The sequence below is a fragment of the Alosa sapidissima genome, chromosome 14 (genome assembly GCF_018492685.1).
Source record: "Alosa sapidissima isolate fAloSap1 chromosome 14, fAloSap1.pri, whole genome shotgun sequence".
Taxonomy (NCBI): Eukaryota; Metazoa; Chordata; class Actinopteri; order Clupeiformes; family Clupeidae; genus Alosa; species Alosa sapidissima.
The window spans coordinates 26,307,354-26,595,711 of NC_055970.1; the positions used below are offsets into that span (position 1 = coordinate 26,307,354).

General features: G+C 41.5%; 4 protein-coding genes and 6 long non-coding RNA genes across 10 annotated transcripts in view; 5 read left to right on the forward strand and 5 right to left on the reverse strand.

Moving 5' to 3' along the window:
• Window positions 1–4,986, forward strand: part of si:dkey-237h12.3 (teneurin-3) — a 166,329-nt gene extending 161,343 nt beyond the window's left edge. The window contains 4 exon segments of the mRNA XM_042061969.1: window positions 18–314; window positions 519–2,130; window positions 2,532–2,662; window positions 3,019–4,986. Of these exon segments, the coding sequence (XP_041917903.1) occupies window positions 18–314; window positions 519–2,130; window positions 2,532–2,662; window positions 3,019–3,777 (2,799 nt within the window). The 3' untranslated portion in view covers window positions 3,778–4,986.
• Window positions 4,987–15,488: 10,502 nt separating this feature from the next.
• Window positions 15,489–24,667, forward strand: tdo2a (tryptophan 2,3-dioxygenase a). Its single transcript, XM_042062023.1, has 12 exons — window positions 15,489–15,816; window positions 15,980–16,088; window positions 16,367–16,457; window positions 17,970–18,040; window positions 18,368–18,495; window positions 20,147–20,333; window positions 21,465–21,572; window positions 22,097–22,208; window positions 22,631–22,688; window positions 22,848–22,927; window positions 23,093–23,183; window positions 23,598–24,667. Exons 1-12 carry the CDS (start codon window positions 15,782–15,784, stop codon window positions 23,758–23,760), a joined length of 1,233 nt encoding a protein of 410 aa, XP_041917957.1. The 5' UTR covers window positions 15,489–15,781; the 3' UTR covers window positions 23,761–24,667.
• Window positions 24,601–30,543, reverse strand: ctso (cathepsin O). The gene is made up of 10 exons (XM_042061239.1): window positions 30,535–30,543; window positions 29,728–29,754; window positions 29,422–29,577; window positions 29,047–29,158; window positions 28,684–28,829; window positions 28,230–28,397; window positions 27,017–27,138; window positions 26,349–26,512; window positions 25,984–26,076; window positions 24,601–25,052 (listed from the first exon to the last, which is right to left on the reverse strand). The coding sequence occupies exons 1-10, from the start codon at window positions 30,541–30,543 to the stop codon at window positions 25,018–25,020; spliced, it is 1,032 nt and encodes a 343-aa protein (XP_041917173.1). The 3' UTR covers window positions 24,601–25,017.
• On the reverse strand, window positions 29,548–160,602 carry rxfp1 (relaxin family peptide receptor 1). Its single transcript, XM_042062063.1, has 19 exons — window positions 160,304–160,602; window positions 158,036–158,185; window positions 104,237–104,320; window positions 76,789–76,894; window positions 74,489–74,560; window positions 72,962–73,033; window positions 65,411–65,482; window positions 65,154–65,225; window positions 64,966–65,034; window positions 64,399–64,470; window positions 50,369–50,440; window positions 49,988–50,059; window positions 49,764–49,835; window positions 49,017–49,088; window positions 48,299–48,528; window positions 41,340–41,750; window positions 40,778–40,996; window positions 36,554–37,391; window positions 29,548–29,577 (listed from the first exon to the last, which is right to left on the reverse strand). The coding sequence occupies exons 1-18, from the start codon at window positions 160,344–160,346 to the stop codon at window positions 37,066–37,068; spliced, it is 2,286 nt and encodes a 761-aa protein (XP_041917997.1). The 5' UTR covers window positions 160,347–160,602; the 3' UTR covers window positions 29,548–29,577; window positions 36,554–37,065.
• On the forward strand, window positions 66,105–72,284 carry LOC121682057. Its single transcript, XR_006022403.1, has 3 exons — window positions 66,105–66,630; window positions 68,268–68,278; window positions 72,159–72,284. It is a non-coding gene; the product is annotated as an uncharacterized LOC121682057 (long non-coding RNA).
• On the reverse strand, window positions 91,388–94,314 carry LOC121682056. The gene is made up of 3 exons (XR_006022402.1): window positions 93,783–94,314; window positions 92,098–92,442; window positions 91,388–91,808 (listed from the first exon to the last, which is right to left on the reverse strand). It is a non-coding gene; the product is annotated as an uncharacterized LOC121682056 (long non-coding RNA).
• Window positions 92,337–97,037, forward strand: LOC121682058. The gene is made up of 4 exons (XR_006022404.1): window positions 92,337–92,428; window positions 92,764–92,863; window positions 96,636–96,731; window positions 96,992–97,037. It is a non-coding gene; the product is annotated as an uncharacterized LOC121682058 (long non-coding RNA).
• Window positions 108,618–131,106, reverse strand: LOC121682063. Its single transcript, XR_006022410.1, has 3 exons — window positions 130,831–131,106; window positions 114,515–114,522; window positions 108,618–108,628 (listed from the first exon to the last, which is right to left on the reverse strand). It is a non-coding gene; the product is annotated as an uncharacterized LOC121682063 (long non-coding RNA).
• A 53,845-nt stretch (window positions 160,603–214,447) lies between the features above and the next one.
• Window positions 214,448–219,145, reverse strand: LOC121682053. The gene is made up of 3 exons (XR_006022400.1): window positions 218,991–219,145; window positions 217,475–217,527; window positions 214,448–214,645 (listed from the first exon to the last, which is right to left on the reverse strand). It is a non-coding gene; the product is annotated as an uncharacterized LOC121682053 (long non-coding RNA).
• LOC121682066 lies at window positions 218,483–230,243 on the forward strand. The gene is made up of 3 exons (XR_006022412.1): window positions 218,483–218,757; window positions 223,913–223,918; window positions 230,233–230,243. It is a non-coding gene; the product is annotated as an uncharacterized LOC121682066 (long non-coding RNA).
• Window positions 230,244–288,358: the final 58,115 nt, after the last annotated feature.

The window sequence follows — 288,358 nt, forward strand, 5'->3', positions numbered from 1 at the left end:
ATCGTCCATGACAACAGGTGAATGGCCGTAACATTCTGTCAGTGGACTATGACCGCCTACTGCGGACGGAGAGGATCTATGATGACCACCGCAAATTCCTGCTGAAGATTCTGTACGACGCGGCCGGCCAGCCCGTGCTGTGGACGCCCAGCAGTAAACTGCTGCCCGTCAACATCACCCGCACCAGCGGCGGTCTCATCAGCGCCCTCCAGTGGGGATCTGAGGCAGAGCGAGTGGAGTACGACAACCAGGGACGGCTCGTCACTAGAGAGTTCCCCGATGGCAAGACCTGGACCTACACCTACATGGAGCAGGTGATAACTGACCAGTTCTATAACAAAAGCATGACTGTATGAATTGTAATGGTGTATCTTGGCAATCCGTGGTAGCTGAATATAAAAGTGAGGTTTATCTATCCAGTGAATTCTCAGTAGCAATAAACCACATTAGTGTTCATTAGAGATGTTATGAATCAGGACGCATCTTGTCCTACTGACGTCCTTTCTGTTTCATGGCAGGCCGTGGTGCTGCTCTTGGCCAGCCAGAGGCAGTATGTGTTTGAGTACGACTCCCACGGACTCCTGTCCGGTGTCACCATGCCCAGTCTGGCGCGCTACACCATGCACACGGTCCGCTCTCTCGGGTACTACAGCAACCTCTATCACCCGCCCGAGAGCAACGCCTCCGTCGCCATCGACTACCGGGAGGACGGACTCCTCTTACGAGTGGCCCATCACGGAACGGGCCGGCGGATCTTGTACCGGTACCGGTGGCAGAACAAACTGTCGGAGGTTCTGTACGACAGCACGAAAGTCACCTTCACTTTCGATGAGACGGTCGGTGTGTTGAAAACCATAAACCTGCAGAACGAGGCGTTCATCTGCACTATCCGCTACAGACAGCTGGGGGCGCTAGTGGACCGGCAGATTTACCGCTTCAACGAGGACGGCATGGTGAACGCGCGCTTCGACTACGCCTACGATGGGAGCCTCCGGGTGGCCAGTGTCCAAGGAGTCATCAACGAGACGCCACTTCCGATTGACCTCTACCAGTACGATGACATCTCTGGAAAGCTGGAACAATTTGGCAAGTTCGGGGTGATCTACTACGACATTAACCAGATCATTTCCACCTCGGTCATGACCTACAGCAAGCACTTCGATGGCCACGGGCGGATCAAAGAGATACAGTACGAGGTGTTCCGGACGGTCATGTATTGGATCGCCTTCCAGTACGACGCCGCGGGCCGAGTCATGAAGAAGGAGATGAAGATCGGGCCGTACGCCAACTCCACCAAGTACACCTTCGAGTACGACGTGGATGGCCAGCTGCAGGTGGCGTCTCTGAACGACCGGGTGTCGTGGCGCTACAGCTACGACCTGAACGGGAACCTGCACCTGATGAACCCCGGCAACAGCCCCCGACTGACTCCTCTCCGCTACGACCTCCGTGACCACATCACGCGCCTGGGTGACCTCCAGTACCAGCTGGACGAGGACGGCTTCCTGCGCCAGCGAGGCTCCGACGTCTTCGAGTACAACTCCAAGGGCCTCCTGGAGCGCGTCTACAGCAAGTCGCTGGGCTGGAGCGTCCGTTACCGCTACGACGGCCTCGGCCGACGCGTCTCCTCCAAGAGCAGCCTCGGTCGGCACCTGCAGTATTTCTACGCTGACCTGACCTACCCGAGCCGCATCACACACGTGTACAACCACACGAGCCTGGAGATCACCTCGCTCTACTACGACCTGCAGGGACACCTGTTCGCCATGGAGATGAGCAGCGGGAAAGAGTTCTACATCGCCTGCGACAACACGGGCACGCCGCTGGCCGTCTTCAGCAGCGAGGGCCTCCTCCTGAAGCAGGTGCAGTACACGGCCTACGGCGAGGTGCACCTGGACTCCAACCCCGACCTGCCACTCCCACTGGGTTTCCATGGCGGCCTGTACGACCCCCTCACCAAGCTGGTCCACTTCGGCGAGCGGGACTTTGACATCATGGCAGGCCGCTGGACCACCCCTTGTCCCACTGCTTTCAAAGACTTGGGGAAGGACCCCCGGCCTTTCAACCTGTACATGTTCCGGAACAACGACCCCATTAGTAAAGGTCACAATGTGCGGGAGTATGTCACAGGTATGACAGCATTTCCCCATATGTGAACTTAAACAACATATAACTCAATTCTATTTGATGGAAATAACTAAAGAGTTTAACTCTTTACTGATGCCCACAGAGCCTTAACACGATCATAAAGATTCAAGTTCAGTATGTACATCTTTTGTTGAACAATTACCAAACATCACCTTAACCAAATCCAGCCTCTAACCTCAACCATAAATTGTAGTTTCATGTAAGAGTGTCAACAATTAGATTGTTGATAATGTGAGCATCTATAGATAGTCTGTGGGTCTCTGACTATCCGAGTCAAACCAAATTCAGTTCTGATTATGATGCATAATGATCCATTTGTTTAATATTCATGAACCGGATTTTTATTTCTCATTAATGTATTCATCATCGCATCTTTATTTCAGATGTAAACACCTGGCTGGTAACCTTTGGCTTTCACCTGCACAACACCATACCTGGTTTCCCTGCCCCCAAGTTTGACATCAACAATCCGTCATATGAACTAATGAAGAGCCAGCTTTGGGACGACCTCCCAGTTAGTATCCCACAGTGTCCTGCTTGATTTATATGTTCTAAGTTAGCATAGCATGATGATGGCTATTACATTAACATGTTGTAGAATACAGTATGAAACTACTTGTAGAGCAATACAGATATGCATATTAAAATTAAACTTGGAAAAAAATCAAAAAGAGAAGTTAAATCATGTTATCAGATAGTATTTTAATGTGAAGGAAATAGGCGAAGAAGCACTTTGATAATTCATAAACTCTTGTCAGCAGAAAATGAAAAGCTTTCTGAAAAGAGCAGACCTCTGTGTAATATCTCTTAGAGGGACATGTGGGAGCATCCTAATGAATGCTTAACACGGTCATGTCCTGTTCTTCACAGCCTATCTTTGGGATGCAGCAGGACGTGTCCAGGCAAGCTGAGGCCTTCCTCTCATTCAAGCGCCTGCCTGAGATCCAGTTTGGACCGGCCCCGCACACAGAGAGACCATGGCTGTGGTTCGCCCCGAGCGCATCGCTAATCGGCCGCGGTGTCATGTTGGCCGTTAGCCGAGGCCGAGCCGTGGTGACACGCACACTCAGTACCACCAGCGAGGATTGTGTCCAGCTGGCCACCGTGCTCAACGGCGCCATCTACCTGCAGGACCTGCACTACATGCTGGACGGCTGCGACACGCACCACTTTGTGAAGCCGGGCTCGGCGGACACCGACCTGGCCGTGCTGCAGCTCACCAGCGGCAAACGGTCGCTGGAGAACGGCGTCAACGTGACCGTGTGGCAGTCGACGGCCGTGGCGTCGGGCGGCCGCACGCGCCGCCTGGTGGACGTGGAGCTGCGGAGCGGCGGGCTGGCGCTGCACTTGCGCTACGGCACCACGCAGGACGAGGAGCGCGAGCGCATTCTGGAGCTGGCCCGCCAGAGGGCGCTGGTGAGCGCATGGGCCCGGGAGCAGCAGAGGGTGCGGGACGGAGAGGAAGGCGCCCGCCTGTGGACCGAGGGTGAGAAGAGGCAGCTGCTGAGCGGGGGCAAGGTCCCGGGGTATGACGGCTACTATGTCCTCTCTGTGGAGCAGCACCCAGAGCTAGCCGACAGCACCAACAACATCCAGTTCCTCCGGCAAAACGAGATCGGAAAGAGGTAACATACAGTACCCCTTCCGCTTTCTCTAGACAAAACCACCTGAGACTTCAACCCTGAGGTAACACATGATCGCTGAAAGCAGAGGATGCTGTGAGTTTTGTTCTAGTTACAGCAACGGACAAAAACAGTCCGCTGACGTGGCAAGAGCAGAGAGAAGTGGACCATTTCTCTGCTTTCGAGAACTGTTGAGCACAGTTCTGCTTTGAAATCAGACTGCTAACATGTGAGCAAGACTTTCTAGCTGGAGGGGAGATTAGGGGGTGCCAAGTGGACCTAGGACTAATGACCCCTGCTGTAAATTGGGTGCAATAACACGGTAACGGTGGGAACAGCAAATAGTCGTGATTAGGTTCGTCCTGTGTAAAGATGGCTGGTGTGACATGCAGCACAACACTTTGGAGATCATTTTTACACGAAGGGACGTGCAAGTCAGCAAATATTGAGCAACGCTGTGCGTTGAGCCACAATGTATACTCTGTAATTGTATGAAGCCTTACTAAGGCAAGCGTCTCAACAGCACAACTCCATACGCCTGAGTCACCACCGTCACAAGCAAACTAATGTACAGTGAAAATATTTTATAAGATAGATTCTATCTTGTCTATTTATTTGTCTATTTATTTGTTTGTCCATTTGTTTAGTTAGTTTGTATAAGCATAGTAGTCATTTGAAAATATCAGAAACATACATGGGCATGAGCAAAAGACTTACAGTATCACTCCCATCTGAGTGTAACAGAGTTGGAAGGCATAAAAAAAAACTTTAGTCTGTATCTGAGAGTATGAATTGTATGAAATTGTCACTTTGTATCTGCTTTGTAAATGTGTGTTTCTAAAGCGTTGAGATCCAGGTGAAATAGATTCCCAACCATAAGTCTACCGTGGAAAAAAAAACATACAACCACTACCACCATCTACAATAAACACAACAACAGTTACTAGTGTTTTATTTAGTCTTGGGTTTATGAGGACCAAACGAACATATGTTCCTGAATCACTAAATATTCTGTCAACTGACAGTGATATTGAGACGGTTCAGCGTTCGATTGATGAAGAAGAAGCAAGCTCCTTAGCACAGACGATAATGGGAATGGAAATCTAGCAGTGCTTGTCTAAGAATTAAATAGAATTCTTCATCACATAATGGTCACAGTGGCAGTCATTTTATGTTAAGTATTTATACTTTATCAATAAAAAGTGAAACAGTCAAACCCTCCACATTGCACATTTATTCTACAATTCAACATGTCGGAACTCACGTTTTTATTTGATTAATTTTGTTAAATCAATGATCTATGAAAAAGTGATTTTCCCCCAGTTTCACATGACAACACAAGTAACAAAATAACAACAATTTAGCTTCGAGCTGTTTACCCTGAATTATTAATGCCCCAGATGTGAAGGGGAATTGAATTTTCACAAATGTTTGTCTCCAGTGTGTGAGAAACCACAGTGTGTTGGAATATTAAGGGTAATTCCAGAGGGTGTGTTTGGAACAGAGAACAATGCCTCAATTATTCTGTCAGGCAAATGATTCAATCATCATCTAATTCTATTATTGCTTGACTTCCGTATCTTTTCAGTCTAAAGCGACCCCCGCTGAGCACCAGGGTTTGTGGCTCTCTTCATTGGATTTCTTTCTGGATCTGGATAGATAGTTTTTCTACCCTGCTAACATACCTCCACCTAGGGTAATGGATTTCTCCAAAGAAGAAAATAAAACAAACATGAAAAATATTGAAATGCTAAATAGCAAAACAGAAGGGAGAGTGGAGTGTGTTCTGTGTATTTACCAGACAGGTACTGTAATATGTGGATAAACTACCGTAGACATGTACACATTCTCTAAAATGTCAATCTTGTTCACCTCCAGACTCTAAACTCTGTGTCAGGGGAATCTGTCATGTCCAGTGAGGGGCCTCCGTGGGCAATGAGAAACACAATCACACCGACAAGCAAATTAATTCACATCCATTGTGCGTTGTATGTACATTGTGTTTGTGCACATTGTTAGTGCATGTTGATGTTCAGTGTTTACACAAATGTTAAGCGCTGCGGTCATCCCCCTGAGGGCCTTCCTGTGGCCAGAGACTGCCCTCCTGATTAACCCAGTATTCCTTGCAAGGGCGCGTAATAAAATGGAAATCCCATTCCACACGACAGACGGGGTGTGCTGTGTGGAGATGGAGAGACTGTGTTTCTGTGTAAGAAGAGGAAAAGGGACAAATGTGTCCTACTTGGATTTAGTGTGAAGCCTTGCAGCCCTACAATGTAAATAGGCCAGTGTGGCCAATAGGCCAGACCCAGCATTGGCTACTCCGGACATACGATTATGAGCGATACAACAATGGTCAACAGCCTACTCAAGGTGGGTCTTGAAAATGTGAAAATAACAATAAAGCACGCACATCCAAATGTTAACAAGTTGGGTGCTGGACGAAAAGGGCAATACTGAATGCATGAAGAAAGTCCGCTACACCAATAGCTCCCAATAAATAATTAAATTAATGTGATGTTTCGGACGTTAGGCCTTCATCAGACATTGGGTCTAGAAGATGCTCATACATTCAGAAGCATCTTGCTGGACTGGAGTGGTCCTGATGAAAGGCAGCAGAAGCCTGGAGTCAGATTTAACCCAGCTGACTCATGTTTATGCATGAGATGTGTGAGGTCATGAATACTGAATGAGAGTAGACTCTGAATATGTCATGACCTCCTTGCCCTTCTCATCTTCCGCTCTACGCACACGCATGCCTTGCTCTCATTACGGCTCTCAAAGTCGGCATTCTTTTATGGCGGGCATAATTTTCTGATCGCTATGGATGAGAGAAGAGAGTCCAAAATTCATATTTAATAAGGAGATGTTTGGAGTTGGGGGCCGAGGGGGGGGGGGGGGGCATATGTGTGGTGTGTGTGTGTGTGTGTGTGTGTAGGTGGGGTTTGTGTGTGTGGGTTGGGAGGTAGGGGTGGAGTCAGAAAAGTTTAAATGAGTGAGGAGTGACTGGTGGCTCAGTGTTGAGGAGAGGCATGAAACCAACGATTCTTTGATGTCAGCCATACAGAAAAACAAAGTACATCTTTAATAAGTAGTCACACACTTTTATTGACAGTGTGTTGTTTTGGAGTTAAAAGCAACCAAAATATGATTTTTTCATTGTCAGTCTGTTTTCTGTGTTTAAAATGTGACTAAAGCTAGAATCAGTAATTCTAGCTCAGATCAATGCATAAGTTCCGACTTTTCCGACTTTTAATCCTGCTGCATATGAGGAATGCTTGGTGGAAAAAACATAAGGGAGACCATGCACATACTGTATCTTATGGTGTGCAAAGATGAACAACTCTGGTCCACTGTATATCACTAACTCCACCATTAATTAAGTTGATTATTTATATAAGGACCTGCTAATCCTCAGATCCTAGTCCTCAGAGCTATGTAGAAATCACAAGAACATCAAAGCTAAACATCCCCTGCATTTCTCTCCCTAATATTCCCAGCACACTTATATATATGGAGGGCCATGTTTCTAGTGGTGATGATGCGAACCACTGAGCTACTAGCTCCCTCTGCTGGTGACAGTGATGAATGACCAGTTGAGGGGAACATGATGCAGGACACAGAAATCCACTCCACAGCCACAGGCTCATTTCAACCAACCACCTGTTCTGGCTAATGACCCACTGAAAGACAGGAATGTGTGGATCAGATAAGCCTAATCAGATGTTATCGGACGTGGCTGGCGTGATCTCTGGTCAAACAGTGGTCAGGGCTGGACATCCCCGCCAAGGCGCCTAGCAGAATAAATTTAACAGACGTGCCACGCCAAGACCACTCAGCTGACAGATGCCTTACAACAGACTCAGCCCAGACATGACCCTAATGAGCTGCTACGTACAGGCAAGAACCGGCCGCATCTCAGACAGAGAACGATAGTTATCAGCCATCAGAAGCATTTCTGATATGTGCTGCAGAAAACTGCTGTCTTTTACTCTACAGAGCTTTATTCACACAGAATAGAAACCGATTCTTTATGTCCTGACTTTCACTCGTCAAATTGATTTCTCCCAGATCCAGGGCCGGGCAGGTTATGTCCCTGTGGAATTAAGGATGGGATAGGCTCTACTGTGTGTGTGCACTTACAGTATGCATCTCTCGGACTAGCAACAACAATTGCTGATACACACAGTTGTGGAGAATAATCCCATCAATGGACTGAAACAAAACAGATGCCTTCATAGCTTTGGAATAACCCAGGCACACCTTCCACTGACCAGCTGACATGTCTTCACTTCTCTTAGCTGTCCATATACAGTAAAGCAGGTTGCACATAGCCCAGTAAATGTAGAAAATGATAAGACTCTTTTGTACGTGGTGGTATGCCACCAGACACGCTTTTCGCATCCCATTCCTGATCAAAACTGAACAGCACCACACTACCAGGCACTCATAAGACAATATTGCACAGATAGACATTTCCACTGAACGTGTGAACACAGTGAAAGAACCATCAGCGAAGCAGTCATTGAACACACACCTCTACACTGACTTCAAAGAGGCATACTGAGTAGCACGAGAAGGATGAGCGATGGGCCTCAATCAACACAGCGAGTGAGGAGATGCTTATTGTGGAACTAGTGAGTGGCTTGCAGGAATATACTAAATATTATTTATTTATTTTATTTAAGTGTTTATGAAAAAATAGCACTGAACACTGATCTCAATGAAATATACATGAGAAATCAATGCACAAACCATTTAAATAAATCCATTATTGCTAGGCCAAAGATCAGTGGTTCATAATGGAATGGGGACGTTATCCAATTTCAGGAAAAGCTTCACCATTGACAGTGACGGGCTACCACACCCGTATTTCCCATCCTCGTCCACTCCCAGTTTCCCAACTTCCACTCACCGGCACATAACTCACATTTGAGATAGTTGGCAAGTGTCTGATCGCAACAGAGTCTTGGTATGACACGCTGAGCTGCAGGACCAAACCAGTAAGAATAAATGGGCTGCATGGCCTACATTAAAACACCTTTTTGAGGAGAGAGGAATTACAATGCTAGCTTGCTTGGGGTGTATGTTTCTCACTTTCTAACTCCACTATATTTATATATACACACACACACACATACATATGTATAGATATAGATACACACAGTAATATATTACATTATAAAGTATAATATGTATGTATAATATTTTATTATGCACAGCATCAGTTAGAGAATGAGAGGTCCCCACTGTAGACCAAATATGATGAACATGCCACCATGCCCATTAGGAGTCCACCATCGTCATGGCAACTCCATGTTTGTAATCTCTAGAATGGCTATTATCAAAGATCCTTAATATACATAATATGCTTTATCAACCGTCTCTGCTATTATGTTGGCTGGTTGGCTGTTGCACGGTTTCCCTATTCATGACATGCTCACTCTCTCCTCTGGATTAGCAGGGCTCTCCACACGAGTGAGCGTACAGAGTGGCAAGAGCCACTGGGCATGGGGTGGACACTGGAGTGAGTGGCAAAGCGCCACACGGCCTCTTTCTCATTTGGTAACATCTGGCGCCCTCTGTTGGATATACAGAGGAGTCTCTCTCTCTCTCTGCTTGAAAGTATGTGAACCCCTTGAGCAGTTTGGAGTTTTCTGTTGTTTTATCATGATCTTCTTATTTTAAGAAAAATCAATCATGCCAGCCATCTTGGACTCCACAGGAAACATTAATCAAAACCCACAGGATATAAATAACATATTTCGGAATTTCTACAGCAACCCCTAGTAATTATAGAAATTAAAACACCCTCCACCATACCCACACACATGAATACAGCAGCCATGACATTACTGCTAAAACCCAACAAAGATCCATCTCACCCTTCTAGCTACCGACCTCTCTCACTATTGAATACTGACTTGAAAATTATCACCGAAGCACTAGCAACCAGAATAGAAATAGTCACCCCCACACTCATTCATCCAGATCAGACAGGCTTCATAAAAATATACACGCCACAGATAACCTCCGCAGACTTTTTAACCTATTCAATATATTGTATCACAAGAAAGACAACAGAAAACCATCATCATTTCACTTGATGCAGAAAAAGCTTTTGATAAGGTAAACTGGTCATTTTTATTCAATACACTTCACAAGTTTAGTTTTAGAGAGTCGTTCATCCACTGGATTAAAATACTGTACACATCACCCAGGGCCAAAATCACCACTAACGGAATCACTTCACAGAGTTTCGCACCGCATCAGGGCACCAGACAGGGATGCCCCCTCTTGCCTTCCCTCTTTGCCATTTTCATTGAACCTCTTACAGCAGCAATACGACAAAACACCATAATCAAAGGAATTCAGGTAGCCAACATACAACACAAAATCAGTTTATATGCAGATGATCTTTTACTTTATCTACAGAACCCATGAGTATCACTTCAAGAAACGTTCAATATCATCAGCAGATTCTCCCTTGTCTCACATTACACTATCAACTGGAACAAGTACATTTTACTTCCACTCTCAGATGATGCATGGGATTCTGGAGCTCAGGACACCTTGTATGTTTGTGAGATCTCACGTTTATCTGTTCGATGAAATGAAGAAATGATAAGAAGAACAGTCTGTGTTGCAGGCAAGATGATCCTTCATGCCCTCTGCGCTTGTGCTTCATGTCTGTCTAATGTACTCAATGTACAGTATGGATTGAGTAAAGATAAATCAAATAACAATAACCCAATTTACTGTTATACTGAAATTACTTAGAAAACAACATTTAAAAAAAATGATTTCTGAAAATCCATTAAAATTGATATAGCGTTTTGGAACCAAACTTCCAATTTTTGATCTGAACCTCATGTCAGTCAGGGAGATGAAGCTAGGAGGAAATATATTTTACAATAGGACAATGACCCTATAAGCATTCAAGCAAAAGGACTGAGGAATGGCTTAATGACTGAGGAATGGCTTATGTCTTAATTTAGAATTCACACTCTAGATTGGCCTAGTCAAAGTCCTGACCTCAATTCAGTAGAAATGTTTTGGCTAGACCTGAAGCGGGTAGTACATGCCAGTTGACCTTTCGACCTTTCAACCTCTCTCAACTGGCTGAGTTCTGCGAGGAGGAGTATGCGAAAATCCGCAGAACCAGATGTGAGATGATGGTTAATGGGTACAGAAGACGTTTGGTTGAAGTAGTGGTTGCAAAGGAGATGCTACAAGAAATTAACTAGATGGGTTTACATACTAATGAAAATATATAACTATCTTTGATTCTGTCTATTATTTGGAAGGTCAGCTTTACAAATTGGGGTTTGGATGTGCATTAAATAAGTCATTTAGATTTTTTTGTAAAATACTCTGAACATGTTGTCTGAGGGTTCACAAACTTTCAAGCAGCACTATATATGCAAATCATGTAAATTTATATCTAACCGCAAAAAGGACGTAGACAACATAAAATGTTAAAAATTACATGTATGACTATTTCATGGAAAATATATGATCATTTTGAATTTGATTACTTAGGTAAACCTCGGATAACCATTGACTATGCACACAGTTTGATACTCACAAATGCTAGTGTAAACTTTGCCATGCAAAAGAATAAATTGTATTTAAAGGTGATCTTATCTGGGCCTGAGCTGGTTTAAAATGGACTGAGGTAAAGTGGAAAAAGGTCCCGTGGTGAGATCAATCAACATTTGCCATTCTTTTTAGAAATCATGGACTCCTCTGGACTAAAGAGGAGATAGCCTATCCAACTATCCAACATGTTAATGTTCAGTTCAAAACCTAGCATTTCTGACAGTGTGGAGGTGTATTAGTGCCTACAGCATAGGCATCTTGCACATCTGGCCAGTCACAAGCAATTCTGAATGATGTCGTTTTGAGCAACATATACAGTGTATACTGTCACCCAGGCAATATCTTTTTCGAGAAAGACCTTGATTATTTCAAGAAGATAATGGCAAAATAAATTCTGCACATATTCCTATAAAGGAAGAGTCCAGGTGCTAAAATGGCCTGTCTGCAGTCCGGACCTGTCAAATTAGGTGCATCATGGAAAAATATGATTAAGATAACCCCATACTGTTGAGCAACTGAACATTTCATTCTCAAAACACTAGCAAATGGTCTCCTCAGTTTCTAAACAATTACAGAATGTTGTGAAATGAAGACGTGAAGCAGCACAGTGGTAAACATGCCCCTGTCCCAACTTTGTTTTGAAACATGTTGCTGGCATCAAATTCAAAATTAACATATATTTTCCATGAAATAGTCTATGTCCTTTTTGCAGCTAAATATGGGTTTATGAAATTTGTTTGTATTTGCATTTTATTTGAATATAGGCCTATATAATCAAACGGGGATGATTAGAAATTGTATATTGTTTGATTTCTCCCCATTTGTTTTTTACAAAGAAGGGCAAGAAATATGCTCACCTTCCCTTCACAATATTAACCTGACCGCCCAACCAAAGTAATATTGATCCCAGTGACCTGGAGTGAACTGGAAAGTCACTGTGCCTCTGAGAATCAGCTGGTTTCCACAGACATTAATACAATGGTGCTGCTTTTGCTCAGTGTATGCGAGTAATTGCATCCAAAGCGAACAACAGGCTTATGCATTTTAAAAGTGTGACGTGGTTCAATTAAGCTGTTTATGGAACCATATTACAAAACAAAAGTTGTTTGCTATGGAACTTGTTTCACCACACAACCATGCAACTGCTAAAGCTCAGATACTATGTGGGAAGTAAGAGACACTCCAGTGGCCCCCAGACACTGCTGAAAGGCAAAACAAACGTCAGACCTCCTGACCAAGACAAACACAACACAACCTATCAAACAAAACCTATATGTTGTGCTCTGCTTATAGCCAAACTCCTTAAAAGTATTAATTGACTTAGCATCTGCATCTTTCATTACGGAAACAGTTGTTGTCTAGGCTACAGATCTATACCTACACGCTGCTCAGTCAACTATGTGAGTGGACGTGCACAAACCTGTCGCTGTGGTCTCAACTTATGAACGCACACGCTCTGCATGTATAGGCAGAAAAAATCACATACATGTTTACAAATGATTACATACAAATCACATGCATGTTTACAAATTATTACATACAAATCACATGCCTGTTTACAAATTATTACATACAAATTACATGCATGTTTACAAATTATTACAAATCACATGCATGTTTACAACTGATTACATAAATCACATGCATGCTTACAAATGATTGCTGGTTGTTTGTGTTTACTGTCAGTACATACCAACATCTGGGATCCAGCACTCATCTCACTCAGTGCCTCACCTGCACTGCCTAAACATACATCACATGCACATACACCCCACATGCTACACATCATCCTGTCTGCACTCATCTGTAAATATTAACCAATAGATAAATACCTTCATATTGATCCACAGCCCAGCAGTCTGCCTGCACTCTCAGACAGAAGATAAAGGGTCTTCAGTTTTAGCTCCATATGGGAAATATGTTGGGTTTGTCTGTCTTTGCATATTGTGTGCAAATCTCAATACGTTATTGAGAACTGCCCTATTTGAACTAGAGTGGGTAGCTGTAGGTTTATGAAGATCACATTGCCTTACAGCGTTTGTGTTGCTCATTTGAACTTCATGAGGGACCAATCCATTTAGGAGTGAATCTGAGGGAGCATTGAGTGAAGACAGAGATTTGGCCACTTTCATCATTCTACTAACTTCTAACCAGACATGTGGACATGATCTGTTCTGAACAGTCCGCATTTTCAAGGACAGACTACAATTTTAATATTATCAGTTCATTTGAGATACTCGCCTGTGTAGTGTCCTCTCCAAACTCCAAAAGGTTACACCAAATGAGTGTAATTAGTGGGGTATTTGGTTCATCGCATTGTATGAGCTATTTTTATGTTCAGATTAAAGACAGCTTAGCTGTTTGGTCACTTTATTTTTGTCCTCTGGGTCATTTGGCTCTATACATCATTTCTGCAGCCAAATATTATGTAAACTTCCAGGAGTACTCATGTTGGGACATTATTGATCTTTGGTTTACAGTTTTTTTCAGTCGCTAACCTGCGTTTGTCCAACCAGTTGTCACATTTTCAAAACTCTAAATACAATTTAGTAATACAACATCGGTCTTTTTTGGCCATACCATTCACACATTTCATGTCGTTTTCACACGATATGCAGTCAGTGAACACATTTCCACAACGCTTACATTTTCTTAACAGACAAGCTATACCTCCCAACAAAATTATGGATTGTTGTTGCAGTATTTACGAATGTTAACACACAACATCCCACAATAGTAAAAACATTATGCCAAACCTTAGATACAGTATAAAAACCTCTGCTTCTGCAATGATATCAGTTCAAAAACAATATATCTCAGCTGATAATAAAAAACAATTCAATAATTAACACACAACTGATTTATGTTTGGTAAATTGGGCCAACCACAGCTGATTCCAGTCTGGCTTAGACTCAGTGGCAGGGGTTATTTTGTTCTATTACACTGACACGGTAAAAGGAGGACTTTGAGGAGTAAAAACAGAAACAGAAAAAGACAAACACTGTAATGTCTGGACGAGGAAGAGGAAGAGCAAGGGGCCCAGGGAGAAGAGCAGGCCCAGTGAGAGGTGCAGTGAGAGGTGCAGGAGCAGGGCCAGGGAGAAGAGCAGGCCCAAGAAGAGGGCAAGGTAGAGGTGTAAGAATGCGTGGTGGTGGCATTCCATTTGGCTGCAGGAACTGTTGTCAGTGGTGAAATTTGTGACACTATCATTAACCATGTAATCAATGTTCTTTCATACTGTAAACAGTATTTCTATTGTACCTCCTGTAGCAACCAGTAAAGGAAAAACAATGATTTGCTTTTTACTGGAATGCTTTTGAATGTGAACATAACATGTGGACATACAGTTCCCAACCAAGAAACTTAGTGTAACAATTGCATGCAAATACCTGTAAAACGTAAACACAAAAGTCTATGCAGTTTTTGTAATGTCAACAATAGCCAGTATTTTGGAACCTGTGGTGTACTTTGATTGACTGCATGTACCTTGTGAAAGGAAAACAAGTCTTATTCTTTGACAGAATAATTTCATTTTGAGTCAGATTTCCAGTGTTTTGGTAAAGTTAGTGTGTGCAGAGAAAGATGTGTTAGTAGTATATTTAACAAAATGTGTTTTTGAGAAGAAAATTATCCATTTGGCCAGTTGCGTTTTGTAGGTGTGAGTCTGTGTTAAGAGTTTAGAAAAAGTATCTGGAGTATGGGTAAACGCGCTTGTTAGCGATTGAAAAAAAACTGTAATGAGGCAAAGGTTCTTCAGAGTATCAAGTCACGTTTATACAAATACTAAGTCAAAGTTGTATACATTTTGATAAGTGCATGGTACATGGTACCACAAAATCTAATGAATCTCATATTTACTGTACATGACTCAAGCCACAGTGTTGAAACCCTGCTTTAAAATGTTTTTGAAATGTGAATATACTGTAGGTCTTATGGTCTGATTCATTGGCAAAGCTAACTCTCTTGGCATGGCTTCAGATGATCCGGCCGTCGCAGGTGGACAGGTACAAATTCTGTGTTTATACGCATCACAGAGGCAGAGCGGTGGCCAATAGGGATGTGGACAGTGATGACAAGATATGATTGGCTGGTGGTCAGACAAGGGGAAGCCTATAAAGATCTGTGCACACAGAGGCTGCCGTTCTCCCACACGTCTGAGCACTCAAGGATAAGGGGCGAGAGTTCATCTGTGTGAAAGGGATACAGAGAGTAGCAGATAGACACTGAGAGACTGAGAGAGAGGGGGATAGAGTGAGAGAAAGAGAGAGAGAAAGAGAGGCAGAAGGAAACGGAGAGTGAGAGAGAAAGAGTGATTAAGAGTGAGAGTAAGTGCAAGAGAGGGGGAATACAAAGAGAAAGAGAGAGAGAGAGAGCAGTGTGTGCCATTGTGTGTACCGTCTGGCAGAACCATGAGTGGATGTCCATACTTCCAGAAGAGAGACGTGTGAGTACTGTGAAGACTACTCCTACCTGTTTTTAATGACACAGACACTTACACACTCACTGACACAAAGCTGTGTGTGTGTGTGTGTGCGTGTCTGTTTGTGTGTGTATGTGTGTGCATGTTTGCATGTGTGTGTGTGTGTGTGTACCGGCTGTGCCTTCAGTCTGTTTCAGAGCCGACAGCAGCAGAAGGACGAGGGCGAGAGGGATGACTCTCAGGATGGGACCAACAAGGCCAGCAAAGGAGGGATCATCTACGGAGACTACCTGCAGGTACATCCCCCCCCCCCCACACACACACACAGACTCTCTCTCTCTCGCACACACACACACACTCTCTTTCTCTCTCGCACACACGCACACACACACACACACACACACACACACACACACACACACACACACACACACAATCTACATTAATAACCACAAGACATGCTCAGTCCATTATAGTGTACTGACAGTATGAGAGGGATTTCTGTTTTCAATGGCTTTAACTAAACAAACTCACCTAATATAGAACTAATGGTGTGCCACTGTTCTGTGTCCAGCTGGATAAGATCGTCACTGCCCAAACTCTCCAGAGTGAGCTGAAAGGAAACAAGATTCACGATGAACATTTGTTCATCGTTACGCACCAAGGTAAATATCCTGTCTGGACCAATGCATGCAGTTCTCCATCAGTGTCCATATCCTGTCTGGGCCGATGCGTGCAGCTCTCCATCTTGCCATGTGTCCATGCAGGTTCTCCATCTTATTTGTAATCAGGGATGTAGTGGAGGCTATAAGCAAGTAAACACAATTTATCCACCTCTGAAATTTCAGAAATAGAATTTAACTTTTAACATTCAATTACACCTATTATCCACATTCACAATATGTGTACTCATCAACACTCAACAGGAACCATTTAATACCATTGGTTATCATGTTTAGGCATCATTATATTTAAGGGTCATCATATTTAAGGGTCATCATGTTTAAGGGTCATCATGTTTAAGGGGTCATTATGTTTAAGGGGTCATTATGTTTAAGGGCCATCATGTTTAAAGCGATGGTTCGGAGTAATTTCACCCTAGGGTCCTTTGCACCATGACCCCGAGCCAAACACCCTCCCAGAACCTGTTTTCCCTTGGTTGAACCCTGGTCGAGTAGCGCTGTCCAAAACGAATGACTTTCAGCAGGCGTAATGGAACCAACTTAGTATCTCGTAAATTACCCCACTAATAATGCTCTGAATGGTATGAAACTTCTACAGTCGTACAACTATGTTCTTTACTCATAAAAAGAGGCATTGAAAAGTTTGTAAGTACACCAGGAGTTTATTTAAATAACACTTGCCTGATGGATGCTACTATCTGCTACTACCTACCGCTGCATCGATGTTACTTCCATGATTTGGGAAAAGCCCGTAAAAGTCCTGGCAGGAAGCATGCATAAGGATGTAGATTCAGGAAGGCACTAATATTTTGTTCATAGTACCAGTTTGCAACAATTATTAGTTAACACTAAGTTGTAAACACTTCGGGAAAAAAATATTAAAAACTGGATATACCAAAAAAAGTCCTGGCAGGAAGCATGTATAAGGATCTAGATTCAGGAATGCACTAATATTTTGTTTGTAGTACCAGTTTGCAACAATTATTAGTTAACACTAAGTTGTAAACACTTCAGAAAAAAATATAAAAAACTGGATATACCAAAACACCTGTAATGTAATCACGTTCTGCCAGGACTTTTACGGGCTTTTCCCAAATCACGGAAGTAACGTCGACGCAGCGGTAGGTAGTAGCAGATAGTAGCATCCATCAGGCAAATGTTATTTAAATAAACTCCTGGTGTACTTACTGTACAAACTTTTCAATGCCTCGTTTTATGAGTAAAGAACATAGTTGTACGACTGTAGAAGTTTCATACCATTCAGGGCATTATTAGTGGGGTAATTTACGAGATACTAAGTTGGTTCTATTACGCCTGCAGAAAGTCATTAGTTTCTGACAGCGCTTCTCGACCAGGGTTCAACCAAGGGAAAACAGGTTCTGGGAGGGTGTTTGGCTCGGGGTCATGGTGAAAAGGACCCTAGAGTGAAATTACTCCGAACCATCGCTTTAAGGGGTCATTGGTAACTGCGTATTTTCTCCGTCCTGTGTGCAGCATATGAGCTGTGGTTTAAGCAGATCTTATGGGAGCTGGACTCAGTGAGGGATATCTTCATTAGTGGCCATGTAAGTCTCTTTAGGTGTGTGTGTGTGTGTGTGTGTGTGTGTGTGTGTGTGTGTGTGTGTGTGTGCATTGGGATAGCTACTTTGGACCAATATTCATATACAAATGGCCTTAACTATCACTAGAGCCTAAACAGCAAGAAGCATGATTTCTTTTTCAAAATAAATAGAATATACTCAATACACAATATAAAATAAATAATACTCAACATTTCTTTACCAATGCTGTTTTACGTATATAGTGGATAACAGTGGACTCTTAACAGTCATTCCTCTGAGTTAAGAAATGGGATGTTTTTGTGGGTGTCCTAACGCATGTCTTGACCCCAGGTGCGAGATGAGCGCAACATGCTGAAAGTGACCACACGCACCCACAGGATTGTCATGATCTTCAGACTCCTGGTCGACCAATTTGCTGTTCTGGAGACTATGACTGCTTTGGACTTCTTTGACTTCAGGTCAGCAGATGATAATATTTAATTTTTTTCATGTAAATTATGAAACCTTTTGTGACTGTGTTGTTATTATGACCGCCGCGCAGCGAAGCGGCGGTCATATAGGTTTAGTCAGATTTTTTTTTTCTTTTTCACATGGCCAAATTTCCGTCAAGGATTCCCGGGACACTGAAAGACCGGGGTACACGAAACTTGGTGGGCATGTAACCCCACATGGATAGCATAGAACCATAGTTTTTCGTTTTGATCTGTAGCCCCCCCCGCTGGACTGGATCCCCCGAAAGCAGGGTAGGGCAGACACATTTTTCTGTGAATATCTTGAGAACCGTAGGGTTTAAGAGGACCATTTTTTTTTTTGTATGTTGATCTCAAGGGGCTATGTCAACCCATTCCATAACTACTCATTTCATGTATAGCACCACCTAGTTAAACACAAAAAAGTAAAAATGAGGTGTTGTAATCGCAGGTATCTGTGACCTAACATAGTCAAAACTGCACGAAATTGGAAGTGTAGGATCATTATGACACCCTCTGAATGCACGCCAAGTTTCGTGGAATTCCGTTCATGGGGGGCCACACAATAAATTAATTTATGTTACTATACACCAACAGGCCTGTAGGTGGCCGGAGACAGTTTTCTGTGAATATCTCGAGAACCGTAGGGCCTAGGAGGACCACCTTTTTTTTGTATGTTGGTCTAAAGGGGCCATGTCAACCCATCCCATTACCACTTATTTTATGTATAGCGCCACCTAGTTAAAAATTAAAAAGCAAAAAATTAGGTATTTTCATCACAATATCTCTGGCTGACATGATCAAAACTACACGAAATTGAAAGTGTAGGATCATTATGACACCCTCCGAATGCATGCCAAGTTTCGTGAACTTTTGTTCATGGGGGGCCTTACAATAAAATAATTTATGTGTACATTTAGTGACCATACACCAACAGAGTTTTCTGTGAATATCTTGAGAACCGTAGGGCCTAGGATGACCAATTTTTTCCGTATGTTTGCCTCCAGGGGTCATGCTAACCCATTCCATATGCACACATGTGCATAAACAGATACACACGCACACACATACATTCACAGTAATCATACGTATGACACATACTCACACAGTAGACATATGTACGCATGCATGCACATGCACAAACACAGGCACATACGCAGCCACACACACAAGCACACACACACACACACACACACCCACACACATAAACATAAACATGTACACGCACACATGCACACAATTCAAGAATTTCTCAGAATTATTAACAGGCAAGATGGGGGTGGCGTTGTATAAAATGAATTTTACATGTGAAATCTATGAACTAATCATGTTTTGGTACTTGTTGTCTAGCAGATACCAGAGAATTGAGTGAGAATTGAGTGTGGATAATGCAATTTAGTGAGACAGTTAGAATCATATATGCCTTTCAGCGTGATTTATTTTTGTGGGAAAAATATGCTGGACTGGGCGGCGGACATATTTTGTACCGCTCTGCGGTACATCTAGTTTTTGACACATACTAAAATTTGAATATGCAAACATATATTTAGGTGCATGCTTTTGTGACATATTGGTACTTATGTTGGATTGTTTCTATGTATGGGTGTGTGTGTGTGTGTGTGTGTGTGTTCTAAACCAGGGAGTACCTGTCCCCAGCCTCTGGCTTTCAGAGCTTGCAGTTCCGTCTCCTGGAGAACAAGATCGGCGTTCCAGATAACCAGCGGGTTCCCTACAACCGCCGCCACTACAGGGACAACTTCCGTGGGGAGGACAGCAAGCTGCTGCTCAGCTCTGAGGAGGAGCCCACACTGCTGCAGCTGGTGGAGGTGTGCACCTGGACACCACACACAGCACCTGGGCACCACACACAGCACCTGGGCACCACACACAGCACCTGGACACCACACACAGCACCTGGACACCACCAACACACACACATCACCTGGACACCACACACAGCACCTGGACACCACCAACACACACATCACCTGGGCATCACCTGGACACCACACACAGCACCTGGACACCACCAACACACACACAGCACCTGGACACCACACACATCACCTGGACACCACACACATCACCTGGACACCACCAACACGAACACAGCACCTGGACACCACACACATCACCTGGACACCACACACATCACCTGGACACCACCAACACACACACAGCACCTGGACACCACACACATCACCTGGACACCACACACATCACCTGGACACCACCAACACACACACACATCACCTGGACACCACACACATCACCTGGACACCACCAACACACACACACACATCACCTGGACACCACACACAGCACCTGGACACCACACACATCACCTGGACACCACCAACACTCACATCACCTGGACACCACCAACACACACACATCACCTGGGCATCACCAACACACACACATCACCTGGGCACCACACACATCACCTGGACATCACCAACACACACATCACCTGGACACCACACACATCACGTAGGCATCACCAACACACACACATCACCTGGACATCACCAACACACACATCACCTGGGAGGCTTCAGGGCGAGTTTTGTGCACTTGGGTGTCATTTATACAATGGCATGACACTGTAAACAGAGAACAAACACATGACACAAGACACCTGCAGTTTCTAGAACACCTGACCCTACATATGCTAGTGAGCTTAAATTTACCATGACAACATACATTTTCCACACCAACAAGCCATAGAGTGTCCTGTGTTAATATTGCTTCCTCCTGCTGCAGTGATAATATGGATATACTGATAGACAAACATGATGTGTTTTATTATGGTGTATGTATATCATTATTATCATATTATTATTATCATTATCATATTATTATTATTATTATTATTATTATTATTATTATTATTATTATTATTATTATTATTATTATGGTCTATTAACTTATTACCTGTTGTTTGTGTGCTGCAGAAATGGTTGGAACGCACCCCCGGCTTGGAGGAGAACGGATTCAACTTCTGGGGAAAACTGGAGGCCAACATTGCTGTGGGACTGAAGAGGGAGAGAGAGAAACTAGAGGTTTGTCATCGTTATCATCTCCTGACTCATATACCAGGGGGGTATTCCAAGTACGTGGTTTAGTGATAAACCTGGGTAACAACTCAGAGTAAGTGGTAAACCTCCTACAACAAGAGCCCTATGGTACTGTTTTGTTAGGAGAATGCAGTCATACAGCTCTTCTATTAGGAGGTTTACCACCTACTCTGTGTTAACTAACCCAGGTTTGTCACTAAACCTCGTACTTGGAATACCCCCCAGCTCTGCACAGACATCTGTGGCGACCATGGACTCAAATCCATACTGATGCTGACAACAGTGATCTGCAGTAGCATTTGGCATATCCATTAATTAATTAATTAATTAATTCATGCAATTATATTGTATGTTCATTCGTTAATTAATTATGTGAGTTACAATCATGTATTTAATCAGACTGTGTAATCAGACTTAAGGACTATGGAATCAGTGCCATATTATGTAATCTTGCCCTGAGAGTGGGCAGGTTACCATGCAGCCAGCTCAAGTGTTGTGTTGTTGGACAGACGAAGCCAGAGTCGGAGGACAAGGATGAACAGATGGCCGAGTTCACCAAGCAGAGAGAAGTGCTAGAGTCCCTGTTTGATGAGAAACGACATGACCACCTCATGAGTAAAGGTGAGGATGATGATCACACACACAAACACAGTTTCAAGGACATGCAAATATATGCACCAGGCCTGTGACAGTTTAGCTATTTACACAGTAAGAGTTGAACATCCCTCAATGTCTTGTTGACATATACAATCAATCTAATTCACTTTAAATCAAATTAAATCTCTGTTGTTGTTTTTAATGTGTTGTTTGTTTAAATGTGCTAAACACTAGTAACCCTGGCACCATACACACATTCCACCCCTGACCATCCAAATAAGAAATCTAGAGCCAACATCAATGCTTTCAACAGTCTTCTCCACTATCCAAATATGAAATCTAGAGCCAATAACAATGCTTTCGACAGTCTTCTCTGTTATCCAAATAAAACATCTAGAGCCAATAGCAATACTTTCAACAGTCTTCTGTGTTTGTGCACTCTTCAGGTGAGAGACGGCTGTCATATAAAGCTTTGCAGGGAGCTCTCATGATCTACTTCTACAGGTGAGATGTTTCTCCACTTTCCACCTGTCCACTCACCTCCCACAGTTCTCATCAGCCGTCCTCTCGTCTGATCCCCATCGTCTCGCGTATAATGTGTCGCTTCAATTCACCTGTTCAGTGTTCACCTGCTCACCACTCACCTGTTGTGTGTCCTGTCAGAGAGGAGCCTCGCTTCCAGGTACCCTTCCAGCTGCTGACATCACTAATGGACATCGACACCCTCATGACCAAATGGAGATGTAGGTGTCTTACCTGAGTTTGACAAGAACATTAATTTGGCATTGTAGTGAGAGAACCTATCTATACAGTCTAAAATGGTTCCATTTTTACTCAGTTCCTTATGCTGTTCATGTAACTATGCATCACAAACAAACTGAGAGACTGTGAATCCTCCCATCCCCTAGACAACCATGTGTGCATGGTCCATCGGATGATTGGCAGCAAGGCCGGAACCGGTGGCTCTTCAGGATACCACTACCTGCGTTCCACCGTTAGGTGAGCTCTACCTTGTCAAAATGTCCATCCTGCATACATCACCCATCATATAGCCATTGCTTATGCTAGGCATGAATAAAACACAAACAATAGTTTTCATCCCAATTGGCTAGCCATATCCCGTACCATGGAGGTATTATATATAACCATATCCCGCACAGAGCTGCAGGATCCAATAATACATCATGCTTCACAGAACATATTTTATGTGGTGATAGTTCCACAAAAAAAGATATTAAGTGTGTGTGTGACTGAAACAACTTGATCCTGTGATCATGACAGAACATATTACTAATAAAATGAGAGCCAGACCCTGGCATGATATGGCTCATTTGGATTTAAAAGAGCTTTGTTGTTGTGTTGTTCTCATCAGTGACCGTTACAAGGTGTTTGTTGTTGTGTTGTTCTCATCAGTGACCGCTACAAGGTGTTTGTGGACCTGTTTAACCTGGCCACCTTCCTGGTGCCGCGCCACTGGGTGCCCAAGCTCAACCCCACGGAGCACCCCTTCCTCTTCACCGCCGACACCTGCTGTGACAGCTCGTACTGCAGCAGTGTTAGTGATGACTCCGACTAGAGAGAGCGGAAGAGAGGTCTCGGGCAAGAGAGGACAGAATGCAGTGAAGCCAGAGAGAGAGAAGAGAAAGAGGGAGGAGAGAGAAGGATGAATCAGACAGGAGAAATGATCATGGGTCAAGGTCAAAGAGAAAGAGCGACAGGTAAAGGGAGGGGGGCGGGGGAGTGGGACACACCATGGACTGTGGAAAAGTAATCAGAGTGCAGAGTTAAGAGTAAACCATCTTGATGTGTTTGCTGAGCTATGGTGTGTGGATCAAGAAGCAGGCCTGCAGGTCAACAACCTTCCTTTACCATAATGATGCTCTTCGCATATATGACCTTCCTTTACCATAATGATGCTCTTTGCATTTATGACCTTCCTTTACCATAATGATGCTCTTTGCATTTATGACCTTCCTTTACCATAATGATGCTCTTCACATTTATGTTGATGCTGCTCACTGTGAGGGCCGACCATTTAAAACAGCAAAGTGATGTATGTACATAATAGTCCAAACTAAATGCCCAAAGGTTATGAGGTAACACACAAAATACTTCAGAAAACTATACTAATCTCTATTTTACCAGTTTTTTTCCGGCCATTTAACGTTTCTTCCGCAAAGCCTTCATCAGAGCATGTACATAGTGTTGATAGATGTGCAGTGTTTCTAATGCCAATGATTGATCAATGTCTGTTCATAGAAATGTGATTATTAATAGTGACATGCGCTCTGATTTGCACGGTCATGATAATCATTAGGTGCTTTTTGTAAGAAATATTGCTGTTGTGACTATTAAAACCATGACTCTTCTGGGTCCTCTGTGAAGTACATGTATTGAAGAAGTCCAGACTGCAATGTTGGATATGACATTTTATTGTTCTGATATTATCTGGGATTTGATATTAAAAAAAATATAAAAGCGAACAGTCTCACTTCTCAAAATGTTGTTAAAGTACAAAAATAAAACTGTATTATAAAACTATTCTGTAACTTTTGACATTGTCTAAGAAATTATGAAAACTGTATCATCTTTACCCACTTTCCTCACCAAGGATGATGGTTTATTAAGACATACTGCCACACAGAGACATAATCCTGTAGACCTCCCTTCATCATGTGCTGGTGCTGTTCCCCCTTAACCCATTAAATATGCCAAAAATGAACTTCAAGTGCTTCATACCAGGCGGAGTACAGTGACATTTGATCCCTTTGATGAAGTGCCAAGTTTGGTGGTTAACTATCCCTTTGGACCACTATCTCACACACACAACCCCTCACACAAACACAGCCACCACGGTGTCCGCGATACCTGAGAAACAACACACAGACCAGAGAACAGAGGAGTCATTCACACAGACAGAAAGGAAATGCCACTGCAGATAAATATATATACTGTAGTATAAGTATATATACTCTTTTGATCCCGTGAGGGAAATTTGGTCTCTGCATTCATCCCAAATAATCCGTGAATTAGCGAAACACACTCAGCACACAGTGAACACACAGTGAGGTAAAAAGAGTAAAATATGTCTTTTCTCCACCGTGGGATAGTGGGAAACGTAATTTCGATCTCTTTGAAATTGACAATAAAGCAGACTTTGTATCTTTGTACTTTGTACTTTGTAAAGCACATACTAATCCCAACGCAGTGAGCTGCCTGCTACAGCAGCGCTCGGGGAGCAGTGAGGGGTTAGGTGCCTTGTTCAAGGGCACTTCATCCATTCCTACTGGTCGGGGTTCCTGTTACAAGTCCGAAGCGCTACTGTAATCAGTAGGCCACGGCTGCCCCAACACGTATCTAACAACATACACATCAGTTGGATGAAGAGGAAACACCACTGCAGATAAATAACATGTGTCTAACAACATACACATCAGTTGGATGAAGAGGCATTGTTAGAGATCCATGATCAGTGCTCAATCTAAACACTGGCTCAACACTAAATAACATTCTACATGAAATTCATCTTCTGATTCTCATAAGGGTGGTCATATCACGGCCTCCGAAGGCATCTATCCACTCTCTGTGTGCATGTATGTGTGTGTGTGTACTGTAGTAGGGAAGTCAACATGTTGAAATAATGATACGTGGAACTGTAAAGTGGGGTATTGATTGGGCAGCCTTGACTTCTCACACACACACAGACATACAAACAGACAGACAGACACATGTGTCGCTGGCGGTATGTAGGTGACCCCAAGTTGACCTTTGGGTCAGAGGACGCGACAGCCTTACTCACCACATAGGTTGCCGCCGATCCTGATGTGGACATAACCATCCACGCCCCAGGAAGTGCCCCAGGAGTTACGAACAATCCAGTACGGCACATCGCCTGGGACACACAGAGCATAAAACACATTTTACACAGTATTTCTATGAGAGGCATACAGTAAATGCATTGACGTTTGGCTCTAGCAAGTTGGCATTTCGTATTTCAACCTTTCAGATGTTGATGTGTGTTTGAATGGTCCTATGCAAGTGTGCACTCTCAGTAGTTGTGTCTTGTAGGGATGATTAATGACACCTGTTGATGAACACGTACCTGTATTTCCAATCAGAGCTCATGTATTATGTATGTCCATGTGTGTGTGTGTGTGTACACACCTGTGGTGTCGTATCCAGTGACCTGTACTGCATGGTTGGCATTGCGGCTGGAGCAGTGATGCTGGATGACTCCGCCCAGATAGTCTTGCCAGCTCATCGCATCTACCGTGACCACCAGAGGCCCGTAGTCCACCAGCCACTGCTTCATGAGATCTTCCTCATCACTGAAACACACACACACACACACACACACAAACACACACACACACACACACACACACAAACACACACAATCTTTCAGACTAGCACCTTCCACCCATGGACCTGTGTTATTGCTTGGTTTAAGCCCAGAGAGATGGGTACTTCGCCAACAGCCCACACACACACACACCTGCACAGAACCTTTGGTCTGTACATAGGCAGGTCTGAGGGCAGTGCCCTATGTGTCTCCCACCTCTGTGTCCTGAACAACTCGGTACACACTCACCCCAATCAGACTGACCTTGAGTTTCAACATCATCATAGAGCTCTCTCTCTCTCTCGCTCCCTCTCTCTCTATTTTTCTCTCTCTCTCTGTGCGTGTATGTGTGTGTGCATTCAGTTACACACACACACAGGGAAGAGGAGAGAGAGGTGAAGACAGAGTTCATAAACTAAACATTAATCATGAACACCATGACACATCAATTTCTTTCTGATAGCAGCAGTGCCCTCTTGCTGGACCATACCTGAGGTCCTGTGCCTTGAAACCGTTCACTGCCACACCACTGTGGGACTGGGCAAAGAAATGGCACAATCCAGACTCTCCTTTATAAGGGTAGTCAAGCTTCTTCACCAGCTTCTCCTGGGTCTTTGAAGAGACAAACACACACACACACACACACACACACAAACACACTCTACATTAATAACCACAAGACATGCTCAGTCCATTATAGTGTACTGACAGTATGAGAGGTTTAATTCTTTAATTATGAGAAGTTTCCTATTTTACACTTGAGTTTTGCACCATGTGCATCTCTTTTATTGAACAATGCACTCAGGGGTGTGGCAAACAACCTAAGGTGTGGTCTGGCACATTATCTAAAAATCTCTATCTTACACTATCTAAAAAGCATTACGCCACTGACCAAGAAAACCTGGTCTATAGCAAAAAGCACATATGAAGCACAGCTGAAGACGCACTGTCACGAGATGTAAGCAGCAACTCCTCTGCAGGATAAATGTCCTAGGTCCTTAGGTCATTCGAACATTATTGGGGTGTTGCTTTTTTCAGGCTATATTTTCGATGGTCACCTATTTAGTCAAGTAATTAACTGTGAATAACTGTTTTGTCGTTGACTATGACACCATGGTGAAGTTAGTTTCACTTTGCCAATGATAGATGAGTGCAGATGCGTGTATAGGCTATACTCTGCTAGGTTTTAGTAAAGTATGCTTTAGTGGAATACCTGTTCCATACGGTCTCGCATGCAAACAGATTCCTTCAAATGCGCCGCTGGTTATCAAAATACCGGTGCGCGGTTTGAAGTTGCGCTGCTTGCTGTTAAAGGGAATGTCTTTCTCATTGGTTTAAATGATGTTACACCCAAAACACACCCATGACTGATTAAGAGACATAGGAACCGCATTGTTGCGCCATTCGCCCGACGTTTGATAACGTTTGATAACAAAACCACCCCCAATATGGACTAGACAAACGCCTGAATTTAATTAAGCTATTCCCTAGTGAACATGCATGTCTGTGTCAGGTATGGTTGTTATGTATGTCAAAATAATGTAATGTGGTTTATAAAGTGTGTGCAAAGAACTTTTTGTATATTGCATAGTCCTAAATTAAGCATTATTTCTGAATTTATCAAGAACTTTTATATACAATTTATTGTATGTGGCACTGCTGTTCTACAAGGAGATGATAGGAAAAGCTGACTGGACCGGTACCTCCTTCAGCCAGGCGAGGGCTCGGACTGGGGAGCCCCCATCACAGCCCTGGTCCTTGTACGAGCAATCGATGACCTGTTGGACACTTAGCTCCTCAAGGGGATGGCCATCTTTGGCTCTGACCGACTCGGTCGCCCCGACGATGCTGAAGGCCCAACAGCCCCCACACTGCAGTTGATCAACACAGAGGCAGGGGCACACAGGACATTACACATGCTCATTCCAGGGTACAGCTAATGTCATATGTGATTTAGCATGATTGTCACAGCAGTGCAGTATATTAAGAAAAGCCTGAACCTGAATACGCACAACCAGGATGTTTTAAACAGCACTACAGTAATATCATGGAGGTGTACGTGTTACTACAGAAACAAATGACAAATGAGGTGGCCTGGAGTCCACCACAGACAGGGTCAATAGACAGGGTCAGTAGATAAGGAGAGCTGAGGCTTACCGTTCCCTGGTTCTGCACCGGCCCCACTTTCCCCTCGTCACGCCAGTCGAAGCGGGCAGGCAGCTCTCTGGCCACATGGCTGCTGTGATTCAGACTGCTGATGTTAAAGGGAGGGACAACCTCAGCCTTGGCTCGCAAGTACAGGTCTTGAGAGGAGAAAGGGAGTTGAACAGAGAGATGAGAGGCAGACAATATTAGTAGTAGTACCACAAGGAGGAGGAGGAGGAGGCTTTAACCAGGATGTAAAACTCAAAATGTTTGAAAGTTTGAAAACTTTTACAAGTGTCCATGTCCGGAGCCTAATATATAAAGTGGAGGGGAATGTTCAAGGGACGCTGCATCACATGACACTATGCCTGTTACCTCTGAACTGCTGCGGAGATAAATGCGAAAACTGATTCACACCATATCTGGCCGAGCTGTTGCTGGCTTCCCTAGGCTTTGTGTTCAAAAAGGTGTGCCTCTTGAGAGAGTTCTGCAAGGGAGAGAGGATGGAGATGTCAGCCAGATTTAGCCATAGTACCCCCCCAAAAAAGAAAAAATAGGCTACTGTACACTTCGATGAGCATGCACTAATAGACACATCAAAATGTCTAAATATAGGCTCTCTCTAAAATGTGTTATCCGGGAAAAGAATGAAGCATGGTAGCAGCCCCTAAACTCTGCCGAGACATTAGATTGTTTGGTTAGATAAAATGCAAATGTTAAGGCTAAATCATTATTTTAAATCCGGCTTACTTCGAAATTTAGTCTGACTTGTGTATACTCTTCCAGACTGGCGTACGTGTGCTGGAATCTCTTGCTGAGTAGATTCAAGTAAAATGACGAGTTGTGTTTGGTTTCAGTTCCTTCAGATTCTGAGAGTTGGTCATTTCCTGCTGTGAAATCGACCCTCTGATACAAAAACAAAAACAAAATGAACATTTCCATTTAACAGAAATTCCGCATAATTTACACTGCTTTAAGTGAATTTAATGGCGTATTATGGAGTATTACAACCGAGAAGCAGGCAGACGTAATTATATTGATACTGGCATTACACACGATTCGACATTCCGATGCAGGTCTTGGCTATAGTTGGAGGCTTTACCGCCACCTACAGTAGTGGAAGATACATATATTGCAAGTAGTGAAAGTAGTTAAAAGTATTGAAAGTAGTTTTGAGAAATTATTCCAGACAGCTTTATTGGAGTCTGAAGACAACGACTTTTCTGCAGGACATCCTACCACTGACAAACTTTTCTCATTGGCAAAAGTTTTGCATGATGTTTGTTTGACCTTTACATTATAATACCAGGACACAACATGATTTTGTAGGAAGGTACTTCAGTTATTATGAAACATGCTACCGATTTTAACTGATGGAATGACTGTTTACATTCTTGGTTGTGGTATAGCCTATGGGCTTATAAACAATATTTATTAAATCATAATCAATTTCTACTTTAGTAGTCTCTATCCGAAAATGGAATTTGCTCAGTCTAACAAAACGGATAGATGGTAGGCCTACATTGTATCATCTGTGTAATTTATGAAGTATATGAATATGAAATTATTGTAACCATAACAAAACATTTAACTATTTAAAATGTACATTAAATGAATGAGGATATATATGAGCATACTGTATACAAACCTACGGTAGAAATGTGTACACATTAGGCTACATTCATCAAGCAAAATATACAAACACAGTTCTAATTTGAAAATTATGTTTTTGCTTTGGCACAATTTATAGAAAAGGCCTGGTATCTGCGGCAAAGTATTTTGTATCCCATATGACAAGCCATCTCTATTTCTTGTGTAGGCTACAAGGCTGTATTTTTAGTGGTTTAGTTATCCTCCTGAGACCGAATCCATAGACCTATGTCCTCTGTAGCGGACATAAGTTCTAGATGCATACCCCTTTGAGCTATTCTATCAATTCCCGTGGTCTTTTAAAGAGGACATCCTGGGCTTTCTAATGATATATCATGTGATTGGCTGGGTTGCTGGGAACCTCCTCTTTCTTGTTCTCAAAAATGGTTGACATCAAAACAAGCACATTTTATGGAAGGAGGAGAGTGTCAAATAGTCAAATAGTGTCTTCTTATTAAGCATTCATTATGATGGCAATATATGGTCTTGTTAATGAAAATGTCAGGAATCATATGATTAATTTTGAAGTTATTTACATTTTAAAATAATAGTGGCTTTATGAATGTTCATTATAATGGACACCAGGACCAAAATATTTTGATTTTTTGGGAAATTTAGGAGATCATTTGTATAGGATGAATGGGGGGGGGGGGGGGGGGGGGGTCAGATTTGGAGCTCTCAGGTGATGAGTGAGTGAAACAGAAATGAGAACTATGAACCTGTGCCTCAAGAAGATAGCGAGGAAGAGTAAGACTAAAAAATGAATTATCGCAGATGAAAGAAAAACATGAAAATGAAATGAACAATCCAGAAAAAAGAAATACAACTGTCCAAAAAGGCAAATAAAGTAGTCTAGAAGGATAAATAACCTTTTCCCTTATATTTGGTTAAGTTTACCCTTAATTTAATACCACTAAAAGCATAATTTGGCCATTTTTGTCTATTTTCATGGCTACCTTTTCATACTAAAACGGTCCTTTTGTCCACCACAGGGGACATGCTATAAAATTTAAAATAAAAAAAAAAATGTAAAAAAAATAAAAATTGTAAGATGTTTTTTTTTAATTCTAAATAGAAAGAAAACAAAAAAGAAATTGTTGGACACTCACTTTTTTTTCTTGGTTCCCAGGAGGATATGTTATGTTGGGTTTTGTGTTACATCACGTGGTTATCTGAAGATAATTGTGAAATTATTATTGCAGAGTCTAATAAGCCCATGAGGGCTGGGCACCATGGTGTTTGACACTTGAATAAACAAATCAATCAATCAATAAATCAATCTAATTGTACAAGTTGATTACACAAGACTTTAAAATTCAGACTTTTAACTTCAACTTTAGATTTGTTGGTACTTTCTATAGCAAATCTTACAATCCAGAAATGACACAAACCATGTCAACTATGAATATTTATTTTCAGAGGTCCCCCTCCACCGTTCCAGAAGTCTCTTCCAGAGGAGGTGCGTGTCTTTGTCGACCCGTAGCGCTTGCCAGAGGTCTCGAGTGCCTGCACTGCAGATTGTTCAAATTCATATGCATGCTGGGTCTGCTTCACTTTTGCATGTTTTGGAATTTAAGATCTTTCATTCGAAGTTGTTGAATTTTTTTGTCATGTAATAATTATTGAATTCTAACAAAGGGAAACATTGGAAACAACATTGGTCTGAAATGTAGCAGTCACATTTCCCCTGGAGTGTTTGACAAGTGATAAACTGATACTCTGTCTCAGGAGTCACGTACACTAGTACACACAAGTCAGGACGATACTGTTTGTGATGCTTGAAATAAATTTTTGAATCTCAAGAAATGAACTGCTCACAGGAAGTATCCAGGTTGAAATCCATGAGCTGACCCCCTGTCAGACCATGATCTTGGCCTAAAATATATATGACCCACAGCCACAAGGGGGAGCTAGAGATCCATTTTTTCTCATTCTCTGAAATGTAGTGGTTATCAAACCTTTTCTGTCAAGCCTCACCTGTTGCCGTTGGAAATTAATAATTAAGCTCTTACCGTAAAATACAGTAGCTACACACAAGGCAGGGTTGTTAATATAACATCAATCTTTTACTTTTCTGGCCCTAAACTTTCTTCTTAAGTCACATTGTTAAAGGAGCTGGTGTGACCTCACTGGTTTACCGACCCCAGGACCCCTTTACATTTACATGTATTCATTTAGCAGACACTTTTATCCAAAGCGACTTACAGCAAGAGAATAACATTCAAGCTAAAGAGGAGACATTAGCTAGGAATTACTATTGCATCTGTCGATACAATTAGAGGATAGGAGTGCCTACACATTACTACACTAGCAAGTACTAGTCAGTGTGTGGTAGGAGGAGAAAGTGGTAGAAGGAGGAGGTAGAGGGAGGAGAGGGAGATGAGGGAGGTAAAGGAGAGAAGAGAGGGAGATGAGGGAGGTAGAGGAGGGAGGAAGAGGAGGTAGAGGAGGAAGATGAGGGAAGAGAGGGAGATGAAGGATGTCGAGGAGAGAAGAGAGGGTAGAGCATGGTAAGTACGCATCGGGTTTGTCACGTTGGTACATTTTCACCATCAGTTTCTGTTACCTGTGTGTGTTTGTGTGCTGTGTGCCACCTATTCCCATATGCAAAACAATTACCTGATATTCCACGTCTTCTCACAGAGTTCCTATATCCCCATCCCCGTATGACATAGAGGGGTGGGTGGATGGATAGATCGAAAGATAGATAGATAGATAGATCGAAAGATTTTTCTTCGAAAAAATACAAATCACAAATGTGCTTCTAAACTATTTTAATTTAACAGATGAACATTTTGGCTTTGTGAAACATAGCTCCAAACAAATGAACACAAATTGTAGTAATTAAAGGAAATTTAATTTGCAAATCATGTAGAGGAAAAAAAATATGGAATCACTCAATCCTGAGGGAAAAAAATATTGAATCGCAAACCTAAAATAATCATAGTTAGTACTTTTGCTGCACCTCCTCTGCCTTTTATGACAGCTTGAGTAACTCACTCAGAACAGTATTCTTCTTCAACATTATCGCAGTTGACAGATCTGTTTCACAGGGCGGTGCCTTGTCATGCACCATGTCCTTCAGTTTCCACCATAAAGTTAAAATGGGATTGAGATCCAGACTGTTTGCTGGCCATGCCATTGACTTGATATGTCTTTACTGAAGAAAGGTTTTAAAGGTCTTTGCTCTATGGTAAGATACATTATCATCCTGGAAAATGACCAACAAAACTTCTTTCGATTGATGGACACAAAATGTGCATGAAGGGGCAAATTCTCAAGGGTGTGCAAGTCAAAAAAAAGTGCACAACTAAGTGCTTTTCAGCCTGTGGACATTCTGCCCTTCACTTAAGTCTGTCATTTACGCACCATGAAGCCAGTTACGTGCTTTGGGAGGAGCTACTCCAAAATCTGGGAGTTTCTTACTGTACAGTATGTATACCTTACATGCATTCTGCCACTGGCTTAAGATAGACAGATAGATAGATAGATAGATAGATAGATAGATAGATAGATAGATAGATAGACAGATAGACAGATAGATAGATAGATAGATAGATAGATAGACAGATAGACAGATAGACAGATAGATAGATACTTTATTAATCCCCAAGGGGAAATTCAAGGCTTAAGCATCTTTCCTGCTACGCGCTCCCAAGGGCTGTATTAAGGTTGAGCGCCACTACAAGGTGAAACAGAATATTGCTCGATGTTGGCAGTAGGCCTAGTTCTAAATACATATAGATTACACAGAATGTTACACATTACAGTATCAACTTAGCTCTCTTAAAATAACATATAAACAACTCGCCATAGACTTCTGACGAGGTGTACAATAGCGATTTTTAGACAATGCGCCAGGCCACTCCCTAAATTGTTAATTGCCACACCCCTGGGCGCATTGTTTAAAAAATAAACGTGCAAAATAAGGAATTAAACTTTGCACCGGGTGGAAAACGAGTTTTACGCCATGCACCAGGCTGCAAAATACAGCCCATCAAGTCAATGGCATGGCTTTGGCCAGCCAATTGTCTGGATCTCAATCCCATTGAAACTTTATGGTGGAAACTGAAGGATGTGGTGCATGACAAGGTACCGTCCTGTGAAGCTGATCTGTTAAAAGTTCTGAGTGTGATCTGACAAAGTTGAAACCTGATTGATGAAAGATACTGTTCTACATGAGAGAAGTCTGCCTCAGAGAATTCAAGCTGTCACACAAGACAGATGAGGTACAACAAAGTGCTACATTAATTATGATTATTTTAGGTTTGTGATTTCATATTCTTTCCCCTCAGGATTGAATCCATATTTGATAATATTCCCAGTGTGTATGTTTTTTATAGTGACTCCAGCAGCTGATGAGGGATTTATTTTTGTTTGCATTAAATAAATAAATAGACAAAAACATGTACAGTTCATTCAATATTCAATATTTATCCTACAGAAAGGGAAAATGTAATCAGGAGCTTTTCAGTTTCCTAAGGTTGTGCTGGTATTCTAACTGTTGTATACTATCACCTGCACGGTAAGGTTGAGGTAAGAATTGACCTATTCATGAATCTCTTAGTTCTTAACACATACCTACTCATTTGTTGAGAACACTCAGCCAGAACACTCAGACCTTTTTTCTTTTTTTTCCCAAAAAAGCTTTTATTATGTACACAGTGTAACCACTGAACCAAAGAGAACAACCTCACTGCATGGGCCACGCTAGAGGCATGGATAAAATGCACTCTCACTGCAAAAATATAGTCTTGGCAAGGTTTGTGTGCATATATCTGACTCTTATTAGTCTCAATATGACAATGTGTATTTTCAGTTATTTTCAGACAAAAATAAATTGGAACAGGAGGATTGAGGAGATACCAGCTGAACACAGCGTGTTGACTGACTGAATCAATTTATTCTTTCATCTCTGCCTTATGAACTGCAATTATGTCACCCTGTTCTAGGTTTAGATCTCACCATTGCTAATGTTCATGATATTCTTCACAAACATTGATAATTACAAAAACATCAATTATCATCTTCAAGTAAAGACAACAAATATTGTGCTACTAAATATATAACTTATGACATAAAGATTTAAGGTAAATGTTTTTTTTACAGCTCCACAAGAGGACTGCTGAATGACAAACAACACATTTGGTTGTGTATGAGAGCAAGGAGGACCACGTTTGAGAACAAATGACCTCAGAAGACAGACAGACAGACAGAGAAAGCTCCCAAGCATAAATGTGACACAGAAAGGACAGCAAACTGTCATAGGATGTCAAAGGATGTGTTGGGGAACTTTAATGTTTTCCTCTTCTTTGTGTGTGTGTGTGTGTGTGTGTGTGTGTGTGTGTGTGAGAGAGAGAGAGAGAGAGAGGGAGAGAGAGAGAGAGAAAAGAGAGAGGAGAGTGTGTGAGAGAAAAGGTTCCAGTGTCAAGATATCCCAACCATGACTGAAACTGATTTGTTCTTATACCAAAGTTTGTGTGTGTGTGTGTGTGTGTGTGTGTGTGTGTGTGTGTGTGTGTCTGTGTGTGGGCTTGTGTTCTATGACTGAAACCATGGTGTGCTGTATCCCAAACTGCTTTCAAGTCTGAGTCACTATGAGCCACTGCACATCATCAAAAGTGTGACTCCAAATAAGCACAGCTAAATAAGCATAGCTCAACCCTGCAACTGGCAATTGTACACCCTTACTTCATCATACACACACACATATACACACACACACAAACACAACATCATCCTCCCACACACACACACACCAAACACACACACAGGCATAAAACCTCTCATAAATAATCTTTATCACAGTGATTGTCACACAGTGGACCTAGTAAGAGTGATCCATGGCGTCACTGGACCTATAAGAGTGGGCTATGGCGCCACTGGACCTAGTAAGAGGTGGCTATGGCGCCACTGGACCTAGTAAGAGTGGGCCATGCCGTGCTGGATGGGAGGGTGGTGTTTGCAGAGTTAAACAGGCAAACAGGGGTGAACGTTTGTGGCGAAACTCTTTTTCTTTAAACTTTTAAAGCTGAGTATCTTTTTGTTCACGTCAAACAGTAAGCCTTAGTCCACTGACCAAGCATGTATGTTCACTGAGAACTTCGTCCACCCACTATTTATGTGTTCATAAGTTGTTTGTGGCAAAATCAAGGTAACGCACAGCAGGACTCCAGCAGGACAGAGGTCAGTCCAGATCAGGGTCTGAGCTACTGCAGGGTCAGCTGCTCACCTGGACTGGAAGCCTGTTCTCCAGCACAACACCTCAGTGGCACACATACACTGAGTAACGCCACAGAGAGCTGGACACAGATGGACACATGATGGCTACTGGGCAGAGGAACGGCTTGACCGTGTTCCAGTCTTGAGGCAGGTTTTACGCTTTGATGCTGTTGTTCAAAACAACCAGTTCCATTTCTCCACTCTTCTTACATAACTCCCAGTCGTCCACTTGAGGGGAAAAACAAGCACAGTAAAATCAGTGGTACTGAGTCCCTTTGGATGTGCATCAATCATCAAAAGTCCTTTACTCCACACACGTGTGGATTCTTTAATACCCTGTCTCCGAACGTAAACATGCAATGTGAACATCAACAAACATACGGCCATAACATATGCCTAATGAAGTCTGTGGAAACAGCAGATGACTACCAGACGCGCAGTGGTGCTGGAGATGAACTAGGTAGCAGAGTTGTATGGAGGTCTGGGGGCAGTACGGGGCAGTGTGGTGGACACACCGATGTCTCACGTCTCGGTGGCGCCGGCCTCACGGAGCAGCTGGGACGTTGCCGAGGCGCAGGGCGCGTCAGGGGGCTGCGGTGGCAGGAAGTCCGGCGAGGTGAGCATCATGGTGGTGGCCTGGCTCCCCTCCTGCAGAGGCACGATCTCCAGCCAGGTGAAGGAGCGCAGGTGCGTGGGCCGGTTGCCCAGCAGGGGGCGCCGCTGCTTGTAGTTGGCCCAGACCTGGACCAGCGTCTCCTTAAAGGGCCGTGTGGTCAGTGTGTAGAGGATGGGGTTCAGCGCGCTGTTGATGGGCAGGATGAAGATCACTACCCACGAACTAATGGAGCCTGACAGAGGAGGGAGAAAGGGATAGGAGAGAGGGAGAGAGGAAAGAAGGAGAGAGGGAGAGGATGTAAGGAGAGAGGAGAGGATAGAAGGAGAGAGGAGAGGATAGAAGGAGAGAGGAGAGGATAGAAGGAGAGAGGAGAGGATAGAAGGAGAGAGGGAAAGGATAGAAGGAGAGAGGGAGAGAGTAAAACGAGAGAGGAGAGGATAGAAGGAGAGAGGAGAGGATAGAAGGAGAGAGGGAAAGGATAGAAGGAGAGAGGAGAGGATAGAAGGAGAGAGGAGAGGATAGAAGGAGAGAGGAGAGGATAGAAGGAGAGTGGAGAGGATAGAAGGAGAGAGGGAAAGGATAGAAGGAGAGAGGGAGAGAGTAAAACGAGAGAGGAGAGGATAGAAGGAGAGAGGAGAGGATAGAAGGAGAGAGGGAGAGAGTAAAAGGAGAGAGGAGAGGATAGAAGGAGAGAGGGAGAGAGTAAAAGGAGAGAGGAGAGGATAGAAGGAGAGATGAAAGGGAAGAGGATGGGATAAGAAAAGAGATGCCATAATATGAGGGAGGTGGTGGAAAGGAGAGAAGAGAAAAGGGAGGAGAGAGGATAGGAGAAGAGAGGATAGGAGAAGGGGAGATGAGAGAAGAGAACAAGTCAGGTGAGGACAGAGTAGGATGGGAGGGTTAAAGAGGAGAGGAAAGGGGTAGGTAGGTGAGGAGGTGTGGAGGGCAAACAAGGAGACGAGAAGATGGAAAGTAGAGAGGAAAGTAAAGATGGTGAAGAGAGGACAAAAGAAGAGACGGGAGTGAAAGAGAGAGGACAAAACAGAGAGAAAAGAGGAAGTTAAATGACGGTGTGGTTGCCACATTTCATCTTTTTAGAGCATGTGTTGAGGGGTTGAACTAATCCTATTATGGCAAAAGCTTGGCTCAGCTTATTACAGAACTCTAAAATCCTCAACAACACATTGACACGAGGCCTCTGCTCTAGACTGTGCATTTATGAGGCGGTGAGTCAAACAGCAAAGTCATCCCTTGACTGGCTGACATTTGCAAAGCCTGTGGTCTTTGCCTCTGAGCCCAGCCCCAGTGGACACTGCCAGCATGATAGTCCTAGCAAGACGTGTGTAGAATGAGGAAGGCTCCTCAGGTGTGGAGGGTCAGCTACTCCTCCTGTCCTCTCTTCTCTTCTCCTTTTTCTTTTCTCTCCTTTCCACTTCCTCCCTCATATTATGTCCTCTCTTTTATTGTCCCATCCTCTCCTCTCTCCTCCTATACTTTCCTCTCCTCTCTCCTTCAATCCTCTCCTTTCTCATTCCATCCTCTCCTCTCTAATTCAATCCTCTCCTTCAGTATATAGAGTGTGTACTGTATACTGTATATATATAGAGAGAGAGAGAGAGAAAGAAAGAGAGAGAAAGAGAGAGTGTGTTTGTGTGTGTGGATAGATATGAGAGTTAGCTGCCTTCATATCACATCAAGGTTTTCACAGGTTTTACACTACAAACTAGCCACTAGCCACTACTAGTCAATATTAGGGGTGGGTGATATATATCGTCTGCGATAATATCGTGATTGTTGTTTTAACGATGTGCAAATTGACATTATCGAGTATTTAAATTTACTTATGGGGGAAAAACACTCGAAATCAGCATTGAAGACTCATACATTCCCAGGAGGTGTATGCGGGAGAAGCCCGGCTGCAGCAGAGCAAGTGTCACAAGATCACTAGTGGGTCACAATGACGACACACCGAAGCGGTTATGAGCTACGTACAGACGCATTTGATATTCGTAGCGCCCAATAAACGGCTCTGGGCATTCGTAAACCATGTTTCAAATACGAGAAAATTAACTTGGCACAGGGCTATAATGCAGATGCCCAAAGCAAATGGATGTTAAACAGACCACTACATTTAACAGATCTAACAGAAACTGATGGATCACAATTTTTCACTGTGGGAATTGTATGGTAATGTCCCTGCATCAACACTTTCACAGGAGTTAATATTCTGCAGATCTGTCATCATTACTGGCTCTGCATCGCAGAGGAATCTCATGTGAATTATATTGAAATTCTCACTTCACTTCCTCACTTTTCAAACATTTAAACTCTGAAAGCTGTATGTCCTAAAATGACTCAAAATCAGATTTGTCTTGTATCTGCTCATTTGCTGGTTGATAGATAGATACTTTATTCCTCCCCACAGGGGAAATTCAGATGTCCAGCAGCCGTGTGTCTATCAACAAGCATTCACACTGCAATGCACTCATAAAAACCCTGATATTCCTCTAGAGTAGAGTTTCAGAACATGGTGTAGAAACAGGCTTCTCCTAATGCCACCTGCAATGAAAAGTTCCCGCTCCAGTCTCTTCCACATCACTCCGTCTCTTTCAGCAGTGTGCTGTGCATCACGATGAGCAGGTCAATCCGTCTTTTCCACGTGTGTTTAAAGCTAAGTCAGGCATAGCAGACTCATTCTAACAGAAGTCAGACATGGTTCTGGTTTGGTCCCATTTGGGTCCTACTGTAATTCGACCTTTGTTTAGCCTTGTTCTGGCCCTGATTTGGCCCCGTGGAGAGACGCTGGTGGTCAGTGCTGTCTGGGGCGTCGGATGGGGGGTAAAACCAGTACTGATTACTAGCAGCTGACAAGCAGCTGTAAGTAGGCTAAGCATGCTAAATTCGACATCCAAACAGTATTCTAACGTTAGCTTTGAGATACTGCTTGATTTCATAACTTAACTTAGTTTAGTCTCTTCAATGTAGCCTACTATGTTGTGATAAGACCTTAGCAGAGTTCACTTCAATGTAGCAGTTTTGAACAAATTTGCGCAGCATGGTCACGATGCTAAGCGGATTTAGTAGCAATTTAGCCAGACGTCTTCTATGCAATGCTTCTATGTGGCAACAACAATCCTTCAACAATCCTGAATATTTTGTTAAATGCACATGCAGAGGAGTAGGGCAGCGGGCTACGAGAGAGAGCAGGGCGGGGCAAGGAAAGGCTGCGTGCGTAAAAAGCGCAGCTCAATGTCAATGCAAGGATTTGACCTTATATTTAATTTAAATGAAATGAAATTAAACATAGAATATTCATCTGTGGCGGCCGATTTTTATTTTGTGGCGCCCCGCCACAGATTAGTCAATGTATGGGAAACACTGGGTCAGTGCTGCAGGTGGTCAGTGCTGTCTAGTGGCCAGTGCTGTATAGTGGTCAGTGCTCTAGGTGGACAGTGCTTTCTAGTGGTCAGTGTTGTCTAGTGGTCAGTGCTGTCTAGTGGTCAGTGCTGCAGTCGATCAGTGCTGCATTTGGTCAGTGCTGTCTAATGGTCAGTGCTGTATAGTGGTCAGTGCTGTAGGTGGACAGTGCTGTCTAGTGGTCAGTGCTGTCTGGCTCACCTGGAATCTCCACCTGCATGAGGGATAAGATCTTCAGGATGAAGATGGGGATCCAGCAGAGCGAGTCTGTGATGACAATGGAGAAGAAGCGCTTGGCAATGGTCAGCTCTTTCTTGATGTGGTTGGTGTACTTGGTGGTCTGCGTGCCGGTTCTCTGGATGTTGTAGAACATGCTGCCATAGGAGAGGACTATGATGAGGAACGCTGCCAGATTCAGCCCTGTGGATAGGGGGGTAAAACACAATTTACACTAACACAAATTCATAGTGGCTCTGCATCAGGCTCACAATCAGTCAAACTTAAACTCACACAACACTGGCTCAACATCACCAAAACAAGTTTATTCTTCTGTTCAATACTTCTATCTCAGCATCACCCCACAACCTTTTTCTCCTGTTCAATACTTTTATTTGATAAGAAGGGGAAGAAGAACAGGAACTGGCCTGCTTTGACAAGTTAATATATAACTCAAACGAAATAAAAGATGCATGTTGATGTGAACTAAACAAAAGACAATCCGCTAGCAGTGAGCCCCCCTCTTGTCCCCTCCAGGCCACCGTACCGAGGAAGATGACGATGGAATAGATCTGGGCACCCTCCGTCTCCCGCTGCTCCGAGTGCAAGGGGAAGCACACGCCGTTGGTCCCGTAGAAGTTCCGGAAGACCCCTTTGCAGACAAGCGGCAAGAAGGCGATGATGAAGCCCAGCACCCAGATGACCACCAAAATGGTGACGGTCCGGCGGCGGCCAGGCGTCAGGTAGCGGAACGGGTACACAATGCAGATGTACTTCTCCAGCGTCAGGTAGGTGAGCAGCAGCACACTCACCTCCGTGGACAGCATGGCCAGAGAGCCCACCACCTGGCATGCTGCGCTGTCCATCCACGCCTGCGCATGCCGGTTGTACTCACCGCGGAACTTCAGGTCGTACGCACCGATCATGAACAGGTACACGCCCATGAGCCCGTCAGCACCTGCAGGGGCACAAAGAAGCACTTTGTGGACGCGGTGTCATCTGACTCACAGGCTAAGCATGACACGTGCTGATCAACAGGTCGATTATAGGTTGATTTGTAATAGGCCACACAGACTGGTTTATAGGTCTGTAAGTGGAACAAGCGTATCAATAGCATGACCCTGGCTGGTCTATTAAGGTTTTGCACCTCCGTTCTAATGTTACGTCACGTTTGTTTACAACTAGAGTGGTAGGCAAGAATGGTAGGCAAGGCACTGCAGACTGGTAGGCAAGCCTACAACAGTCGGGTTGCATAGGCTACACATAGTTACAAATAGCTTCCGGGATGCCGACCATGTGTAGGCCCTAACAGTTGGTTTTACAATAAGAAGCAAAAAGACGACGAACGACCGTTTAGCCTAGGCTACCTATCCTCATGGTTGATTCTGTGAAGTCTTTTATTCTCAAGATGGCCTAATGGTGTAGCCTACTGTCTACGAATATGTAGGCTAAAATACAACTATCTACAGTCATCCAAAAATGAATTGCCAGAGATAGGCTATGAAGCGAAAAAGTGCAGCATTTTAAACATGGCAAGAATATTTTTACCGGAACAGTTTGTTCTAATTTGTCTCGTGAAATTCGTGCTTGTGGACATCAATCACCTATCTTCTGTCCTTCTATTTCAAGTTATCATGTATGGAGCTAAATTTGTCTCAATAATATTTGTATATGCGCAGAGGGGGATCCACAAATATTTCTTGATTTGCATGTGTGTTTTGATATCTACAAATAAAAAAAATCATATTTGTAACTCGTATATTGATTTTTACAAATATAGATGTGCATTTGTAAATAAAATGCCATTTGTAAAACCGAAAATTTTATTTGTGAAATGTGATTCTGCATTTGTGGATCACCAGCACACGCATTCTTCGCTTTCCAAAGTTATGTGTTTTTGAGACGTTCTTCACATGAAAGTCACACAAATCCACACGTAAATAGGCCTACTTTAATTCACCGGCACACAGAAATCGCAATCCAGTAGATGGCGACATCCACAAATATTTCTTGACTTGCATTCGTGTTTTGACATCCACAAATAAAGAAATCATATATGTAACTTGTAAATTGTTTTTCACAATTGTAGATGTGTATTTGTAAATGAAATGGCATTTGTAAAACTGAAAATTGCCTTTGTGAAATTTTGCATTTTGTGGATCACCAGCACACACAGTTTTCATTTTCGCATTTGTGGATCAGCATTTGTGGATCACGTATTTTTGAGACAAACTTTGCGCAGAGAAGCCATCCAGATCCACAAGTAGCCTGCTGACACTTTCTAATCCAGTAGATGGCAGTGTTGTTCTATGGGACTCATAACCAAAGATTCTTTGCTCATAACACACAGAGCTAGCGAACCTAGTTCTTAAATCTAACAAGTTATGCCTTTTACAACAAGCTTTTTGATGGAAAAGTGGTGTTTAATTTCCATAATCTTTGTTTAGTAAACGCATAAAACCGTCAGTTTGCAAGCGAAATCAAGAATTACGATCTTTGAATAGGGTTAAGCTTATGTGCTATAGCCTACAGGTCAGTTAGGCTAACTCCCGTATGTCAAAATAAACTGATTTGATCCTATGAATTGTTTAGCGATCACACAACAACCTAACACAGCAACCTCAAACACCACTGTTGAACCTAGGCTACTGCTTCAGTCATGTAAGAAATAAGCAGTTTATTAATTATCTTTACCCGTTTAATCAAGTCCACATGACCAAAATAACAGCATATTTAAAGGCTGAGCTAGCATAACAGCCGATGCTGCAATGGATAACTAATAAAAAGTTTCATACAATTAATGAACTTTATCACTCACATTATAGACCCTTTTAACAAGGTAAACAAAAACAATGCTTGAACATTCTATTTGGGCCCCAATTTACTTCCGCTGCATTAAGATAACATATGGAATGTTAAAAAGGAAGTCTTGTGGGGCCAACTATGATGCTGATAATGGAACTCTCTTGAAAGGGTCTATATGGCTCTAAATAGGTCTATTAAGGTTTTGCACCTACGTCATAATGTCATGTGACCATTTGTTTACGACTAGAGTGGTAGGCAAGAATGGTAGTCAAGGCACAGGGAGTGGTAGGCAAGCCTACAACAGTCGGGTTGCATAGGCTACACATGGTTACAAATAGCTTCAAAATTGAAATTTTAATATCAAATATTGACCGGGATGCCGACCACTTGTGTAGGCCCTAACAGTTGGTTTTACAATAAGAAGCAAAAAGGCAATGAACGACCGTTTAGCCTACCTATCCTCGTGGTTGTGGAGGATGATCGTTAGCAGCTGTGAAGTCTATTAGCATATTCTCAAGATGGCCTAATGGTGTAGCCTAGGACCTATACAACTATCTACAGTCGTCCAAAAATAAATTGCCAGAGATAGGCTATGAAGGGAAAAAGTGCAGCATTTTAAACATGGCAAGATTATTTTTACCGGAACAGTTTGTTCTAATTTGTCTCGTGAAATGTGTGCTCCTGGACATCAATCACCTATCTTCTGTCCTTCTATTTCAAGTTATCATGAGTGTCATTTGATTATCACAAAATAAATGAAAACAGAATAGGCTTATGTGCTATAGCCTACTAGCCTAGAAATCTAGACGCGCCCCTAGCGGCAGCAAATTACATTTGCTGCCAGGGCTAGTCTAGCAACTCTCCGTTGGCTTGTGAGCTCCTGAAATCGAAACTTAATCAGGCCAATGAAATCGTGTATAGAGTCGTTAGGTGGGCTTAACATAATAATTGATGGCAGAGTTGCAACGGTTTGGCTTGAATTCCCTGCTACTTGAAAACAAATAAGATGGATGTTGCTGTTGGCGAACAGTGTGACACGAGTTAAGCTTTTATTAAGTTGGCAAACGTTTGAACTAGCCAACTAGCTCCGCTGGTGGGAAACGCATGGGACTCATAGCGCTGCCGCTGTCCTATTGCGTGCAGAGGGAATTTGAAAGACAACTGATTATCCCGCCCCTCGGACTGAGCACTGTGAACGGTGCACTGGCTCGTCAGGCTAATAGCCTACAGCTCAGTTAGGCTAACTCCCGTATGACAAAATAAACTGATTTTTGAGCTGAACTGGAACACAGCAACCTCAAACACCACTGTTGAACCTAGGCTACTGCTTCAGTCATGTAAGAAATAAGCAGTTTATGAATTATCTTTACCCGTTTAATCAAGTCCACATGACTAAAATAACAGCATATTTAAAGGCTGAGCTAGCATAACAGCCTAATATAGCCGATGCTGCAATGAACTAGTAAAAAAGTTTCATACAATTAATAATTAATTAAACTTTATCACTCACATTCTGAGTTTTTCTGGGTGGTTATATATCCATGCAGATCGTCTTTGAATGAGTCATCGCTGTTATATGTTATAATATGTTACAGGATTCATGACTTTAACGACATTAATGTTACATGATGCTGACTGACGCTGGCTATGTAGGCTACCGTTTTAACGTCTGCTGAGTCTACATGCCTACCAAAACCTGTCGCTGTTCAGTTCAAGTTAAATGATCAAATATTGTTTGATTTTGTGTCAACTTTCAGAGGGAAGACATGTTCCTTTCTGGCCAAATTTCACAGCTTCTAAGAAAGTCTATCGTCTTCGTGTAAACCGAGTTTTGAACAGAGAAAAAAAGTTAGGCTACCATAGGCTACATGCAGGTTCTCCCATAACGTTATCGATACAGATCAATGCACCAAATCAGGGCGATTTTAGCGAAATAACGTTCCTGTGACAGGCTATCAAATATTGAACAATGGGATAACGTTTCATCATCACCTTTATTGATGCCTGAAATGTTGACATTGCTGAAATACAGAGATGTAGCCTACTGAGAGGAAGCTGCAGACAACGATGTTCAATGGGTTCAACTTGTCCCTTGACTACCAGGTGCATGTAAACAAAGCTATAGAACCTAGAATATGTCACATGAAAAACGTTAATAGATTACACAATCTGGACTGCTTTTCTTTAGGTGACCCCAAGTGATCTCTAAGCAGAATGATGGGTCTGAATGAAGTCTGACTTAGGTCTTAACCCTTAGAACCCTAAGCTGTTTTTAGGGCATTTTCACTACCTTTATTCATAAGGATTAATTCTGGTCATTGTAAGTGCCACACACACATATTATATATTGTTTTTTTCAGCAGAGTCTAGGCTATCCAGATCTGCCATCATTTCATGTATTAGTACTAGCATTGATTTTATTTTGATTTTTAAAGAATTAAAATATAAAAAGTGTATTATAAAAATTATTATATTTCGACATGTATCTCACCACAGCAAGCTCATAGCTCTACATGCATTTCATGTGTGTGTAGGGCAGACTGTCCTGAATCGGGCAATATAATTACCATGTTGGTGGGATACTCTGGGGCTGAGCAATTTACAGACATATGTGGTGTGTGATTTACAGAAATAAATGCCATTTTTTATTTAGTGATGAAAAATGACCTTTTTGCGCTCAATACCTGTGACACGAACTGAACTGACCTGACTTGACCCAAGTTTGCGTGTTAGCATGTGTGGTGTATGCACTCATAATGATTCTCAACTTTTTACTGCATTGCCATGAACAAAGTAAAGGCAAAAAAGGTGTTTCTTTGTTGAACAAATTGGGATGCAATGTGAGCCTTGAATTGGGTGCCATGCAGGAATTTGCTAGGATCTCAAAACCGGATTATGAACATGCTTTGCCATAGAGAAACACACGATAGCGTTGGATTATAAACATGCTTTACCACAAAAACAGACAAAAACGTGGGGTAAGTCCAGCTATATGAAGTTATTATTTTGCTGTCACTTCGTCTGTTTTATAACCCAGAAGGATGTACTTGGTATCAAATGATAGCTCTGTGTCTCCTCTTTCATCTGACATGCGTGGCATATCTATCCGATCACGGGTCCGCGAGTATTTCAAACGAGAGTAATGGGTGTGCAGGGTTGGTTTGTGTATATGACATTAATATTTTGCAGTCACTTCGTCTGTTTAAGCCAGAAGGATCGATATCCATGGTACCAATGGATAGCCCTGTTTCTCCTCTTTCATCTGATATGCTTGCCATATCTATGCTATCACGGGTTTGCGAGTAATTCAAACGAGAGTAATGGGTGCGCGAGTGAACGCAGAGAAGTATAGACTGTAAATATGATGCAATTTGATTTAATTTAATGATTTTTTTTTATTTTCATACTTGATCGTACAGACAAGTGCGTAGTCTCTTTGGAAAGCTTCTTCTCTGTCATGCAATAAAGGTTTCATCTCGCTGCAATGAACAGTCGCGGAGCAATGTAACAGAGAAGAAAGGGTGTGTGTTTTTGACGCACTTTGCGTCAATCGGGTTCTAAGGGTTAATAGGCCTTCACACCAGACAGCTCTCAATCAGAACTAATCTAGTGGATACTGAGCTGAGAGCGCTGTCAGAGGACCAGCTAATGTGTCTCAGTCCTTAGTGACAGGAGACGAGACCCCCCCCCCCCCCCCCCCCCAACAAAGTTGGGATCTGTGGACCTTGATATTTCTCAGCGTGCTTGAAGCCTCCTGACAGCCTAGCCACATGTGAGATTAGCACAGTTGAGTTTGATTCATCTAAAGCTAAACCAATCAGTGGGAAATCCATTTTGACATCTCGCTTAGGCATCACATAGCAACATCAAAAGGGGATGCATTAGCGTTTCCTTTACACAGGCCTCAGATCTGGGTAACGGTCCCTACACTACATGTACATACTGTATGTCTCAACAGAGCAGCAAATGTGCTTCTACATACTGTATATCACACCATGCTGGCCTCTTTGAAGTCCGCAGATCCATGAAATATATCAAAGCACATTTTACTGGCAGCTCTCGTTAGGGACGGCTCAGTAACCAGGGAAGACGACCCCACACAAAAGACAGAGGCGGTGAGCACAGATGCTGATGCTCCTCGTGGGGCCAGAGCGGGTCAGGCGGAAACATGAGAGGACTTTTGGGGGGGACTACGGGGGCCCCCAAGGAGCACATGAGACAACGGGAACCTACAGGGACAGGAGTGGAGTGATCTGAGGGGAAGATGGTGTGTGTGCATGTGTGTGTGGGCTGGGGGACCAATGGGAGCACGGCCAGGCCAGAAGTGAATTATTTCAGTCAAGAGAGTTGAAATTACAAAAGATACTTCTGACTTCAAAACACTGTTTCTATTGATGTCCATATAAAAAGGGTGCACACCCACACACACACACACACACACACAGACACACATGCGTGCGTGCACACACACACACACACACACACACACACACACACACACACACATAAATACAAATATAAATACAAATATAAACGCAAATAAACTAGACACAAACTATTTTTTTAGGTCGACCTGACCACGAACTGCAAAGGGCATTTATCATCTGGTAGCACAATCTGGTGGAAATCATGGGCAATTAAACAGGGATTACTGTTGAGAGCTCAAAGCTCTGTACAAATCTCAACATGTGTGGTACTTACAGCAGAGTGAGATGATGCACATGGCGTGGAGCTTGTTCTCCGAGCGGATGTAGGATCGCATACAGATTACAAAGACGTTGCCGAAGCATGTGGTTGCCGAGACAACCCATACAAAGACACGGAGCACGATGTTGGCCAGCATGTCTTCTAGCGAGGAGATGCCATCGGTGTTGGGCTTACAGCTGCGCACGTGTGGAGCGTAGCCGCAGTACTGAAACTTCTTGAAGTAGCTGAAGAGAAGAGAGGAGTACGGAACACATTTTAGGAACAACAGAGAACAGGTCCCATTAGCAGCAGAGAAGAGGACACATTCTAGCTGTTTCCTAAAAGAGGGTTTTCGTCATAGCAATTAAACATGAACTTTGCTATCAAAATTCCCTATTAAAATTCCCCAAGTCCCTATTTTACATAAGGTTGCAGTGAAATATTTAATCTTAATGCAAATGTCAAGGTGTGCTCTGTCATTTAACAACAGTATCCAGGGGAGTATATCCATCATGCTAGAGTAAAAGAATGTATGATACGAACCAAACCTTGATTCAAATAGAGCTTGGCTTCACTGATACAGAAATAAATAGGTTTAAAGCATGCAAAGCTTCAAACATTTTTCTAATTTAATGGGTTTCAAATATTACTGCCATCTTAAACCTGTTCAGCTCACTTACTTATGTAGTTTACATAGACATACAGAGATGAACAGAGCAGTGAGGAGACCTACATGTGTGTGAGATTCCTGAGGGGCTCAAACATGCGTCTCTGGATGTTCCCAATCTCGATTCCCTCGATGACCCTGCAGGAAAGAAAACAGCATCATTCCAAGAGCAGCGCACAGTACGGGCCTTTCATATCGCGGCCCCTCTTCCGTTAATGCTCCCTCTCTCTCTTTGCTTTCCTTTCCCTTCAGAGCACAAACAATTACTTCCACACAGACTCTTTCTCAGGGTAATGCTTTGATGTGTGCCCTAAAATGGGACATTGTCACCATCGTGGCCCACTTCATCTGACTCAGAGGAGCACGTTCAATAAGGCACATTTTCTAAACTAACCACTCTGTCTTCTCTGTTTCAATCAGACTATGATCAGAACACACATTCAGGAATCCATACTTTCAAACATCAACATCAAGATCTTTCTTGGTATCATGAGGTTTTCATGTGTGTGTATGTTTACAATAGAATTGTGAATATGGACATCATCCCAATGTGACTAACTGTGACATCAGGTGATTATATTTATATGATTATAAATGATTTCTTAACTATATGTGTCTCAGCAGATGCTTGACTGCAAATTCAAACTCGTAGCACAGGCATATGGATCCAAAACCAAGCTTGTGTGAAATCTTTATCTTCAGAGATTCACAATCTCTGCGATTCCCTCACATAGAAATGACAAGTCAGGATTTGGTGCCACTTTTGTGGTGCAGCCAAAAGCAGCATTCTCAGAAATTGTAAAAGGTGCTCACAATGATTTCAGTTTATGCAGGTTGTCGAAATGATCCACCTCCAGGTCAAGAATGGGGTTGTAGGATATATTCCTGCACATAATTAATATGATGTCATGTCACAATCACCACAATTCCATATTCAATTAGTAAGATTAAAGGCTTCTGGGTATTATATTTAAAAAATCAAGACAATGAGACAAAGAAGCCAATCTCCAGAGCAGAGATAAAGGAGGTACACTTACAACTGAAGCAAATCTACCAGGTCAACAAAGAGATGAGGCGGGAAATCTGTGATGCGGTTATTGGACAGATCCCTGCAAAGAACACAAACCATTTACTGACAGAAATAGATTAAGTCCTTTGAATTGCAGCTCTGTCAGGGTACTCTCCAGACATTTTCTTTCAGAAAATGGTATTTTATCCCCCTTTGATCTGCTTCAGGTAATGGCATTTTTGTTATCGCTGAAAGACTTGCTATAGAGATACATTCATTTCTAGTTGGAGCAGGGGTGTGGGCTAATAATAATAAGGTCAAAATTCTCAAAAATAAAATGCAAATGTGTTTTTGTGTTATAGAATGCTTCAGAGAAAGGGAGTGAGATTTCAGAGAGAATCCAACTCACAGCTCGCCAAGTTTGTGAAGAGGAGAAAAAGCCTGGTCATGAAGATGATTAATTTTGTTCCGCTGCAACACACTGTAAGAGACACATGAAAACACATACACACACACACACACAAACATTATTCTGAGAATAAATAAATAAATAACCAATAAATAACCATTAAGCTTGTTTAATATTTGACATGACTTTTTAGAAGAGGTTTGCACCACGTCTATACTTCCACAACAATAACATGACCTTCCATTCCATATATAGGTGACTGGTGGTGTTAACCCTCTAGGCGCCACAGTCGACTTTAGTCGACAAGATGCGGTACTGAATAAAACGGCCGATTTAGTCAAATAGGGTGTCATATTTCGTTCGACTTCCACTCCACTAGATGGCAGACATGTCATATGTCATCCCTGAGTCGAAAAAAAGTCATGCTTTAAACAAAACTTTCGCGCTACAGCTGCAGTGAATCAGTGCGTGCAATACCGGAGCTAGTGTGCGTGTGAGCTACTTTATCAGAGCGATATTGTCAACGTCAGCGAGTATTTGCATTAGATTATCGTCTAATGGCATCAAAAAAGTTTACCTGAAATGAAGTGTTGGGTCTTCTATTCGCGGACCCTGATTCTGAAGGGGAATATCTGCCTTCAGAAAATGACGGTGATTCGTTTAGTGAGGCTTCAGATGCGTCCCTGCCTTGCAATGATGCAGCTGGACAAAGTGAGAGTTTACTCCATAGTTTAGCTTACACCAAGCACAAACGTTGAATCGTTTGCCCAATGTCACTGGTGGGAATAATGTTTCATGGGTTCGGAGTGTTCATCGGGAAGTTAGCAGGGTGTTAGTGGTGTGGCGAACGAGGCTGGAGGTAGCCTAATATCCATAGCGCTAGCTTCTGTCTTCTGAACGTGTGCCTCTCCACAATCGCGGTGACGGTAACGTGGTGGAGCCTTTGTCTAATGCCACTGGGTATGTTAGACGAGGTCGAAGTGCTCATAGGACAGTTAGGGGGGAACGTAGTGTCAGTGTGGGGAGTCGCAATGAGAATGACAGTAGGCCTAGTCCGAGCTGCGCAAATTCTCTTCACTCGGCGCGCGCGAGGCAGATCTGGCCATGCTGCTCGCATGGTGGAGGTGGTGACACGCTCTCTCCCTCTCCCTCTCCCACACACACACATTAGGTCATGCATAGTCTATCACAAGATGATGGGAATGCCGGCCCTGTATGGATAGGGATAGGGAGTCATTATCTCTACAGCAAAAGGCCTGCTACATAAAAAAAAGTCAGCCATTTATTAGTAATGATTTACACTGTTGATTTGCTATCTATTTCCCTGATCATTTAGGACATACACTATGTGTTCCTTTTTGTGTGTTCATGTCCTTGTGATGTGTGTGTCTTTGTCAGCTAAGAAAAAAAAACAAAAAAACATCAACAAAAAGAAAAAAAATACTAACATTGTCTCTTGTCTTGTCTCGTCATCTCACTCCTGATCTGTGCCTTGCCGTGGCAAATGAGCTTTTGAACTAAACAGGTCTTGTCTACTTGTGTTTGTGTGTCATCTGAATAATATATATGTGCCCCATACATGGAATCAGAGTGCCTACTGTATGTAGTAAATGGAAAATCTCTACAGCAAAAGGCCAGTCTACCGCTACATGCATTTGGTTTGTTTCTGTCATTTATTAGTAATGATTTACACAGTTTGTTCACTACTTACTATTTACCTGAGCATTCAGTATTGTGCAATATAGCATACAGAAGGTGAGGGACATTTTGGGGGGGAAGAAGTGGTGCATTTTATCATTCAAACATGCAACTTTTCATGAACATTCTATAATCCAAGATGGCCGCCACCATATGACGTCATAATATGCAAATTAGATATAAACATTTAATCTCTACATAAACTTTGGGTCATCCTTAATATTTCTCTAATTTACAGAAAGTCTCTATCTCTTATCACTTTTAAGATATAGCCTTTTGAAATGAAGATGTCAAAATTGATCGTTTCGGAAAAAAACCTCTGGCGCCTAAAGGGTTAAGAGTGTCTGTGTTTTCCCCTATTAGATTGCATCCTTGAACGCTGCTCAATTAGGGTCCGAAACCCCATTCCAACTGATGCAGCCAGTTCATTGATATTCATTGAGAGGCGTGATAGGAAAGGGAATTGACTTGACACAAAAATTTAAATGGAGATTAGAAAAAAGTAACACACACAGACACAGCTCAATTGTAGACAAAAAGTTTGTGTGGGTGTGCGTGTTTGTGACCCTGCCTCCAAATGAGGACATCAAAGAAAACAACTGGGTGAGTTTAAAGTTCAAACAATCAGTTTGATCTCTACTCTCTAGATCTGATAGAAGGCACCGGAACACACACGCACGCACCAACACACGTGTCAGTTCTAGTAGAAAAGATAGAATAAGCCTGACAGAGCTCTCACAATCTCCTAGAATATTACAATACACCTAGCCGACACTTTTTAATCAAAGCGGCTTACAAAAAGGGAAACAATGGTAACACTTCACTTGACAGTATCGACATAAGAGTTACATGACACTGTCATGAACATATGACACTGTCATGACACATGAACCCTAACCCTTACCCTAACCCTAACCCTAATCGTAGACTTAATCCTAATCCTAACTTGTTATGACAAAAACCAAATGTCACTTAATAACAGGAGTGTTATGTCATAAACGTTTATGACTTGTTTATGACACATTCATGACATTGTCATGTCACTCTTATGTCGATACTGTCAAGTAAAGTGTAACCGAAACAATCAAGGTACAGTGCAACATGGACAAGTTAGTACAGCAGTAATTGCTACTTCCACAGAGTCAAGTGTCAGTTGTAGACAGGTGGTAAGTGCTAGAATTAGCATGTCTAGCTGTTGGTAGTGCTAGAAGAGGAGGTACTCTCTCAAGAGCTGGGTCTTCAGTTATTTGAAGGTAGAGAGAGACGCCCCTGCTCTGGTGGGAACTGGTAGTGTGTTCCACCAACGGGGAGCAACAGTTTTGATTGCCCTGAGAAGTACGGTCCCAGAGAGACTACAGGGCTGAAGGCTGGAGTGAAGGAAACATCACAGAACACAGAAGCTTCTGTGGACAATATGACAAAGAGAGGTATTGGTGAATAGTGAAATGAAGATACGATATTCATTTCACTGTTCACCAATACCTCTCTTTATGATGAAGGTGCTATACTGTGTGATTCTACCCTGGGGAATGGGAACAGCCTACAGCCGTACCAATGTCACTGGTATGACAATTGTGCTGTTCTGGTCCTAGACACCAACTCCTCACTGCAGCCAGTCCTGGGAGGGTTTTGGGGCAGACTGCACGTTGCCCTCAAATCTCTTTGGTCACACTCTCTGGGATTAGACACACTGACATAAGTAAATACTGTTGCACAGTATGGAGAGGAGCTCAATGCCAAAGTTATAACCAGATTAGTCTTTTCGTACATAGAAGGAATGCCTTTGCTTATGAGAAGGAGAATGTGTCTCTTCCACATTTCAAATGAAGAGTTCTCCAGCCAAGCACATTGGAGAGAGAATGGCAAATGGGACAGTCTGGCTCACCATTATTCAGAGCCACCCTCAGAAAATGCACACCACAACCATGCGTCACCACAACACCCTGGAGTGTACAGTATGAGTGTCTGGAGTGAGGCCTAATACATGGCATTGACTTCTATGTTTGCTACAAATTCTCCCGCTTGGTTGTGATTTTTTCTCACGGTGAATTTGTTCTTGAATTTCTCCTTGGGGATCAATAAAGTATCTATCTATCTATCTATCTATCTGTGTTCTTCTAGATGTTGCTGAAGGTGTGAATGCCTCTGGAGGTTTGGATAATAGGCTCCACTGGTACCGTCACAAAGAACTAAAACCACAGGATTCTAGACTTCCTCCCATATGCACTTTTGCCTGAGAATCTGAGGGGTAGAGTGACTGTATCCAATATACGTACAAATCACTCTCTGATCATATCCAATCTCACAGCAGAGGACAGTGGACTGTACACGTGAAGAGTCTTTTGGTAGAGAAAGGAGAACCCAGGTAAGGTTTGTTATGAGGGAGAGATCCGCCTTGTGTACAGGGATCCGTTTGGGGTGCACTCTCTTTTCTACAGAGTGTACACAACATTAATACGCTGTGTGGTGCTGGGGCTGGTCACTGCCGCAATCTGGTTCAAACTTAAGAGCAGAAGAGGAGAGCAGATCTCTGGACGTCAGAGCAGAGAAGGTCAGCAGAGTGGGGGAAAAGACCTATGATGACGTGAAGATGGCTGAACTCAGCACCTGAACTAAACAAGCTTCTCTCTCCTGTGTCAGCTGTAGCTGCTGAACACAGCATCTGAACTCAACACGCTTCTGTTTCTTGTGTCTGCTGAACACAGCATCTGAACTCAACACGCTTTTCTCTCCTGTGTCTGCTGAACACAGCATCTGAGGTCTTTCTCTCTGTCTGAGTAAGCTTCAGAAGATACAGTTAAATGTTCCACTTATGCCACTTTTAAATTAGGCTCCTGATGTGATATATCTTAGCTGTGATGCTTACAGTGGGCATCGCTTTCAAATGACCACTTCATTCGCGCATTACGCGGCGTGAAGCTGCGTGAAGCTTTGGTACCACTTTCAGCCACTGTGCGTCGCTCTACCACTGTACATCGCTCTGCCTGCGGTCCCTTCTGAAAAAGCAGGATCAGGATATAATTGTTGCCGAGAGTAATCCCAGCCTACTAATTCAATAACAAAATAAATCATGCATAATTAAACATTACCTCGATTTAGGCTACTTGGGTATGACTTAAGGCTTGACTACACGGTGGTAACGAAAATCGAAATTGAAATTTGCTGTCTACATTATTGTCAGTGTTGGGGTTAACGCTACGCAAATCAAAACAGTGGTGTGATAATTGAGCCAGTAGAGAAATAACTGTTCAGAATTAATCTGTAGCCTTGGGTAGGCTTCTGCAGAAAACAATGTTGTTGCCGATTTAATACTATCTGGCGACGTTTTTAACAGGCTACGCAATAGAGGCTTAGACAACTATGACCCACGTTTTGGTTTCGTAAATTAATTTGCCCTACTTCTTGACTGCAATGTAGTCAATTGACATGTCATTTTTATTTTTCTGTACAATAAACAAATACATCTGCTTTATGCCGCAGAATTACATTCATATTTGGAACTTACATAGTCCAATGCATCGTTCCACTACGTTAGTGTTTCCCAAAACCATAGTAGCAACGAACGTTCGCAACCACTATCGTAAAGTTGTGTAGTTACAACTACACCTCTCGTTTTTTAAACATTCGGGGCTGAAGACCCGACAAAGCCTTGCGTTAATTCTTCAGGTGGGAAGTGTCAGGAATTTTCATACGAGAGACGCTCTCATTGGTGGTTAGTATATGAAGTAGGGAATTGACAGCAACATATCCAATCACATTATGAGAGATGCTGAATTTAACATAAACTGTGATGTTTGATTTTAAATTAATGTAAATTTAGCCGGGACTGTAAGCTGTCACACGTGGGTGCTCGATGTTTTCAGTGGGTGCCCGAGAGACGGAGCATCCACGGTATCGGTGCCTATGACAAGCGTATCTCGCGGTTGCATCCATTACAAACAAACATGCAATGTGAACGTCTGGGATTGGGAAGAGCACTAAATGCTCTACTGAATAAGCACGAAGTCAAACCTTTAAATGAAAAACACTCTTTAATAATCAAAAAAATAAACCGCTAATGAAGTAAACTTGTGACCATCAAAAATCGTTTATCGCCTGTAACTCCGTGATAACAGGACGTAACAGGAAGGCATTTGGCTGAGCAACGGAGGTTAATATGCTCTATATTTTGTCCAAATGATGTCTGTCTACCATCGTTGCACTCGGAGAAAACCAGAATGTTTAATTTGTCCTGCGTTTCTTCTACGGCTGCAAACAGGATTCACTCGCAGTTAACCAAATATTTCTTTATTAGGGCAGGCCAGGCATATTTCTGGCTATTAAATTATTTCTAAACCAGTCTGCTAAAGTTTGTAGTGAAGTCTGTGTAGGGTTTTCCAGGCTCCATTTATTTTTACGAGACACCCTGCTCATTTGAGCCATCTACCGGTTGTTTGGGTTGTTGCAGCGTCACACTGGGAAAATACAAATTAAAGTCGCGTGATACCGCGTGATCCCACGCGCGGACCGCGAGTGAAGCTGGCCAAGTCGAAGCACTGCCCACTGTATACACATTATTACAAGTGATGTAGTTGATATGATTAATATGTCAACTCAGCTGTCTTGCTTATATGCGATACTCTAAATGATGTAGTTGATATGATTAATACAGTATGGCATCTCAGCTGTCATGTTCTCCAGGTATTTTGCAAGTATTAGTTTTTGTCTGCCACTTTAAAAAATGGCTGAAATTGTTAATGTTGTGTGTATGTATAGTAGAAATTGTGTGTGTATGTATAGTATTTGTGTGTGTGTGTGTCTGTGTACAGTATGTGTGAGTGTGCGTGTTTGCGTGTAGTGTTAATTTTGTCACCTATTTTTAATTTAGTCTTAGTCTTAGTCTTGTGACGAAATGTCCTTTTTAGTCTTTGTCATATTTAGTCATTCAAATATCATTTTTGTTAGTCAAGTTTTAGTCGACTAAAAGTCTCGTCATTTTAGTCTAGTTTTAGTCAAAAGAAAACTAAAGGTATCTTAGTCTTAGTCAGTTTTAGTCAACACATTTTAGTCTTTTTTATATAAGAAATTATTTCTGATTACCATTTGAGTCAAATAGTATTTCACACATCTCAATTTTCCAACAATATTGTGTGTCCACAGGGCTACTCGTCTGTTATAATAACTCATTCAGATTTTTTGTCAGTCCGTATGTTTACATGCACAGGTAAGTCGAGCTACAGTTATAGCTCGGCTGGGATTTGACCATAGACAAGAAAAGATTTGACTGGACCACTGTCATATTCGTAGACCAGTGTTTCTCAAAGTGTTGTCCGGGGATCACTGGTGGTCCGCAAGCTATCCCAAGTAGTCCGCGAGCAGACGTGGTAAAATATAATATAGATGAGTTGTTTGCAATATTGAACCAACTTGTATGTAAAAACAGTTCTGCAACACTGTCTATGTAAGATATGCCAGTTTAAATCATACAGTATGAATCCACACAATAAGCAAAGTGCAAAGACAATAAGCAAGGTGGTTCAGTGAGTAGGCCTTTTGTGTAGACTAATTATAGGCTACTGTTGAAGTAGGTCTAATCTTCTTTTTTTTTTTAGCTAGGGTTAGTTTAGTGGTCCTGAAACTGAAAATGTTTGAGAAACACTGTCATAGGCCAAAGTATTAATGTTTTACTCCGCCTGGCTAGATAGCGATATGCACCCAAACACAACACATTCCCCAATCAGACTCTCCATCTTAGCCATAGCTAACTTGCTAGCGAACTTTCCATATTAGCTTACTTGCTAGCAAACTTTGCATCATCAGTCTAACTAGTTAAATAGTTGACATTACATGATGAACATTTTCGTATGGACATTCTGGGGGATGTTAATTTGTATGAGAGAAGCTTCAACTTCTGGGTATGTAGCATTGTGGCATAAAGCTTAGGTACAGTAGTTAGCTTGCTAACTCTTGCAGAAATATCCAGTGTTCTTGTTCCATGTAGTTTCGTGTTGCAGCCACAGGGTTGCAGCAACAGCACGTAGACTAGCCTACAGGAAAGCTGTTGCGTATGAACTCATTCGGAATATTTTGAAAACATAACAGCTAGATATTCTGTCTTTTGTAGACGAAAATGAAGAGAGATTTTATCTTAGTTTTTATTTCATGCAAAACATTTTAGTCTCGTCTTTTTTCGTCAACAGTAATGCATCTTAAGATAGTCTTAGTCAGTGTTTCAGGACAATACTGCCGTCTCGTCATCGTCTCGTCTTAGTCATGAAAAAAAAGGCCGTTGACGAACATATTTCCTCTCGTCTGGTCTGACGAAATTAACACTATTTGCGTGTGTGAACATATGTGTGTGGGTCAAAAGAGGAAGGGAAAGTCTCTATACCAAGGTTAAATGAAAAAGTCTTGAGTGGACATGTCCGAAATGGACATATTTAAAATGCTCACATGTAGCATCATGCATGCCTTTTTCAGGGCATAACGGAAACAAAGTCAGTGAGTGCAGCATATCCATCTCACGTCATTTTCAGAAGAAATATAGATAGGAATGAAAAGTTGATGAAGAAGTTGAGAAAGAGAATTAATCTTTTTGCGTAGGTTTCATCAGGCTCCCAAAGAAAGCAAAACATGTCCTTCTTAAAAAAAGAGCTTGCGTAATCTTACGTTTTGCAACGTTTTGCCTATCTTGACCTCAACCCTGATAACTCCCCTATTGACAGTCATGCGAATTTGTCTCCATGGAGACAAACCATACATGATAAACATCAGCTTCACATTCAGAATCTAAACTCATTCCCTCACTGTTTTTGAAGTTTTTCAAGCACACAAAAACATTCATTTTTAGTATGGAAGCAATTGTCACAAACTGTAAATTAATGTAATGTTTTTTTTCCCTATCAGCTTAATCAGAAACTAAAAAAATTTGATATATTTATGGGTAAGTGCAGAGTACTATCTGTCAGTTCCATCTCTGTGTTAGCTCTGATAGATAGATACAGTGAAGGCTTCAGAACTAGCATGCACACACACACACACGTTATAGAGAAGAACACGTGGGGTCTGTCAGAGCTCTTACAGTTTGCCTGGTAGAATTAGATGACACAAGCTGACTAAACATCAACGGCAACACAGAACTCAGAATGGAGAGCGCCGCATGCGTAAGTGGATTTCTCCTGCTGGTTTTCATCGCTGGCGCTCACTCAAGCCCTCTCAACCCTTTCAACGTATGTGCAGAAGGTGAAGAAGAAGTCCTGTCTTGGGAGAAAGTAACGTATGATAACAATGTTACACTCTGTAGGTTGGATTCTGATCTAGGGAACGGGAGGAGCCTACGGCTGTATCGATCTGACAAGAGGTCCAAGAAGACCATGCTCACCCTGGACACCAACTCCTCAAGTGGAGCCACTCGTGGACGATCTGAGGGGCAGACTGCAGGTGGATCTCAAACGCTCTCTGGTCACTCTGTCTAGGGTTATGGAAACAGACTCTGTGCGCTACTCTGAGTTCCTGTGTACGGTGTGGAGAGGGGGTCAATGCCAACATTTCAGCTACAGGAGTCAATACATGTAAAAGATGTCTTCGCTTTTAAAGAGGAGAGCCTTACTCTCCCTTGCGTTTCAAAAGGAGATCTTCCCAGCAAAATCCACTGGAGAACTCCCATTGGGGATGTCTGGCTCAGAATTAACCAGACCCACCAACAGGAAGTGATGCACATGCTAAACGGCAGCCAGACTGGGGGCTACTCTCTCATCATTCCTTCTGTGTCACAACAACACTCTGGAGGGTACGAATGTGAAAGAAGTGACCCAGTAAAGACAGTGATCCTCTACGTTTGCACCAAAGTCTCTCCCTTGGATGTGGCGCTTTCTCGTGGTGAAAGTGTCCGTCTGGAAGTTACCCCACACTTGAAGTTTGCATATGTGGAGGGAATACAGTGGTACCATCAGAAAGCTCTGGAACCCAAGGTTCTTTTTCTAGACTCTAAAAATGGATCCGTGCCCATGTCGCAGGTTCTGCGACAGAGTGAAGGTGTCTGACTCTCTGAACATATCCATATCCAACCTCACAGCAGAGGACAGCGGGCTGTACACATGGAGAGTCCATGGAGGGGTGAATTCACTCTGGGTATGTTCCGAGGGAACAATCCGCCTCATGACCTTGGATCCATTTGGGGTGCACTCTACTTTCTACAGACTGTACGCTCCACTGATGGGCTGTGTGCTGTTGGGGCTGGTCACTGTTGTGATCTGGTTAAAGCTGAAGAGCAGAAGAGGAGAGCAAACCTCTGGATGTCAGAGCAGGGAAGGGCAGCAGAAGAATGGAGATGACATGGAGATGGCTCAACTTAACACAGCACCTGAACTGAACGCACCTCTCTCTCCTGTGTCTGCTGTGGCAGCTGAACACAGCATCTGAACTCAACACGCCTCTCCCTCCTGTGGCAGCTGAACACAGCATCTGAACTCAACATGCCTCTCTCCTGTGTGTGCTGAACACAGCATCTGAACCCAACATGCCTCTCTCCTGTGTGTGCTGAACACAGCATCTGAACTCAACATGCCTCTCTCCTGTGTTTGCTGAACACAGCACCTGAACTGAACGCACCTCTCTCTCCTGTGTCTGCTGTGGCAGCTGAACACAGCATCTGAACTCAACACGCCTCTCCCTCCTGTGGCAGCTGAACACAGCATCTGAACTCAACATGCCTCTCTCCTGTGTGTGCTGAACACAGCATCTGAACCCAACATGCCTCTCTCCTGTGTGTGCTGAACACAGCATCTGAACTCAACATGCCTCTCTCCTGTGTTTGCTGAACACAGCACCTGAACTGAACGCACCTCTCTCTCCTATGTCTGCTGTGGCAGCTGAACACAGCATCTGAACTCAACACGCCTCTCTCTCCTGTGGCAGCTGAACACAGCATCTGAACTCAACATGCCTCTCTCCTGTGGCAGCTGAACACAGCATCTGAACTCAACATGCCTCTCTCCTGTGTGTGCTGAACACAGCATCTGAACTCAACACGCCTCTCTCTCCTGTGTCTGCTGTGGCAGCTGAACACAGCATCTGAACTCAACATGCCTCTCTCCTGTGTTTGCTGAACACAGCATCTGAACTCAACACGCCTCTCTCCTGTAGCAGCTGAACACAGCATCTGAACTCAACACGCCTCTCTCCTGTAGCAGCTGAACACAGCATCTGAACTCAACATGCCTCTCTCTCCTGTGTGTGCTGAACACAGCATCTGAACTCAACATGCCTCTCTCTCCTGTGGCAGCTGAACACAGCATCTGAACTCAACATGCCTCTCTCCTGTGTTTGCTGAACACAGCATCTGAACTCAAGACGCCTCTCTCCTGTGTTTGCTGAACACAGCATCTGAACTCAACACGCCTCTCTCTCCTGTGTCTGCTGTGGCAGCTGAACACAGCATCTGAACTCAACATGCCTCTCTCTCCTGTGTCTGCTGTGGCAGCTGAACACAGCATCTGAACTCAACATGCCTCTCTCCTGTAGCAGCTGAACACAGCATCTGAACTCAACATGCCTCTCTCCTGTGTGTGCTGAACACAGCATCTGAACTCAACACGCCTCTCTCCTGTGTGTGCTGAACACAGCATCTGAACTCAACATGCCTCTCTCTCCTTGACACAAAAGGATTAAAAGCAAAGGATACTGTTAAAAATCTTGGTGTATTAATTGACAGTGATCTAAATGTCAATAGCCACATGAAAGCGATAACTAAATCAGCTTTTTACCACCTCAAAACTATTGCCAAACTTAGAGGGCTGATGTCAAAACATGATTTAGAAAAACTCACTCTTGCATTTATCTCCAGCAGGGTTGTTTATTGCAATGGGCTTTTCACAGGCCTTCTTAAAAAAAACTATCAAAGCAGCTAGGGTTCTCAAAAAAAATCACTTTTAAATTAGGTTGTTGATATGATAGATATTCCAACTCAGCTGTCATGCTTATATTCAATAGATGATGTAGTTGATAATATGGCACCTTAGCGGTCATGTTCTCTCAGGTATTGTGCAAGTATTATGTGTGTGTGCGTGTGTGTGTGTGCATAGTTTCTTGTGGGTTTGTGTGTGAGTGTGTTTAAACTTGTTTAAACATGCACACACACACACACACACACACACACATTTACTTATCATCATCATTTATTACATATGTGTACTGCTGATTATATTTGTTTGACATCTAGGTTACTGCCCCTTTGCTTGTCTCACAAGGGGGAGAGCATGCTAGTAGTATACCATTGAGTCAGTGGGGGAGAGCATGCTAGTAGCATACCATTGTGTCAGTGGGGAAAATTGCTATCAGTTACACTTAAAGTGCCCATTTGATGTGTTATTGTGTGTCTCTGGTGCTTCCACACGCATACAAACTTGAAAAAAAAAACACCCATGCTATTTTGAGTGAGATAAGGGTTTCTGGATGTATCCTGCCTTCAGCCTCCAGGGTGAGCTGGTCAAAATCGGCAAGGCTTTTGACGTCACAAGCCAAAACATTTCAATATTCCCACCCACCACTTCCTTTTAGGGCAATTACGTTACGTGAATATAATGGAAACCTATGGAGCTGCATCTAAGTGGGCAGGGAAAAGGATTTATACTTACTAAATCGTTGAACAAACGTGAATAAAAGGCACAAAATAAGGTTGGTGTAAGAGTTATTTGTTTGTTCATGGGATTCATTCTAATTCCATCACTTACATATTTCCTACAACTAGGTGAGATAGCTAAGCTTATGTTGTAGACTACTGAAGTTCCACTGTTAGATAGCTAGCTAGCAAGCTAACCGTTTTACATAGAGATTATGGTAGGCTAAGTGTTAGCTACGGGCTATACTATGTAAAACGAAGGTGTAGTAGATGTTAGGGGATTTTGAATTGGCGTGTTTCAGACGTTGCATAATCAACACCCCACCTCTCCACACCAAGCCTACGAGTTCAACTGTTTTTTAAGCCTACATATCTCAGAAAATAATGTAGATACAAGCTTAAACCTTTGCACAGTAGTTGTTGGGCTAATATTTTGCATTATTGACATAAAGTATGAAGCAAAGCCAAGATGGTCAGGCTAGGCTGGAGGCATTTGTTGATTTGGCACGAATGACCCTGGTTAATGTAATGGGGCGTGGGTAAGTCAGCAGCAGCTCATTAATATGTAATGAGCAGCAGAAACAGCACACTTTGACAGGGACTGAAAAAGAGTGTAATAGAGGTAGGTAAGAATCTTTTCCTACAAGCTATTTCCAGCAAACAATTTCAGAAACATGTTTTCTGGAACTCCTAGACCTATTTTAACTGGTTGAAAAATAGTCATAATATGGGCACTTTAACGTATGCATTTTAAGTTCAGATGGGGTCCAGCTTGTTTCTGAACACAATGGTTTCAAGGAATGATGTCCTGACTGTCCAATGTACGTTATCTACCTAATTCACCCTCAATATCCTGATGTTGAGGACAATTTTTTTCTGGTAGCTAACATTTGTCATTACAGTAGCATTATTAACTTCCTAACAGGAGCATACCTATGTTCCCAAGGTCCTATGTTCCCAAGGTCCTAGTCCCAATGTCCTATGTTCCCAGGGCCCTATGCTCCCAGGGACCATGATCATGTGCTTTATAAAGCTGGGGAGCTGGGGAACACATCTTGCAATCAACCGCCTTCCACAAACAATAATGTGCAACTTTGTAGTTTTGAAATAGCTATGCCACATACAGTAGAAAATATGCCACGTAGATGCCTTGTACATTGTTCATTGGAGAATACTTACAGTAAACTGTCATATTGACAACAAGACAAAAGAGTTTGACTATCGTGACATAAAAATGGTTTAAGGACTTGTCATTTTGATTGCACTTACACTTTCATTGATAAATACTTGATTTTGAGACATAAACAAAGCATTTTGAGCAAGTTACACGCTTTTACAGGTAATCGATTAAGCAATACAGTTTGCTCTAATTGTTTTGAGAAATGCACTAAGAGTTGTGCAAATGTTAATGATGATTTCAGAAATGCACCACAGCGACTGAGAAAAAACTGTAAACTGGCATTGACCAGCGTCACATTTCACTATGAGGGTTGAACCTAGTTCAACTAGAGTTAATGCTCTACTCCCATGTCATTAGCTTAATGCTAAAAGTGTGAGTTGGTCCATTACCCGAACTATAGCAAATGACGGGAAATCTGCTGCTTAAACAGGCACTAGCAGTGCCAGGCAGTGTGATCCCATCTAGAGCTCATTTAAATCAGAATTCAAATTTAAATTCAGTTTGGGAGCAGAAAGAAGGGAAAGAGAAACACAATAGCCCAACAGGATAACTCACAGGACAGTCAGCATGCTGCAGGAACGGAAGGTCACATTTCCCACACGCTCAATCTGATTGCCCTCCAGGTCCCTGCAAGCGGGAAATGAGACAAGGAGAAAGTGAGTTTCGCGGCGGTTATAACAAACACACACACAGACATAATCTAGGAGAGAGAGGGAACGAGGGAGGGAGAAAGAGAGGGGTGTGAAAGTGGGGCAAATGAAACCGATAGACAGAGAGGCATACAGATCCTGCAACATTGGCCTACATTTTTTTGCTTTGCTTGTAATCTATCATTCATTAATTACATTTGGCAACCTTCTCCTAACACAGAAACTAAATCAACTATTGTCAAGATAATGACCGCCTTTTTCCTAACAACAGTTTCTGATCTTCTGATATTTTCTTTAATGAGACTAAAAGGAATGAGGCTAACACTACTGATGCTAATATTAATGAGGCTAACAGTATGATGTTAACATTAATGAGGCTAACAGTATTGATGCTAACCTTAATGAGGCTAACAGTAATGATGCTAACATTAAGGAGGCTAACAGTAGTGAGAATGTTTTATACAGAACTCACAGCCAATTGAGTCTGGGCATCTCTTGGCAAATGTCATCCAGCTGTGACAGATTATTGTTCAACAAAACCCTGTTGAAGAGTAAACACATAAACAAACACACACAATGTTGTCAGTGGCCTCTAAACAGTGTCAGGCCCAAGAGGAGGGCCAGTGCGCTAATCTTGTGGGGTTAGCAGAGAAAACTCACAGCAGCACCAGTGAGTGCAGGCCAAGGAAGGTGGCGGATGAGACGTCCTGGATACGGTTGTTCTCCAGAATCCTACAGACACAAACACATGCTAATTACCTCAGGATGATAGGTACAGCAATGCAGCACTCTCCCACGCTGAGACTGTAAATAAGGCAAGGAAGCGCCATGCATATGATTTCCACTGTGTGTGTGATAGAGCTGCCTCTGATTATCATGTAGTCTGTATTAGATGAAGGACACCAAGGGAAACTTACAGCCACTCCAGGTTATGAAGGTCCTGAAACACTGCAGGCATCAGAACAGAAATCTTGTTGTAGCTTAAATATCTGAAAGTAAAAATACCACACAGAAAAAAAAATAAATTTGCACACAGCATGCCAGAAATCAAAGTCAAAGTATCTGTAAAAGACAGATGTACAGGAAACGTTTGGGCTACTCAAAGAACTTACAATTTTCTAAAAGCCATCCTTCCTACATTCTTCTGTTCTCACATACCTTATGTAACAGGTTAAACATTATACTTACTGTATGAATCACATAATTGCACAATACTGTGGATCTAGGTTATCTAGTTACAGTTTAAATCTATTCAATTTATTACACACTGGTATTGAGGGTCTCTAGTAGCCCCCAGGGATGGATTACTGCACGGGCCTACCGGGCCCAGGCCCAGGGGCCCAAGAGGTCAGGGGGCCCTGAAGCCCAAGCCTTTGCATGGAATCATTGCCTCAATATCAACAAATCAGGATGTAGGCTATGAATCTGATTAAATTTAGTATTGGCCATCCCCAAAATGCCCCAGAATACAGGAAATCACATTAAACAAATTAAAAAATGTCTGGGGGAGGACCCCCAAACCCCCCCTCCTACATAAGCAACAATTAGTGGGGGGCCCTTAATACATCTGGGCCCAGGGGCCTGAAAGTTCATAATCCGCCCATGGTAGCCCCTCCTCTCCCCCTTGGTCTTGACCCCCGTCTCCCCCTTCCTCTTTCCTGTCTACCGGTAATATCTTTATGGAGAGAGGTAGGTTGACTGATTGCAGCCTCATAAGCAATCTTATAAATATTTCTATTAAACATTGTCATCCATAAGATTGCTTCACTTTATATTGTTTGTATTCAGTTAATATATATTATTTGTGAGTTATTTTTTGTGACTTACTTTCTTTTTAAATGCATTGTTTACATACATACCTCCGTCTAGCCACATGCCAAAAATAGCCCTACAGCGATGTACAGTAGTTTAGCTAGGTAGCTGGGATAGCACATTAGCACCTGCAATATACAGTTATATGTGTGAACTTTTTCAGCAGCTATTGGCGAACTCACCCTGTACTGTATGCTTTGCTGTGCGTGTGTGCAGGTATGTTTTGTTATTATTCTTCACTTTACATGCATTTTTATTTTGCCTGTCTAATATCTTTATGGAGAGAGGAGCTATTGGCGAACTCACCCTGTATGCTTTGCTGTGCGTGTGTGCAGAATAAAACTTCAGCAGTATCCCGTGCTCGTTTTGGGTCTACCCAGTTACAATGGTGCCGTGACCCTTGGTTCATCTGATCTGCGCTCGCTAGATCACCGTGGGCTGCTGCTGTTGGAAGTTACTACCACAGCAGCCGCCGTTAGCGACAGCCGCTAGCTACTGGACAGTACCTCCTGCATGAAAGCCTCCTCCGACGCGACTCCTGTTCAGTGACGTGTGTGGCCGAATTTATAGGCTGGTCTGTGCGTGAGTCATTGACATAAGATTAGATTAGTATTGTGCATTCTAAACATTGCTCAGCCTGCACTAGTATTTTCCTTTTGAGATATTACTTATATTTTACTATTGAAATTAATTATCTAACTGATTTTATTTTGCCTGGTTTTCTACTGCATTTTCATTTGAAATAATAAGCCAATGCTTCTCAGTTAGTGATATTACATCACAAGTTACATATGGTTTTGAATGATCCAGTAGCAAGTTCCACCCCCATTACCCGCATTGTTAGAAGCTCACCAGAACAGGTGACAAATTCAGTTGGCTATCCTACCAATAGACATGCAGAGCAAGCACATGACATTAATAATAAAATGCATCACTCTATACCTACCATTCATTCAGACCCAGCACATACTCCACAGACCTGTTCAGAGGGCTGAATGGATGCCTCAAGGCTGAACGTGGTTGTCCAATCAGATATTAAACCACCCCCATTCTTCAGAGGTGACCGTACTGACACATGCACTGTCCATGCATGGGAAGATTTGATGCAGGCTTACATTCGCCAACGTAAATATAGTACTGCTGAAATGTATGATGTGATAGCAAGCAGACTGATGGGAAAAGCCAGGGACATTGTAAAGGTTTCACTACGTAGCAACCCAGAAATTAACCCCTGTAGCCATCCTGCAGCTGTTTTTGATATACTGAAGCAGAACTTTAGTGAACTCCCATACTCTGGCATGCCCATGGCGGACTTTTATAGCACACTTCCAAAAAATGGTGAGAGTGCACTGGACTACTGGGTGTGACTGAACAAGGCTATAGATGTTGCCGATGAATGTCTCCGCAGGCAGGGTAGATGTGTTGAGGATGTGAGTGCTGAAGTTGTGATGGTGTTTGTTACTCACTGCCCAGACCCTCACCTGGCTATGTCTTTCAAATATAAACCAGCTGGGAGATGGACAGCCCCTGAAGTGCAGGAGCGCTTAGATGATCATCAGCGAGATCTCATTCAGCAGCACGCAGGCAGAGATGAACCATCCTGTACAGTCACCCGCAACTGCGCCGTTGACTGCAGTCCGTTCAGAGGAAGAGCCAGGTATGCGTGAGGTGGTAAGTATGCTGAATAAAGTCATCACACTGTGCTCTGCTCCCCAGTCACTCTCACGTCATCTCAGCCTCAACAGCGCCAACGGTCCTCTCAGCCTTAAATGTCTTCTGCATGCAGAGTATGCAGCAGCACTGACCATTCCACCTTTAGCCATTGCAGGCTACTGAAACTCTGTCCTCACTGCTTTCAACCAGGTCATTTCAAACATGATTGCCCGAGTGCCTCTCATCCGGCGGCAGCATCTGCACAGGCCAGCCGCACTCCGTTAAACTAGATGCCCCACGCTGTGAGAGGGCAAGTGTGTGTGGTGGTACAGAAGCCCTCATGAGAGAACAAGATCTGCTTTACATCTACAGTAACTACAGTCGACTTTTGCAAGCAGGACAGGTGCAGATTCTCATTGGCTCGCAGAGACTTGAAGGGTCAAGTGAGCTGTTTTATGCACCTGTGTTGGTGAGTGGCAAGGTCACTTTGAGAGGAATGTTAGATTCTGGCTCCATGTCTTGTACACTTAATGAAGAGGCAGAGAAGAGACTTCAGGTTTCTGGTGTGCTGCCCAGTGCTCAGTTAATCCCTGGGAATGTGGTGATTGTGGGTTGTGGTGGCTTAACAACGTATCCGAAGTGCTTCTATGATCTTTATTGTACCCACTCTAGTTATTGCTGGGCAGAGAGATGACTTCATAATTGGTACTAACGTGATCAAGTCTGTTCTACAAAACATGAGAAATAAGAAAGAATACTGGGAACTAATTTCCTCCAAAAGCAGTGACCCTGAATGTGAGCGCTTCATGGAGCTACTGAGCTGTGTGTCACGGTGGGAGGGCCCAGGTGAGCAGGACAAAGTCGGAACAGTGAAGCTGGTGCATAGTGTTACACTTCTTCCAAAGCAAGAACACCTGGTGTGGGGTAGGCTACCCAATGATGTCCATGTGTCCCCTGGTAGCACCATCATTGTTGAGCCTACTTCTGCCCGCTCAGCTCCAAAGCACATTATTGTGGGAAAGCTTGTCACAGCTATGTGGGGAGATCGCTGGGTCCCGATGAAGGTTTTTAATCCAACACTGGGACCTATCACTTTGCGGCGCAATGCTAAGATAGCCAATGTGTTCCCGTGTCTAGCAATGGAGGGCTTGAACATTGCACAAGGACTGTGTCAAACCCAGGATGTTGCCACTAACCCAGTGTTGTCCAGTAGTGTGCACACTGATCTGGTTCAGGCAATGAAGGATGCTGGTTTGACTGATATTGACTTGTGGCAGCCGTGGCCCACTGCTTAGCACTCTGGACTTGTAACCGGAGGGTTGCCGGTTCGAGCCCCGACCAGTGGGCCACAGCTGAAGTGCCCTTGAGCAAGGCACCTCACTGCTCCCTGAGCGCCGCTGTTGTTGCAGGCAGCTCACTGTGCCGGGATTAGTGTGTGCTTCACTTCACTGTGTGCTGTGTGTTTCACTAATTCACGGATTGGGTTAAATGCAGAGACCAAATTTCCCTCACGGGATCAAAAGAGTATATATACTTATACTTAATTCTTCTTCTTATACTTACTTCTCAAAAGACTCGCTTGACTGTGGGAAGGTTAAAGACTTTGTTCACAAGATCCACCTTTCAGATGACCGTCCTTTCCGGCTTCCCTATCGGAGAGTCCCACCAGCACACTACCACAAACTGAGGCAGGTGCTGAACGAGATGGAGGAGCGGGAGATCATCAAGAAGTCTGTGAGTGACTATGCCTCCCCTCTAGTCAAGGTCTGGAAGAAGAATGGGGACCTACGTACAGTATCTGCACAGACTTCAGGTGGTTGAACGCTAGGACCATCAATGATGCCCACCCTCTGCCCCATCAGAGAAGTGTTACTTCCTGAGGCAGTCCGTTAAGTGTTTGGGCCACATAGTGGACAGTAATGGGGTTTTTGGGCCACATAGTGGACAGTAATGGGGCTTCAGTGGATCAGGACAAAGTTGCGGTGATTTCATCCTTTGAGAAGACTGACTTGTGAGATGGCTGCACCCCGACCCTGACTTCTGGTCTGCAGAGGATCACAACAAGTCTGTGGATGTTCTTGTAATCACAGACCATTTCACAAAGCTCGCCCAAGCGTTTCCCTGTCGGGACCAGACAGCAAGAAAAGTGCCGAAGACGTTGTGGGACAAATTTGTTTGTGTGATCTCCCTGATCAGGGAACAAGCTTTGAAAGCGAGCTGATTGCGGAGCTTCTTCGCCTTGCTGGTGTTTCAAAGTCTCACACCACTACCTTCATCCTATGGGGAATGGTGAGACTGAAAGGTTCAACAGGACTCTGGGTGGCATGCTCCGCTCCTTGCCTCCTAGACAGAAGCACAAGTGGCATCAGATGGTCCAGAAGATGACGTTTGTTTACAACTGCACGGCCCATGAGACTACTGGTTTTCCTCCTTTTTATCTCATGTTTGGCTGTTCCAAGGCTGCCGGTGGACTTGATGTTCCGTAGTGTTTTGCTGGACAACACAGTGTGTGACTATGACTCCTTTGTGGAATCTCTAAAGGTCTGCCATGTCAGTTGCCCAGAAACACACAGAGTCAGAACAGAAACACCAGTCAAGTCAGTACAACAAGAAGGCCAAAGGTCAGCCATTGTCAATAGGAGACCGAGTGCTGGTGGCGAACAAGGGCTGCCGCAGAAAGCGTAAGCTAGCAGACAGGTGGGGAGACACCATGTACACAGTCATTGCTGCCAAGCCAGTGCTCTACGTTTACAGGATTCATGATGACCTTGGAAATGAGAAAGTGGTGCATTGTAACCTGCTGCTGGAGGTCAATTTTCTCCCTCTGAGTGAGAGGCTAGATGGAAGCTCCATGGAAGGTGGCGAGGCAGATACTGATTCTGTTGAGAATGAGCCTCACTCTGTGCCTGCAGTTCTCAGTGATACAGTGTCTGTCCATCCCTTGGATGAAGCTATCTCTTCTCTTGATGCAGATAGTGGAGCCCGTACTTCATCATCGGTCTCACAGCATCACTCAGATGTCACTGCAGGGTCTACAGAAGACCTGACTGATGATCCTGGCTTGGTCCAGTCTCCCTCTGACTCCCCTCCTGAGCATGGTCTGACTGATGCTTCTAGTCACATTCACATTAGTTCATCTACACAGCCACACATTCCTATTTCACACACCACACATGCACCACACTCACCTCACACTTCTAGATTTGGTCGGGTTATAAGGCCTGTGTGTAGGTTGATTGAATCTATGGTTCAGCTTCAATCTGTTCTTAGTGATGATGTCCCTGAGGGACATGTCATCCATGTTTGAGTATTGTTTTCTAACCCTGTTTATTGACCTGGTTTAATGGGTTGTTATGGGTTTTAGTAAAGTGTGCATTACTTTTGTGCTTCTCCGTTGTGGTATAGTCTGTAGGCCTTAGTCTAAGGGGTGTATACGGCATCCCTGTTTCCTATACAGAATTCTGAGACTTGATCAACCTCTGTATTCTTTTAGCCTGATGGGGTAGGCAGTTTTCTATGCTGGAAGGTTTTAGTTCTAATGGCCTGTATACCTGATGGATGTTTGCAGATCTTTGTGCAATTCTGAAGGGGTGAGTGTAACAGGTTAGACATTATACTTACTGTATGAATCACATAATTGCACAATAGATCTAGGTTATCTAGTTACAGTTTAAATCTATTCAATTTATTACACGCTGGTATTGAGGGTCTCTAGTAGCCCCTCCTCTCCCCCTTGGTCTTGACCCCCCTGTCTCCCCCCTTTCTCTTTCCTGTCTAATATCTTTATGGAGAGAGGTAGGTTGACTGATTGCAGCCTCATAAGCAATCTTATAAATATTTCTATTAAACATTGTCATCCATAAGATTGCTTCACTTTATATTGTTTGTATTCAGTTAATATATATTATTTGTGAGTTATTTTTTGTGAATTTACTTTTTAAATGCATTGTTTACATACATACCTCCGTCTAGCCACATGCCAAAAATAGCCCTACAGCGATGTACAGTAGTTTAGCTAGGTAGCTGGGATAGCACATTAGCACCTGCAATATACAGTTATATGTGTGAACTTTTTCAGCAGCTATTGGCAAACTCACCCTGTACTGTATGCTTTGCTGTGCGTGTGTGCAGGTATGTTTTGTTATTATTCTTCACTTTACATGCATTTTTATTTTGCCTGTCTAATATCTTTATGGAGAGAGGAGCTATTGGCGAACTCACCCTGTATGCTTTGCTGTGCGTGTGTGCAGAATAAAACTTCAGCAGTATCCCGTGCTCGTTTTGGGTTATCTTTATTAATAATCAACACAACACAGAAGTCTACCCAGTTACCCATGATTACAAACACTCATTCCTACTTCCATAAGCATCCATGCATTCAGTCATACATAGACACTCATTTGTGACACACATTCACTCAGTAAAGCATGTCACATGTCCTTCAGACCACCATCACATCTCATTATTTCTCTTCAGCCCTGCAGGAGCTCTCAGTAACGTGCACACACACACACACACACAGAGAGAGAGAGCGAGAGAAGACACACACAAAGACAGAGAGATAAAGAGAGAGAGGGAGGGAGAGAGAGCGAGAGCAAGAGAGTGATAAAGATATAGAGAGATATATGTGTATGTGTATGTGTGTAAGCCTTCCAGGAGTAACACATATACACATATACATACTGTACTGTACACACACACACAGAGACACACACACACAAGACAAAGTGCAGGTAGATAATTAATGGAGTATGTAGATGAGCAGTGGACTTCAAGGGAAAAGAAATGCACTGGGTTCATGTCCTTTGTTTGTCTTTATTTAGCTGATGAATTGAGCAATAAGTTGTTGCTAGGCTACTTGGTTTAATAATCTAAAGGAACAAACACAAACCCCCACAGGATATGTGGTCTCTTTGAACAGTCATCGATTAGGGGCTTACTGAGAATGAGGAAGGTGACGGTGGGGAAGATGAAGATAATGGGGGGCAGCAGAATCGACTCACAGTCTGGTCAGGTTGTACAGGCCACGGAAAGCGTTCGGGCTCACCACACGGATCAGGTTGTGCTGAAGATACCTGTAAACAACACAACCAAATAAAACAGGAGGAGAAACAGACAGGTCTACAACTTGTCTCCACTCCACACATCCACATCTGCTATCTGTACACACACCAACATAAGGCACCATGAGTGGAACCGACAACACTCATTCAAAACAGTCATCAGTCAAACAGTCAAATCATTCAGTCAAAACACAACATGTGTATCTGGGAGTGTGTTACTTCTGAAGTAGAGCAGAGATGGAGAGAGAGAGAGAGAGGAGGGAGAGAGGGAGGGGGAGAGAGAGAGATGGAGATAAAGAAAGAGAGGGAGGTGGAGAGAGAGAAAGAGGGAGAGATGGAGAGAGAGACAAAGAGAGCCACAGATGGAGAGCAGGAGAGTAAGTAAAAGGGACAGAACAGACAGGGACTTGCCAGAAGAGTGTAATGTGGGATAGAGAAGAGACAAAGAAACAGACAGAGAAAGAAAGTTTTCAGCAAATCAGCAGAGAATTCTTCCCCTTCTGAAAACAAAGCCCTTCAATCTCCATGGCATCTTCCCTGACAGAATACTCAAGGATGACACCCCCCCCCCACACACACACACCACAGCTCATGTGAGATAACCTGTCTAAATGTATTGCTTGTGGCATGCACTCTCTACCTGTGGGATCTGGGCCTGCCCTCCCCTGGCCCCTATGCCCCCTCTGCTCCTGCAGTCTGTGGCCAAGAGACAAATGCATCCTGTTAACTCCCGTGCAGATAGGGAATGTCTCACTGCTGAGTACGTCAACAAGCGTGGGGCCACTTATTCACTCTGGATTCCCCTTGCCCTCATCTGCCTCCATACAGTATGTGCATGCATACTAAAGTACATGGTGTAGCATCTACTGTAGCATGCTAATGAGATTATATCACTGTCAAACACATGTATTAATCATGGGAGAAGTAGAGAAGAGTCACATGCACTTCTGTATTCACTAGATTATCTTCAACCTGTTCCCATCCTATGCCAATATGAAGTGGAGGCAGTACTTCCTGCCCGCACAGGAAATTAAGTTTAACCGCATGTCCAAGCTGCTATGTAGTACTGTGTCTCTCCAGCAAGCTTTGAGACATGTGGCAAATCACTTTCAAATCAGCAAGGGATATCTTCCCTTTTTTAATTAACATACCAGTGTGGGCTCCATAAGGGCTCACAGTGAGATGGAAGTGTTCCCATAAAACTTCAGCCACAGTTGGGCACCTTTCTTAATCTTGACAACAACAGATGGACTCTAAACACATTACAGAGCCTCACCGTGCTGGAACACAGGCCTGTCAGCAAGCTCAGACGACAACACACACATACCCCACATGGAAACTTTGCTGACTTTCGCCACTCATGGCAAATTTCCACTTTTGCTGCCATTCTTGCCAAGATAACTACAGTACATGCCCGCAAATGATGTCTCTTTAGTTTGGAAGATTTGGAAGAGCAGAGGGTCTTACAGTTTCTGCAGGTTCTGGTACTTGAAGAATATATCCGCATTCAATTTCCGCAGCCGGTTCCGCTGCAGTGACCTACAGCAGTGAGGAGAGAGAGAATATATCAGCAAACAAAAGCAGCTAAAGTGTCTGTGTGTCTGTGTGTGTGAGTGTGTGTGTGTATGTGTGTGTGTGCGCATATGCGTTTGTGTGTTCATGTATTTAAGCGTGGTGGCACGTATATGAGTTTATTTGTGTGTGTGAGCTGGTTTGACAGGTATCTTCCATCATGTGTTATGAGATAAGTGTATGGTGAGCATCTGTGTAACCTTGCTGGGTTGGAGAATTATAAAATTTCACTCTGATAAAAAAAATGGAGAGCAAGGCAGTGCACGGCTCATCTCAGCATCACCTTGGTGTCATAATGGATGTCATCGCTACGTGTCTGATACATCCGTATATTTCCCAACGACACAAACAAGCCTCTGCAGGACGTCTCTGCAGTCAAGCGCTGAGATGACTTTGACAAGATACCTGATACTCACACACTGTTCTGTACATACACGGTAGGCCTTTAATAAAAAACAGACAAGAAAAAAACTGCTTTCCACCAGCATGATTTCAAAGACCTCCCAGTTTCTGTCTGCTACTTTTCTACTTCCGCGAATTTGGTTGCTTTATTGCTTTTCTAATGGCTGCCTTGTCAACGAGCCTAAACTAATAGTAGCCTAATATTAGTGATTCAAGTAATACTGTATGTCTGCTTCTGGAGGATAGCAGACATTTTACATCAGACAGCGTATCACTTAAAACAGCTGTACTGACATGCTTGAACCATCACTGAATGTGTCTTTGACGACCACATACCAGGCTGTTTGCATACTAACCTTCAGCTCAAATGCCAGATAGGAAAGACACACACAATATGGATTATCTAAAGGGTGATTATATTTATGTGACATCTGCTGTGGTTTGATGTGGTATGTGTGTGTGTGTGTGTGTGTGATATCAGTAGGTCAGAAGGTTAGTATGCAAACACCTCCAGCTGAACCTCTCAAAGACTGAACTGCTGGTCATCCCAGCTAAACCTACCATACACCACGACATCAACATCAAATTTGACTCCCTGTCTGTTTCACCGACCAGGACTGCAAGAAATCTAGGAGTTGTTCTCGACAACCAACTAAACTTCTCAGATCATGTTGCCTCAGTCGCCCGGTCATGCCGTTTCGCACTCTACAACATACGGAAAATCAGGACTTACTTGACTCAAGATGCTACCCAACTTCTGGTTCAGGCAATAGTCATCTCACGACTCGACTACTGCAATGCCCTCCTGACAGGTCTCCCAGCCTGCGCAAGTGAAACCACTTCAGATGATCCAGAACGCGGCGGCGCGCCTGGTCTACAACCAACCCAAAAGGGCACATGTTACCCCGCTGCTCATCCAGCTACACTGGCTACCTATGGCGGCCCGCATCAAATTCAAGTCTCTAACGCTTGCCTACAAAGTAGTCTCCGGTTCTGCTCCCACCTACTTGAATGCCCTCATACAGACTTACACTACCTCCAGACCGCTGCGCTCCTCTGACGAACGACGTCTAGCTCTACCGGTACGCTCAAGCCAATCCAAACTTTTCTCATCTGTTGTTCCTCGTTGGTGGAACACACTGCCAGTTCCTACAAGGGCAGGGACATCCTTTTCCACTTTCAAAAAACTCCTGAAGACCCAGCTCTTTAGAGAACATCTACTCTCATAGCAACACTTACAACAAGTCTTACTGATCCTAGCACTCACCAGCCGTTTTAAACTGACAAGTAAGTAACTGTTAAAAGCAGCACTCACCGACGCACTTATTCTTACTGTACTCTAATGTTTTTTAAACTGTCCTAAAATTGTGAGAATTGTTCTAAAACTTACTGTTTACCATGTTGTTAGTCGCTTTGGTTAAAAAGCGTCAGCCAAATGTAATGTAATATTTCATGTGAGCCACCCAAGCAGAGAGCTCAATCATGTCAAGTGCTCAACAGCAAAGTGACGTTGACAACTACAGGAAATGGGACTGGGGGACAAAGACGGAACAGGAAACAGGAGCAGGGAGACAGCAGCAGAGCTGGACAGCAGGACGGTGGAGAAGTGCGGAGACAGCAGTGGCAGAGAAACTCACATTATGGGGACGTTCACAGACACACTGGGCACGTCTTTAAAGAGAAATGCACATCATGGTGACGTTCACAGACACACTGGGCACGTCTTTAAAGAGAAACTCACATCATGGTGACGTTCACAGACACACTGGGCACGTCTTTAAAGAGAAACTCACATCATGGTGACGTTCACAGACACACTGGGCACGTCTTTAAAGTTGGCCCCGTCGCAGTCAAGCTCCAGGTCTCTACACAGGCACTGGTCGGGGACAAGCCCCAGCACTGGAGAGGAATAACACTGTCAGAATGAGTAAGAACAGTACACACACACACACACACACACACACACACCACATACATATACTTAGCCATTTTTGATGCATGAGGCTTACAGTATAATTTCTTACAGTATTATTATTATAGTATATTACAGTATAATTTCTTTCCATAACCTATAAAACCCAGTAAATTAATGTAACATTATCATTTAATAATGAAATGCATTTTAATTGTCTGCAGCCCCTGCAGGTCTGTACCCTGTGTGTGGGCAGGTGTTGTTCAGGTGCATATGTGTCTCTCTCTAGGTGTGTAGATGGGGGCGACAGGTGACGTGTGCTGTTTTATGGTGCTGCATCAGAACCACTTCAACCTAGAACTTGAAACAGCTGCAGGCAAACATGCGTGATCTCACCCCATGATCAGATGTCAAGACAATCTGCATGCTGTCAGCATCACATATTGTATCTCAGGCTCACTGATTAGCAAGGGGAAGCTGAGCTGAAGCTAATTTCATAACCTGACAAAATCATTTCTCATGTGCAAGCATTAGTGGGTTAGTGTCATGCTCCTACAGACCACTTGATAGATTTACAGTAGTTCATGCATGAGCAAAGCTTTAGTTCACTTTGCTCATTGCCCAATGTCAGGGTCCATTAAGCAAATGTTTAATTGTTAATACCACTAATTGTTTGTTTTTAATAACTCATTATATAGTAATACAGTATACATATGCAGTATTGATGTTTTTATTTGTGCCATGGCCAACAGATCCATTCTACTGAGATGATAACCAGCTGAGTAAATTTAACTTCACTGATATAATCCAAGGGCAAATCTGTCTCAAACGTCATTATTGCCTTCCTGTCTTTGCATTTTCTGATGTCCATCTATACGGGGTCAACGGTGTTCGAAATAATAATAATAACTTGATTAACTCATTCCTGCATAACACTAGCCTGTAATGTTGGTCTTTGGACTGTTTTACTAGAGAGCAGGAGAGATAGTGTCATTACATGTGCTCACCAACTGCAGCGCTCAGAAATGCACTGTGTGGTTTAAGCATGAGGTGCGAGTCTTTCCTTTTGCTATGGGTTAATCTGTGTTGCAATCTGTAATTTTACAGCCATGACAATATCCTTTAGCAACACCAATCCCACTTGTGTCCTGCTGCTTGATCATCAATCTAAAAATAATCCACTGCCAAATAGGCTACAGAAGCTAGCTAAAAACCTGAGATTATTTACTGGGGCACAGCAGATTTGGAGACCTGCAGATTTGTAGACCTGTGAGAGACCTGCAGATTTGTAGACCTGTGAGAGGCCTACAGATTTGTAGACCTGTGAGAGACTCTCAAACCGGCTGTGCCACCTGCAGCTTGTGCCACTGGCTCAAAGGTTGTGGGGTGGATCATGCAACAGGCAACATACAGTTTTAATGAGTTTATTTATTAAGGCATTTTAAGAAGATTAGTGCATTAATTTGGGGCAGGTTTAGGCATTGATTAACACTTACCAGCAGATTAAGGGGCAATTAAAGTCAAGGCACCCTTGGATATCCAAACACGCTTTGTTTCACGGGAAACCATGATTACTGTAAGAATATTCATAAGAATCGTAGGGCTTCACAGTGGGGCTGGTGGGGGTTATCATCAGAATGATAGTCTCTAGTGTGATGTCCTTACTTGGCCTTGACTGTGCAGTGGCAGGTGAGTCACGGCTGTGAAGTGTGTGAGGACACACACACTAAGTGTCTGTGTGTGTCTTAAAATACATCTCACAGAGGGTGAGAGAGAACATACAGCAGGAAACAATTAGTATTTCATTCTATATTCATCATTAGTATTCTATTCTATACTCACCATTAGTATTCTATTCTATATTCACCATTAGTATTCTATAAATGTTTCACCATGCTGACTGTGTAACCAAGCATACAGTCTACCTACAGCCATCGGTTATCTGGTTTGGAAGTCTGTAAGGCATTTGTAACCAAGACTGAATGCATCCCTGAAAAACGTTAGTTAGGAGTGACAAATGAGGGGCTGTGATTAATACTTTCTGTGGTGTTGAATATGTTATGTATATTTCTAAAATCAATAAGCTGTGGCTTTGATATTTGCAGAGGAAAAGGCCTCACTGAGCTGTCAAGTCTCAAATAGCGAAGAAAAAAGTCAGGTTGAGCCACTTCAGTATCCAGCACTGTAGCATACATCAGCATGCAAGGACACACTGTTTATTGTGACTCACAGCTTGTGGTTAAGGACCAGGGCTGGACTGGGACCAAAAAATGGCCCGGGCATTTTTGGCCATGGCGGCCCACCATGATTATTTATACGATATGCTGAGGCACACGACATACCAGAGGATATATGCGCACATTTATCATCCATTTCGGGAAAGCAATGTTTCACTAATATTACATGATAATAATAACTGTAAGCTATAATACCTGCAAACTATAACTTTATGGCAAGCTAAAATAACACTGTAAGTTGGACACCGAGTCTACTCATAGCATTATTTGAAAACAAAGGCTATTAAAATACACACACACACCCACTGGTGACCACCTCCAAACCAGCAAGGACGAGGTTGTGCACAAAACTCTATAGGCTACTATTATTATGCATGTTTTAAGTCTGACTGAATAAAATGAGTCCTGTAATTATATATATGTTGAGCATTTACACACTTTTAGCCTACAATCTCCCCAGATACTATTAAGCGAAGATACACACATCCCAAAACATTTTCATTGTTACAGGCTATCATAATTGCTGTCATTCTAGTGTCTTTCTGAGTGCGTGCATGTGTAGCCTAGGCATACTGTACGTGTGTGTACCTGCCTGTATGCGCACAGAAATGTGATAGGTTTGCTTGTTGTACTGTGTCAAGATTGACAACAATTTCGACCAATCATGACTGACTTCAGATCTTAAAAAGTTGAGTGCGTTCTGAGGCCGACCACTCGTTGATTTGTTGTGGATAACTTATTTAATTTTTCTCCTCTCCGCGTCGACGACAATCAAATAGCGCAATGTAAAATGCAGATGGCTTCTTTGCTACTGATGCATGTTGCAGAGAAACGCTCAAATGCATGTCAATCAAAAGCGGAGGAGCAGGTGGACACCCACCCAGCCCTCCACACACACACACACACACACACAACAGCCCTCCCTTCATGAAACGTCCCTCTTCATTCTGCTAACATTTACAGTAGCTATTCTGACCTCTTCCTCAATTTGTCCCTGCTGGGTAACGTCTCCTCCTCCGTAACGTCTCTGTCCACCTCCTCCGAATCCACCGGTACTTCTCCTTCCTCTGTCACTACACTGCACATCAAACGTAACGTCTCTCTCCTCCTCCTCCGAATCCACCTGTACTTTGCCTTCCTCTGTGTTAATACACTGCACATCAAAGCTGTGTTCCACTCCTTCAGCCTGTGCACTCGATGTCGACGGCCCTGCACCTGCTGTAACAGTCGACCTTGGGGTGAACATTTCTGTGATTTTGACACATTTTGCTGTGTCCACTTTGTCTCGCAGCTTCTGTGCGCCCCCCTTGCGCTTTTGTGGTTTATTAGGCCTACTATCCATTTCCACAATTTCACAGAGGGAAACTCACTTCTCTCCGCGGTCAGACAGCTCAAATGGCAACATTTGATAACCCTGGGAGGGGAGGGGGAGGGCTGAGATATGTCATAGGACTACTGTAGCTCAATGTCCGTCAAGAAAATCAACCAATGGGCCGCGTTTCGTGTCTCAAATACCGTCGCGGTGAATATTTTTATTATTATTATCAAATCATGACAGCCCCGGCCCAAAAATGTGCTTCGGCCCACCGGGCATTGCCCGGTACGCCCGATGGCCAGTTCATGCCTGTTAAGGACCTCAACATTTTGATGAAATCAACCCAAACAAGGCCCAAAAGGATCCCTCAGTTGCTCCAGCACCTCCCCTCTTCTGATCAGTTTAGCTGCTCCAGCACCTCCCCTCTTCTGATCAGTTTAGCTGCACCATCACCTCCCCTTTTCTGATCAGTTTAGCTGCTCCAGCACCTCCCCTCTTCTGATCAGTTGATGTTTCTGAAGAGAGCAACACTAAAGACTAGATTCATACAACAAAATAACTTTTCACAACTTGGAAACTTCACTCATAAAGCAATGACATAATCTATAGCCCAGATAAAAAAAGACCTCATCCAAGTTCTATTTCTGAAAGTCTGTTGATAAATGAACATTCCTCCAACAGAAGTGACAAACAAGACGTGCACAGAGGGAAACTCAAGGCAGCGATATTGAGTAATCAATGTGAACAGACATGTCTGGCGACCTTTCTTACGGATGACTGAACAGGAGAATGCTGTGAAATATCGCACTGCCTGAGAACCTGCCATCGAAAGGAAATGAGAGGATATGGTTAGACACATGTAGAGATGAGGAAAGAGTGTGTTTGTGTGTGTGTGTGTGTGTGTGTGTGTGTGTATAGAAATGTGGAAAAAAGAACATCTACCCAAAGCCCTACACAGAAGATTTGCCACAAAACAACAGACAGTAGTAGAGACAAGTTGCAACGGTGCAATTAATCATTGAAAGTTGCTGCAATCCATGTGATACATTTTTCTTGCGATCAAGTTTTTATTTTATTTCAATAAAACCATTCAAAACACAAATACAACAGGTTATGGCATTCTCTTTACAAACACAGAATATCCCTAAGACATAAGAACGAGTCCTAGGATACAGTATACTAAGGAAAAAAAGGTAAAAAAGGAGTAGAAGGTAAAAAAAAACAGTTGAAAAAAAGACAAGGGAGACATCATGGGAAAAATAGATACTTTCCTCCGACCTGTTTATCAGTCATCATAGAGTTGTCACTACACACAGCAAAGTGCAACTTTACAATACATCTAATGTGTGGTTGAGTCTCTTTAGCTTATTAAGTTGACTTCATGATGACTGGAGTGGATAAAAGATAAGATAAGATAAAATACAGATGGGTGAAGAAATGAAGAAAATGCTTTTAAAAAGAGGCTTCTAGAATCCATGATGACATCCAGCTTTTCTCTCGTCTAACCCTCTCCTCACCCTTTGTTTGTATCTGCAGCCACACACTTTTCTTTGCCAGAGCACATCACTGTTATCACTTGTCACAGTAAGGGTCTCATGGCGACAAAAGCAGGGCCAAAGGTTCACTTTAGGCCAGGAGCTGTTTTGTCAAACGCATGCTCAGATGCAACTGCCCTGCTCACATGGACAAGAGTGTCTGCCACAGGACCTGATGCAAGCAACAGACCCCCTCCCCCCCCATTGGACAATACAGGAGTTCTGTGTTGTGATATAAATAATAATAATAATAATAATAATAATAATAATAATAATAATAATACATTTTATTTAAAGCACCTTTCATTACACCCAAGGTCACTTCACAAACAAAAAAGGTCTTGAAGAGATATGTTTTAAACTTAGTAATTGAGTCACAGTGTCTGATGTTGTCTGGCAGTGAATTCCACAGCATGGGGGTGATGTAGCTGAAAGCCCGCTTTGTAAAGCGTTTAACAAAACCCAGCCCTGGTGTGGCTCTTTGTGACAGGTATGTAATAACAGTTTAAAAGTGTTGCTGATATTTCCAATTAATGTCTCTGCCAAAAGATGCCGCTGGCTATTTTCTCGATGAGTGTTTAACTTATCTCCTGCAGTAAAATGAACAAAATGACAGCTCTGCTCAGCCAGACAAACCCAGCTAAACCCAGATAGATTTGCAAATTGTCATATTGTCATAGAGCCACGGGCCATTAATGTGTGTGAGCTGCACAATTGGCTCAGCCAGACAAATCAAAACATCACAAGCAGATGAACATTATTAGCCAAACCCAGATAGATTAGCAAATGATCATATAATGTGTGTGAGCTGCATGCAGCTAGCTGAGAAGGACAAACGCTGACTGTAACCACAATAATATGAGCAGCCACTCTATCCCACGATAAGCCAGCTTCCTCTATCAGCCACGCGATAAGCCAACTTCCTATCAGACATGCTATCCAACGATAAGCCAACTTCCTCTGTACCATCAGCCACGCTATCCAACGATAAACCAACTTCCTCTATCAGCCACGCGATAAGCCAACTTCCTCTGTACTATCAGCCACTCTATCCAACGATAAGCCAACTTCCTCTGTACTATCAGCCATGCTATCCAACGATAAGCCAACTTCCTCTGTACTATCAGCCACTCTATCTAACGATAAGCCAACTTCATCTGTACTATCAGCCACGCTATCCAACGATAAGCCGACTTCCTCTGTACTATCAGCCACGCTATCCAACGATAAGCCAACTTCCTCTGTACTATCAGCAGCAACCATCAACAAGTAGCGTATTTGGTCTCAGCAACCATCAACAAGTACACTATTTGACACATTCATGTGAGCAACAGATGAATCCCCTTCAATTTCAGCCAATCAAATGATAGTTTGTCTAAACTGGTTTTCCTGGAGATGTACACCTTTTGAGTAGCCTAGAAATCTAGACGCACCCTAGCCAGGGCTAGTCTAGCAACTCTCCATTGGCTTGTGAGCTCGAAAAATTAAACTTCTATCAGGCCAATCAAATCATGTAAAGTCGTTAGGGGGGCTTAACATAATGATTGATGGCAGAGTTGCAACGGTTTGGCTTGAATTCCCTGCTACTTGAAAACAAAGAAGATGGATGTTGCTGTTGGTAAACAGTCTGACACGAGTTAAGCTTTTTTTTAAGTTGGCAAAAGTTTTAACTAGCCAACTAGCTCCGCTGGTGGGAAAACGCATGGGACTCATAGCTGTCCTATTGCGTGCAGAGGGAATTTAAAAGGCAACCGATTATCCCGCCCCTGAGTGCCCAGACCCTACATTTTAATGGGTCTGGCTCGTCAGGCTACCTTTTGAGGACATGTCAAAATGAATATGACTTAACAACAAAAACAATACGAATGAGTTCGCTAAAATATTGCTAGGGACAATTTCATCATTCCAAAATGTTGGTAGGGATGGTATGGTATTGGTATGGTCCATATGCTCAACAAAAATTCTACTTCCTTAAGCAACTGAAGAAGTTTCATGTAAGCAAACATCTGTTGATGCATTTCTACAAAGCCATCATCAACAGCATCATTACTTCATCCATCACTGTTTGGTAAGGGAGTTCAGACAGCCGCATCAAAAAGAAATTAGAGAAGGTTGTCACCAAAGCCTCCAACATAATTGGTTGTGACCTACCACCAGTTTACTCTATGTACTCTGAGCGGACCTTAAACTGTGCTTCTGGAGTAATCAAAGATCCCTCTCATCTAAACCATCACTTGTTCCAGCTTCTCCCCTCTGGAAGACGTTACAGGTCCATAAGAACTGAACCCACTCGTTTCAAAAACAGCTTCTTCCCCTCAGCAATCAGATTATAGAACAGTACTAAATGCATGATGTTTTTTTTCTTCTATTGGATTGAGCTACCTCTGTAACAAAAAAATACCACCAATTCTTGGATGACAATAAATAATTTTTATCTATCTATCTATCTATCTATGCAAACATATGCCCTTGATTACAACTACTTACTGCTGTGAAGTTGTTATCATTCTTCATTACTAATAATATTAATACCCTTCATTGATAACACTGAAGAATTAACACTGTCCATCATTAACTGTGCAATAAGCAGTTGTCCTTATACAGCCAATTTCACTTAGAGCTCCATGTGAAATAACCCCATGCTAAATGTCAGTCTCAGGCACAATATATCCATATTGTGAACTCAGAAAACACCTGAACAGGCAAGCCGATACTTACACCAGTGGAAGGAATTTGTACACTGAAGAACATGACAAACTTTGACAAACTTTGGCTCCTCTGGGAAATAACAAAAAAATAACATACTTAATTTAATAATAAAAAAAACAAATCAGCAGCTGACTGTTTGAGTTTGTCCATGTCTTTTGTCAGTAAGTAATGTGACAGCTGAAGATGTTTGGAGGGAGTCTCCGTGTGAGCTTCAGAGCATTTTCCCCCATCTCTGCAGTGTGTGGTGTTTCGCAGCAGTAGGTCACCTCTGCTGCAGCTGTCATAAAGTGGAGCGATATGCTGCAGTTCCACTGACTGACAAAACAACCTGTCTTTGACTTTGTCTCCCCTCCTCCCTCTTTCTCTCTCTCTCTCCCTCTCTCTCTTTTTCTCTCTCCTTTTGCCTCCCCTCATCTCTCTCTATCTCTCTCTCTCTTTCTGTGTGTGCTAAAAGTACAGTTGCCTTAATTACAGGCTTTCTGCTACCTCCTTCTGCTTCTAGAGTGTCAGTTCTGTCAGCGTGAGGAACATCTTAATAGTCTCTGATTGAATTAAAGGGGCCTGAGTTTTAGTGGAGATGGTTGTCCAGGCTTGTCCAGGCTGTCATCCGGACAATCCGGACAGTCCATCATAAGTCAGACAAGGAAAAACTTTATAATTATAAAGACTAAAAGTCTTTATACATTACAAAGACTAAAAGTCCTCAATTCACAAGGTGCTATCAAACAGTGTGTCTTCTCATTGTGTGAGACTTGTCACTTGCAAACCTGTTGAACATTGGTGTGGTCAGATGGAATAATGTTTTTCTGACATCTCGCATGGAGAGTGATGTGGAAGTCCCTTGTGCTTTCTTAAGTGGTACCCTAAACACATAAAACTGTATTTGTGCAATTTTACTTTTTAATCTTTTAGATCAGCGGTCCCCAACCACCGGGGCGGGACATTCCTAACCGGGCCGTAGCCTACGACATGAGTTTAAAAAAAAATGCATGCAAACTAAACTCAATTTAAAGGGAAACTTGGCAGGATTTCCCCCTCTGCTGGAGAAATTGCACATTATGCTATTTCAAACTGTGTGAAAAGGTAATGATAAAGCACATGGATTTGTTTACAAGCTAGCGAACTGTTAGCATAAGTTTGGCAGAACTATGTGGATGTTACAAGGTAAGAAACACGATTTAAAACGAGTTTCTTGTTTCTCACTTCTCTTTCCGGGACGGTAGTCTCAATGTTGCAAGGTTGGTTTTCCGCCTGGGGACGCTAGGCGCAGCGGGGAAAGTCACCATTTTCACCGGAACAGGTCATTTAACCATCCAAATGATTTCTAAACGGGTTTATTACGTTGAAATAGTTGCCAAGTTCCCCTTTAATTCGCAATAATGTCAAATTTCTACATGACATAGGCCTATATGCAGTTGTTTGATTGCACGCATGTTTGCATTTTGCAAGGTCTATTTTCTTACGTCTGTCTGTCCCGCCTTCAACACTTTACATATTGCCTTCAGCGCTGCGCAGCCTCAGGTCAGCTCACTTCACTTGATCAGTTCTTGGCGAACGGTAGTGTCACACGAAGTTAGCTAAACTGCTAGAATGAGCAACAAAAAACAAGAATCTTTAGCAGGTCACTGGCCAGAGTGTTTTAGTTGCGAGAGCCGCTGCAGAGATTTCTTACAGAAAAAAAGTCACCGTTAGCTGCACATTTTAGTGATGAGGACTGGGTGTCAAAACTAACTTACCTGTGTGACATATTCGGGTTGCTTAATGACCTCAACCTGTCACTCCAGGGGAGAATGACGACTGTCTTTAAACTGGCAGATAAAGTCGCTGCATTTAAAGCCAAGCTTGATTTGTGGGGACGACGAGTGGACCGGGGTGTATTTGATATGTTCCAAACTGTAGTGGGGGTTTTGGGAGAGACTGAGGCAGGGCCCTTTCTCTCGCAGCTGGTGCGCAATCACCTTGTTGCGCTTTCAAATGAGTTTGAGCGTTACTTCCCATCCTCCAAAGATCCACGGCAAACCAATGAGTGGGTCCGCAACCCATTTGTCAATAACCCGAATAGTCCTAACTTGTCAGCGCAGGAGGAAGAGCAATTGATCGAAATTGCAAATGACGGTGGTCTTAAGTAACACAGTCTCACTCCCTACTCGTCAAAGGTCTGACGCCTGGTCAAGGGTTCTTGGCGTCAAATTCCAACGAGAAAGTGTACCTTCTGCGTTGTTTTCCGACGTGGGGGTCCGTCAGATAGACATTCATGTTAATCCCTCATCGTCAAATATAGACGAAAGGAAATAAATGTCCATCAAAGGTGATGGCGTCATTAAATTAATAGCACCTTGTGAATTAATAACTTTGAAAAAGCACTGGTAGTTTACTTACAAGACGATTTATACAGACAGTATCTTCACGAAGTTTAGCGTTTGCAGCCATCTTGAATTTAGTCACGATAAGTCGAGCAATGAGTAAGAATGAACAGGTATGATAAGGGATCAGATTCCAAAAATAATTTAGTGGAAATGCATGGATTCCAGTTGCTGCTACTGGAAGAAACTGGAATCCATGTATTTCCACTGAATTATTTTTGGAATCTGATCCCTTATCACCTGTTAATTCTTACTCGTTGCTCGACTTATCGTGACTAAATTCAAGATGGCTGCAAACGCTAAACTTCGTGAAGATACTGTCTGTATAAATCGTCTTGTAAGTAAACTACCAGTGCTTTTTCAAAGTTCTCAATGTCTCGTTTTAAATGTCAGGGCCCTCGGAAGTCTACCAATGAAGTGTGGAGATACATTGAGCCTCGTAAATGGGTGTAAAACAGTGATTTATTTGCATGGCTAGCCCGATGCTGAAGCACCACTATCGGATGGGAAGTAACTTTAAAAGCTGTTGGTAGCATCGGCTAACTAGCGCCAGATTTTGGAGTGCAGGGGACAAGCCGAGATGGGCTATGAGACATACGTTCACACTCGGTATCATTTTTCAATACACTTTAGGTCAATATCACACCGGAAAATAGGCTTGTATGGCAATGGAGCCCTCTCCCTACCAATCTCAAACCTGGTGGAGGAGTGCAAATGTGCCAAATCAAGGCTGGAGATGACTCTCACCGAATCCCGTGATCCATTCGTCAGAGGAGCTGCTCCAACCCTAGCAACGGGGAGGAAATGGAAGCCATCTGCAGCAGTTGCGGTTGCGGTGGCAAAAACCGCCCTCAGACACCGGGATATAGTGGGACATGTCCAACATGGCAGAGGTGGCCTTGGTTTGGAAGCAACAACAACCACCTGGCAAAAAGCTACTCCAGCTGAGCGACGGCACATGGTGGTGGAGGAAGTGCGCCACCAGGAGGAAGCAGCTAGGTGTGCCACAGCAGTCTCCCAAGCTCAGCAAGGCCGCTGGATGAAGTGGGAAGGCGTGGAGAGGAGGAAAATCACATGGAGCGATCTGTGGAGCATGGAGTCCAACAGACTAAGTTTCATCATTAGAGCCACATATGATAGCCTGCCCTCTCCAACCAACCTACATGTCTGGTATGGACAGGACCCAGCCTGTCTCCAGTGTGCAGCCCCGGCAACCCTCAAACACATCTTGGTGGGTTGCAAGACCAGCCTAACACAGGGAAGATACACCTGGCGCAACAACCAGGTGTTGAAGTGCTTGTCTGCCGAACTGGAGAACAGGAGGGTGACCACCAATGCCATGTCTCAAAACGCCCTGACTACAATCCCACGGAAAACAACTTTCGTTCGGGAAGGGGAGAAAAGAGGGACCAAGTCATCCCCTCCGGATCCAGGCCCACTGAACGCAGCGTGTGGACCCACCCGAAATTGCAGCGACCAACCTGCGCCCAGACCTGGTCCTCTGGTCCAAATCCTGCCAGCGTGTCTTCATTGTGTAGCTGACCGTCCCATGCAGGGCCGTTTCAAGGAATTTGGGGGCCCCAAGCAAAATGGACATGGAGCCCCCCACCACCGCACGCAAAGCCTACAGGAACCACAGCATAGCCATACAGTTTAAGTTCACCCACACTTTATATAAATAAAAAATGTTGACAGTGCAAATACTGCTGTTGCATATATATACTGTGCATTAGTTTTGAACATTTTGATCATTTGAACATTTGCAAAAACACACACACAAACATTTGGTGTCCCGGAAAAAGATTATCAATTTTCCGGGACAGACATTCATAAAAGAGAACAATCCCGGGAAAACCAGAACGTGTGGTAACCCTGTCCCAAGCTAATGTTATACATTGAACTAGGCCTACTTGTATCTCAACGTAGCATTTAAGCATTCTGCTGTTTGAGAATTAGACAGACGCACCTGGTGCTTTAAAGACAGTAAACAGCTGGCGTGCATGAATACTGCTAGGCATGAATGTTCTGCTTTGATGCACGGAATTTATCGTGTGGTTTTCCTAAACCCCATTTGGTAAATAGATTATCACGGTCGAATAGTTAGTATAGCAGAGAAGCTATGCCACTTTCATCAAAACCTTATTACAAAGCTATAGCAATGTTATGTCTTTAAATACGATAAACAGTGATTCTGTAACAGATCTGCATCTTCCTTATCCCGTTATTAAACATATTACAGCATGTAACCATATTCCGTCCATTCGGAAAAAAAAAGTTGTGCTAACTGTTCTAGTTTGTTACAAGCAGCATGGGCCGTCAGGCAGGTAGTTAACGTAACCATTTTTTGCTAGGCTAACCTTCCTGCTGCAACATTACACCATTTGTACAAGACAAGTAGAGCTATTTTATCCAATGTAATTTATCACTTACCACTATCTTGTTTTTTCTTGTCATCCTCTTCCTTTCTCTTCTTTCTTTTCTGGCTTCCGAACGCAAAACTCCGCTTCATTATGACTGCCGAGGTTTTATATTTTCCCGGCAGCAGAGATCACGAACCTGGCTGGCTGGCTGCTGTCAGCGACTACTGAGAGGGGCCCCCTTGAGGGGGATCCCAGTATTGCCGGTAACAGTGTTGTTACACTTTACTGCATTGACTATTAAGGGACGCTCACAGTTTGTCGTTGCATTTTATTCTTAACCAGTCGTTAAGTCTTGGGGCCCCAAGCAATTGCTTGGTTTGCTTGCCTTCTAGCGACAGGCCTGGTCCCATGGGAAGATGCCATCGATGAGGCATTTGAACGGAAGAGACTGCGATATGCCAACTTAGCAGCTGAAGCAGAGGGGCGGGGCTGAAATGTGAAGGTGTGGCCAGTTGAGGTCGGCTGTAGAGGCTTTGTAGCCAGGTCCACCACAAGGCTCCTGAAGGAAGTAGGGATCAGAGGACAGGCCCAACGGAAGGCAATTAAAGAACTTGCCACTGCAGCAGAACGGAGCAGTCACTGGCTGTGGCTGAAACGTAAGGATGCAATATGGGCTGCCAAGTGACCGCGTGGTGCCACCGTGTGCCACACACCCGGGGCTGATCATGCTGTGGTGGGCCAACCTCTGCAGAGGGTGTCTTGTTATAAGTGGCCAAAACACCCAATGATGTGTGGGGCAAACAACTGATGATGTGGCGTGCTGGTGGCACCACGTGATCACTGCCAAATCTCACCCCACCCAAGAGGATATCTCCAGCGACGGTCAATTGATGTGCTGAATATTAGGGATATTAAACAACTAGTCCTATTAAGAAGCCTCATATAAACCTGGATTAATTTTAACCTTGTTGCTCAAATGCTTTAAACTCTGGTGGTTTACATTACATTTCTGAAATGGCTGCATATATCAGATGATTTGAAGAAAATCAAGTCCCACGAAGGAAAATTAGAGACCGTCTCAACCCAATGGAGTTTTATGATGATGAGGAATTTTCAAAGAGGTACCGTTTCAACAAGGAATCTGTCATAAGATTAAATAAAAAAAATCATGTACATATCATGTCAAATGCATTTCAAGGCCACCTAGTAGGTGACAACGGATATCCCTGTCGCACCTACTTGATGACGCCTCTTTTAAACCCTCAAACACCAGCAGAGAGACGATACAATGCCAGCCACATTGAAGCAAGAGGTCTTGTGGAGAGAGTTTGGAGTTTGGAAACGAAGGTTTCCTTGCTTACATGATGGACTTCAAACAAAGCTAGAGACAACATTAAAAGTCATTGTGGCAGTAGCAGTGCTGTACAATTTCGGAAAGAGAGTTGGAGATGAGCTGCCAGAGGAGGCTGAAGAGGATCCCCATGAGGACCGTGTACATGGCCAAGAGGAGCATGCCACAGCAAATGGAAATGCTGTTCGAAGAACCTTGATAGATAACCATTTCACTGCATAGTTAAGGTGTGTATGATCAGGTTTATAATAAATCTATGTTCATATATATAATCTTAAAATAATCCTGTGCATATTCAAGCAGTATAATGCAATAGTAGTACAGTGTTAACATCCTTTATGTTCTTGTGTGTTTTCTTTGTTTAGGTCATGGGATTCAGCACTCATGTAGCCACCTATGCAGCCTACCCGCCTCTTACAAACCTTTGCAGCCAAGCCACCACATAACCTGACATGCAGACATCTATCGTTTTTACAGGAATCTGTTTACGAAGTCTAAAGAGTGAGTTGCATGTTTTTTTTTTCACCTTAAAAATATGCTCTGATATGGTTGCCTTCATTTCACTGCAATTAATATAAGAACAGAAGTGTAGTATATTGAAATTCACAGAGTAATTAGAACTGTTCAATCAATGAAAATGTTTTAATTATTTTAAACAGGTCAGATAAATAAATAAAATAACACAATTCTCAATTGATATACATACAGTAGGACTACACTTCATTGAAAAGCATCTCCACAGGTTGTAAACCTGTCTTGAGTGTATCTTTTTGAAGCTGCAGTACTTCTTTCTGTAAAATAAGCACTTCTCTCTGCAATATTGCATTTTTAATTTGAATCATATTTTTCTCTTTCTCCAATTTCAATACTTCAAAATTATATTCAGTTAAGTCTTTCTTATGCCTATTGCTGTTTGAGGGGCTGATTGGATCTGAACAGACTGGTTTCGGGGACAGGGTTGGTCCCTCGCAGATACGTTGTCATGATGGCAAGAGCAGAGAGGGCCGGCATTGTATCTCCATCATTGAGTTCTGAAATACAAACACGTTTGAAACCTAACAGTTTGGTACGGCACAATAAATGAAGAAAACGTTAGCTGTAGCCTACTGTTAGATGTAACGTCAGGTGGCGACACAGATGAAACATTGTTACACTGAACTAGCCTAGCCTAGTCAAAGTTACAGTTAGGTCTAACATAACGTTATTTTGCTAGCTATGTAAGACTACAGCTAACGCCAGCTAAAACGGTAGCATTAGCCTACAATTATTATATGATAATAATAACGTTACATAGTTGTGTGAACAAGCTCGGCGACTCACCTTTGAAGCTGGATGTTGCTAGCACTGGCTGATCAGCAATGGCATCGTCTTCAAAGGGATTTGGCAAGGGGGTTATTTACTGTGGAATCACCTGGACTATCTTTGCTGACAACACATCCATTTCTCCAGATGGGGGGCCTCCTCCGGTGAGAAAAGTGTCCCTTCTTTCCTTGGCAGCATCTTTTTTCGCCTTTGCTTTCAGGTTTTTCCAGCAGGCTTTTATATTGTTCACCTCATACCTTACGGCAGCGTCTAGAACGTCCGCAGAGGTCGGCCATCTTACTACAGTCAAGCTTTCTGTCAGAATCTGTGGAACCTGAGGCAAACTGAGGTAAGGTCCGTGATCTGCACAAACATAAATACTCTTATCTCGCTGACATTTTGATGGATTTACAAACAGTTTGGTTTCTTAAAAACGTTATTAACGTGGTTATAATCCTGGATGCTTGAACATGTTGAAATCGCAGCTTTTCTCTTCAAAAAACGACTTAATCGTGCAGCTTTGTTGTGTATCATGGCTAGGCTACTACCTAGCACCTAATCATTTTACATCGATGGGAGGCAGAATTGGTCTTTCTCAATATAACTTGAAAGCATAATAAGTTGCTCATGGTGTTTATTTTCGGGTTGGTTTGTTAAAAACATCTTACATCATGATTTCTACAGGAAATTGCTGACTTGTGAAGATGCCAGACTTTTGTGCAGCCTATGGATGCGCTAATCAACGTTGTCTGGAAGTGAGAACCCGTGGGATTACCTTTCACCAGTAAGATATTAGCTCATTATTATGATTTATTTTTAGGATAATCGTTAGTTACTTAGTGGAAGTATGTTCAATACAGGTTATGTTACACAGGAACAGCGGGGCTATGACAATAGTATTAATATATTGTTGTTGACACAAGGCTTTTTAATAGGAATGAATCAATGACCGTTTGACTGATGGTTGTCCCAAAAGATCTTAGCTGCTGACTATCTAGTTCAATCATATCAATGTTAGTGCTAATCTATCAATCTTGTCGGTCAATGTGGACTGTAGTCCGTGGAGTGTTTGGGTTTTACTTCACACAAAAAGATGACCCAAATGAGGTGACTGAGGAGCTATTGGAATTTGGTCGGATTTAGCTAATATATCTAGCAGCTAGACCACTGTTTAATTACTGTCTTAATTTTTCCCACATGCGAGCGGTGGAGAATATGATCGCTATATTATTACGGACAGTAGAATAAAAGCTATAAAACTAGTGTCACTGACATCGGCGTCGGAAAACTGGGTTGCGATTCAGTGTAAAGCCTGTCTCCTCCAAACTAAACATTAAGTGGCGTCTCTTCAGAGCTGTCATTTTCTTGATCTGGCTGCCTGCCTGAGGTGCATTAGATTTATTGAGAGGTGGGTAAACTATTTCTGAAATTTCAGAGGTGGGTAAACTTCACTTATGTTTAGCCTCCACTAAAAATATATTTATTCAAAATTGGAAATATGGATGTGTATGGTTATTTGTCTCAAGGCCTCAATTATTCATATATGCAGTGTTATAAATGCATGGTGTACAGGGTGTGGATTTCAACATGTATTGTAATCTACATATTTTAGAACATTATTCTATTTTTTAGGACATAACATGATTATTCATAAGTATGGTTGAAAATTGAGCAAGTTATGGTTATTTAAAAAGTACATTTACCCCTACCAACTCAATGTTATGGGGAGTGAGCTGCCTGTAGCAAGATGGCCGCCATGTGCGGACGTTCGACTCCGTTGGCCAGCGACGCGGACGAGACATCTAGTGTTCTATATCTATGGTTCACATCACGCTTGTCCTTGATTCCCACAGAGCCATTGAAACTTGTGCAGAGCTCGACCCATGCCTCTTCTTTTTTTGTCAGAGTGTAATTATCCGTTCGTTTGTCTTCAATTATTTTTGCGTGTTGTTCCATTAATTGGTATAATAAGTGTTTTTCGTGAGTTGTAAAATTTCAGCTCCGTACTCGCTGCGATATTTTCCTTAGGACAGGCATTAACGTTAGTCAATAGAACGTTTAAAATATTTAAAATGTATGCTATCTTTGGCTTCGCGGGCGTTTGCTTGCTACTTTCTATGAGACAGTTTACAAAAGTAGGCGTATGATTTAAGAGAATAGCCTAAAATTGTCGCTCGCTTATGTACACTGATCCATCATGGCGGACTATAATCACCGATCAAGGTTTTAATCGCAGGTTAAAGGGGTCATAGAATGCAAAACCGAGTTTACTTTGTCATAGATGAATAGCGATAGTTCAGTGGGTGAAATGGACATACAGAGAACTTCAAAACCCCACCAACACCTCCTTCCTATGCAAATCTCACAATTCTAAACTCCCGCCATAAAACGGGTGAATCCCAACGAAGCTGCGAGTTTACACAAACTCGCAGGTGGTACCTTATTTGGCTCTGGCCTGTACATTTGTCACGCCTCAAAATTTACATACAGACCAGCCCACTGGTGCTCTGAGCCCAGGAACGCGAATGGAGAGCGAAGATGAGACAAACACTAGTTTAGCTGTCTGCTCGTTTACTTCCACAGGAATTATAAAGCAGACAGTTCTTCAAGGATTTTGAAAATGAGCCACGGTCGTAAATGCAGTGTTCCAGGCTGAAACTTAGGCTACAAAGAAAGCTGAGTCTTTCCATAGTCTTCCTAAGGATTCAAAAGTTCGAGGGGCATGGATAATGTTTTTCTACCAGAAGATCCCTGCAAAGTTCGACACTCCGTTATTAATTTGCAAAACATTTCACCGAAGGCAGTTTTCAAAACCTTGGACAGTTAAGCAGGATTTGCTATGCTGCTGTTACTGAAACGAGGGGCTGTTCCGACCGTAAGGTCATCACAACCACATGCTGTAAGTATTATTTTGTCGCTAAGCAGTTATTAGTAGTGATGGGTAAATGAAGCCTCGAGCGCTACTCGGCACATTTCCCTAATGTGCCAAGTAATGTGCCGAAGCTTCGAAACATGGAAGACAAGGAAAACACAGCGACATCTGATGGTTTGCATAAATTATCGCAGCCACGGACTAGTGAAAAGAATGCCTACAACGTTCAACACAATAACAAAGCTTTGAAATGTTCTCATTCATTACATTAAAAGTGTTGCAAGAAATTTGCATTTCTGTTTGTCTCAATTCAATACAATAAAATACGATTAGGCAACATAATCCCGTCACTCGTTATCACGTGAAGATTGGTGTTTCCGTGGAGGCGTAAAAATCATGTGTTATCCCAGTCAATGATCCAATCGGTCTCCCATCCACTTAACGACCGCAGTAGACACTACTAGCTTCTGAACCAGGACGAAGTATTATCAACCTCAACACGCTATGGACGAGAGTGAAAAGGAAACGACCAGGCGCCTAATTAAACCAAACCCTACATGGCCTGACATAGTTTGATGTTTCATGAATCAAACTTTCAATAAAAGGAAAATATTATGTCAGCCATTATTGTTAGGCCACATATAAATTATTAGCCTGTATTGCTTTTAAATTACATGATTGAAGTTGAGACAAGATTGCAACGCAGACACGTTTGAATGTCATTGTTCTAAATGGCAAAGCTTTAGGCTAGGCCTAGGCTATTTCTTCTTTATTTCTATGTGCATGATATTATGGATTATGGACATTTTCCAGAAAGAAAAGAACGTAAATTTACAAACAGAGAAAGCATCCAATATAAAACAGGGCTACCCACAAATTTCGCCTGACTCTTGCAATACAACACAACTCATTCCGACACTAGAGCGGGTGCCCTGGTTCGCGCAATTCAAAGCCTTTGAATCAGATTCCGAAGCAGTCACGTGGGTGTGTGTCCCAAACGAAGCTTCAGACGTCACACTCACAAACCGAGGCCTCGTTTGTCATCAGTCACGTGATTTTTATGGAAACGACACAAGCCTCGAACTGGGGCTTCATCTGGCACGCCCCTTTCTGCTTGACACAAGCTCCGAAGCCTCGCTTCATTGGGCACATCACTAGTTATTAGCCATGCTAACGTGTATCTAGCAAGTATAATGTGTGATTTAGTTCATTGGCAATGCTATTTAATTTTCCTGTGTGTCCTTCGGATAATACCTGTGTTGTCATGTTAACCTACATTTTACTATGCATGTTTGTCAAGATCTCTTGACAGGTTATGTTCTCAGCAAGATAGCTAACTGAAGCTGAATAACACGATAGTTTGGTTGCTAAGCCGTAATATAACCCATACCCATATAACACATACGTTTTTGACGTCAGAAGTGGAAACAACTTCACGTTATCAATTCAAATGATATCTAGTCGATATGTTGAAAACCGTGTTTAGATACAATGGATTTATTTGCACGTTCTTATTTTAAAATATTACAAGAACGGCAACATGACAAACGCAGCATGCCAAACAGATGCTCCAAGTGCGGGGCTTAGAATATTAGCAAATGCTTTTGTTGTGAGTTAACAGCTTGGTGTGTGCATGCAAAAGTGACTTTCACTTGTGTTACAACATTTCTGTTGTTTGGTTTAGGTTTTATCTTGCAGCCATGCACTTCAATGAGAATGCTGAGTCCCCACAACGGAAGAGAGTCAAGGAGAAACTATGTACAGACTTGCCAAACAATTTGTAAGTTTAATAAAATATATATTTTATTACAAACAACAAATCAAAATGTGCAACAGTATAGGCACTAAAAAGAACTTATAGATTCACACACATTAGGCTGTCTTAGACCTGATGCTACTGGTGTCGAAATCATCATCAGTACTGTCAACAAAGTACAATGTTCAGGGCCATACAATTTGTTTATTGTACAGTACGTATACAGCCTACAATGCACTGTATTACAGTATCCAATATAAGTCCTCTTTCTTGTCCTCTTCGAGATCATCAAAGACCCTCTTCATTGGGATGCCGTCCAGCGGATTCCTGCCACAGGACTTGTGTGCTCAGCTTGACAGACCTTCCATGGAGGATGCTGTTGCTGAACATGTGTCACGGTTCAGTCGAAAAGGGGTCTGAATCCAATGTACTGCCCTGTATCTGGAAGCTCCCTCCATATGCGTAGCACCACACACAAGGGGATACATGAGTATCACTGGACGATTGTTGGAAGAAAAAAAAAAGTTTATCATTTTGTGATGTTGATCAAACTGTGTTTTTGCAATATGCTGAACCAATAATGAATGTGTATTGGTTAAAAATATTTTATTTATATACTGTAACTGCTAACACTTGTATCAGATTGTCCTCACCTTTCCATCCCTCTGATTCTCAAACGGCCACGGTCAGCTCTGTAAATATTCATTGCATTTTGCAAAGAATATAGAGGCACAACGGAGCAAAGCCATGATGGTCATTCAGGTCAGCTCCTCAGGAACCTGGGTCATTCTTTTAATAACCTGTAAAAACAAACATAATTTCCCTGCTGTTATTTCGTAATTTTGAATGAGCAGGTAGCACAAAGTAGCAAATGTCTCCAGTACTAATTACTAGAGTTGTAAGAACACATATTAGGCTACTACATGGAAAGAAGGTAATAATCTCAATCAGATGTCAGCAGGATAGTTACAAGATTACATTAGACCTACTGACTGTACTTACTGTATTTTAAACAGTGATATTTATAGGATTTTTGATTATTGTACTCTACTCCATGGTACTATGTAAATTGCCCCTTGGGGATAAATAAAGTGTTTTTGAATTGACACAAAGTAGGCCTAGTAATATTTTCGTTGACCTCGTTTCACTTTAGCCATAGGCTACAAACTGCACAGAGCTCCTGCCCAGCTAACTGGATGTCCCGTTGTAAGATCACATATTACTACATGGAAAGAAGGTAAACATCTCGATAATCAGATGACTTAATCAGCAGGATAGTAGTTACAAGAGTACATTAGACCTACTGACACAAACGTAATATTTTCATTGACGCGAGCAGTAGGCTACTCGGTTCACTTCAGCCATATAGCCTACGAACTGCACAGAGCTCCTGCCCAGCTAACTGGACGTCCTGTTGTAAGATCGCATATTACCACTACAATAATGTATGTAACTCCTAATCAGATGACCTATTCAGCAGGAGAATAGACTTACTGACTAAAATGAGTACTTTCCTTGCAAGCAGCACTCCTTTCACTACAGCATAGCCTGGACTGGCTACGAACTTTTCAGCTATCTTCTAACTGGACATCTTGACAAAAATTGCACAAGGGTACAAGTTGTAAAACATTTGTTTGTGTGCAAATTAATAACTTATGTTGCTTACAACGCTAAAAACCTAATACAATATTTAGCTTAGTCTACGACACTAACGTGCGAGTATTGCACTAGTATTACAGCAAGCTAACTGGGCTACGTGTGGCAAACTCAAGTAAATGACAAAACTTACCACTCTGAAGTAGTCATTTCCAATCTATGGGCGACTGGTTGCTCCTCTATTTCAGATTCTTCCTCTGATTCAGGCTCAAATATGCTGTTCAACACCTACTGTATGTCTCCGTATTCCACCTTCGCTGTTTCAGCAAATGGTGTCGGCCATGTTGCCGTCTTTGCTCTGGAGCTTCGCTCGTTATAAACCAACCAATCAGCACGCAGTTCATCTAAATATTCATGAGCATACCATAAAAGGGAGAAAACCTCTCGTTCATTCTAGGGCCTATTTCCAAGGCTTGCCTTAGGGCGCATAGAACAGCACAAGGGCCATTTTCAGCCCAACCAATGTTACATACTCTATTCGGAAACCTTAAGGAACAGCATGAAATACCCTACATAATCATTCTATCACCCCTTTAAGGTTGTAATCGTGGATTTGTTAATTCATGCTTAAAATTAAGTGGTGCAACATAGCTCAAATTAAATTTAAACCTAGATTTACAAATCCTTGATTAGGCCTAAACCAAGATTAATTTAATCCTTGTTGGTGCAACCCACCCCTAGTGTCATAAATGGTATGTGTATACATTCCTGTGCAAGTATAATCAGGTAATGTTGATATGATAGGTAATCAGACAACAACTGCAGTGAGTTGGGAGAGAGAAAGCAAGAACACATAGGCTACTACTGGCCAAATCCTCTCCAATTGTTAGAATTGGACTCTGGGCGTTTGGGAACAGCTGAGGGAGGAGGCTACTTGAAACTGTGAGTTTCGGTCGGTGTGAGCGAGCGGACTTTCAGTTGACAGTAATTAACACCCTTTTGAACAATCTAAGCTGTGCGAACGTCAGAGGGCGGTCTACGCTGATGCGTCATTAGTGAGACAGGAGGACAGCTGCATGCAATTCCTAGCAGAATAAAAATAGTGGCTGCTGCTGAAGCGGCAGCATAAGCGGCAGCCCTCGTTTCAGCCAGCCTCGTTTAAGACGGACACGGTCAAGACAAGCAAGTTTACCTGTGCAAGTTCACAGGCACCGACAAAGGCAAAATGTGCCGTTCCACCATATCTGTTATCACCGGCCATTGCAGAAAACGGCATCATGTCAAAAGGGGCAGAAATCCCCTTAACCTCCAGGAACTTAAACGGTCCTCACCGACAGAAACCTCCTTCTCCATGGGCTTGTGGAACTGTCAATCCGCAGTCAACAAAACCGACTTCATAGCTGGCTATGCCAACCACCTTTCGTTGGAACTCCTTGCTCTCACTGAGACTTGGATCAAACCAGAGAACACTGCCACCCCGGCTGCACTCTCCACTAACCTTACACTATCCCACACCCCTCGCCTATCTGGACGAGGAGGCGGGACGGGCCTGCTGATCTCCAACAAATGGAAATTCACCCCGCTACTGCCTTCAAACAAATATGTCTCATTCGAATTCCATGCCATCACAGTGATCGCCCCAGCAAAACTCTACGTGCTGGTCATCTACCGCCCTCCAGGCCAACTAGGCGACTTTATTGACGAACTTGACACTCTGCTATCCTCCATCCCTGAGCACGACTGTCCGCTTCTTGTTCTCGGTGATATGAACATCCACTTAGATGCCCCAGGCTCAGCGGACTTTTTGGCCCTGGTCCACTCCTTTGACCTCGAACTGGTTCAAAGCCCACCGACTCACAAAGCTGGCAAACAGCTTGACTTGATCTTCACTCGGAACTGCAGCACAGACACCCTCATGGTGACGCCTCTCCATCTTTCTGACCACTTCTTCATCCAGTTCAACGTCAGCCTGTCAGAACAGCCTCCGGCTCCTCAGCCGATGGTCACGTTCCGCTGCAACATCCGGAACCTGTCTCCAACGCACTTCTCCTCTGTGGTTGCCTCCGGTCTACCTCCACTCAACACCTTCTCCTCTCTGGAGGTTAATGAAGCCACTGACTCGCTCTGCTCCACACTGACCTCGTGTCTAGACGAGCTGTGCCCTCTTACCACAAGGCCAGCTCGATCCAAACATTCTCATCCATGGCTAAATGATACCCTCCGATCGCAGCGCACCAAACTCAGAGCCGCGGAGAGGAAATGGCACAAATCCAAACTAGCTGACGACCTCAAAAACTACCAGACACTCCTGACCTCCTTCTCAGCCAGCATCACTGCTGCTAAGACTGCTTTCTACCATGACAAAATCAACAGCGCTACAGACACTCGAAAACTTTTCTCAACCTTCAAATCGCTACTCAACCCTCAGCTGCCTCCTCCTCCATCCAGCCTTACTGCAGATACCCTCGCCTCATTTTTTACAAACAAAGTGGCGGCAATCAGCAGTCAATTCTCTACATGCCCACTCAACGCATCTGACTCAGATACCGCACTCCTACAACCTCTAGGGACTGCTGGAACATCTTTTTCAGCATTCACGCCTCTCTCCGAGAGTGAAGTGTCCAGACTCCTGACATGCAGCCGTCCTACCACATGCTCGCTGGACCCTATACCTACGAGCCTACTTCAGTCCATCAGCCCGACCATCGCTCCAGCTATCACACATGTGATCAATGCCTCGCTAACCTCCGGCACATTTCCAACAGCGTTCAAAATGGCCCGGGTAACACCATTACTTAAGAAAGCTTCTCTCAACCCTGCTCAAGTCGAGAACTACCGCCCTGTCTCACTACTGCCTTTCCTATCCAAAGGCATTGAACGAGCAGTCTCCAAACAGGTCTCTGACTTCCTTTCACAGAACAACCTTCTGGATCCAAATCAGTCTGGGTTCAAAAGCGGCCACTCTACCGAAACGGCTCTGCTGTCTGTAACAGAAGCCTTAAAAGAAGCCAGGGCGACCGCTCGGTCATCAGTACTCATTCTGCTTGACTTATCGGCTGCCTTTGACACGGTTAATCACTGTATCCTTCTCTCTATACTCGCTGACATGGGAATCTCCGGTTCTGCTCTCTCCTGGTTTGAATCCTACCTCACAGGACGCTCGTTTAACGTATCATGGCTTGGTCAGCTATCCGCACCTCACCATCTCACCACAGGGGTCCCCCAGGGCTCAGTGCTGGGCCCCCTCCTCTTTGCTATCTACACCACCTCCTTGGGACAGATTATCCGTTCGCACGGCTTCTCATACCACTGCTATGCAGACGACACACAGCTCTATCTGTCCTTTCCACCTGACGAACCCCTGGTTTCAGCACGGATCTCGGATTGCCTTTCAGACATAGCTACATGGATGAAGGCACACCACCTCCAGCTGAACCTCTCAAAGACTGAACTGCTGGTCATCCCAGCTAAACCTACCATACACCACGACATCAACATCAAATTTGACTCCCTGTCTGTTTCACCAACCAGGACTGCAAGAAATCTAGGAGTTGTTCTTGACAACCAACTAAACTTCTCAGATCATGTTGCCTCAGTCGCCCGGTCATGCCGTTTCGCACTCTACAACATACGGAAAATCAGGACTTACTTGACTCAAGATGCTACCCAACTTCTGGTTCAGGCAATAGTCATCTCACGACTCGACTACTGCAATGCCCTCCTGACAGGTCTCCCAGCCTGCGCAGTGAAACCACTTCAGATGATCCAGAACGCGGCGGTGCGCCTGGTCTACAACCAACCCAAAAGGGCACATGTTACCCCGCTGCTCATCCAGCTACACTGGCTACCTATGGCGGCCCGCATCAAATTCAAGTCTCTAACGCTTGCCTACAAAGTAGTCTCCGGTTCTGCTCCCACCTACTTGAATGCCCTCATACAGACTTACACTACCTCCAGACTGCTGCGCTCCTCTGACGAACGACGTCTAGCTCTACCACCGGTATGCTCAAGCCAATCCAAACTTTTCTCATCTGTTGTTCCTCGTTGGTGGAACACACTGCCAGTTCCTACAAGGGCAGGGACATCCTTTTCCACTTTCAAAAAACTCCTGAAGACCCAGCTCTTTAGAGAACATCTACTCTCATAGCAACACTTACAACAAGTCTTACTGATCCTAGCACTCACCAGCCGTTTTAAACTGACAAGTAACTGTTAAAAACAGCACTCACCGACGCACTTATTCTTACTGTACTCTAATGTTTTTTTAAACTGTCCTAAAATTGTGAGAATTGTTCTAAAACTTACTGTTTACCATGTTGTTAGTCGCTTTGGTTAAAAAGCGTCAGCCAAATGTAATGTAATGTAATGTAATGTAAAGTATGCATGTCTGTATGGATGTGTGTGTGTGTGTGTGTGGGGGGGGGGTAATCCAATCTGCTTATTGTAATTATAAGCTGTTTATTATTATTACTGTTGCTCCTGACAGTATTGATTTTCTGGATGTTTCCGTGAAAGCCCAGTTCCCTGACATCTCATCTGTTATAGGACGCTGAGGCTGAGTTAGCACTGTCAGGCGTCTGAGTGATGCTGAGTGTACCTGATGGAGAAAACATCACCTTCAGCCACACCTGAAGAACTGAAGATGTGTTGTTCTTTATGTGTGATGTCAGGGCAAGACATAATGATTGGAAGTGAGATCAAATGGAGATGAGAATGAAGGGAAAAAACGTACCCACACCAAACACCATGCCCTGACAGAAGCCATGCATTCTTAATGTGCACCTCTGTACCTTATGATGAACTTAAACTAGGTACAAGGCTCTCCACAGGACTGTTATAAAACCAGGTTTTTTAAAACAGACATTAGTAACATGTCAATCAGAAGTATAGATGTTTACAATGGTCAGGGTAAAATGCTTGGTGGTGTTTTAAGCCCCCACCGTCATCTTCAAGGCAGCGCTGTGGCAGTTGACTTCAAGGCACCTAACCCTAACCTTAACCCTAACTCTAGTGCCTTCCATGATGCCTGGAAGACGACATTAGGTTGTCGTTATGGTGCCTTTCTTGAATCATCATTAACGTTTGCACAACAGTTAGTTGTGTTTCTCAAAACAATTAGTGCAAACAGCTCCATATAGAGTATTACTTGCAAAAGTGAGTACTTTTCCTTAGCCTATGTCTCAAAAGCAAGTATTTATGCCAATTGCTTTTTTTATGCAATTTAAAAGTCCTTACGCCATTGTTTATGAACAAGATAGTCTGCTTTGTCATGTTTTCAATATGACAGTTTACTGTAAGTATTTTCTAATGAACAACGTGGAAAGCAGCATTACATTCTATGAGGCATGGCTATTTAAAAACTACAAAGTTACACATTATTGTGTGTGAAGGGGGTTGACTGCAAGAGAGTGAATATATCCAATCATGGAATGTGTGAGAAATGCATAATAAATCGTTTGACCTGATCTATCACTTATGTTATCACCCGATCTTATGTTCCTGTGGCCCTTGCACATCATATCAACCCCTCCCTGCAGATGCACTCTTCATAAAATTACTTTCAAATTCTAAAAAAAGGTTGTTAAACCTTAGAGGTGTTTTATTTTGAACATTTTTGTGTTTTTTATATAATACAGGAACAAAGGACCAGGGTACAGGCTAACACCTGCATGTGTTTTACCACCTTAGACAGGCAAGAGATGGTGTGTGTGTGCATGTGTGTGTATGTGTGTACATGTATGTCTATGGTTCTTTTCACACAGTCAACCTAGGGACTGAAACCTGAAGGACACTCTACATAGACCAGATGGCTTTTAAAGCTTCTCTAACCATGAGGAATGACAAGCTGCATATGTTATATAAGATCCTTTCCACCTCTGTACCTTACTGTAATCTAGCAATTCAGTGTATTGCTGAAAAACAGACATACTTACAGCATGCATTGGATTTGGTTCCTACGTCATTGTTGGGCATCCCAAAGTACTTGTCAAATAAGTGTGGCCATCCATTGTTGTCTCCTGTCAGACAAAGTAAAATACAGATATTACAAATGCATTCACTGGACAGTGGACTTTCATGAGCAATCTGTGGCAGACAACAAGGAAGCTTTTCAGGATTCACTTGACAGGATGGCAACAGCTTTTGTTGTCTAGACAGCAGTAATTGAGCATATCCGCACAATGCTCATCCACAGAACATGTTCTCAAAACAGTGAACAGGTAAAAGCAGAAATTACAGGGATATCCCGATGGCAAGAGTGTTGAGTTGAGTTGGTACAGGATATCCCAATGGCCAGTGTTGAGTGGAGTTGGTAAGGGATATCCCGAATGGCAAGAGTGTTGAGTGGAGTTGGTAAGGGATATCCTGAATGGCACGAGTGTTGAGTGGAGTTGGTAAGGGATATTCTGAATGGCAAGAGTGTTGAGTGGAGTTGGTAAGGGATATCCTGAATGGCACGAGTGTTAAGTGGAGTTTGTAAGGGATATCCTGAATGGCACGAGTGTTGAGTGGAGTTGGTAAGGGATATTCTGAATGGCAAGAGTGTTGAGTGGAGTTGGTAAGGGATATCCTGATGGCACGAGTGTTGAGTGGAGTTGGTAGGGGATATCCTGATGGCTGTGATCATCAGCTGCACTTGGTTTATGGCTGAATCACAGCCGTGGAGATGTCAGTAGTTGAGCTGTTGTACAAAACAATATGATTTAGGTGTTCTTAGGGTTGATAAAGCATATCCCCATGGCTGTTTTTGGCCTCAGCCCAAGGCTGAGTGCTGCAGGTCATCACAGCCATTGAGATATCCTTTTACTACAGATTACCTGAATCTGAAGTGTTTTTTCCCCCCATTTATTTTGGTTTTGCTGACACATTCTCTCTTCCCTTCAAAACTGTTCCAACCTACAGTTTCAATCTAAGACAATACCACACAACAAATACTGTCCTCTACAGCCAAGTAAAGTCAGAGAGGCCATTGAATTTTTTGTTTAAATGTAAAAAATGGAGGGTAACTGATCTTGAGATCAAAATTACACTGTTCTGAGCATGAAGAATTACAAAAAAGCTAACAAAACATTTGTTGTTTATTTTTCACAAAGCAGCATAATATTTCAAGAAGAGAAATCAGCAGAAGTACAATTATACAATAATTCACCAATTATTTTCTCACCAGTAGTTATTGATGAAATTTCTCAGAAAAAATAATAATTTGCCCACACATGTTTACACAGAGTGATGAATAACTCCACACTTTCTGAGATGCTCTTTTCATACCCAATCATGGTGCGAGTTAATCTAATTAGTTGTGAAATGTTCCTCCTTTTGTTATCTTTATCATTAGGCACGTTGCTGGTATTGGTTAAATTTACATTAATAGTTGTAAGTTGTTTCAAAATCCTGGAAAGACTGCATTTGGTCCATGTAGAGTTGTAGACATTCGAAGACTGTCAGATGCATGGTTCTGACATTCTGCTCTCTTGCTTTAAATTCATGGAATGGTGATGCTGCAAAATTCCATATCAATAGAAGTATATCAAATGCGGAGTGAGCGGGCCAGAATGATGTAAAATTATTCTGGCCCTGTAAAATTCCATATCAATAATATTAGTATATTAACTGTGGAATGAGCACCAGAGCGGGCCAGAGTTCAAGCGTAGTTACGCAAGGTAAGGTATTTCCGCTCATGGAACGGCCAAATGAATAAATCGTTTGACTACAGCTGAACACTGCTATCTGCAATTACAACATATAGAATAGAAGAGACTTACGAAATCTGAAACAGAGAGCAACAGAAAGTAAGAGAAAGAGAGGAGAGTATAGACAGATAAGAGAGAAAGAATGAGATTTGATCTGTTTCAGTGCCTCTTGCACTGAAGATCAAAAGTATTCCATATCCTAGAGTGGCATTCTCTCCCTGCAAATGCAGTCGAGACCTCAATTTCCTCAGAGCAAGCCAGAGTCTGTCCTGCTCTCCTCCTAAGACATCTGAGCTGCATTCAAACAGAGGTGAACATTAGAAACAAAAGTTTAGATTCAATTGTCTTGTTAACATTCCACAATTTTCCCATTTAGACAATCACATTTAGTCCAGTGTTCATGTTTGTTTGGCCTGTTTGTGTGTGCGCTTGTCTGCTATTTTAAACCCATTTGGGCATATACTGCCAGGCTGGAGCTGGAACGGAGTGACAGGCCAGACAACTTCTTGTGATCAAGATGAATGTCCTCAACGTGGGGCGCTAAACTTAACCTGTATCGCACCTCAGGGACAAAGTAGAGGTTGGGGCCATGTACTAGCATGAATGTTGCAAAATGATACATGATACAAGACTGCAAAAAAAGAGAAATGTATTAATTGACTTAATTTCGGCCACCATTTCCTTGGAAGTAGTCATTTTGTCCAGCATTTTGGAGCCATTACACATTTACTGTAGTAAGAAAAGGGAGTGTGGAGAGAGGTTTTTTATTTTTATTTAATTGATAGTGTGGGTCAAAAATGTGCACATTTTCTATATGCTGTGAGTTCGCACGTCGTGATGGAGCACTAAATTGCCAACGGTGGCACATTTCAAGTCAGGTGTGATTAATGTTTTCCCACAGCCACCTCAAAACATGACAGCAAACCTCAGCGTTGGCAGTCTGACCCTGAGGAATGAATTAACAGTGCACAACTCACAAGCATGCTCAAGCATATTCTACCCTTCTTGGAGTACTGATGCAACTCAAAACACCTCGCCCGGTTCATTTATACAATGCCATAGGCTTGCTGAAGCATTCCAATGGTCTCTGTCGCTGATTGATACAGATTGATTCTAGTAAACTTGGAGGTCACTGCTGCCATTGTGCATGCTAGTGGTCATGTGTAACACAGGTCCTGTTGTTTGTTGCGCTAAGTGACCTGAAATACTGACTCACAAATGTAACTGCCAGCACCTGCTGCTTGCACATGGCTATACCATTCATTCTTCATTCTTTCGCATCATGATGTAAAACTGTAACCCAGGTGCAAGGAAGCAAGGAATACTCTCATAGTATGAAGACATCATCACCATTCCATGTCTCGGTTGGCATTGTTATATTGCAGACAAGTGGCAAAAGATAGATTACAGTATAACTAGGGCTGTCAAGTGATTAAAAAAATAAGCTAATTAATTACATACTCTGTGATTCATTAATCAAAATGAATCGCATGCATCCATTTTTGCTATGAACATATTTAAAAAATATTGATATATAAAATGTGATATATAAAATGTGTTTGCTTAGATATAAAAAGTTTGTGTTAGAATTAAAGTGTGTTATGCTTTACATTACACAAAATGTAAAGACAGAATGTAAGAACATAATTTACCAGTTGTAAGAAACTGTTACTGTTGGCAACTGAGCAAAACAAAAAAGCAGAACCAATATTTCATGGTAAGACATAATACCAAACTTGGACATGTTCTGCCTGACTGAGAGGGGTATAAAAAGAGAACGGCCCCTTGTTCAGGGTTCTTGGTTCTTCTTTTTCCTTTTCATTTTTCTTTGGACCGAGCATTTAGCCTTTAGACTTAGACAGTTTTCATTCCTTGTATTTTTTGTTTGTATTTAATAAAAGTCCAAATCCTAACCTAACCTATTACAAACTCCTAACTTGATTAGGAGTTTGTAATAAGACCGTCTAGCGTTTTTTTCGTATTTTTCTGCCTCTCCTGTGTTGCTGAGAACCCGGGCCTCCTGCTCCAAAGACTTGACTTCGCTCCAGGTAAGTAGGGCGTCCGTTTGAGGGCTACATTCTAAGACACTGTATATGGGCAAAAAACATACTGCACTGACATACACAGGAGTAGCGAACTCAGCCAGGCATTTGGGAAGGGAAATCCTATGCTCCAGGGCAGACAAAAAAACAAAAAGGCTTTGTTAGCAAATTTATTTGGCGCGTCAAATTGTTTGAGAAGCTAAAGTCTAGGACCCGTTGTGGTCTAAATGCACATCACACACCCAAGCGAGGATACGGAAATCTGTCTCATAAATACAAGTGTATTTATGGATAGAATCTAAATTATTATAGATCCGTTGTGGTCAATTGAAGTTCTTATATGTTACTGTCATTTAAAAAAAAACTTAATTTCAATTTGACAAAGCTCCCAAAATAATAGGGTAGTTGATCTTCCCTCCGATCCAGACAGACAGACGAATGTCTGTAGTGAGTTGTTACCCTCTCTCAGATTTTGATGACAAACAACTATGGCAAATACAGCTCTGAATTTCTTCCTCTTTTAGTGAAGTTAACCACATTTTGAAGTACAAGTCGAAGGGAACAGGGAATAGCGACTAAGCGATAGAGAGAGACTCTGAAGTGGTCTATTTTCCTTAGCCCCTAAAACCCAAATTAGGGATTTTGATTCAGATAGGGAGAGCCTCTCCATCAAGTCAATCCTCTTGTACAGCCTAAACCCGTCGAAAAGGGGCCCTCGCACCAGACACACACACTGAAAGATACTTTCTCTTTTACCCTGTGATATTATCACAGTCCGAAGACGAACACCAACAGGAGTAGCGATCTCAACTGTGTTAAATGGAATCCATTTGGACACCAGAGTAGTCACAAAACGCACACCTCCTCTTTTACCCTGTGAAATCCTCACAGTCCGAAGACGAGCGCACCCACACCTACAGGAGTAGCGATCTCTACTGTGTTACGGGAGCCCCGTATACACCAGAGTGGACACAAAACGCAACAATGTCCATGCAAGGAATTTTGGTAGATTGGTTTGATGCCCTGACACTAGGCAAATAGCAAAAAGAGTCTAGAGTGAAGATGAGACCAATTTATGTATTAAAACCTGAAAGTTTAAATGTCAAGATGGAATTTATCAATGGGTGAAACTTTGCACGCACTGCTGAGAGATGAAGAATCGGTGGAAATCCCTCAAAGTGGCCTATTATAAGGCTAAAACGCAAAACACAAGCTGCTCTAATCTGGCCAAATTCCCCTATTTAGCAGTCATCAATGAAATTCAGGGACAGAATGTGTTGAGACTCATGACGCAGATAGAACTTGTACTGCACATTGCTGCTTTATTCAGCATATGCTGATTACCATGCAAACGGGAATATTCCGTTTCTGCTACACATGGAAACATCTTATTCTGAATATTCCTATAACCAGAACATGGTACTTAATCAGAATATGGTGTGCATGGGGACGTAGTTAGTGATAGCAAGATAATCCTTCACAAAGGGCCCCTGTTAAATGACAAGAAAACAACACATTCATCCTCTGGAGAGTCTGACTACTTTATACTATGTGCATTGTTTATGACAATGAAAGCTTCAAATATGAATACATTATTCTGTTCATTATTCATAAATATTCATCGTATATTCATGTGTTCACCTACAGTATATAATATAATGTATTATTCTAATACTGTTCATTCACTCCATGTACCTCAGTAATAAATGTGACCTGGCCATTCAGACTCTTTCATGCTCTTTCCATTCAGTGAATTCACATTGTTAATCCAAAGTGTTTCACAAATAATGAGCAGAGAACAGAACAGAAAAGCTGGGAGTGCATGTTGTCCAAGCTGGAGCTGTTTAATGGTGTTTTTAGGAAAGCTTGTGAAAAGACGACTGTGATAATAAACCCTGCTGCAGAGTAGGGCATGACTGAGTTTTTCTAAATGAGTTTTTTGTCTGAATGAGTTTTTCACATAAGGCCTCTAGGTCTGGGTATGTTTTGAGATGGTAAACAGCTGATTTAGTTATTGCTGTTAAAAAAAAAAAAACTCAGACTACAATCATTTAAAGGAGTAGTCAGTGATTGTGCATGATGTCACGTTTGTTTATGTTTATATTTAAATTCCTTAGCAGATGATTTTGTCCAAAACAGCATACATTATATTCTAATCAAGGACCAAACAAAACACACCATAGAGGTAGCACAAAATGTAGTTGAATTTGCAACTCTTCGCAATTATCCAAGTCATTAACCTAATTGAAATTACTTATATTGAAATTACTTATACAACATTTGCATACAAATCACAGATATATTGACAAAACAGTAGCAAAGCACCATTCAAATGATCCATTACAGATTTCCAATTAGATTTGCTTGCTACTATGCAAACACACACAGATCATTCAGCTGGTGTTTTTCATACACACACACACACACACACACACACACACACACACACGATATTTCAAAGGGTTTGAAGCCTTGACATTACATAGGACTTTCATATTGAAGACACCACTATGCCACTGGCTATGGCTCAACCTCCCGGAGGCTTTCCACCCATGTCAGACAGCATCAGGTCAGTTTTTGTGTAAGAGTCAAATGTCAGCTTCTGTGGAAGTTCTACTAAGACATTTTTGTACAGCTCATTCATTTATAATTTCACTGCATACCAGTGGACTGTCTTTACACCTGCCTTTAAATAGACTCTAGCTAACAGAAAAGCCAGGGAGTAAGCCTAAGGCAGTGTGAACTGTCGTGCAAATCCAGGACGTTAGATGTGGTTAGATGTGTAGTGTGGAAAGAGAGTGTGTGAGTTGAGAGGTATTCAATGACCTGTGCACATTGATTCTGATTGCACATAGATTCACATTGATTGTTGATGAGTTTTACTAACAAGTATTTCTCCTGTGAACTGATGAGTCTGGAGGGTGTGCACTGCTGAAGCATGTCTGATAGGTTATTAGGTCCTGTTCCATTTACTGATTTATAAACAAGCAGTAGTGTGTTAAAGTCAGTTCTGTGACTTATTGGAAGCCAGTGGAGAGTCTTGTTTCCATGAGAACCCTAGCTGCTACATTTTGTATCACCTAAAGCTGTTGGTCTTTTTAGGAAGGCCCGTGAAAGTAATTAAACCTGCTGAATATAAATGCATGAATGAAGTGTTTTTGGTTCTTTTCATCCTGCCGTATGCTTTTCATGTTTGCCCACTGAAGAGCAGAGAGGTATGGAATGTTTTTTGTGCCAAAATTAAATAAATAAATGAAATATGAAATCAATAAATGAAATATGAAATAAATAATTAAAAGTTGAAATAAATAAATGAAATATGAAATAAATAAATAAAAAGATTAAATAAATAGTTAAATAAATAAAAAAATGTCAAATACATAAATAAATAAAAGATTAAATGTAAAAACCATATATACATTGACATTGACATTTACATTCCATATGCACGGTCTTGCAATGTGCCATGAAATAAATAAATACGTCAGTCACCCATCAAGGCGGGACCTAGCCGCTGATTGGTTGCTGCCTGAAAAAAAAAAATCAAACTTTGTGAGCATGACTGGCTGATCAGAATAAAGTCATCGATAGAAGCTAAACGCTAGTGCTACTGCTAACAGCCATAACCTAGGCATTTTCATTCAGAAAAATTGTGTGTTCTATGTTGCTAACTCTTGGCTGTGCGTTATCAGGACGTAAAAGCATAGCATCTAGTGTTGTCAAAAATCCTTGTCGGCTGCTGAGTTATACCCTCATATTGAGAACTAAAAAGTCTCTGGAAAGTTGTGGACACTGCTTGGGCAATGTAGCAAGCTGGCACTGACACATAATAAGAGTTCATGGCATGGGCATCTCAAGCTTTATTGTTTATGTATCATATAACAAATGAGGTGAATTCAGCTCAAGTGAAGTTAACTGGGACGTCTGGGCACCCTACTATAAATAGAAGCAATAGCAAAGTCGTTTGCCATAGATAGAAGTTCGCTTTCTGTAGATGTCGATAACTAGCTAAGGCTTGTGCTAACTATTAGCGCTAGCTCTAGATGTGCACATAGCATGTCTATCAACCCTCAGACACAGCAAACAGACCCATCAAATGACAGAACGCTTTCACGCCTGATATCTTCCCAAAAGTATGAATTTAGAATGAAATCCTTGTTGTTGTATGTTTCGTGAGTTATGATACAAGTCTGAGCTATGTCCTTAGTCCAGTGTGGTTCACAGGTAGCAAGCCAGTACAGTCTGACTCAGAGCTGGATCACTTCTTGTTATTTCAGGCAGCAATCAGTGGTTAGGTCCCGCCTTGATGGGTGACTGACGTATTTATTTATACAACAATTGGGTTCTATGGAACTATTTATTATGACCGCCGCGCAGCGAAGCGGCGGTCATATAGGTTTAGTCAGATTTTTTTTCTTTTTTCTTTTTTTTTTTTTTTTCTTTTTTTTTCTTTTTTTCTTTTTCACATGCCCAAATTTCCGTCAATGATTCCCGGGACACTGAAAGACCGGGGTACACGAAACTTGGTGGACATGTAACCCCACATGGATAGCATGGAACCATCGTTTTTCGTTTTGATCTGTAGCCCCCCCGCTGAATTGGACCCCCCGAAAGGAGGGTAGGGCAGACACAGTTTTCTGTGAATATCTCGAAAACCGTAGGGTTTAGGAGGACCATTTTTTTTTTGTATGTTGATCTCAAGGGGCCATGTCAACCCATTCCATAACCACTCATTTCATGTATAGCGCCACCTAGTTAAACACAAAAAAGTAAAAATGAGGTGGTGTAATTGAAGGTATCTGTGACCTAACATAGTCAAAACTGCACGAAATTGAAAGTGTAGGATCATTATGACACCCTCTGTATGCACGCCAAGTTTTGTGGAATTCCGTTCATGGGGGGCCACACAATAAATTAATTTATGTTACTATACACCAACTGGCCTGTAGGTGGCCGGAGACAGTTTTCTGTGAATATCTCGAGAACCGTAGGGCCTAGGAGGTCCACCTTTTTTTTGTATGTTGGTCTTAAGGGGGCATGTCAACCCATCCCATTACCACTTATTTCATGTATAGCGCCACCTAGTTAAAAATTAAAAAGCAAAAAATTAGGTGTTTTCATCTCAATATCTCTGGCTGACAAGGTCAAAACTGCACGAAATTAAAAGTGTAGGATCATTATGACACCCTCTGAATGCATGCCAAGTTTTGTGTACTTTCGTTCATGGGGGGCCTTACAATAAAATAATTTATGTGTACATTTAGTAACGTACACCAACAAGGATTCCCGGGACACTGAAAGACCGGGGTACACAAAACTTGGTGGGCATGTACCCCCACATGGATAGCATGGAACCGTCATTTTTCGTTTTCATCTGCAGCCCCCCTGCTGGACTGGACCCCCCGAAAGGAGGGTAGGGCAGACACAGTTCTCTGTGAATCTTTTATGGTATGTTGGTCTCAAGGGCCCACATCAACCTGGCTCATAATCACTCATTTGTGATTTGCCCCCCTCCCCCCCGCCCTGGTCAAAAATGAAAATGCAATATTATTCTGCTTTAATCGCCCCTATCTTCAGTTAAGATGTTCAGAACTGCACCAAATTTTATGTGTATGATTGACCTGGCATTCTCTGGGGGTCTGGGGGTATGCCAAGTTTCGTAGAATTTCATCCATGGGGGGGGCTAAAAAAATTAGGTTATGTGTACATTTAGTGACTGTACACTCATTGGCCTGTAAATGGCGGTGCACACATATAAACATGCACACACACAGGCACCCACATACTATCGGTATTAGAACGGCCGATACATAATTACAAATTCAATAGGATCAAAAGAAAGCCAAAATATTCATCATCATCAACATGGCTGCATTTTCAGTATTGGCGATAAGTAGTCGTTTGTCCACTAGATGGCGCATCGTTGCAGTGAGATGTAATTTTTTTGAAAGTTAAAAGTGTGTTGAAAAAATAATGGACACTTCCTACAAGGACTGTAATTTACCGCAGCGAACATCTAATAAGGACAGGACGATGTTCACATGAAGTGTAAGTGAGGATGAAGTGAGGATGTTTATCGGACATGCTTGGTTTTTACTGCAGGTACGTTAATCTTGTAATATCAATAAGGACCTAGGTAATGTTACCGTTAGCGTTGGTTGAGTGATGGAGGCCCATTTGATTGATTGCATTTGTAGAAAACTATAAATGCGGTTATACCAAGCAAATTGATAGCAGCACTGTTTGTATCTTTCGACTGTCATTTATTGCACGTGCTACAAAATCATTCTGTGCAATGGAAGATTTACCAACGTTACACCGGTCTGATACAGTTTTGCCTATACATGCGTGAGACTGAGACGCCTGTTTATTTTGTTTTAAGTGCGTGCAGGGTGTGAGAGGGGAATCGATGTGCTTTGATTCCAGCTTGGTAGTTGTAGTCTGTGAAATTAAAAAGCACGTGTGTGTGAAGTATCCAAACAATGACACCTTCATTTCATTATGGCTGCTTTAGCAACACACCTTAAGCTACTGTGTAGTGGGTCCCATTTAGAAGTGGCTACTTCATTCGCGCTTTCCTTGACTCATGGAACTGCGTGAATGTTATTACAACTTTTCGCCACGATATGGCAGTTTAAGTCCGCTTGATACTGTAAGTCGTAAGCCATTGGTTTCCAAAGGAGATTTTATTTGTGTCGCCAGCATAGCCTATTGACAATTTATGTTGTAAATAGGCCTACCTTATAATCCTACCTGTAGCTTAGGGAAGCTAACAGCTTTCTATTAGGATCTAGTTTGTTAGTTACAGTTTTGTCATAACTCCCTAATGCATTTTTGCATTTAGAATAGCCAGAGCGTGTATATCTCAATCGGAAAATTAAACAATATCGGGTGCCTATGGACTAGGCTGGGTGAACCCAGCCTGATCTGCCCGCTATTTATTTTTTGATTTCTTAAAAGATTGAGCTTGGTCTGATGAAAGCCAGACTAGCCATGGACCTCAGTTACACAATGCAAGGGAACATGAATCAGCCTATATTTGCACGAACAATAACGGACAAAAGCTCTTCAACTTTGGCCCGTTAAAATGTGTATGAACAGTCTAACGACGCATTTCATCAAGGCCCATTTGGACATGTCAGTTATTTGCACCACTGGTTATATGTAAAACAGCATTTCGTTTCAGACTACTGTTACTTAATTTGTGCATTAACAATAACGTTTCAGACTACTACTTAATTTGTGCATTGACAATAAAGTATTACATGAACTAAAGATGACTAAAATCTTATGTAGAAGAAGAAATATTCACAAAAAATCCATCCATCCAAAAATGACCTTTGTTTTTGATAGCTGTTGAAAACGGCATGGAACTGACAGAGATGTTTTTGTTTATAAATACATAAAAAATAAATAAATAAATAAATAACATTATGCTGATACCTTTTGCTTTTCCCAAATACAATGTAGCCTACAGGTGTAAGTGACCTTTCATCAATCCAGTTGCAATGGATGAACTGTGATGACCTGCCCTACTTGTGATTGTTTAGAGATTTTAAAGGTTTTATAACAATGCTACATCTTCTTTGGCTATTCTACAATCTATTCACCTTTTCAGCACAAGTAGGCTACTTTCTGTGCAGCCGCACACACACACTCAGGCATGCCAAACAAGCATACACAAAAGTTTCAAGAGTGGGGGATGGAGTAAAAGATGGAGACAAATTGAAGTGTGATTTATTTTCGCGGAATGGATGTACAGGACTGAGCGGCGGTCATATTTTGTACCGCTATGCGGTACATCTAGTTTGTTTCTGATTGGCCGAGAGACGTTCCATGAGTTGGAATATCCCTGGACATTTCAACTCAGACTTTGCACAGCTAATAATAAATCACTCCGCGATACAATGCCTCCACCATTTCAAGCAATGGGTTACTCCTTAGCAAACCATAACGAAACAGTGCTTCACCACATCTGTGGATTAAGCCACACAGTCAACTCAATGTAAGTAAGATAAACGAGGATGCTAATTGTTCTCAGCATAGCCAGCATTGTGTATAATATGATTGTCACTTGGAGGAGACTTGTAGATAACTAACGTTAGCATAATTAGCTAACCGCTGCTAACGTGCTATGAAATAATTAAGCAATATAGCACTCGTGATCGTGGGATTGGTCATGGATATTCCCACGGCTGTTGTTGCCTGCGCCACTCGGCCTCCGGCCTCGTGGCTACGGCCGAACAACACCCGTGGGAATATCCATGACCAACCCCACACTCACTCGTGCTATATTGCTTAATTATTTCATGGCACATTGCATGACCGTGCATATGGAATGTAAATGTCAATGTATATATGGTTTTTACATTTAATCTTTTATTTATTTATTTCACATTTTATTTATTTATTTCATCTTTTATTTATTTCAACGTTTAATTATTTATTTCATATTTCATTTATTGATTTCATATTTCATTTATTTATTTAATTTTGTCACAAAAAATATTCCATAGGGAGGTCCCAGAACAAAGCCATAGTGCCATAACTTGTTGCAAATGGAAATAAAATAATTAAATACATTTGAGTGGTCGTGACTTTGTGTTTTGTCTGTTTTGTTTGGCTTGCAGGGTGTCTCCTTAGGCTACATCTACACCATTCCATTTTTGTTTTAAAATGCAGAGAATCTGACACCTCGTCTACACCAGATGCGAGGCGTGTGTGTTCCGTTGTGCTGCGTCTTGCATCTCATTTGCAAACTTTTAATCAGAACTCAACTGCTTGTCAGACCTAGAAAAGCCTTCTGATCAACCTTTACGAACATAAAAACACACACACTCTCATAATTAGTTTTCTTCATTCAGTCTCATCTCACTGTGGTAATGAGACCACCCTTTGCACTCTATTACTAGTGAGAAAAGAACTGAGCTGTTGGGAGGTTAGGAGCTGAACAGTTAATAAAGATTTTCATCATGATAATATAGATAAATGTGTTGAAAGGAAGTACACCTCTGAGCCTGCAGTAAATCACTATGCATTTTCATATAAAGTCTGACTTATATCCAATGACACATTCAAAAAATACCATTGACAGCACTTCTGATGCTTCACTAAAGGGAAGGAGAGATATACTTCTCTGCATAGTCTGTCTGCCTCTTCACCTTCTCCATGCTTGTGTACTGACTGTCCACTGGCCTACTGTTTTTACTGCTACACTGTTTACAGGCTATATTAGCACATTTGCATAACCCTTCCCTCCCTCCCACAGCCTGGATTGTGGCCGTACTTAATACCGGTACTTAATACTTAACTTGACCAATGGCCGTAACCCTATTACTTCAACCTATTCTTGCACTGATATAGTTTTTTTATATTACTTTGTCTACATTATTCTCTTATATGTCCATATTTATTTTATGCTGGTCTCTAGACTTTATTCTTGCACTGTCACACTTACTTATTTGCACCATCACCATGACACTCACTCTCATAGAGCACCTTACCATGTATACAGAATCACAGGCTCAGTCCCTTCCCTGTCAGTGCAAGTGCCTCATGCTTATTCATCCTTAAGCACACTATGTGTATATTTGATTTAGTTTTATTTAGTATATATTTTTTATTTTATCTTCTATCGTAAACGTGCTAATTACCAACCATTTTGCTCAAAAATTCTAAAACAATGATGTTTTTTAATACTTCAAAATAACATTTGCTAAATTAACCTTACATTTTTCAGTAGCCATAAGTGTGTAGATTTGAACAAAATCTAGTTTGGCTTTTACTACCTGAAATATCCAATTTTGTTTACCACGCTCGGATCCTTATCCATAGTGTCAACGCACATACATTACACAATCTCAGCTATCGGCATCCCAGGACCATGGCCAGCTACCAAGACAAAACTCCTCCTTCAATTTCAATTTTATTTGTAAGGGACAATGTGCAATTAAAACATAAATGTAACCATTTGATGCATTGCACCAGAGCTAGCCTTAGGCTAAGTTACAGGAAGGACACATACAAATACAACATTTAAAAAAATCAAACATCACTCAATAAGTAAAAAACAAGTAACAAATAGCAATATATTACATTTCGTATCACAGTTACACACACACACACACACACACACAAACACACACACATGCACCACATGATCAAGGGGTGTAGCCCCAACCCCCGCCCCCCCCATTCACACACACACACACACACCCTATCAGCCCCATTGGAGAGAAGAGTGAGACTAAAAGTTATGAGAAGTGATATCTAACAGTGTGCGTGCATTGTTGAGAGATTTTTAAGTGATTTTTTAGATTAGCATTAAAGCTACCAACAAATCACACTTTTTACATTGTCCGGGATAGTATTCCATTGGGTAATGGCTTTAAAAGAGAAAACTGCCTGCCCAAAGGCTGACGAGCGAAAGGGTACAGTGCAGTTGTGTATGGAAGCTATTCTACTGGACCTTACAGAGCCAGTGGCCCAGTAAGAGACAAACTTGCACAAACAGATAGGAGCCAAGGCTTTTCAAATTTTGTAAGCTGTACACAAATTTGAAAACACTCTAAAATGAGGGCATGGAGAAATATCGTTGCAGCCTCTATGGAAAGAGAAGATCTAATCTGTCTAAAATTTGCCATGTTGTATTCAATAGTTTTCATCATTTTCTTAATGTGTTTTTTGAAGTTGAGATTTGAGTGTAATACAACACCAAGATATTTAAATTCAGTGACAGTCTCAATTTGTTCACCCTTTAATGCAGATGATTAAATCTGGTGTGTGAAGCTTGGTTTTGGAAAATAACATGCCTTTTTGCTTACATTTAAATTAAGGCAAGATTGGTCTAGCCACTCAACCACTCCATCCAGGGCACAGCTAGTTTCTCAGCTGATAGCAGAGCTGATGTAGCATGTGTGTATAGAACAGTGTTGTCGGCATACAGTATAGTTGTACCTCTACTCCATGACAGTACTGTGGAAGGTCTTTGATGTAGAGACTAAAAAGAAGTGGGCCTAACACAGATCCTTACACACCCATTGTGCACTTCAAATTGCTAAAGCACACATATTTGATTTTCACACACTGTATTCTGTTGGATAGGTATGACGATATTCAAGCAAGTGTATTAGACGAAAGGTTGAAGTTGGGGAATTTAGATATAAGAACGTTGTGATTTATGGCTTTACACAGTCTAGGAATACAGCTCCAACAACTCATCCTTGTGCTCCAAATCAAGCATTTTTATGAGTGAATGTTCACAAACGTTTGACAAACTTCAAGGCAAACAGAAACCTGTCTGCAAAAGTTCGCCTATTGTTTGTGAACACCAACAAAAACACCAACAAACACAGACTGGTGCTCACTGACCCAACTGTGTTGGTGTTTTTTGGGGCGGTGTTCAAGCACCCCAAGATAGTGCACACTGACCAATTAAACTAGCTAAATAAATAAATATATGACAAATTAAACTACATGTATATCTAACATATATAAATCTACAGAGAGATCCATAAAGACGTTTCGTAGCGTCTCTACGCATCTCTTAGCGTAGCGGAGCGTTGCCAGCATAGGCATAGGCCTACATATAGGCTACCTATTGTTTGTGATCAACAGGCTCAGGCTGTATTTTTTCTTGTAATATTTTTTTTTTTGTAACATTAATAGGTCTATTTGTGTATGGTAGGCTACTTGAATCATGCAAAAGAAAGCGCACTTTAGGCTATATTGTTCATTAGCTTAAGATTTAGATTGAATGCGAAATACTCAAATAAAACGTGAAAGTTGACAGGGGACAGTTAAATGTTTGTATTAGGCTATTTTTGTAGCCCTACATGCTCCAATAGTGCGAAAGAAAGCGCCCTTAGGCTGTTTCATTAGCCAATAGAGAGCCTATTGTGATGTTGAGAGGTATGAGATAAAAATAAAGCATATAAATTGGAATTATTTTAGCTTGTGTGTGATTTAGCACGGGCATGGGTCGGGTAACGGGCCAAATATCAACAGGTCTAGGCCGGTGCGGATTTAATTTTGATATTATCACAGGTGACGGGTCAGATCTGGTGCTGAACTTTGCGGGTATGGGCGGGGGCCGGTCTCCAAAAATTGGACTCTGAGGACTCTGAGACACGGTTCTGTATGATGTCCTCACCATGCTACTCTCTCCGAACAAGACACAATTTTCCTAGATGTCTGTATCACATTGGAGTGCAGGGCATCAGACACATAACCAGCCACAGTCAACAGCAGCCCTGCACAGAGAGACTTCCTATTAATTATGATTTAATTACGCCAAGTCATCTCAGCCACTGCTTAATTAACTCCGTCAACCTCCTTCAGACAGTCCCGATGGTCTGTTCTCTAGACGCTATTTCATATCAAACGTATCTTTTCAGAAATTAATTTAGCTCTACCATCACATCACACTGTCAGAACAGATCATTGGGTTTGGTAGAGTCGCACCAAAGCTCACTGATAACAAAAATAAATTGCCGTATGGTGATTGGATTATTAGTGCAAAGGACATACGCATACCGCAAACAACAACATATGCAGAGACACATACACACACACACACACACACACACACACAGTCTCATGCAGATTAACCCCAGCTGAAAGGCAGTACCAGCAGCTGGACTGAGACAATGCAGATAGATACCTTCCTTGTCCACTTATAAAATAATCAAATAAAACACCACTGACCATTAAACAAATTGCTTCCAGGCTGGGGACTCTCGTAAATGTGTTATAGGCATGATAATAGCCGTGGTTTAAACTCAGGGCACAGAGTTTGTGTGGGACGTGATTTCAGTTTTCATAGCCTAAGCCACTAGGCCATCAGGGTCTGCTCACCTCATAGCCTGAGCCACTAGGCCATCAGGGTCTGCTCACCTCATAGCCTAAGCCACTAGGCCATCAGGGTCTGCTCACCTCATAGCCTGAGCCACTAGGCCATCAGGGTCTGCTCACCTCATAGCCTAAGCCACTAGGCCATCAGGGTCTGCTCACCTCATAACCTAAGCCACTAGGCCATCAGGGTCTGCTCACCTCATAGCCTGAGCCACTAGGCCATCAGGGTCTGCTCACCTCATAGCTGAGTTTATCCAAGTCTCTACTCTTTGTTTGTTCTCTGATGTCCACAATAGTACAAAAGATGAGCACGATAGCACAAAACAAACATACGCAAACTGTGAATAATGTACTTAGTGCACATACGGTCTATCATATATCAAAGATACAGTATGTCCCAGAGAAAGTCAGATAGTGCTTATGCCCTGATAAATGTACAGTATCAGTTTATCCACATGCAAAGAATATATAGAGTAAAAGGCTTAAATAATGTCAAAATATCATATAATTCTCCACCCCTACACACATTAACACAAAGATAGTCTGATTGCAAGATTCCATTGTCAAACTTTCTGTCTCCTTCCTCTGATGTTCAATACTAAGCAATATGATTTAGGGCTGCAGCTATCGATTCTTTTTGTAATCGATTAATCTAGCACTTTATCGATCGATTAATCAGATAACATTTTTTTTTGCATTTTTAAACAACCAAAACACATAATGTATAACGAAAATGACATGGCTGTAAAATGATCAAGCAATTGGCACAGAGGTATTTATTCTAACTCCAAGATTAGGCTACAAAACTATAACCTGACCCTAGCCAGATGAATGTCGTTCCGCTTAGCTCCGCCTAGCTTCACTCACATCCATCTGGGACCTCTTCCATTGAGAGTGATTTCTCCAACCAATCAGGACGCAGGGCGGGAGTTTCATAGATGTGACATAGCGTAGAAGCGACTGTGAGTCTGTTATTAGCGTCACGGGTTGGCTTCGATGTGAGTGGTTGAAGTAGCACGTCAATAGATGACGGACAAGTGGCTTATTCAATCATATGCAAGCATTTTTTGATTAGGCCCAGCCTTCTGAAGCAACACTTCAATGGATCGGTTCCAGATGGATGAGTGGAGCTAGGCGGAGCGAAATTCATCTGGCTATTGCCAGGTTAACAAAACTAAGCCCATTTATTGCAATTTACCCATTTAGTGTTTTTAAGTGCCAGTGCCATCAATTAAATAATGTTCAAAATGCTCTCTGTAAAATTGCAGCCTCTTGTGCATGACTTAGCTGGGCGAACAAAGCTGTCCATACTATGTTGTGAAGTGCTGGGAGGGAGAAGAGGGAAAGCAATTTAATGTATTATCGCCTACAAGTTTCATGCTGTAATCTAGACCTGACATCAACATAAATATCTGTTTTATGTAGATTTCTACACCTGCAGCATTTACCATTAGGCTACTAACAAATAATTTTACCATTTAGGCTACTAAAACATAGCCTACCATTAGGCTACTAACAAATAATTTTATCATTAGGCTACTAAAAAATCATTTCTGGGGTGAGCCTATTTGCTATGGTAACTTAGCAACCTGTGTGTGTGTGTGTGTGTGTGTGTGTGTGCATGCGTGCGGTGCGTGAGGAAAGATGAGGGTGCATGCATGTGTGTGAGGGGTTCTTTTTTAGGCATACTGTCTTGCAATTGAACGTGACTAAGTTTACTTACATCACGACATCGCTACAAATACAGTATGTCAGCCAACATCAATGTAGGCTATAGGCTATGTAGATAGATGATAGATAGGCTAGAACAGTGGTTCTCAACCCCCACACACACACACACACAATTAAAAAAGAACCTACACCCCCGAGTAGGCTATAGGCCACTCACACTCATTCTATATTGCTTAAATAAAAAAACGAGCCCATTTCTGTGCTGTTTTGGTTTCTTCTGGAATTATAAGAAAATGTCCCTATGAGCCTATTTTATTATTAAGCAGATTTAGCCCACTGTTAGAAGCAATAGGAGACTGGTTGGGTAAAAAAAAAACACTACCACATCAGCATTGGTTGTAATGATTTTTTTTTTTTAAATCAATAGGAACATTAAATGTAGGCAACAAGACGTGTCATTTTATCATGGACAAAAATCAAGTGCACATCACGTGAACAACATATGCACATCGCAACAATCCAACCAATCACAAAACAGATTCTGCGCGTGAGAGCAGCTGCAGAACAACAGCGAGCGGGGCTGGGGACATGAGTCCGGGCGTGTGCAGGCCCGAACTGCACTGTATGACCACTGAGCATAGATAAACAGTAAAATGTAGCTGGGACAGTAGAGGGGTTAGAAACCCATGAATGAAAATAGCCTATTTATTTCAGGTAGCCTATTTTTGCACCAAAAATATGTGAAAACCATGGAAGTTTAAAATGTAACAAAAAAAAAAAACCTCTCACATTCCCTAGGTTGTATGAACGCCCCCCAGGGGGCGGTACCACCCCCGTTGAGAAACCCTAGGCTAGATAGATTGTTAAATAGCCTAGCCTACTTTTTTTTTATGCTTGGTGAAACAGCATGGAGTCGATATTTAGGTTCAGATGCTTGTTCTTTTCCTTTTTGAGTATGTAATGATCCCAAAACTTTACTTGAAAACTTTCTCTGCCATTTATGGATATCTTGACTCCGGCATCGCGCCAGCTAAATTCAGAATGTATCACGATTCACGCGCTAGTGGTGTGCTTCCTGAACAACGGTCCGTGTGGAACAATCAGATCCCTGCGCGTATAGTGTGCGTCATAGGAATTTAACGAGGCTTCGAGGCAGGGTTTTTGCCTCGAGTAATTTTTGTAATCGAGTTAACTCGATGAATCGTTTCAGCCCTAATATGATTCTCAGGATGCCTTGCACGTAGCACCTCTCCTGTGTCTTCATCACTCAGAATATCGTAGTGAGACAAAAAGTGGGTTGGATAACAAACGTATGGTGAACAACAACAACGTGCATTTTTATAGCACTTCATGAAGACACCCACAGCACTTACAACAACAATAACAACAATGTGCATTTATATAGCACTTTATCAAGACACCCAAGCGTTTTACAGTGAAGGGGGAACTTCACTAACTACCACCAATGTGAAAATAACCTAAAGGAGCCATGGGCGGATTATGAACTTTTGGGCCCCTGGGCCCAGATGTATTAAGGGGCCCCCACTAATTGTCGTATATGTGGGAGGGGGGTTTTGGGGGTCCTCCCCCAGAATTTTTTTAATTTGTTTGATGTGATCTCCTGTATTCTGGTGCATTTTGGCCAATACTAAATTCAATCAGATTCATAGCCTACATCCTGATTTGTTGATATTGAGGCAATGATTCCATGCAAAGGCTTGGGCTTCAGGGCCCCCTGACCCCTTGGGCCCGGTAGGCCCGTGCAGTAATCCATCCCTGAAAGGAGTGCACGAGATCTTAACCAATAGGAAGTCACTCTTGAATAACATCATCGATCTGAACCAACCTCCAACCATCTGTCTTAAGGGCGGTTCACACCAGGAACAAATAACTATAAAGATAAAAGCGTTCACACTGACCAATGATAAAGAAAGTCTCTCCTTGTGTTGATGAATGTGATGGCTAAAATTTTGATGGATTCTGATTGACTGTCAGCTTTTTATCGTTCTCAAAATTGCTCTGAAAGTGATCCCCAACTATATTGTTCTTCATGTTGTTATTGTTATAGTTTATGTGTGGATGTCTTCATTCATATTAGCTATAATGATATTTTTTGCTGTTCCCTGGACAGCAAATTTTTTGCTGGATCCCTCCCCTGGACGAGCCTCGATGACTTCCCACCAGTCAACTCGACTGAAAGAGACAGGCCTGACAAAAGAAAACAGCCCAGAAGTGAGGAGGTTATTCAACATCCACTTAAAGCCAGACAGAGACTGGCGGTTGCAACAGCGGGGAATTAGAAAAGATGAGAAAAGATGAGTCCCTTTATCCCCTGCACCTTAACTGCATGGGTGGAGGGTTGGAGGGGGGTGGATTCAATCAGCACAACAACTCCTTCTTCAAAGCCACCTGGGATTGGCTGCCAGCAAAGGGCTCTGTATTAGCATCTATTGATAGAGAGAGCAGCAGAAATATGCTTCTTCTCCGGCAATAAACAGTTTCTACATACAGCAAATTATACAACAGTTAGGTCCGGTCAAGCTATTTATTACAACCCCAAAACAGAAAAAGTTGGGACGTTGTGTAAAATGTGAATAAAAACATAATGTAATAATCTGCAAATCTATAAAACTCATATTTAGTTGCAAAAAGGACACAGACAACATATCAAATGCTGAAAATGACAAACTTGGGAAAGAGCTGAAAAACAAATTGGATGGCTGTGATCTTTTGGACCTCAGATGGTACTGCATCAACCCCAGACCTATTTCCAGACCTGCTATTGTATGGCCTCAGGAAAACCTCTGATAACCATTGTCTATGTGCACAGTTTGATACTCAATTCAAAAACTGAACCGAAATTGTAACTGCCAAAACCAGCCAAACAGCCAAAATTGTATTGAGACATGATACAGAAAATGACACCGTCTTCTGGGCCTGAGCTTGTTTTGAATGGACTGACGTAACATGGAAAAAGGTCCTGTGGTTAGATCAAAATTTGCCATTATTTTTGGAAATCATGGACTCATCTGGGCTAAAGAGGAGAAGGCCTATCCAAGTATCCAAGTGCTCAGTTTCAAACCCAACATCTACGACGGTGTGGAGGAGCATTAGTGCCTACAGCATGAGCATCGTGTACATTTGGCAAAGCACAATTAATTCTGAATGATGTATACAGATTTTGAGCAACATATACTGCCATCCAGGGAATGTCTATTCCAGGGAAGACCTTGAATATTTCAGGAAAACAATGCCAAAATAAATTCTGCACATATTTAAATTAGGGCTGGCCGATATGGCTGAAAACTGTATCACAATTTGAATGCAACAGTTTTGAACAAATTCGTGCAGCGTGCTAATGATGCTAACCGGATTTAATAGCAATTTAGCCAGTCGTCTTGCACGATTGTGAATGTTTAGATTACATGCGCATGCTGAGGAGGGATGCGCAGATTGAGAGGGAGAGAGAGAGAGAGTGCACGGGGCAAGGACTCATTGAGTCTGTGTTGAGGTAGGCCTACTTCTATCGTCTACTCTGGTAGAGTTGCACATACTAGCTACAATGCAAGATATATTTAGCCTATTTATTTATGGGCAACGTACAGTAAGGCGGGAGGTGTTGCTTTTATTGCATTGCATGTAAATGCAATGGACTATTATCACTGTTCTTCTTATTATTGCATTGCATGTAAATGCAATGGACTATACATACAGTAGATTTCTATGCAACGTCACGAAAACATGCGTGCACAACCAAGAGGCAGAAAGCACCATAGAACAGCATAGAGCAATGCAAAAGAGCACAAGAATAAAACGAGTTTTTCATTCAAAATCACAATGGTTAGAGAATGTTAAATATGTTCAATATTCCTAACGGAATGCATGTCTGCGCCAAAAATGACAAAATACGATGTTATATTAATAATGCAAATGAACGACAAACTTTGAAATATAGTCTGAAATGAGATGTTATTATCATTGAGACAACAGGGGTATACAAAACAAACCGATTGTAGCTTACAGCAGCCAACTATTTAGGTTAAGTTTATAATGTTGTGGACGGCCACCAAGCATCTTCTGCCCCACGGCTGCGCGCGCATCTAGTTTTGTTGGTAAATGGGAAACCTGTGTATTATCACTGTTCTTCTTATCTATTTTTATTATTATTCTTCTTCCGACCAAATTCGACGTTTAATGACACTAAAACCACTGAACCGTTTGACTCATTCAAACACTCCTACAAAGGTCTTCTAACGGACAATTGTACAATGTCATTTTTACATTTGTGAACTTTATACTTTTTGAGATATTTACGATAAAAGAGCAATAAATTCCCATTGAGTTAACATTGACCGCCTTGGCGGCATTATGACGTGACCTCTGCAGCTGAAAGCAATCAACAGCTGAACGCGAGCTACCACTGTGATGTAATGTTAGCGTTATATGTATGAAATGATGGGTCATCAATAACTAAACGTTATTTAACGTTATAACGTTAGATAACGTTAACGTTAGTGAAATAGTTGACGTAAGCACCTTCCTACGTTAATATGTAGGCTATTATGTAAGGAAACCCACTGTTAATCAACGTTAATATGTCGTCAACTTTACAGTGGCCGATTAGCTGTAGGTTTCGATAGCTAACGACAATCACACGTAATGCACTAACGTCACATTCGTTCATTAGGCCTACTAATCAGCAGCGCTTTAAGTAGAATGTTAACGTAAACCAGAGAAGTAGGCCTACAGATACTAGCCTCTGGTTCTATTCAACACCAGGTCACTTTCAGTGTTTGGAATAACGCCAATCAAAAGAATGGCGTAATCTAACAAATTACTTTTCTCGTCATTACAACGGCGTTAACGTTACTGGACGTTAAATGCGGTGTGTTACTATGCATTGATTGAATAAACTGTGTAATCCGAACGCACCCTGGATCACAGCTAGTAAGGAGGTGGGTTAATAACGACGTAAGCAATTATGATTGGCTAAGGCAGAGTCATGTTTCATGATAGCCAATCAGAGCCAGTGTTTTTACACACTTGCCAGCACACGTGCCACACACACACGCAACAGCTAAAATAGAGATTCGACGAAACAGCAGAGAGGTCAGGAGGAATCCGAAAAGTTGCCATTTTCAAGGTGGAGATATAAGCACTACTTCAAATTCATCAAGGCAAGAACGTGCATGTAATGTGTACATTATGTCCAGGAGCGAAGACTTTGTCGACATCCGTTGTAAGCAACTCTAATTTAATGAAGCATCTCACACACAGATCTAAAGCTAGTGGCCAAAAACACCGATACCTCCACCACAGATGATAGCTCGCCATCCACTAGCAAAGAAGGACTCGGAGCAAAGTCCTCCAAGCAGCAAAAGCTAGATCTTTCTGCCTCACAACAAAAACCTATGACACAGGCTGAAGTCAACCGTAGGTCTGTCGATGTGCAATATCTTGAATTTCCCCTTGGGGATCAATAAAGTATCCATCTATCTATCTATCTATCTGTCTATATATCTATATATCTAATAAATATTGAAAGTTATGTAGCCTACAAACACCTGTCTGTTCTACTCATTTCAACTAGCTGCTCAGAACTGCTCAAAAAATCCAAATTCTTTGACATATAGCAACTTTTTTTTTTTAACAGTAACGCAAATAGTTACTTTCCCTGGTAACGAGTTACTCTTATCATAGAGTAATTCAGTTACTAACTCAGTTACTTTTTGGAACAAGTAGTGAGTAACTATAACTAATTACTTTTTTAAAGTAACGTTCCCAACACTGGTCACTTTCCACAGGTGTATAGAATCAAGCACCTAGAATAGATTATGAATGCAGACTGCATGGTGCTTGATTATAGCCTAGGCTACTGTGTGAAGGGACCTGATGAAACTCATCATGGGTTTCATTCATGGCATGAAAAACGTTACTTGTTGATGGTCATTAGGGGTGGGCGATATATATCGTCTTAGATAATATTGTGATTGTTGTTTTAACGATGTGCAATTTGACATTATCGAGTATTTAAATTACTTATGGGGAAAAAACACTCGAAATCACACATTGAGGACTCATACATTTCCAGGAGGTGTATGCGGGAGTGTATGCGGGAGGTGTATGTTCAAGTAGCATTGATGAGACAGTCACATTTTTTCCTACACGGTATTATATGGAGAGAAAACATTAGCCTTTGAGTATTTTAATAGTCAGTTGTAAACAAAGAACTATTCTCAAGTAACTCTTTTGTAAATTGACTGAAGTTCGCTCTAAATATTTACGTTTACCGATTATGCTAACCGTTAGCATCTCCATTCCTGGATTCCTCATATACATTAGCCATAAGCTAACACATTAGTTTCTATTCTGTAACTTGGAATGCTAGCCTACATGAGTGCTCTTCAACAAAACATAGAAGGAATTAACTGATATGTACTCTGTTGGTCTGCTTAGTTTTACAGTGAATCTTATGTAAAGGTTTGAAAGAAACTTCAGCTTCAGACTTTCTCTTGGGAAACTGTTAGGCCTATTCATCTTCTCTAATGTAGCTGGCTAGACCATGTCATTGCCACACCCAAGTGGGGGCAGAATTGGAAATGTGTCAGAGTGACAATGCATTGGTTGATTTGGTTAAAAAGTCACAGGTTAGGTTATTGGTTATTATTGTAATGATGCTATTCATAAATAATGTGCTGTAAAGTAACTTTACCTTTAACAAAAACATTTTTTAAAGGATATCGACTAATTATCGTTATCGTCAAAATCACAAAAAATATCGAGATATTATTTTTTTTCCATATCGCCCACCCCTAATGGTCATAACGTTATAGCTTACCGTTCACATTTTAGTTAAAGCTAACAAATATGCTCCTGTGTTTATTTTACCAAATGTTTAACGTTGTACACCGCTTGTTTGTGTATCAAATAGGCCAGGCTACGTTTTCATTCTACACTCCTGATTCTTACATAGCCTAAGTAAACGGTATGCTATAGTTCGTCTATTGATGGGTTCATCAGGTCCCTTTCCACAGGTGTATACAACCAAGCACCTAGATTATGAATGCATTGGTGCTTTATTAATACTCCTGTGGAAAGGGACCTTATGAAAGCCGTTAGGAAATGGACCATACGACTAAAGTCTTGTTAAAACACACTACAGAAACTGAGCTATAACGTTTGTGTTGTCAACATAGGCTACAATGTATACTTGGCCTACTCATTTCTGCATTGTTCTGGTCTATAAATTAAAGTGTACCCTGGCAGATGAATCAAGTTTTCCAGTTGTAGTAGCCTACATCTAATCTGTAGGAAAAAATGTGACTGACAGACCTAGCAAGCTGTTCAAGTTATAGTTGGTTATCAAGATACTTATTAGAATGATCCTTCCTTACTCATATGATTATCAACAGCAACAACAAACCCTTTGCCTGCAAAGTTTTCTAAGCTGTTTACGTTTTATATTTAAAAAATATGATTAGCTATCACCTATACTAAAACTGAAAACAATAAAACACAGAATTCTGCTTTGTTTGCAATTTAATATTATAGGCCAGTATTTAACTGCCAGTAGCTTGATGGTGCATCAATTGTATTGTAGGCCTACTCTACCTTTTTTTTTAAATTGTCCTAGAATTTAATTGTCCTAGAATTGTTGAGAGAACTGTTTAAAAAGCTTAAACTGTTTACCATGTTAGTCGTTAGGTTATAATGCGTCAGCCTAATGTTATGTAACAACTTCACTTAAATACCTTAGTTGTATTGAACAATTGTACAATTGCAGACATTCCTTGTTTTGGTATAACTGTTAAACTTGTTTGCTTTTGCCTTTTAGCTACCAGACCAGACCAGTGGTGATGACCGTGTATGACATTACGTGTGTGCCTGTCAACCATACATCTCTGACAATGTTGCTAGCAACATACCTACTAACATACATTCTTACAAACATGTGACCATATCTCAACATATCTGTGCATATACCATTTAACCATACTGAGACTTATCTGAGATCTACACTGAGACATTCTGAGAACTATATTGTTGTGTGAGGACTACTCACTAACTATATGGAACATGTATACCTGTGTGAATCATATTTGTCAACCATTCATATCTTTGAACCTGTCCTGTGACATCTGTGAAACTTAGCTGTGCTGTTAGGCCTGAGCTGTGCTGTGTGAAAAATAAGATTCTAACCTAAGTTCTGTCTAAAACTGATCATCTGAAGGGCTGACTCTTTTATTCTTCAGTGATATCACCATCAAATTTGACCTAATACCATTAACTGAGGCCTTTAGCTGTTGCTGCCAGTTCAGAATTAAAACTGATAAATAGATAGATAAGAGAGAAGTTTTGTAAGAATGCAAATTCAGTAGACATCTGGTTTCTCCCTGATCATTATTGGTTTTGAACATTATTGGTTTTGAACTTTAAAATGAATTTGAACTTAGTTTTTTGTCTTCAAGCTTGCATTGGTTGTTAAGTGTTCATTAGTGTGTTCTGAGTATCATTCTGCTGTTGTTTCTGCAGTACTGTATTAAAACAAAGAATGTTGATCAATGTTGAATTAACAATTTATTTGTACTGACTGTCTCATACTCTAAGCTAACATCTAACCAAGTACTGTAAGTGGTTTTCAAGAATACTGTTGTAATCTGAATAATCACACTGTAAGTAATGTTATACACAGCGGTTTTTTGCATTTACAAGCAATGGTAATTCCCTGGAATTATATTTTCTAGTTGTCTATTTTTATTATTCTTCTTCCGACCAAATTTGACGTTTAATGACACTAAAACCACTGAACCGTTTGACGTCATTCAAACACTCCTACAAAGGTCTTGAAACGGACAATTGTACAATGTAATTTTTACATTTGTGAACGTTATACTTTTTGAGATATTTACGATAAAAGAGCAATAAACTCCCATAGAGTTAACATTGACTGCCGTGGCGGCAACTTTTAGCATTATGACGTGACCTGCAGCTGCAAACAATCAACCGCTTTCTACCACTGGAGCTGGAGCTGTGAATCTGTTCTGAACGTCATCGTCTTATCGCCTGCCGTGCTACTTGCTCGTAAAACTCTCCTTCAGAGGCACATTTCTCTAATTACAGACAAGGTAAGAGGTCCGATTTTTGGTATTTGACTCATTTAGGTCGTCGTCAAACATTAGGCCTATGTTATGTAGCATTCTACTATAGACTATGTATGAAATGATAGGTCACAAGTAGCCAGATTCGGTAGTTCTAACGTTAGGGTTAAATACACCTGTGGGAAGGGACCTGATGAAAGCCATACTGTTTGGAAACGGACCATATAACTAAAGTATTGTTAAAACACACTATAGAAGTTGAGGTATAACGTTTGTGTTGTCATCATAGGCTACAGAGTATGTTTAGTTGGCCTAGGCTAACGTTACTCATTTCTGCATTATTCTGGCCTATAAATTAAAGCATAGCCTGGCACACGAATCAAGCTTCCCAGTTGTAGTACATCCTAGAGTAGGCCTACATCGTTATCTGTAGAAAACATGTGGATGACAGACCTAGCAAGCTGTATGCTATAGTGTAGTTGGTTATCAAGATATTTAATATCAGAATGGTCCATCCTTAAGACTCAATTTATGATTATCAACAGCAACAACACACCCTTTGCCTACAAAGTGTTCTAAGCTGTTTACTTTAAACTGTTTGGCTATCAACTATCCTTAAACAGAAATTAATAAAACACAAAATGTTGCTTCGCTTGCAATGAAATACTATAGGCTAGTATATTTAACTACCATTTCAGATTTATGGTGCAACAATCTCACTTAAATATCTAAGTTGTATTGAACAATTGTACACATTCCTTGTTTTTGGTATAACTCTAACTTGTTTGCTTTTGTCTTTTAGGTTCCAGACCAGTGTGGTGGTGACCGTGTATTACATTACGTGTACCTGTCTGTGTGCACATCCTGCCAACCATATATCGCTGACATTAACACTTACATTCATTCCTTAAAAACATGTGACCATATCTCAACATATCTGCACATACCCTTGAACTATGCCGAGACGTAGATCTGAGATCTACACTGAGACATTCTGAGTATTATTTTGTGACAGGAGGACTATGCCTATGGACAACTATATGAAGCATGCATACATTTGAATCATACCTGTGCTGTGACATCTATGAAACTTAGTGGTGCTGTTAGACCTCTGTTTTTAGACCTGAGCTGTGTGAAAATTAAGATTCTAACCTAAGTTCTGTTTAAAACTGATCATCTGAAGGGCTGAATCTTATTCTTCAGTCTATATCACCATCAAATGTGACCTATTACAATTAACTGAGACCTCTAGCTCTTACTGCCAGTTCAGAATTACCACTGAGGATAATATGATTGGCATTATCAAGTTCTGTAAGAATGCAAATTCAGTAGACATCTGGTTTCTCCCTAATCATTATTGGGTAACTTTAAAATTGGTTTCAACAACAGTGATTTTTTTTGACCAAGTGTACATTGGTTGTTAAGTGTTCATTAGTGTATTCTGAGTATCATTCTGCTGTATTAAAACAAAGAATGTTGATCAATATTGAATTAACAATTTATTTTTACTGGCTGTCATATACTCTAAGCTAACATCTAACCAAGTAAGTGGTTTTCAAGAATACTGTAAGTCTATGTAATCTGAATAATTATACTGTAAGTAATATGTTATAAACAGCAGCTTTTTTGCATTTACATGCAATGGTAATTCCCTGGAATTACATTTTCTAGTTATCGAATGTTATACAACAATTGGGTTCTGTGGAACTATTTTTTTAATTTTTTTTTTAGATATTTTTTGGGCTTTTGATGCCTTTACTGATAGGACAGTGGAGAGTGACAGAAAGCGAATGGGGAAACGAACCCGGGTCGCTGGCGTACGGTGCAGGTGCCCCAGCCAGTTGTGCCACAGCTGGGGCCTTGGAACTATTTATTTGATTGGCCAAGAGACGTTCCATGAGTTGGAATATCCCTGGACATTTCAACTCAGACTTTGCATAGCTAATAATAAATCACTCCGCGATACAATGTGAAGATTTGACACAATGTTCTCATCCCAGCTCTCTATTTTAAGCAATGGGTTACTCTTTAGCAATCCATAACGAAACAGTGCTTCACCAGATCTGTGGATTAAGTTACAGTCAACTCAATGTAAGTAAGATAAACAAGGATGCTAATTGTTCTCAGCATTGCCAGCATTGTGTATAATATGATTGTAATTATTATTAGTATTGATTATAATATGTGGCAGTTTTGGGTCGTTTAAGAGGGGTCTAAAGACATTCCTATTCAACATGTACTTTTTAAGCGCTTATGTGTTATGGTTTGTATAATATTGTTTTATTTTCATTAGGCTGTTAATTAATTTGACATTATTGTTTATTATTGATATTCTCCTTAATTGTAGTCTTACCATGTCATTGTTTTTATATTATTGATTGAATGGACATTATTGTTTTATTATTGCCTTTCCCCTCATTTTCATTGCTTATTTTTATTAGGCTATTGATTGAATTGATATTGTTCTTTATTATTACTATTCCCCTTATTATATTTGACTAACATTCTAATCTGTTCCCTGTTCAATTTTAAATATTATGTTGTTTTGTATTTATGTGTCGCTTTGGAGAAAGGCGTCTGCCAAATCCATAACCATAACCATGATTGTCACTTGGAGAAGACTTGTAGATAACTAACGTCAGGCTGTGCACAGTAGTGTAACATTTATTCAGTGGTTCTGCAATGTAGGCTATGTTTCCGTTTTTTTGCAGTACCATGTCTCTTGCATGACATGGCCCAGTGTCCTTGTAACATGTACAGTATGCAGCAAAGCTAGATATGAATGTGATTTCAGCCCAACTTTCAACATTTCTTTCAAGAAGACACATAAACCACAAAGACCTGTAACGAGGGATCTGGAATGTTGGTTACCTAGCAACCAAGATGCTGTCTATTGAAAAGGGAACTATTTTTTGATGCGTAAGAACGATGTAGAAATTAACATTTTTAAACAATAATGGGGTGTTTTCAGATTATTTAGTTTGTGGTAGAATTGTTGTATAAAAGCTATCGTGCATATATAGCATATAGCATATATATATATATATATATCGTGATCGTGGGATTGGTCATGGATATTCCGACGGCTGTTGTTGCCTGCGCCACTCGCCACTGGCTACGGCCAAACAACACCCGTGGGAATATCCATGACCAATCCCACTCTCACTCATGCTATATTGCTTAATTCTAAATCTCAAACGCATTTTTTATTGATATCGATTACATGTCTATTGTGAAACATATCGCTATCGTTTTATTGCCCAGCCCTAATTTAAATAGTAGGCTATTTCTCCATAGAGGAAGAGTCCAGGTGCTAAAAAGACCTGTCTGCAGTCCAAATTTTCTTAAATTAGGTGCATAATGGAATGAAAACCATGACTAAGGAAATACCCATACTGTTGAGCAACTGAAATCCTGTATTGGGCAATAATGGGACAACATTTATTTCTCAAAACTTTAGCAAATGGTCTCCTCAGTTCCTAAACATTTACATAATTTTGTTAAAGGAAGATTAATTAATTAATTGAAGCAGCAGTGGTAAACATGCTCCTGTCCCAACTTTTTTTGAAACATGTTGTTGGCATCAAATTCACAATTTTCCAAAAAAGTCCAAATATTAATTTTCAACATTTGATATGGTTTCGATGTCCTTTTTTCTGCTAAATATGGGTTTAAGAGATTTGTATATTATCACATTCTGTTTTTATTTGCATTTTACAAAACGTCCCAACTTTTTCTGTTTGGGTTGTATTTTTTGGTTGGACGAGAGGCATTCTATGAGTCATCATGAGTGACGATACTAGGTCACTAGTTATCACTCAGCATATTGCATTGAATTGCCAACATAAACATTCCATTCATTCATAGCGAGAGAGAAACTATTTCATAACGTCACCTTGGAGTGAGAAAAACGCAAAGTAGGTGGCTGGCAGATCGGTCGTAAATGAGCTCAGACGTAATTTTTGGTCACAAAATCTGGGTTTTTAGATTTAATAGTGATAGTTTCTCGCTAGGTATTACAAAATATGAGGGCAAAAACGCTGAACTTATTTGATCTACTGCCATGTTCGAGTTGGCTCCGCCATTTTGGATATTGTTTTTCGAGTTCACTTTCAAGCAATGCACGTCTCGAATGGTGTCACGTTGCTTGGAGACGGTAAACAAAAAGGCTAAAGATTACAACTATTTGTGTGGGCGGAGGATGAACGATCAGAAATAATTAAATTAGTTGATAACAGAACTGTTGTATAAAAGCAATATGACACTCGTGGTCGCAGGGATGTTAAAGCCAAATTACAGCCGCGCGAATCCTTTACCATCCCCACTCCCACTTGTGTCATATTACTTACAGTTTTTCTCAATTGCTAAAACACTAAAACCCATTGGCTGAACAAAGTTCTCAGTTGCCTGAATTAATTTAGACAATTGTTTAGTCTGTTGTCAATACCTTAAACAATTTGCAGATCTCACTTACACTTTTCAGAAAAAAACTCTTAACTCATTCTCATTCTCAAAACACATTCTGCACTCTAATTCACATGTAATCCATACTGGTAAACATAAGTGGCAACGATTACAGTTTTTCTCAATTGCTAAAACACAATTTCTGAAACCTTGCTCCATTTTCTTAAAACATTAAATAGAAAAACCTCATCTTCAAGCACTTTTTACAAAACCTGACTCCTCTTGCAAAATCAAACTTTTGCCTCAAAACAGTTTTACCTGTGATCAAAACCAAGCACTCCTATCAAATCATAAACAAAGCGATCAAAATTCTATACAGTATCAAGCAGTCAGTAAATACAACAAAAAAAAGAAAACATATTGTTCAAAACATAGTTCTCGGGTAGAAGTACATTTTTTAAAAAGAAAATGGAGCAAGGTTTCATAAATTGTGTTTTAGCAGTTCAGAAAAACTGTAATCAACACAACACAATTACCTGCACCATACAGGGGGAACATAGAAGATATGTTGATTGCATTTTTTTTGCACATCTTTTTTTCACTGTGTGTGTGTGTGTGTGCGTGTGTGTGGAAGAGAGATAAAGACAGAGCGAGCAAGCGAGCTAAAAATGTAAAAATCCCAAACAAGTGGAGGTGATGCAGGGCCCTCTGTAATACTGCACATCAATGTTGGGCAATCAGCTAGAAGTCATAGAAGGTCTTCAGCTGAACAAGTCACACCTCACTGCACACCTCAGCTACAATATAAATGTAAGATCAATATAAATCTTCAGACTCAGGCCAAAATATCCACCTACATACACTTCTACTAGAATTAATGTGAGTGGGGTCCTTTACCAACATGGCTTTGTATTTCAGATGCTTTTTTTCTAGGCGGAAGAGATGGCAGAGCTAAGCCACATTTTTTTCTTTCTTTTTTTCAGTAAAGCAAGTGAAAACAGCTTGTTGGTGTTAACCAAAGCAAAAACATAATTTTATTCCAGATTCTGCATACATATCTAATCAATACGAACTGCTTTGAAATGAGCATATGCTGTCGCAGCATTCCTGGTACGTCTTCCGTTAATAATCTCAAATATGTTGAATGGCCTTCAGCAGGAAAACCAAGTAAGTTTGCATTTCTCCCTCTTGCATGTATTCAAAGCAGGCCTGGCCTAACTTCAGTGTGTGTTTGGGATCACTGCTGTCCTGGCAGACAGTACCACTGCAGCATACCTCAAAGCCAGGAGGGTGGTTGCATGTGTCTGAGTTAGGGAGCGCTTTCCTCCAGTCAACAGCCAGAGCACATTTGGGGAAAGATGACAGGGTGCTCGCAAACCAGTCATCCAGATGGATAAGAGACAGAGCAGATGCCAGACATCCCAACGAAACAGAACGCCGCATGCCAGCGACAACTCTGTCTAACATAGTCTGAGGCATTTACTGGAAGCTCAGAACCACACTGGACAATGAGCCAGAGTCCTCATGGGGCTCTGATAACAGGCCTTTTGGTGCACACTATATTCTTGTCTCTGCCAACAATACCAGCAAATCAGGCAAGAAATTCCACTTTTTGGTCTACCACATTCCTTTCCATTCCTGTGACTAGCTGAATACATATTTTACAGTCATGTCTGCACTGTAACTCCTTGGTAATCTCTGACACTGGCCAAAACAGCCACAGTACACTTCATACCATGCTTCTTAATATTAGTTAAAGGTGCTCTAAGCAATGTTACGCGGTTTCTCAGCTAAAACATTTTTTTGTCACAAACATGACACAAAAATGTTTGTCACATGTTTGTGTCTCACCATCCACTAGCTGCCTGTGGCCTGAATACGCTGTAAAAGACACGGTCTCTGTGAACAACTTGGAAACAACTTGATCCAACCTGGACCTTAAAAACATAACATACTGTTCCAGCAAATCATCGACAAGATGCGCGTTTAGGAGAGTTTCTACTGCACGGAAGGGAGTTGGAGGGAGTAGCGAGCTAGCTCTGTTTTGTTTGAATGTCAACAGAAGTGACGTTACCCAAGATCGCTTAGAGCGCCTTTAAGAACTTCTGAAATATATTAGCACAAAATTATGCCTGATGGAATAAAGAGCACTTTAATTTCATTCCAAAAGTGAAGAATAGGCTGCTTTTTGGAAATAATACTCATTGTATAATTTGTATGTAAAATGTAAAATGTAATAACAGTAAATGTGTCTAAGGCCTCCAAATTTTATCTATTAGTAAGTCTCATAGCTTTCCTGACAAATCATAAAATAAGGGTAATTATTAGGGGTGTAAAGATTAACCGATACGTATCGGTATCCGTTTTTAACGTGTAAGATACGGCTACATCGATACGTGAAGCCCCGTATCGGAAAAAAACTGAAATGAACCGGTCGTTATATCGATTTACTTGTTATGAATCGGTGCACAACCTTTTCTGCTCGCTCAGACTCATTTACGTTCCAAGCAGCGCGTTCATCCCACTTCCGGTTTTGAAACTATACGTGGCACGGAATTGTGGGTAATGCAGTTCGTTTTTGGTTACATTCATTGCCCAAAGTTGTCAAATGACCTCATTACCCATACATCTATTGCAACTTAACCATGTGACAACTTGCACTCGGTCGGCTTTTGTTTTTCGAAATCCAGCGCGAAATTAAGCACTTATACAGTAGATAGATACTTTATTGATCCCCTTGGGGAAATTCAAGGGTCTCAGTAGCATACAGACATCACACACAACATGCACTTACAGCAGAAATGGTAAACATAAGTATAGCATAAGTATAAACTATAACTAAACTCCACTGTACAATAAAGACAGTACAAGATAAGAAAGATAAGAAAACTAACAAAACTAAATACTAAATACACTATATAAATTAAATTAAGAAAGTCCAATGTGCTTGAGGGTGATCAAGCATAAGACGCTTGTAGTGACAGGGCCGGGACTGGTAATGTGCTAAAGGGAGTGAGTGTCATGGTGAAGGTGCAAAAAGTAGTCCAACCATAGTCCTTTAGTTATGTGTGCATGGCAAGGTGCTCAAGAGAGTGAGTGTCATGGTGAAGGTGCAAAAAGTAGTCCAACATTAGTCCAACAGTGCAAGAGTAAGGTCTAGAGACCAGCATAAATGATATGGACAAATAGGAGAGTAAAGTATAATGTAGACAAGGTAGAGTAAAAAACTATTTCAGTGCAAGAACAGGGTGAGGTAATAGGGTTATAGCCATTCATTCATTCAGTATTGTAGCAGAAGCCTGACTGCAGCCATTGATCATGTGTGCTAATATAGCATGAAAAACAGTGTAGCAGTAAAACAGTAGTGAAAAACATTAGGCTGTGTACATTAGTAAAACAGCAGTAAAACAGTAGTAAAACAGTAGTAAAGCAGTAGGGGGCAGTCGGTACTCAAACATGGAGAGGGTGGAGAGGCAGACGGACTAAGCAGAGAAGTCTATCTCTCTTCCCTTTAGTGAGGCATTGAACAGTTCAATGGCCCTAGGAACAAATGACTTCCTCAGCCTTTCAGTTGTGTATGGCAGTGAGCGAAGTCTCCAGCTGATCAAGCTCTTTTGCTTTTTGATAGTGCTGTAGAGTGGATGACAATCATTGTCCAAGATGTTGATCAGTTTGTTTAGGGTCCTTTTGTCAGATATTGAAGTGATGCACTCCAGTTCAGCTCCCTCCAGAGCCAGCCTTCCTTACCAGCCTGTCAAGTCGCCCAGCATCCTTCTTCTTTGTGCTTCCTCCCCAGCATACCACTGCATAGAAGAGGGCGCTGGCCACAACAGACTGGTAGAACATCCTGAGGAGCTTGCTGCTCACATTGAAGGACCGCAGCCTCCTCAGGAAGTACAGCCTGCTCTGTCCTTTCTTGTAGAGTGCATCAGTGTTGGCTGACCAGTCCAGTTTATTGTCCAGGTGGAGACCCAGATACTTGTAGGTGCTTACCACCTCCACATTGACCCCATCAATGGAGACTGGTAGCAGAGCGGGCTTAGACCTGCGGAAATCCACCACCATCTCCTTGGTCTTTGAAGTGTTGAGTTGAAGGTGATTGAGTTTGCACCACTGCACAAAGTCCTCCACCAGGCTTCTGTACTCCTCCTCTTGCTCTTCCCTGATACACCCCACAATTGCAGTATCATCAGAAAACTTCTGCATATGGCATGACTCGGTGTTGTAGCAGAAGTCAGATGTGTACAGGATGAACAGGACTGGAAAGAGCACAGTTCCCTGTGGCGCTCCGGTGCTGCTGATCACAGTGTCAGAGAGGCAGTTCTTCAGTCTGACGAACTGTGGTCGCTCGGTCAGGTAATCTGTAATCCAGGTTACCAGGTGAGCGTCCACACCCATCTGCAAGAGCTTGTCTCCCAGTCTGAGGTGTTGGATGGTGTTAAAAGCACTTGAGAAATCAAAGAACATGATTCTCACAGCACTTTTCCCCTTGTCTAGGTGAGAATGTGTCCTGTGTAAAACAGCGGTCCCCAACCACTGGGCCGTGGCCCGGTACCGGGCCGCAGGACATTCCTAACCGGGCCATAGCCTACGACATGAGTTTAAAAAAAATGCATGCGAACTAAACTAAATTTAATTCGCAATAATGTCACGTTTTTACATGGCATAGGTCTATATGCAGTTGTTTGATTGCACGCATGTTTGCATTTTGCAAGGTCTATTTTCTTACGTCTGTCTGTCCCGCCTTAAACACTTTTACATATTGCCTTCAGCGCTGCGCAGCCTCAGGTCAGCTCACTTCACTTGATCAGTTCTTGGCGAACGGTAGTGTCACACGAAGTTAGCTAAACTGCTAGAATGAGCAACAAAAAACAAGCATCTTTAGCAGGTCACTGGCCAGAGTGTTTGAGTTGCGAGAGCCGCTGCAGAGATTTCTTACAGAAAAAAAGTCACCGTTAGCTGCACATTTTAGTGATGAGGACTGGGTGTCAAAACTCGCTTACCTGTGTGACATATTCGGGTTGCTTAATGACCTCAACCTGTCACTCTAGGGGAGAATGACGACTGTCTTTAAACTGGCAGATAAAGTCGCTGCATTTAAAGCAAGCTTGATTTGTGGGGACGACGAGTGGACCGGGGTGTATTTGATATGTTCCAAACAGTAGTGGGGGTTTTGGGAGAGACTGAGGCAGGGCCCTTTCTCTCGCAGCTGGTGCGCGATCACCTTGTTGCGCTTTCAAATGAGTTTGAGCGTTACTTCCCATCCTCCAAAGATCCACGGCAAACCAATGAGTGGGTCCGCAACCCATTTGTCAATATCCCGAATAGTCCTAACTTGTCAGCGCAGGAGGAAGAGCAGTTGATCGAAATTGCAAATGACGGTGGTCTTAAGAGTGTGTATAAGGAAACCTCTCTGGCGGGTTTTTGGATCAAAACCAAAGCAGAATATCCCGAGATAGCCGTAAAAGCGCTGAAAACGTTTCCCACCACGTATCTATGCGAGGCCGGGTTTTCGGCAATGACTGCAACTAAGACCAAATTGCGAAATCGACTGGACATTTTAAACACACTGAGGGTGTCACTGTCTTCCATCACCCCCAGATGGAAGCTTCTTGTTGCAGGGAAACAAGCAGGGCTCACACTGATTATATTCGTAATGTACGTTTAGTTCCCATGTTTTGTTCCCATATTTTGTTAAGCATGTTCACACTTTAGCTTCAAGTTGTTCAATATTCATAGTTCATATTGTTCAATTTTCACTTCTTCAAGTTCACGTTTTTCACAAGAGATCGTTACCTTCACTGTTCATACATAACTGGAGCTAGTTCTTTTCAAGTAATGCATGCACAACACATATGGAACATGGAACCCCCGATCCACCCCCCCCGCCGGTCCGTGAAAAAAAAATAGGAATCAAGCCGGTCCATGGTACATAAAAGGTTGGGGACCCCTGGTGTAAAAGATAAGTGATGCCATCGTCCACGCCCACTTTCTCCTGGTATGCAAACTGTAATGGGTCTAGTGCATGGCGTACCTGGGGTCGGAGCATACCTAAGACCAGTCGCTCCATTGTTTTCATCACATGTGATGTTAGAGCGACAGGCCTGAAGTCATTAAGCTCACTGGGGTGTGGTTTCTTGGGGACGGGGGTGAGACATGATGTCTTCCACAGTGTTGGAACTTGTCCGAGACGTAGACTCCAGTTGAAGATGTGCTTCAGTGGCTCCCCCAGTTCAGCAGCACAGGCCTTGAGCAGCCTTGGACACAGTCTGTCAGGCCCGGTTGCCTTCCGAGGATGAAGTTTTTTTAAAAGATAACTTACTTGATCAGGATGAGGGGAGTGGAGGGTGAGGAGGAGGAGGGGTGCTTCTGAGAGGGTTGTCGTGTGGCTAGAGACTGATGGCTGTTGGCTGAAGCCATTGTTGCCGCACTACTCGTGGTCACCATGTGGGGGAGAGGTGCGATAGCCTGATCAGCAGTGATGATGGAGGGGGGGAGGGGAGGGGAGGGGGGCAGCATCTGGGGTCTGTGTGTCTGATGAACGTATGTCTGTATATGAAGTGCAGGTGTGACAGTAAATGGAGCTGTCCAATCCATTTACTGTAGCATGATCATAATTACTAGGGGTGTGAATCTCTCATGTAAAAGACGATACAATTCGCATCTAGACACATGGGCACGATTCGATACAAGAAAAGATACATGTTTATAAAAAACGATTCAGCACGATTCGATGCGATGCGATTCGATGCAGTTCAAGAATGGAAAGCATTCTGAAAGATTTTTTATAATTTGCTCAAGGTGCACATCATTTTATATTATCAATTATCATGGTCACGGTTGTCAATTAGGCAACAAAATGTGTGAATATGATTATCTAAACTGAGGTTTGTTTCATATACTGTATTGAAATGAAAAAAAGAATAGTCTACATTTCAGTCAAGCACAGCAGCCAAATACAACATAAAAATACATTTTTATAGACTTTACAGATTTTATAGAGTTATATCTGATTGTTTTCATGGAGCTGTAGCCTTGTTGAGGTAAGACAATACCGAAATAAAATAAAACAGTGCTTAAGACACTCTTGGCCTTTTCTCATATAGGCCTAGCCTACCCTACAAGAATAAAATAGGCCTACAAATCAATGAACTCTCTGGGCTTATTTTGTTCCAACAGTAGACCTAATGCAGAAACCTAAAATGCCACAAGTCTGAGTGAATATGAACAAAATCATTGGCTAATAATTTATTCATCGTTTTAGCAGCAAGGGCCAAATTATTATTTAACATTAAGGAAATCCCTTCATCAAAGGTAAGGCTACTCTACAGACTATCGTTGCTGTTTAGGAATGCTACTGTATCTATCTATCATCTATCTATATACAGAGAGAAAGAGAGAGAGAGAATGAGAATGAGAGAGAGAGAGAAGGAGAGGGAGGCAAATATGAAAGAGAGGAAGAGGGGGACAGAAGGCAGAGATGGAGAGTCAGTCCAAAAAAGAGCTCAGGAGAGATAGAAAGATTTAACCTGAAACCGCCAGACAAAGATGAGGGATGGTGCTGGGTTCACACATCTCCAATGGCACTGAACACACACTCCAAAACACCTACACACACACACACACACACACATTGCAGCAGATGAGGGAACAGTGGCTTAAATAATAAATCACCCATCTCTTCCTCTCCTCCAGCGATGACACACACACACACACACAGGGATCGAAGAGCATTAAGAGAGACCACAGCTGTTTCTCTCTTATCTGTGCAGCCTGTGTGAAGCATGCTGCCACATGTATCTGTTTAACATTGACAGATAGCTCATTTATTTTAACATTGACAGATAGCTCATTTATTTTACAAATGAGGAGTTGATAACATCAGCATATAAAACTACTATGGCACAACAAAATGATCTACAGTAGCATTTCAGTATATTTTCAATAAATATTTTCCTGTGTTCATTAAATTAGAGAGGATATACTGTATATTCCCCAAAAATGGTGGATAAGATGGATAAGGAATGACTAAGGATCATTAACCACACAAAGTAGAAAGAAAAATGAAGAGAGATTTTTTAAAAAGACATCTACTGTCACTTCTTATCACAAAGGTGGTTGACAAGGCCCATTTTAAAGCTGATGGCCTGGTATGGCCTGATGAGGCATAAAATCGTAAAGGCATCTTAAAAATAGAAGATGGCCACCGAGATAACTGTAATTAATGTCCCTAAAAGATTCACTAGAAAGTAGGGAGAGGCATGGGTTGAGAGGCATGAGTTGAAAATGAATGAAGAAAAAGTAATTGAATGAATGAAGAAAAAGTTTGCCATACCCTACACAAGTATTGAGTTAGGAGTTTATGAGGACACATTTGAGTGCTTGTTGACAGTGAGGATTCTGATAAGGACGAGATAAGCGCAAGGATGTTGAGCTGGTCCCGGAAATTGGATTTCATCCCTTTTTCCCAAGCTGCACTGCACTTACAGCAGTGGGCAGGCACTATAACAAAAACAACACACACACACACACATACGTGCACACACACACAGATACAGCACCTGCAATATTAACGAAAAGGCCAAATCAGTGATCTAATATCCCAAAATCTTCTTTTTAAAAATATTTAACCTACTTAAAAACCAAGAGTGAAGCTTTTTTGGCACACTTGATTTGATATAATTAACTGGTCCATTTACTTTTCGTTGATTCAAAGCTACATGAGTTGTGTTATAAAATGTCACTGTAACCACTCTTGTACTAGGCAGTCTATAATCCAAACATGTTGAGTGGATGGTGCCTCTGGGTTAATCTGTATCATGGTTTAGAAGAGTCGACTCAGACACAACTGAATTACCTAAAGCTAATTTAAATTCTAGGTAAAATCATTTTGCTAATTTAGACACACTCCAGCAGTTCGTTACACCACTAAATCTCATCCACTAAAGTATATATTCAGAAGTTGTTTTATAAAAACAAAATTGTCTTAAAATGGCCTAGACATAGCGTTACACTATCTGGCCTCACATACTGTTCCCTGCTACTGGTTGCTGCAGTGGACACAGTAGATAGCTTGTTTTTATGAAGAATTCTCCCACCTCCAGTTGGCAGAAACATAGATCCAAAGCAGAAATCCTCTGCCATGAAAGTGACGGCTTGTTCTGCTCATGAAACTGTATGTATTGTAAAATGTCATCATACGGACATGTTAACAAGGTTAAAAACTTGACTTTCACCAGAAGTGGTCTTTAATACCATGTGAACATAGCTGGATCAGTGCAATGCTCAGGTGTGTCTGTGTACAGACAAGGGATCTCTATAAAGTTCTTCAGTGTTACTACATTAGATGGCCAAATCTCAGTGACACCAAAAAACCATGCAGGAGCCCCTTGATTGTTGAGAGAACGATGTTGCACAAACTGCTCAGGGGGTCGTTTCTAGAAAAGTTAGCAACGACGTTGCTCAACCACCATGGTACGACGCAACTTGCGACCAAACAACGACATTGTTTCACCTGTTTCCAGAAAGCATCGTACCTGTGTCGCAATTCGCTACCTCCGTTGTAGTTCCAACAACGTTGTTGATGATGCAGCGACCCCCTAGAAATTCTCTGCCACGGCCTGTTGACATTTTTCTAATTTAAACCGAGTGATTAATGCTGGCATTGTCATCGTCATCTGCAAAAACCTAAACCTATTGCAAGTATATAAAACATTTTACTGAAGCCGACCAATATGTGTCATTATTTGTGTTAAATATCTATGTTGGAAAAAATATATAGCCTGGACGAATGTCTGGGTATCGCATATGTTTTTAATTGTCTCGTGGCTTAACGGCAGCGCGTCAGTGCACTACGCACTACGCCGGAGTTCGCATCCTATCTCTTCTTTTCACCTCTGAGTAAGAGTAGGCCTACGAGACACAACAATAGGTTTTGACCATACATATTTATGTATATACTTACTCTACATCGAGAGACCATAGGTACAAGACATCAGTCAAAAACAATTGAATCTACGTGTCACACTAGTTCACCTGCAGGTAGCGAGAAGCAAGAGGACAATCTCACATCATAAGAACATCGAACCTACAACGTTGGGATAATAAGTCGTTAAGCCACGAGACAGTTGATAACCTATGGGATACCCAGATATTTGTCCAGGCTATATATTTTTTCCGACACAGATATTTAACACAAATAATGACTCATATTGGTCTGCTTAAGTTAACTGTTTTATATGCTTGCAATAGGTTTAGGTTTTGGCTGATGCCAATGACAATACCAGCATTAATCACTCGGTTTAGATTAGAAACATGTCGACATAGGCCGTGACAGAACATTTCTAGGGGATGGGGTATTACACGTTGCCACTGTTTCCACCAATGATATGTATCGCTGCATCATCAACAACATTGTTGGAACTATGGTGTTCGAACGTCGGAGTTAGCAAATTGCGACACAGGTACGATGCTTTCTGGAAACAGGTGTAACAGTGTCGTTGTTTAGTCGCAAGTTGCGTCGTACCATGGTGGTTGAGCAACGTCGTTGCTAACTTTTCTAGAAACGACCCCCTGAGTGTTTCCGCTGGAGGCTCCTTCCAGTCCACAGTAATAAGGACCACAACAGAAAGTCATTCTTGCCCACTGCCGTAACAATTTACAATGACTCTTCTCTGTGCCGGGAGAGGAGAATCAGATTCTGACAGATAATGCACAGTTTACATTTAAAACCTTTAAAACTTGTGCTAGCTGCTGTAAACCACAATTTCCCATTGGGGATGACTAAATCAATCAATCCTCTGCTAATTACTCAAGCCTCTCATGCCAGATTGATATGTTGAGGATGCTGCAGATTACTGTAGGCAATTGTATATTTTCAGGAGTTTGTTTGTTTTATAACTTTAATTTCCGTATAAACAATACATCCTTTTTAAGATCTGTATCCAATGACAACTGTGAGTCAAGTCTTTTATTCAAGGCCAGTTAGTCCTGGATCCCTCTCTCCAGTAGTCTTAATGTTACAGTTCACTAGGCCTTCCACTTCTTTTCTGACCTTTCTGATTTATAGCTGTTTATCTGCTCCAGTGTCTCATCAGGGCCTCTTCCTCTTGTGATGGAGGGCCATTACCTTGGACTTTGACACAAACAACACAGCACCCACCACATTTCACTCCACACAACATTCTTGCACTTGTGATAATGATAACTGCCTTTGATCTCACATGTCTTTGTTAGTAATTTAGTTAAATTAAAACACACAAAAAACCCTTTTATTTCAAATTCAACCTCTTGCCTCCCTCTTTTGTGGCCTCAGATCAGTGTCGGAACAGATGTGGTCTTCCGTCCCTCCACCTCTGTGATGTTGCCGCCTCAGGCGGCTCCACATGGCCACACCAATGTCCCTTTCCTGAGGCGGCTTCACGTGACCACACCAATGTCCCTTTTCTAAGGCGGCTTCACATGGCCACACCAATGTCCCTTTCCTTAGGTGGGCACAGTGGAGAGAGAGTGCCCTCAGCTCATCTGTCCAAACAAATGTTTGTGTTGTGCTGACGACTGCCCACTAAGCTAGTCACTCACAGTTGACTCCTTTAAAGCCAACAGATACCTCGGGGCCTCAGAGCTCTGATGTGAGCAGTGACTGCGAGGAGATGATAGTGTGCTGCCCAGGACAGGAGTCTTTGTTGCAGTGGCTCAAGGTCCACACGTTGGCAGAGTGGTGTTTTTGAGCGAATCTGCCACATACAGGACACAGCAGGTCCTAAATTTATAGACAAGTGCTATGGGTTCAAACAAAGGACGCGCTTGAAGCTATTTTGATTACTAGGGCAAATTTGTTTGGTGATTTTTAGAGCGTGCAACGAGCGGATTAATGAAGAAAATGAGCTGAGGTTGACAACATATACAGTATTGTGTCCTTCCCCATCATTCACCTCCTTTAAAGCTTCCTTCATTTTCACTGTTACAGACACAAAAGTCACAAGTCGTTTGCTGAAAGAAAAATAAACTTAACGTTTTTCAGATTAGAAAATATTTCTTGATTTAGTGTGATCAAATAAAGAGTCACAGCCTACAATTGTGGGGTAGTGATGTGAGTGCTTATTCAATGTGTGCGCACATCTGTGCAAGTGACACTGAGCCACTGGAGAAATGAGGGGGATGATCTGCATAACCCATCCGCATAATTTCATAAGTTCACTTCATTGTTGACGTGATATTTCTTCATGAGGGGTATTATTAAGTAGTGAAGTGATTGCCTATTGCAGGTAGGCCTAGACAATGTTCACGTCAGTCAGGCAAACGACAGGGGGAGAATCCTCCGGACCCTGGCTAATAGCACGCGCACCTTCTCTCAACAATGGATGATTGGCAGAAATTTGAATGTGAACAATAGTGGCCCACTTCTTCCTACTTCTCAAAAGTCCACCCTGTTGAAAAATTCTGACTACGCCACTGCGTAAAAATCATACCTAAATAATCTGTATATTACCTAATGATGCATTAGTGAAAATATTAATGTACTATAATGCTTAAGTATCAGTATTTAATTGTAATATCAAAAGTTAACCCATCACATTGCCATATATCTAAATAGATAATTATAACAGTTTCCACGCAAAGGCACGCTAGACTCTAGATTCTTCTACATAACACAGCACCTCCCAGCAGTCTGTTCAAGTATTACTCTCATGTACTAAAATATGCACAATGCACACACAGCAAAGGAACAATATTGTCATACCATAATATCATCAATATTGTGACAAATTCTTACAATAAAGAAGAATTATCCCGGTATACCTTATACGACACGATATGGCACATCCCCAGAAAGTAAGTCTATAATTATTAGGCTATTATGATGTACATGAAGTAGGCTACCACAGTGGGAAACTCTGCATGCTGCTTTAATTAAAGTCAAACCCATTAACAACACACAGCAGGAGTGCCAAGGTGTAGTATTAACATAGGTGTTCAGCAATGCTCCACACAGCACAAGCCCTATGTGTGTGTGTGTGTGTAGTCATGTCCTCTGTCTTCACCTAGCACGCACATGGATGTGTGAATGAGTGTGTGTGTGTGTGTGTGTGTGTGTGTGTGTGTGTGTGTGTGTGTGTGTGTGTGTGTGTGTGTGTTGATAATGGTATTAATAAATAATGGCAAATAATGGTATTTATGATATCAGGTTTAAACCTGATTTGGTTTCCTAGATGAATAACTTCCTGTAAACCAGCGTTTCTCAAACTGTGGGTCGTGACAGAGACATGCCAGGTGGGGCGCGAACTGTCATGAAAAACAGGAGTTTTTTATTTATTTTTTTATCTGTAGCCTGGACCCAGGTAGCACCCGATGCGCAATGGGCGCACTTTGTTGTTGTCACAGGGAAGCGCTCGTGTCAAGGCAGCTTAGTTAGTCCCGACCTACATGAGATGTTGAACGTTGCTATTCTCCGCACTTTGCAAAGAGATGGTAGCTGACCAAAAGGCTGTACTGTTTCACAGCGAGGCAAGGTGGCTTTCCCGAGGTAAATAGTCAGGGGGCCTACGTATGTGTTTCTGTGGGATTGAAATGTTAATTTTTGGAAAGTGGTTGGACTGTCTTTAGAGGTCATTGAACATGGAGAAAAAGTATGTCTCCATTTGTTTTACCTGTTTTAACCCTATTTTTTGTGAAATTGTATATTTCACTATAATTAACACCATAAATTTCACCTTAATCACTGGCTATGTTGAATAAAGTTCACAAAACAGTTATTTTCTTATTTTCAACAGTTTGATTGTATGTCAGTATTATGATTGTATGTCAAACAATTAGAGATAAGATCAATAACCAATCAGTTTCACCAAATACACATACTCCATTGCTGAAAGATAGCAAAATCACATAATCACAGATGAGACCTCAAACAACATTTAATTCAGTTACATATACACAACATATTAGATCTCACCTCCACAATTTCCTCATCAAAATCTACAACTAGTCTACTAAACCATATTTGTACTCACCTTCTTAAGACTGGTCTCCCCTTCCTGGATAATGTTTTGTTCTAGATTATAAATAATTCTATCAGGGCATGTACCGCAGTTGTTTAAGACATCTGTTATTAAGCCCTCCCTCAAAAAACACCATAGACACCATAGACCATGACATACTACTTGAGGCTTGAAAATTTGATAGGCATCAAAGACTCAGCACTCGCTTGGTTTAGATCATACCTTCCTAACCGTCAACAATTTGTACAGGTCCATAATAAACCATCTATCCAGATTATGGTAAAAGTGTCTCAAGGCTCAGTACTGGGGCCCCTGTTGTTTAGCAGATGATACATAACTGTATACCTCTCCATGAAACCTGATGAATTAACCCCATTAGCCTAACTTAAACTTGACACATGTATAAGAGATATAAAGACATGGATGACGAATAATTTCCTGCTTTTGAACTCAGATAAAACAGAAGTCATGATTTTAGGTTCCAAAAAGATGAGGGTTATCCTATCCACATAACAGGCTACATATAGTGATCTTCCACTGACCTCATCCACAAGTGTTAAAAACCTGGGAGTTATAATTGACCAGGACCTAGCACTAAGTAATCACATAAAACAGATCACCAAAACTTAATTTTACCATTTAAGGAACATTTCAAAGATAAGGAAGTCATTATCCTTACCAGATGCCGAGAAATTAATGTTTTGTCATCTCAAGGATAGACTATTGCAATGCTATTGCAATGCTATTATGCTGGCTGGCTGCTTACAGCTTATTCATGTGCAGCTGCTCACACACACAAAAGCTGCTCACACACACAAAAACACACACTCAATCCAGGTTGGTTGCCTGGATTGAGAGGACACCTCATGAAGACACTCTTTTGTCTGCTTCTGACAGAAGAAGCACTTATCTATGCTGGCAGCAGCTGCTGCTGAACAAGTGTACAAAGTCCCTCTAGATTAGTGGCCCCCAAACTTTTTCCTCCGAGGGCCAGCTCACTATGCCTGGCTCTAAGAGAGGGCCAGAGACTCGGAGTATATTAGTAACCATAAATAGCTTAGTGCTGTGAACAACAGCAGTCTACCTTAGTTGAATATTCCATTACATTTAATCATAGCTACTGCAATTTATACCATTGTTAGCTGTGTTTATATTGCAATCATGCCATATCAGTGTAAAATGTAGCTCAAATGAAATAATACTAATAAAAAATAGCATTCCCAAAAGTATTAGCAGGGAGTCCCAAAAGTGTATTTTATTCAAAATGTGTGAACTCTGAATTCTGTGTCTTTACACAGCTCTAGTTGTGAACAAGCAATGTCCTACATATAATTTGAAGTTCTCAAACTATGAGAGTTTTATGAAGTGCTGGCAAAAACATCTGAAATGACCACTTTCACTCACCTGATGAGAACTTTGTGAATTTGTATGAACATTTGAATGAGTGAATAAAAAATAGAAATAATTATCCCAGAAAGTCCCAGAAATATGACTTGAATAGAAGTTAGTTAGTTATTAACAATTAATTGATACACTTTTAGAATACTTTGAGCACTGATGCAGTCAGCATAGGCCTCTTACATTGTTTGCAGGTAGGCCTACATTTCATTCCGTTTTCTATCTTGCTCTCTCTTACACACACACACACACACACCTGTCTGTTTGTCTATCTGATCCTTTACCCTTTCTTTTCTTCACACTTACATAGGCTACGGAAGGCCTTACAGACTTCAGCTGATACTATGTAAAAGTCTATTAAATTTGATTTAACAGAGATCTCTGCACTTTGTGCTCTGAATGGGTGTAGACAAGAACTGACAGAGCAGGCTAGGCCTACACTCAAGCACACCAATAGGCATGAATTGATAGTATTGATATTGAAGTATTATTTTTTAAGGGGACAATTTCGAGAATTTTAGGCACAATTTCTTGTTAAAGAGATCAATCATCAGCCTAAAAATGTTTTGTAATGTTGTATTGTTTATGTGGCCCACTTTTGCACACTACCCTGTAGAATATCTTTGCTTTTTGGCACCAAACCCTATGCTATAATACCAGCAATGTGAGGTTTATGGACAAAACACCAAATTTGACCTTTTCTGAATTTGACCTTTGATTTGGGTCCTTTAAAACCTTCAAAAAAAAATGGAGACATGTTTTTTTTTACTCTTAAGAACCCCTAGAACAAAGATATAATACTCTCCAAAAATTAACATGCGAATCCCACAGGCCCCCAAATTAGACACATAGGCCCCCCAACTAAAAGTTGCGCGTATTTGAGCTCCGAGTCTCCTCTTCTTGGAGGAAGAGCGCATGTTTGAATCTGCAAGCACGTTGACTAATGAACATTTCTTGACGAAGCTGGCCTATCTTAGCGATATATTTGATATATCTTAGCGATACATGAGTTAAATGTCCAGTTACAAGGCAAAGACAAGCACCTACCTCACCTAGCAAATAAGATTACTGCATTCACCAAAAACACTTAAGTATGGGACAGGCGCCTCGATCGCGACAGTATTATGCCTTTGAGATTTCTGAGCGACATCACTGAAACGTCTGATTGGGAGTCACTCTTGTGATCTCTTGTATTAAACAGTAGGCCTACATCACATCCCTGCAAAGTTTATTTCAAAAATATTTCCCAGCCAGCAGTGCTCAGTATGACTGGATTATGGATCCATTTAATGCAGCATGTTGGTATTTCATTGAATATATTGTACAATGCTGTAAAATGGCCTATGCTTCCTAATATGTTGCTGGAAAACAGAAATATGTGTGTTATGTATGTATTTATTTATTATTATATCTGCAGCACCAGCTGATTTTAACTCTGTTGAAGAGGATATATTTAGAACTTGTCATTATTTCAATAAATTTGACAATTTTAAGCTTGACCTACCACTTTCTTAGAGCGATGAGGGACAGGTGGGGCTCGAGAATGCCCCCTTGATCAAAGTGGGGAATGAAAGAAAAAGTTTGAGAACCACTGATCTAGTTTGTTAACTACCACAATCACGAGTTGGGTCGCGATAGTCTGTCATTTTTAAAAAGTGGGTCCCCAGAAAAAAAGTTTGAGAAACACTGCTGTAAACTACCTCCACTATCCACAGACTGAGAAAGCACCTCCACTATCCACAGACAGCACCTCCACTATCCACAGACTGAGACAGCACCTCCACTATCCACAGACTGAGACAGCACCTCCACTATCCACAGACAGCACCTCCACTATCCACAGACAGAACCTCCACTATCCACAGACTGAGACAGCACCTCCACTATCCACAGACAGCACCTCCACTATCCACAGACAGCACCTCCACTATCCACAGACTGAGACAGCACCTCCACTCACAGACAGCACCTCCACTATCCACAGACTGAGAAACCACCTCCACTATCCACAGACTGAGACAGCACCTCCACTATCCACAGACTGAGAAACCACCTCCACTATCCACAGACTGAGAGACAGATCTTGCCCTGACTAGACAAACATCCACTGAAAAAGGCTCCAGATCCAATCCTGCTAGTGCAGTGGTACTTAGTGGTTGTCTGGCGACCACTCAAAAAACATTGACCAAGTCTCATGACCTCTTCTCTCCTACCACACGAAATGTTGTAGTCATATAAATATTAATAAATATTTAATTAATAAACGTATTATACTATAGCTTCACTTTTAATAATGTGGTGAGATAGCCACAAAGGTTGATTTGTTAGTGATTTTGTTTTTGATGGTAAATAGGCTTGGTTGTTGATTGGCCACTCCCGAGTAACACACTGACACTCGGCTGATTATTCTTTGTATATAAATGTGTAGACTTGTTTTGACTGGTCTATTGAATCTGGTCACAGTTTCAATAATAAATATGTTTTCACATTTGCTGAGCACCTGTGGCAAATAATCAAACAAAGGGACTCTCAGCTGATTATTCTTCCATTTACAAATTTGCCAACTTGTTTTGACTGGTCTATTTCACATTAATTGACTATGACTTCTGACATTTCCTCAGGGACTACGGCTGCTTCAGGGACTGAAGGATGGAATAAGTATATCTGTCTTTGTTTTTGTCCTGCTTGTTCTGTTACTTTTGCAGTGGCAGTTAATTCTATAATGTCTTGCTCTTTCAGACAAGCACTGGGCTCTCAGATCAAACACATTTTTTTTTTTATGTTTATAGGACACCCAGGCTGAAGGACAATAACCTATCAGAGCTGCTTTCACCCCAGAGTTATTTTTTCAGGGTGTTATTATCGACTGTGGTGGCTTTCTGATGTCCAGTGATTGCATCAGAAGCACAGGAAGAGAAATGGAGGGGGATACAATATTAAATAAATATAAATAATGAAAGTGTGATAAAAGTATGCTCTAAGAACTAAGCTATATACACAATACACAATATACAGTATCCAAAGTATGCTCTAAGCACTGAGCTATATACAATACACAATATATAGTATCCAAAGTATGCTCTAAGCACTGAGCTATATACAATACACAATATATAGTATCCAAAGTATGCTCTAAGCACTAAGCTATATACAATATCCAAAGGGAATGGATAGGGCTTTACACACACCTTTGTGCTTGTGCAGTCCTCTCAACACATGAACTGACACTAGACTACCAGTACAGTAATATTTCAACTGAATTCTGAGGAGTTTCGGCACAACATGATATCCTGAGAGTCAATGTGGTGGAGATGTGTGAGAGTAATTGTGGGGGTGTTCATCTCTCGAGGATCTTCACCCCAAAAGTAGCTCCTTTTAGGACCATCATCTCCATTCCCACAATTAATGTATTCTCTCTCTCTCTCTTGCTCTCTCTCTCTCCTGGGGGAGGATACCCGGTCTGTTGCCTCGCATCTAAATCATCCAGCTGGCCATCGAAGTTAGACAGGCAGTGTGTCGCTCTGCTGAAGAAGGAATCAAAGAAGCAGGAAGCTGTGCAGCTCAAGGATAAGAGCAAAGGTCCCTGAAATGACCTCTCGAAATGAAAGGTCACTGGGAGAGCAGTGTCTGATAGTTCTGGTGTGAAAATCTCTCTGTAACTGTGTTCACTGAGAGGTTTGTCATTTGAAACACGAAAACAAACACATTCACACACACACACACACACACAGCATGCAAGCCCACACAATAAAACACAAAACACACACACACACACACACACACACACACACACACACACACTCACACACACACACACACACACACACATGTGATTATGCACACCCTGACATGTATGTCTGTATGGTGTATCCTTTACAACGTGTAGACATAAGTGAGCCTTAAGCACAGTCAGATAAACTCTCTCAGAGGACAAGAGGGACATGGGTAAGAGGCATTCAGCCTGCCTGTTTATCAATCCTTTGCAGAGTACACTCTTAGCAGGTGCTTCAAAGAGGGGACAGATGTGTGTTACATCTGGGCCTGAAATACTCCCACCCCTCTACCCCCACACACACTCACACACATACCCTCTTAATCTACCAAAGCCTGTGCTGCTTTGAGACAGTTGGCTGAAGATGAGTTTTTGAGGGGATGCATGTATTCATTGAAAGATGCCGCTAATTGGTCACGGGACAATCCTGTCCTCTGAGACTCTTGACACAGGGAAAGCAAAATGAGCTCAACCCCCCAGTCCAAACAGTGGCACTGTGTGTGTGTGTGTGTGTGTGTGTGTGTGTGTGTGTGTGTGTGTACGCATAATTGGTCCACAAATTTCTCCAGAGAGAAAAACAGACAAGATGAGGCAGCTGTAATCACCATTAAAGTAGCAGCACCAAGAAAAGTGGAGTGGAATTCACAGCTTCTACCCCAATAATAATGGACACTGTTTAAACTGAGAGGTGCTGTGTGTGTGTGTGTGAGTGTGTGTGTGTGTGTGTGTGTGTGTGTGTGTGTGTGTGTGTGTGTGTGTGTGTGTGTGTGTGTGTGTGTGTGTGTGTGTGTGTGTGTCTGTATTTCTTTATGTAGTATACAGAGATCTATACATGTGAATGGTTTATGTGTGTATGTTAGATATATAGAAAGAAAGAGTGTGTGCCGTGTGTGTGTGTGTGTGTGTGTGTGTGTCTGTATTTCTTTATGTAGTATACAGAGATCTAAACCATGTGAATGGTTTATGTGTGTATGTTAGATATATTAAGGTTTTGCAACTACGTCATAATGTCATGTGACCGTTTGTTTACAGCTAGAGTGGTAGGCAAGAATGGTAGGCAAGGCACTGCAGAGAGTGGTAAGCAAGCCTACAACAGTCGGGTTGCATAGGCTACACATAGTTACAAATAGCTTCAAAATTGAAATTTTAATATCAAATATTGACCGGGATGCCGACCACTTGTGTAGGCCCTAACAGTTGGTTTTACAATAAGAAGCAAAAAGGCGACGAACGACCGTTTAGCCTACCTATCCTCGTGGTTGTGGAGGATGATCGTTAGCAGCTGTGAAGTCTTTTATTCTCAAGATAGCCTAATGGTGTAGCCTACTGTCTACGAAGACGTAGGCTAAAATACTACTATCTACAGTCATCCAAAAATGAATTGCCAGAGATAGGCTACGAAGGGAAAAAGTGCAGCATTTTAAACATGGCAAGATTATTTTTACCGGAACAGTTTGTTCTAATTTGTCTCGTGAAATTCGTGCTTGTGGACATCAATCACCTATCTTCTGTCCTTCTATTTCAAGTTATCATGAGTGTCATTTGATTATATAATCACAACAAATGCTAATAAATGAAAACAGAATAGGCTTATGTGCTATAGGCTAACGTTACAGGTCAGGCTAACTCCCGTATGTCAAAATAAACTGATTTGATCCTAATTGTTTAGCGATCACACACAACAACTTAACACAGCAACCTCAAACACCACTGTTGAACCTAGGCTACTGCTTCAGTCATGTAAGAAATAAGCAGTTTATGAATTATCTTTACCTGTTTAATCAAGTCCACATGACCAAAATAACATATTTAAAGGCTGAGCTAGCATAACAGCCTAATATAGGCGATGCTGCAATGGATAACTAATAAAAAGTTTCATACAATTAATGAACTTCATCACTCACATTCTGAGTTTTTCTGGGTTGTTATATATCCATGCAGATCGTCTTCGAATAAGCCATCGCTGTTATATGATATAATATGTTACAGGATTCATGACTAACGCCATTAATGTTACATGATGCTGACTGACTCTGGCTATAACAGTAGGCTACCGTTTTAACGTCTGCTGAGTCTACTGCCTACCAAGACCTGTCGCTGTTCAGTTGAAGTTAAATGATCAAATATTGTTTGATTTTGTGTCAGCTTTCAGAAGGAAGTCATGTTCCTTTCTGGTCAAATTTCACGGCTTCTAAGAAAGGCTATTGTCTTCGTGTAAACTGAGTTTTGAACAGAGAAAAAAAGTTAGGCTACCATTAGGCTACATGCAGGTTCTCCCATAACGTTATCGATACAGATCAATGCACCAAATCAGGGCGATTTTAGCGAAACAACGTTCCTGTGACAGGCTATCAAATATTGAACAGTGGGATAACGTTTCATCATCACCTTTATTGATGCCTGAAATGTTGACATTGCTGAAATACATAGATGTAGCCTACTGAGAGGCAGCTGCAGACAACGATGTTCAATGGGTTCAACTTGTCCCTTGCCTACCAGCTGGATGTAAACAAAGCTATAGAACCTAGAATACGTCACATGAAAAACGTTAATAGAAAGAAAGAGTGTGTGCCGTGTGTGTGTGTGTGTGTGTGTGTGTGTGTGTGTGTGTGTGTGTAATCAAGAGAGAGAGAGAGAAATGAATGAAAGGAGAGATATCAAGAGAGAGAGATAGAGAAATTAATGGGAGAGAGATAAAAAGAGAGATAGACACAGAGAGAGATAACAAGAGAAAGAGAGATAAATGGAAAGAGAGAGAAAGAGAGAGAGAGAAAGGGAGAGAAAAAACAGGAGGGGGGAGGATGACTCACCACAGTTCTCTTCGTCTGCCTGGTTCCCACAGTCATCCACGCCGTTACAGTGCAGCAGCTGAGGAAGGCACACGGTGAGGTTGCCACAGGGGAAGTAACCCAGCGGACACTGAGCCTGCTCCTCCGACACATTGGATGCACCCAGCACCACTACAGGGTGAAGGACACAAGCACACACACACACACAAAGAGGGACAGGATTACACTAAGCATCTGACATCTGGTAGGCTATGTGCCTGAAAGATGGATGGAACTCCCCATGAAACCGATTCATAATACAGCAACTGATTCACTGATTCTTTGGGCGTTTATCACCCTTTCACCCAATCACAAAGGACACAAGACTAGGAGCTACAAGTGGGAGATTCTAAATAATTTGTGAGAGTTACGGTTGCCAGTATTCCCAGGCATGGTCATGGTCAAATCATCTCCTGATGAAAATGGTTAAGGCCCGTTCTCTTTTAAGGTAGAGTCACCTGATGAGATACAGTAGGTTTGTTACCGAAGGAAGATGAAAAAACGTTTCTGAACTCCTTTGATGACAGATGGACCTATCATTTTGAGTGAGATTTCCAGCAATGTTGCTGAACCCAGAATGCTGAAGGACTGTTTTCCAAAAAGGTCAGTCTTTAAGGTATATCTGGTTTTGAAAAAGCAAATTGTTTGTACAGCCACAGCACTATTTGTTGTGGAGGGGCAAAGATGGTGTTTTGTACACACATTTGAGTTTGTGTGGTTCTCTCAACACATGAACTGACACCAGACTTCAACTACATGTTATGTTCAAAACAGAATTCCGCAACATGATGATTTCCTGAGATCCTTAGGGACCTGTCATCTCCATTCCGACACTCGATATAGGATCTGCCAGCCCTGATACTATCACATCTCATCTCAAATATGTAACAATGCAGACAGACCACAGTCTCTCTCACCCTCACACAGTCTCTCTCTCTCTCTCTCTGTCACACAATAGGCAAACACAAACACACACACACACACACACACAATGAGTAAGAGAAGTTTGTCATAATGCTTACACATTAAAATGACAAGATTGACAGTAATAAACAATATAAATCCAATATTGAATAGCCTATTATTGAATTTAAATGTAGACTTTCCCCTCGTCTTTTCTTCAGTAAACCCAAAGGGAACCACAAAGGAATTATCTGTTCTCTATAGTTTTGTACGACATGAAAAAGATAATTCTGTGTGCGTCCAATTGTTTTATTTCATAATTTCATCTGACAAATGTGCTACTGTTTCGTAACCAGGCAATTGAGATTTAGGCATACTAAATTGGTAGGCTAGCCTAGTTTTTTCTTATCTGCAACATTCCATCCTTGTGACACTGCCAAACAATTCACCTGAGTGCCGATGTACTGTAGGAGACATTAGGCCTAAATATCGACTATGCGCAGAAAGGCACTTCCCTTCGACAAATCTGGCAATGACCTGGCGCCTGTGAATCGAGCGAACAACAGGTAGACTATGCATCGCTCGACCATTGGCATATTTTCATTTTACCACCTTTGTAGCCTATTACGGAGACAGAATTATACGGTTCTATCTGACATTTTTGTCAAAATTGAGTTATTGACATATTCTTATTCTGTGACACCTTAAGAAGATGAGGTGAAGTGTTTCTTGTAGTTGTATGCATTTTTGGACATTATATCTGAAGAGGTTTGTTCCACTTAGCAGTATAACTCTATGGAATTCTAAAACTTTGAAGCTCAATATCTCAGAACTACTCAGAACGTAGATAGAACCCAATACTTCTAAGGGGACGTAATATCTGTTTAGTTCACAGGACAATTCCTCAGCGAAGAGTTCTACTTCTAACCTAGCTCAAGATTTTGGGCATCCCCGCACATGAACACATTTCCCGCCTATGCTCCGCCTATTATCTTGATTGTGCTGAAGAAGCTTTATTGAAAATAATGTAGTAGCCTATTACGATTATCAAAAAAATAAACGAGGGTTTCTGTTCCGCAAGTAGACGCAGAGGCTACAGTTTAATGAACTGACCGGCAATCTCATGTGTGCCTAAAACTTCGGGCTACTTTATGAAATTACAGCCAACACTCAGTAAAAAAATGCTCTGTTGTCAGTTACGAGAAACCCAGTCAATTAACAATTCCTAATCACCTAACACTCAGTAAAAAAATGCTCTGTTGTGAGTTACGAGAAACCCAGTCAATTAACAATCCCTAATCACCTACTACATTTAAACACGCAGCCTAGCCTTTTTTCAGAACTTACCATAGGTGCAGTAAATCATGACACTGATGATGCCAACCTGCATGGTAATGCCCAATAGCCTAGTAAACCTCCTCAAAAATTGTAAGACGTACAAAGAACCGATCTGCCTCTTCTGTACAGTCCAATGTGAAAGAAGTGTTAATCACAAAAACTGATTCTTTTTACGTCTCCAAAACACAGAACCCGAATACAAGGGGAGATATATTCGCCAAGTTTCCTTGTATGAATATGCGTGGTGTATGAGCGAGCTGGACGCCAGTGTCAGTGGTTAAACCTAGTTACGAGCAAGGCGGCCACACGCGACCGTAACACGGGAGTGTGTGAATGAGTCGCGTGGTAGGCAGAGGGAGCCTTTGCCAGTGATGCGCGCGCAGTGACAGCACATCGAGGAAAATGCAAACTTTTCTGACACATTTTTCGTTTTTACATAGCTGCTGCTTCCATGGCTCACTATCAAAAGAATCAATTCAATCAAACCTAAAGGTTAACATGTTGAATCCAGACTCAGAAATGTCTCGAATGATGATCTGGCAACAGTACACTGAAACACTGAAACAAGTGAGCGTGGCACTGACCTTGAAAACAAGCTTTCCATTGCTGAGAGGATCGGATGGCAGAGGGAATTATTTTTGGACTATAGCAAGCGTTTGTATTCAAGGAGGCAAGAGAGGTTACAGTGGATACTTTTTGTTTCCATTTTTTTGATCCTGCAAATTATTTATCCAGCCTATTCTTGTCATTTTTGTCATATTGACTGACACGAATGACTACTCCAATTTCCTTTTCATTTAGCCTACTAACTGTAGACACACTCTTTGCTACTGGAGAATCAGGGCTTATCCAAACGTTTCAAAATTAAATCAAAGTCTACACCCATTTGAATGCAATAACGGGAAACAATCCCCAATGGAGCTGCCCAGATCCTATTCACAAAGTTAACCGCTCTGGTCATAAGCTAGGACATGGTATCAGTAATATCTATGGCACCAGTAACCTACATTTTGTGGACAACCACATTCTTACACTGAATTCAACCTCAGGTATTGGAAGCAGGCATGCTATCACAAATGCAGGAGGCTGAAGCTCAAGTTTATTGTCATGCACTCATAAAATATTTATCAGTAATGATATTTCTTGTGTTCAAGAGCCAGCTCAACTTTAAAGAATAAAATAAATAGTAGTAAAGGTATATTAATTGTGTGTGTGTGTGGGGGGGGGGGGGGGGGTAATAGAGTGTGTGGGGGAGGGGTTGTATCTGTGTGTGTGTGCCCAGATAGCAAGAGGCTGGCGGACCACTGTCAGTCCATTGGAGGCATAGCTGGTGGTCCGCTGGCATTTTGCTCATCGGTTCTCTGGCGGTCCGCTGGTGGGTTGCAGACAAATTACCCAATATTTTGCCACTATTGGTGGAAAATCTTTTTCAGTTGTTCAGTTATACCAAAGTCCTGTTAGGCAAGTCCCTCCACTCGGCGGCCGCAACGCTTTTTGGGCACTCATCGGTAGGGTTGCAAAGGGGCGGAAAATTTCCGGTAAATTTCCGGAAATTGACCGGAAACTTTCCATGGGAAGTTAAGCTGGGGAATTTTGGAAGTATTCCAAATTGGAAACTTTCATGGAATTAAAGGAAATTATGGGAATTATTGGGAATTTTTTGGTAATTCCTACTGTTTCATATACAGACATTAACATTTTGTTTCGTAAAAAGCAATATGATTTGTTCGTTCGTATTTTCACTTAGCTTAGCATACAAAGCTAGCTACCATGCTAGCAGGAATCACATTTTCTGCCTATGGTTTACTAGCGTGCTAAGATAGCAACACAGAAACCACTGAACTGCCCAAGATACACCATGCCACTCAACAACAAAATCCAATTGGTTGGAACATTGACTGACTATCAGTTTGTTCAGTTAGAATCGCAGAAAATAAATGGTAAAACAAATTAAAATATAATGACACAACATACCACCCCAACCAAACCTTATAGATTATGTAAATTATATATAAATTGTCAAGCTTAATCAGATGGTAGCGATCCAGGATCCAGATCCGGCCGCCTTGTTTTCTCGATCGATTCGCTCGACGTGCACACATACAAATCTTTTTGCTCCTATTATATCACCTAGCCAGGAGCAAAAGTATCGTCACTCGTAGAAGCAGATTCGAGCACTTGTATCAATTGACTTGTAGTCGTGCAAGAAAATCAAAGCGATCTGTAGAATTTTATTAATGAGAAATTATTTGCACAAGATGCACAACTTCGAATGCATTAGTTCACATTTGGGTTTACAAATGCACGAATGTTGTACATGTTCTCAGATTATGAAACACGGATGTGCAAATGTGTTTCGCACCAAATGCACTGCAACGATTGGAGCAAAAGTGTCGAGTGCATGACTCTTGAAAGTTGTGACTCACAGGATAGGATTTGTGTACCTGTAAAAAGGATTTGTGAACCCGTAGCCCCTATTTTGTGTTAACAAGATATAAAAAAATATGTACAACTTCAACTTTACTGTTACACATTTATGACTTTAGTGTGCACATGCAAAATCTGCAGTTAAATGTGCTCGCCAATTTTGCACCCAATATACCTTCATAAATCTTGCTCCAGCGGTGAGTTCAGAACACATGATTGGCACGATTACTTCATAACACACCACATGATTGGCTTAATGTATTCACATGTCGACGTTTTGCCGAGGAAGGGGTGGGATATGTGTAGACAACGGCCACATTGGCGTTACGAACTAGCCCCATGTATTTCTATGGAGGATTTTTTGAGTGCTGTGTCTCCTCATTAGAAAGTCTCTGGTTATACTCCATATATAATTTTATTAAAATTTCTTAATATTCATGACAAGTTAAATTTAAAGAGATGGTGGACCAACAGGGGACCACAAGTCTCACGCCACCGGCGGCATACCACCAGCGGTCCGCTATCTGCCAATCTGATTTTGCTATCTGGGTGTGTGCGTTTGGGGCGGGGGTAAAGAAATGGTGTGTGTGTATGGTGGGGCAGGGGGTATGGTGTGTGTCTTTGAGGGTTATGGTGTGTGTAATGGAGAGAGTATGGAGGGAAGCTACACCGGGTGCATAACTGAAGCGTCTATTCACGTTGTGTCTGCTGCAACAATTAGCTTCCACTATAATCAATGGTAGTAGCTACCAGACATGATGCGGTGCAAAACAAAAAATAGACCAGTCTTCTAAAATGATTTTTACGTGTCGTGAACAGAACGCTTCAGTTGCGCGCCTTATGTAGCTTCCCTGTTAGGCACTCAATTGTAATATACACGTTTCCTATTGTTTTCTATGGTTAGGCAGGGGATCGGTTGCAGCGCTAGCTTAACGCTAGCGTTGAACAAACTGAGTGCAAAGCGCAGACGCAAGCGCAAAGCGCAACGCGAGCATATTCAATTGTCAGTTTAAGCAAACTGTTTGTGTTACTTAGGAACGAGATAGAACTTATTATTGTCTGAGCGTTGCATTACGCCTACTGCTGCCGCTTCGTTATTCCCAGTGTGATCCCCGCCTTATTGGACCAGGGGCCTTACACATTTTCTCTTACCAAACAAATGCTGAGAATTCTGACGTCTGATGCTGATTTATTCTGAAGATTCTGAAAATTAAAAAAAATGTTCTGCATCACACTAATATGGTTTTTAGCTTTATTAAAAAATATTTAACTGTTTTTGACTTAGCATTTTAAAATTGAAAATTAACTTTTAGTGGCTTATGTAAAGCACTTTGAGTTGCCTTTGCCATGTGCTATTAATAATGTGTGTGTGTAGTGTGCAATACCCTGAAAGCTGTGGGTTCAATTCCCAGCTTCCACCGTTGTGCCCTTGAGCAAGGCACTTAATCACAGACCAGAGAGCATAAGGGCAAATACAACACGTTTTCACAATAGCTTCTACCCAGCAGCCACCAGACTGCTGGCTAAGGACATTGTATCTGGTTTAGAATACCCTGTCCCACACGCACACACTCACTCACACACCTACCTCATCTTGCTGTGTAATCCCTAGGGGGACAAGCTGGCACTAGTGCACTTTGTATTTATTAATTTTATTAATTGTATTGCTTTTTAGTAGTGTATTTTTAATTGAGTGAATGAGAATGAGTGTTCTGTCTTTTTATACATGACTGAGTGATCTGCACAAGCATTCCAATGCGCCTGTACATTGTACCTGAGCAAATGGCAAAAATAAATACTTGACTTGACTTGACTTATGCCCAAGTTGCTCCGGGGACAATGTAATCCAATTTAAACTATTAATATAGTTGATATAATAAGTCACTTTGGACAACAGTGTCTGCTAAATGAATAAATGCAAATGTAATTAACTTGAGTTTGTCTAAATATAAGATAATATAGTTTTATAGTAATATTCCACAAGGAAGAGTGTTTTTATAACAGTACAAAGGTGAAACACAGATGCTTATAAGAGTTGCAATTAATAGCTGTAAATTTACCACTGAGACCACTGTACTGATGATCCCACTAGTTACTCAAAGAGGTTACTGGAATGGATGTTTAAAAAATGAGAATTTAATAGTATTTAATTAGCATAAATCATTTATTTTCTGCATATATACTGTATATTGTTTTCTGAGACATGATGAGACAACCTGTAATGACCAACAGAGGGCTCAAAATTGGTATATCCATTTTTTGAGAAGTTACACACATTTCTTTAACAGACTGCAAGGCTAAATTGTCATCACTGGCTAGCTTAAGGTGGAAGGTAATGACACCTTAAAGAACAGATGGAACAGTCATTGAGAGGAAACACAAAATGGCCCAAAACCATTATGTCTTCTAATCAATACATCTGTGTAAGAGACAAAAATCAATATAGAAGCAGACCCTTGGGTTGCAAAACTGTGTCCTTTTGTAAGTTATTTGGAGCTGTCACACGACACAAAATAAATGTTCTCCATTCATCTCTCCAGTCTTTGAATAATGTCCACAATCAGCTCACAATCAGGGGAGTAGTAAGGTGTGCAGCATTCAGAGTTATGAATGTAGGAAATTGTCCATGACAATGGTATTGGCAAGGGTCTAGGTAGGAAGTAGATCCTATCAAGTATTCTATTTGAAAATACATCAAAATACACAGTGTATACTTTACATACTTTCAAATCTTATGGCATTTATAAATCACATTCTGCTTGGTTCCCAATCATGGGATATTTGTAAAATCTTTTCATTTGTGACATAATGTCAGACTCCTATCCTCAGTTGTATTGCAGAATGTTATGAAACTAAGACATTTTAATAAGAGACCATGAAAATAAATTGCATGAACCACATATGTGCAGTGGTGAAGAGAGTGAAATTAACCTCACAGGACTGAGCCTGCTGTTACTCATTCAAATCTCACTTGACACATTGCATTTCAAAGGCCTGGAAAACCTCACTTGTAGTGCTGGTACCAAAATCAAGAGATACTTGGTGTTGTGTATTGTTGTTGTGTGGGGTGTGGGAGGGCTTATTGGTCCTGTTGTTGTCTGTCTACAGTATCTGATGAGCTGTATGGTGCAAGAAGAATTTCCGAAAGAATCAATAAATGTCTATCTATTAGAGAATGCCAAACAATGCCTCTGTCCTTGGTCCTGAAATCCCTCGTGGTGCCTAAGTGAGTGGTGGTTCTCTATGAAAAGCCAGGGACCGACTACCGAACCAGGCCGAGCCAAGGCTTTATTCAAGCCTGTGATAATGGCCGGTCTTCAAGCACAAAAACATGTTTCTTTCCCCATTATCAGGCTGATAGCCCCTCTGTCTTGTCCAAAATCCCGCCCACAAAGCTAACGTCATGCCTACATTAAGGGAGGGAAATCGCTTAAAAAGTTGCTGTTGCCATATATTTTGCTTGGTGAAATATTCACAGTTATGCTGACATGAAAATAAAGCCTCTTTTACAAGGTAGACACAGACTTTTCTATTCCTATAACGTTACCATGGTGTTTCAGAGGTTAATTCAGCAAAACATACTACAAAGAGAGCTTCCCTTGGTTTCCCTAAATAGAAAGACAAAGCAAGTGCTAGGGGTGGTGGGGAGAACAAATGCTATGGAGGTGGAAATGAGATTGTGAAGCTGCCACACAGCACTCACATTGACACCTCTGGATTGGATTCTGAAATTTTACTCAGGCGTAACTTTTGCGTTTTACTCAGGGTAACTTTGCATTCATCATACACACCATTAGCCTCTTCCTGTAACCTCATTAATCAATATTTAAGGAAAAAGATTAGAGTTGACGCATCAGGCACAGGAAGGAACCGCTCAACGACAAAATACTAGCTCATTGCAAAATATATGGCTTCTTGACATTTAAAACAGAATGAAAGCTCACTACAAATTTCTCAACAGAAAAAAAATGTATTTTTTTCTGAAATGATTGGAAGTTCTGCAAAATTACTTTCTTATTGAGTCACTGTGTGTCCTGGCATCTAATTGTCCATTAAAAGAAAAGAGCCATCACATGAACAATGTAATACTCAATGATGTAATTTTAGCTGTCCAATTATTTTGAATGGCTCTCTCTGAACTCTCAGCCATTCATTTGACTGCGGCATCTCATATAAGTGTGTTTGCATGTGTGTGTGTGTGTGTGTGTGTGTGTGTGTGTGTATGCTGACTATTCTTCTCTTCATAGTTTCATCCAGCGCCCAATTACCTAAAATATGCTTGAATAGTTTAATTTAGCCGCGCCTTTGCTTTAGATAAATAGCTATGTTGAATAATTAGCTAATAATTAACTTTAGAGATACAACATGAGATGCAAAACGATTCAGTGTTCATCCAAACATCATCATCAGGCACGTTTCTGACTTTTGGTGGTGCACCTTAGATAGTTATGTGACTGTGATTAGCACCATTTTCACAAAGATGGATAAGAGCATCAACACTCGTTCCACATGATCTGCTTACCACTGTTAGTCCATCATGGATAAGAGGACCTTCTCAACACTCGTTCCACATGATGATCTGCTTACCAATGTTATACAGTCCATCATGGTTGATGGCTTGAAGTCTTGCCAAAGATTCAGCATTCATTGCTAGCCAAGTTCATATTTATTTATTCATGTGCTTTTTGACACTAGTCAGGACAATGCATTCAGTGAAAAGCTGATGAAACTGTCTCCCCCTGAGCTGAAATAGGGACAGACAAAACTAGTCTATCCAGCATACTGCTTATTGCTGTGTGTGTGTCTGGCTTTGTGCAAATAATATTTCCCTTTAAGCATGTTTGTGTGTGTATAGGTTGTTGACGGGTCTGTGTATGATTGATTGTTTCCCTATGTCTATATGTGTGTGTATGTATACACATCTTTGTATGCCTGAATGCCGTGTGTGTGTGTGTGTGTGTGTGTGTGTGTGTGTGTGTGACATGTGGACAGAATGTCAGTCTCTCTGAACCAGCTGACCTACTTTGATTACTTTATTAGTATTTTGTGTGTGTGTGTGTGTGAGAGTGAGAGTGAGAGAGAGAGAGAGAGAGAGAGAGAGAGAGAGAGAGAAAAACATAATTGAAGTCAGCAATCATTTGGCCTATCAGCAGGAAGAACAGCATGGCCACTTACTTGCTTGTAAGGGTACATGTGTACACACAACCAACCAACCAAACAAACAAACAAACAAACACACACATATACAAACAGCAACAGACATAAACAAACACATAAACTCTGAGGAATACTGATACTGAGAAAATCAGCATACGCAGACACATGCAGTTTCAACTAAAGAAAACATACTTTTTCCAAGAAAACACACACACACACCTTGATCAACTGTGACAGCGGCTGGTGTGGAGCTTGGCTGGCACATGCGCTTCGCTGCCCAGCGGTACACCAGATTTATTTTCTTCTGTGCCACATACCTACAAGCGGCCGTGAAATGAGCCACTCACTCACACCCGATCTCACATGGACCAGTCCTATGTCCTGGTTTCAACTTTTCCCTCTGTTATCTCAATTCCCTAGCATGGGAGATGTAGTGAAGTGAGGAGGAGGATTGGCCTGGGGAAGTAGTGGTGTGTGTGTGTGTGGGGGGGGGGGGGGCTCAGCTGGGTAGAGATTTGGCTGATGACAGATCAGAGGATCTTTACTGCTCGACAAAGTGCACTTTTCAGTGTAAGAATGTCAGTGTGACCTTTGTGCACTGTTGCCAGAGCTAGCTAATTATTAGATAGTTTAGTACTATTAGATAGTGTATTTTAAGTCAGTCCGAGTCTATTAGAGAATGCCAGACAATGACCCATGCAAACAGTGACGTGAACAATATAAAAACAATAGTTACCTCTCTCCAACATGAAACAGGAAGGGCAGCCAGTGAGGCCACAACCACCAACAATGTTGTGTATTTGTTTTTCTTATTAGAATTGTCGTTCTATGTCTTCTATGTCTACTTTTATGTCCTCTTATATGTTAATTTTACAACTCTGTTAAACATTTATTTTTAACCTCTTACGTGTACATATAATTGAGTTTTGGAAATAATGTTCCTGAAATGTTCCAAGGATAAAGCATTCTTGAATTGAATTAAATTGCGTGAAAGAGAAAGAGAGAGCAAAAATATGCTCAAATGCAAATGTCCTTGACCTCTCCTCCATACATGAATTCCACCCAAACAAATCTCATTTAGCATGATTTTAGACCCCATACAGTATGTTTCACAGCAATATGGTATTGTTGGAGTCAAGTCAAGTCAATTATTTACGTATATTACAGTTATATTACATTCATGCCACCAGGGTATATTACTGGTGGAGTTTGGTATTGTTGTGATACGAGTTCCTGTGGAAAATGTTGCCAATATAAACCACACAGTGCTGCATAGCCTGCATAGCCTTCTGTCCCACATTTTGTTCTTGCCATAAGCCTGCAGGCAATTTCACTCTCACAGATGTCTTCCTTTAAATGATTCCCCAGCCTTACAACCCATCACTATCAGGGCCACAGTTGTGCTGTTACAGCCAAACACCTTAGAGTAAACACACACACACACACACACACACACACACACACACACACACACACACACACACACACACACACACACACACACTACAGTGCAGTGCAAGCTACACACCCCTGTGAACATCTCAGTGTTAAACTGTGTGTCTTCTTTGAGAGCAGAGTTCAGTTAGCATCCCAGGCCCAGACTATGGACTAGACTGAACCTCTCTCAAAAGCCAGAGAAACAGATATCCTGTCGACCCACTGGCTCTATGGAGTTGTGCTTGATTTGCTCACTTTGTTCTGCTCAGTTTATATGACTTTATCTTGTAGTGTGTTTTGCCACTTGCCAAAAATGATTATAAATATTTTAGCAATTTGTGAGTCAGTAGGACATTTCTAACTCTCCAGTGAGATAAAAAAAAGATTCATCTGGAAAGTGGCATGATTTTGATCCATTTGGAAGATGAGGAATGCTTGCACAAAGAAATATTTGTATCTCAAAGACGTTTGATTATTAATTCATAGGGCTGTCAGAAGCAGTGTGGGACCCATCAAGGAAAGGAGTGCAATAATCCACTGGTAATAACCAGAGGAAACCCCAGTTTAAGATAGCGTAAGCAATCCTGGAGGAAACTTGACTATGTTGCCATGCACACCATATTCCTGTTCTGTTTCCTTGCACTCCATATTCCTGTTCTGTTTCCATGCAAACCATATTCCTGTTCTGTTTCCATGCAAACCATATTCCTGTTATGTTTCCATGCAAACCATATTCCAATTCTGTTTCCATCCACACCATATTCATATTCTGTTTCCATCCACACCATATTCCAATTCTGTTTCCACGCGCACCATATTCCTATAAGACAATGTTTACATTTCATTTACATAGTGAACATTTATAGAGGATTTAAAAACTGTGCTAAACAAGGCAGTTTAGCACAGTTTTTAAATCCTCTACAAATGTGTGCGCATTATTGTGGGTGTTCCAAGCATGCGGAAGACACACACATACATTCTCAAAATTCTGAAGGACTTAGTACTTGGTAGAATTTGATGAATACTTGACATTGGAACGGTGCTTCGGCGAGATTCGTTGAAAAAGCAGCTTTAAAGGATCTATGAGTTTGAGAAATGCCTAGTGTTCCTTCAGTGCTCCATTGACCTTTCTAAAAATGGAGAGGAAGATATCCTGGGCCTGCCATATATTCCATGTCAAAAATGGCTGCGGTGAAAAAGGTCCATTGTCTGGCCTTTCCAAAACTAGTCACTTCGCCCTCTCCCTAGCCACTTGTGCTCCATTTGCGCGTTCACGTGGAGTACTAATGACATGAATTAAGAGTCCACCACATTAAGGGCCACCCGAAACCAATTACTGGTAGTGTAATTCTCCAATGCAGAGTGAACACCGATGGCCCTTTGTCGACAATTAATGCGGCACATCACAAAAGCTTAATAAATTCAAATGTGAGTTCCGTGTACAACTGTAAACAAATCCATGGGTACAGTAGGCTACATCAGAGCCTGTTTCCGCCAGGCATAGTGAAGTCTGTCCCAAAACTGAGTGTGGTATTATACCCTGCGTGCTAATCAAGGGAACTTAATTTAGCTGTGAGGGTGACCCACAACGAGAGCACTCGGTAATTGAGGGGGAGTGGGCAGTGTTGCCAGGCCACGTGATGAAAAACAAGCAATTGGGTCTCTGAAGCAAGCCTAACACAAGTGTGTAGAAGCGATTGGAGCCCACCCACGACTACAACTACTTTCAAGGGACTTCACGATATAATAAGCGGACTTGGCAACATTGGGAGTGGACAGGGACTAGTTTCATAAAAGCCTGGTGTGGGTGTGAAATGATGCCACCTGTTAAGTAGACACACACTGTTGGTTTTCAGTGTGCACACAAAATGGACTGCTGGCGGATCATGAAGAAATATAATCACCACTATTATACTGTAGTATCCTGTTACATGCATTGTCTATATTCAGTGAGCAGTGTGTCTATATTCAGTGAGCACTGTGTGGGAATCTGTGTTTCAGCCGTGGATAAACTAATGTGAGTGTCCTGTTGATGTAATATAGATATGGATATATTTAGGTTTAGACTTTACACTTTTAAAATCAGTCTAATAGTCTAAATAATATATAGATATAGGTTTATAGTTCTTTGCACTTTTTATTATTTATCCAAAAAGTGACTTACAATGACATCAATAACCACTACATTAACTCATTGAGTGCCAAAAACGTAATACAATCGTGAAACTCATGAAACTCATGAAAACACACAATCTGGACATTTTATCTGGACATTTTATCATAACTCGGTTGCCGCTTTGGGTCGAATCAGTGACGCATTCACGTCAGGTCAAAACCAGGCCATTTTCGTGTGTCTATCACTAGGTGGCAGTCTCGCCAGGTCTCTCTGATCACTTCCCGGAAAGTTTACACAAGTAACAGGCAACACTTCATATTTCATAAAAGACGTTATATCTCCATTTCTAGAAAAAAACAGCGATTTTGAAAACTAGCCACTGTTTAGCTTGGGATTTCTCAGGAACAGAGGCGTGTAGAAATACACGGTTTGCACCCACCGAGAGCTTAAAGTCTCACCTTTTAATCGAGCTATTGTATGTGTTCATAGCTATAACACAGAATATGCTGTGGCTGTACAAAAATCATCAACAATGGTCTAGATTGCTGGCACTCTAGGACAAAGCTCCCGAAAACAGCTTGGCATTCAATGAGTTAACATTAAAATGAGCAGTTAAAAGTAAAATAATATAGCCTAAATAAATAAAATACAAAATATTACTATTAGCTATATAAAAGTTTACCGAATAATAACAACAACCATAAATATACAAACTCCCATTCTGGTAAACAAATGGGTCAAAAAATGGACCCAGACATTGTGTGGACTATTAATGACGATTAAGGGGCCACCATCATGTCAAGCAAGTGCCAAGAATAAGGTGTGTTTTCAAAGTAAGGGTGGCTAATAGCAACAGAGGAGCAAGGGACCAACCTGGCAACCTGTCACAGTGATGCATCGAGGGGTATGATCTGACTTCCTGCTCACAGGGGAGGTGTAGAAATCCAATCAAGCCTGGCCACACTGGGAAATGAGGTCTGGAGAAACTACACAGGAAGTTTGAGAGGTCAGAGAGGGGGCGAGGGAGAGAAGGAGTGGGGGGGAAAAGAAACCCCAGCATACTTTAGAGGTGTGAAGTAACTATTTTACTGAGTCCAGTGGAGCAGGTATCCACAGTCTAGTCTTCCTGAGTTCCCTCAGCTGTACACACGATGTGCCTTCAGTGTCTCCCTGCACCAAGCGTAGTTCATCAGACTCAATGGAGTTATGGTGCCTATGATTCGCTAAACACAAGGCATTTTACTCATTGGCAGTCCCCAGCGATGGCCTAAAGTGGTCTGCAAATAGGCGCCGACACGAGTGCACTGTCATTTCACTTATCATTTTTAACTGACAAGTAGTGGATAGTGGATTTTATTGAGCGGTGTACCGACAAAATAGAACTGAATCGCAATCTATGCGGCGGTGAAGGCAAATACGGTGTTGGTTGTTGTATTGAAAACAATGATTAGATTAGATTAGATTAGATTAGATTAGATTAGATTAGATTCAACTTTATTGTCACTGCACTGCACAAGTAAGGACAACCAGTACAACGAAATGCAGTTTAACATCTAACCAATAGTGCAATCGAATGTCGAAAGTGGAGTGTGCCGTGCTCATGTCGGCGCAGAGAGCCGTGTGCAGAGAGCTTAATTCAGGCATGCCGAACAGGTACAGGTTGAGAGCATGCGGAGCTCTTTGAGCTTCAACATGCACAGCAGGAACCCCCACCAAGAGTGAGAGAGACTGCACTGGCAGTGTGGCAGCTTTACCCCAAGCCAGTCCCACCTCTACTATTCAGTGTGCTTTATGGACACCACAGAGCAACGGCTGGCCTGGAAAATCGATATACAGCCAATCTGCCAGACTGTCATTTATGCACACTATTTACAACGTGTAATTGCAAGTGCAGGGAGTGCGCTGAGTGATGCGGAAATTACCAGAACCAGACACAGCACCACTGGCTGATGTGTTAGCCTTCCCACTATGTCAACATGCTCTGGATAGGGTGTGGGCAATCTAATATACTTATTTGGAATGGCAATGCATACACACATACACACACACACATGCTGTTCACACACACACACACACACAAACAGAGCCATAACCTATAACCTACAAAACTCGAATTGTCCAGAAATAATTTAGAAGCACAGCCCATGCATATTTAGACCAGTCTCTCTGTGTGTGTGTGTGTGTGTGTGTGTGTGTGTCTGTTTTGTTTGTTTGAGCACAGAAGGCCTGCTTTGCCACCCCTGCACCCTGAGACTCATGCCAGTTGGACCTGCGGTAGAATTTGGTCTCTTGATTCTGCCAGCTGGACCTGCTACAGAATTGGGTCTCTTGGGTCTGCTCCTCTGTGTATGAAATGCGCTATATAAGTAAAGTTGACTTGACTTGACAATGCCCAATTGTTTCCTCGCGATTGAGAGCTTCTGTAACCGCATACATGACGTGACGTGAAATGCCACAAAAAGCAGTTTAGGATTATTTGCAAATAGGTCTTAATAAGTTAGGAGTCCTCTCGACTTCTCGACAAAAAGTCCTAAATTTACCGTCCATTATCTTTATTTGCCAGTTAGGAGCTAAGGTTAGCCTTAAAAGTCTTTGTGAATACGGCCCCTGATTATCTAGTCTCCAAACATGTGCTAGAGTTTGACTGTGAACAAATCAGTGAGTCAAAGGAGACAGCCTTACTCTCTTTTCCTGTTTTTAAAACGTTGATGCAATTATATACTGTAACTGCACTTTGCATATCCATCTTTTTTATTGCACAGACACATTTCAGTTCCTTTTTCAGGGTGCTCAAGTGAATTAATGTTACATACACCCATACATACAATCCCATAATCAACCAGTTACCATACTGCTTAAAGAAGAATTCCGCCGATTTTTCACATATAGTATCTCAGTTTCTCGAGGTCACTGAGTACTGTCGGTAAGAAAAAAACAAAACAAATCTCAGTGTGTAACAGAACTGTCCAATTGTTTAATACATCCAAAAAGGCCATAACTTTATCGTCAGAGTTCAGGGTAAATTTAATGGAAGTCAGTCTAGTGTTGGCATAATCATTGAAAGCTGCCAAATACTCCTTCCTTTCTATATATAACATATATCATCAGTATACAAATACCACACCTTCAGATACTGTTTAAATTAATTTTCTGAGTAGATAAAATCCTGCTCAAATTTGCCCCTCATCGCTCTCTTTGGTGGTTGCCTACAGGTGTGGGACCTGAGCCTGGACTATATGAGACAAGATATATAGTTGCAGCGCTAAGCCATTCTGAGAGTCAAGGAAGACCTCAGCAGTGCTATGCTGGCCTTTACGTGGCTTTAACACCCTCATTCCAGGAAAACAAGAGAAAAAGCTCAGCACATAAGGGGACTGATCCATGGGGTCTCATAGGAAAGGCTCTGGTAAAGAGCATTAAGGCACTGGGTCAGTTTAAATCAGAGCAATGTGATAACAACCCCTCAGCAAGGATGTGATAATGGTCTCCTTGGTCTTAACCACCCAGGGAGTCTAGTTTGACGCTGGTAATACATAAGATTGAGATGTTTATTGATTTATGGACGTATAAAGAATTAGGGGCTTTCTAAGTGAGGATAATAAGATGTTTATCTCTGAGATTAAATAAAGCAGACGTGGGTGTACTTATTCCTTAGTCAAACCTCCGGCATTTTCTCAGCAGAAATGTACTTATAGTAGCGCACCATATTATGACACTATCTTTAATCTCACTGTAGAATGTAGAATCCGCAGCACAGTGCATGCACATTAAATATATTCCAGACATGCCATATGATGATATACTGTATGAAACTGGTTCTGTTTGAGACAGCAAACATCTTAGACGCAGTATGCTGTGACAGTTATGTATTGCCAGGTGATTCAAAGCTAGACTAAGCAGGTACATTAACAAAATCCAATGTTTCAAACCATACATCAATCTACTGGTGAACTGTCATAGCTGTCATTATAGTCCAGCAGCCAAATGCCATGATTAGGTGAACCTGGATCCCTGGTGATATCCCTTGGGCAATTCTCAATATTAACCCTTTCTTTTTCAATGTGCTAAATATAAGGCGTGATATATTGTACTACAGGTGAAAAGCCTAAAAATATAACTAGCAGATATTAATATGAAACTTCACCAGTTGATTACTACATTAATATGAAAATGTTATGATGCATGATGTACTTATCTGTGCTAATTTGCATAAACTTTAGAAAAACAAAATCTGAACATTGGATAAAGCCAGGTTCAAAATTATGTTTTTATTGTGTTGACACATTAGATGAAAAGTATTTTACACAGGAAATTATGGATATCTCTTATGGATATCTCTCGTAAATCAGAAAATACTGCCAATAGCCTTAAAAAGTTTGATTTTCGCCATATTTTTTGTTAATAAATGTGAGGGCTAAAATTCGATGGGTTCTGATTGGCTATTAGCATTTTATCGTTGTGAAAATCGCTCTGAACGTGATCCCCAATGATATCGTTCTTCATGTCGTTATCGTTATAGTTTATGTGTGAACGTCGTCATTCATATTAACGAGAACGATATTTATTTATAGTTATCGTTATCGTTTTTGGTGTGAATGGGCCTTAAGAGCTATTCTTATCAGAGGGTGGCTGTACCCGATAATTAAATACAGGGGTGACAATAATAGTGTCACTTGTGATTTGGTTTAAAAAATATGCTTCTTTTTTAGGATGTTTTTCTTCTTAGAAGTTTGCGATTTTCCTCATTGTTTTATTTATGAAACCAAGAGAAACATATTTTCAATGTCTTTTCACTCATCTTTACCAGACACCAATAAATGCGGAGGGCTCTGCATTTCTGTTTCAACATCTACTGCTTTCATTTTCATAGAAATGTGATTCTAAAAAATAAATAAATTGACACTTGTTGACCAAGTACTCTTGGCCACTTCACAGTGAAATGATGCAAATCAAAATGATCTCCAAGAAACATCTCAGTCAGTGTTCAGTACAAACTGTGGCTGTCGGCTGTGTCTTATTGCTCTTCAGTCGTTGACATTCAGTCTACATAAAAGTCCACTCCTGCATGAGTCAGCCCTGAGCTAATCTGAGAGGATGTCTACTAGATAGTTCGATACTGTAGATAGATAGAGATAGATAGATAAATATATATTTTATTCATGATCTGAGAGGATGTCTACTAGATAGATCGATACTGTAGATATATAGAGATAGATACATAGATATATATTTTATTCATGATCTGAGAGGATGTCTACTAGTGAGGCTCAAGGAGTAAGCTCTGAGCTGATCTGAGAGGATGTCAACTAGTGAGAATAATATCTCTCTGAGCCACATGACTTGTGGACTCACCTATGTCTAGATTAAAATATGCCTTTCTGCCGGAGGTGCAACTGGCTATGGTGCCCGTACCACATTCAGGTACACGTGCCCCCGGGGACCCAGGTTGTCAGAGTCTGACCCAGGACATTTCCCGATCCCACCCCATATCTCTCTCCCATTGGGGCATTTCCCGATCCCACCCCATATTTCACTCCCATTGGCTTCCTGTCACTCTCCTATCAGATTAAAGGCATAAAAGAAAACCCCCAAAAAATACAGCGGAGAAAATAAGTATTGAACACGTCAACATTCTTCTCAGTAAGTATACTTCCAGAGAGGCTATTCGCAAAAAATGTTCTACAGACATTAGTATTAACTTAGGTAATCCACACATATTAAAATATCCAAACATTAATGTCCCTAAGTAGAGTTATGAGTAAAAAAGTGGAATGGCACAGGGAAAAGTATTGAACACACTAAGAAAAAACAGTACACAAAGGCAAGGAATGGCAAGGAACGAGCTGGAATCTATACATAGTTAGAGTGTAATTATCCCTCCTATATGTGCAAATTAATGTAAGCTGGGTTAGTACATATTGATGAGCTATAAAAAGGTTTTTCGTTACCAAGTTGTCAGACAAGAAACATGTCATGATGGGTAAAAGCAAAGAGCTCTTCCAAGACCTTTGCAACATTATTGTTGCAAAACATATCAATGGAACTGGTTACAGATGCATTTCAAAACTTCAGAATCTTCCAGCAAGCAGTATTGTAGCCATTATCTGCAAGTGGAAGGAACATCACTGCATCATCAACTGGCCATGCACAGGATCTCCTTGCAAGATTTCTGACCAGGAAGTCCGAAGGATAGTCAAAAATGTAGCCTAAGAGCCAAGGACCACTCCAGAAAGACTTGGAGGCAGCAGGTTCAATTGTTACAGAGAAAATCATAGGTAATGCACTCCACCGCCATGGCCTCTATGCACGCTCACCCCACATGACTCTATTACTGAAGAAAAACATGTCGAAGCTCATTGGAAGTTTGCTACACAACATTTGGACAATCATATGAAATACTAAGAGATTGTATTCTGGTCAGGTGAGAGCAAAATTTAACTCTTTGAATGTCATGCTACACACCATATTTGGAGGAGAAATGGCACTGTGCATCACCCTAAAAATACCATACCAACAGTGAAGTTTGGAGGTGTGGGGCTGTTTTTCATCTCATGGTACTGGCAGACTTCATACAGTTGAAGAAATGATGAATGGAGCCATTTTTTCTGGGAGAATCTTGCCATCCACCAGAACAATGAGGATGAGACATGGCTAGACCTTCCAGCAGGACAATGATCCAAAGCATTCAGCAAAGGAAACTCTCAATTGGTTTCAGAGAAAGGAAATTCAGGCCCTGACTTAAATCCAATTGAACAGTTTTGGAAGTTACCTATAGATCAGGATTTACAAGAGGGACCCCTGGAATCTTCAATATTAAAAGACTATCTGTTTAAAAGAATGGGCCAAAATCACACCTGAATACTGCGACTGATTAGTTTCGTCATAGAGGAAATGCCTTGAAGCTCTCATTACAAATAAAGGGTTTTCCACAAAGTATTTAAGAAATTTCAGTAGGCGTGTTCAATACTTTTTTCCTGTGGCATTCCACTTTTTTACTCATAACTCTACTTATGAACATTAATGTTTGGATTTTTTATATGTGTGGATTACCTAAGTTAATATTAATGTCTGGTGAAAAATTCATGCAAATAGCCTCACTGGAAGTATACTTACTGAAAAAAATGTTGACGTGTTCAATATTTATTTTCCCCGCTGTATATATAAAAGATACTCCTGTCTGCAATACTGGAGAGACTGTGCGGTACCTACAGTAGCCTGTGATCTCAGTCTCTTGAACACAGCAGTGCCAGGTCCTTTTACCCAGAATTCCCTGCTCCTGGAGCTTTTGTTGCCCAATAGATGTTCGAGATGTTCCATTATTAGCAGAGACTGGGGATCAAGAGGCACTGGGTAATAATCATGAAAAACAAACAAATGGCTGAATTTGACAACAACAACAAAAAAATAGTGCAACATGTTTGCATTCTGTTCTTCACTTCCTTCTGTATGTCTCTTGCCTCCTTACTCTAACAGACACGGCGACTCTGAGACATGTGGCCCCTCTGTCTCTCTGTACAGTTCCAGGTTCCTGCTCTTTGATGTTTACCTCGTCTTTGACGGCGTCCTGGATCCCAATCAAAATGTGAACACCACCGGCACGGTCGGAGAAAGATGGACAGGATCATAGAGTAGACACAAAGCAGGGAAAGGAAAAGATTAAGGCTGGAGTCAGAGGAGTCGGGCGAGATGTGATGTGAAAGGCAGCCTTTGTGAGCAGTGTATTTTCTTTTGACAGGTTGGTAATAATAAGGTTGGCTGTTGGACTGCCAGGGCCGAGCAGACCGGCCCTCTCCACTCTCCCCTCATCTGCCCGCTGATGGAGGCTGTCAGGAAGCAGCCCGCTCGCCTCACAAGAGCAAACAGCAGGCCAGCCTCATACTCACTTTGATTGGATCTGCTCTGTGCGACTGAACACACACGTATGTCTGCAGAGATAAAAAAATAAAAAAAACTCACATGCACACATACAGACAAATGCTCAGACACATACAGAGATAAGACACATAAAAATAGACAAATGTCTGTTCATAGACATTTCATTAATTCTTTATTTGAATCTGTCAATCAGATTTAGAACAATATGCAGTCCCCCCCACAATGTTAAGAGAGTGTTATTGGGACAAAATTGACTGAATTTGTAGCCTGGATGCCAGCCGAACTTAGCCCAGCCCACAACATTTGAGGTTGGGAAGTTCGGTCTGGCATTGCTTCGTTGTAGAGCAACTATGCTCGAACCAGAGCTGTTTGGACCAATCAAATTGGGTTTTACGATGATGGACAGGTGAGCAACAGTGCCTCATCTATCACATCATCTGAGCAACTTGATTTTGGTTGATTTTATTGCAACAAAAATGCTGTGGCTAGAAGCTAGACAGATGACTTCTAAAACTCCATATGGAAAAATGCATACGATTGTTCTCTGATTGGCCACCTTTTTGCTCGAGGGGTTTGCGATACCCTTCCCCAGAAGGAGGGAAAATATCCATTTTTCCAAATAGCCTACCCTGCTACGTATTTCGTTGTCTTAGATTTCGCTATCGGGTGTTGTACAAGATATTGGCAGCACAATAACTTTTAAAAAAGACCAGAAAACAATGTTAAGGCATTTGTGGAGAAGGATGGTTCGTGTGTTCTTCCTACAGCTCAAGGTAAGCTATTTCATTGCTCTGATTGGTTAGGTCTATCCCCCCCCCCCCGTATCGGTTGAAACATGCCCCATAATTACATCCCAATGGAGCAATATCAGACTCATATAAAGGGGGAAATGTCCGAAAATATTTTTTATAAAAACAGAAAATTGGTGACCTGGAAATGTCACTGTGACAGTCATGACGCACACACAACTAGCAACCAGCTCGATCAACTATCTGGCCTGCCACTATTTCTTCCTATATCTGTCATTACATTATTTAGGATAGTTCCGGTTCTTGATTATGATTGGCTGAATCGTGCTCGATGCTGTTGTAAAACGCAGCACAACCCCACAGAGAGTAGAATAAGAGAAATCTCAACTCGTCAGAGTCTGCAGGGTGTAGAAAGTGGAGCAGGGAGTGTTTGCACTTGAGTGCCACCAGCAGCAATCTAGCTAGGAGATAATGGAGAGTTTTCTGGCTAATAGCGATTGATGTTTAGCTGTCACTAGCTCCACAAGTCATCTCTCTCTCTCCCTCTCTATCCTATTTGGTATTTATCTTGCTCCTTTTACTCCCTTTACCTAAGTGTAGTTTTCCACTTTATCTCACCCCCCCCCCCCCCCTCTCTTTCCTTTATGTCTCCTCCCTCCTGATCCTCTAACCTCTGCCTCCATCACTGCCACTCTGTGTAACTATATCAAAATGGCTGTGGGCAGTCTTAGGGGCAGGTGTAAGAGGGAAGTCTAATGTTAATTCAGCTATCTAGAGATATTACAGCTGACTTATAGATAACACTGTAGCTCCAGACAAGATAACCATGTTAGTCAAAGGGAGTCGGGACTGCAGTGGGTTTTGTGTATGAGAGTAGAAGAGTTAGGAGAGGACAGGCAGAGGGGCCTTTCAAAGAAGGCAGGGAAAGAAGAAGAGAGAGTAAAATAGTGAGCCAAATAACAGGTCCTGATGAATGTTCTACAAAACTACAACTTTTCCCTATAAAAAATGCACTCAAAACAAATTGGCAGATTTTCAGAGAAAAGGTGAACAATATGAAGTGATGGAGATTGTGTTTGGCTGTACCAGCAAGAATTTAAAACTGCTTTGATTCCTGATTAAAGTTGATCTTTGTGCAAGTAACCTTGCTGTGTTTTGAAAGCACCCAACTTAGTAAGCACTTCATAATCATAATCACTGACAGACAGGCCTTAGACATCAAACAATCAAACACCCTACCATTCGTCAAAACTCAGCTTTTCCTGTTAATTGACTTCCCCAGCTTTTCTCTTCTGATTGCTAATTTCTCTAGTTTTGCCCTCTGCTTTGTCCATGTGCCTGTGTGTTATTTTTATCTGTTTATGTAACCTTGTCCATGTACCTTTGTAAAAACTGTGAAGTTTCTTTGAGGGTCTTCAAAAGTGCTATAAAAAAGAATTAATTAATATATTATTATTATTATTATTATTATTATTATTATTTAGGGCTGTCAAACGATTAAAAAATAATTTATTAATCTCATATTTTGAATTGAATTAATCTAGATTAATCACGATTAAAGGTATATTTTCTCCCTAAAGACTTAAGCTTCTTAACGGGCATATTGAATACAACATAAATCACAAAATTAAAGGTAAAAGTAAAAGACTTTTATATTATTTAAATTATAATAATTAAGTAATTTTGTTTTAAAATATTAATTTCTTAAGAAATACTACTATTTTGATGCAGTTTAACTCATTTATAAATGGTGCACTGTCACTTTAAGCGCATTGTGTTCACACTTTTACCAGCTCCATTCAGATATAGCCTATGGCTAGTCGTATACTCTAACATTGTTTGTGCCACATGTATAGCACAATATTAAAGCTGCAGTTGGCAAGATTTTTTTGATCATATTCACTGAAACCGAGACTATGCTCCAACAGAACAACATAAATCAGCCGGTTTTAGAAGAAAAAAAAAAACACTTCTACCTCCACCTAGAGCCTGTTATTTGTTTTGCAAAAATCCACAGCTTTCCGGTTCTTCTGGTCCAATCAGAGCAGGGCTGTGTGAGACCTGACTGTCAATCACAGTCTGGTGCAGTCTGGTGCGCACTGACAAGCGCAAACTCGATGAGAGGGTGCTTGGTGGTAGTGGGGGAGGGGCATGAGAGTTGTAAACATTCAAAATTTTGGATAAGTCCCCTCAATCTGTCAGACTTGCCAACTGCAGCTTTAACAATGATAAGCATGATATTAAGTTGCTGTAAACATCTTTCATTTCTTTTGGAAATAGAAGCATGTAATGACATAATGCTAGCTAGACATTTTCTGTTTGCAATTAAAAGTGAGTTATGAGCCTTGTAGCCAGTAGCCACCTAGCTAGCTGAGTGGAATGCGTTTCAATCGGAATATAATGTGCTTCATGTAAACAAATGGACTCACCAGTTCCATTACATAAAGGCAAAGACAACTCTTCATATTCTTGTCCATTTTCACAGTGAGTACAGCCAGTTTATAACTGGCCAGTAGTGGAACCGGATAACTCTGCAATCTCCTCTAACCTCGTTTTTGTTGCCTTCATGATTTCCTTTTATAAGTTTAATATATTAGAAAAGGAGATATCAATTATCAACAATGACAAGCTAGCTGGAGACGTGTTCTCAATTTGAGAAATTCTGTGATTTGTTTGGAAGTTACCCTTTGTGGGGTAACTGGTCCTTGTGTGGCAGATTCAAGAGGGGAAAGTAGTAGTAGACTACGCCACCTAGGGTATTTGTCACCACTAGGAAACAAGTCACCAATTCACACACACACCCTTGCTAATTGGCAACACAGGTTCGACACATGCTGGGCAGAGACGTGTTTTTAGAAAATATATCTATTTATTATACAAATGGAGCTATAGGATTTGACATAAAAACAATAGACAGAACAGGGGCTTGATCACTGGTGGAACAGCAGAGGGAGAGAGACAGAGCTATCATGCACACAATTTACACTGCACTGCAAACAAGTTATGACACTTCAACACAACTCACACTGCAACAAGTGACGAAAATTCACGTCAGGCACACCAGGTGAAACCAGGGAAACTAAAGACTTTAACCACCCGTCAAGGCCCCCTGTTTCTAGTGGTACTGAACTGGGACAAACAAATAACACAAAATACAACGGTTGCACAAAAGAAAATAAACATCCAGAGACAAAACAGCAGCCCGTTGGTGATGGCAGGCAATGCACCAGGTGGCCAATCTTCTTCAACAATCAAATGTGCCGTCTCTTCAAGCCACACAGAATAAAATCCTATGAGGGACCAGCCCTGTCCAAACTGAACAAATCACGTCGCCCAATAGCAGCAACTCCTTAGCACAAAACAGCGATAACTTGACGCCACTTGGCTGTACAGCAGCCCATCAGGACGCCAACCAGTCAGCCAAACCAGTGCATTTCACTGCAACACCATGATCAGGTCCCCGGAAGGGGAAAAGGCAGGAGTGCTCTCACGGGAAGCACCTGCCTGCCAATATATCAGTGAAAGGCTAATGACTGGGCGGGTCTGTCAATCATGGTAATCAGTGAGAGACAGACAACAGAGAGCAGGACCTGCTTACCCTGCTACACTTGGGTTGGGGGTCTTTGAGGGTCCAGGGCTCGTTGTGGGGTGGCTGGTCCTTGGGTTGGGGGATCTTGTGGGGTAACCGGTCCTTGGGTTGGGGGTCTTTGAGGATCCAGGGTTTCTTGTGGGGCGGCTGATCCATGGGCTGCATTTTTTTGCCTTTTAAAGTGAACTTAAAGACAAGAGAAATATGAAACACAAAACATTAACACATTTTGTAATCTTAAATTAGTATATTACTTTTGAATTATCAGCAGCAAAAAGGTGCAAATTAAACATATAAGGCACTGATGTACCACACGTATGTACATGTACACCCTCTAACCACAGTCCTTTGGCCTTGACCTAGTCTGTTTGAGCATCCAGTTTTTTAGTAGCCATATTGTGGCAGGCAGTGCTTTTTCCACTCCTGGTTTCCTGAAATGCCCTGTGTCTAGGTGTGTGTGTGTGTGTGTGTGTGTGTGTGTGTGTGTGTGTGTGTGTGTGTGTGTGTGTGTGTGTGTGTGTGTGTGTGCAAGTGTTTCTGTGTACATGTCTCTCTGTGTTTGTGCATTTATTTTAAAGTAGGAGCCTTTTATGTTCAAATCCTCTGAGTGAAAGCCCTGCATAAATGTAGCCAATTATCCAGGGAGGAGAAAACAAGTTGCTTCTAACTCATTTATGTGCATGCATACTCACATTGTTGTGTTTTCGACCTTTGAGATGCCCAGATGTTTGTGTCTCGTTTTGGAGGACAGCAACTCGATGTTACTGGTACAGTATGTATTTAGCAGGGCTCCGAACCGGTTCAAGGAACGAAAACGAAAACCGAAAACGAACGGAATTTTACGGAATTTTACGAGGAGCAGAAACGGAAACGAAAACAAAATGGTCTTCAACTGTTCCGGAACAGAAACGTTATTCTGAAATCCACAAAACCGGTTAATAACGTTTTTTTTTCGTTCTCTATATATTTTATAAAATTTCACAAAAGCATATCCTATGTCAGGGAGACTATTTCCGGTTGTGCGAAAAACAAGCCCGCATCTACACTGTTAATGTGAGCCAACTAGGCCTACCTATCCGTCTGCCACTTCGGATCTTAGGCCAGCTCGTAGCGTAGGCTACTGAAACTTATTTGGAAATTGTTTGTAGCCTATGCGTAATAGCCTATTTTGCCTGTCCACGCCTTGTCGTTTTAAAGTCGGGATTTGAAATGTTTGCGCAATTATAGCCTATTCTATGTAGAAGAGTTAAACGGAAAATTTGAGATAGGCCTTGTCAGCAACAGACAGGTTGGAAATTATAGCGCAAGCCTTTGAAGAAATCCATATGGATAAAACCAGGTAAGGAGTTTAGCACGTATCCAGAAATATTTTTGATAAGAAATTATTTATAGGCATAGGTTAGGCTTACAGTAAGTCTGTAGGCTATGTGATGGATAGCCCATCTGAATGTTTTTGGATGCCGCCTGTGATTTATTATTTTTGGGCATAGCTACGGTATAGGCTAAATCAAGGGGAAATAATGAGTACGTCTATTCTAAGGTAAAGTTCGCAAAAATAGACTTGATAGGCCCGCCAAACACTGCCGGAACTTTAAGAACGAACGATATTTTGCGTTCCGAACCGGTTCAGGACCGATATGTTGGTGGCGGAACGCATGCAAGAACGAAAACGTTAAACATAGGCCTACCTGAACCGTTCGGAACGGAACGTTTGAAAAATAATTTCGTTTTCAAGCCCTGGTATTTAGTTAACCATGGCGTCTTAGCTTGCCCTGAGACCAGTAAGACACCTCGTCTAGGGCCAGATTCATGTTCTGACTAAAAAATACAGATAGAGCTCTCAGCTGCAGACTGATGCATGTCATCATTTGGGGTATTTTGTATGCGTTTTGGCTGAGGGAGGCTGTCTCCTTGGGTGGTAGTTTTTGTATGATAAGAGCATGTTCACACATGCATGTCCATACATCAAAGGGGGACAATCAATCAGAACTGACACGATGCAAGGACAGCACATTTGCAAATGGAAGGACTAGCTGTTAGAAAAGATGAAAGTGTTTAATCTCAACCCAATCATCCTTCCCGCTAGTTGTGCCAGGCTTCAGGAGCTATCAGCACACCAGCTCTGCTGCGATTCCTACACCTCAGCACAGCCACAGATCATTTGCAATTATAATGTTACACGTGTCTGCTGCTTACCGCATCAAGGTTAATGACAGTGGGTACAGTCATATACACTGTACATATGTTTGAATGGAATAAGACACTTGTCCCACTTGTTCATTCAGACCAGTGGCATGTCCCTGTTACGCTCTGATTGTTATTGTCTATGCAAGAGACTCTGATCTGAGTTCCTAATGAGCTCTTAATGTGAAATGTATTGGATGAACGCTGAAAGAGAGGGAGGGAAGGACATTCATTCTCCACAGCTGGAAGGGACATGTTTTTGTGCATGCAAGTTGAAGGTTAGAGGATGTCATTTTGAATTTGAAAACTCATTAGAAATACATGCACAGCCAATACCAAAGGGGCAATGACATTTAACTCTCGCCCCCTCTCAAACTCTCTCTCACACACAGAGAAGCACTGCTTTGGCTACTGAATAAAGTCAACAGTAATTTGAACACATTTGGCTTTTTCTGATGAAGATCTACAGCTCTCCATGTAGGCTGTGGGCTTATGAAAGGCAACTGGAAAAGTGGTGCATAAGAGACATGGAAAGATATTCAGAAATATTCACCATGCATCTCGATAACAACCCTTGGTATGAAGGGTGGAAGTAGGTTGTTGGGTCATGCACAGTAAATGTAAGTATTAGTATATTAAGTATATTAGTATTAAATACTTAGAGCTGGGTCAAAGGCACTAGCATTTCTTAATTCAAAATTACTAAAGATCCAGTCAGGTCAGATGTCTCATAGAGAACTAAACTGTTTGAAGTGTGCAATTATGTGAACACGTTTTTTTCAAACTATGCAATTAGGATGATTGTAAGGGCCCAGCACTGACAGGGACCCTTATATACCCTATATTGTCGGAGGGGGAGGGGCAGAATTATTGTCTGTCTCTCTCTGCTCTGCTTGCGACCCGGGCACTCTACCATTGTCGTTTTGTATGTTTGTTTGCATTTGTACGTTTGTGAATGTGTTGCTGCGCTGTGGGAACGTGAAGTCAACATGGCAAGATTGATCCATTACGCATATCTTGTGTTGATCATTGTCGGGCTATGTGTACCATGCCAAACTCATTCGACTGTGTTACCTACCTGTACACTGTTACCCCCACTGTGTTGTGCACTTTTTGTGTTTTTTGTGATTGTGTCTGTTGTGGATGATGCAGTGAGGTATGTTTGTATTGTCTATACTCTGTGTATATTTTATGTGGTATGTTGTAAGTGTGTGACGCAGTGACAAATCCCCCCCCTGGGGGACATTAAAGTATATTTTATTTTTATCTTATCTGTCATAGATAAGGTGCATAGGTGCAATTTACAGGCACAGTTATAGACAATTACTTTTTTTGTAACAACCCCTGTCCCCTTTGTAACAACCCCTGTCCCTTGATGAATGAACACAACCATGCCACTGATCTTCAAAGTGTCCTTACATCATCTAGAAACATTGTGTGTTTTCTTTGAGGTGAATCAGTCTCCCAAATAGCAGTTGGTCTGCCACTGGCTAGGATCCCAGATAGCAGCAGAGATTGGTCTGCCACTGGCTAGGATCCCAGATAGCAGCAGAGATTGGTCTGCTACTAGCTAGGATCCCAGATAGCAGCAGAGATTGGTCTGCCACTGGTTAGGATCCTAGATAGCAGCAGAGGGTAGTCTGCCACTGGCTGGAATTAATCTCAGTTTGTCTTTACTTGGTACTGAGTGTGTATGGTCAGGCACATACATTGGAATCATCTTGCTGCTGTGGCGTATTGGGCAGTGACTTGGCAAATCGGTTGCACACAAGCAACTGTCAAAACCATTTTTATTGTTTTAACATTGAATTGCTACAAGGAATACAACACAACACAATCCTTCAACATCCACCAGACAAATACTTAGTGCATAGTGAATATGTGTAGTCGCTACTAGAGCTGTGGAGGACCTGAAAAATGGCATTTTAACAGTTGTGTGGAGTGTGACAAGGCTGTGGTTGACTTCTGGAGTCTGGCCCAGACGTGACCTGAGTCTGCTGGCCAAACTGTGGATAATCCCTGAATAAGTATGCCTAGCAGTACAAAACCTGGACGGCAGCCGGGTGGTACTATTGAGGCATTTGCTTATTGAACCATATTTGTTTATTGGACCATACACAGAAATTTCATTTTGGCTTCCAGAAAAGAAGATTATGTTTCTTAAGAGAGATGGACCAGTGCAAACATTACAGAAAGTCTGTTTGTTGTGATTATCTCTGTTGTGTTTTCTCACAGACTTTATTCAGAAACGAGGATGCTGCTCTCATCACCAAACTCTCCCTCTCCCTCTCTGTTTTGCAAACACACAGAAGGAAACAATGGCAGGAAGGGATAAAGACGAGGTCTAATTACCCGAATGAACACTTTCAGGCCTTTGATGCACTGCTCTGAGCAGAGTAGTAATGCCCGCTCACCCCAGGGGGCAAGGAGTGTGGAGCAACACGGAGCGGAGCGACAGAGCCGGGGTAAGAGCAGACTGGAGCACAGCTCAGCTCAGCGGCCCATTCAGGGAAATCCATTAGCCCCCAAAGAAAGAGGGTCTGTCCTACAGCAACATCCAAAGGCAGGAGCAGAACCCATACAGAAATCATTAGTATATATGACTCTTTTCCAATAAGTGCTAATGAGTGAAGCTAACATGAAAGGAAATGAAACGTCATGAGGAGAGCTTAAAGTATTAGCAGGCATTGGTCTTTTTAAGCTACTTTCCTACCCATACTATTGCCTGATTTGTTGGGGTGTCATTTATTAGTGATGAAGATGTAAGACGTCACTCGTCAGGACCAATGAGGGAACTGGGAGTGGTCGAAGGAAATCGTGAAGCTGTCCGCGCGCTGTTGGAAATAACAATTGATTATAGAACCCCTGTTAACCTAATGATTCTGACCCCGCTAGATATGGAGAAGTTTCGGTCAACGTAATATTACTATCCATAGTAGGCCGATGTGGGCCTACCCACAATGCTGTTACAAGAATGCCTTCTAGCTATTTAATTAGACGCATCTTCCCCAAGAATAGTGTGCGAGGCCCTCCTCGGCCGATTAATTCGGGAGGCGCCTTCACTTGAGTAATGATCCTAGTGTGAAAGTCGGTCAGAGGCTATAGTGCTGGGCTGGACCACTATGCTCATCTGGACAGAACACCTTACCGAAGCTACAGAGGGTTCAGGGTGTGCTAAGGTTAGCTGTCTAATTCCAGACTACTAATAAAATCAGTGACCCACCACAGTACAATACGATGGCCAGTTCTCCTGGTAGCATGCCTACACGTTCACTGATTTAGCCCACACGGCCCTGGAGACTAATCCTAGCCGTTCCTCCTGGCCCATCTTAAACTTGAGGGATATCTAAAGAAACTCTAGTGTGCGAGGCCCTCCTCGGCCGATTAATTCGGGAGGCGCCTTCACTTGAGTAATGATCCTAGTGTGAAAGTCGGTCAGAGGCTATAGTGCTGGGCTGGACCACTATGCTCATCTGGACAGAACACCTTACCGAAGCTACAGAGGGTTCAGGGTGTGCTAAGGTTAGCTGTCTAATTCCAGACTACTAATAAAATCAGTGACCCACCACAGTACAATACGATGGCCAGTTCTCCTGGTAGCATGCCTACACGTTCACTGATTTAGCCCACACGGCCCTGGAGACTAATCCTAGCCGTTCCTCCTGGCCCATCTTAAACTTGAGGGATATCTAAAGAAACTCTAGAAAACTATGCGGGTCAAAGCATAACAATTTATTTGTCAGACACAAGCTATTCATCCAATACATTATAGAAGGTACATCTAAATGAATAATGTGAAAGTTACGAAAACAGGTTAAAGGAACATTTAGGAAACCATATGAAGCAATCAGAGAATGAACATACCAGCTCAGAGGATGATGACTACACACCTTAGTGGTGCGGGAGATTCCGACTACAGAATGGCTCCTAGAATGCTCTGTGAACCTCACTTAAATACGGTAGGCTACCTAGTTTGTGGTTGGTTACATTGATATGGATCACATGATTGGAGGTCAGCTGATTTGGGATCACATGGTTGGAGGTCATCTGATTTGAGAGTACTTTGATGAGACTTGAGACCATTGTTGTAGTGAGAGTGAATCAATCAAGACATGACAAGGTATACATTTGATTACATTTCCTGTCCCTATAGTTAACTGCTCCTGTGGACATGTGACAGTAGGCCCACAATAGGCCCACACTTAGTAGTTGATCAAGAGTCAATATATGACTGAAAAGATTATCATCAGCCTGGTAATTAGGATCCTTACAAAGAGCTGAAAGTGATCTACCTGACTCTACTCTGAAAGTAAAACTACCCAGTTTGCCCAGTTTTTCAAACAATCAAGCGTTAAAAATGTGACAGTGACAGCTATCAGACTCCTGAAGAATTAAGCCTTGCACAGCAAGTACTAGCTGAGTTATAGGAAATAAAATAACCTATTGATGAAGAAAATAGGATTTGAACCAGTTCAGAGCATATTTTCTTAGTCCGCTAATTAAAATAGCATGATCAATGGTATATCAAACGGAACAGTAAAATCTAGGAACAAAACAGCTCTCCAGAATCAGCTGTCATCAATAGACTCTGTCATCAATAGACTGATAAGAGCAGCTTCAGAGCTATGCAGGCCATAAACATGACTGAAATTTCTCCCAGATAGGAAACAATCATGGATCAGTAATGAACACATTACTTTGGAAGTACTGTATGTGTGTCATTTATTTGCCTTTTGAGCTCAAAGATCAACAACCATCTAACAAAACCATAGACTGCCCGTTTTAGTGCCGGTTGAGACATCCATGGGGCCCTTAGCAAAATCCTGCCCTCTGAGGGGCCCTTTAAAAAGTTTTTTACAGTGGCACCTCACAGCCCGTGCTCCCAATACAAGTGACCAAATATATTTTTTTGATGCTTGCTGTAGCCTACATATCTGTAAACATATTTAAAAGAGACCTGAAAACATACATGTACAGTATATGAGAGTTTTTATTTAACTCACATTTTCCTTGTTACTGTGTATTTATTCACATTAATTCACGTTTTAATGATGCTTTTTAATGCTGCTATTTACAGGGTATTCCTATTTTTACTGCATTAATTGTGTTGTTGTGTTGTAGTTTTATTTACTGATTTGCTTGTTTGTTTGTTTGTTTGTTTGTATTATTACATTTCTTTTTCTTCTCTTTCTTTTCTCTCTATTTAAATTCTCTAAATGTAAAGCACTTTGAACTTCATTCCATGTATATAATGTGCTATACAAATAAAGCTTATTATTATTATTATTATTACTGGCTGAGGCTAACTGTTCTTTGCCTGCATCTGTAGTAGGCTATTTGTCAAAGGCACAGGCTACTGGACTGGCTCCCCCTGATTCCCTTCATCCCTTTTTCAAACGTAGACTATTTAAACTATCATTTTAATACTTCATATAGGCCTAATTTAGCCTACTGTGTGCATCTATAGTCCAGTCAGCACCGCAAATCAAAGTTAATCCATTAGGCTATATTTTGCATACGTTCAGTTGTATCTAAACCAATAAAGCTTGACTGAAAAATTGTAAAGCCATTGACCTGTTTTAAAAATGTATGGGAAGAGTGAAATCATTGATTAGTTTAGAAAGATCCTTGCATGTTTCTGCTGAAAAACTGCTACTTTCATCTCAAGCAGACATTAATATGAAAACATTTAAAGATGTGGTTATTCAATAAAATGGAATATGCGGTTGTATTTCACAACTTTTGCAAAATACTCTGACAAAGTACTCTAGGAAAGGCTGGCAAGCAAGCCACAGACAGATTAGAGGATTCCCTGCCGTGTCAGGTAGGCTAGGCCAGCAACACACGCTGGAGAGATGCAAATAAACAGATCAACTTAACGTTACTATACTCAGATTATGTGTTGAGCAACGACCACACGTTTACCCGACTGCTATTCCCACTGATCATTCTTGTGAAGTTTATTCTTCCGTTTCTCACGCCCTGAAGGGTAATTCAGTTTCATCTTCATAATGTATGAGACACTGTTGCTATAACTGTATACCTAAAGCTGGCTTGTGTCAAGGGGAGATGGGTTAGGGGGCTTCATTAACTTGTGGGGCCCTATGCAACTTGCTTAGTATGCGTATAGGGAGATCCGGCCCTGGTGTATTTGTATGATGAGTTGCTGGCGAATGATGAGTTCTTCAATCCTCTCCTGAGAAATCAGTGCCACTTACACATTCACACAGTACAGTTCATGTAGCAGCTGAGTCTACAGACACAGGTGTGAGTGTGTGTGTGAGAGTGTGTGTGTGTGAGAGAGAGAGAGAGAAGGAGAGGCTCATCCCTCAGAGACTGTTGGTACCTCAAGCTTACTCCCTGCTTCTCTGGGGCTCTCATTATCATGTTGGATGAAGTCGCGGAGACCACTGTACTGGCCCAGGGAGCCATCTCCGTGAGCGCCCGCCAGAGTGGGAGGCTACACTGATTGATTGCAAATTGAGCTGTCGTGCAGTTTGTGAGACATCTCTGTCAATAGGGCCGCATACCCAGCATGCAGATGTCCGCAGGGAAATCAGCTCTGTCTGTGTGCGTTGCGCCGTGGTTTGGTCTGAGCAGCCTCACCATTGAATTCTCTCCGGGACACGAGACGGGACACGAGAGCGCTCCTTATCGATTCTGAGCAGCCACTCGTGCTCGGCCCCCAAAACGGTGCAAAAGAGCAGTCTTTCATGTATGGCATTAACACAATCATAAACAGGGCGGCTACACTGTGTACTCGCAATCAGCACATCAAAGGGAGCCTTCCATTAAAACCAATTAGGGGAAGGAGGAAGAAGGCTAGAGAAAGTTCTCTCAGTGGGAACTTGCTAAACTTTGATATTTTTTTTCTATTAAAGGACTCCAGCAGTTCATTACACCCATAAATCTTCTTTCCCCTAAAGTATACATTTACAAGTTGATGTTTTTTGTGTGAAAACATCCCCAGATGGCCTTAAAATGGCTAAATGCCACTGTACTCTTCTTCCCTATGTCGGGAATTGGGCTCTATCTGGCCCCACCCCTCCACACATTGCTAACTGGCTGCTGCAGTGGACTTTAGCACACTTCATAGCTATAGTCTGCATAGTTATTAAGAATTGTTCCATCCCCAAGGACTCAGGATTGGTTCAGTACCCTCATGATGGTCATAAAGGACTGCAGTTTGAAATCGACATATGGTCTTCTAGCCCCCACTGTCGACTTCAAGACCTGGAAGGCATAGGGTTAGGCAAAGGTTAGGGTTGGGGTTAGGTATGGCAGTGCTGCCTTGAATTTGACGGTAGCAGCGCTGCCTTGAAATCGACGGTGGGGGCCCAAAAGACCATCAAGTATTGAATTCACATACAGAGGCTGTGATTGGTCGACCAATCGTAGATCCAAAGCATAAATCCTCGGCCACATGATTGACGGCGTATTTTGCTCATGGTATGTCTTGTAAAGCAAAGCAGACATCATACAGACTTTGGTAACACTTTACGGTAAGGGTACATGAATCATCATGAATTTATTCATGAATTAATTCATGATTCATGATGATCATGCTTAAGAAATCATAAATCAGAATGATGTACCCACTATAACTAATACTTTAGTTGTTCATGCATGAGATCATGTCATGAGAGACTTTGAACTTATGTAAATTCCGGATGATTCATAAGATATATGATAATTCATCTACCCTTACCGTAAAGTGTTACCCAGACTTTTTTTTATCATACAGAACTAAATTTTCATTTTTTTTTTTTTATTATTATTTCTACCAGAAAGACTCGGGAAGCATTGAGGGTTAACAATATTTAATTGAAGGTTAATGATAGATAACATAGATAAAATAATGTCTGTGCGTGTGTGGGTGTGTGAGAGAGTATAAGTAAGTATACTCTTTTGATCCCGTGAGGGAAATTTGGTCTCTGCATTTATCCCAAACCGTGAATTAGTGAAACACACTCAGCACACAGTGAACACACAGTGAGGTGAAGCACACACTAATCCCGGCGCAGTGAGCTGCCTGCAACAACAGCGGCGCTCGGGGAGCAGTGAGGGGTTAGGTGCCTTGCTCAAGGGCACTTCAGCCATGCCTACGGGTTGGGATTCGAACCGGCAACCCTCCGGTTACAAGTCCAAAGCGCTAACCAGTAGGCCATTGCTGCCCCAGAACAAGTGTGTATGAGACAGACAGATAGATAGAATAGAAAGAGGGCGAAAGAGCAATGAGTGTGTGTGTGTGTGTGTGTGTGTGTGTGTGTGTGTGTGTGTGTGTGTGTGTGTGTGTGTGTGTGTGTGTGTGTGTGTGTGTGTGTGTGTGTGTGTGTGTGTGTGTGTGTGTGTGTGTGTGTGTGTGTGTGTGTGTGTGTGTGTGTAAATGTCAGCTTTTCTCTGCGGTCTCAAGTACTGTAAGTAAAAGGTCACATACTTATACATGGATTCATTACAAAGATAGAGATTGTGTGTGTGTGTGGATTATTTGATTATTTGATTTTGATGACACAATTTCCTGTCATGATATTTTTGTAGGATATCAGTTTAAGATCAATTTCCCGATAGGCCCTACAGGTATTTTATGATAATGTGACATTTATCTTTCGGTGAGAAATCTGACACAGGCTTTCAATGTACTTGGATATGAAGGATATGAAGTAAAAATATAAAAGCTTGTTATTGCAGACTTGGACTCCTTTAAAGCTACCAGTATGTCACTCAGAAACATGTGAGCCATGAACATAAACCTCAGTGGGGAATCATCACTGACTATAGCCATCAATTAGGATGGCAGACCATGACAGCGGACAGATAATGTTAGCCAGAGAGTGAACCATCTGAGAATCAGAATATGTTTACCCGTATTTAGCATGTATATCCTCATCATCTGTTGATGTTTTCAACAAGAGAGGTGAACCCCCCCCTCCCCCCTCCCCTTTTGGCCTGGACTTGTTCCATTGTGGAGCAACTATGCCTGAACCAGAGGTGTTCGGAGTCACGGTTTGGACGGTTTTGTTCAGAGCTGAAAATGCAACTGTGGACAAGCAGAGGACAGAAGTAGGTTGCTTGTGACGAAATATTAGCTTTCAGTATGGTACAATGTCTTTGTAGGTGACATTTAATTAAAAAGTGTTTCATTCTTCCCTTTCTTCCAAACAAAAACGCTGTTGCTAAAAGGTAGGCATTTAGATTTCGCTACCACGTCTGTTAAACAATGTTAAAGCATTTGTGGAGAAGAAGAACCCCTGTATCGGTTGAAACATGCCCCATTATCACATCCCAATGGAGCAGTATCAGACTCATATTCTGACTAGAATTTGCAAATGACAACGTCAGGCTCGGGGTAAAGGTAAAGCACAATAACACATGAATAGCTACCGACGTAGGCTTTGTGTTGAGGATTTGAGGAAGTATCTGGGCAGCAGTTGCATGGTGGTGAGGTTTGGACCTGGGGGCCTGGAGAAGGACAGGCCACCGTCCAGGGCAAGGTTCACCCCAGGCGGACGAAGGGATGAGTTGCTCGGAAACAGGCAGGAAGGAAAAACTTTGAAACATCAGCACTCTAAAATGCAACAGCAACAGCACTGGCTCCTATCCTTTAAAAAAAAGAGGCAATGTTGCTATTGGTCTGGTAATGACTGAATGAAGCAGTATTGGATTCTTCCTGTCAAAACGATCCTTGTTTATAAATTTTCTCTTTTAAGATAAGCCAACTAATGGAGGAGTTGGTAAACATTGCCACACATCATAAGATAAGACTAAAGCCAAAGTCACTAAATAAACAATCACTGGCAGCAGTTCATATGCAAACAGATGATGCTCTCGTTAACTTAATGGAATTGGAAATGACCCTTTTCCCAAATGAGGAAATTCAATGTATTTTGTCAACCCCTGCATATTTCTTGGAGAACGGCTTCATATCAGGATGGCTTTCAGGGACGGGTCTGTCTTTGAACTGAATGTCACACCAGTCATACATATCTCCCTGTGAGGATGAAGAGCCTGCCTGCACTGGCCAGGACGAGTACCATTAAAGGGATTTAAACATTAGCGTCTCTGCCACCTCCTGTAGATAAGAGCTAACTCAACAGCGTTGCAGCCAGAGCTGATCTGGGCATCTGCTACAGTGGAAAAGCAGAGTGGATATTCATTTAAAGAGAGCATGTGCTCATCCACTCCTCCACTTCTCGGCTTATCGTACCACTCATGATGCACTGTGGACTGGGCGCAGTGGTGTTGTGAGGGCAGATCTGGGTTGTACCAGGGCCAGATTGTCTCTTATTCCCAGTACTTATTCCCGTCAGTACATTGAGATATAATACACTACTATTGACTTACCATATGGTAATTGTGATCATCAGGAACTGATGATTGCTATGTCAGCGCAACATCATCTGACTACCATTGAAAAAAGAAGTTGGGTCCCTCCCCTCCCAAATGGGGACCACATGACGTGTCTAGTGTTTCACACCCAACGTTCTGACTTACACGGGTACACAATACAGGCGCTTTCAATGTGCTATTGTGCCATAACTTACACAAGTACACAATGCATTATGCAGACGCTATCAATGCGCTATAGTGCCATAACTTACACGATTACACAATGCAGATGCTATCATTGCACTATAGTGCCATAACTGTTGGTATGGTTGTACTTTCTGCATTCACTACAGCAAGTGGAAATGCAGAAGAACGCAAAATGAAACATAGTTTCTGAGTCTGCACCTTTGGAAAACAGAGGGAATGCTACCTAATGAGTGCATATGCTTATTTATGTCTTTACCTTCCTGGCTTATCATGAGACACATATCATGTTTCTTTACCTTCCTGGCTTATCACAAAACTCATGTTTGATGCACTGAGTGGGCAGAGGTTTACAGTGAAGCTTGTGGACTCCACGGCATTAAGCACTCACAAATCCTGGTGAGACAGTCCACTGCTCTGATACCGCAGAGGTACTATACTGGTCAACTGCTGACGAGGCTGCCTCTCCCCTCAACTCTGACTAATTAAACAACAGTTGGGTCTCAGGCACTGCCATGTGTCCATCCATAAGGGCTGAGGGCTTAATGTGGATAATCCCATTTTAGAAACCAGTTCCACCTCAACACTCATAGGAGACCCTTTGAAATTAGAGCTGTGATTTCAAGGTAGAGCCAACAAAGATTTTGCATGAGTATGCAAGTTGTCAAACGGAAATGGCCTCCTCACTCCTCCTCCTCTCTGGTACCCTTCTGCAAGAGTAATGTTTTATATAGGTTGATATTTGAACTAGACAGCCAATGGAAAGCAAGGTGCTGACTGGTCGGAATACTATATAGCTTTGCCCGAGCCACTAAGTCCTGTTTACAAAGCATGGGGACGGTGTGTGAGCACCAGAGCATTTCTGAGCGCACACCGAAAGAACAGCTGAATCTGACTATGTGCACTGGATCAGAATGTATTCAGATGAGGCAAGGAGGAGACAGGTTAGAAATGCTTTGGGAGCATTTGGGAGGATTGGGAGATGGTTTCAGGTCAGACAAAAACCTGTTCCCGGGAGGAATGAAAATCTAATCTTGCCCTCATACCCCCGAGCTGCCCCTCATACCCTAGAACACCCCACAGATATGGTTTGTTTTGCCCTGGTACACCTCTCTTCTTTTGTAGTGGATGCCAAAACATTTGTTCAGAGCCCTGAAGGGGTCCTGTTGTTTGGTGAGATAACGTGATGGTAAATATAGTGCTGTAGTGTGTATGGTGAGTATAGTGCTGTAGTGTGTATGGTGAGTATAGTGCTGTAGTGTGTATGGTGAATAGAATGCTGTAGTGTGTATGGTGACAGATTTGCCAATGCCACTAGTGCTGGCTTTTCATCATCTCCATAGACTGAGGCTGTGCACTCACACTGTGTGTCGGTCACAGGGGGTGTTTCTACATGGTGGCATGCTGTCCTTCCTGAGCTTATTACACTGTTTATTACCTTCAAGTGGCAAGTTCAATCAACAATCTTATGTTTCTGAACGTGCCTATCTACCAGCATATTGTTGTGAAAGTGTACGTTGTCTTATTCAATTTTGAAAGTGTGTATTGCCCTGTGTTTATCCTGGGGGTTTCATCAGCTGAAGTGTCCCTGCTGTGTGTGTGTGTGTGTGTGTGTGTGTGTGTGTGTGTGTGTGTGTGTGTGTGTGTGTCTCTCGAGTCATCTCCAGCGGCTGCGAGTTGGCTGTGCCGCCTGAGCTTTATCTTCCTCCCCCCAGCCGTTGCTGCTCTTCTGCCTCCACACATCCCGTCACACATGCGTTCAGACAGAAGTGAAATGTCAGCGTGTCGACGCTCTACTCAGACATCACATGTAATTAGTTTAATTAGACGGTTCGAGTGTCGCCGAGCCCAAAACCCAAAGGCCGTTCCATTCCCCCCTGACTGACCCGGGCAATGCAGTCAGACACAGCTCACATGGAAACAATGATCCAGTTTAACACTGTTAACAAGCTGGGAACTTATCAAGTTTTGGACCTCTACTTGTTGGCAAATACAACTGAATGAGAAATACTGTATATTGATTGAGAAATTCAAATCCAAGTGAGCGGGTGTAGGACAGTATTTAATATCTGAAGTTTGAGGGTCAGGGGAGGCCATGGGTACACAACCCTGACCTCACAATACGGAATTTAAGATGTTGACAATTCATATTTATTGAGGCAGATAGGCAGGGGGTATATTAGTTGTAAGCTGGCAGGAGACCGCATTCATTAAGAGCCAAATCAATGATTGCCATGACATTATCTGTAAGGAATGTTAAATTAATGACTGATTGCATATCTAAAGAAGGCCTATTCAGGGCACAGTGTGAAATATGCAAAAACTATGATGAAGGGTTGTCATTTGTAGCAGTATTTCACACAGCATCACTAGTTAAAAATATGGTGCAGGGTATCGAGAAAAAGTAAACAGTATGAAACATTTCAAGCTGTCTGTTGAGTTCTGTTAGATCGCCTTGTACTGCCTGTGTGGGCAGAAAAAGTTCGGAACGGAGCAACTTGGGGCCCCATCATGACATTCTAAAGCGCAACGTCACTCGTCAAAAGTTTATTCAAATTTAGTAGGATGTCCAATTCACATTGGGAGGGGTTTCGTTATCAAACGGGGAGCGCATGGCACAACAAGGTGTTCCTAGGTTTTTTAATCAGTCATATGGGTGTGTTTGTGGAGTAACATCATTTAAACCAATGAGAATGACATCTGTCATTCCTTTTAGCGGCGAAAAGCGTGATATGTCAAATAAATGCAACGGTATTTTGGCATTCAACGGCGCATTTGAAGGAGGCTGCTTGCGAGACCGTATGGAATAGTCATTCCTAAACCATGCTTTACTAAAACCTAGCATAGCCTTCACGCATTTGCACTCATCTATTATTTGAACTCATTGGCAAAGTGAAACTAACTTCACCAAGGTGTCAGTCCTAATATTGCTCAAATGACTGAATAAAACAACATTTATCCTGCAGAGGAGTTGCTTATATCTCGTGACAGTGCGTCTTCAGCTGTGCTCCATACGTGTCTCTCGCCTCTCCCCTAATCACTTTTAACTGTCATTACCAATTTGCAAATGATGGTGAATAACTACTCATCATGAGATGTACAGTATTTCGTAATATCTTTATTATGATATAGGGATTGTCAAAGTTTTTTTTTTTTTTTTCCTCATCTACTTCCTGAATGTTTGGTCAACGATACCCGGGACACCGAACCACCGGGGCACATGAAATTTGGTGGGTATGTAGCCCCATTAGACTTTTACAGAAAAATTTTGTTTCGTCCCCAGGGGCCACTCACAACCCCGCCCCCGTGCTGGGCCCCCCGAACCGCAAAAAAAGCAGTTTTTCCCTAAATAACTACCTGAACCGTGGCACTGAGGATGAAGAATCTTTAATGGCATGTTGGTCTCAAGGGCCCACATCAATCTGGCCCATAATCACTCATTTGTGATTTGCACCCCCCCCCCCCCCCCCCCCGGTAAAAAATGAAAATGCAATATTATTCTGCTTTAATCGCCCCTATCTTCAGTTAAGATGTTCAGAACTGCACCAAATTTTATGTGTATGATTGACCTGGCATTCTCTGGGGGTATGCCAAGTTTCGTAGGATTTCATCCATGGGGGGTCTAAAAAAAATTAGGTTATGTGTACATTTAGTGACTGTACACTCATTGGCCTGTAGATGGCGGTGCACACATATACACATGCACACACACACAGGCACCCACATACTATCGGTATTAGAACGGCCGATACATAATTACAAATTCAGTAGGATTAAAAGAAAGCCAAAATAAATATTCATCATCATCATGGCTGCATTTCCAGTATTGGCGATAAGTAGCCGTTTGTCCACTAGATGGCGCATCGTTGCAGTGAGACGTAATTTTGTTGGAAGTTAAAAGTAGGTTGGAAAAAACAATGGACGCTTCCTACAAGGACTGTAGTTTACCGCAGAGAACGTCTAATAAGGATAGGACGATGTTCACATGAAATGTAATTCCCATTTCTTCTTGAAGCCGAAATAAATCTGAGGATGTTTATCGGACATACTTGGTTTTTACTGCAGGTACGTTAATCTTATAATATCAATAAGGACCTAGGTAATGTTAACGTTAGCGTTGGTTGAGTGATGGAGGCCAATTTGATTGATTGCATTTGTAGAAAACTATAAATGCGGTTATACCAAGCAAATTGATAGCAGCACTGTAATTGTATCTTTTGACTGTCATTTGTTGCATGTGCTACAAAAATCATTCTGTGCAATGGAAGATTTACCAACATTACACCGGTCTGATACAGTTTTGCCTATACATGCATGCCTGAGACTGAGACGCCTGTTTATTTTGTTTTAAGTGCGTGCAGGGTGTGAGAGTAGCCTGGGTGTTCCCATGCTGCCTTGCGCGCGATTTAATTCACGCTGCTAAGGCAGCCTGGAGACCATGGAGCAAATTTTCGCCTGAGATAGGGAACCAATCACAGAACAGGGGGGAAAGCAAGACGATGATGAGCTATGCACAGACGCATTTGATAGACATCCGTGGCACCCAATAAACGGATCTGGGCATTTTTTTCAAATACGAGAAAATGAACGTTTGGTTTCCAGACCACGTCGTTTAAAAAAAAAAAAAAAAACATAGTCCAGTCCATACAACTTCATTTCAATTTCAAAAGAAATACTGGACTATGTTTTTTTTTTTTTTTTTTTTTTTTTTTTTTTTTTTAAACGGCGACGAAATTGTGAATTTCCAGAGCACACTTGGCAATCGACTCCTACGGACTTTCCCCTAAAGATGGCAGCAAAGATGGCAACATTTCCGGAAAGGTACTGGCTTGATGAAATTCATTCTGGACTGTCTATCCGACCACATAAAGACCTCGGGATACTTCGGTTTGGTTTTAGGGACCCTCTACTCACTACCACATAAGTGCAATGTTATTTGGAACTGTAGAAGAGGTATAAAAATAGCGTTTTGTAGCGGCGAAATAATATGCCCTTCTCACTTCCACGCTATCGAACTTTCTCAAAACACATCCGAATTACATGATTTGGATGTCAACTCAACGTATGTACTCCCAATCATCCGTAAATTGATCTAAAGTGCATTTTACTCCGGATAATTCCTTTAAGCTACTGTGTAGTGGGTCCCATTTAGAAGTGGCTACTTCATTCGCGCTTTCCTTGACTCATGGAGCTGCGTGAATTTTATTACAACTTTTCGCCAGGATATGGCAGTTTAAGTCCGCTTGATACTGTAAGACGTGAGCCATTGGTTTCCAAAGGAGATTTTATTTGTGTCGCCAGCATAGCCTATTGACAATTTATGTTGTAAATAGGCCTACCTTATAAGCCTACCTGTAGCTTAGGGAAGCTAACAGCTTTCTATTAGGATCTAGTTTGTTAGTAACAGTTTTGTCATAACTCCCTGATGCATTTTTGCATTTAGAATAGCCAGAGCGTGGATATCTCAATCGGAAAATTAAACAATATCGGGTGCCTATGGACTAGGCTGGGTGAACCCAGCCTGATCTGCCCGCTATTTATTTTTTGATTTCTTAAAAGATTGAGCTTGGTCTGGTGAAAGCCAGACTAGACATGGACCTCAGTTACACAATGCAAGGGAACATGAATCAGCCTATATTTGCACGAACAATAACGGACAACAGCTCTTCAACTTTGGCCCGTTAAAATGTGTATGAACAGTCTAGCGACGCATTTCATCAAGGCCCATTTGGACATGTCAGTTATTTGCACCACTGGTTAGATGTAAAACAGCATTTCGTTTCAGACTACTGTTACTTAATTTGTGCATTAACAATAACGTTTCAGACTACTGTTACTTAATTTGTGCATTGACAATAAAGTATCACATGAACTAAAGATGACTAAAATCTTATGTAGAAGAAGAAAAATTCACAAAAAATCCATCCATCCAAAAATGACCTTTGTTTTTGATAGCTGTTGAAAACGGCATGGAACTGACAGAGATGTTTTTGTTTATAAATAAATAAATAAATAAATAAATAAATAACATTATGCTGATACCTTTTGCTTTCCCCAAATACAATGTAGCCTACAGGTGTAAGTGACCTTTCATCAATCCAGTTGCAATGAATGAACTGTGATGAACTGCCCTACTTGTGAGGTTTTATAACAATGCTACATCTTCTTTGGCTATTCTACAATCTATTCACCTTTTCAGCACCAGTAGGCTACTTTCTGTGCAGCCGCACACACACACTCAGGCATGCCAAACAAGCATAGGCCTACACAAAAGTTTCAAGAGTGGGGGATGGAGTAAAATATGGAGACAAATTGAAGTGTGATTTCTTTTCGCGGAACGGATGTACAGGACTGAGTGGCGGTCATATTTTGTACTGCTATGCGGTACATCTAGTTCTAATTATGTTTCCCATTGTAATCGTGCAATTTGTAATGTTTAGCATGGATGTGCGCTGGTGTGCGTTCATGAATGATAGAAGGTGCACCTGCCAATATGACTGTTGACAATGCGCTCTTAAAATAATATAAACTCGCCATAGACTTCTGACCAGGTGTAAAATAGCGATTTTTAGACAATGCGCCAAGCCCCTCCCTAGGTTGTTAATTGCCACACCCCTGGGCGCATTGTTTAATACCGAATTAAACTTTGCGCGGGTGGAAAACGAGTTTTACGCCATGCGGCAGAGTGCAAAATACAGGAGTTAAGTACCTTGCTCAAGGGCACAACAGTGGAAGCTGGGATTTCAGTTAATGCACTGAAGGCTCTTTAATCAGCTTATTTATTTCCAGTCGAGAGTCAGGTGTGTTGTAGCGGCTGTTGTTAATGGTAAATGACGTACCTACATGGACCAGGTTGGGTGTTGCACCTAGAGAATGAGCATGTCACGATGGATTTCAGTGTGTCTAAAAATTGTATAAAGAGTTGCCCTTTTGGGCATTAACAAGATATTCAGTGTCGGAGTGAACATGGAAGGAGCAGAATATAACAGAACATGCTGTTACAACACAGCTGCCGCCTCACCGGACATACATGAGCTGGCTGAAGAGCCTTCCGTGCATAAGGTGCATTGAAGTCACAACTTTTCAGTGTACTGCATGCTAGCCCAGCTATGCTACCACCACACACACACACACACACACACACTACTGCATGCTAGCCCAGCTCCTTAACCACTATGCTAGGGAAACGTAAACGCATTGAGAGAACACACACACACATACACACACATCGCCATCCTGGTGGCTTAGGGAAATGTAACCGCATTGAGAGAAGCCAGACTAGTATCTCAGTGAAATGAAAATGAGCAGCAATTTTAGGAGAGTGGGGCCATGTTACCTGGAGCCATCTATTTGGCATTATCTCTGGAGGAGAGTAATCACCACACTGTCACCTTGGAGGGAGTTTTACAATTCCTACTGAGATAAATACTACCTCCCTCTCGGCTGATGGCACTGCAGAGAGCTTTTAAATGAAAGAGTGGACATTGTTGTTGCTCAAGGGAAAAGCAAACATAGGAGTTGAGATGGGAGGGTGTAAACAGAGGGAAAGATGAAACGCAGAGCACTTGAGTTTTATGAAAAGGAAAATTGGTGTTTTATTTCATGGCTTAGTCTGCCTGCTCTCACCAAATGTTCTCTGATAACTCCGAAATGTTCTGGCTCTGAATTACCAAATGATTTTATCAGACTCTCATAAAAGAGGGTATAAATGCTTACTCACAGCCTTTTAAGCAAGCAAACAGGGACAAACACATGGTTCTGTCAGATAGCTTCAGATTGTGATAATTATGTCCTTGAGGTAACCATTTATTTCAATCTAGTATCATGAGGCAACCGTAACCATGACATAATCATATCATGATGTAGTTATTATGCTATCATTAGTAGATATAACATGTTTAGGACATGTTTGTTTTAGTTTTATAAAGCATTTTGATACTGTCCTGCAATGATAGAATAACAACAGTGACACATTAATTAATTTTTTGTGTCTTTTGTCTCATTTCCATAATGAGTGCTCAGTAATTAGATAGATAAAGTATCTATCTATCTAATTACTGAGCACTCATTATGAAAATGAGACAAAAGACACAAAAAATGGAAATAATGAAGCAACATAGTAAAGTGATTAAATGAAAGAAATGTGAAGAACAGATTAAAAAAAGCTGTGAGACAGAACATCCTTAGGTATTTATTCTCAATGCATTTGCTCTCATATTAAGCACAGCTACACACACACACACACACACCCCTAATATTAAGCACAGCTACATACACCCCCTCCCCCCTCATATTAAGCACAGCTATAGCTCAGATATGAAACTAATTACTATGATACATCCTAAATGAGCTAGACTGCTGACTCATACCGGATTTTGATTGGCTTTGAGCAGAGTCATTAGGAGATGACCTTTGTAGCTTCACATATCAAAATAGACAGATCCATTACAAAAAAAAGCTCATAGTTTGTGTTTACCAGATATGCAACCAATCTTTTATGTTTATGAAGAACCAATAGGATGTGTGGACTGTATATGTATATCTGTACAGAAGTTGTACAGTTGTCTTTAATAAGTTGCCTTTAATAAGTCTTTAATTTGGAGTTATAGAACAAGACACAAGGACGGGATGAGTAGAGAGAGAATGGTGTAGGGCCCTCCTTAATTCCTGAAATTCATGTGTTAGTTTATAAAGTTTAAAAATACCTTTGTGATAAGCTTAGTTAAAATACAGGTTATTGTGAAAATAATGTATTATATAAACCTTTCCATTTTGTGGGTTTCTGCCAATCAGCAGGGTGGCGCTGACAACCAATTAATGATTTGAGTTTTGTTTTGTTGGGGTGGAGTGGGAAGAAGAGAAGAAGAGGGGACGCTGGAGAGTAGTCGGGAGTAGTCTCAGCTGGAGTGGGAAGTTTGTGTCAGTGAGCGCTTTTCGTTTGCTTTGGAAGCTATTTGTTTGTTTTGGTAGAGCGAGGGTGTCGGTCCGACGGCTGTCGGCTGGCCGGCACTTTTGCTTTTCTTTCATTTGATCGCAATATGCCAGGCTCTACAGGAAATGTTGAAAGTGATATGGAGGAGGAATCTCAGGGTCCAAGTGGGCGAGGAGGGGCAAGAAAGAGAAGGGGAAGTGGTGGTGGTGGTGGTGGTGGTAGTGGCGAAAGCCACGCTAGTAAAGGTAGAAGAATTGAGGAAGACGAGTTCAAAGTGCTGATGAAATTCAAAGTGGATATCTCTAAACATGACATTTCCAATCCAATGCGTTTAACTAAATTGATTAGAGAAGCTGTTGGAGAGGTGGTATCAGCGAGGTATATTAGCAACAATAAGGTCATAGTGTTTTGCAAGTCTAGCCAGCAAAAACAGAAGGCCTTACGCTTGAGTAAACTAGGGAAGGAGGATGTGGAATGTGTGGAGGTGGGGGTAAGAGATGGAATAAGAGGAGTCATTTCTGGTGTCCCCATGAATATTTCTGAAGAGGTAGTGAGAACTTGTATGGAGGGAGGGACACTAGTGAAGGCAACTCGGTTTCACACTACCAAGGAAGGGAAAAAGGTTCCAAGTGCAACAATCTTGCTGCATTTTAATGAACTGCAGCTCCCTAAACGGGTAATGATTGGATATGTTTGCTACCCAGTCAGGCCTTATGTGCCAGCACCTCTGAGGTGCTTTAAGTGCCAGAGGCTGGAGCATGTTGCGGCAGTTTGTAAAGGGGCAAGGAGATGCTGCAGATGCGGAGGAGATCATGACTATGGACAGTGTGGGGAGGGAGTGCAGCCTAGATGTTGTAATTGTGGTGGGGCTCATAGCGCAGCATTTCAAGGTTGTGTTAAACAGCAGGAGGAGAAGGAGGTACAAAGATACAGGTCAGTTAACCAGGTGTCTTATGCAGAGGCTGTTAAACGGGTCAAAGCAAAGGGGCCTGCAACCAGTCAGAGGATAAGTCAGGAAGAAGCATCAATGCAGGGAGGAGGACAAGGCAGGGATGATTCCCCAGTAGGTGTGGATAGGCCTACAATGCAGATAGACAAGATAGATTTTCTAGTTTTCATAATTAAAGTTATCAACTGCTCTGCCCAGGCAACTACGCGTACAGATCGCATTAAGATAATATTGCAAGCTGCAAGGGAACATTTGGACATGGCTAGTTTGCCTGTGGATGAGGTGATGAAAAGGCTAGCAGGGGGAAATGGTGAACCGTCACAGCCTGAAGGATGGCAGGAATCCCGCTAACCATATTACAGTGGAACGCTAGAAGTCTAGTGGCGAATGGGCAGGAATTTAAGAAGTTTGTATATAAATTACCTGTTTTACCCGATGTTTTATGCATACAGGAGACATGGTTAGTCTCTCACTTACAGTTTGTAGTTCTTGGTTACACGTCAGTACGGAAAGATAGGAGGGAAGGGCATGGGGGTGGGTGTTGCACTTTTGTAAAAGAGGGTCTGCCATATAGGGAACTAATAGTGAGGGAGGATAGTGAGTGTGTGGCTGTGGAAATGTGGTGGACAAGAGGGGATAGTGTTATAATAGTTAATTTCTACAACCCCTGTAATGACCTAACAGTGGAGTATCTGGAAAGAGTGGTACAGAGAGAGGGTAAAAGGGTGGTGTGGTGTGGGAATTTCAATGCACATAACTCGTTGTGGGGTTGTGATGTCACTAATAGGAATGGTGAAGTTGTAGAGGAGTTCATGGACAACGAGTCACTTATATGCCTAAATGATGGGCGAGGCACCAGAGTGAATGTTAGAACTGGAGCACTATCAGCACTGGATCTCACGTGTGTCTAGTACATTAGCTGGGTTAAGTGAGTGGGATATATTGGAGCATTCCACCATAGGAAGTGATCATTTCCCTTTAACTTGCAAAATAGCTGTGGAGGTAAGCAGAGAGGTGAATTGGGGGCCAGGGAAGTGGCAGTGGAAAGAGGCAAATTGGGAATTGTTCAATGAAGTCTGTGAAGCCAGAGTGGGCCAGGTACAGATCACAGGAGAGGTCGATGTCATGGCAAGGAGTCTGTGAAGCCAGAGTGGGCCAGGTACAGATCACAGGAGAGGTTGATGTCATGGCAAGGAGTCTGTCTGATATGTTTTTAGATGCAACTGCAGCTGCAGTCCCCAGATCCCAAGGGAGAGGTAGAAGGAAAATAGCACCATGGTGGACCAAGGAGTGTACTGAGGCAATCTAAGCACACAATAAAACATTTAGGGTGTTGCGAATGACGCTCACCCCTGAGAAAGTGGTGCAATATCAGAGAGCAAGGGCAAAGGCTAGAAAGGTAATTAAGGATGCGAAAAAGAAATGTTGGAGGGAGTATTGTAGTGAACTTGGGACATATGTCCAGATAGAACAGGTGTGGGGTATGGTTAAAAAGATGATGGGGGTATTTAGAGGGGGATCTATTCCTGTTTTGCTTGAGGGAGATAGTGTGGCAAGCTTGGCAAAGGACAAGGCAGAGATGTTAAAGACAGCATTTGCTAAGGCGCATAGCTCAGGCAATTTGGGTGAACAGTGGGCGGAACGGAGACAAACAACCCTGAGAGAGTGGGGAAATGTATGTGACAGGCAAACAGAGTGCGGCAGTGTTATGGATGGTGATATCACATTATTTGAGCTTAAAAGTGCCCTCATTAATACCACCAATACTGCACCAGGTCAGGGTGAAGTGTGCTACATAATGTTGAAGCATGTATCTGATGTAGTGCTTAACAAAGTAGTGGAAGTATTCAATAGAATATGGTCAGAAGGAAAGGTGCCAGCTGTGTGGAAGCATTCCCTAGTCATCCCAATATCCAAGCCAGGGAAAGACCCTTCAAAGGCAATATGTGTAAGCTGATGGAGAGAGTGCTGGTCAATAGGTTAACATACTTTATGGAAAGCAAGGGGCTGTTTGCAGGATACCAGAGTGGGTTTAGGAAGGGGAGGTCTACTCTGGATGCCATGGTCAGACTAGAGACAGACATTAAGAAAGCCTTAGCAATGAAAGAGGTCCTAGTGGCTGTCTTCTTTGACATCGAGAAGGCCTATGACATGCTGTGGAAGGAGGGCCTCATGATACAACTTAAAAGGCTTGGGGTGGGAGGGAAGCTTTTTAACTGGATACTGAGCTTCCTATTTGGGCGTACAATCCAGGTGAGGGTGGGGGCAGACACATCTGCTGTGATTGAGGTGGAGAATGGCACGCCCCAGGGTAGTGTTATCAGCCCTGTGTTGTTTAACATCATGGTAAATGAGATATTTAAGAGTGTAAGCCCAGACATAGAGGTCTCGCTATATGCAGATGATGGGGCGTTGTGGAGGAGGGGAAGGAACATTCATTTTGTTGTTAGTAAGATCCAACAAGCGATTGAGGCAGTTGTAGGATGGGCTGGGGAATGGGGATTTAGATTCTCAGTAGCAAAAACCTAATGTGAATTCTTTACAAACAGGACAGTTGCTGATAATGTTAAACTATACATGTATGGGGAGCCACTTGAAAGGGTGGAGGTTGCCAGGTACCTAGGGCTTTGGTTTGACAGAAGGCTCACATGGAAAGTGCATATTGATAAATTGGAGGCAAAGTGCAAGAGCGTATTAAATGTTATCAGATGTCTGACAGGGATGGAGTGGGGGGCGAGCCGATCCTCCTTAATGAGACTATATTATGCTCTCTTGCGTTCAGCAATGGATTATGGTAGCCTTGTCTATGGGATCTGCGTCTGACTCCCAACTCATGAAGCTGGAGAGAATACAGTCACGAGCGCTGAGGCTTTGTTGTGGTGCACTTCAATCTTCCCCAATAGGGAGTTTACATGTGGAGCTGGGTGAGATGCCTTTGCCATTAAGAAGGAAAAAACTGTCCTTAGCCTACTGGTCTAATCTGGAAGGCCACAATCAAGGGAATCCTGCTAAAAAGGTGATAGAGCCATGCTGGGAGTATGAGGTCAAGAAAGGCAGGGGATTTGGGTGGAGGGTGAGGGAATGGGTACAGGAAGTGGGATTGAAAGAGGGAATGGTTAGCCCCACAGTAGCTATATCACCAGTGCCACCTTGGTTATTCCCCCTACCTTTAGTGGACATGAACATATTGGAGTTTGCACAGGAAGAACAAGAGAAACAGTATGTGGCTGGGTTTGCACTGACTATATTTTGAACACATATGCAAGACATGTCCAGGTTTATACAGATGGATCAAAGGACCCTGTATCTGGGAAAACTGCAGCTGCCATGGTGGTAAAGGGGATGGGTGTTAGTGCCTCCTGGAGGCTGACCGATGAGGTGTCTGTGTACACCACTGAAATCATTGCCATCATAAAAGCGCTAGAGTGGATTGAAGAGACAGGGCAAGACAAGGTGCTAATTTGCACTGACTCTGCAGCAGTGTTGGGTAGCATATAGTCCTATAGATCCTGTAGAATGGATCTACTAAATGAAGTTTACTTACAGTATGCCTATATAGGCTGGAGCAGAGAGGCGGCTCTGTGTGTTCATGTGGGGATATGGGGCAATGAAAAGGCGGATGGCCTAGCCAAAAAGGCCCTAGAGAGACCAGATCCACAGGTCAATATTAAGCTTGGGAGGGGGGAGGTAAAAGGTTCTATTAGGAGGGCCCTGACAAAGCAGTGGCAAACCCAGTGGAGCACAAGTCCCAAAGGAAGGCACATGTATAACATCCACAAAGAGGTTGGGAGAGAAGCTGAAATGAGAGGATGCAGGAGGGATGAAGTCGTCATTGCCAAGCTCAGAATTGGGGATACTGCTGAACAGCACCCAGTGTAGGGTTGGTAGAGCAGAGACAGGATACTGTTTGTGGTGTCCAGACTAAGAGGAGACAGTGCAACATGTATTGCTTGTTTGCCCTAGGTACCAGTGTCACAGGGAGCAGTGGAAAGATCAACTACAGAGAGCTGGATGCTCAGGCTTTAATCTAGCCGCAGTTCTGGGATCTGGAGTAAGGCCAGCGGAACTAAACAGGTTCCTCAAGAGTGCAGGGCTATATGCAAGAATATGAATATCTCTTCTGATTATTATTTCCTCTCTCTCTTCCCCCCCCCCCTCCTTTCTCCTTTTATTTATTGTTGCTGAGACACCATAACCTGCATTGGCAATATGTTGATCTGTAGGTGGTGGTATGCGCTTGTAGGTGTAACCCACCATTAACCCGAAAGAAGAAGAAGAAGAAGAGGGGACGCTGTTAAAGGAATTATCCGGAGTAAAATGCACTTTAGATCAATTTACGGATGATTGGGAGTACATACGTTGAGTTGACATCAAAATCATGTCATTCGGATGTGTTTTGAGAAAGTTCGATTTTAGCGTTTTTAGTCAAAACTCGTTAGCCTATGTGTGTGTGTGTGTGTGTGTGTGTTTGGGGATGAAAGGAGTGAGAGAGTGAGTTTCAATCACCTGTGTGTGTTTATTCATGCACCTCTAATTCTGAGAGGTGGAGTGATTCCCTTCAAAAGTGCCATCAGTACACACACACACACACAGAGTACCTCCAGATGCTGTTTTGATTAGACTGGGGTTCTCATCTAAAGGCCCCTCTCTCTCTCTCTCTCTTGTTTTACATTTATATCCCTTCTCTCTTCTCTCTATCTTACTCTTCTCTTTTGTTTCTCTCTCCTCTCTCTCCCCCTCTCTCTATTTCCTCTTATGTCGTCTGCCGTCTCTTGTCATCTGACGGCCACTAGCAGTTGTCGGCCGGCAGGACTCTGGACTTGAGCGAGGCACACGGCGAATCGGGGCGCTCTGAGTGGCCGTGCTGTCAGTAGTTTTGTCAGAGGATGAAACAGGAGGGGGATTGGACACGTTTCACTCGGCGGTTGGAGGGGTGCCGGGGCACTGGAGGTCAAAAACCTCATCTGTCTCTCTTTTTTTTCTCCAGGCCAAGCCCCTAGACAGGTCCAGATGGGCAGCTTCACGTCAGTGAGATATGCCAGCTGAAACTTGAGGAGGCGAAAGGTTACCACCTGTGGAAAAAAAAAAAACCTCTCAGATCAGTCTCTATCTCTCTAAATTGGCCATTCAGAAGAGATATTAGGGACTAGTTCGGTTTGACCCCCCCCCCCACACACACACACACACACACACACTGTACTGCACATAGGCTTACAAATCCATAGAAGGCACATGTTGTGTTAAAATGTCAATGCATTTGCACTGACAAACCACATAACTAACAACCAACAATCTCGTTACAAGTGTAAAGGGTCATTGCAATGACTAAATAGATATTTACAGTGCATGAAAATGCCCTGTTCTGTTATCCGAAGTCTTCTTCTTCTTCTTCTTCTTCTTATCTTCCCACCAAATTTCTGCGTCTAATTCAGCTTCAACCGTTTAACGTAGAAACTTCGTTCAAACTTTGTAACGTAGGTCTTGAAATGGAGACTTGAGGAATGTATTTTTCACTTTTGTAAACTTTATACTTTTTGAGATATTAATAAAAAGCAAGCTTATTTTTCCCCATAGACTTTGGGCTAATTAACTTGATTTGCACCTGTATCAACTTCCAGCTGCTCAACTAGGTCCCATCAAAAAGCTAGTTAAACTGATTGCACCTGTATCAACTGCTTTCTGCTCAATTAGGCCAACTCTCTCTCTGTATCTCCATTCTACAAGGATATAAGGCACATTCCATCCAACTTTCTATCCATTCATCCTCTTCAAACCATTCACTCATCTACCCATTAAACTATCCCATCAACATCCATTAAACAATCTGCCTATCAACATCCATTCAACTTTCTGTCTATCAACATCCATTACACTATCTACATTTAACTTTTAAACTATATACTCTACCAAAGGTAGTTTCAATGCGGACTCTTTTTCCTCTCTCGAATAGCTGGTCGAACCGGTGCGACCTCTGATTTTTTTTAGTCGCACTTTTGAAAAATTAGGTTGAATTTCCCCTTGAGGATCAATAAAGTATCTATCTATCATCTATCTATCTATCTATCTTTCAAAATAAATGTCCTCACTACAATAATTCACTATTAAATAATTTAACTATTTAAACTACTCAAATAATTAACTGTTCAGCCATTTCAACTGTCAGTTGTTATCAACTATGACTCCTGCCAACTGTTTCCAAATAAAAGTTTGTTTGGCATTTTATGTTAATATACTGTACAGTATGTTTATATTTTCATGCACTGGTAATTTCCTCGAAATTACATTTTTCTAGTTTTATTTGTTATTTGTTAGACATGACTCATCAACCTCACAGTGCTGCTTCAGTGCACAGCACAGTACCCGCATGCAGAAAACGTATTGTGTCAGTGTGGGACTGGAATGGAAATGTTTTTCTATGGTTTTGTCATGTGGGTGAGAAAAATAGATCAAATTTGACTTTCTCCCTCTTTCTTTCTGTCTTTCTGTCTGTTTCTCTCTCCCCCTCTCTGTGGCTTTTGTGCTGCTGCGGCAGTCCTGTCACGGAGGAGGCCTAGACCTTGGGAGCGTGAACCCTCCCCCCCTCCTCCCTCTCTATGGGTGTGAAATGAGGAGGGAGGAGACCTCGTTTAATCCCGTTTTCCCCTCCTCTGTTTCTCGTCTAATCCCGTTTCCTCCTCCTCTGTTTTCTCCTCTGTTTCCTCCTCTGTTCCCTTATCTGTTTCTGGGTTGGCTTCATTGTTCAGATTAGAATGCTGCTGCTTTCAGCTCCAGCTCAAACTGCTGTTAATCAGGAATCGCCAAGAGGACCACATTGCACAGCACTGAAATCTGCCACGTGCTTTTACACAGTGTGTGTGTGTGTGTGTGTGTGTTGTTACGACCCTGCCTGTGCCTGCCTGCTTAGCTCTCATGTCTATCTTTTAGGGGTCGAGCCTAGTGGGCAGGTGTACCCCATCATCCTAATTGCGTGGCTGGACGCAGGGCGCAGAGGATTTTGAATAAGTTTGTAACCCCCCCCCAAAAAAAAATAAAAATAATTCACGAACGATTTATAGCCTAGTAATGTCATGGCTAATAATACCCTATATTATTTTTGCCACCTTTGTAACATTTTAGTTTTACCCAGCCAACATTTGTATATGGGGCCCATGTGGGTACCATATGTGTTGCCAATATGGGTCCAAGATGGGATTGTCCGCGGTTTCCAAAGTGGCCCCATGTCATTTGCCCACATGGGCTCCATGCAGGATTACACTGGGTTTTATTTGGGTCCCAACTGGGCAACATACACCGGACTCTTCTGGAACCCAGCCTTAAACTCTACTTGGGTCCTACATGGGTACCTCATGGGTTGAAATATGGGTTTTTTTGTGGGATTGTCCACGGTTTCCAAAGTGGCCCCATGTCATTTGCCCACATGGGCTCCATGCAGGATTACACTGGGTTTTATTTGGGTCCCAACTGGGCAACATACACCGGACCCTTCTGGAACCCAGCCTTAAATTCTACCTGGGTCCTACATGGATACCATATGGGTTGAAATATGGGTTATTTTGTGGGATTGTCCATGGGTTTCAAAGTGGCCCCATGTAATTTACCCACATGGGTTCCATGCAGGATTACACTGGGTTTTATGTGGGTACCAAATGGGCAACAAACAATGGACCCATCTGGGGCCCCAGCCTTAAATTCTACCTGGGTTCTACATGGGTACTACATGATTTAAATAATGGGGTATAGGAGGGATGAATCGCAGGTTCTATATTGGCCCCATGCCATTTGTCCACATGGGCTTCAGGCAGGATGACAATGGGTTTTATGTGGCTCCAAACTGGGCAATAAATGCCAGACCCATCCGTGCCCCACCTTAATATTCTGTCTAGGTTCTACACATTGGCCAAATGGGTTGCATGCAAGATTATAGTCATTAAGTAGGGCAAAGCTGGGCAATGTATACATGATCTTGGTCCTATCTTCAATGTCATATGGCTCCAACATTTACAATAAAATATAATTAAAATCCCAATGTTTACAACATACACTATAAATACCAATCCAAAACCAGACCCATTTGTAATTCACTAGAAAATAATATTAGTCACTTTCAGGGGGCTATGGCTCTAAGGTCCCACCAAACAGCAGAAAAAGCAGCCTAATTTTCTTTTTCTGCATTTAATTATAATAATTTAATAAATTACAACACAGAGAACATCAACATCAACACAGAGAACAACAACAAGAACTGGTTACAAACAGCAATACCTAAATTGAATTGAATTAAATCACTTCGCCACTCTGGCTGCCCTCAGCCCTCCCCTGTCCCTTGCCCCAGTAAACCATTTCCCTAAAGACCGTTCAGCCTCCTCTGATTTGTAGTGCTGGTAAGGGGGTTGTTCTTGAGGGCCTCTGTAAAATAAAATTATATTTAAGATTAAATGCTTGGATATGAGTATTTGTCATTATCAGACAGGAAATCAACATACTCAAATATACATTTCACATAATTCCATGTTTAATTCTTTTGAGGATGCATTTCAAAAAGCAACAAGCCCATCAAATTGAATTAGATCAATTCAATTCAGATGCTTTCTACTGACTACTAATTGCAAAATGATTTAGTTCATGAGCCAGTTGGGCCAATGTAGTGTTGCCGCGCTTCAAAGTCAATATTTTTACTGTTTGTAATCAGTACTTTTTGGTTGGACCACCTGGTATTTTGGGGGTTATATTAATGTACTGAAAATAATATGTTTAAATTATACAGGTTTTGTAGATTAAATTGAGGCATTACACATGTGGATTGAAATAGCTAGAAGAAATTCTAATACTTGGACAAGACAATATACATGTCACATCATTGACCCAATTACAATATAATAATTATAATTTAATGTTAATCTGTTTTTTGTATTTTGTGCATCTCTTTGGATAATAGGTCTGCCAAGTATCATAAACATGTTTCAAGAACAATATGTTTAACTTCATACAATGTAACATTTACTGTAGGCCGAACCTGCTCCCCTCAAGAGGTGTATTACCGAGACAAATTAGCTTTCCATGGGCTATTGACAGTCAGTTTTGTAATGCTTCACATTGCACTTACTGGATTAGTATCAGTTCAATAGAGAGCTTCTAATGATTTGAAATTTCACCGAAAACAGTAGGCAACTCTATGCTGTATTGTTGTGCTAATGTTAGCATTAGCTTGTCTAGAGCTTGCTAGCTTTGCCTAGCACAGTGATTGGCCTTATAAATGGGGCGATTGCTCTGTACTAATAAGATCAAGCCAGGCAGAGAGTATAAATATGTGTATCATCTTAAAGTGTAATTCTGGAGAAAATTGAATCCAGGATCATTTTTTCTGCATGAAAAAGGTCAAATAAGTCGTCCAAAGACATTTTTTTATTTAGAGTTTTGGGGTGGGGGCATACGTTTTACAAACCAAAATCATATTTTCCTTATTACAGGCATCAATGAGAGAACAACACTTAAAGGGATATTCCACCATTTGGGGAATTACACTCAGTAATAATCAAGGAACAACATGGGCGCAGCAGCACAATGATATCATGCAGCACCTGAAAATAGTTCCCGTAGGCGAACTTCTAGCAACAAGGTTGAGCTGCAGCAGAGATTGGTTAGTGACTGGATTATTACGCCTGAATGAGAGTATAGCTCCATGTCAAATCAGCCTAGAAAATTGGCACGTTTCATTTTCAATTAGTCTTATTACAGGTTCTAACTTGAGAAGAGACCCGTTTTAAATAGGAAAATTACCGGAAATCTTAGTCACTTTTAAAGGTGATGCTAGCAGGCGAGATGCTAATGGTCTAATCCGATTCAATGATCTATGTCAGGCTGGAGCTGTGGTATCCACATACTCAGAGAACGGCTGAATGAACTTGAGAAAGGTAAAAATCAATTGTTTAACTCAAGGGGAGGTGGAAAATTAGTGTAATTCTCCAAATGGTGGAATATCCCTTTAACATAGTCTTTACTTACATGATTTTGGTTTTAATTTTCTAATAGGAATAAGTGTTTGTGACAACATGTCATGATAAATTTGATAATGTTTGATCGCTATTTTGGTATGAAGCATCTTTCACGTACTGAATGCACACTCTAGAAAGTGAAAACTCTAGAAATGAAAGTAGGCCTACTATATGCTCCGTGTCTGTGGCTGTCTGTACATGTCCGCAATCAATTAGCCTACGTTCCTCAAATGGAAAACACATCCATGTTCCCTCGTGTCTCCTGGCCACTCTATGTAATCCTTCTGTGTTTGCAAAATTCTTGACAGTTCTTAAATGTATACAAAATAAAAAACTGAAATATTCCATTTACATCAGTATTCACACCTTTTGTTATGACACTTGCCATTGAGCTCTGGTGCATCCTACTTCTATCAATGGTCCTTGAGATGCTTCTACAACTTGATTCAAGTCCACCTGTGCCTAAATGAATTCACTGGACATTAGGCACACATCTCTTTATATAAGGTCTCACAGTTGATGTATGTCAGAGTAAAACCAAGCCACGAGGTCGAGAGAATTGTCCATAGACCTGCGAGACAGGGTTGTGTGAAGACACAGATCTGGGGAAGGGTACAAGAAAATGTCTGCGTCTTTACACAACCCTGTCTCGCAGGTCTATGGACAATTCTCTCGACCTCATGGCTTGGTTTTCACTCTGACATACACCATCAACTGTGAGACCTTACAGTATATAAAGAGATGTGTGCCTCTCCTAATAATGTCCAGTGAATTCATTTAGGCATAGGTGGACTCGAATCAAGTTGTAGAAGCATCTCAAGGACCATTGATAGAAGTAGGATGCAAGGATAGTAGGATGGAAAGTGTCATGTCATATGTAAATGGTATATTTCAGTCTTTCATTTTTTTATACATTTGCAAAACACTCCAAACACTAGCTTTTTTGGTGGGGTGTTGGAGTATTGTGTGTAAATTGATAAGAAAAAATAAATAATTTAATCAATTTTAAGATGAGTCTGAAACATAACAAAATGTGGAAAAAGTGTAGCGCTGTGAATACTTTCCGTATGCACTGTATGTAGATCAGATACTGTATTGAGGGTGACTTATCACATTGAAATCTCAATCTGGCAACCAACGAGAGGCTTGTCTAGCGATTAAAAGGAACACTTGCCAATGTTTTGAATGTGAACATTCTCTGACAATCCTACATAGCTACTTAAATGAAACTGACTTTACTTACTTGGGAGGGACAGAAAAACGCTTTCCAGTATGATCTGGAGAATAAACAGTAGCCTATAGGAAAGGGGAGAAGAAACAAAAGATGGAAGTTCAGCAGCACATTCATTTTCTTTCAACAAATACTGCATGCTATATCATCAACTAGAAAATCATTATTTATTTTTCAATTAAGAAGTACACTTTCAGGAATAATTGTGTACTGGGCAATAGTAGGGAAAGTATTTAAGATTTTTGGTTTGAATAAAAATAGCAGTTTTAACTACAATACAAGTTCAAATACAACTACAATACAAGTTATTCAGACAAGAGGTGTTTACATGATTACATTTAGGTTAGGGTTTTCATTTTTTTTTTAATCAAAGATCAGATTTAATTTAGTAGTTTGACATGGTAGGAATAGCATACAAAAATGTTTGGACAACAAAAATAAAAGCCATAATCAAAGACCAATGATAAAACAGTTTAAAATGGTCGAAAGAGACAAGTGCAGTAAAATTAAAGTATGAGATAAAATTTGATATGGTCAATATCTGGAATTTAGCAATAGGCTACAGTCGTGGATCATAATATATAGGCCTATAAAATGATGGGATAACTAACCTAGCAAATATGTTTAATATTCATTATGAGTAGAAGCTACAGCTACAGCTTTATTCAAGAACACCATTGCATTGCACCATTTTTTTTTAATGTGCATTTGATAAGGTCTGCTCTTTAGTCCAACATAATTTGTTGGTGTGCAGATGGATGCAGAACTGCAATGTAGGCTGATATAGTGAATGATTGAATTGCATGTAAATTCAAAGTAAATTTTATCGCGAACCGTTCATCAGAGTGACGAGCAAGAGGCACCATTGGAAAGCTTAAATCCTGTAGTTTCGTTTGATTTTCGTTTAGTCTTGAATGTGCTGTGAGGGAATGTGCATAAGTGTGTACAAATATTTCCATGTACATGACTAATGCATCTTGTCTGTCTGCCTTGCCTAAAGGTTAGCCTACTGCTAGACCTGCCAACTCTCTATCAAAACGTAAGGGGGCCAGATAAGACTACAACATTCGTTACCTCCATTTCTCTGGCTAGCCTTCCACTAGCCTACTTTCAGGCATGCACGGGCATGCATAGTTCAATTAAATCTGGCTCATGAAACGAAATGCTATTTAGAAGGCTCTTGAGTGTATTCTGCCACACATACAATTGTTATTTAGAAGAAGAATGTTGCAGCAAGTAGCCTAGAAGCTCATCTATCTAATCTGATGAAAAGTGCTGCCTTCCCTAACGCAGCTGTAAAACCTCACGTTAGAAATTATCATGCAAGATCCGGAATGCTACCATTTAAACTCAAACTAGCTGTGATGTCCATGACTTACCTTAATAGCTCATAAAGTAGACCTAGTAAGGCTAGCAAGAGTTCATAATAGCAAATTGTGTAATTTAAATTATCAGAACACAGTCGAAAATGTTGTACATAAGCTAATACTTTTTACACAACTTATCAATGAATCACAATTGTACTTACCTATGGAAGCTTTCAACGATGAACGTTAGGAGTGAGCCCAGGTAGAACAAGTCAATCTCCCGCGCATATCACTATGATAACGTTGATAACGTCAACTGATACGTTGGGTGACGTCGACATTCAAAGCAGAGCCCACCCCGAAACATGATTGAATAAAATAACTATGATAGTCCACAGGTGAACAGCCTGTACATTTGTCAATGAAAAAAAAATAAAAAAAATAAAGCTAATTACACTATAAACCTAGATTTTCTAAAATCTAGGTTTATACATGTAGGCCTATGTACTAGAACTCTGTGCATTCTGCATTCTGCATGTAGTATGGAATCAGTGGTCAACTTTACATTTTTAGATATGCTAGTTGTAGTAGTTTTAGGCTAATAATAATAATAATAATAATAATAATAATAGGCTATGTGTTTAAGTGGTCTTTGGGGACACAGCGGGTATGGAGAGGCAGTTGTGACATAGGTTGTTTTGAAAGGCCCTGTCTCCAGAGAAATAGGAAACTGTTAAACTCTACAGGATGAGGATGGTGTATGTCATCAGCAATGAGGGGATTGATGGTGATATTGATGACAGCAGGTGGGCTCTGAAACCTTATTGGACGGGTTCAAAGAGCTCATGGTTGGACATGTAGTGCTGGAGTTGGGCAGCCACTGCTCTTTCCAGGTTTAGACTCAAGAAAGGGGAGGTTGGAGATTAGGTGGTAGTTGGGTCCGCTGAGAGTATGATAGTCAAAGTCAAAGTCAGCTTTATTGTCAATTTCTTCACATGTTCCAGACATACAAAGAGATCGAAATTACGTTTCTCACTATCCCACGGTGAAGACAAGACATATTTTACCAATTTAAGTCCACAGACAAACATAACATTCAAGTAAACAAAAAAAGTAAGTAAATAAGAGGGCACATATAATAATGAAAAAAAAAAAAAAAAAAAAAAAAAAATAAGAGCAGCAAAATTTGGTTGAAATTGTGCATAGACAGTCAATAAAATACTAGTGCAAAGTCAGGCCAATAAAAGGCTTGGGTAGTTCTGTTTGACCTAAGAAAGAAAGTGACATAGTGGTGCAAGTTGTGTAAGAGCAGCAGAGGTGTTGTGTTTTCAGGACAACAACAACAAGTTGTAAAGTGTACAAGTGTGCAAGTGTGCAAGTGGAGTAGTGCACGCGGCCATTGTGGGTCCAATGTCCAGGATGTTATGTAGCTGAGGGTGGAGGGGGGAGAGGAGGGAGAGAGTTCAGCATCCTTACAGCTTGGTGTATGAAGCTGTTGGTGAGTCTGGTAGTGCGGGAGCGCAGGCTTCTGTACCTCTTCCCAGAGGGCAGTAGATCGAACAGATTGTGAGCGGGGTGACTTGCATCACTCACAATTTTGGTCGCCTTGCGGGTGAGGTGGGTGGTGTAAATGTCCTTCAGGGAGGGGAGTGAGGCACCAATAATCCTTCCAGCTGTGTTCACTATGCGCTGCAGGGCTTTCCTGTTGTATTCAGTGCAGCTTCCGCCCCACACAGCGATACAGCTGGAGAGGATGCTCTCAATGGTGCCTCGGTAGAATGTGGTCATGATGGCTGGTGGAGCACTTGCTCGCCTGAGTTTCCGCAGGAAGTACAGGCGGCGCTGAGCTCTCTTCGTCAGTGATGCAGTGTTGGTGGTCCTGGGTAGTTGATGATGTTGAATAGAGGGTAGGAAGACAGGCCTTTAACAGGGTGGGCTTGGTCCAGGTAAGAGGTCTTGATGTTGGCCGCGTGTTCCATGAGCTGTGATGTGACCTCTTTGATTAGCATTTTTTAGACCAGTGTTTCTCAACCTCTGGGTCGGGACTCAAATTTGTGTTGCGTGAAGTTCTGAAAGGGTTGCAAGAGTCAATAACCTGAACCTTAGGCCTGATTAGCTTTCAGCCTTTGTCTTAGGGTCACAAGTGGTAGGCTATGTTTAAATTTGGGTCACAGAGCAAAAAAGGTTGAGAACCACTGTTTCAGACCAGGGCAGTGCTATAATGAGCAGTTCAAATTGCTCCAGCGTTAGGTGCTGTTGAATGTTCGATTCAATGATATAACCATTTTAAGTCTAACTCGTCGGTATTTATGGTCACACTGTATTGGTGTTCTGTAGACCAAGGTTGAAGAGGGAAATGGAGAGGTGCACAAGGCCTACCTGGTGTCAAATATTGTGTGGCTTGCTGTGAGACCCTTTGAAGCACCCCCAATCTCTGAACTGCACAATGTTTTAAGTCTAGATTAAAAATATTTCTACAGAGCCTGCTTTCCCTTACATGTAATGGAAGGCCATTCCACAAGGAGGAAAGGCAATTGCTCTCTGAACAACAGATTTTTCATGAAATTAATTGAATGTTTATAGACCAGCATCAAAAGAGTGCAGTGGCAGTATAGCACCCTCAGTTCACATATTAAGTCAGCCCTTGCTTGTAGAGTTTGCACTATGCAGGGTTAAAAAAAGTATTAAAATTAGCACCTACTGTACAACTGGCCAAATGCAGGTAAAAATCTAGAGACCTAGTCTGAACCCAATTGTTGATTTCCCATTAATGACCCACATGACACCAACATAGGGAGCCCACATGGGTTTATCCCAGTTTGCCCATGCCTAACCCAAACATTAAGTACAACTGGGCCCCATTTGTGTTGCCCATTCTGAGACCATATATTGGTTTCACATTAATTACCCATCTAGGACCCATATGGATTGCCCACGTGGGTTTCTCCAGGTTGGCCCATATCCAACCCGAGTGGTTTACCCAAATGGGATCCATATGTGTTGCCCATTCTAAGACCATGAATTGGTTTCACATTAATTACCCATGTAGGGCCCAAATGAACTGCCCACGTGATATTGTCTAGGTTTGCCCATATCCAACCTGAGTGGCTAACCCTAATGGTCCCCATATGTGTTTCCCAGTCTGAACCCAATTGTTGATTTCCCATTAATGACCCACATGACACCAACATAGGGAGCCCACATGGGTTTATTCCAGTTTGCCCATGTCTAACCCAAACATTAAGTACAACTGGGCCCCATTTGTGTTGCCCATTCTGAGACCATATATTGGATTCACATGAATTACCCATCTAGGACCCATATTTATTGCCCACATGGGTTTGTCCAGGTTGGCCTATATCCAACCCGAGTGGTTTACCCTAATGGGCTTCATATGTGTTGCCCATTCTGAGCCCATATATTGGTTTCACATTAATTACCCATTTGGGACCCATATGGATTGCCCACATGGGTTTTTCCAGGTTTGCCCATATCCAACCCGAGTGGTTAACCCTAATGGGCTCCATATGTGTTGCCCAGACTGAACCCAATTGTTGATTTCCCATTAAGGACCCACATGGCACCAACATGGGGAGCCCACATGGGTTTATCCCGGTTTGCCCATATTTAACCCAAACATTAAATACCAATGGGGCCCATATGTGTTGCCCATTACAGACCATAGTAGGACTCATATTGGAAGCCCACATGGGTTAGACCAGGTTTGACAATGTCTAACCCAAGTGGTAATCCCTCCTGGGACCCAGTTGTGTTGCCCATGCCGAGCCCATATAAATGCTTTCCCACTATTTACCCAACCAGGACCTACATGGGTAGCCCACATGGGCCCTTCTTGGCTAACCCATATGGTGCCCCTTGAAAAATGCCCACCTCTAGCCCATGCCCACCTGGTACCCATGTAGCCCATGTAGAACCCATGTGGGCCCCAGATATACATGTTGGCTGGGTAGTTTACCGTGGTGTATGACTTTAAACAGCGAGTGGGCTTGGTATGATGACCAGCTCCTCTAATGCAGGGTAGGACTACGTTTTGACAAGCATACAAATTCACCTTGTTCTTGCCTCATCTAAAATGACTCCTCTACTTTTGCTGCCTCCATCCTTTCTGTATTTGTTGTGTAAAAAACGTTGCCTATATGATGGCACTGAAGTCTTAAGTTAGTGAATTGGCTAACAGTGTTAGTTGGTAACCAAATAGCCTACACATTGCGCTACACGCTGCGTAGGCTACGTGCATTCTCTCTCCTGCTGATTTGCGTTCAGTAGCCTACAGAAAATAAATAGCCTATCATACTGTCAGTTAATTGCCTACAGTGCAGTAAAGAGTTTGGAGAGTAAAGTTATAGGGCAACTTGAAGTTTTATGAAAATAATTTACATACCAGAACATAAAGACCATGACTTCTATTTCTTGCAGCTGTTAAAGGAGAATTCCGGTGTGATATTGACCTAAAGTGTATTGAAACATGATACCGAGTGTGAACGTATGTCTCATAGCCCATCTCGGCTTGTCCCCTGCACTCCAAAATCTGGCGCTAGTTAGCCGATGCTACCAACAGCTTTTTCAATAGTGGTGCTTCGGCATCGGGCTAGCCATGCAAATAAATCACTGTTTTACACCCATTTACGAGGCTCAATGTATCTCCACACTTCATTGGTAGACTTCCGAGGGCCCTGACATTTAAAACGAGACATTGAGAACTTTGAAAAAGCACTGGTAGTTTACTTACAAGACGATTTATACAGACAGTATCTTCACAAAGTTTAGCGTTTGCAGCCATCTTGAATTTAGTCACGATAAGTCGAGCAACGAGTAAGAATGAACAGGTATGATAAGGGATCAGATTCCAAAAATAATTCAGTGGAAATGCATGGATTCCAGTTTCTTCCAGTAGCAGCACCGGTGCGACCAGCTATATACAGAGAGAGGAAAAAGTGTCCGCATTGAAACTCTACCTTTGGTTCAATAACAGACACATATTTGGCCAATATCGTGGTTTAAACAAATCACAGATAGTGAAGGGCGGGACCTCCCCTCTGATTGGCCGTGGCCCAGTGCCTGTGTGTAAATTTGAAAATGGGTGTGCTACAGAGAGAGAGAGAGAGAGAGAGAGAGAGGTCAGAGACCCGTCAGATAAACAGAGTGGATGTAGTTGCATTACAGTGTGGTCACATAGGCCGAGATAAATGTCCCCTCTCCCCACTGCCTTTCGGTAGCTGGCAGCAGCAAACCGATCAGACGAGCCTGAGATGATGATCAAGTTTATCGTTGCCTACGATAGGCCTAGTGAAACTTCCCTTCACCAAGTTCAGTCCGAAATAATTATTCACCAGAAAAATAGTTTGAACGTAAACCCGACGTACAGGAATGCCACTTGCGGCAAATTTATAGGAGTCATTGCAGATGAAAAGACGTCTTAAAATTGCGAACAATGCATACAAGCCCTTCCTGAACGACAGAGATACAGATATCGCCGAAAAGGAGTGTGTCATTGACCGCAGTTACATGCAGGGAGTAACCCGGTTTTCAACAGCAATATTCGTTTTGTAAACTCATTCTGATGGCATCAATCAATTTAATCCGGTATTTGGCGCAAACCGAATATCGCTGCTACATTTAAAGCCCGAATATTCCCTGCATGTATAACTGTGGTCATAGTGTACGGTGAATTGAATGGACACATTTAGATCGAGCATGGCAAGTCATTGCAATAGCCTATAATAATAGGCCTACCATTTCATCACTGCATTAACCATAGTGATGTTCTTATTGAAAATTTAAAAATACTAAAATTAAAAAGTAAATTGCATTGTAGGGCTGTCATGATTATTGCAATCATCATTGCAAAACCACATAAAAATCCCCCAGGCTACTTGGAACATCTCTTTAAATTGTGCTCAAATACATTTCTATGGAAGATGTATGGCGAGCTGGTTTAGTCAAGGCCTAAAGATCATGAAGGATAGTATGATATTGAGCCATGAGATGTGCAGTTTGAAGCCCTTAAAATATGTGCACTGTTAATTTACTCACTGTTATTTTTATTTTAATTCATCTTGAGATGTTTTAAGTTTAAATTTCAGCTCAGTGAAGCACTTAAAGCACCAACACTTCATTAAGTTACTTTTCTTGTAGAATTGTAAATCATAATGTAAGTCATAGGACAACCTATATAGGACAGTAATTAAGGGAAAAAAGTGAACCTGCTGCGGTGTTAAATGCGATGTGGTTGAAAATTTGGGTGCACCTAACTTTTGTGCTGGTGCACCTAAGAAAAAAAGTTAGGCGCACCAGTGCAAAAAGTTAGTCTGGAGCCCTGTAAAGGGCTACCTGGTGGCTGCACAGTCGTTCCCTCTCTCTCCATCAGAGCATGCGGTACTTTTGTCTTTTGTTTGGTTTCTGCACATGACTCTGATTTACACTACACTTTATTTTCTCATCATCTCATATTTATTCTGACTGCACCTCATGTTTCAGTACATATTTACTTTAATAAATATCTCTGTGTTAACTCTTTATCCAGGTGTGGTCTCCTGCATGTTAACCCACTGCAAACGAGCCTGGTGGTGTTGTGTGTGTCTGTGTGTGTATAATCTTAAGCTTTAATGTGGAATTTGAAGACCAGCATTCTTAACACAGTTATGTTTTTTTGTATAACTCTTGGGGACCCTAATTTCAGTGCAACGCAGCATGGCAACACTCCAAATTCTGAAGCATAGCCTAGTGGGTCGGTACAATGCAGCCGTGTGTCCACGGACACAAAGAGGATTTCCATGGGTACATGATTTTCCTCTAAGCAACACTTCTTTTTCACGTTGCAAGTTGCACAAACCTCCCACTCATGCACTGCCGTCTCCTCTGGTGTGAACCACCCAACTCATAATGGGAAACTTGCTGTTTGATCCACTGTAGAAGACTTATAAAGCTCAATTTAAATGTTCAAAGACGCTTTTTAAAAAATGAATTCATGCATTTAGCTGATCCTATTATCCTTTAAAAGGAACACCATAAGAACACCACCACCATCCCTCACCCATAAGGTTCCTCAGTCAGAACACAACCACCACCCCTCACCCATAATAATAATAATAATAACTAGAACATGTAATTTCGAGGAAATTACCAGTGCATGAAAATATAAACATACTGTATATTAACATAAAATGCCAAACAAGCTTTTATTTGGAAACAGTTGGCAGGAGTCATAGTTGATAACAACTGGAAGTTGAAATGGCTTAACAGTCAAATAGTTGAGTAGTTTAAATAGTTAAATTATTTAATAGTGAATTATTGTAGTGAGGACATTTATTTTGAAACAGTTGTGGGCAGAGGAAACAGTAGTCTTAAGAGAGCCAGAAGCCTGAGACAGAGTATATAGTTTAAAAGTTGAATGCAGATAGTGTAATGGATGTTGATAGACAGAAATTGAATGGATGTTGATAGGCAGATTGTTTAATGGATGTTGATGGATAGTTTAATGGGTGGATGAGTGAATGGTTTGAAGAGGATGAATGGATAGAAAGTTGGATGGAATGTGCCTTATATCCTTGTAGAATGGAGAGACACAGAGAGAGTTGGCCTAGTTAAGCAGAAAGCAGTTGATACAGGTGCAATCCGTTTAACTGGCCCTTTGATGGGTCCTAATAGTGAGCAGCTGGAAGTTGATACAGGTGCAAATAAAGTTAATTAGTCCATTGTGATGTCATAGTGCTAATGCAAAGTCTATGGGGAAAAATAAGCTTGTTTTTTATTAATATCTCAAAAAGTATTCAAGACCTACGTTACAAAGTTTGAACGAAGTTTCTACGTTAAACGGTTAAAGCTGAATTAGACGCAGAAATTTGGTGGGAAGAATAAGAAGAAGAAGAAGAAGAAGAAGACTTCGGATAACAGAACAGGGCATTTTCATGCACTGTAATAAGAAGAAGACTTCGGATAACAGAACAGTGCATTTTCATGCACTGTAATAATAATAATAATAACTAGATGTACCGCATAGCGGTACAAAATATGACCGCCGCTCAGTCCTGGACATCCGTTCCGCGAAAATAAATCACACTTCAATTTGTCTCCATATTTTACTCCATCCCCCACTCTTGAAACTTTTGTGTATGCTTGTTTGGCATGCCTGTGTGTGTGTGTGCGGCTGCACAGAAAGTAGCCTACTGGTGCTGAAAAGGTGAATAGATTGTAGAATAGCCAAAGAAGATGTAGCATTGTTATAAAACCTTTAAAATCTCTAAACAATCACAAGTAGGGCAGTTCATCACAGTTCATCCATTGCAACTGGATTGATGAAAGGTCACTTACACCTGTAGGCTACATTGTATTTGGGAAAAGCAAAAGGTATCAGCATAATGTTATTTATTTATTTATTTATGTATTTATAAACAAAAACATCTCTGTCAGTTCCATGCCGTTTTCAACAGCTATCAAAAACAAAGGTCATTTTTGGATGGATGGATGTTTCTTCTTCTACATAAGATTTTAGTCATCTTTAGTTCATGTAATACTTTATTGTCAATGCACAAATTAAGTAACAGTAGTCTGAAACGTTATTGTTAATGCACAAATTAAGTAACAGTAGTCTGGAACTAAATGCTGTTTTACATCTAACCAGTGGTGCAAATAACTGACATGTCCAAATGGGCCTTGATGAAATGCGTCGCTAGACTGTTCATACACATTTTAACGGGCCAAAGTTGAAGAGCTACTGTCCGTTATTGTTCGTGCAAATATAGGCTGATTCATGTTCCCTTGCACTGTGTAACTGAGGTCCATGGCTAGTCTGGCTTTCATCAGACCAAGCTCAATCTTTTAAGAAATCAAAAAATAAATAGCGGGCAGATCAGGCTGGGTTCACCCAGCCTAGTCCATAGGCACCCGATATTGTTTAATTTTCCGATTGAGATATACACGCTCTGGCTATTCTAAATGCAAACATTTAGTTATGACAAAACGGTAACTAACAAACTAGATCCTAATAGAAAGCTGTTAGCTTCCCTAAGATACAGGTAGGATTATAAGGTAGGCCTATTTACAACATAAATTGTCAATAGGCTATGCTGGCGACACAAATAAAATCTCCTTTGGAAACCAATGGCTTTAATTACGCCTTACAGTATCAAGCGTGCTTAAATTTCCATATCGTGGCGCAAAGTTGTAATAACATTCACGCAGCTCCATGAGTCAAGGAAAGCGCGAATGAAGTAGCCACTTCTAAATGGGACCCACTACACAGTAGCTTAAGGTGTGTTGCTAAAGCAGCCATAATGAAATGAAGGTGTCATTGTTTGGATACTTCACACACACGTGCTTTTTAATTTCACAGACTACAACTACCAAGCTGGAATCAAAGCACATCGATTCCCCTCTCACACCCTGCACGCACTTAAAACAAAATAAACAGGCTTCTCAGTCTCACGCATGTATAGGCAAAACTGTATCAGACCGGTGTAACGTTGGTAAATCTTCCATTGCACAGAATGATTTTGTAGCATGTGCAATAAATGACAGTCGAAAGATACAAACAGTGCTGCTATCAATTTGCTTGGTATAACCGCATTTATAGTTTTCTACAAATGCAATCAATCAAATGGGCCTCCATCACTCAACCAACGCTAACGGTAACATTACCTAGGTCCTTATTGATATTACAAGATTAACATACCTGCAGTAAAAACCAAGCATGTCCGATAAACATCCTCAGATTTATTTCGGCTTCAAGAAGAAATGGGAATTACACTTCATGTGAACATCGTCCTGTCCTTATTAGATGTTCGCTGCGGTAAATTACAGTCCTTGTAGGAAGTGTCCATTGCTTTTCCAACCCACTTTTAACTTCCAACAAAATTACGTCTCACTGCAACGATGCGCCATCTAGTGGACAAACGACAACTTATCGCCAATACTGAAAATGCAGCCATGATGATGATGATGAATATTTATTTTGGCTTTCTTTTGATCCTACTGAATTTTTAATTATGTATCGGCCGTTCTAATACCGATAGTATGTGGGTGCCTGTGTGTGTGCATGTTTATATGTGTGCACCGCCATTTACAGGCCAATGAGTGTACAGTCACTAAATGTACACATAACCTAATTTTTTTAGACCCCCCCATGGATGAAATTCTACGAAACTTGGCATACCCCCAGAACCCCAGAGAATGCCAGGTCAATCATACACATGAAATTTGGTGCAGTTCTGAACATCTTAACTGAAGATAGGGGCGATTAAAGCAGAATAATATTGCATTTTCATTTTTTACTGGGGGGGGGTGCAAATCACAAATGAGTGATTATGAGCCAGGTTGATGTGGGCCCTTGAGACCAACATACCATAAAAGATTCACAGAGAACTGTGTCTGCCCTACCCTCCTTTCGGGGGGTCCAGTCCAGCGGGGGGGCTACAGATCAAAACGAAAAATGACGGTTCCATGCTATCCATGTAGGGGTACATGCCCACCAAGTTTTGTGTACCCCGGTCTTTCAGTGTCCCGGGAATCCTTGTTGGTGTACGTCACTAAATGTACACATAAATTATTTTATTGTAAGGCCCCCTATGAACGAAAGTACACAAAACTTGGCATGCATTCGGAGGGTGTCATAATGATCCTACACTTTTAATTTCGTGCAGTTTTGACCTTGTCAGCCAGAGATATTGTGATGAAAACACCTAATTTTTTGCTTTTTAATTTTTAACTAGGTGGCGCTATACATGAAATAAGTGGTAATGGGATGGGTTAACATGCCCCCTTAAGACCAACATACATAAAAAAGGTGGACCTCCTAGGCCCTACGGTTTTCGAGATATTCACAGAAAACTGTGTCTGCCCTACCCTCCTTTCGGGGGGTCCAGTCCAGCGGGGGGGCTACAGATCAAAACGAAAAACGATGGTTCCATGCTATCCATGTGGGGTTACATGCCCACCAAGTTTCGTGTACCCTGGTCTTTCAGTGTCCCGGGAATCATTGACGGAATGATTCTTATTATGACTGCGCGGCGGTCATAATAAGAAGAAGAAGAAGAAGAAGAAGACTTCGGATAACAGAACAGTGCATTTTCATGCACTGTAATAATAATAATAATAATAAGAAGAAGACTTCGGATAACAGAACAGTGCATTTTCATGCACTGTAACTAGAAAAGCATTTCCTAAAGGAAATACAGTGCATGAAAATGCAAAAAATATGATGTAAAATATGCAGAGTAAAAACAAACTATATTGGTTGCTAGGTAGATGAGGTTTAATATATTTGGAATGACTGAACAGTTGAATAGGTGGATAATTTAAATGGTTAACCCTTTAGGCGCCAGAGGTTTTTTCCGAAACGATCAATTTTGACATCTTCATTTCAAAAGGCTATATCTTAAAAGTGATAAGAGATAGAGACTTTCTGTAAATTAGAGAAATATTAAGGATGACCCAAAGTTTATGTAGAGATTAAATGTTTATATCTAATTAGCATATTATGACGTTATATGGTGGCGGCCATCTTGGATTATAGAATTTTCATCAAAAGTCGCATGTTTGAATGATAAAATGCACCACTTCTTTCCCCCCAAAATGTCCCTCACCTTCTGTATGCTAGCTATATTGCACAATACTGAATGCTCAGGTAAATAGTAAGTAGTGAACAAACTATGTAAATCATTACTAATAAATGGCAGAAACAAACCAAATGCATGTAGCGGTAGACTGGCCTTTTGCTGTAGAGATTTTCCATTTACTACATACAGTAGGCACTCTGATTCCATGTATGGGGCACATATATATTATTCAGATAACACACAAACACAAGTAGACAAGACCTGTTTAGTTCAAAAGCTCATTTGCCACGGCAAGGCACAGATCAGGAGTGAGATGACGAGACAAGACAAGAGACAATGTTAGTATTTTTTTTCTTTTTGTTGTTTTTGTTGATGTTTTTTTTCTTAGCTGACAAAGACACACACATCACAAGGACATGAACACACAAACAGGAACACATAGTGTATGTCCTAAATGATCAGGGAAATAGATAGCAAATCAACAGTGTAAATCATTACTAATAAATGGCTGACATTTTTTTTTTATGTAGCAGGCCTTTTGCTGTAGAGATAATGACTATCCCTATCCATTCAGGGCCGGCATTCCCATCATCTTGTGATAGACTATGCATGACCACGGGAGAGGGAGAGAGCGTGTCACCACCTCCACCATGCGAGCAGCATGGCCAGATCTGCCTCGCGCGCGCCGAGTGGAGAGAATTTGCGCAGCTCGGACTAGGCCTACTGTCATTCTCATTGCGACTCCCCACACTGCCACTACGTTCCCCCCTAACTGTCCTATGAGCACTTCGACCTCGTCTAACATACCCAGTGGCATTAGACAAAGGCTCCACCACGTTACTGTCGCCGTGATTGTGGAGAGGCACACGTTCAGAAGACAGAAGCTAGCACTATGGACATTAGGCTACCTCCAGCCTCGTTCGCCACACCACTAACACCCTGCTAACTACCCGATGAACACTCCGAACCCGTGAAACATTATTCCCACCAGTGACATTGGGCAAACGATTCAACGTTTGTGCTTGGTGTAAGCTAAACTATGGAGTAAACTCTCACTTTGTCCAGCTGCATCATTGCAAGGCAGGGACGCATCTGAAGCCTCACTAAACGAATCACCGTCATTTTCTGAAGGCAGATATTCCCCTTCAGAATCAGGGTCCGCGATCCAAGACCCAACACTTCATTTCAGGTAAACTTTTTTGATGCCATTAGACGATAATCTAATGCAAATACTCGCTGACGTTGACAATATCGCTCTGACAAAGTGGCTCACACGCACACTAGCTCCGGTATTGCACGCACTGATTCACTGCAGCTGTAGCGCGAAAGTTTTGTTTAAAGCATGACTTTTTTTCGACTCGGGGATGACGTTTGACATGTCTGCCATCTAGTGGAGTGGAGGTCGAACGAAATATGACACCCTATTTGACTAAATCGGCCGTTTTATTCAGTACCGCATCTTGTCGACTAAAGTCGACTGTGGCGCCTAGAGGGTTAAATTATTTACAGTGGGCAGTGCTTCGACTTGGCCAGCTTCACTCGCGGTCCGCGCGTGAGATCACGCGGTATCACGCGACTTTAATTTGTATTTTTCCAGTGAGACGCTGCAACAACCCAAACAACCGGTAGATGGCTCAAGTGAGCAGGGTGTCTCGTAAAAAGAAATGGAGCCTGGAAAACCCTACACAGACTTCACTACAGACTTTAGCAGACTGGTTTAGAAATAATGTAATAGCCAGAAATATGCCTGCCCTGCCCTAATAAAGAAATATTTGGTTAACTGCGAGTGAATCCCGTTTGCAGCCGTAGAGACGCAGGACAAATGAAACATTCTGGTTTTCTCCGAGTGCAACGATGATAGACAGACATCATTTGGAGTATTAACCTCCGTTGCTCAGCCAAATGCCTTCCTGTTACGTCCTGTTATCACGGAGTTACAGGCGATAAACGATTTTTGATGGTCACAAGTTTACTTCATTAGGGACTGTTCGTTATTTATTTAAGGGGCTACCGGAGGAGTTTTGGGAGCATTAGTCCAAAAAGACGTGACCCTCCCTCGCCAGCAATACATTTTTCTATGACCCTCCAAAGTGATTATGAAAAAATCACTGTCAACTTTTTCCGGGTTTATCGCCTACTGTATTTTAACGTTTTCACATATTTGGCCATAAGCCGTTTATCATAGGCTATCACAAAACCAAACTACAAAGGCGAACACTTTAACAGGGGGAATTAATTGGGCATGAATCATGCTGAACGCTATTTCGCTACCTTAGAATAATAAGGTTCTATCTGCGTTTTGAGTAGGTACAACCGGGACGATTGAAACGGGGACGAATGAAACATTCCGGTTTTCTCCGAGTGCAACGATGATAGACAGTCATCATTTGGACAAAACATGGAGCATATTAACCTCCGTTGCTCAGCCAAATGCCTTCCTGTTACGTCCTGGTATCACGGAGTTACAAGCGATAAACGATTTTTGATGGTCACAAGTTTACTTCATTAGCGGTTTATTTTTTTGGATTATTAAAGAGTGTTTTTCATTTAAAGGGTTGACTTCGTGCTTATTCAGTAGAGCATGTAGTGCTCTCCCCAATCCCAGACGTTCACATTGCATGTTTGTTTGTAATGGATGCAACCGCGAGATAGGCTATGCATTTGACAATGAGTTGTTAACAGAACCAAGACATAACCCAGCAGCAATCTAGTGACTGATCGTTATTTAGTGAAGGGGCCACCGGAGGAATTTTGAGTGCTTCAGTTGGAAGTTGCATGACCCTCTCTTGCCTGCTAGAAATTGTTCAATGACCCTCCGACAGAATTGTTAAAAAAGACATGACCCTCCCCTGCCAATTGTCTTCCGCCCGCGCCACAGCCACACACTTTGTGATAACGTTCTTAAATCAATCTTTCCCGTGAGCTTGCATACCAGTCCTTCCTTTTCAAATGTGTTGCGCCTGTTTGCACAATTTCACAAATAATCATATGTGATTAATAGTATGACAAATAATCCCTGTGCACGGGGACCGAAACAATGCATGCCAACTTTTTCCGTGTTTATCACGTATTTTAACTTTCCCCGCTGTCTTGCCGTTTTAATGTTTTCCCGTAGAATATCCCATATTTTAATACTCTCATAACAGCCCTGCCATCGGGCCTGTCTCTGTGTTGCCAGCAGTGCCGGCCCGAGCCTTTTGGGGGCCCTAAGCAGAATTTGATTTGGGGGCCCCCTCCCACAACGCAGAGTCACCTGTGCTTGGCGATAATTGACAACTTCACACTATAATGACATATGTCACGATCTGGCTCAAGACCATGGCAAATATGGAGACAACTCGAGGGGTTAATAAGCGTAAATAAGACAATAATTTATTTACAAAAAAGATACTTACAAAAAAAGAAAGTAACAAAACAAAAGCATAAGACGCCTTAGCCATCACTTGGGCCTGCTGCAGTCAAGCCACCCAGACAGCTCTCACTGGCGAAGTGAGCGGGGAAGAGAGAAGACACTCCCACAGGCTAGCCTATAAAGGTACACCCGGGTCCATGTCCCAACAATCAGGAAGCCTGTAAGATACACCAGACAAGATAGGGACACCTAGTGCCCCGGTGGACCCCTGCAGTAAAACAGGGCAATGGCCATGGCACAGGCACCCATGGTAGAGGTGCCTGTATTAATTAAATTATAAATTAATACAGTGAGGTTATGTATTAATACAGTGACTGTTTATGAACTACTGTCCCCCTGGACACAGATGCATAAGGACTCGGTAGGCTCATTCAGTAATCCATTCTTGCTCACATGCCAAAAATGTTTTGGGGCTCCGCTCTTGACTTCTGGCCCCATGTGCTTGGTAAACCAATGTATTAGTTGTTATTTACACCAACCCTGTCAGCTTTTAATCTTAGAGGGTACTAATTTATTTATTATTTACAGATTTATTTAAAACATTCATATTCAAAGTGAAGCACTAAGGGTGGTTTACTGAAGTTGAATTGACAAATAACAAAATACAACAGCATTTGTATTTGTTGTAAACAAGTACATCCGTTTAATGACTTGTTTTTCAACAGATTTGCAGAACAAATCCGCAAATGTGCATTAAATGAGCAATCTTCAACTACAAAATAAAACCAAAATAGACAAACATTAATAATCAAATAAAATGTCCCAAAAAATAGATACTTATTCCTACTTCGTTCCTGGCTTTCAGGTATCTGCAACTCTGCAGTGGACGAACCTGCAATGATTAAATAAATACATAAATAAATAAAACAAAAACTATGTTAAATGTGTCATGTCATATTAACAGGCTATGTAACCATTTGCCATCAAGAAAACCTCACCTTCTGTGTCATCAGCCATGGAGGCAGACACTTGATGAGGTAGAGTTAGGTAGTGGTAGAGATGTGCTCCAAAGTACTTCAACAGTGTCTCTGAAAAAAAACATATTGCATAAGTGCATATTTGATCGAGCAGAATGAGTTTATTTTGCTATCATTACTTACACTCATCAACAAGCAATTCCACATGTAACAATTCATATTCTATTGGCAAATGAGGCATAATCAAAAGTATACTTAATTGCAGTATGGTGAACGCTTAACATGGTGATCTACTGCAGCCTAAATATTAGGGTAGCACCGCTACATCACTTGCCACTATCTTAATCAAATGTAAGTCTATTTTCATCACAGAAGTCTCCCCACCCAACATGGTATATTTTCTCAAACACTACCATCTCTCTCCAAAGATCATAGAGCAGAGCGCACGTACTGCCAGACTGCACGTACTTCCTTCTTTGCCTATGAAGCTGGAACGTTACGATTGCCCAGAGTCGCGCTAGTCAGTGGGTTGGGGTTGGGACCTTTCTTGTACTGTCTATGGTTGGGACTGGGAGCCTGGGCTTAGCCTGCTGTTGCTATCAGACTTACCACTATGTCACATATTATAGAACAGTAATAAACTATCAACACTTTCAGGTGCGAAATCAGAAACATTTGCCTTCAGCTACAGTACGTTTTCATGTAGCTAGTGCTAAATGTCCACGTCAGTCAGCTAGCTAACTTTAATTTACAACAAAAGCCCACCTATGGCTAGGGCACATGCTTGATTAAACATCCAAAACAATCCCAATATCCTTGACATCTGAAATATATCTAGATAAATATATATTAATGGGAGACATTTCTCTGTTGATGGCGGGGATTTAGCTCTGGTGATGGCTTATATTATTAGATCATGACAGCTAGCTAGCTGCCTCAAGCACAAAACATACTGTAAATAATCATGCAAACATAGCTGTATCTTGCTCGTTTTTCTCCTCCTCTGTCATTTTCTTCTTACTGTTTTTGGCACCAGAGGGATACTTTTCTTAACATTACCGTCTCTTCCGATTTTTGAACTTGATGCAGTGTCTGCACGAATTGTCTATGCATCCGAGGTGTCTAGTTTATGCGCGTGACTCAAAGGCTGGCAGACACAGTAGAGGTAGGCAGGCATATTGATCATGAAATCAGAATTTTCTTGTTTTAAATTATTAATTGTTTCATTTATTCATTCATTGATGTCACTTGTTTACGTTATTTATTATGTAAAAAAAGAAAGAAAGCAACTCGATTGGGGGCCCCCAAGCAGCCGCTTAGTTCGCTTATGCCTCGGGCCGGCCCTGGTTCAACATATTTTATTTCAAACCTGTCAAGACAGTATCAAAAAAGCATTACAATGTTTGGATAAAATCCACAATCTAGTTTGAAACAATACAGCTGACATTCATAAAAAGCAATATACTAAAGGCATTACATTTGTTCCTCATTATTTAAAAAAAATCCATTCATGATTGTAACAATCATGTCTAAACATCAGGAAGTTCTGGCAAAATATAAAAACATGTCGGTGAGTGAGGTCGGTGTTGTGAAGCCTTGCACACGCACAGTTCTGCCCGAAATAGATGCCCGATAAGGGCCCAAAATGCGTTGCAATATGGCCGCAGAGTGGAGGGACTTGCCTAAAGGACTTTGGTGTATCATAAAGTGGTGTCAGGGAATCAAGAGTCCAACATGGGTGTCTTGGTGAGGTTCTTGGATCCTTCGATGATTTCTGGCTTCAGAAAAATTCCCCACTTCCATAAATTGAGAGGAAATATCTTCTCCAAACAGTAGCTGGAAGTCCTGCAGCACCTACAATCATCACCATGACAGACAAAAGAAACAAGTCAAAACAAGGTCATTTGAAATAATAACCCTCTACTGCATGACTTTTTGTTTTTGGGAGAAAAAAAATTTAAACCCTATTTTAGGGGAGCTTTGGGGTCCCTGATTATAGATCAACAATACAATTTGACCCCCCCACCCCCCCTAATCAGATATTGGTATGTTGCTTTGAGGCAACACTGTGTTAAAGGTAAAGAAATGTCAAGGTTTTCTAGAATAAGTAATATTAGTCAAACAAGGAAACTACACAATGTTAATCATTTTTTTAACAATTTTAATCAATCCAGTGAACAAATAACACATTACAAACATATTGACTATTAGAGAACAACTGGCCAACATTAAAAATAGCCATAATAAATCTATTTATGAGGTGACATTTCATCTGGTCCTCTTCGCCTCCTCGCACTTCAGTCATACACCCTTTCCTAAACAGAGGAATAAGGAAACATAATTTTAACCACTTACATTGATACAAACAGTTATATTTGCTTTTATACTCACATACGTACAGTATATGAACATACAATTGACCCCTGAACTTTTTAAGTATCTTACACCTGATTCAGAGATCTGACTTGTTTATTCTGTGTGGAACTTCAGGAAGCAGTTGCGATTGGTAGTAAAGCATAGATGCACATTGCATTTCCGACACATAGCTTTTAAGTGGTGAAGTTATGTCAACTAAAATAATCAAGTTATATTAACTAAAGATATCAAGTGCTGAAGTTAAATGAACTAAAGATATCAAGTTATATCAACTAAAGCTATCTAGTCATACAAACTAGAGTTGAGTTGAGTCAAATAGCAAGTTTTATTTGAGTTAACTCCATTGACTTTGTTGTCATAACATAAAATTCTTTCGCAGCATGGTTACATAAATATTTAAGTTCAAACAGTAAGTTGGGTTTTACAGTGCACCTGATTCAGAGATCTGACTTGTTTATTCTGTGTGGAACTTCAGGAAGCAGTTGCGATTGGTAGTAAAGCATAGATGCACATTGCATTTCCGACACATAGCTTTTGGTGAACCATTACACCCTGGTACCCTGCATCGCCCCTTTTCGTATACACCCTGGTACCCTGCATCACCCCTTTTCGACTCGTATTGAGGCTGATTTTCTTCTGAACAAAAGAAAAGGAAGTACATATTAGAAACACACAATTCTGCACTTACCCATATGCATGCACAGACACCCACACACAAGCACGCGCACACACACACGCACGCCCATGCGCACACTCACATACACGCGCACACACACACACAAACACACTTTTCCAAATGACCCCTTACTGACCCCTGAGCTAAAAAGTGTCCCTTAAACCTGACTCATTGACGAATTCCTCCTGGTCGTCCTCACTGTCACTCTCAAGCTCACTGTCATCACTGCCATTATTATTTATTAAATATTAATATTTATATTAATGATATTAATATTTATATTAATAATATTAATATTTATATTGCATAATATAATACATTGGAATTTTAATTAAAAAAAAACATTGATTATGGTCATTTAACCATACATAAACATCTCCAGACTACATACCAATGCATTATATGGCCGGAATAAATTTGGACTAACTGCACAGTGTTGCCTTGAGGCAACGCAGGAAAAAATACAGTTTTCACATAAACACAAAATAGGCATCCAATCGATCAAATAAGCTTATCTGGATACTCATGCACATCCACATATTTTTTTTGGTGTTATGTTATTCAATTTAAATATGATAAAAGGTGAAAATATTCTTACCAATTTGTGCCTTGTGTCCCATGCGGCTTGACTTCCTGAAAGGACTGCTCCTCCCCCAAACAAAAGCTCACACCCACTTCAAATCATCATTTTATTGGACAGAGAGGTGTCTAGTGTTACTACATGAAAAAAATCTGACATATATTTTTAAAGGGCCAGTGTGGGGATTAAAATTGTATTTTGTTGCCTCAAAGCCACGGTATGCAGTAGAGGGATAATACAGTGATCAAATGTTTTATACATCACTTAATAGTTTAAAATGTTCTAATACACAGGAAAAAAGAAAAATGTATCACATTTTTAATTGTAGATATTCATATAATTTAGGACCTTACCTTGCTCCAGAAATCCTGATTAGAAGAGTCCATCATCCAGCCCACAACTTCTTTCTTGATATCCTTAAAAAATAAATAAAAAAAATAGGAGACGTTAACACATTTAAAAAAAAAAAACCAAAAAAAAAACCTTCGTGCAAACGGCAAGTTAAAACTTGACCAGCGGTTATATATTTACCTGTATTGACAACACGAACTTCAAATTAACTTAGTGATGGTGGGGGCGAATGCTAACTTTTAACTGAAAAGTTCCTTGGCTTTGATATAAGATTGACGGTGAGCTAACTAACGTTATGCTAGCGTGATACCTTTTAAATAACCTGGAAACTTCACAGTAGGCTAGCTTTGTTAACCCAGTCTCTTACAAAAAAGTAAAATATGACCAACGCTTATATTCACCAATATTTGACCAGTCAGTGTGTGTGTGAGAGAGAGAGTAAGAGAGAGAAAGTTTCAGTTTGTGGATATCACTGTGTGTGTGTGTTTGTGTGTGTGTGAGTGAGTGAGAGAGAGAGAGAGTTTCAGTTGATGTGGATGTCGGTGTGTGTGTGTGCTGTTCTTTTGTCTATGTGTCACCCTCTTCACTGTAAGCACACTGCGGCTTTAGAGCTGTCAGCCTATAATTTGTAAGATGGACAGAGGACAGGTGGCCTTTTTCAAATCAATCGACTTTCAGAAGCATAATGGACTATAATGGCTGGTCGGAACCAGTGTTGGTCAAATCAAAAAGGTTTCACCTCCTTTCACGATGCAACAAACTTGAGACACTTACCTCAAGATGTGATGCTCTTCTGAAAAGATTGTGCTAAGACATTAATAGGAAAACACGATTGTAAAAGCACCACCATATACGTGTATATATAAACCATTTGGGATGTTGTGTAAAATGCGAATAAAACCAAAATGTAATAATCTGCAAATCTCGTAAACTCTGCAAAAAGGACACAGGCAACATATATGTATCAAATGTTGAAAATGACAAATTTGACTATTTCATGGAAAATATATGAAGAGTTTGGTTCCAAAACGGTTTAAGTTTAAGTTTAAGAGTTTAAATAACAATACCCAATAACATTTCTACTGAAATTACTTGGAAACTTGTAAATTCATTAAAATGGCGGATATAGCGTTTTGGAACCAAACTCTTTATATATTTTGAAACATTTTATTTAGACATGATACAGAAAATACCACTGTCTTATCTGGGCCGGAGCTTGTTTAAAATGGACGGAAAAGTGGAAAAAGGTCCTGTGGTTAGACCAATCGAAATTTGCAATTCTTTTTGGAAATCATGCACTCATCTGGGCTAAAGAGGAGAGGGTCTATCCAAGTATCCAACCTATCCAACTTGTTTTAGTGCTCAGTTCGAAACCCAACATCTATGATGGTGTGGAGGTGCATTAGTGCCTACAGCATGGGCATCTTGCACATCTGGCAAAGCACAATCAATTCTGAATGATGTATACAGGGTTAGAGCAACTTATACTGCCATCCAGGCAATGTGTTTTCCAGGGAAGACCTTGAATATTTCAGGAAAAAAATGGCAAAATGAATTCTGCACATATTTAAATAGTATTTATCCATAATAGAGGAAGAGTCCAGGTGCTAAAATAGCCTGTGCGCAGTCCAGACCTGTCAAATTAGGTTCATAATGGAATGACAAACATACCCCATACTGTTGAGCAACTGAACCTATATCGGACAGGAATGGGACAACATTTCATTCTCAGAACTCTAGCAACTGGTCTCCTCAGTTCCTAAACATTTACAGAATTTTGTTAAATGAAGAGGTGAAGCCGCACAGTGGTAAATATACTCCTGTCCCAACTTGTTTTGAAACATTGCTGGCATCAAATTCAAAATGGACATATATTTTCCATGAAATAGTCAAATTTGTCATTTTCAACATTTTATATGTTCATTTTGTATGTCTACGTTCTTTTTGCAGCTAAATATGGGTTTTTGAGATTTGTAGATTTTCACATTCTGTTTTTATTTGCATTTTACACAACAGCCCAACTTTTTTATCTGACTTGGGGTTGTCTATACATTGCACTAATACTTTATAATTACATACACCATGGGTTAGAGATAGAGTTAGGCTTAAAGGTATTTAAAAAGACCATTTAATTAGTGGTGAGTTTTACTGCGCTTCTTTGTATTTACACAATGAAAAGCATATTCAATAATGTAGCATTGGTGCAAAGACTGGATTGGCACCTGAAAGTTGTTATGACATGGCTCATTTACCTGTATGTTCCAAACCAAAGCATCCTTTTTTCATTTCACTCCCACTTCTCAGTAGCAGCATCTGCACTATTAGGCTAGAGACACACAGTGTGATAGGCGCTCTGTCATGCAGTCATTAGGAATATGTCATATGTTACAAAGTCATCTGAATTCGTTATGGGATGATGCTCCTTCATGCATACTTAAAAAGTCAAGAAGTCCTTAATGCCAGGCGACGACTAAGGAGAGATTAATGTTTGCTCCCTTATCTTGGCTCTTAACATTTAAAAGTCATTTATTGCTATTCGTGAAGCACACCAAGTGTATCAACTTCCTCAGAATAATTTAATCTACGCCATAGCCATGGTTTAACGAAGACTGTGTCCGAAGATTAAATTTGAAGCCATAATGACACGTCGCTTGGTGAATGCTGATATCGGCCTCAGTGTCCTGCATTTTGCCGCATGGTGCCATGCCACTGATGCGCATGTGGGTCGAGACGAGGGACCTTTTAATGTGTGAGGAATAGCCTCTCTAATCCCAGAAGACAAGACAAGAGAAGAGAAGAGAAGAGGGGCTGAGAGTCAAGTGAGATCTGTGACACAGCAGCGGTGGGCGTGGCATTCCACTCCTCCCGCTCAGCGCTCAGCGCCTCTCTGTGATGACAGGGCTGCCACATGTCACTCCTCCTGCTCAGCGCTTAACACCAGGACAGGTCCTGAGAGGAAGATGGAGTCTCCGTGATGAAGAAGACCAAAGAGGGTAGTGAGTGATGGTGGTGATTATAACGGTGACTATGATGGCAGCTCTGCCACGTGTCACTCATAGAGAACAGCAAGAGATAGAGAGAGTCTCTATGATGGCCAGCAGTGGATGAAAAATGGATGTGTCAGTGTGAGAAGTCAACACTCGGGTTATTGCATTCTTTTACTCTCTTTATTATTTACTTTAACTTGCTGTCAGAGTGAAAAAAAATAATTAGGAATTAATTAAGAAAAAAAGAACCTTTCACTTTTTCTTTGTGAGATTTGAAATGATCCAAAGAGTCACCAAAAAGGGCGGGATGCAATACGAGTATCCATGAAGCTTCTTCAAAATCATGACCTTCCAGAGATTGGAAAATATGTAAGTGTATGTAAGCAGTGTTTAGTAGACATATCGATACAAAGAGTACACAATATATGAGTGTATGTGTAAGGGTAAGCAGTGTTATCAGACATACCGATTAAAAAGACAGAGAGGATAGAGAAAGGCCCTCACTGTGCACAGCATAGGCCGACCTACAGAGCTGATAGGTTTGGCATGTTCCTTCCCCGTATCTCATGACATGAACGGCCCAATTTATGCCCTATGATTCACACGTACACCCGCTTTACTGAAGCAAATGATTTACAAGCTGCAATCCTGAAAACAGCGACTTAAACTGAATTATCCTGGCGTTCTGGTAGGGTAACTTTTGAGTTATAAAGTTACTAGTGTTAAAATGGACAACCCATGTCATTTTGTTAAGTGAGTTAGATGGTGGACAAGGGGCATAAAGGAACATTATATCAGGCTTAGATCTGTTTTGGCCCCAGACGTTTCACTGGTGAATCATAGGCAGTGCAATACAAGCTATCACGGCCTTGTGAATTGCATCGATTCAAATGGAAAAGAGATAAGGATGGACAATTGGAACATGGGTACAGACTGCACTCACTGACTCGGTGCAAGTGCGGCCACAACCATGTGCTGTTATTTTCAGATCAGTATCACAAGCCATTGACCAGAACACAGAGTATAACCGAGGGCAGGGGCAGAGGTACTGCACCAGCTCCCAAATCCATCCCAATGTTCTCCTAGGCTGAGTGATTCTTGCACTCACAGTTTGATTTAAAGTTAAAGTTAAACTTGACTGGTATTTATGTGATGCTTTTATCCAAAGCAACACAGACTCATAACAGAGGATTTTTTCCCTTTTATTTTCTTTTAGATACTCTTTTGATCCCGTGAGGGAAATTTAGTCTCTGCATTTATCCCATCCGTGAATTAGCGAAACGCACACAGCACAAAGTGAACACACAGTGAGGTGAAGCACACACTAACCCGGAGCAGTGAGTTGCCTGCTACAGCGGCACTCGGGGAGCAGTGAGGGGTTAGGTGCCTTGCTCAAGGGCACTTCAGCCGTGGATGTGGGCATGATTCTCAGACTGCTCCACGACACCTGCACATCCATGTAGGTTTAAATAGTCGAATCAATTTTGATTTAAGGAATCTTACACGCAAGAGCGTACACACACAAACACATACTCTTGAAAGATGCTCACAGACATGCATAGCCTCACTCTGTTTTTTAGTGAAATGACAAAAAAAAACACTGCCAATTCTGCCATCCCCTCTCAACCATCCCCCACCCCTAATGAGAGTGCATTTGGAGAAGTGCAGAGGTGTGGAGGTGAACATCTAGTTAGTGCTGAATACTAAATTAGCAGAAACCAAGTGTGTTTTTTCCTGACATGTTATTTTCTATTTTGCACAATTGTGTCCTTCATTGCGTCCTTTGTAGTGTTTCAGTGGAATGTCCCTGCCTGTATCATATTGTGAGGAACATGTGGAAACTGCCTGAATAAACTCAGTCCACTGCATGAATAGCATGGGAGGAGAATTACAGGTGCTATAAGCGATGCAGGGTAACGTCACTTCTATTGACGTTCAAACAAAACAGAGATAGCTTGCTCCTCCCTCCCCCCTGTGCAATTGAAACTCTCCCAAACACACATCTCATCGGTGATTTGCAGGAACAGTTTTTATGGGCAAGGTTGGCCCAAGTTGTTTTGTGGCCATTTTTGGAGCCTAGGCTGCTAGGCTGGAGGAGGAGAGCATGTTTTTTACAGTGTATTCGGGGCAGGCAGCTAGCGGATGGTGAGGTGATGTTAGCTGTATGTGACAAAAAATGTTATAGATTAGAAACCACACTACATCGCTTATAGCACCTTTAAGATTACTAGGCAAAATGGAACTGTAGAATTAAAAATGATGCTGTTATAGTTGAGGAGTGCAGTGTTTCCCACAGAATTGGATTCAATTTGTGGCGGTAGCTGACTTGGACAACGGGGGACAATGTAGCCTACTATGTTGTGATAAGACCTTAGCAGAGTTCACTTCAATGCAGCAGTTTTGAACAAATTTGCGCAGCATGGTCACGATGCTAAGCGGATTTAATAGCAATTTAGCCGTCTTCTATGCAATGCTTATGTGGCAACAACAATCCTTCAACAATCGTGAACATTTTGTTAAATGCACATGCAGAGGAGTTGCAGCGGGCTACGAGAGAGAGCGGGGCGGAGCAAGGAAAGGCTGCGTGCGTAAAAAGCGCAGCTCAATGGCAGTGCAAGGATTTGACCTTATATTTAATTTAAATTAAATTAAATTAAACAGAATATTAATCTGTGGCGGCCGTTTTTATTTTGTGGCGCCCCGCCACAGATTAGTCAATGTATGGGAAACACTGGGGGTGTGTTTTGTAAAACATTTTATGAAACATTTTGTATTTTGTAAGGTACTTTTTACACATGTGTGGTTGGTGGAGTGTAGCCTCCCACTGGGCCATCTCCCTCTGTGAGAACAGATCAATCAGCCACTGCTCTGAAACACCTACACACATACATACGGTTCCCAGACACAAACCCTTGTACAAAACATTGTACAAAACCCTTGTACAAAATGTTCACAAATGTGGGTGTCTTCACACACACACACACACACTTCCACGTTGTCATGGAAGGAAGAGAAAGTGTTAAATATGACAGGCCTAATTACCTAAGTGAGTGTTATTTGGCCTCCCTTCCCCACCCACACAGCTGGGCTTGTGGAGAGGTATTCTGCCTCCTGACGAGGCTCACTCCCTGAGCTGTCACAGTGCACCTTCACAAACACGCCCCGCTCTGTCAAGATACTCTGTCAACGACACTTACATGAAAGCCCTCAGAATGCGCTCTGATAAATTTATGCTGCACACAATAAGAGCATAAATAATTGGCAACAGATGGAATTACATCTCCCACTTACTAACATCTTCTCTCCTGCTCTCTCTTTCTCTGTTTTTCTCTTCATAGGTCTACTGATGACTGGCTCGGCTTGGAGGAGGAGGTGTAGCATGGGAGGTGTAGCATGGGTGGAGGAGGAGGTGTAGGAACTCATACAGTACTCTGACTTTTAACTAAGACCAAGAAGAGGGAGCACATCAGCCCTGTGTTAGCTGAACTGCACTGGCTCCTTGTTTCCTATATAATTGATTTTAAGGTTCAGTGGCCGGTTGCACAAAGCACCTTACGTTTTTTCCCTTAAGTATGACCCTTAAGACTTAATTTCTCCATAGGTAAGGGATTTACTTAAGGGTGTTGCACAGAATACCTTAAAATGTTTCTTTAGTTAAGGAGAAACGTTAAGGGATTTACACTGAACGGGATTTTCCGGCACGAAAATTCTATAGTTTCCATGGAGATTGTTCAACAGCTGTAGCCAACAGCTAACTGCCTTTGCCGTGATGCCGTTAGTTAACCCATCGAACACAGTAAGTAAGTAAGTAAGAACATTCATCTTACCTTAATAATATTCACAGAAATTATCCAGGTAGCAAGTAAAGCATGTTATATACATGAACTGAACAATACTAGTTGGCAAGTTAGAGATGATCCTGACTGTCATCAGTGCACCAATGTTTTGCCTAGCGAACCGAACTGAAGCTCATAGGCTAACAAGACATCCACATTAACGTTAGTCTACATAAACCACACAATAATAATACGGCATGTTTCTGATAGGCCTATTTGACAGAGGAAGCGTATTAACAGAGAGGTTTTATTTTGAATTGTCAAAAGTAGTTAATAAACTTCATTTATCAGCATCAATTCAGTTAATAATATTGTTAAGGTAGAGTCAGATGTCCCTTAGGTTTTTCCCCTTAGTTAGACTACTAAGGTCGTTTGTGCAACAGTTTAAGGGATTTCTTACAAGATAAGGACAAAACCTTAAATACTTAAGGGGAAATGTTAAGGAAACCTTAAGGAGAAAACTTAAACGCTTGTTTGTGCAAGCGTTTTTATTGTAAGGGACCCTTAAATCAGATTTTAAAGGAAAAACTTAACTTAAGGTGCTTTGTGCAACCGGCCACTGAGCTTTTAATATCTTATAAGGATACTTATCTTCCAATGCTAATCTTTTAATTGTGCCCAAAGTGCTCCACAAGCAAAGCAAAGAAGCTGTGTGTTGTCGTTTCTATCTCCATCTTATAAATTCTCATTTTTACTTAATTCTAAATCTCTGATGTTTTCATCATTTTGTTTGTTTGTTTTTTGTATTAGTATTTTTATTTATTATTATTATTATATAATCCAAATGTAAAGCGCCTTGAGCTGCATTCTGTGTTTGAGAGTTGCTATACAAATAAAGCTTACTATTATTATTATTATTATTATTATTATCATCATTCCAATAGTGAGCATGGGCGTAGGAGGAGCCCTGTCCGATTGTCAGCGGCTGCCACACAAAAAGAGAACTGGCTAACTCTGTGAGATACAGCATTTGGCATTGAGGTTTTCACTCTACAAGTGCCCTTCTAGCTGCATATCAAACTTTAAATTGATATGAAAAAAGTTCCTGCATGTGAAAATGTGTGTGTGTGTGTGTGTGTCTGTGTGTGTCTGTGTATGTGTGTGTGTATATGTGTGTGTGTATGTGTGTGTATGTGCTGGTGTGTACAGAGGTGAGGACAGATTCAGCGTGGCGTGTTTACCCTCCCGCTGATTGGGTAATGACGGTGAGATTGACAAGCCGCCTCATCTCCATGGCATGAAATATGAGACACCGTGTTGCCTCAGAGGCACTGACCTCATAAAGGGGCAATCACTCCACGTTAATGTGGCCACCAGGGAACCCATCTACCGAAGTGTCCAATCACGGCAGGGGACTTCAAAGGGCTGCGCAGGTTATCTCTGCCTACAGGTGCCTCTGCCTTGTACCAATCCACCTCCTCACCCCACCTTCAGCACACACACACACACACACACACACACACGTGAACAGGTACACACACACAGATGCACACAGACACACAAACACACACAGTCATTTACATCTGTATGGGTACACAAAGGGGGAGGCGGACATCTTTGTTGCAGGCGATTCCTTTCCTGTTGTTGCTCTCCTGCAAGTGATATCTAAAGCCCCCGTCTCCGTCTCCACCCTGCCTAGCTCACCTTCCTCTCCCCTTCTCCCCTACCTGCAGTGTTCCCCCATCTCCAGATCCTGGAGCCTCTTTCTGCTTTTACCTCATCTTTTCCCCCTTCCACTCCGTGTTATTACCCCAGGGGTAGGAGATTAATCAGAAGTCTCATCACCTCCAGACAGAACACACGGCAGCTACCAGACAGAGTGGAATGGATCCATGATTGGTCACTCACTCACACGTTTGCATGGGTAGATATTTAACTCTCTCTTAAATCACTTTCTTTTTTTCTTTCTTTCTTTCTCTAACTGCCTTTGTGAAGGGAGTGTTGTCATGGTCATGCATGTTTCATTGTGATGTGGCAGATGTCATGGTTATGCATGTTTCTGTTTGTGCCTGTGGGAGTGGTGGCTGCAGAAGGTTGATAGGCGGAATGCACTCTGAAGATGATCAAATCTAGACTTTCAAAGTCTCACCAAAGGGCCAAATGGCAGCTTATCAGAGGACCTCTCTCTCTGCTGTTCTCACAACAAAGGACTATTGTGACGGAGAAGCTCATTCCTATGTTTTGTACGAGGGCGAGGGGCAAAGAACTCCCCGACGTGCCGCGTCCTACTATGGTTGTTATAGTTACCATTCATAATCATTGATATGAAAAGGGTTCCAGATCTACTTCAGGTGTTATTCAGAATTAATAGCCACCCCGCCAGCCAATCAGAAAAGAGTATTTCTTCTCTCCGGGGGATAAGTTCTATTATCACCCGGAGACTCTTTTCTGATTGGCTGGTGGGGTGGCTATTAATTCTGAATAATGGGACACCTATGAAGTAGATCTGGTAAAACAAAGTTGTCACCTTTTCATATCAATGTTTATGAATGGTAACTATAACAACCATAGTAGGATGAAGCAGGCTTCGCAACAACTGTAAACAAGCTAACTGTCCATGCTATCGCTGTTAGGGCCAAAGAAAGTTGTACAACAAACTGAACAATTTGGCTTCTTTTTAAACGGAACCGCTTGTTTTCTTTGCGTACTAATAAAGGCATGACTATTGCCTATAGTGGCAACCGGGCAGAGATGTAAAAGTCCAGCTTCAGAAAGTAAAAGTCCTGCCATGTATTGTTTTTTGTTTTTTTTAAATCTCTTTTTATTAACCAAGAACAACAAAGTTACATACCTACATGAAATACATTTGTTTTTCCTCCTACATTTTTAAATAATAATAATAATAAAAAAAAAAAAAACCCACCCTGCGTCTTAGTATGTAGCCAGTCAAACCAAAGACAATCTTAAGTCACATGTACACTTTTAACCATCTTATACCAAATAAAATAAATACATAATCCAGTAAAACAGAATAAATGTGTACATACACATACAATATCCAGTAAACAAACCAATGGTACATAAAACCAATATTGTAGACTTCTTTAGGCCTTAGCCATCTCAGTGCTTCATGTCATTAGGGACTCTCAGGAAGGGACTTAAGTTTTTCAAAATATGTTATTAATGGGTTCCAGATACCATAAAAAAGGTCATTAGACCCTCTGAGTGCATACTTTATTTTTTCCAATTTCAAATACATCATAAGATCAGTCAGCCATACAGATACTTTTGGTGGGTATGGGGATTTCCAATGTAAAAGAATTTGCCGTCTGGCAATCAAAGTCGAAAAGGCTAATATATCTTTATACCTAGCAAGTCCTATATGGTCGCTTGGCACGACTCCAAAAATTGAGGTATACACATTGGGCTCACAATCTATTTCTATAACTTCAGATAACGTTTTATAGACCCCTAACCAAAATTGATCCAAGCATGGGCATGACCAGAACATGTGGGTCAAAGTTGCTGGAGCGCTATGACACCTGCTACAACTGTCATCCATGCCTGTGAATATTTTTGCCAATTTAGCTTTAGAAAAATGCATCCTATGCAAAACTTTAAACTGGATTAAGCTTAGACGAGCACATGTAGTCCCATTAACCCTACGCACCGCTTCCGTCCATATACTATCTGGTATTGTCTCTCCTAGTTCAGCATCCCACTTTGCTCTAATCTTATTTACAATATTGTCACCATGGGAAGTGATGATGTTATAAATTCTGGAAATAAGTCCCTTTAAATTAGAAGACACTTCCAAGATATCCTCCAAGACAGATGGATCTGGTTCATTTGGAAAATCTGTTGTATTACTACGAATAAAGTGGCGAATCTGTAAATATCTAAAATGATTTGAGCAGGAGAGATTAAATTTTTCGCATATGTCATTGAAACTTGCAAATACACCATCCTTATAAAAATCTTTAAATCTGACAAGGCCTTGCCTGTTCCATTCCAAGAACGTTGCATCTATTCTAGCTGGAATAAATGAGTAATTATGGCAAATTGGGGCTTGAATGGAGAAATTAAGTAAACCTATATGTTTTCTAAATTGTTGCCAAATACGTAAAGTGTTAATGACCGTTGGATTTGAAGTATGTGTTGAAATAGCCAGAGGGATTTTAGAAGTTATTAAAGCTGGGAGTGAAGTTGAAAGACAAGAGTTATTTTCAGACTCACACCAGACCATATCTGAAGACTGACACCAATAGAGTATTTTCTGGCAGTTTGCCGCCCAATAGTAAAATTGCAGATTTGGCAAACCCAAGCCTCCATTAGAACGATGTCTTTGAAGAAATCTCTTTTGAATTCTAGGAGCTTTACCTGCCCAAATAAATGATGTTATATACTTATCAATAGATTGAAAAAATGATTTAGTCAGATAAATTGGAAGGCACTGAAAAAGATAAAGAAATCTAGGGAGAACATTCATTTTAATACAGTTAATCCTACCAACCAGAGACAAACTAATGGCATTCCATCTCTGAAAATCAGACTTTAATCTGCCTACTAATGAGGTAAAGTTTTTATGGTATAGCTCAGGAAAATTTTGAGTCAAGTTAATACCTAAATACTTAAACCCATCCCTGGACATACAAAAGGGTAGATCTGAGTCCTTAAGAGACCGGGCCAAGGCATTTATAGGAAAGCACTCACTTTTAGTTAGGTTCAATTTATAACCAGAGAAAGTACTAAATGTTTGCAATATATTCAAAACATGGGGAATACTATGCATAGGGTCAGATAGGTACAGCAATAAGTCATCAGCGTACAAAGATACCTTATGGGTTAAACCCCATCTATAAATTCCACATATTTCTGGCTTTGACTTAAGCACAATAGAAAGAGGTTCAATAACTAGAGCAAACAAAAGCAGGGATCGACTAATTGGCGATCCCTGACGTGTTCCCCTCGTCAAGGAAAAGAACTTGGAGTGATTCCTATTGGTGGCTACTGATGCCTTTGGGCTGAAGTATAAAAGCTCAATCCATGACCTAAAATCGGGGCCAAAACCAAATATTTTCAAACACTCAAACAAAAAACTCCACTCTACCCTATCAAACGCTTTTTCAGCGTCCAATGAAACGACTACTTCAGCCACCGCACTGGACGCTGGTGAGTATAAAACATTGAGAAGGCAACGCACATTTGAAAAAGAGTGCCGTCCCGTCATAAAACCTATTTGGTCCTAGGAGATCACCTCTGGCATAACTTTTTCCAAACGGCGAGCCAGTGCTTTTGCCAATATTTTGATGTCACAATTAAGGAGAGAGATAGGGCGATATGACCCACATTGCTTTCTGTCTTTCCCTGGTTTTAACAATAAAGTTATAGAAGCTTCAGTCAGTGTCCTGGGCAAAGTACCATTAGCTTTTGAGTCATGAAACATATCAAGTAAAAGTGGAATTAGTTGCCCAGAAAATGTCTTGAAAAATTCAACTGGGTACCCATCAGGGCCCGGAGCTTTTCCACTTTGCATGGTCCTAATTGCATCCGCAATTTCGCCGTGCGTGACTGGAAACTCTAATTCTGCTCTACTAGCTGTATCAATTTGGGGCATATTTAAATTGCTAACAAAATTATCCATAACTGTATTGTCTTTAGGAGCTTCAGATGAATACATGTTTGAATAGAATGCCTGAAATGTATCATTAATTTCTATAGGATCCACTGTAAGTTCCCCATTATCTTTCATAATACAAGAGATATGTTGCTCAGATGATCTGCTCTTTAACTGGTGGGCTAAAAGACGACCCGACTTTTCTCCATGCTCATACATAATGCCCCGAGATTTCAACAACATCCTTTCAGTTTTTTCCGAAGCCAACAACTCATACTTAGCCTGAAGTTCTACTTTCTCTTTATAAAGTTCAGGGCATGGGGAAGCTGAATATTGACAATCTATCGCCTGTATAGCTTTGATCAATTTTTCTTGCTCTAAACATCTGTTTTTATTTAGCATGGATTTATATGAAATAATATTTCCCCTAATAACAACCTTGAGGGTCTCCCACAATGTAGTAGGAGACACATCACCTCTTAAATTCAAGAAAATCATCAATGGCTGATGAAATCATTTGAATAAATCCCTTTTCTTTCAATAAACAAGTGTCCAATCTCCATGGAGTGTACTCCATACTTTTGTGTAATAAAGAAAGATCTAAAATTACCGGGGCATGATCAGATTCAATTATAGATGAATATTAAAAAATTTTAACCGAAGACAACAATGCAGAATCAATGAAGAAATAATCAATTCTACTGTACGTATGGTGTACATGGGAAAAATAAGAATATGTCTTGCTCAATGGAAAACAGAAACGCCATGGGTCAGTACAGCCTACTTGATCCATGAACATTGACAGCCTCTTTGCCATTTTGGAGGGAGAATTAGATTTTGGATTGGAACGATCCAAAGATGGAGTAATTGTACAATTTAGATCACCTCCAAAAATGAGAGAATGGGAATTGAGACTTGGTATGGATGCTATCACTCTTTCTATGAATCTCTCATCGTCCCAATTAGGGGCATATACATTCACCAGTATGACAGGCTTAAAATATAAAGACCCTACTACAACAACATAACGCCCTTGTGGATCCTCTATTACCTTTGTTGGGCTAAAAGGAACTTTTTTATGTATCAAGATAGCCACCCCCCTAGACTTATGAATAAATCTTGAATGAAATAATTGACCCACCCATGTTTTCCTTAATCTGAGCTGATCTTTCACCAATAAATGAGTTTCCTGCAAAAAAGCAATCACATTTTAAAAATTTTAAATGTGCAAATATTCTTGCTCGTTTCACAGGACCATTTAACCCTTTGACATTCCAGCTTATAAATCTGACAGCTTCACCTAAATCTTGATTAAGCCTACTATTATTCATAACAAACTGATAATAAAACTGACTCATGACGCACATCCCCATAACACCCCCTCCCCCTATACAACGAAAAAAACTTAGCAAACTGAAACCCATAGCGCATGAACTGCCTATGTCTAGATCCCAAAATGGGATAAACTGCAGGCTCGCTAAAGACGTCTTACCGGTGAACATCCTTTAAGAGCTAAGCTTAGGCCCATGTTATCTACAAAAGTCCCAACATCTGTCAATTAACATCCGTATGAAAGTGTCATACATTTTACAATTTACAAACGTCCATCACCTCCCTTCACTCCTTAGACCGAATGCGCTTGTCGAAGAATTCCTGTGCTTCGTTCGGTGATTCAAAGGTAATCGTCTCTTCCCCCAGAAGCACTTTCAGACGGGCTGGATACAGCAAGCGAAACTTCACTCCCTTCTCGTACAACGCTTGTTTAACTCCTTTGAAAGCACTGCGTTTTTTTGCCAAGGTAGCACTCAGGTCGGGGTAGAACCGAAGGCTAGCATCCTGGAATTTAACCTCATGGTTCCTTGCCCAACGCAGCGCTGCTTCTTTTTGTTGAAAACTTCGAAAACACACCACAAATGCTCTAGCAGGCTTCCCGTGTGCTGGTTTAGGAGCCATGGATCTATGAGCTCTCTCCAGTTCAGGTGGCTCAGCGAAAACACTCGACCCCAGACATTCTATAAGTAGCTCTTCCATGAATTTAACGGGGTCTCTACCATTCTCGCTGCCCTCCGGAATGTTCACAATTCGCAAGTTCGACCTGCGTGATCGGTTTTCGAGATCATCCACCCGATCTAACAATTCCTGATTTGCTACTTTCAACGTGTTTATAGTTGCCTCAGCAGTGTTCAAGCGCTCGAAGTTCTCACCAGCTATAGCGTCTGTTGATGTCAGTCTAGCTTGGAACGAGTTGACGGTGTCCCGTATAGCATCCACAGCAGTCTGGAGTGGCTTTAGCGACTCTTGAATTAACGTAGAGATGTCCTCTGTTAGAACAGACCTCTGCTTAGCTAGTTCAGTCACAAGTTGAGGCATGGATACAGTATCTTCCACCTTGCCACTATTCTTGTCCTCCACCATAACTGAAAGTTTGCTAGCAAGAGTAGCCTGCCGTGTCGATGGAGTTTGTTGCGAGGATTTCGGTTTGGTACTCATTTCAGCAGTAAAGTTAACGTTAGCATAAAGCGTAGTAAACGTTATCTCGCAAATGTATGATTCCACAAAAGTGAATATTGAAGACCAGGGTGATGTCTAAACAATGTAATTTCACAAGTTCACTGGGAGCTCTGTAATGCGTGTCTCACTCCCACAACGCCATACCGGAAGTCCCATGTATTGGTTCTACCTGTGCACTTAACAAAGGTAATTTCACTAATTAGCTGATCTTACCTGGCTTAAGAGTTGTGCTAATTAGAATCAGCTGATTAAAAGAATGGTTCAAACAAAAATGTAGCTGGAGTTTAGCTTTCTGAAGCCGGACTTTTACACCTCTGCACCTTTTACACCTCTGCTTTCATGTACATTCAGCACTTCAAGACTTCATATAATCCAATAAGAATATTTGTCACCTCTGCAACTGGGTGATAAGCAGGATAACTGCCTTCAAGGTGTCCTCGGCGGCCATTATCCCATTATGAAGCAGATATCTATCCCATATGTATATAAAGGTGTCTAATGTAATCTCTAGTTGGTGACATTAAGCTCGAGATGCACATGATCAAATTGCAATGTGTGTGAGTGTGTGTGTGTGTGTGTGTGTGTGCGTGTGCGTGTGTTTGATTAACTTTGTGTGGTTGGGAATATGTTTCCTTATGTGGTTGGGGATAAATGTTTCCAATGCTTTCACACACGTTCAGCACTTCAAGACTTCATAATCTAATAAGAATATTAATTATTTTTGGAAGCTTATCTTTAGTCCAGATGAGCTTGACAAACTTTCAGTTTACTATGTGAAACATTCACCAACTCTCACTATATGATATCATATCTTAGTGTGCAATACGTGTTTTTAAAACTCATGATATAGCCTATACTTGGCAAAAGTACTTCACAATTTGAAACTTTCCTTCTCTGACTTGTCTGTGTCTCTGTCAACTGTTTTGAATTTGAAATGTTCTGTTTTAATGAAGACTCATCTTAAGCCTAGGATACCCTTCTCTCTCTCTCTACTTGTGCAGTATTCTATTCTCATTTAAATGTTGCCATTTCAGATGTCTCCCCTAATCCAGACTCGCCCACATACACTGATTGCATATTCACCAAAAGCCCAGTCAACTTTGAGAAAGCCCCAGACCAGGCTGCTACTCAGACAGGCGGCAGAAGTTGAAAAAATTAAAAAGGGTGAAATCCTGCCCAGAATGTATTACACTCTGAAGTCCACCGGATCTAAGCCAGACTGGGGCCATATGTGGCCCGGATGTGGTCAGGTTCTGGCCCAGAGACGCCTGCTATCTGTGAGCAACTATTCATCCCATTTGTCAGGCAGCTGATTTTGTAGCATTCAGACTGTTTCCATCAAGTTTTGTGCTGGTGGATGATCCTGACCGAGAGTGAAATGTCACGTTAAAATGTCAGTATGTAAATGTTCAAAGTGACTCTTTCCTTCTGCGTTATTTAATCGGAAGTTTGACTTGAAATGAATCTTTCTGGAGTTTTTCTTTTTACTCCTCCTCTGTCTCACACACACACACACACACACATGGAATGACAGAAAGAAGTGACCGAACCAGAGGAAGAGCCCGTGCTCAGCCCTGAGGGTGTAGAGGACTGTGGCAGCCGGGTGTGTCACCATGCCGACGGGTGTGTCACCGCATCACCATGGCGAATAGGCCAGAGCTCACAGTGCTTAGGTCCACTGAGGGCAGGGTGTAATGAGCTCCATCAGCTCCTTAAAGGTCAGACATCATGCAGTATTAAAAGACATATTTTATCTTAATCCACCCAAAGGGCGCGGGGGGTTCACTGCAGTCTGAGCCACCATGTTCTGGTGTAGTCTGTAAAATATTGATAAGAATGGTACATAATAAAAATGATTAACAGTGTGTGTGAGAGGGAAGCAGTATGCGTATCCCTCTGGTGGCACACCTACAGTAAGCCTTTACAATGTGAGAAGCATGGAGTCTGGGTTCAAACAGCACATTAAGTGTACAGAATAAACTATAATGTCTGTGACCACCTACACAGATGAACCACTAGAACACCATAGAATCTGACAAATAGCTGTGTTTGACTTATAGGCTTTCATATCCACTAATGCTATCATTATGGTTCATGTGGTAATAATGATGCAAGCTGGTGAAAGGCTTACACACATTAAAACTTGACAGGCTTACAGTCTCCAGCATGCAGGTTCAGGTCTCAAGGTTAAAAGGCTTTATTCCAATCTGTGGACCCCTGTAGGGTCTAAACTGTTGTCTGTAAAACTCTCCAGTCTTTCGCTACCTTCTCTCTCTTGAAGGCACTCAGTAAAAGTATACAGTAAGTATATATATATATAAATATATATACAAGAACACTTCGTAAAAGTATAACTATAAGTATATATACTCTTTTAATCCCGTGAGGAAAATTTGGTCTCTGCATTTATCCCAATCCGTGAATTAGTGAAACACACTCAGCACACAGTGAACACACAGTGAGTGAGGTGAAACACACACTAATCCCGAATAGATGTGGGCTTTCATACACATGCCAGGATACTTAATCAATCACTATTAACACTTCCCCTCCCAAAATGTTTGTGTAATACCACTTTGCTCTTGGCCTTCCCATAAATGCAAATGCATGAGCAGGAAAAGTGAGATTGACCATTCTGTGTTCCTGTGGCAGGCAAAATGCGCTTTCATCCATGTGCGGTCTGACAAAACCATGTTAAGGCGCACATAATGTCTGAAACGGCTGGTCATTTCATAGTCCGTCTGAGACTCGGCCTCTCTCTTCTCTCTGTTATCTCTGAGAAAATCAGCATTAACTTGATCACACTAATTGTCCTGCTGTCATCATATGCAGTCCTCCTCTCCTCCATTAAGATCATATGCAGTCCTCCTCTCCTCTATTAAGATCATATGCAGTCCTCCTCTCCTCCATTAAGATCATAAGCAGTCCTCCACTCCTCCATTAAGATGTGTCATCAAAAAGCAAATCTTTAATCCAAAGCGATTTACAAAATGCAGATTAACATTCAAGCTACACTGCAAAGGAGTCCTTAAAACAATAAATACTACTCTACAAACATCATGAGACCTTATGTAACAATAAATACTACTCCACAAACACCATGATACCTTATGTAACAATAAATACTACTCCACAAAATAAATACTTTCCACCTCTGGAAGCTACGTATAATGTTACCACCCCCGAAAGGGTGTGCGCACCTGGATCTGCATGCCGGCACCTTGAGTCAGCCCTACCACATTAGGTAACAATAAATACTACTCCATAAACACCATGAGACCTTAGGTAACAATAAATACTACTCTACAAACATCATGAGACCTTAGGTAACAATAAATACTACTCCACAAACACCATGAGACCTACAGGAAACAATATACTACTCTACAAACATCATGAGACCTTAGGTAACAATAAATACTACTCTACAAACATCATGAGACCTTAGGTAACAATAAATACTACTCCACAAACACCATGAGACCTTAGGTAACAATAAATACTACTCCACAAACACCATGAGATTACCCAAGGATGAGAGAAGCAGAGTTTTAAAAAATAGTCTAAGTGTCGTAAAGGGAGATAGGTGTAGAAGGAGAAAGAGGTAGAATGAAGTAGAGCGAAGGCAGAAAGGAAGCGCATGGTAAGCCCATGGTAAGTACATGGTAAGTGCATGGTAAGCGCGTGGTAAGTGCATGGTAAGTACATGGTAAGTGCATGGTAAGTGCGTGGTAAGCGCGTGGTAAGTGCATGGTAAGTGCATGGTAAGCGCGTGGTAAGTGCATGGTAAGTGCATGGTAAGAGCATGGTAGGTGTGTTAGGGTTGTTAGATGTGTTAGGAGAGGACGTACTTTCAGAGGATTTGGGTCTTCACAAGATTCTTGAAGATACTCTGCGCTGGTGGCACTTGGTAGGTGATTCCATCATCAGGGAACAGAAAATAGTCTGGATTGCCATGTTTGTAGTGGTGGCAGAGCCAGACAATGTTCCTTGGAGGGACACAGTGGTTGAGGGGTAATTTCTAAAACTGATAGTTCCGGTCCTTGATTGTGATTGGCTGAATTGTGTTCGATGCCGTTGTAAATTTCACCATGGGCCCGTCCCAATACCTCCCCTACCCCTAGATTTTTGCCCTAACCCTCGTTTTTGCACGTACACGTGTAGGGCTAGGATGTCCCATTACTTTAGGGAGCAAGAGGAAGTGCTATTTCCCCCTTAAAATCAACCCTCAAAATATAGCCTCAAAAATGTAAAGCCACCGCTAGCGTGCCGTGCCTAACAACGCCCCTTAGCTGTTGTAAATTCAGTGTAACCTACGGCCTCTAGGGGCTTATTGCTTAAATAAGCCCTTATCAGAGCTCTTACTGTAAGTGGGGGCAGACCCAGCAATCCCTTTTCAGTTTGCAGGATCAAAAAGCTCCAGACCAATGGTTGGACCCCTGTAGAGCTCTGCTTTTCCTCTCTCTCTCTGATCTTGAATGCACCGTAAAAAAACACTCAGTGTCTATTTTGTCTCTCATATCTCTATGGAGAAAATCACCATTAATTGTATCACCCTACTGGTCCTGCTGTCATCGCATAAGACGTTTCATCAAAAAGCAGCTTTTGTGCTCAAGAATGTTTTTTTTCCTCCATTGAATTGAATTTATAAGTGCAATCATGTTTCTGGTTGAAAAGCGGCCTTTTTAAGAGCACTCAGATTAAGATGTATAGTTGACAGTCTGCTGAAAAAGTAAAGTGACTTGCAATTATTGATGCAGACGCCAGCCTCTCATAAGCATGCCACACACCTCTCCCATGGTCTCAGAGAGAGAGAAAAGTCTGTATAGACTACCCCAGAGCTTATCTCAGAGTCCTCTCCCACAGGCACACGATGGCCTTCATTATTATGCATTTTAGCTTAACAATGGATTTTGTTTGTTGTTGTTAAAGGAGTCATTCTGAGTTTGCATTGAACACTTACGTGTATCTTCCGCATGCTTCAGGCCTAACCACTCACAGTGTCTTTTTTGCAGGTGTGTGAGGTGAGTATCTTCAGCAGGCCTCATGCCTGACCACTCACAGCTGCTCTTTAGCAGGTGTGTGAGGTCAGTGTTTGACTGGTGTGTGACTAGTGCATGCAGGGTGTGATTTGTCGGGAGGGTGGGGGGGATTTAGCCCCCCCTCTGGTCTTGATATCCTCCCCTCTGCTTAATTATTTTCATCACCAGGGGGGACAACATTTATCCCCCTAAGCAGTGGCGATTCTAGACATTTTTAACAAGGGTGGCCCTAGTGGGGCACTGATCAATTCCAGGGTGGCATGAGGCAAAACATCCAGACAAACAGAAACAGGCTCAAGATGTTAAATTAGCACAAATACATTAGGAAAACCATGCACCAAACACCAGGCCTACTCATCAATTGAAGGGCAAAAACCATACTCTCACATAAAATGTCTTTGTATTTGAATAAAATAATAAACAAACATATTCAATCTAAGTTGTCTATCAATGGGTTATGCTGTGCTAAAACAAATTCCATCATGGGAATTAAAATATATTCTATTATATTATATGGCCATCTATTTTTGTAGCTGTTAAAATAATTTGACCTGCTTTTTTGTCTGAGCTGGCAAAGAGCTATAACAAAGTCATCCAAAATCAACAAACACCTCTCAACTAAATGGTTAAAATACTTTTGTATTAAACATGAATGAATTTAACACCAATTAAAGACTAACCTTAATCTAAACATAATGTTACATTCATAATGCTACAGACCCTAAGGCTCAATCCCATTTGTCATTCTTCCCCTTCTCCTTCCCCTAGCCTACCCTTGTCCCTCGAAACAGTGGCAATACATAGGGGTGAGAATATTCCCCTTGGACATAGGACACCACTAGCCTATAGACTTTGACTTTGACTTTGACTTTGACTTTGATAGGGGACAGCTGGGACAATCAAAACACTTTTTAATTAAACGTTATTTACAAAGAGACCACACCGAAAGTTAATATTTTGTCGCTAGCAATAACTTATACTGTATCTGTCTTTTGTCAAATACAGTTGCACTTCAAGCTCTGAACAAAACCGTTCAGGATAAATTTAAGCAAAAGTGGAACGTGCGCAATGTTTCATTTATCCCTCCTGGTCGGGACGAATAAAACAAGCATGGGGGACGAAAGAAACATACAGTTTAGCCTAAGCTACGTAAACTTCCCAAAATTTTAATATTTCACAACACATCCTTGACTGGTTGAATGGTCACCAGCAGGGCCGTTTCAAGGAATTTGGGGGCCCCAAGCAAAATGGACATGGAGGCCCCCCCCCCCCCCGCACGCAAAGCTTACAGGAACCACAGCATAGCCATACAGTTTAAGTTCACCCACAGTTTATATAAATAAAAATGTTGACAGTGCAAATACTGCTGTTGCATATATATACTGTGCATTAGTTTTGAACATTTTTAACATTTGAACATTTGCAAAAACATCACTGTACCATTGTGAAAAGCGAAGGTCTCGCTTTCACGGGTCTCACCGTTAGTGAGCCTTAATTCCCTACACGCAGCTACCACATAGCATTTACACTGATAAACGCATACAGTTCCCGACGTGCATCACATACACCGACCCGCGGCGTTTCAAAGCCTACCGTGCTAGCGACCGCTACAAACATTACATTTAAAACAACCACAATGCATGTCAGTTCAGTCTACTACATTTATTTATCAACATACATAGCGAACAGTGAGGTACCCACTGATTCAGCTCCATTGTTCTTTCCGTAGTAGCAATAAACTCACTTTTGAAACATACACAACACTCACGCATCTTGTTGGCCGACTTTCAGTTGGGTGCGCTGTATACAGTGAGTTTGGAACGCCTATGATGGCCGGTTTTGTTTTCTTTTTCAAAGGATTTTTGTTTGTTTGTTATTTCATATATTGCACCTGCGCACTGTAAATAAACCTGCACCTTTATCACTTAAATCTCGAGAGCTATTTGTTGTCTGCCAACCCTTCAACCACTGGAGTTTTCTGGACACACCCATCCCTTAAATGTGAGTTGGGGGTTGCAAAGCCTCTCTCTCACAACCATAAAATCCAATATACATTTAAAAAAGTGCACAATAACTAAATCCAACATACTTAAACACACACACACACACACACATACATACACACACTCACATTAACATTTTTCAGTTCTCACAAAGTGAGAAAATAAAACACTGCCATCTTATGCAGAAAGAGGATGCATTGTTCAAACTATAAAGAGTGCAGATTGTATAGCAATTTAAAAATCCAACATAAATACAAGTACACACACACACATAAGATTAACCTTTCAGGCCATCTTCATCAGTGGAGGTATCCTTAGGAAGAGCCTGAGGGCTGAGACATTTAAGCAAAGCACCTTGAGGGAGAAAGAAAAGATATGTTAGCATTTCCATATTTTGATATTTAAAAGGGATGCAGCTGCTTTCACAACTACCAATGCTTACTGTAAAAACATCCCAAGCAAATGCTATACATTGACCTAGGCCTACTTGTAGCTTAACATAGCATTTAAACATTCTGCTGTTTGAGAATTAGACAGACGCATCTGGTGCTTTATAGACAGTAAACAGCTGGCATGCATGAATACTACTAGACATGAATGTTCCAGTCTGCTTTGATGCACAGAATTTATCGTGTGGTTTTCCTAACCCCCATTTGGTAAATAGATTATCACGGTCGAATAGTTAGTATAGCAGAGAAGCTATGCCACTTTCAACAAAACCTATTACAAAGCTATAGCAATGTTATGTCATTAAATACAAAAAATACAAAAAAAAAGACTGTTCTAGTTTGTTACAAGCAGCATGGGGCGTCAGGCAGGTAGTTAACATAAACATGTTTTGCTAGGCTAGCCTTCATGCTGCGACATTACACTATTTGTACAAGACAAGTAAAGCTATTTTATCCAGTGTAATTTATCACTTACCATCTTGTTTTTTCTTGTCATCCTCTTCCTTTCTCTTCTGGCTTCCGGACGCATAACTCCGCTTCATTATGACTGCCGAGGTTTTATATTTTGCCGGCAGCAGAGATCACAAACCTGGCTGGCTTGCTGCTGTCAGCGACTACTGAGATGGGCCCCCTTGAGGGGGATCCCGGTATTGCTGGTAACAGTGTCGTTGCACTTTACTGCTTTGACTATCAAAGGGGCGCTCACAGTTTGTCGTTGCATTTTATTCTTAACCAGTCGTTGTCTTGGGGCCCCTGGCCAGCTCGGGGCCCCAAGCAATTGCTTGGTTTGCTTGCCTTCTAGCGACGGGCCTGGTCACCAGAATTCATATCGCTACCTGTAGCCTAGCCTATGCGACGAGTGTTTATGAGTGAGCTTGATGAACAGTACAGTAGACCTGCATCACTGTACGAAACATGACAAAATCATGAAACATGACATATTACACAGAACTGTAAATCATCTGATTTTAATATTTACGAATATCTAGGCTATTTAAAATTTATGTTTTATTTAGCCTGCTATGAAATGTAAAGCCCAAGGTTGAAGACATGTAGAAATTTGCTGCAAATTCAAAACCGGATTACTCTGGAATGGCTATCTGTACAGGGGGATGCTTTACACCTTTGTGTTCGGTAAGGTCCGCTGTTTATTCTGATATGGTTTGTATGTATTGTTTGTATATGGGAAGAGTTTGCAAAGCATTCCACCGAGATGATTGGGTAGGGAGATGGGCGCAGAACTGTATAATAATATGATTAAATTAAAGTTACTTTTTACATACCTCTTTCATGTGATGTGGTACATGTAATGTCTGTGTGATGAAGGCTACTTTGTGAGTACGGTAGTTCAACAGAGAAGAATTTGGACGCTCTTTCTTTCTTGCAGTGCGCTGTCACTTTCTCCACTGTGTAAAAGACTAAATTAATTTGCGCTGTGAATGCTAAGATTATTTTGACAGGCCATAGGTTAAATGAAAATCGCTATTAGTTGGATGCAAAGAATATTGAAAGGGGGCATCAAGGTCGTCCGATTTTCAAACCTTGATTAGGACAGTATTATCATTAAACGCTTTTAGGCCCACAGTTAATTTTTAACACTTAATGACCTGGCAAATGTTGGCTGGGTAGGCTAGGTAAAATAAGCAGGTAGAAAAATTAGTCTAGGATGATGTGATTCAACAGACGCAACTTGTGTGTGTGATTAGATAAATAGGCACTGGCAGATTCGATAGGTAAATAGATATCTTTGTGTGTTAGCACAAGCAGTAGCCTGTAGGTCTAAACTCACATGCTAAAAACAATAAGTTATTTGTAATGGCAAGGGTGTTTGCCACTTTCCGACGTCTGTCTGACACTTCAAACTAGCGCTGCAAGTGCATCAAGAAAGGTCCCACCTTAGACCGTCATAATGGCCAACCATAGACTAGGATTTTGGGGTGGCACCTGGGGTGGCCAATCGAATTTCAAGTGTGGCCTGTGCTACCCCGAGCCACCCCTCTGGCCGCCCCTGCATGTAAGTAAGGGACTGTTCGTTATTTATTGAAGGGGCCACCGGAGGGATTTTGAGTGCTTCAGTCAAAAGTTGCATGACCCCCCCCCCCCCCCCCCCCCCCCCACCCCGCTGTCTTGCCGTTTTAATATTTTCCCGTAGAATAGGGTTTCTCAACGGGGTCGGTACCGCCCCCTGAGGGGCGCTGGGAACGTGAGAGTTTTTTATTTATTTTTTTTATTTTTTTGAACTTTCATGGTTTTCACATATTTTTGGTGCAAAAATAGGCTATCTGAAATAAATCGGCTATTTTCGTTCATAATTTCATTCCCAGCTACATTTTACTGTTTATCTATGCTCAGTCGGTCATACAGTGCAGTTCGGGCCTGCACACGCCCGGACTCATGTCCCCCAGCCCCAGCTATCGTCATCTCTATAGTAACGCCGATAAACATAGTTTGCGGCTTAACAGTTCAATAACCAATAAAAATGTACACAATTCACTGTGACGTCTTCATGTTTAATAAAACAACACAAACAAACATGGCGATAGCAAGAAAAAGTGCTGACAGTACAATGCAAATTACATCAATTTTTACATGTTTTTTTTTTACCCAACCAGTCTCCTATTGCTTCTAACAGTGGGCTAAATCTGCTTAATAATAAAATAGGCTCATAGGGACATTTTCTTATAATTCCAGAAGAAACCAAAACAGCACAGAAATGGGCTCGTTTTTTTATTTAAGCAATATACCATGAGTGTGAGTGGCCTATAGCCTACCCAGGGGTGTAGTTTTTTTTTTTTTTTAATTGTGTGTGTGTGTGGGTGTTTGTGTGTGTGTGTGGGGGGGGGTTGGGGCGCCAGAGGATCAAAGTAAGGTCAGGGGGGCGTTTGCTTAAAAAAGGTTGAGAACCACTGCCGTAGAATATCCCATATTTTAATACTCTCATAACATTAGCCCTGCCATCGGGCCTGTCTCTGTGTTGCCCTGTTGCTACCCCCCTTGTCCTTCCAACGAAACAGATGTCTTCAAATAATAGTTTTGCTTGCTTGAAGGCGAACTTAGAGATGTTAACCTCTAGAAAGTTAACGGCGTGATTGTCGTGAGAGCACGACATGGCCCATGTTCTGGTTTGTAAATTATTTTCATAAAACTCCAAGTTGCCTTATCATAACTTCACTCTCCAAACTCTTCACTGCACTGTAGCCAATAAACTGACAGTATGACAGTAGGCTATTTATTTTCTGTGCAAAAAACACATTTATTTTTTTTCCCAACTTTTTTCACTTGGCAGGCATAGTGACATATAAGAAATAACACAACATATAAGACAACACAACATATAAGACAGGACAAAAGAAAGAACAGGACAGACAAAGGCATGTCACATGGCTCAGGGGTCATTGCGCTGTGTGGTTCTGGAATTTTAGGAACTCCAAGAGACTGCATTTGATTTTGGTGGGACTCGGATGTCAGAAAGGACAGAGGAGGACGCCCCTGAAACCCTCCTCAGGCCGCCACATCTCAAAGTCACCCTCTTACATCTGGAAGCCATTCTGCCTCTGACCAGACTCCACTCTCCCACCAACCCAAAGGGCTGGGGGGAATACAGAGCTAGAGGGTGTGTGTGTGTGTGAGAGAGAGAGAATGAGATAGGGAAGGGAGTCTTGTCCCTTGTCCTTTTGTGTGGGCAAGATGAGAGCATCTCTCTGATCTCCGAGCCCTTTTCAGGAAATTAGTCCAGTGGAGCTGCAGCTCCTCAAATCCAGCCAGCTGTCACACACACACACACACACACACACTGCAGCTACTCTATTGCAATCATACAAAACAGTGGGCATATTAAAAAAAGTATGGAATCTATTGCAATCGAACATAGAATTAGACGGTGGGCCCACGTCAGATGTCAGGTGACGTTAAAGGGATATTCCACCATTTGGGGAAATAAACTTGTTTTCCACCTCCCCTTGAGTTAAACAATTGAGTTTTATATTTCCCCAGTTCATACAGCCGTTCTCTGAGTCTGACAGTAGCACTTTTAGCTCCAGCTCATTGAATCAGATTAGACCGTTAGCATCTCTCCTATAAGCTAACGGTCTAATCTGATTCAATGAGCTGGAGCTAAAAGTGTTACTGTCAGACTCAGAGAACGGCTGGATGAACTGGGGAAAGGTAAAACTTCCCCGATAACGACGGAGACACGCTCTTAACAAGGGCGCGGGAAGGGGGGTGCTGAGGGTGCTGCAGCACCCCCTGCTGGCAGGAGATAGATTTTTTAAAAATATTATATATATATTTAAATAATAACTAATTCGCTGTCTGACATTATTTATATTTTTGTATGTGAAATGATGAGTCAAATAGCAAAAAAGGGTTATGGATAGGTTCGAATATAGGCTACTAAAAATTAACAGTTATAGAGATCAACGTGAACGTGAGTCAGTTACTGTAAGAACCGTAGCGTTGTTTCAGCTATGTGATAGCGATCAAGTGTGTAGGCCTACGGTTGATATAGGCCTACATATTCTATGCGATTTACACGTTCAAAAAAAGCATGGATAAGCTGAAAGAAATTGTGTTTTACAGTTTTGCAAAATTAATAAATGTATAGCTAGTGAAATCATTTCACTATCCTAGTCGCTAAGATAGATATTATTAGGACACATACTTGCTGTGGAGACGACACACCTTAGGCCAGGGGTCGGCAACCTTTTTTGCCTGGAGCCACTTTTACCAAATTTATTATTTTTTTAATCTCAGAAGAGCCACATAAAGACAGTTACAAGAAAAAGTTTGGATATTTAACGTACAGTACTTTTATTCAACAGAGGATTTTTAAATACATTTTCTACTAGTTGTGCAAGTAACTTGAAATGTAAAGTGGAATGACAAAAGTATAGGCTTCCCATGTAGGCTAAACACCACCCCCTATTTTTCCAGTGTCCTTTGGTATGCAAAGTAACATCATAGCTACACAACACTCAATTTTCGTTGACATGTCATTGGCGAAATTGAACATTAGGCCTACCAGAGATTAGATTTGGTGATGGCCTTGGAGTCTGGCTGGCTCATATTCAGTGAGATGAAGTTTCATGCAAGAATTGAGGCTGTCACCATTTAAGGGCAACTCCACGCAAAACTGTCATATCCATAACGCCAACTAAATACCATGGCATTGTGTTGGCGTTATGGATGTGACAGTTTTGCGCTGAATTGCCCTTAAACGTGAGCGCAGGTTTGTCTTTATATTTTTCATATGTGAGAAAGATTTCTCACAAGCAAGTGGAACCGAACAGGCTTATACTAACTCAATGCAGTGTGCGATATATAACGGGCAGCATTTCGCATTTTCAGAATCAGTCTTCGGATGGAAACTTTCCCATTTCAGCCTGGTGTTTGCGCTCGCAAGCTGTGGTCGCTGACGTTTCCTTTTTGACATTTTCCTTATCTAGCCTACAACAAGCGCACACATCAACAATAACAATTAAAGTGTTCTCGTTGACTGAAATGGAGGGACATCGGTGATTTTGTTTGATATTGACATGGCAACAATCCGCGAATGTAACAATATTGTGCAGGCTACGGTCAAGTGAGGTGGAAAGTTATATAGGCCTAGGCTAAATTACTCAGATAGACCTAGAATATTACATTTTGAAAATGAACGAACGAACGAATACATATTCGCTAGCAGAACACACTAGGGCTTTGACTTTTGCCCAAAAATCATATTCGAAGTTCGTTTGTTTATTAGTATTGAAATTCGAATATATTTGAATATGTATTAATAATATTTTAACCATTAAATGTCTTCAGTAAGACCGATATTGGTATCAAACGTAAGTTCTTTATGTTCTGTCCACCAGAGGGCAGTGTATCAGTCAATGCCAATAGACTACGTGCACGAAAGTATTTATGCGTGTGTTAAAATTGTTATTATTGAGCATAGGGCTGGGCAATAAAACGATAGCGATATGTATCGCAATAGACATGTAATCGATATCAATAAAAAATACGTTCGATAGAACATTCATAATTAAAAGCAACACACACCTCCTGCCTTAAGTTGTCCATAAATAAATAGGCTAAATATATCTTGCATTGTAGTATGTCAAACTCTACCAGAGTAGGCGATAGAAGTAGGCCTACCTCAACACAGACTCTCCTTGCCCCGTGCACTCTCTCTCTCTCCCTCTCAACAGGCACATCCCTCCTCAGCATGCACATGTAATCCAAACATTAATCGTGCAAGATGACTGACTAAATTGCTATTAAATCCGGTTAGCATCATTAGCACGCTGCACGAATTTGTTCAAAACTGTTGCATTCAAATTGACTGCTAAGTTCTAATCATCTCAATCCCTATGCAAATGGAAAAGTATTTTCCAAGACTCAAACGGGCCTGTCCCGAGAAAAAGTATTCATTTGAAACTTAAACACAGGTAGGGAAACTGAACAGTCTAACCAGACTATGATAAACTAGCAAATTAAGCTAACGTTACTTTGTTTACAATATTTCCTGGCTTCAACCAGTGCTGCTTTTCATTCAGACTTATCTGCACATTTATTTATTTGAGTGTTTTTCATGATTGTGTTGCCATTTATTTTCCCTGTTTGCTTTGATTGATAACTGAGGTGATTAAAATCAGAGGAAGATTAAGTTTAAAATAAAAGTGCCTATTATGCCTATGTGTGAGCTCACTAAGCGTGAACCAGCCAGGATGTTAACGTCACCTACAGGAGCCCAGATAACCAATAATAGCCTTGCTAATGAGCTTGCGATTTTACTCTACCAGGCATGAAAAAAATCTCGGAATCTGAATTGAAAACAACGTTTACAACCAAATACATTTAGAGAGGGATCCCAAGAGATCCCTAAAATTCGTTCGAATAGGCCTATCTTTAATTTTTAAAAATAATCGAATTATATTCGAATAACGAAGTTCGGAGTCAAAGCCCTAGAACACACACCCACCTGCACACCCCCTGCGGTTATGAAACAGAGACTTTGTAATCCATTTTAAGGGTGAAGAACTAGAACTTCGTAATCCATTGTAGAACTAGAACTTTGTATGAATTTGGCACCAAAGTGTTTGTCTCTCTCATGGCATTAGAGTTTTTCTGTCACTTTACTACCTTTCCCGGATCAACATTAAAGTCTGCACAATGCAAAGTGCATTGTTCAAAACAATTTGTGCAAACTGTAGGCTACCACACAATGGATTAACGGCAAAAGCACAAAATGCTCAGTTTAGGTCTCTGCATACCAATAGGGGAGACCGGGGCTGGTTGGAACACTTTTCACTCTCGGTTATATTTCTCCGTCTTACAGTGCGTTGAAATGGTCAAATTGTGATTAACTGAAAGCTTGGGATCTCAGCTACAAAATGTATAAATTCAATGTCAACAAATGATCCCTTGTTTTGAGTTATATATGATTAAAGTGGTGTTGTGCACGTGTGCCAACCTGCCCCATGCACGGGGTTGGTTGGCACATGTAGTCGGGGTTGGTTGGAACACCTATGTTATAGTCCTTTGCAGTACTTCTTTTGCTTTTGTTTGAAGTGCTCATCTATATCACTACCTGTAGGGCTTTACTGATTTATTTTCTGTGTGTTTTTCTTCAGTAGGGCTCACCGTCAAGACCAATTTGGTCCCTACCGATTTTTTTTTTACTTCAAATGTTTAAAAAGGTCTGAAATGCTTCCAAATGTAAAACTATGTTCAGTAATTACAATAACAATGTTAAAATAAAGATTGATGATGTTTTTATGTGTAAAATACAAAGTTTATAGATTTGTCACAAAATAGCCATAGGGAATGTATGTGCCAACTAACCCCAAAATCAGTGTGCCAACCTGCCCCGCCCACATTAGGTCAAACTTTTTTGCACAAATGCTGTTAGCCTGCTAATATCAGTCACCTCAGGTTTTTAAACTTCATTTTAAATTATAGATGAGTCCCCTAGCAATCAATTATAATGAATATTTTTTTTTTCCCTAACTATTACCCTTCTAGGATGTATTTAGTGGGAGGTGCATATTCTAAGTTTTGACACTACAAAATCAAAAAGTTGTTCTCACCTAAAGGGTTAATGACCTGGAGACCAGTTACATACTTGAGTTTACTCTACTCAATAAGGCCGTCAGTTTAGTGTTGGAATTTTGTTGCAGCTCCCTCTAGTAGCCTGGATATTAACAGTGTTTCAACCTGCCCCTGTTCCAACCAGCCCCGGTCTCCCCTACCTATATGATGCCTATTTATACCAATCAACATGTAGTGTGTCCTCAGTATGACAAGTTCCTGTGGTAATGTGTAACTTTTCGCTGTTGAAGTTGATTACTGTTCCGCAGTTTGTTGGCAGACCAAGTAATTCATTGTCATACATGGGAAAAAGACCAGACTGTTTTACAGTACTGGAGTTCTTTAAAAAAAAAAAAGTGTAGTAATAATAATAAAATTATATTTGAGAGATTACAGGTGACAACTGCCTCAACACTTTTGCATATAATGACTCTTGAGTAATTAACTAATGCCTAGAATCACAGAGAACCTCCGAAATACATTTGGACCAATTTGACATAAACTACAGCAGACAATTGTACACAATTAATTGCATGGATCTGCAAAAGCATCTTCTGTTTGTTCTCAATAATAAGAGATGCTTTTCTGATGTTCAGAACTGAGTAGATGATGTGGACACATCACTTTTGAGGATTTCAGTTCTGATCTGAGAAATGAGGCAACAAAGCAACTAAGAAAAACGGTCACATGGCAGGTGTGTATTTTCCACACTCTACAAACTATGTGTGCATATTATGGACAGCATGACAGCTGAAGCCCGAGGGCTTTGGCACGTGCTCATGTCCTTTCAGTCTCTGTTATTCCTTCCTCCCACTGAAAGCGTGAAGACGGAGGAGAGACTGTTCTCCATGCTGAACACTTCCTCGCTTGGCCTCTGAGAGAACCCCTGTGACTCCAGGGCAAACGGCACACAGAGAGCAGGTGACAGCTTTAAAACCCTGTTATAACGTGGTTTGGCTGAGCTGTGTTTGAAGTCGCTGTTAAATACTCCACACACACACACCAGTGATTAGACTGTATTACATCCGCATTGCTCCACGTAAACAAAATATTGTCGTTTGGTAACAGTGACCACATACAATACTGCACTACAAAGGCAAAGTGTAGGTCATAATTGTGTTAGGAAAAATATTCTAGTTTGTTTGTATTTTGTTTCAGAGATAGGAGTATGTGCCACATTTGCAGTAATTGCAGTACAAACTCCAGGCAAATACAAAGTCAAACTGCTGTAACCAGTATGTGCACTTGATCAGTCCCTCCAGGAATTCGCGATGTTGCGATCGCAACAATTAACGCAAATACAGCAAATCCTCGTGAATTCTGGGCGACCTCCCAATTTTGTGCAAACACCGCAAATTTGAGCAATCATCATGGTTTCCCCGTGAAATTTCACCTACAGTACCACAACAGTCCCTCGCGCAGAATATTGTGTCAGATGCCATGCCACACTCACTTCTGCAGACAGAGACTGCCCTATAACTTGTTTGTTCACTCCTCTGCAGTTTTGATGACAATAAATAGAAGGCTAACGTGATCTGCTTTACTTGCATCTCTCAACTAACCTACCTAGACTATAAAAGTAAGTTAATTAAGGCCTCTTTGGTTTACCGACATGTGAGTAGGCTACAGTATGCAACCCATTTGGCAAATGTTTACACCTGTCCTTTTAGCTCGTGTCATGTTTGCTAGCTTGTGGGCTCAGTTTGTGTAGTGCTACCAAAATCATAGAAATTAATAACATTTCAAGACATTTACGGTCCGTGTAACGCTTTACAGTGCTATGTTCTATTTGCAGAATTCACATGAAAAAATATAAAAATAGGCTCAAAAATCCATTATCCATTCTTTAGGACGGCACAGTAAATGGGATTGTTGCATATTTTGATTTTCAATTGAGCACAGTTACGGTTTTCTGTTGAGAAGTTAAACATTGAAATGATGCGTCAATTTTTTAATTTTCCTTTTTTGAGCTTGTGGTTGGACTGAACCACGAGCACCGGGGGGAGAACAGCATCTAGCTGGGCCAGGCTAGATGGTGGAAGAGAGCGCCGCCTGAAGTTGTGTGTGATTTTTACTCATTACCTTAGAGATTAATAACTAAAACTTCGCCGATTTTGGGAGATGGCACGTTAAACATAACTTTCAGCCTATGTTGAACATATCTACAGTATATTTGAATACCATGGCCATACCATACCAAATAATTCCCCAAAGCAGAAGACGTCAGTCTACAGGCTACCCCAAGCACTGTTTGACGTGGGACATTTTTTCTTATTTAACACTTTACGCTAGACCAGGTTTCATTAGGCTAAACGAAGACACAACAGTGAGTATGCCTAATTTATCAGTTTATCCATTTATTAATTTCAACAGCAAATAGCCTACATTGCTATAGGCTACTACAACTCAAGTCCATTGGATCATGTAGGCAAAGATCCATGATTACTCCGCTTGAACCCTCTCTGATGTAGGTCTCCAAAGCCTCCCAGAACATGAACATTCTACACACGTATATCAGGATGCAGCAATGTCTCCCTCTGCATCTGAAGTTCTGATCTCGAGCTGACATTATCAATCGCTTGGCACCTTGATGCAAGCTGAACTGTGTTTGATAGCCCTCCATCTCTACATCCGCTGATAAAATGTGATCACCAACACCGCGCCAATATGTATCAGGTCACCCCCCTACGCTTGTGGTTCACCCTAACAAAAACGGTAAAAAAGGCAAAAATCCAATATTAACTGAATTTTACTTTTGTTTCCAATCCAGTTTCTGTTTTTTTCTTTATCTTGCGTGACTAATGACACATTTAGAAAATAGCAGCAATTATCTATTTGCTGACCAGTTAAAAAAATTGAAAATTGGATTATTGAACACATTTCTATTTGGATCAGATGGATGGAGCAAATAGAACAAAGCACTGCAAAGCGTTACACGGACCATTTACCTCTTCTGTGATCCAAGAATGATTTCATTCACAGTTATTTTTTTAACATTTATTTTAACTAATGACAGACAACATCCCGAATTCCATCCACATATCGTAATGCACTATGTAAAAAGTTCCACTCATAGCCGAACACAGTGAGATGCAAGCCTTCCAATCCACTTAAGTAATTACGCTACTCTCACGTCCTTAAAGTGGCAGGCGGTCAATTAGACTTACACACCACCAATGTAGCCTAATAACAGTGTAGAAAAGTGTAGTCTAATAGTCTGTTTAAATCAATATGAAATTACTAGATACTTAGTTGGCTATTAGTAATTATGCAAGTCACAGAATATGAATTATTAAAAATATATGAACTTAATATGAATTACAACATATATGAATGTATTGAAACATGACATGATGCCATCTCTTTAGGGGGTTGTCTTTTTTGGACAGTTCTACGAAAGGTTACTGCTTTGTGAATTACCCCAGTCAAAGTATTTACACAAATAAAGTACAGTAGGCCTACTTTGATTTTCTGTAACCCTTACTATTTACCTTTACTTATCCTTTTTAATAAGCATCAAGATGATCAGTGTGATTTTGGTCTTAGCGTACTAACCTTAATTGCCCTCAATTAAAAAATAAACAAAATCGGAACTATTTTTGCAATTTTCACTTCCTCCCGCAATTTCTTCACAACAAACAGCTAAAAGCACCGCAACTTCCATCGCAATTTTTTAGAAAAGTTGTCGGGAAATCAGGCATTTTAGTTCGCAACAATCTCAAAAATTCCTCGCGAAATCCTGGAGGTACTGACTTGTGAAACATTTGACTACTGATTACAGGCCTCCGATATGGATAATTATCCACCTTTGCTCCTGTGGAGGCTGTTCTTTTGCCTTCTCTTTTGAACCTTTTGGAATTTTGTGATTTTTTTGTTCTTCTTGACTCAGCTTATTGCCTTCTGAGTCTGTCACCTGATTTATTGATTAAAGAAACACACTTCAAATCTTAAGCTGGTCTGCGACTGGGTCCTTCCTTTGATTAAACCCTAACAATGTCATTCTGTTTACAAGACTTGTTGAAACGAATGAGTGATTGTTTTAGTTGAATTGTTGTATTGAATCACACTGTGTTGTGTAATGGCGTGGGCTTGTTCACAACATCACATAATGAGGGACAAGAAACGGTTGTAAAGAATAATAATTTATTTAAAGAAGTGCAATCAAATCAGGTCAATAATATGTGTCTAGGGTATGTTGGTGCAATGTCGTGCGTGTATGGACGTGCTGAGCGTCTAGAAGATCAGTATCAGGATGTTAGCTGTAGAGGAAGGAAATTATCGTTAAGATAGAGTGAGATGAAGAGTGATAGAGAGCGTGTCCGTGAAGGAAAGAAGTCAAATAGTGCCTATATGAAAGGAAAGAGTGCCCAACGGTAAGAGAGAGAGAAGCCTCTTTATAGCCCAACCCCTAAGTGCAGGTGAAACCAATATGGCACTTAGGCCGCCCAGGACACCCAGGCTTAGCACTGTCCGTGCACTGACTGCCCTAGACCAATAGGGGTCGTGGTTTACACCCAGGTGGGCGTCACAGTTGTCATTGGTTGATTATGCGGTTGTATGTATGGGTGTGGGTATTTAAGATCTGTATACAACATTCATTCACTTGAGCACACTGAAGAAGCACACTGAAGAAGGAACTATGCTAAAAAGCGTCTGTGTAATATAAAAAGATTGATGTATGCAAAGTGCAGCCTTTTCTCCTTTGGTCTTGACCTTAACTGATAATTTCTGCGAGTTCTTTGATGTGTCTCGTCCCCACACATTTAGAAGATCTATGATAATAAGAAAGATAATCTTAAATGATCACACAGGTGCTTTTTGGGGCAGTCGTGGCCTACTGGTTAGCGCTTCGGACTTGTAACTGGAGGGTTGGTGGTTCGAACCCCGACCAGTAGGAACGGCTGAAGTGCCCTTGAGCAAGGCACCTAATCCCTCACTGCTCCTCAAGCGCCGCTGTAGCAGGCAGCTCACTGCGTTGGGATTAGTGTGTGCTTCACCTCACTGTGTGTTCACTGTGTGCTAAGTGTCTTTCACTAATTCACAGATTAATGCAGAGACCAAATTTCACAGATTAATGCAGAGACCAAATTTCCCTCACAGGATCAAAAGAGTATATATACTTATACTATACTTATACTCTTTGTTGGATTCTCTGGTTGTTGCGTTGTGTTTTAGTTCTAATGTCTGTATTGAAGATGGTCAATAAAGCTTTGACGGCTGGATCAGGATCGGCGATTAGATGATGATTTATTGTAGATGGTACAACAATGAATAACAGAACACAGGTAAAACTGTGCAGAGTCTAACAGTTGTGGTTGTTATTAGAAGCGGCTGCTGAGCCTTCCGACAGAAGATGCTCCTTGGGTTGCTTCCTTGATCCGTCTCCGTGTCAAAACCTAAGACAAACCCTGGCCAGATGGAGATACTAGCCTGAATAGGCAGACATGCTGTCTCCCTCGGCCCATGTTATCACTGATGTTCCTAAACATCGGCCTGTATGACCTTCCTGCTGGTACACAGGCCTAAGGCACAGTTATGTACAATAATATGGACCTCTCCCTGTTGTATACTACACACAGAAGTAACATATGAACACATCAGAATACAGTAAGAATACCCCAGAATTCTACATCTTTGAGCAAGCACTTTTACAGACCTCCAGTCAAATGTCAGGCTGAGACAGATGATCTGATGATAGATGGGACCTATTAGACATGCTTCTGCACCGCCCACTAAATACCTAGACATGCTTCTGCACTGCCCACTTTCCACACCAGACATATTTGTCAAAATTAAACATTGTGAAGCAACTTTTAACTAAGCAGTTCAGCTTTGGAATCAACTTCCAAATTACATCAAAAAAGCTCCAACTTGTAGCCACTTGTAGTTCTCTGATGCTTTCTGCTAACTGATCGAGTGCACTTCCTGTTCATCAGATGCACTCTGTTTTTAAATGTCTTTCAATTTTCTATTTCAAATGTTTTACTTATTAAACTATTTTAAGCTATTGCCCGTTACACTTTTATTTACTGATTCTTTGTTCTTGTTTATGTAAAGCACATTGAATTGCCCCTGTGTATGAAATGAGTGAACCCAGCCTGATCTGCCGGTGATTTCTTTTTCGCCCTGACAAAAAAAATCTGTTTAGCTCTACAAAACATGACACAGGATTCAACAACAATGCACAGTTGGCTGGTGGCAGTCACAAATGCACCGCAATTGTACCTAGAATCCGTAACAGCGTTATTGTACCTATCCGTAACGGCTCACCTTTCACAGTACCACATGCATTACCACCAGTCTGAATTCCCATCTAAAGACTAAAACAAAATCACTAACAAAGCAACCTTTTTTGCTAAAAAAACAGCATCACCAACAGAGAAATGGTGGATGTACTGCATTAACATGTATGTCAGAGTTTGGTTAGGACATTTCTTGTCTTTTCAGACATCACTTCACCAATCAGGCCTTTATGGTAGAGCGGACAGATGGAAGCCATTTTTTGCCGGGAGCTCCCCAAAAAGCACCTGAACGACTCTCAGACCATGAGAAGTAAAATCATCTGGTCTAATGAAACGAAGACTGAACTATTTGGCCACAATTCCCAACGGTGTGTGTGGAAGAAACCAGGCACTGAGCTGCACTAATGTTTGTCCTTCTTTACGCTTCTCTCATCCTCTCAAAGGAACTCTGGATGTCATTAGTGACCATTGGGTCCTTGGTCCCGGATTACTCAGTTTGGCTGAGCAGTCAGATCTAGGAAGACTGCTGATTGTTCCATTTGAGAATGATGGAGGCTACTGTGCTCTTGGGCACTTTTGATGCTGCAGAATTTTTTTTGTATCCTTCCCCAGATCTGTGTCTTCACACAACCCTGTCTCGCAGGTCTAAGGACAATTTTTTCAACATCGTGGCTTGGATTTCACTCTGACATACACCATCAATTGTGAGACCTTATATGAAGAGATGTGTGCCTTTCCTAATAGAGGGAGAGCAGCTTCACAGAAGAGAACTTATTATTATTATTTTTTTGGCCTTTTTATGCCTTTAATGATAGTGACAATGGAGAGCGACAGGAAGCGAAAGGGGGAGAGAGCAGGAGTGGGATCAGAGAAGAGAACTTCTGACGGCAAATTTGAGGAAAAGTTGGTAAACCACCCTTCTTACCTAATTTGAGGGTGCTGATTCTGAATATGTTGTTTACCAAGCTCAACTCTGAGTTCTAAGCCGCATAATCAGCATTTTAACATAAAATAGCGATTTCTTTTGCTTATTTTTCCCTAAATTGGGTTTATTTCAAATAAAAAATTAAAACCAAATAAAAGTATTCTCTAAATACATGTTTGAGCATTAAAGAAGCCATGATATATTTTATTAACATATTTAATGAGAACATGATTACAGTTAATATGTAATAAACTCGAAAATTCTAATCAAAACACAACCATATTTTTTATTGCTAACATAGTGAGGCACTCATGTGGTGTTCAATGCATTTCATCACAATAACAAGTTGCACAGATAACCTTCAACTCAGAATATATTATACAGTACATATGAACTTCGATAGCGGGAACAAGCCTAATGCAGAACTGCATCTACCGTCAGCACTGGATTTGGTATGTGTGCTTGCCTCCATAGAGCTTGATAATGTGCTCTTCTAATATGCCATTGAGAAGCATCACTTGGTGGTAGAGCCTCCGATCCTTGACGTCTAGAAAACAGAGTGGCTCTGGCATATAGTGTTGTCATGATACCAAAATTATGACTTTGATACGATACCTGCCATAAATATCTTGATACTCGATACTGAAACGATATCCAAATTCTAAAATATCTGGAAAAGAAAGGACACAGGCCTCCTGTGTATTGAGTCATTTGTGTTGAATTTGCGCAGCGAAGCGGCGGTCGTATAGGTTTACTCAGATTTTTTTCTTTTTTTTTTCTTTTTTTTTCTTTTTCGCATGTCCAAATTTCCGTCAAGGATTCCCGGGACACTGAAAGACCGGGGTAGACGGAACTTGGTGGGCATGTAACCCCATATGGATAGCATGGAACCATCGTTTTTCATTTTGATCTGTAGCCCCCCCGCTGGACTGCACCCCCCGAAAGGAGGGTAGGGCAGACACAGTTTTCTGTGAATATCTCAAGAACCGTAAGGTTTAGGAGGACCATTTTTTTTTGTATGTTGATCTCAAGGGGCGATGTCAACCCATTCCATAACCACTCATTTCATGTATAGCGCCACCTAGTTAAACACAAAAAAGTAAAAATGAGGTGTTGTAATCGCAGGTATCTGTGACCTAACATAGTCAAAACTGCATGAAATTGGAAGTGTGACACCCTCTGAATGCACGCCAAGTTTCGTGGAATTCAGGGGTCATGTTAACCCATTCCATGTGCACACATGTGCATAAACAGATACACACGCACACACATACATTCACAGTAATCATACGTATGACACATACTCACACAGTAGACATATGTACGCATACATGCACATGCACAAACATACATACGCAGGCAAACACACAAGCACGCACACACACACACACACCCACACACATAAACATAAACGTGTACATGCACACATGCACACAATTCAAGAATTTCTCATAATTATGAACAGGCAAGATGGGGGTGGGGTTGTATAAAATGAATTTTACATGTGAAATCTATGAACTAATCATGTTTTGGTACTTGTTGTCTAGCAGATACCAGTGAGAATTGAGTGTGGATAATGCAATTTAGTGAGACAGTTAGAATCATATAGGCCTTTCAGCGTGATTTATTTTTGTGGAAAAAATGTGCTGGACTGGGCGGCGGTCATATTTTGTACCGCTCTGCGGTACATCTAGTTATTTTTGTAGTCAGTAGTAGTTTGTGTGTGGTTAAGTCCTTTATTGTTAGTTACAGCTCATTTATATTGTGTGGTGTTTTGGCAATAAGTTACCTTTAAAGGTGCCATGTGTAATGTCTGCCAAAAAATCATACTCCACATTCCATAAAAGATGGGGCAGTATATCTCCAGAAAGTGAGTTGGTCTACCCTAGAGTAACAACCGAGACACGTGTATTGCAGTTTGGCTGGCCATTATGTTGCCCGCATACCGCCTCCCATGGCCGAAACTGGTATTATGACACCTGTCGGGCTGTGGCAAGTAATTTAGCATGCTAATTCAGGTTGATATCTCTGCAGCACTATACCTTGTCATTTTTTTAATGACACCATCGCCCTTATTTCTTCTCATTCTTTTGATGCGTGTAGCTCATTTTTTGGATATTTTTACCTCAATTCTTACACATGGCACCTTTAAATATCCAAAGTAGGCTAGATCAAGGTCAGTGTTCAAATTACTGCATGCAAAGTACTTAATGCTATGCCTAATCTTTAGGCCATCTGATGTAGGCTACCCTAGGCCTTCCCGTGTTTATGGGATTTCTTTGACAGTTGCAAAGGGAAAAAAAGTGAAGAAAGTCGTCTTAGCTCCCAGACAGTGTAATTTAATAAGTATGTTTCAACCACTCAGGTCTTAATCAGAGGCCTACACCATTATCTGTTGCGATATCTGTGTGCATTCCTACATTAGGTCTATTTCTTTGATAGTTAACATCATTTGCTACCACATAACAAATACCAATACGAAAGTTTCTCACAGACTTTCCTGCATACTTCTTAAATGTGCTGCAGTCAGATGGGTGTACTAAAGACATAACTAGATCTTGAGCATCTATTACCAGTGTTGAATGAGCAGTTTTTGCAGTGATCACTACTGGACATTCCACATTGCTAGACAGCACCTGAGTGAGGATAGACTTATTTCCACTTCACAAATAACCATCGCTATCTGCAATAGCTACAGGGACATTAATCAGTTCATAGCTGAGGATTTGTCCTAGGTCCACTTTCCTTTCAGCATCATATGTAGTAATGATGCAGTGGAGAATGTTTCTTTTTGTTGCACTATAAAGGATATCTTGTCTAAATTCTTTGCAAATAATGCAATCTCCATAGCACTCTTCAGCACTCCTCAAACATGCACATGCTCTTCCATTTTTCTGCATGGCTGGAATTTGAATGATAGGAAAGAGCACCAGTGAGATGTTTTAACTAGCACAGTCGCCTTTACAGTAAAAAAAAAGATACAGTGTAAATCCTCTGTAAAGACTGACAACTGTTCATGATAGTTAGTGACAAAGGACTTTTTACAGAAAAATGAGCAGTCACTACTCTATCAATTTATTATCAAGGAATCTATTTTGTTTCTAAACGTCAACTGAATCTTTATATTTTAATTTTAGCTTATTTTCATTTGCTACTTGAATGTCATTGGGATAATTCCTGTCCTGTCCTGTCCTGTCCTGTCCTGTCCTACAACATATCTGATACACAAAGAGTATTAATGCCTTATTTTTTGCAATTCCTATGATATCTGATGGCAAAACCAAAAAGTATGAGAATTATGGTAATTATGCTAATTAGCAAGCTTAAAACTCAAAATTGAGCTTGGTAAACAAAATATTTGAATTCAGCACCCTCAAATTTGTGAAATAGCCCCTTTACCGACTTTTCCTGAAATTTGCCAACAGGACTTTTTCTGAATGTTTGTTAGCTATCTGCTCTCCCTCTATAATAATGTCCAGTGAATTGATTTAGGCACAGGTGGACTCCAATCAAGTTGCAGAAGCATCTCAAGGACCATTGATAGAAGTAGGATGCACCAGAGCACACTTACAAGCGCCATAACAAAGGGTCTTAATACTTATTTAAATGGAATATTTCAGTCTCTATAAATTTACAAAACACTCCAAACGCCTGTTTTTGTGGAGTGTTGGAGTATTGTGTGTAGATTGATGAGAAAAAAATGAATTGAATCCATTTTATACAGCAGCCAGTGTTTGCAGTTGGCAAACATCAGATGACAAATATCAAATATGTGACAGTCATTTAAGATGAATGCATACATACATACTGTACAAACTATACAAATACAAGCCAGTAATGCAAATTCTGTCAATAATGAAATCCACTATGCAATGCATGTGTCTTACCTCCTGGATGATAATCAGTGTGTATGTGTGTGTGTGTGTGTGTGTGTGTGTGTGTGTGTGTGTGTGTTTCCACCAGGAGAGAGTTGACATGACAAACGCTGGCGCTGTGAAATCCTGGTGTGACTCATAGAAAGCATGATGACCTGGAGTGGATGAGGAGCAGAGGGGGCCAAATCAAGCTAATGCATCATATTTCCCAACATGCCATTTTTTAATCTGATAAAAATCTAGGCTAACTGTGGCTTGGGGCTGAGCCTACTGGAGAGAAAATAACCTATAGCTTTGGCCAATATATCATTTACAGACAGAGCCTACAGACAAATAAATACACAAATACACACATGGAAAACACACACAGATGCACACAGATAACACACACACACTAACTCTCATAAATACCTTCACACACACACACAGCTGCATATTAAACATCTTTTTCTGAGTTTTCGGCGGCAGTTACGACGGGCGAGGCGACACACAGACACACATACACGAACTGTCTTAAACACCTTGACGCTCCAAAAGTGGCACTTTGTCTTGTTTGTTTTGGCCAGTGAGAAGCAATGTGAGATTGCCCTGTCCAGTAATGCGGGACTCAATCCTGTGCGGAGTGGAGTGCACTGCCTCCCCTTGTTATTGTTACCGCACAGACTTCTCAACGCTGCACTTTAGGGACACACTTCAAACAAGCCCATAGCCTCGGGAGACAGGGGCAGGTAGCCGGAACCTGGGTGCAGGAGACTCCTCCCTCATGCACACAGAATGAACACAGAACACAGCTCTCATAAGGGGACAGGGTCGGCAGCAGTCTGAGCCTTCCTTTGTGAAATATTCCATTTGAACATGCACACATAGGCACAGAGGTTCAGACACCATGGAGTCAAGAAGTGAACTTTCAGTTCAAAAGTAGCGGTAGCATTTCTATCTATGGGTAGCATAAGCTAGTGAGCAAGCTTAATAGATGGAAGCAGTTCTGATTTTGTTACACGAAACGAAAAACGAAATGAAACAGCAAGGGATCTTTAATTAAAAAAAAAAAGTTAAAACGATATCCGTGCATTAGGCAGAAGGTCTACTGTCTATTTCCATGTGCGCATCTGACTGTTTCAAAATAACAGCGCAAAAGCACATCTCACTCTCCACACACGCATTTCTCATGCTAAATGTTCGTCTATGCTTCCCTCCAGATTGATTTTTAAATTAAACTTATGAGATCTGCGCATTGAGGCAGAATAGGCTACTTTCAAAGAAGGCAGGGAAAGAAGAAGAGACAATGATAAATCCAAATAACAGCCCATGATGAATGCTCTGCAAGGCTACAATAAATCAATTGATGTACCCTATTTGTGTGTTGTATTGATGTACCCTATTTGTGTGTTGTATTGATGTACCCTATTTGTGTGTGTTGTATTGATGTACCCTATTTGTGTGTTGTATTGATGTACCCTATTTGTGTGTTGAAATTTTTGCATGCACACTTTTCCCTATAAGAAACGTTCATAGTATGCTACTGGCAATAATAATTTCACCCCTGCTTTTACATGTAAATTTAAAGTAGAAACCACCTGTGAAGAATGTTTTAATGTGGATAGAATTTGCAGGGATTGGACTGGTATGATTTGTCCTAGCCTACTGCATTATGCTGGCATGATTTAAAACATCACAGGGTGAAAGTGAGAATTCATGAAGTCCTTTTGAGAACATTTCAAAATATCGAGTTATATATTGTATTTATAATATATACAATATATAACTCGATATATTGTATATATGTGTATCGTGAAATAGATTAAAAATATTGCAATATTATTTTTTTGCCATATCGCCCAGTCCTATGTGTGTGTGTGTGAGTGTGTGTGTGTGTGACAGAGAGAAAGAGAGAGATAAAGAGAGGTTGTATGGGAGAGAGAGATAGAGAGAGAGATTGTGGTCCAGTCCTCTGGAGGAGCAGCACAGCACACAGTACGGCACATTAACTGTGAATATTAACTGCCAAGTTCAGCGTGTGTTTGTTTATGTACTGTACATAGGTGCGTGTGTGTGTGTGCGTGCGTGCGTGCGTGTGATTGTCTGTGTGTGTGTGTTTGTCTGTGTGTGTGTGTTTGTGAAAAAGAAAGAGAGACAGTATGTGTGTAATGCTTATATATATATATATATATATATAAGAGAGAGAGAGATATAAGAGAGAGAGAGAGAGAGAGAGAGAGAGAGAGAGAGAGAGTGTGTGTGTGTTTGCCTCTAATCGATGCAAATATGGATATGGGCAGCGTGTGTTTGTTTATGTGAAGAAGGTGTGTACTAGTATGTGAGTGTTTGTTTATGCATATGTATGTGTGTGTGTGTGTGTCTGTGAGTATGTGAGTATAATCTGTGCATGTTTGAGAGATTATGTTTGTCAGTGTGCATGTGTAGTGTGGTTGTATGTGTGTATGTGTGTGTACGTGTATGTGTGTCTGTGTTCGTGTGTCCTTGTATAAGTGACTATGTAAACTTGCTTTTAAGATTGTGTGTCTGCACATGTATATGTATGAATTAATCTATATGAAATAGAATATTGTGTGTGCGCACACGGTAGTGTGTGTGTGTGTGTGTGTCTGTGTGTGTGGACACATAGCCACCTCTGATCTTCAAAGCCTCGTCCAGTCTTCCCCTCATTTGTGGGTCCAATCAGTGAAGACTTCAGGCCTCCAGAGAAATCAACAAACCAGGGGAATTAAATAATAAACCAAAGGAGGAAAGTGCAGTGCAGTCGACGTGTGATGCATCTGATCAGAGGTGGCCCAAATCAGCTTGAAGGGCTGGTCTGGGAAGGGGAATGAGAGAGGGAGGAGTGAATGAGAGGTCAGATAACTATCACAATGACCAGTGCTGCCACCCACGACACAAATGCACAGGTGATTTCTCAGAGATAGATGTCTGAGTTAGATAATCATCTGTGCTCAGTCAAACATGGATGCCACAACACATGCACCCAGACAGAAAGACAGATAAACACTCTCTTTCACACACACACACATACACACAAATACACACATATAACACACAGAGCAGTACACTATGTCCTATCAGAAGCAACCTTATGATGACTTCAAGGTCTCATTTTGTAATGTAACACACGCAGCAGTACACTATGTCCTATCAGAAGCAACCTTATGATGACTTCAAGGTCTCATTTTGTAAAGGTTTGCAAATTATCGGAACCTTTTCAAACATTTGTTAATCCTTTGAAAAAAAAGTCCAACAATTTGCAATGACCAGATATTTACTCCACATTTTGTCCTTTGTTGTCTTCTTCATGGAGGTAGAATGACATAAAAGTTGGCTGTAGATTAAATATGGTCTTGTGTACCGGACTCTTTTATTCACACACGTCGTCTGCATTTGCACACAACCATAAGCCTCCCTCCCTCTCACACACACACACACACACACACACACACATGTCTGAATTTGCACACATTCATAAGCCTCCCTCAGGCTTGATCTTCCGTCCTGTTTCTTTTAGTCGGAATATAAAAGGAGGGCAAGGGAGCCATTAGCAACCTACACAATCTCTCTCCCTCTCTCTCCCTCCCTCCCTCTCTCTCTCTCTCTCTCTCTCTCACACACACACACACACATGTACACACATTGGCTTTTCACACTTCAGTGTTTACTAAGATCTTGGCCAGTTCGAAGGAAGGAAAGAATGTTTAAGAGAGAAAAGATGGTCTCTTCACACAACACTTTTCCTAAAACTCTCACTTAGATCTTGAAGGGCACTGTGCTGCAGAGGTGGTGTGTGGGAGAGGATGATTCATTTCTGAGTGTGTGTGTGTGTGTGTGTGTGTGTGTGTGTGTGAGTGTGAGTGTGTGTGGGTGTGTGTGCGTATGTTTCTGAGATGTGCTTACAATGCAGTAGCTTCCTGTGGGTTATGGATTACCCATAGTTCATGCAGATACACAATTGTACCTGGGTCTATGCTGGTAGCTGGTATTAGCTCACAGCCTCTTGGGTAAACACATTTAATTATAATAGGCGAAGCACTGTGCAAGAGATAGCAAAACATATCCATAACATGTCAAAAATGAGAAGTAAACCAGTGATGGGTAAACAACTTCACTCTGCTACTGTACATGCGGGGGCTTGCTGTGTTTGTGTGTGTATATGTGTGCCAATTATATAGCAAACCAAAGCACTCCACATACAAGACATTGACACACAGGACAAAAGATGCCGGACGGAACGACGTAGTCGCCAGCGTAACCGTGCCACTAAGACATGACAAAAGATTTTACAAAATAACAAATGAAACGCAGGACAAAAGATGCCAGACGGAACGGCGTAGTTGCCTGTGTACCTGTGACACCAAGATATACAACACAGACAAAAAACAAATTAACAAATAATAAAAAGTAAAAAATAAAATATATTTTAAAAGAAAATTTCATGTTAAATTAGTCCAATTGGTTGCATCTAACCGGAGGGTTGTCGGTTCGAACCCCAAACAGTAGGCACGGCTGAAGTGCCCTTGAGCAAGGCACCTAACACCTCATTGCTCCCCGAGCGCCGCTGTTGTTGCAGACAGCTCACTGCACCGGGATTAGTGTGTGCTTCACCTCACTGGGTGTTCACTGTGTGCTGAGTGTATTTCACTAATTCACGGATTGGGATAAATGCAGAGACCAAATTTCCCTCACGGGATCAAAAGAGTATACTGTATACTTATACTTATCTAACTGGCTGAAAATGATGGGCAATGATTTTTTTTTTTTTTTAGATACTCTTTTGATCCTGTGAGGGAAATTTGGTTTCTGCATTTATCCCATCTGTGAATTAGTAAAACACTCAGAGCATACAGTGAACACACAGTGAGGTGAAGCACACACTAACCCGGAACTGTCATGAGCTCTCTCTCTGCCTGGTAACACACGCTGATTGAAGTCTGATGACCTCCACCTGTTCCTGCCCTGCTCTGCCTCACCCTCGTTACCTACCAGCTGCACTGCATTCACCACTCATCATGCCCTGTATATAAAGCCTTGCTTTTCAGTCCACACTTGTCAGATCGTCTGCAACCAGCACCAGTTACCTGCCTGTTTTGGAAAACGCCTCTGACTCTTTGCCTGTGATCCCGGACCCGCTCGACTACTTCTGTGTTCTCCAGCCCCGGTAATCTTGACCTGCCTTCCGTCCCTCTTCTACGAATACCGCCTAGTCCTTGACTGTACTGCTGCTTCGTTTCAATTGCTGTTGTGTGGGTGTTTCCCCCAGGACTTCCCGGATCATCCAGCTCCTGCCATCGCTGTTCGGCTACTGGGGGAACACACACACGCAGACTCTTGGAACTCCTGTACCCCCCCCGGAACCCCTGAAACCCCCTTAACCCCCAACCCTTAAATAAACTTTTGAACGTGACGCTTTTGTGGTCCTCGTCCTGTTTGGTGTCTGACAGGAACAGTGAGCTGCCTGCTACAGCGGTGCTTGGGGAGCAGTGAGGGGTTAGGTGCCTTGCTCAAGGGCACACTTCAGCTGAGAGCACTGGAAGAACAGTCTGCAGTCATGATGGGCGATGTTGCTGATCAGCAGCTCGGTGGATTTTGACAGTTTGTTGTTGACTTTGTTACCAGAGTTCCTTCTGATAGTAAACATCTTAGGAGTTAGGAATTGTTACAGAAATTGTTATGGCTGTATTGATTTAAAAGCCTAATAATGTGGTGGCTCCACCAGACCCAGGAACATTGGCTGTGTAACAAAAATATGAACACCAATGAGAATGCATGGCATCTGTCATTCCCTTTAATTATAACCTGTTGAGGAGTGAATTCTTTAAGACAATGCCGTTCCGCAGAGAGTGAATTATTTTTCTGGCTCCTTCTAGAATTCTACATGAACATTCTATAGTTTCAGTGTTCTTAAAATTGTCAGAACAATCCCTGAGGTATTGTTGCGTCATGGTATTCACCTTATTTCGCGCGCAAACATGGGGGCGCTAGCTTTGCCCACAATGTCTCCGAACTTCCGATTGAGCAGTACATCCATTGCGATACATTGAGATAGCAGAGCTCTATCGAGATGACTGGCATCATATATTATGGGTCATCCTAAAGTTAGGAACGTTTATTTAGGATTTTGGTGACTTAAGACATTTCTGTTATACAGCTTTCCTATCTGAAGTTAGGAAAAAACTGACTTTGGAGCGGCTGTTCTGTAAGTTAGCCTCTCTATCCTCTTCTGCCGTGTTATCCCAATGAAGCTAACTAGACGTAGCTAGCCGACCGGAAGTTTAAAGACAACGTGGAATTTTTTTAAATGGGCGGGGCTTAATAAGGTGAATAGAACTTTTTTTAAAAACTCACATATTTGTAATCTTACTCCCAGGGGCCCAGCTGCATCTGATCACATATTTGTGACTGTACTCCTTAACAGGTTAACAGCAAGCAGCACAACTTTAATCAGTGCATCAGTATTTTGATAGTCAGCGGTGTATTTGAAGGAATCTGCTTGCATGCGAGACTGGAACAGGGATTCCACTGAACCTGTTTGTGACTAGCAGAGTATAGCCTACATGCATCTGCACTCGCCTATTATTTGAACTCATAGGCAAAGAGAAACTAACTTCACGGTGTTCTCATAGTCAATGACAAAACAGTTCTACACAGTTAATTACTCTATTGACTGTCAAGGGGCCCATGTCTGCCAGATGGCCAGTTTGCCATCCTATATGTAAAAGCTGTCATGCGAGGACAGAGAGCACATGTTCTTGCAACGGAACATTTTGATGTCTTCTGCGTCTTAAGATGAGACGCGAACATGTGTGAGGCATTTGTTCTTAAATGTCTGTACTTTTTCTGACACCAAATAGAGCGCCTGAGTGGGCTGCGCAGAATTTCCATCCCAGGTGAGGGGTGTGCGTGGAATTTCTCTTTCAAGTTGCAGTCGTGGCACGCTTTTGTAGTCCCCACTGCCTCTGCATGCTAATATCCGTTTTGACATGCAGATATTCCCAGGGATGGGCATGCATTATTTCTAATACATGTATTTAAAACACGTATTTCAAATACAAAATACTATTTTGTAATTTGTATTTTATTGAGATGATGAAAATGCCTTCGTATTTTGTATCAAAATACTTCAGTGTTGTGTATTTTTGTATTTTCAAAATACTGTAAAATACTGTGAAACACTGAGATGACATCTATCTATCTATAAAGCATGAAATCTCTGTCTCTGTCTGTCTGTGGCACCCTCGACAAGCCCCTGTGATACCGTTCTTGGCCACTATTTTTTAGAGGACCAAAGGAAGGACTTGCCATCCTTGGAACAGTATCCACTGATCAAAAACGTTTTTGTAAGGTTCAATACCATCATTCCGTCTTCTGCTAGAGCGTTTATTTTCCTTTGCTGGACTGAATGCAACACTGTTTGAGAAGTTAGTTGTGCTTAAAGGCATCAACTGAGGAGACACCATTATACACACGCCTTTGCTCACACAAGGACTTGAGTCAAAGTCCTTTTAGACGAGTCCTTCCACTCGACGGCCATATTGTAACGCTTTTTGGGCACTTATCGGGCATTTATTTCAGCAGAAATGCGTGTGCGCAAAGCTTCACAACACCAATCTTGCTCCAGCGGCGAGATCACAACACATGATTGGCACGATGTCTTCACAACACACCATATGATTGGCTCAATGTATTCACATCACACCAAATGATTGGGTCAATGTATTCACATGTTGACATTTTGCCGTGGAAGGGGTGGGATATGTGTAGACAACTGCGTTACAAACTAACCCCATGCATTTCTATGGAGGATTTTTTGACAAGATCATTTCCTACCTCAAACAAGGACATTTCCAACCTCTTGCACATTTTACATAAGAAATGATTGATAATGTCATAATTATTGGCTTCTAATGGGCTTAACTGATTGGATGGTATTAATGTGACAACCTGATCTTTTATGTATTTACATTGATAGAGGTTGTGTGCACACACCAGTTTCAGGTGTATACAAAATTATTCAACTGTGATGAAACTCACCATAAGTGTGGTAGTGATGGTGTTAAATAACTTAAGGTTAAAATACCTAGTTTAAATTTCTAAACAAATCATCCATTTTCATTGTTTGTCTTTGAGTTATTGTCACTGATTCATAGTGGTCAATCTATAGAGTAAATAAGTATACTTAGGGTTCTTTGAGTTACCAT

Coding starts and splice junctions, on each gene's coding strand:
- tdo2a (XM_042062023.1), top strand. CDS start 15,782: ATGAGTGGATGTCCATACTTCCAGAAGAGAGACGT. Junction 18,496..20,146: donor TTGGACTTCTTTGACTTCAG/GTCAGCAGATGA, acceptor GTTCTAAACCAG/GGAGTACCTGTCCCCAGCCT. Junction 22,689..22,847: donor CTCATGATCTACTTCTACAG/GTGAGATGTTTC, acceptor GTGTCCTGTCAG/AGAGGAGCCTCGCTTCCAGG.
- ctso (XM_042061239.1), bottom strand. Junction 29,159..29,421: donor AAGTCAGACTAAATTTCGAA/GTAAGCCGGATT, acceptor TCTCCCTTGCAG/AACTCTCTCAAGAGGCACAC. Junction 26,077..26,348: donor CACTGGATACGACACCACAG/GTGTGTACACAC, acceptor TGTGTGTCCCAG/GCGATGTGCCGTACTGGATT.
- rxfp1 (XM_042062063.1), bottom strand. CDS start 160,346: ATGCAGGTTGGCATCATCAGTGTCATGATTTACTGCACCTATG. Junction 65,035..65,153: donor CTGCACTCACTGGTGCTGCT/GTGAGTTTTCTC, acceptor ACTCTTCAACAG/GGTTTTGTTGAACAATAATC. Junction 41,751..48,298: donor GTGCATCATCTCACTCTGCT/GTAAGTACCACA, acceptor GTGCCCCTGCAG/GTGCTGACGGGCTCATGGGC.